We start from the raw sequence: 276,672 nt of genomic DNA, 5'->3' as shown, positions 1-276,672 counted from the left end.
CTTGGTGGAGCAGGACAGAAGACACGACTCACAGAGATCCTCCAACTCTCTCTGCAGCTCCGTCACCAAAAATCGACAAGCTCCAATCATCATCTCACCTAAAGGTGTTTTCTGGAAGTCTTCTGCTGACTGGCTTCTGCTCCTCAGTCCCTCAAGGACCAATGAGTCAAAAATCTGACACTGTCTGCCGCTCTCTCCTTCATCTCCTTCCCTTGTTGATTCTCTGTCCTTGGTGAGACGACATCCATGTAGGTAATGCAGCACTGGTAGTAGCATGCCCGTGCTGACATCTTTGATGCAGATGGGTTCTCCTGCATTACCCTGAGCTTCTCCAAATCCGCCTCTCAACAGAGCCCTAAAGTACTCAGAGCCCACCCTTTCTGTCCCATCCACCCCAGCCACAGCCTCCCTATTGGCTGGGACCTGAGTCCCATCGTCCAGCAGCAAGAGCAGGTCAAAGTTTGAGAGACTGTAAGGACATTTGTCAGTTAGCCGAGGCTTTTTTGAGGGAGGTGGCAAAACTCTGCCAATTTTACTGACTGAGTGTGTTGCAGCTAGATTTAGATGTTTTTTGTCCGGTTCAGTTTTCATGTTACTTGTCAGTGCAGACAGGCATTCACTCAGGAGAGAAAAGTACAGTGAGTGAACCTGAGAGGTCTGACCTGCATGGGGTGAATTAAACAAGTCAGAAAGCAACCTTCCACATTCAGCCGGGTTGCCTTCATCCAAATCATCTTCATCATCACATCCAAGTGGCTGCAGAGCCAAGAGCAGCCCACCACTGTCCAAAAGAAGTTTCTTCAACAGGGACTTGTTGCTGTTGAAGAGAAAGACAGTCCATTAAGTTCAGATACAAACCTTTCTGTGGTTTTTCAGCTGTTTTCTACTGTTGGCAAGTGTCATCAAAGTAAAGCAGTCACTAGTTAATGCCTTTGCAAAGATAAAAGTTAATGCAACAATTTTTTCTTAATAACAGAAAAAGATTATGTGGGGAAAAAGGAAAGGTTTTATCAGGATGTGAACTTAATTTAAATTGTCAAATATAAAATAAGGACAAAAAAAGGAATGTTAATATTTCAGTTTTAAAAATCTCATGATTACAAAGCACTCATCCTCTACTCACCTGCTGATAAATGGCAGAGACAGTGCACAGTTCATCTTGTCCGAATCGGAGCCTGACATCATCACATGTGCAAGAACCCCAGAGCCAAAGCCAGACTCACACTGGACACGCAGATTGGTGAGAAGTGCAACACCTACACAGACATTTAGCAAACTGTTAGAAACTGCTCATGTATAAACTGAAAATGTCCAGCTGCTTGCTTACAAGCAACATAAACATCACTGTTAGCCTACAGTTAGCTGTGCGTCCAAATCGCACCTAAATCGACACTGCACTTCCTTGGGCCCTTAAAGATACAAATGCCAAGACAAAATTTGAATTTGGGATAAAAGAGAGCTCTCACTCAAGCACAGCAGGAACCCCGCGTTGTGATATTATGATTATCGCATTGGAGTCGGAACATTTTTGACTAGTGCATCCCAACTTTTAACTAATTTAATCATTTATAAAGTGTTGTTTATCAACTCAACCATTGTTAAGATATTCATCTTACCTAGTTGTTTAACTTTGGTTTTTACGCGGCTCGTCTGCCTCTCTTCCCTTTTGAACCCTCCCTCTCTCTGACAGAGATGGTGGTAAATCAATCCCACTGATCCCGTTCGGACCAACGCCTGCAGACAGTTCGGGTTGCAGCTCAGTCTGCAAAGCATACGGAAGCACCTGCTGCTGGGGTCCTGGTGCTGGGTGAGGTAGTAGAGCAAGCCAGACATGATGCCTGAGCTGACTAGAGCGACACTGGGATCCGTGGCGTGGGAGAAGCACGACAGCAGCAGCAGGATGGGCGACTCAGTGGTCCAGGGTTCAGGGTGGTAAGGGTGGTGGTAAGTCATGGGGCGGGGAGCAGAGGGAAGGGTGTCAGAAGTGACCTTAGTCGCAGAAGCTGACGATTGAGCCCGCTGCCTCCTTCTGTGAGGGGATGAGAACTTTGATGGGGCTGAGGTTTGAGGGGATGAAGATGGTGGGATCTGAAGATTGCCCCATTCCCCTTCAACACCAGAGGAATCCAACAGGTCACCCTCAGAGGAGATCAGTCCCTCAGACACCAACCAGGATCTGGGGAGAAAGCAACGGGGAGCACAATAAAGATGTGGATGAACAATGGAGAACGGTAAAAATAATACAATCATTCACAGGAAAAATACAAAAAGAAAGCAGCGTGTTTTGTTTCCATACCTGAGGCTTTGAAAGCTTGACGAACCAGCTTCCTCCTTCTTGCAGCTCTCAGGAGCAGGAAAGTCGAAAGAGTCAAAGCCTGCTGTGGGCAGGAGCTCAGTGGGAGACATGTTTGACGTCGTGCTCACATCCAACTTCTCAGCACATTGTTCCTCTCCTCTGGTGAGCTGTACTAGTCGTGCTATAAGCAGAGGGACCAGCCCTAACTCTTGCAACTGCTCCATGGCAGATTCATCGAAAACAAAGTCTACACAAGCCAGAATGATGAGCCAGGAAAGAGGATGATTCTGATGGGCGGACAAAAAGCTAGTCAACACCTCCAGTCCACCGTTCTCCTTAACCTTGGCCCGGTTGACCGCCTCCTTGCAGCACAAGCACAGTGCCTTGAGGAAGACTCCTGACTTCAGCGGGTCCTTTTTGACTTCTTCTGTGAACTTCTGAATGACGTCCAGTGACCCCACCAGAGGACGCAGGCAGCCTTGGGAGCACATGTTGGCCAAAGTTTTCAGTGCCAACTCCTCAAAAGGTTTTCCAGCCTCCCCTAATGCCATGACGCCAAGTTGAGCGATGACCCCAGAGCGGGACACCTCCCTGGCACATTCAATGCCACAGCCCCGGGTCAGCTCGTGTAGGGTCTTTAGTGCCACCCGCCTCAGCCCCTGGGGATATTCTGGAGCGATGAGAGGAGCGAGAGCAGATAAGGTCCCTTGGGTGAGCAAAGACAGGCGGTTCGAGGGAGAATCCGAGAGGTAGCCAAGGGCCCGAGCAGCCGACTGAGCACACTCCAGTTTAGGACAGGGTTCTTTTGGTAGAGCAGCAGTGGGAGAGGACGGGGCAGAGGAAAGAGACACACAGAGGAGGAGAAGAGGAACACCGCCTGTACGGAAAAAAGAATGTTTTATTATATGACTTTGGTCATTTCAATAAACATTTCCAATGTAAAAAACGGTGACCTCAGGGACTCCTGAGACTTAAATCTTATGACGAGATAACAACAAATTTGGATGAATTGTACATATGTTATTTCCATCCACTGAACATTTATGGTCAGTGCCTGTGGGAAATGGAGATGGACACGTTTCCAAATGTCTTGTCAACCAACAGCCCAAAAACGTTTAATCGATTATCAAAATGGTAATAGTCATTCTAATCAACTGGATTAACTAATCAATTTAGTGACTGATAATTTAAGCTGGATAGGTTACCTAATTCTTGAGTATGAGTCTCATCTGTTACTGTGACAAGAATAAAAAATGTGATTACCCAGTGTGAATATCTGTCTACTAACGATAAGCAGAATACCAAAATGTAGACACAATGTGTGACTGATATTGCAAACATCTTATTACTGTCATCAACCAATTAAATAATAATCAGTAATACAGTGTTATCTGTCCATATATACAGTATCTGTTAATGTTGAGAAAAATGTATTTAATGTATAATTTAACTTTTTGGTTTGCTCCATGTTACATCTGCTAACATGGAGGAGGTAGGGCTTATAACCTAGACTGCAACCAGCCACCAGGGGGCGATCAAGACACTTTGGCGTCACTTTTGAGGAGCTGTCATATCAGTCATCTCTATGTAGTCTATGGTCTATATTGAACACCAAATATTAGTCAACCTGTCCATTACTTCATACATGATTATTCTTTCACGCTAACAGGTATGTACAATAACAGTATTGTAGCACTGACTATTAATCTACTGCTACAGCAAAAACACAATTATCACTCAAGTAGCATTTAAAGTAACTGCATCGTTTAATAAATGCTCAACTGTCGGCTGAAACTGGTGCGAGGAGACACACTGACATGTTAACACTTACCAGATGAGTGGATGAGTGCACAGCTTTGTGGATCCATGGCCAAGTTCCCCAAAGATCGGGCTGCTCGGTTCTGGATGGTCTCCTGGGCCACATTTCTCTTCAGGATCCCCACTGACAGAATCAAGAAATATTTATTTAATTTTCAGAAAGATACCACGGCTTTAATGTCTGAAACACTAAAGCCCGACCAATTTATTGGTTGGCCGATATAAAAAGGGGGATGTGAGCCTTTCACAGACAGAGCACCACATCAGATATGAGAATGTTTATTTTACAGAATAAACATTAAAGAAAAGATGTGCATTTATGTTTACATTTTACCATAACAATGTTGCTCATTTCAAGTTCTGGATATTTGACTGTTTTTAGTTTTCTTTTTTTATATATAATATAGTTTACAGTTAAAATGTAAAATATTAAACCTCAATTACATTTCTTTGTCATAAAGGTTTGATAAATATATTTTAGGAATAGGACTCAAGAGACATGAGGATGTGTAAAAGCACTCACCAACGGTATTTATCCCATCAAGTTTACGCACCTAAAATAGAAGAGAAACATTTTAATATGATTTAATTTGAATTACTGCTTTGGTCAAAACAGGTTTGAAGAGTAATTATTTGTTAAGCTCCACCTCTATACGCGTCTTCAGATCGGTGCAGCAGTTTGCCAGGATGCTCAGGGCCAGGTCCAGTGTTTTCCTGGAGCAGTCCGGGTCTTTGAGTAGGTCCAACAGGGGAGGGAGACCCCCTTGAGTCCTGAATCTGGAGATGCCAGCGTCACCCTTGATGTGCTGCATGCGGATGGCGACCAGGGCTCTCCACTGAGACGTTCTGGACCTCTTGTCCGTCTCCCTGCCACCACCTGAGTCCGTCTTGCCACTGCCGGCATGGTCAGCCCCCGGTCGAGGTTTGAAGAGGTGAGCCAAGCACCAGGACAGGGAGGACTCTGGGGACGATGAGGATGATGCATGACCGTCTCTGGAGGCTGCTCGAGACTGTTTCCCTTCACCTTGCACCGATGCTGCAGCCATGGTCCCTCTGAAAGTCAGGAAACAGCTTCAATTAGTTTCTTCTAAGGTTTTAAACACTGTGAGGTGTCAGTGGAGGCCTCCAGTCAAACATTTACAGATAACATGTTTATAAAATAACGTTCAGAAATACGTAGCAAATTACCCAACGGGTGAAATATGTTCGTATTACTGCGAGTTCATTCTTATTTGTAAAAAAAAAAAAAGTTTAAGACAAAAACACAAACAGCTGTGGTCAGAAAACTACAGATACCAGCATGAAGAAGTGAAGTTGTACCACCTGACGCCGCGGACGCTGTCGGGAGATGGAGTTCCAGCCGCTTCGGTCCACTCCCTACAAAACAGGCCTACATGGTGAGGAGGCCGAACGAGCGTTATTCTGCGTGCTGGACGTGTATTTTCTCAATGTAGCACCATTTTGCACAACACCTGACGAACCAAAGCTCTACTGCGTCAATGTTTTGTCACCACGGGCCGAACAATCTTTGTGAAACAGAATGCAATCGCCTGCGTTAGCCGCTAACGCCATCTTTAGCCAAACAACTAAACAGGGGCGGTTGAGGGAGTGAGCAGGGAGCGAGGAGGTGGGGCGCAAAGCGAGGTCGTGGGACTTGTAGTTCGAAGCGTCGCTGCTCGCCAGGGACAGGCAACGCGTTTCCGCTCATAAGAAAACTACACTCCCAGTGGCAGCGAGCATTGGTGGCTTACGTTGAATAACTCGGAGCGTTTAGGGATTGTAGTTGAATTGGTCGACGCGGATACAGAGACGACTGCGCGTTTCAATAAAAACAGACTACACGTACCATGATGCAAAGCGACGTTGTTATACTCATCGTTTTACTCAATGCGAGGAATTGCAGCGGTGCTTCCGAGGGGTTGTTAAACTCCACGTTAGAAAAATAAACAACTTTAACTGTGATGGTTTTTGCTCCAACGACATGGAGGTGATCGAGACCATCGTGATACAGAGCGCTGGACAGGAGGAGAAGGAGGCGGTGGAGTCCAGCGTGGACGGAGATAAAACTAAAGCAGGTTCGTGTTCACAGCTTGAAGTTAAACAGTGATCGCGTGAAGCGAGGAGGGCCCGATGAGTGCGCTGTCTTTGCTCAGTGTGGAGTCATCAACCATGATTCACACCAAGCAAGTCACATGAATCAGAGTTAGAGATCCTCTGGTGACGTACAGCTTCAAAAAGATGCTCCATTCAGACAGTCAGAGAAATGATCGAACTTTAAAGAGACACCTACACGTGTGTTTAACTGTAAACTGAATTATAAACTGTTCTTTGAAAACACATAAATACTTGTTTTATCATCACATCACGACTTAGTGTTTCAAACTGTCTTGGACGCTGCAATGCTGACGTGAGGTAAACATTTGGGACGTCTACGTTCAGATATATTTTACACCACCAAAAGTGGATCAACGATGGCTCATGTGTGGGAATCTGGAAAGCTGCACTCATTTCCCAATCTATGATGAAACTAAACCCCTGAACCAACAGATTGTCTGTTTTCCAGAGATGTCCCCCATCCTCTCCTGTCCCTCCATGTCATCAGACATGGCTGCTTCAGTCTCACCCACACACACGCTGCTGAGACAGAAATGTTGTGTGGAGTAGAGGACTTCTCGCCTCCGGAGTTTCCTGGCAGCCAAGACCACCGATGCCTGTGCCTGTGTTTCGTATTGCTCGAGACCACAGTGCTTCTCAGACATGGTTATGGTTCAAATGGCTCAGGACAACTGTGGTCTTAGAAGACGTGAAGCCCTCTACTTCACACATTTCTGTTGCAAAAGTGTTGTCTGCCACTGGATTCGTCGCTTAAAGCTAGACAACCTAGATAACTTAGGAAAGCTAATTGGTATGTTGTATGTGTGTGTTTTTGATATTTGTATGGGAGAGAGAAATGGGGTGTAGACTTATCTTTGACTCGCCTCCAAACACTACTTTCTAAAGTCATGTTTTGAATTTCCTGGGAGAGACACTTCAGACAAAACGTACGAGTAAAGTTACACATAAAAAAGTGTGTAAATGTTTAGTACATGGTCATAATTATATACCTATCAATGACATTATTCACCTTTGTTTTCCTGTGCAGAATTTATTTGGACAATGCAGGCCACTTGGCACCTCATCAACACCCGACTGGAAATGGATCAGGATTTTGACCAGCCAGTGTGTAAGAAAAAGAAACTCTGGGAGATGGTGGCGGAAAAGGTAAATGCCAAACTGAGGGAGTCGGAGGTCACGGACGTCACTGTGAAGGCGTACGAGTGTGATCTCAAATGGAGAAACATGCTGGCCACCTACAGGAAGAACGCGGAACGAGCCAAGAGGCTCGGGGAGGCCAGGGTCCACTGGGAGTTCTTCAAGGCCATGCATGAGGTCCTGGGCAAGAGAAGGGAGGAGGTGGAAGCCCAGCGCAGAGCAAATCTCAGCGGGTCCAAAGTAGGAAGGGTCATAGCCAGCAAGAAGTTTATCCCTATCCTCCCCACACCTGCTGCAACTGCAACAGCAACAGCCACACCCTGCCCTGCCCGGCCTCCACAGGACGTCCTGCAGCTGTACATGGAGCTGCAGGAGAGGAAGATGAACATGTGGGCCCAGCAGAAAGCCTTGGAAGAGAGGAAGATAGAGGCCATCAACAACCTGGCCCAGGCCATCTCCAACCTGGCTCAGCAGAACAGCACACAGCTGTCGAAGGACGGACATTTGGCCTGAAGAAACGAGACGTGGATCCAAACTTCTTACCCAAAAACTTTTATCATATTGTTCAGAGAAAACTTTGTATTATACGTTTTTAGAAAATGAACATGTTTGCACATTTGTTCTGTTACAGTTTATACCGTTGTTTGGCGAGTGTGAATTTTGTAAAGCTGAACATGTTTCAAAGAAAACCGTTTGGGACGGGAGGTTGGCTTCAGAGGAGCAGATGTTACTGGAGGGAGTGTGGTGGTGAAGCGGGTGCAGCAGGAGGGGGCCTGGTTATAAAGAGATCTGTTAGTGAGGAGAAGAACTTTGAGTAGGATCCGCTGTGGGACTGGGAGCCTGTGAAATCTATGATGGACAGGGGGGATCTGGTCACAGGAGCAGGTGAGGAACTGAATATCAGAACAAAGGCCCATGTTCATTACAGAAGTTTTTATCAGTCCTAAACTCTGCTTTGACAGATCAGATTACATTTTTATTTTCTCTTTGTAAAATAAGGTGAAAATCCATCCCTCTGTACCACTTATCCTTTTAAGGGTTGCTGGTGGCTGGAGCTAATTCCAGCTGACATTGGACAAGAGGCAGGGTTCATCCTGGACAGGTCGCCAGCGTATCACAGGGCTAACAAACATACAAACAACCATTCATACTCACATTCACAGTTTACTAGTCTCCAACCAACCCTTAATCTGCATGTCTTTGGACCGTGAGGGGAAGCTAGACACGGGGAGAACATGCTCACACCACACAGAAAGACCATGGTCATGCCAAGATTCAAACCAAGAAGCCTCTTTTTCCTTGAAAACTGTATTTCTGTCTGTGTAGTCAGAACCAGACAAAGATTTTTGTTAAAATAAAACTTTATTTTACAGGAGAGTGAACACTTGTTTTCTTAAGCTGCTTTCAGACATGCACTGAAGAACTCCGCTGTTTCTTGAATTTCTCTGGATTTCTCTGTGTGAACTTAAATGTCCAACAAAAAAAATTATAAAAGTGTTAAAGCGGTGACATATATACGTAGAAGACGTATATTGTCATGATAAGAGCTGACGACGGTGTCGAGGTGCTGTAAACAAAATCACGTGATCTACACAGCAGAGTTAATGCGTCACTTCCTTCACCCGGCTGCTCCACCTCTCGCCTGAGTATTGTTGATGGTTTGTTGCTGTTGTGAACGCATCTGTGCAGAAAACCTCCCGCTGTGTTGAGCATGTGTGAAAGGCAAACTCTGGGTAAACTCTGTATCCATTTCTCCGGACTTTACCCGGAGGACATGTCTGAAAATGGCTTTACAGATGTCATCAAGACTCAAAGCTTTTCAACAACAAATCTGTAATGGCGTCACGTCTGCATACGCCCTCATCATCCACGTCCCCCTCCCCCTCTTGGGTTATGGTTTCCTCTCTCTCCACTTCTCCTTGAACCACCCATCCCATGTCCAAAAACGCATTGTGCAACACACAGGCGGTCAGCACAACAGCGCTGGCTCGATTGTAGCTCCCAATATCCAAATACCTTAGTCTCTGAAATCTGGCTCTCAGGTTTGCAACGGCCTGATCCAGAATGTGAAAGTGCTCCTCCAGCGTCTTGTTGTAGAGCTCCTCTCTCGGGCCTTGACTTGTGACATATGGAGTTAGTATGTGAGCGGTGAGTGGGTAGCCAGCTCTGGCTACAAGGCAGGAGCCCGGAGGCATCAGTTCAGGATGCTGTTTAAGTTTGTCTCTGAGAGCACTGCCTCTGTCAACGTCTGATCCTTTACTGATTCTGCAATGGAGGAACCGGCCTCTGCGGTCACATAAAAGCTCAAGGTTTAACCAGGAGTCTGGATGGGCCTCCTCCTTCATCCTCTTCACCTCAGGCACTGTGCTCTCCACGTCATGTTTCCCTATGGGCAGGCGGATAGGGATGCGAGTGTGTCCCAGCACTCCCAGCACCTGAGGAACACTTTGCTCTCCGTCTTCTTGCCCCTTCCCTTGACTGGAAATCGGGAAAAGGGCGTCCACCGCCTCTTCACCTGGAGAATAGAGAGAAGATACCACCACCATTATCATTTTCTGTTTCTGCAATCATGTACAACATTGTGCTGATCACCCCCCCCCCCCCTGCTGTCATCAACCCACCAACTGGCCATCTGATTTGCATCTCCTTCAGCGTGTTGACGCGCTCACAGAAAGAAAAGAAGATCTTGTGGATGTTTCCTTTCTCCACGAGGAAGCGGCGGGACACTGAGCCGTAGCTCACACGCTCGGAGAGCAGGGTGAGGGACAGCAGGATGGTGTGGGACAGAGAGACGCGAGCCCGACCCACCAAACGAGCCTGTGATTTGGATCTGTGGAGCAGGTCTGTGATGTACTAATGAAAAAGAAAAATATCCTGTTACAGTAGCCAACATCAGCAGATATACAGCCTATAATGTGCATTGTACACTGTTATAATCTTGAAATCCTTTTTGGGGGGGGGTGTTAGTGTATGTGCAAACAAGTGGAGCCAAGCTCTCTTTGACACATTGTTCTTTAAAGAGTCTCAGATATGATGGAGGACATCATGATCACCTTCACTGCTGCACTGTCCACAGACTCCAGTCGTTCCTGGGGCTCTGCGGGTGTCTCCTCCACCCGGGGCCCGCATGCTGTCGCCGCTGGGTGTAAGACCTGGGGCCCCACGTGTGGTTGAGTCTGCAGTAAGTGTACGTACACAGCCGGAGGAGGCTGGGCTCTGACCTCGGACAACAGCTCAGCCTCCAGGATCTCCTCCACCGCCAGGTCCAGCCGCTGCTCCAGCTCGCCCGCAGAGAGAGGCTGCCACTCCCGCCCCACCATGTCCAGCACGGCTCTCCCCGCCGATAAGACACACTCACTGGCGTCCATTAGTGACGGGTGATCCTTTAACCAACTTCCCCTGAGTCTGCGTAAGGCCACGGGGCATCGGCTTTGTCGTTTGTCGCACAAACACGACAGTTGTTGTTGTTGTTAGCACACCGCTAAGTTAGCTAACGCGCTAACGTATGCTGCGTTTGAGTGCCGTCTGAGTTCAAGGAAAGTTGATGCGCGGTGCGTTTAGGAACCGTGGGCATTTTTATTTCATAGTTTGTAAAACGGAATCGTCCAAAAACGTTGTGCTCTATACATTTAGTAACTTTATATATATTATACACACTTATATTTGTGTTTTTAACGGCAACATTTCATTTAATGATCAATAAGTCGACCAACAGAATATTGGTAATTTATCACACGTTTTGTATGATTTTAAATGTATGATCAGTTTGCTTTGGAGCAGTTTTTAGTTTGCCTTAGTCTTTTCTTTTAATCCTTTACAAAGTGTCTATACGTTCCTTGAAAAGCCCCATACAAATTTATTATTATTATTATTATTATTATTATTATTATTATTATAGGTAGACAAAAACATAAATTTTTTAACTGGGATATTGTACTAGGCTTTTGTTATTTTTTACCAAACTTAATTAAGAAACAACCAAATTAGTCATTTTCAGTGGCATCTTTGTGCATAGTTGTCTATTACTGGTTCCCCAAATGTAAATTGAAAAAAAAAAATTGGTAGAAATCTAAATGTTTGCACACTGCAAAGCATCCTATGACTGGCAATAGGTGTCTATTTATTTTAAACATATCAAACTAGCTTAAAAGGTGTGCACTACATGTATTGCATATAGCAGTAACTTTATTTCAGCAGTTACACACAACATATATTTACCATGGACTTCACAATCAAAAACACCACAGTGCACAATGGTGAAAAACAGTTGTTTTAATGTTAATCAGTTACAAGTGCAACTTTGATCATGTCCCACTGTTTAACAGCCTCAATTTGCAAATGCTTTTCTTTTTGATATTTCATTCAACATCCCAGAGTCAGTGTTTTTTTTAATTGTAGTTTTCTAGATGACTCATGACCATTTTCTATACACTTGAATTTGATTTTTTTTGTTGTGCATAATAAGTTCATTTCGTTTTCTCACTTACTGTTGTGTAGTTTGGGATTAATGGTGTATGACACAACACAAGTTGCAGCATGAACTAAAAATAAAAGGGCAGTGATTCTGGTGAAAACAGAGGGTGACGTGTACAGCCCACTACTTACAGACACAGTTCCATAACTCATCACACAACTTTCTGTTGGACTGAAAATAATTGATGTTTACTGTAATCAATTAGGCCCAATGATTGAAGTCAACAAAATCCAATCTCCTCGATTTCATGGGCTACAATCAACACTGGTGAGGAAAGTTGGTTAGATCCCACCTTTGTCAATTATGGAAATGAATCAATAATCAATATTTTTGCTGCTTTGTCTGTGGCACACTTCCTTTTAAACACCAGGTTCATACCAGCATTACATATGTCGTAGATACTAACGACTGAGCCCATTAAGTCTCTATGAGCAGTCGTAGGATGAAAACTACAACTACTGATAGATAAAGTACGAAGAAATCTTCACCTTAATGCCAGATCCCCTGCTGACAAGTGAATCCAGTTCATTTCCGATTCATATTGTTCAAAAGGTCTTGAAATACAGATAGTAACTTAGAAATTCACAAACCCTACCTATTGTCTCAACACATATCCAGGCCAAAGACCAAAAACATGTCAAATTCTAGTAATAGTTTAATAAATGAACACACAAACATAAAAGGCTAAAAATGTCACACCTTATCAACTCCCACGTTTAAGCCAGCAAATAAAAAACACAAGTAAGGCAGCATTAGCCTTACCCCAAATAAAGACTAGAATTCATTAAATACGAGGTACGATTCTTAATGTTCAGCCTTGACCAATTCTGTGGATGACTGACAGTGTCATGACAAGTCCATCAGGTATCTCTGAAGGGCCTTGTGTGAAAGTATCAATTTAGCATGCGCTCCGATTTCAGGAAACAAATGAACCACTTTGAAGCACCCACCCCCACATTTAAAACAAGGGGAATCAGTGTTTGTATTTGTTTGTGCCCAGCTCAAGACAGGTGAGGTCAAATTCACCCCGCTGAGGCATTGCTTCCCCAAAATTCAGCCCCTTACTCCCCCTGTGCGTCCTCCCTCAGACCCCCTGTGCGTCCCTCTGCTTTACCGCCCCTCCCTTCACTGTACAGCCTGCTCGTTGGCTGTGCTGCCAGAGTCCTGGGGCTTCATGACGTCAGGGAGCTCAGGGGGAGTGGAGAAGGACTCGATCCTCAGCTGCTCAAATGAATCATCTGGGAGAACGACAGAGAGGGGTGACGTGACAGCAGTGAAGAGGGAGAGAAAAGACACCAGGTGGAAACCAAATCAGATCGCAGCAGATAATTGGAGCTCGCAACTCCGTGGCATGAAATAAACAATGACTAATTGGTGCAATGGTTACAACACTGACTGAAAATGGTCTAACATCGGGGTTGGTTAAAGGGTGAACTACTTACCACCCAGACGGAAAGCTAACCCCACTGTGGCTGGGGCCTGAGGTCGGGCCGTTTGATTTGTGAACCCACAATTTCCAAGAGTTTGACCATCGTTAAGCAGCACGTCATCCTGGTGAAGAAAATAAACAAAGTAAAGTAGAGCCGGTTGTTCATTAACTACAGTTAACCTTCAGAAATTATGTTGGTGATTGCAACATCAAGATGTATATCAGGATATAATCTAATTCATTTTCTGTAAATACATAAGAAAAGTTTTTAGCAAGAAATTATTAAACAGGCATGTTGTCATGTATTTAATCTTGAGAACAGAAAAGGAATACACTAAATCACAATGATGAAAAATAGATATATTTTGATAATGACAACAGCATTGGAAAGGCCTCAGATACAGCCAAAAATGCTGAATCAGGCATTGGTGAGTATGTACATACTGACCTGATACCACGCCTTTTAAGTATATTAGTTTTATCCAGATAAAACTGCATTTTTCTTTTCCTGGAAATTACTTCTTCTGCGCCAATCCAAAACAGCAGTTGCTATGTACTGCCACTGACAAGTACCGTTTTTAGAGCAGCGTGTAGAAGGTGTGATTTTGGTTATTGTAGCTTAATCCAGAGCTAAAATGTCAACAATTTGATAATAATGGAACGTCCAACTAGTAAAACAGCAACTACAAGACTTCAGACTCGAGCTATTTAAAAGAAGTAATTGTTGTGTAGTCCTTAATTCACTTATTTGTTTTGCCGTTCAGTTATGTCTGTCAAACCAGGTAATAAAATCAGTTCTATGGCATCCCTTCTCTGTATGTATTTGCTTTTCAAAGGGTTTAGCCTGAGCCTGGTCATAAAACAATGATAGCAATCATAATGTCCATACAGGTTTAGCAGCATACAGCTGTTAAAATACATTATTCAAGTACTGGTATGGGATGGGATGGCCGAAACACAAAGTACAGGTTTTAGTATCGGTGTCAGGGAGGGAAAAATTATACCAGAAATTCTCTAATGAGCAACAGCAGGTTAAAATACAATGTTACCAAACAGCAGTCAAGCTCCTTGATTCGTAACACTGCACACATATGTCTGATATAACCAGAGGTAATACAGACAACTAAAAAAAGATGTAGAGTTCTGTAAACAACAGTCTTGAACCTTATAAAACCTTCAATCTCAAACCAAAAAGTATTCGTTTAACTGTCATATAAGATGAAAAAAAAGACCAAATCCTCACACTTAAAAGCTGAAAAAGAAGATATTTTTCATTATAGCTTGAAAAACAACTGAAACAATCAGTATCATTCACTGATAATGCTAAAAACTGCTAATTTCCCATTAAATCACTACAACAAATCAGATTAATTCTTGAAACCTCAAATGATATATTTTCATATTACACACCTCTACATTTTCCTTGAACTAATATTGCTCTAAACTTACATGAACATGTTAAACCAATGGAGGCGTATGAACCAAAATAAACAAAGTTGTATGCTATAAACATACTTTCATATAAATTTATGAATCACTGGAGATGTAATTTGTGTTGTTTGATAAACAACAATCCCTCACAACTGAAAAGATGTTTCAGGTACACTTATTTCACCTTATAAAGCCTCTGATCTTCAGGTGGCCTCTTTAAAATGCCTTCCACAATGCGCTTCAGTTCATAGACTGTGGTAGACTCTTTGGCATCTGTGAAGATGGTCGCCTTGTGACGTCGGATCATGAGAAACACATCCTGAGGTGAGATCAGGGGACAGATGAAAAGAGTGGAATTCAGAATCAGTATACACCCAAGCACATTCACATCAGAAAAACAAACTTTCTCAAATATGATGACGACTGTGGAATAACTTATTTATGACCCCGTTCAGACATGGTATTAACATCCGCCCTGAGTGATCTGATCACAATTGATCTACTACTCAGCTGACTTCCTCTGACCCGCAACCATTTCACAATGAATCAAAACTATTGTTACGCTTCCCTCTGCCCATACGTTGATAGCGCTATGTAATAATTTATACTTTTTTATGTTTAAAATCTTACACCTACACCCGCCCAGACCTGGTATTTATAGTCACTCTTAAGACCTGTGATCCAATCCTCAGGACATACATGTCACTGAGTTTATAAATCAGATTTTTCAGAGGCTAGGGAAGACAACCACTATCTATTCATCCCAGCACGACGTCTGCCTTCATCAGATATAAGGTTTATTAACAAATAATAGTGAAAAGCATGGGAGTGGTGTCAGACTTGATGTGTGGTGGTTCTGATCTCGATGAAAGCTGCTCAGTACACTCACCACTGAGCCAACAAACCAGAGAGGGATCCCAAGAACCCAGATCGTTGATACATTTAATGGGACTCAAGATAACGTTTGTAAACTAGTAAAAATAGATAGTTGATAACTTCGAGGTCCGTGTATCAGCCAGGTGACACAGGGTGACTATGTGTGGCAGCAGGTGGTGAATCTGACACTGACAGCAGCTTTAGTGAGTTGGTAAAGATACAGTACAGCTCTGCTCCATAACGTTACTACAATCTCTACACCCCTGGCGTTTAAAGACCCACGGTGCTGCTGCAGCTGCTAGCTAACGTCATGGCGAGGTAGCCTAGCTGCAGCGATTAGCCTGCTGCTAGCTTCTGTCGCTTCCTCAATAAACAGGACATGAGAACTTTAGGCCCCGCAAGCCACGGAGTGTTAAAACCCCGACAAACATTAAAACCACCACCTCTATCTCCAAACACTAACTAATATTCTAAAGTAACGTTTGTTTCGTAGATAATAACGCTGGCCGAGCTACAGCAGCTAATGACAACTTTAGCTAGCTCCTTAGCGGCTAGTTAGCCATTTTTAAAAAACCAAAGTTTGTTGCTTGAGCTGTCACGTCTTCAACATGACTTTATCTCGACCCTCTCCGCTAAACCGCCGAACGACCCGAGCATTGTCCTGTCACGTCCTGTGTGCGTGAACTGACGTGTTGACATTAGCCAGCGCAGGTCTGCTAGCCTCCGTTAGCAGAGGTTAGCTAAACAAAGGCAGCAGCTCTTGGACGGTGGCTTTTAGTGACAGGGATCGTTCGGCCACTGGCGGCACAGGTCTGAACCCACAGAGGAGGACATGATGGCGGATTAAAGTCGGCCAGACGAGTCAACAGGCCGCTACATTATGAGATGTTTCTGTTTTCCTCACTCACCATTTCTTGCGGTTGGCTGCACACAGGGGAAAAAACGCCTCCACTGCAGCGACTACAGCTCACAGCGGCATCGGGCTTCAGACTCAGACAGCTGCGGGTCCAGCACCAGCCAGCAGGGGGCGGGGGAGGGCTTTATCCAGGAGTCAATAATACATGAGGTTTAAAAAAAAAAAATACAATAACAGTTTTATTGTGTTTACTAGATCCACTTTTTAAAATGTCTCTCATGTGGTTGAAGCACAATGTATTCACCATATTAAGTTTCAGCTCAGTACACATTTATCCACAAACATTATTATTTATTTCAGAGGTTTCCGAACTTTTCAGCACCTGACCCCCTTTTGTTTCCCAAAGGATGTTTGTTTGAACTAGTTCACACAGTAGTTTGCACATGTTGCAATGTTTTCTGTGGTGTGGTTAAAAAAAACCTGTTGCAGGCTGCAACCGATGCTGTCGCTATTCTGTGGTAATCACCTCTGGAGTCACGAGGAGACAAAGAAAATCGTAAGGCTGATGATTATTCACATGGTTTTACTTTAAATTTAACTAGCATTTTTTATCTTTTGGAACAATTATGATTAAAATATCTTACAACAGTCTCCTTATGGAAATTGGGGTTACTGATTACCTTTCTAGATAATCAGATTTGATGACTAAAAAATTGAAGCATTTTTACTAAGGATGGCTTTAATAATTAAAAACCAAGGTACATATGAAACCTTCTCTGTATTGTAAGTACATCTAGTTGACTTTTATAAATTATAATGATGAGGTATTGACCCAGCACACAAAATAACTCCACATAATTCAAGAAAGAAAGTAATTGTTGAAGTGCTGTGGTTTCTCATGAGCTTGATTCGAAATACTTCCCCCTCCCTGGGGAAACAAACAAGTGTTTTTTTGTGAGAGGACTTCTCTTCTCCTCTCAGCCTGACAGCAGCTGTCACCACAGAGAGTGGGACAGCTGAGCCCACATCAGCACGACAGACACACGCACGTATCAGCCGAGGTGTCCCAGAACATTTGGGATCACAGTTTGATTTAATCTTGCGAGGTTTGGGATTTTTTGATTTGATCGGCTGGTCAGCAGCGGATACAAACAAAGCAGACATTTGTGACAGAAGTCATGACTAATAGTTGATTCAGTTTCAGGGTCCCGATTTTTTTCTTTTGCAGGCTCTTACGGAGACGCTTAAACTAAACAGAGCAGAGGGGTCATTAATAAATATCGTCAGTGACACGCGACATCAAAATGTCTGCTGTGAAATAGGCCTTTAAACACACAATTTCAAATAATTATTTTGTGAAAGAAATCGCATTATTAATGTTCTTAAATTAAAGTTGTCGATTTAGTGACGTCTAGAAAAAGAACACATGCTCTTAAGCTCTCGTTGAGATACCGTAGTTTTACTGCAGTACTTCAATCTCATGGACACCACATGCAGGTGCAGATCATACCAACGTATTCTGACTTTATTTAAAAGGCAAAGAAAAGTCACAGTTCTGACAGAAGAATTGATCTTGAATTCAAATTGATTACACATGAATTTTATTGTCTCACTCCTCTTTTTTTTTAGAAAGGAAAGTTGATTGATACGTTTTTCTATTTTATAGACAAAATCTCCTGCACAGCAGCTTGAAATTGGACATTTCAAATCTCTGGACTGACTCTGCCTTAGAAGAACCATTCATGAAAACAGGAGGCCAGCTCACAAGACACAATCAAATCCTAATGTAAAACAAAATGCTGTAACTATCAGCCTCAAATGGCTTAAGCTCAGACTTACTGTCCATCACTTTTATCCACTTTTGGTCATAATAGAAATCCATGGACTCTTTGTCACCTGCTGCTCTCATTCTACTAGATTTTGTACATTTACAGTTTATGGTCGTACAATATGATCCATCCATCCATCATATATACTGCTTATCCTTGGAGCGATCATGGGGGGAGCTGGAGCCAATCCCAGCTGACATTAGGCGAGAGCCGGGGTGCACCCTGGAAAGGTCACCAGCGAATCCCAGGGCCAACATACAGAGACAAACAACCATTCACTCTCACATTAACACCTACAGTCTCCAATCAACCTAACCCCAATCTGTATGTCTTTGGACTGTGGGAGGAAGCCAGAGGACCCAAAGACACAGAGAAAACATGGTAACTCTACAAAGAAAGGCCCTAGCCAAGCCCTGAACAAAAAAACCCCACATCTAAATCTGAAAAAGGCTTTCTTGTTCAGACTTAATGGACCAAAACAAAGGGAGTTTAAACCATTACATATTTTGGACTTAATAGGTTGAGAATATAGACATTTGCAGCTTCATATCCAGGATCTGTCCTTGTCAGCAATGTCCTTGTCCAGGTTAAAAAAAATTGGATTCCAGAGTTCTTAAATTGGAGCCATGAAGTGAAGTACAGTAACGCTTCAGCGCGAATATCCTTGACTAAGTCCGAATACTTCCATGACCCAAAAATATTCCTCCTCCATGTTTGTTATACGTCCAATTGGGTTTCCACTTTCATCGACCTGCAAAATAATAATAGTTTTTTGTAACAGTTTCAAGACCTGTTTTTCTCAAACTTCCCCAAATACACTCTTTCTGGAAAACACCTCTAAAAACTCATAAGACATTCCCCAACTTCCTCCACACAAGGGAAGTAAGTATTATATTTAAATATGGTTTGTTCTTGTCATCTATTCAACTCACCCGTCTATCTCACCACGAAAGCACTCTCTCGGATCTTGGAATAAGCAAACTGCGGAACAGCGAGGCAAGAAGACAAAATTCATTTAACAGTTTCTATAAGATGACGTCTCCTCAAAACTGAAAACATTAAAAACCTACACTTACATCCAGTCCTCTCGGGGATTGGACAGGCTCCAGTCCTCTACAGCAGAGCATGGAAAAGGGCCTCTGCTTGGTCAGTGGATGCTCTTTGAAACACAGACTGAAAACCTTGGCGGGCAGGTAGACGTCCCAGTCGGCTGCATGCTCTTCTACCAGATCACTGACCATCCTGTTGGGAGGCAGCGATAAGAAAAATGACAGCGTTGACTTGAAAACATAATGAGAGACACACTCACAGGAGATTTCTCAGAAACATCGAAAGCAATTGAAATAAAACTGAGCAGAATACAATTCACGGAGGAGCGACAGTATCAGTAATGTACTCTGTAACTCTGGGCCCATTTCTTGGTCCTTCTTTGCTTCCCCCCCCCCCCCCTTTTCCTGTGTCTAACTGAATATTTAGTCAATTTTAAGCTGGGAGATGCATCAATGCAAGATCAAGAGAAATATTGCCCTGAATTTTAACATTTGTAACTGTGACATGTAATTTCCTTAAACATACAATATGTAACTTTGGCCACTAGGGGTCTCTCAATGCAAACAATACTAAAATACATAGTTTAGTGATGTTCAAATCATTTTCGCTGTATTTGAGTTGTATTCACATTTTTACCGCAAACTGCAGTGAATAATCGTGTGATCAATACAAAGAGTGGAACAGCTGACTGGCTGATTGACGAGAACTGTGTTCTTCTTTCGTCGTCCCTCGTTTGCCCTGGATGTTTCAGCAGAGATGGGCAAAGCCACGGGTAAAGTTAAAAGGCAACAAAATGAAACATCCTGTTACCTAGAATAAAATTGGGGATTTCTCTGGGTTTGAACATCGTTGAGCATTGAACTCCCACTGTACATATTCTGTTTACACTGTATATACACTGTACGCTGTATATTAGGTCTATTCTATTTTCATGTTTATATTGCATATTAACTTATTTATTACTGATGTCTATTTTTTGAACGCCCTCTTTGATGATGCAACACAGCAAATTTCCAAGTTGTGGGAGTAATAAATGATTATTATATCTTATCTTGTTGGAATTAATGTAGTAGAGTAGTTAACAAAATATATAACATAGGTCTAGTTTTTTTTTGGCATTTTAATAAATAATTCCTATATATTACATCTTTAAGTTAAATGAGATAATAAAATAAATAATACAAATTGTACACTCACCAGTTATTATATAGTCTTGTTCATGCAATTTGTGCTCATTGAAAATCAAGTGCAGTCACTTTAGTTTCAGTGAGGTTGTTCTTATTTATATTTTCAATGGAGTCTATCTAACTTGTTTATTGATAAATGCCCTAAAGAAATAAAACACTTATTGTACGATGGAAGTTTCAAATGGTTATCAATTTTTATGATATTACGCGGGGGGTGTACTGAATTTTATAGTACATTATAAAAACAGACCTGTTAATCAGCTGCTGTGTGATCAAATCAGCGGTGCCCGTCTGCTGATGATAGACGACAAGAGCGACGCTGACGTTCAGCTGATCTTTCAGTTCTCTGTTGATCTGGCAGGAGGACACATTCACACACACATCTATGTCAGACACTGGCAGTTCAGGACACAATATTATCACAGGATTTTACTTAAGACCCCCCACCTCTCCTCTAGAGTTCATTTTCTTCAGTTATGATTGGTCAGTGAGGCCAGTTCAGGAACATGCACGCAGCACACTCTCATGCCAATGTCGAAAAGATAGGCACACAGATAGGGACGGTAAGGAGAATGACAGGGTCCATAAAGCGGCGGCACTCCAGAGGTTCATTTATTAGGTTCCTCATTTTGACAATTTCCAACGAAGTGACAACATTCAAAGTCGTTGGAAATCCCCTGAAGACACCTCAGACTAATTTGTCTGGTCTCCAAATATATGCTTCGTTTTCGTTTTAGTTTCATGGAAAAACAAGCAGAAACACCCCGGAGCCTACATGACTATTTGTCTTTTCAAATAGCTTATGGTCTTTATCTCATGTTTTCACTTAGCCAGATAACCGTTGGGTTTTTTTCCAGCAGAGAAATGGAACCCCCCCCCCCATCATTTATTTCAACCATGAAAAATTGAGGATGATTTTGTCAGCATTCAACAATGGTAGAGATGGGAAAGATTGTTGTTTTTACAACATCTGAGCGACAACTTGAGCCATATTGTGCGACAGCAGACTTGGTCTTGTGAGGATGATATACCACTAAAAGATGAAATTAGGATTCCAAAACCTTCAATGACAGACTCTGGCTGACATGAGGCATCTATGATTATTAGATTTTCAGGCACTTCAAGGATGAAAAATAGATTTATATATGTTTGGTAGTCTCAGGCAAGATTTTGATGTTGATGTGAAATACTTTTCTACTTCTTCTGATATGTGTGGTTCAGTCAGTCATACACTCACTTTGTGGACTATGTCATGAGGCAGCCTGGAGAGGATTCTGAGTGGGTATCCAAAGTGGTTGATGATGTCCACGATGTGCTTTGCGACATGCGGAGGGAGGCACGACTGCATTGGCACAGCTTCCACCCACTTGGAGTAGTAATCCGTCACAGTCACGATGTATTTGTGTCCGTTCAGTGTTTGGGGCAGGGGTCCTCTGACATCAAGACCAAGCCACTGCCACGGCTCCTTCACCTGGAATCAAACAACATGATGTCATACCATGTCAAGCCCTATGAGACAAATTAAGATTTGTGAATATGGGCTATAAAAACCACATTCTGTGATTGATTGATATCATCATACAACGAGATCCTCGGCTGATTATATTTAACAAAGCTGAGCTGGAACACTTTCATTCAGGCAATGGACATACAGTACCTCGATCACATTTTCAGGATCTTTACATTCTGCCTGGGAAAAAAAATACAGAAAATCATTTGATTATAATACATTGCATGAAGAAGTAATTTGAAAGTTTAAAGTCAACTACTTACACTGAAATTATCATCTGGAGCCCATTGAATATCCTGTTGGTGATGAATGGACAATATAGATACAAATATAATATTTGAACATTAATTGCAATAGTGCATCTGACAACAGAAAGTTAATTGATTTGTCCAAAGTCAATTAGCAAATAATACACATTTACACTAATCAGTTGAATCATACTAAATGTAATATCTGCACTCATAGCTCTTACCCGTGGGACGCAGTAATCTCCATGGAAGAAATGGGGAAATGACTCAATCTTCATCAGCCCTTCATCCACTATAATCCTCCATTTGTCAGATTTGATTGAGTCTTTGTCTCTAACCATAGAAACAGAAAAGTTCAACACATTAAAGAGGAAACAATTATTGCAGAACTGCCTGTAAAATTAATTAGTTATTTGATGATATCAAACGTGGCAAAACATCCCGATTGACAGCCGAGATTAATTTAATTAATCAATAATTAATTACACTTCATTTCTGGATAGTGAGAGGAAGTGGAGAGATGAGAGATTGGGTTCTGAGTAAACACATCATTTCATTTTATAAAGTGTAAGGCAGAAGATTCACTGGCTTTAATAATGGACTAAGTTATATGTTGGACCAAGAACTGGCACCTTCTTTTATTGTACTGTAGTTCCAGCTCTAGTATGTTTATTTTCCATGTTGTGTTTTTTTAGCCTCAGTACATTTACCTTCCAGAGTGTGTTTGCTTGTATCGTATCTGGCACCCTGAGGTCTCCAACTGCTATTGGCTCAAACAGGCCAAAACAAAAATGAGATTTTAAGCAATAAAAAGAAAAAAGAAATCGACTTACTAGCTGCAGCATTGCTGTCGCAGCAGCCAGTATTTCAATTTATCATGTTTCCTTGATTTCCGATGGTGTGTCATGGTCATATTATGATCATTCACAACAAATTGCCTAATAGAGAACCTTTAATTATTGCTTCCTCTAATCTGGTGTGTTATAAATATAAAATTTGACATAATGCACATAAAGAAAGTAAAACTAAAGCAAAGCGTCTCTGTTGATAAATAACATACCCCACAGGCTCTTCCTCTGTTTGTCTGCTCTCTTTGTTCTCGACATTTCTCTTTGCTGTGGCAGGGGTTGTTGCTTGAGACTGACCAGGATCCGTTTGTGAGGCATGTGTCTGGGTTCAGAAAACAAGGAAAACAACACACTGAATGTTCTGGAGTTGGTATTAATAAAGCTTAAAAACTATTAAACTGACTCTGTTGTGCTGAAGTGAAGAATGGCTCAAATAAAGACAGCACTTATCTTGCTGTCATTGAAACGAGATTTAAGTAAGATCCATTTGAGAAAAAGCTGTTTCATTTTGAGAAAAATGAACCAACATGTTTAAAAACAAAACAAAAAATCTCAAATCTCACCTTGTTTCTCTTACTTCTGGGTTTGATGGAAGCCTACACCAGGGAGAAAGTTGAATATTATTTTTACTTATTACAAACAGATGAAGATGTATTTGTGTTTAGAACTTTACAGTTAAAAAAGAGACGACCTCGGAGCAGTTTTGTCCTGAAACTATTTTTCCCACACGAAAGATCAGCTGATTTATATTTCTAACTGGTTCCACTGACGCTGAGTAAGTTAATACAAACCTTCCTTGTCTGTGTCTTGTCAGGGGATGAAAATATGGTGGGAACTGCATCTTCTTTGAGTTTCACACTTTTGCCTGTTCTGTCGATGTACTGCTCCTCAAAATGATTGATGCACAGCACAGAGAAGCGGGACGGAGTCCAGTCCTTCCACTTCATGTTTACGAGCCATTTCTTCAGTTTCCGGGGATTGTAAATAGGAAACCTGTTGAAACACACAACTCATTGAAACACAACCACAGCCATGTCCTGAACCCGATTACCTGATGTTTTCACCCCAGTCTGTTTCTTTGTTGGTTTGTTTCAAAGCAAGATTACACAAAAACAACTTAGCAGATTTCCATGAAACTTGGTGGAAGGATGTGTTCTGGGTCAGGGAAGAAGACTTTACATTTTGTTGCGGATCAGAGGTCAGATCCAGATATGTTTGTTTTCTTTTCACTTTCTTTGACATTGAAATAGTTTTTCAACATTTTCACGGTTTTCCCAAGGAACAATTCATGGATCTTAATAAAAAACCTGACATATTTAAGTCACTGATATCCAGGAGCGTGTGAAATGTGGTGCAGCTTGGTTGAACACATACAGTGAGGCCTGGGGTGTTGGATGTAGAACAAATAGCAGAGTCAATGTTAACAGCTGTTAAAACACAGTTTACAGTGTTGTTGATGTGTGGACCTGAGTGAGCTGTTCACTCTGGAATACAAAAACATCTTATGTTTGTAAAGTGACGAACGAGCTTTATTCAGCTTTGCATCTATCTTCTTTGTGTCTGAAAGTCCAGTTGAAATATTACACTTCTTTTCTCAGTGAATAGAGATTGTACATTTCCCTCCATATATTGCGATTTTTGAGGATCCAACCATGTTTGTTTTCTGATGTTGATCGAGTCTAATGAAAACAACAGAGTAAAGTAAAGTAAACACAACACAGCGCCTGCAGGTGTGCGGCTTGTCCTCCATTACCCAGAATGTACAAGTCAAGTCAACTACAGAGTACATCAGAACATTTGATAATACTTTCTAAAATTCGTAGTTACTGTAAATAAAACTTAAAGACGAGCTGAATCACACTTCCAACTAACGTTATTGCTGCTAGCTTAACATTCACCTCACTATGCTAACTTGCTACTTCCAGGTTTGTGGCTAAAAATGATCACTAAATTGAAAACTTACTTAAAAAACTTTACATCTGATTCACTGGAGCTTTCGCAGCTGTAGGCACATTTATATCTCCCCATTTTAAACCAGTTCTCCAGCGGACGGACTGATTTAGTTGCTGAGGTTTGAACGAGCGATGAAATTTACAAAAGGGTGTACACATCCGGCTAAAACTTTCAAAAATAAAAGCCTCACGACAAATATGAAATTTCGGTTTACGTTCGAAAACACGTATTGTATCTTTGTAGATAAATATATTTAGCAGTATGTATACTTATCTTTAAATTTTAGCATCAACCCTCCACATTCAACTTCACCCAACACCAAATATCTCGTACACTGTCTAAGCCAAACCTTTTTTCCGCTCTTAACCTTCAGAATGCTGCTAACTTTACAACCATTTTCTTTTGTTCTTCTTCGTGTTGTGTTGGTTGGTTAAAGAAGGCTCAATATCGCCCCCTTTCCCTGGCGGATGCAATGGTTTTTGTTTTGTTTTGTTTTTGTTTTGACTTTTCAATAAATCATTAAAATAATAACATTTGCTCTCTCATTCTACAATTTTGTGATTTTAATTCCATGTCCATGTACAAAATGTAGATTTTCATCTTAATGTATCATCCACACTGACAGATTGAAACAGATTGAATCAAACAGAATGCACTTAAAAATATAATCGTTTAATAAATGTGATATAAACAGTGAGAATCGGCTGCAGACGCCTCACAGCTCAGCTGCTCTTAGATTTCCACTCGACCCTCCACTCATCCCAGTCCAGCAGAGTTCGTTTCGTGTCCCATCCTGCAGCTTCTACACCTGGAAAATATTTGAGCAAAATCATGATTCATGATTCTTGATAAAAAAAGATAAAAATACTAGATCAAGCAGATGGTGGGTGGTTTAAAACTGTTTTGTGTAGACTCACCTTTGAGAAACGGATTAAAAATAGTGTCCATCAGCTTGTGACTCTCATGCACCATTTCCCAGTGACCTTTAAAAAAAAAAAATGAACACAATTTTGCAGTGTTTTAACATTTGTTACCTTGAAGCATCTCTGTATTGTAAATTAATTACAGAATTAGCCATAAAGACTCACTTTGCTGTTGTTGTGTAGCAGGTTCTTTGGAAGCTAGAGGGCTCAACTTGCTACTGATCCACACAGCCTGACACACGGCTCTGATTTCATCATGCACCGATGCTTCTGGTCCCAAACAAACACACACACACCCTGCGGAAAGATGACAGGCGACTTCAAAACATTGAAAGTATTTAACATGACTCTTGAACACACTATTTCTCTGTGAGGGAAGAAGTCATCTCAGGCTGACGTACCGTTTCTCACTCCTAAGAGGTAAGGCATGTTCTTTTGCGTCAAAACCATCTGAAGATCCTCTGGGCTAAAAATTAAGAAGATAAAATTAATCTGTACTCAACTTTTACTGTGTGTACTTTTTCGTCATATTAGAACTGGTAGATGAAATTACCTTTGCCCAATCTCCTGTAGCCTCACTCCAAGTCTAATTGGCACCGTTTTCCTAAAATCTGAGGGGAAAAAAAACACATTTTATAATTGTCAATGTGCATAATATACATATTACAACTACATTATGAAATGTGGGTTAATTTCTGTTACCAAAGAAAACTGGCTCTCTCTGATTGGCCTCTAGTGGACTCAGGACTCTTCTGTCTTTCAGGTACTGCTGCAACACGATTGAAAGCCGTGCCTCATTGAAGGTTTCCATGACAACCGAACGCACAGCCTTGTAATTGGCAAAAAGGTGGAGGATGGTGAAGAGGAAGAAGAGGCTGAGAGTCAGTCTGAGGGGGCAGATGGAGGGAATGAGAACGGAGGTAGACGACATAAAAGACGCCACAGACTCCAAATATAATTGAATTGTCTTTGTGATTTCAAGTTCAAATGAAGTCGCACATACATTGGATTATTAGTGACGAGGGGAATGAGCATCAAGCTGATCAGCAGTCCTGCCAAGTTCACCAACGTCTCCTGTGGAAAATAAAAAACATGTTCTGATGAGTTTGAATTATTTTCAGTAAAAAACAGCTGCACTTTTACATGAACACAAATCAATGAATGTTTGGTTTTCTGGTGCAGGGTTATCAAACAGAACAGAGCCATCGTAAATGTTATTCATAACACCAGTGTTTCTTCTTCTATGGCATGTCTGCTGTGATAGAGGCCTATTGTACTCCATTATGTGAAATATGAAATATGACATAGAACACACAGTATAAATGGTATCTGGTAATTTAGTGCTGTTTTTCCATGACAAGTAGACGTAGAGACAAAAACTTTTGAAAAAAAAGTACCTGACTACCATCTTTGGCAGAGATGTCGGCCATGTTGTCTCTGCGAGCCTGATGAACCGTCAGCGCAGCTCTGGTCGCTCCACCTGCAACTCCAACAATGGACTGGAGAAGACAAACACATATAAGCTCAGTTGTTGTTATTGCAAATTATTTAGGGGACTTAACATGTGAAATTATTAGATAATCTTAAGCAAAAACACATTAATTACATAAAAAAACACCACAAAAATGATCATAGTTTGTGTAGATGTCAAATTTAACTTGGGACCATTCGGATTTAAAGTTCATGTACTCAGTAACTTACAACTTCTTCAGTTTCAGAAATAGTAATTTTGAGTTTTTAATCACGGATGACCAAATTAATTTAATCTTACCTTGAATATCCCAGCGATGCACACGATCGAGGTGAAACAAACAGGAAAGTATGGAGCCAATATCTCCATGAACATGGCACTGTCGTTGAGCACATCGGCAAAAAGCCTGGAAAGACGATGACAGCAGAGGACTCGTGACATCAAGTGGGTTTTAGGATAATGTTTAGACTCAATAAGTCTTCAAGATAAAGTGTGTATGCACAGCCCATACAGTACCTCCACTTTTTGGCCTCAGAGTCCAGTTTACTCCTGTAACAGAAACAAAGATGTTCCACCAGGAAACGATGAGACACTTGTCAAGCTTTTACTTGAATAGAGCAAAAATATGATCGTACCCTTTCTGCCAGGCGAAGAGGATTCTTCCCAGCATGCCCGTCCCATCTGCAGGGGAGAACATAATTTCACAAGATGCACTGAAGATCCAAGAAGTCTGTCATTTTATTGGTTGATTACCTACAACCAAGAGGTTATGTTTTCACGTATGTCCGTTGGTTTTTTACGTTTGTCAGAAGGATTACAGATTCCCACCACATTTGGTGGAAGGAGGGAACACGAGTCAAGAAATAAAATTATGATTATATTTCTTGACTCGTTATAAAGGTTTTTTGCAATGTTCACTTCTTTCCCAGGAAATGATTTATGGATCTTAATTGATAAAATCCAACATATCTTGAGTACTGATATCTATGAGTTTGTGCAACTTGGTGTGGCTCCAAGTAAAAATCTGGATCTAGCAAATTTAAATGTGGTTCCATATGGGGGTCGGCTATTTTCTGTCACTGTACGGTAAAAAGTTTTAGCGCGGATATGGACATGGGGCAGATCCAGGATTATTTTTTTCATCACTTTCTTTAATGTTGCGAGACAGGGGCCCTCGTGGTGGCGTGCGTTCTGCTGAGTGCCATTCTAGTGGTTTTTTGTTGTTGTTTTTTAAAGGGATCACCTCTCAATAACCAGGTGACGGTGGCTGCAGCCACCGTGGCCTCATGGTTTCCAACACCGACCCCTCGGAGAGACGCCTGAGTGGCCAGGGTCCCAGACAGAGAGCTGGCGAAAGCCTGAGAGGGGAGAGGAGAGAGTGGGTGGAGAGTTTCAGTCTGGTGGGGGGGGGGGATGAAGATGATGAAGATGATGATCTCAGTGGTTCTTCGGAGTTACCTGCACTGTATCCCAGAACTGGTACTGCAGGTAGTCATCACTGACACTCTCTGGGTAGCCTTGAGGCAGAAACACACTCTGAAACCCAAGGATGTAAATGTGAGCGACGGGCTGAACAGTCAGTATTGCTACGTGGACATGCAGTGAATCTGTCTTACTTTAAACACTCCAACAATAGAGTTTCTTGTAGAAGCACCTTCACGTTCTTCTCTCCTCCTCTCTACCACTCCATCTTTCACTAAGTACCTCCAGGAGCCTGCGCTGCCATATCTCTCTGTGGCCAGAGGCAGCTCGTTGTCCTTCTCCATTCAGGCTGCGGGGAGCGGAGCAGACGGAATGTGAATAAACTGACAAACAACTCTGGCGTCTCACAAACACTGGGAAACGTTAAGCTATCGTTAATTTGACTGTGCACACGTTTTATCGCAGCCAGTCGACGTGTCGCGTTCCCTCTGAGCTGCTTCCGTGTTTTCTTCCGCCTTCACAGTTTGGGGATCGCCCATTGGTGGAGAGAGTTAGAGGCGGCGCTCCAACATCCACGTGACCTGAGAGTCGAACTTTACAAGCAACATTCAACACAGATTAATGATTAAATCCATTATTATTTCTAACAACGAAATGTGCAGCTGCATCTCCACTCAGGTCAAACAAAGATATAAAATAATAATAATAAAATCATAATCCAAATTTTACATAAAATGTCAAAACAGACAATAAAGATATGTGATGAAAAATTATCGAACTACACATAAAAGGAAGAGAGATGAAGAAACATGGGGTCATAACTATATTAATATGTATTATACATAATGTATAATATGTAATATTAAAAGATAAAATATAAGGAAAAAGGGAAAAAAATAAAAAATATCCTGGCACTCTTACAATTGTTAATTAAGTATTTACACTTAATTCAGTATTTATTTATGTTAATTTCTTCTGGTTCAATTATTATGAAAAACTATGAAGGCTGATGTTTCTGTTTCTATAGTTTTGAAGGAGTGTCAGCTCGTTAGTGACGTAAGACAAGGCCAAGGGGTGGCACGGTAGTACACCACCTCACAGCAAGAAGCTCCTATCCTGGTTTGTCCGGGGCCTTTCTGTGTGGGGTGCATGTTGTCCCCATGTTTGCAGAGGTTATCTCCAGGTACTCTGGAGTCCAAAGACATGCAAGAAGTGGATGTGTGCGTGAATGGTTTTGTCTCTAAATGCCGGCCCTGCGATATGCTGGTGACCCGTCCAGGGTGTGTCCTGCCTCTCGCCCAATGCCAGCTGGGATTGTGTCCAGCCCCCTCCTCAACCCTTTGAGAATAATCGGTATATAACGGAAATCAAGGCTAATTTGCTGTCACGAGACTCAAATATAATAAAATGTAGTTTAGCCAAAGTATTTACATGTAGCTGCAGGTATCAAAAACTATATTGACCAAACTGAAATGGTCTTTCTGGTTCCTGGGTGTCAATGGGAGCTGATGAAACACCACAGAAGACACCTCCCATGCTCTTGTTGTTCTCCATGAGGGAAGATCCAGCTGTGCATGAGGTGGTACAGGGAACACTGGGTGACGTCAGCCCTGAAAAAAATGCAGTCAGGTATTCATCATCACAGAGCCACGGTGTCAAGTTAACACTCTGTCTCTTATCTCTGGCTATCAAAACCAAAGGGAAGGCAGGTGACTATAAAAGCTTCAGCACAAGAAGAGGCCTCGTCCGACCCCTTGGATTAGATACAAGAGTTTGAAAGATGGAGGGATTCTTTCTGTTGTAATGAGCATAAAAAGAGAGTGAACAGTGTCTTGTTCACGACTCCAACATGGACTTAGCACAGTGGAGTCTGTGGCGGTTTCACCCCAAGGCAAGACAAGTGGAGACACGCCTTCCCCCGGGTCCTGAGGAATGTGGTAAGAAAAAAGACACAAGGTTACAAAGTTGTAACAGCGAACGAAAGAGAGAGAGAGGAAGTTCAAACTCAAGGAACAGAATATACTATATATGTGTGAACAATGGGTTGACTAATCTGCGTGGGAGGGTAAGATACGGAGAGAAAAAAAGAAAAAACAGAAGAGCCTTAACAGTAAAATAGGCGTGGAGGTTTCACACAGTTTCACGCCCCAGCTCTCAATCCTGTCATTCAACAACTTGTATGGTAGAGGGACAGGTCGGCTTTTCACTCCTACTACAGGGACAGGAGAATGTTTGGATGAGCACATGTGGGATTCTTAACTGAAACTTTTTAAAGAAGGAAAGAAAAGAAAACCCTCATGTGGCAGGTGTGACCTTAAACCAGGGACAAGAGGACGAGGCACCTGCCAACTATATTATTAAGGCTTAAACATCATCCTGAGTAAAACACTGGATAAACCAAGGATACGCTTGTGGACTGAGACTGAGGAGCGGGTTCAGAGCGGTGCCTTTTAAACTGGATCAGGTTTGTATTTAAATGTTTAAATGTGGGCTATGAATGATGTTTAATAGCGTTTAAACAACTGGTCAGGTTGTCTTTGTTAAATCATTTTTGTCTCAGAGAACCAGCTTTTGAGTGGTTGATGTGTGAAGCTTTTGAGTTGTGTACGTTTAAAGAACAGAAACTTCAGTTTTTCTGGTTTGTGAAGACACAAACCAGAAGTTTCTCAACACAGATGATTCACAGCTGTGTGTAACACGCTGTGGTTCACTCTGTGACAAACACTACAAGTATGCCAGTGTGGTCTGATCAAAACAGAGATAAGTTTAATTAGAATTTAATGTTTTAATTTCTCAATGACAGCTTTTCAATTAGACGGGAGGTTTCAGTACATTCAAAGTGCGAAGACACAAGGTTTTCAGGCTGTTTATTGTTGTTTTTTGTGGTTAACAGGGGACGCTTTAAACTCTGGATGTTCAGGGTACTTTCTGCTTCATGTCGGTAACACACACCCCTTCCACAGAAACTGTTATTCTGATTATTCCTAGAGGATGTGTTTAGACTTGTTTGAAACTGTTTCATTCGGTGAAGTGAAATCAAATGGAAGGTGAAACTCAAATCAAATGTCATAAGCTGAAAACAAAAGTAAAACATAGCACATGAGTTGTTTGGGAAAACTTTTTTCATCAGTCTGTTTTAAAAACAAAACCAAGCAGCAGCCAGAAAATGGTAATAAAAGTTTTCACAGGAGCAAGATAAGAGATCATTTTTAACCCCTTAAAAATTACCCATACTCCCTGTGTGCCTTGTTGGGGCTCAGATAGGTGATAACTCTGTGTGGGAGTTTTGTTACTTTATGTACAGTCAAAACTAAATTAAAGTTAAACCGGTGGTCACTAATTTCAGAATGTAAGCAGCAATATAAATAGATCAAACACGATCCATGAGGCCGGTGAGTCATAATACACGTGAGGTCATGTGCATTGTTCTGAAAATACGTGGAACGCTAGATACATTTTTACCTGTAATTAAATAAACACTTACCTAAGCCCGGCTTGTCCTCAGATAAATGGTGAAACTTATCTTAAGTTATTTGAGAAGTTAAAACATAGAGCAGCGATGCAGAAGAATCAAAACTGTTCTGTGCCTTTACAAACTCATACAAGGCGATTTTAGGAATTGTGGTATCACTCAGGTGAACCTTTATAAACATGCGGTTATGTTTTTCAGAGTTGAACAAATCACCTCAGACGTCTGTGAAAATGTCTGAGGACCCACTGAACACCACGCCAGGTTCGGCTGATGTTATGTTAGAGATGAGTAGCAGTGAAGGAGACGCCGCGTCCTGCCGGGAGGACAGGTACAACAGGAAACTGGCCATCTGCAGCATCATCTGTGGGATCTCCTGCATCGGGATCAAAGCTTTGATATATTCAGTCAAGGTGCTTTGTTGTCTCACTCTTCTTTCCCTCTCTCCCTCTGTCAGTCAAAGTGTCTAAAGTCTAAAGCTGCACATTCCTCCTGTTGTGAAAAGGACAGTTAGAAATGTAGTCAGTTAATGTCATGCGGCCAGGCTCGCTCTCACTACCTCTGCAGAAACAGCTCATGCACTCTCTGTTGGTGAATTCAATGTTCTCTGGATGTAGTTTACGTCTTTTATGCCCTCATGTGGACTCGAAGGGTTTTTACTTCCTCCTGCACACAGTGTCTGCAGAGGTCAAAGTCACTTCCTCCGTTCAGCTGAAAAAGGCTCCAGCATCCAGAGTTCGACGAGTTTAATGAAAAGCATCAGGGGGCGATGCAGACCCTGTGCATGCTGTACATGCCCCAATCAGACAATGCTAATTTATACTGTATATATTATACCAGGGGTCCTCAACCTCTTGTAACTTAAGGCCCACCTCTGATTGTTAGAAACATTCTGAGGACCACCTTTTCAAATAAGTTAAGATAAAGGAAATCTACCAGGTTGTAAACATTTGTTTTGCCAAAGTAAATACTTTGCTTATACTCTTAGTAAGACACTTCTGAGATATAAATTGATGAAGTTGTGGTGGGGGAGCGTCTGAGAGGCAGAGCAGCACTTAAAGTTTCCTTCTTGGCTAAATTAAAATAATTCAGACCATAGGACGTGAAATGATTGGTCGATATAAATAATCTGTAGGTCGTGTCTATAATGTTATCAATGTATTTCTACGCTATATGACATACTTTCCATATTTTATCATGGTGTTATATGATACATATTTCTATATATTTGAGGTCGATAGTATATTGTATGTCTAGTCTTATATAATGCAGAGATACCTTGAAAGTGCATCTTTGAACTACAGTGTGCATGACTTTATTTTACTTCTTGATGACATCACTTGTATGAGATCATGATAGGGAATCGTTGTCTGACCAATATCTGCTCTGTATTGATTTTTGACACATGAATATGGTTATGCATTTGTCCCTGCATATCCTTTACATATAAAACTGCTGGTGTCAAATAAGGAATTCATAATTCAATGTTTTTTTAGACTAAATTAAAGATGTAGGCCACATGTTTGTTAGAGGAACGATTTTCAGAGTTTTCCTTATGTTGGGTTGTCATGAGATCAGAAGCGAAAATAAATCATATTTAAAAAGGGGAACACATATTTTCAACATATACAGCAGTGGGGGTCTGTGCGAGTATAAGTAGAAACTAATGTCAACAGGACAGATCCAATTATGTTCACAAAACTACAGAACTTGATTTGGAATTTTTGTCTTTACTTCTACAGGCTGAGAAAACAGAGGATTCAGTGAGATCCGCGAAGTATTCACGACAGGCGAGAAAATACGGCATCATATCCATCGTAGTGTTGATTTGCTGTTTGGCCATAATCCCCATGCTGATGGCGCTGATCTCATATCTTTTCACTCTGAAAGACTGATCGACTTTGGATGGACGCCAAACGACGGCGTGGCTCTTTCTGACTATGGAGGATTACAGAGACAGTGGACTGTACAGAGGTGCTCATGCTATATTACAAGAAGACGTGAAGAAACTGGTATTTACATGTAACACAAAAATAACCACTGCTGTAGCTTTTCTTGTTGTTGTCCCAGTTTCCGTCTCACTGCTTCCTCTTAAACATCCTCATATTTTACACAAGGAAACCACACAAGAAAATAGTGTTAAAAACCGTCTTTTCTTACACGCTGTAATATTTATTTAATATATATGGACCACTCTAAATGACAATAGAAAATTCAACATTGCTGATAGTTTGAGACATGAAACAACTTGATACATACAGTATATCAAACATTACAATTCCTCACTAACGACCCAATCCTTAATATTTTTTGGGGTCTGTTCTAGAAGGCAGAGATCATGGCAGTGCTTCGTCAGAACATAAGAGGAGACCCTGCTCTTGTTGCACCAACCTAATCTTGGCATTATTGCATTGTAAGCGTATTAACTTTATTAATATTGAATGTATCAATATGCTGTACCATATACAAACATGTAACAGAGACAATTTTGTAATAAAAATGACAAACGTAAGTGCTCTTGATTTGCTTGAAACACCTTGACGTGCCCTCCGAAAAAACAGCCACATTTACAAGAACATATGCCTACAAAACATCTATTTAAACTTACAGTTAAGGCAACTTCATTTTAATTTGGCAGAAGAAAATTAAACATATAGGCAATTTGTCAAGAAGTTGCATTTGCAATACAAATATAGACACCAGAAAACAATCCAGAGAGAATCACAGGTAATAAAAAGACTATCAGCAGTGGAATCTGGACACTTCCACTCTCGACTATAAATCTTCTCTGGGGGCCTGATTTGTTTCCATGTTACATTTTATACAACAAAAATCTCTTCAGCCATAAATTTACAAACACAAATAATTGTATAATTAAACAGGGTCTGCCCTGAGCAGAATAAAACGATTTTATCAATTTGTATTCAGACTGTACAGAAACGTAGTTGTAAAATTGGTTAAAAACAAATCTCTTGCTGGCATGTTTCAAAGTTATATTCAGCATTTAATTAAAAAAAATAGCTGCCTTTATAAATAACTTACAACTATGCTGCAACACCACTTCTTTCACACACTGCTTCCTTTGAACCAGACAGCGTTACAGAAATGTGATGCGGGAGGGAGGTTGTGCAGATTTGCGAAGCTCTGGGAGAAAGTCTGAGAAAAAATGCTGTGATACCGTACAAGTGATTACATCGAGAATATCGCGGAGGTAAAGTGGCGGACTGGGAAAATGGACGGCAGGAGTTTGATTACTATTATGATGATAAAAGCGACTTATTGTAAAATGCTTTTAACCAGTATATTAATAACCTTTGGGATGAAATACATTTATGGTGCTATAACGGATTGTTCTTCAAATTGCAGGCTACATCCTAAAGAATGAAAAATGCCATTCTTCAGTAGTAACATGTAACCACAACATTTAAAACACTGATTGTGCTGAAAGACTCACATGGGAATCTCCATGTTGAAAATACATTAGAAAAAGTCTTGTGAACAGCACTGCTGTGACTTTTTAAAAGATGTATCGCCATTTAAAAAAGGTATTCAGTCAGCTGTCTCTCTCTCATCATCATGTATCAACCACAAATTCAGCTGATCCAGCTTGGCACAGAGTAGTGAGTCCACGTCCTGCACACTGAGGGAGGGTTCGTCTTTTGTGAAGCTCCCTCGTCTCGTCCTGGAAGATGAACTTGTGGCCTTTCCGACACCAACTAGCGGCCTCTTTGGTTTTCTGGCTTCGCCGACCTCCAGGAACTCTAAAAAGCGTTTGAAACGTCTCTGGCCAAACCAGGACTCGGAGCCATTCTGGCGATTGAGAGGTACCTCGAATATGGTCTCCAGCCGGCTGAAAGACGTGGGACATATTCCAGTCAGTGAGTCAGTCCACCGGGTTAAGGGACACAAATGACTAATAATGATGGATGAATGACATTTAGTCAGTCTGAGGACAGTGAAACTGTAGCTGTGTCCCAAATAATACTGCAGAGATTCCTTAATTCCTGTTAGTCTATCACAAAAAAGTATGTTGCCTTCTTACATACGATGCAACAACTGTGAACCTGGATAAAGATTAGAATAAACAGACCTGAACACGAGAGGTGCAGGGTTGTGACCCAAAAAATCTGGGTACTTGGGTACTTGCCCCTCCCTCGATACCATCACTGAGGTGCTGTTGTTTAGCACAGCTGCTCAGCAGGTCAGACTGGTTGTACACATAATGTCCCCCAGCTGTGAATGTGTGTAACTGCACAGACTTGCATTCTTCCCAGAATAAATCAATTTGAAATAACTGTATAGAATTAGACCATTTGTCTTTAATTCATCCATTCATTTTAATTTGGGGCTACTAGTATGGATAAAGGTCATTTATTGTTATTTTAAACTGGTATACAGTAAGGCTGCACCCAGACCCTTTGTGTACAATGTCATACATATGCATTTTGTTTAATTAAGTTTTAATTCAATCATTTAAACAGACTAAAGGTCTGACTCATTATTGTAAAGGCAAATAATGGTTGTGTCTTTTTAAGATTCAACTTTATGTGTAGAAAACACAGCATAGATAAAGTTTTACTGTCCAACATTTTAAAAGGGAAATGATGGAGAAGCTGCATTTCAACTGCATATATTTTGGTTAAAGACTTGACCTTTAAAAAAGCAGTATGTGTCATCTATGTGCATCATTCAACCTGCACTTGTCTAATGCTAAGCTTACCTTTCGGGGGGTTTGCTGAAATTCTTATTGGTGTAAATTTCTTCCAAGCTGAATTCTTTCTTTTTCAGCCTGTAGGAGAATGAACATGGAAATCTATCAGTCTATTGATCAGAAAGTATTCAATGGAAAACCGACATGTATTGACACTGACATTCACTTTAAAGGGTAGGTCAGAGAGCGACCCATTAGGATGTGCCCTACTTTCATGTGTTAATTTGCCAATATGAAGCAGAGGAGAGACTCCTGTGTGACCATCTCAGGCTAAATTCATACAAATAACAAATGTTAACAACATTTGACTGCATCTTTAAAAAACATATTAACCAGTGCACATTTTGAGTAGGACCTAGTGTTTGTTTATAAGTAAAACAGCTAGGTAAACATTGCCTAAGATTTCCTGTGAAGTTTATTACATGCGAGTTCTGATAATTTACCTTACTTCTCCAGAATTTGTCATGTTAGCTTGTTTACAGATTTATCTGTATCTGAACTTGCTCCTTGCACTTATGGGGCAGGGAGGTGTTAAACAGAAACTGACATCTACTTTATTTGTTGACTTGACAATGAGCATGTCGACCCTTTTGTAAGCAGTGGATTTAAGTGGCTCAATAAAGGAAACACAAACAGATTTAGAGCAACTGAAATGAGTATTAGCAGAGAGATCTTTACTGGAACAAATGAAAATATAAGTAGAGGAAAGGTGGGAATACACAGATTTAAAAAATGATGTAGGATGATGATGATGATGACTTACCGATGTTTCACTCAGAAAAAGTTTCTGAGTGGAACTTGTAATTTAGTTATTTCTTTGTCACACATTGTCCTACAGTTGAAGAATGAGGTTGGTGCACAAATATGGAGTACATACCTGATGGGTTTGGGTAGGCCCATGGGTGTCAGGTTGTTCTGAGGTTTGGGTAAAGTTTTCCGAATTCTGATGGATGAAACCTTCCCTCGTTCTTCGTGCTTTTGAACCACCTGTGATATACGATAAATGAACAGAGTTAAGAAGTATAGAATAAAATAAAAAATATCCTTGTTGACAGATTTACTGTGAAACAAGTTTGACATCTACAGTTAAACAGTGGAAAAAATAAAATGTACGATAGAAGCCTTCACAGAAGCCTCTTACTTACAAACTGTTGTTCACCAGCAACATAATATAATGTTTTCTCTTAATGAACCACTGTCGTAAATCTGGACTCAGACCTCAATATCCAATGACAATTCAATAATATTAAGCTGTGATTCATTTCTCTTATCTCCAATCAATAACTAATCAAGATTACTGATATTTCATCCAACCTCATCTTATATATATTTTTACAAAATGTTGTTTTGACTTAGTACAATTCAAGTTATACAATTTAGTTCATGATTTTACATTAATCTGGTTGGTTGATGTTAAAGAACAACCAGTGGGAAGAATATTTGTCTCAAACTACCAATCAACAAGTTCTTAAATCTGCAAACAAACGTGCAAGTTTACAGACCGATGAGTAAAGAAATCCACAGGGATTCAATACAAAATAACACACAGTTGTTGGCACACCAGTCGTGTGAGAATTCCATTCACTAATGTAAATAAGTACCTTGATCTCAGAATCAGACAAAGCCTTTTCCTCTCTTAACCCAACATCTTCATACTCGTGACTGGATGAACTTGTGTCTTCACCATCGTCCTCCTCCTCCTCACTCTGTTGTCTCCTCTCAGTCTCACACTCCAGAGGATTTCCACTACAAATAAAACCAAACAATTTGAGTGCACCTGAAAATAATTTGCAGGATCATAAAATATCTTGTTTTTAGAGATTTTAAAAAGTATGTTACCTGATACAAGAATCCAAGTTAGCAAGAGAGGAGTCGCTTCTTTGAAGGAATCCTGGAAGGTGCCTTGTGAAGGAGCTCACTGGGGACGTCAGCAAAGAGGAGATGGGAGAGGAAATGTGACAGGAAGTGCTGGGGCTGGCAGCAGCTCCTCTGCTGCAAACCTTCCTCGAAAGGAAAGCCAGTGGACTTGAGAGGAAACAAGACGCAAGAGCAGAGAGGGATGTGCTGGGAGAATGTGTGGCACTATGAAAGGGGTTGACGCCATCATACGGGGCAGACCTTCTGGATGGGTACACTTCCTTTCGAAGACACAAGGGAGCGATCTCCCTCTCCACCTCTATGCTGCAGACTGTGTGTCGGCGAGCTCGTCGAAGGAACTTGTTGGCGTGAGGGACGGGAGGGGTATGGGAAGAGTGGTGCTGATTGGACGAGCGAGTCCTGCTTTGATGTGGATAATGCACAGAAGTCGTCCAGGGCGTGTCAAAGGGGTGGAGGGAGAGGATCTCTGGGCACGAGTAGCTGCGCAACAGGCCCCTTGTGAAGTCGACTTCTGACGAGCGAGTACCCCCTGTGACCAGATCTGTATCCTCCATCGTGATCGAGTTAGTCATCTCTTCACCTTTATGTGTCCTACTTCGCAAAACTCTGCACCTTCTCCTCTGGTTATCTGCTCTCCTTGGCTGAATGTTAACTCTTCTTGTACTCGACCTTAATCTTGAGACATAGCAGTGATTACTGGCTTCGGTGTCAGAGAGCAAAACCTCATCAGCCACAGGAAAAGGACTCTTTGCACTGTTGTCTATTAAATGCTTAATTTCATTATTTAATTGTACAAAACAACCTAAATGAGACTGAGCTGGGGAGGAATCAGGTTCGTGATTACTTTCAAAAGGTGTCATTTCAAAATACACTGGGTCCATTGTGCTTTTACATCTGCCGTCTTTACACTGGCAGTCTTTGGTTATCAAATGAAGGTCATCGATACATTGCTTTGACTCCTGGGTCTCACTTGACTCAGAAGATTTAACAGCACCTCTAAAACCCTTTTTGGGTCTTTTACTCTGACGGTTCGGTCCTGTTTTCAAGTTCTCCTCCCTCTTAGTGGGCGGAGAGGTTTTAGAATCTGTGGGTGTGAGTTCAAAGGGCAACGCTGATTGTATTGACAAGTTAGAGACCAAAGTGCTGTCTGATTCTGTCGTTGAACTTGCCTGGATTGGCGATTTACGTTTTAGTGGTTTCTTGGTTGTGTTCCTGCACTTACTCATGCTTTGAAGCTGCTTTTTATCAGGATGGATGAAAACGTTGGAAAGTGGCTCCGGCTGCACTTGTCTGGTAGAGGTGATTGCCACGGTGGTTTCCAGATCCATACTGTCAATGTTCACGTCAGGTTTACCAAAACCTGACCTTGTTTTAAGTCTTTTGCATGAACTAGGCTTTGTCTTGCTGCTTCCACCTTTTTGGTGATTCTCTGACACACCACTGCTTTTATCCAGTGAGCAAACCAACATAGCATCAGGGGAATTTTCAGTCTGTGTGTTAGACATGGCTTCATTTATCGCAGGAAGCATTTCTTGTCCAACCTTTCCTTTCCTATTTGCTCTTGTTGATGCAGCCTGTCTTTTTCTAAGAGGCTTCAGTGTTTCTTCCCCGTCTACAGTGGTATTCATTAACACAACTTCCTTCCTTGGTGGTCTGAGCCCTCTTAATATTCCACTCTCTGCAGCCACCTTTAATGACTCTTGGCTTTTTATATCCTCTGAACATGTATAATCTCTCAGTTTTTTCCTCTTCACCGTTTCTTGAAAAAGTTTCAGTCCCCTCTTTGACCGCCTAACACCTGCAGCTGAATCAGTGTCAGGGTTTATCAGATTTTCCAGCTGCCGAGTTTCTAACGTGGATTTCAGTGTCCTTCCAGTAGCACTGTCATTTAAGTTATTCAAGAGGCTTTCTCTCTCCGAGCTGCAACTTTCAATGTTCATGATATTGTCATCAGGCTGAAGACCGTCCGTGTCAAGCTGACAGACGGAAGAAGATGACAACTGAGTAAAGTCGGCTTTGTTTGATTGGACCGAACTCCTTTGAGAAAAATGCTCATCACTGACATCTGGGTTCTGTTCTTTGTTGACTTCCCATATAAAAGGCTTGGAGATCACTTTCTTCGATTCAGATCTATTTCCTGTGCGTTTTGTGGGCAGTGGTTTTGGACGGACAGCCTGCTTCTCTTGCTCCTCCACTACGCCGGACGTCTTCAAACTGGATTCATGCGAGGCACTTAAAGTGAGGGAGGCCTGCGACAGTGTGGATGACCGGACGACTGACCCAACAGATTCTGAAACTTGTTTAGAGACGCTGCAGGGTCCGGGAATGTCTTTCAAAGGCACAGAATCAGGCAAGTTTTTTTCTGTAAGAGTTATTGCACATTCATCTGCCTCTTCAGAGTTGTTGATGTCAAAGGCTAGTTTTCTTGAATATTCAAGGGCGCTGGTTGTCGCATTTTGTGCACCTTCTTCCTCACTAAGCCGCTGTTGATAAACTTCAGCCTCCTGATTCCCAGTCTCACTTTGTCCTATTGGCTGAAACATGTTGCTCAGCTCAGCATCGGATGTTCCATCTGGTCCGTGGTCCATGGACAGTGGGGGACTATTAGCCCTGAAGAGTTTAACAGGACTCATGACGATCTCTGTGAAACTGGCCATCTTCGACTTGAGTGACTGAAACAACGGCCCGATGACCCATCCCTTTGGGGCAGAGGCATCTTCAACAGTGTGTTCAACAGCCAAGCCCCGGCATAAACCGATGTCAGATTTAGAGGCATCAAGATTCTGTGTGGTGTTGTCAGCCGCCTGCTCGACTACGTTTTCTGCAGCAGAGACTTTTGGTTCATTCGAGGAGCTTATCTGGTCCTTTTGTCTAGAATGAAAAAGGAGAAGGGGAAGAATATTGTCATTATATCAAATAGAAACAATTACAAATGTCACAGATCTGATACGCATATTAATATATGTGCCGTGACAGATAACTGATAATATACCAGTTTTAATTATTAAGGTGCATCTGACTGTTTGGAAAAGACTAGGAGCAAGCATGAAATACCTCCTTCCATATTGTTGAGATGAGATTTATTTTGTACAGTAACTTATTTGTTCTCCGGTTTATTGAGAGAATTGGTGTAATTAATTTAATGGAAAATAGAGTAGATACAATATGACCTGTAATGTACTCTGCTCCTTACATAAGATCCGGAACAATATTATATGGTTCACCTTGCATGTGATATTAAACATGATCAAGACGTTTGTGGTCAGTGTTCAGTTGTCCTACTATTAAAGTGGACACTGATGAAGACAAAGTAACACCCTATGTTTTTGTTTACCCACAATCTGAAAGTAGTTGAATTCAATAGAATTGAGTTTATAGTTAAGGTTAAGATTAGTGAAAGTTACACATGTTGCAGTGGGTTTGAATTCAATTTAATTCAAATCACTATATTTATCCGTTAGCAACTTCATTTGTGTTTATGCATCAGTGCATATTAAACACATATCTGAACAACATACAACACACAGCAAACCACATACAACATAAACAGTAGTGAGTGCAGCTTATAATCATAATATCACAACTGTTAAATAAATAAACAATAACTAGTGATGAAATTAATAGATAAACCATTGTTGAGTCTGATGAATGTTGGCACAAAACTAGTCTTACACTACGAGGAGTCGTCATCTGACATTTAATCTCCAAGTTTGAAGGACGACGTGAGTCAGTGACAGATCAGCACATTGAACATTTTCTTCTGCTCCCTGTGTCGATGTCTCAGATTGGAGTGCTGCTTGTGAACACTTCTGAGTGGAGGGCTATCAGTGCACGTATGAGGCATGACGTATTACGCACGCGCTGTAGATCTGAGTTGAATTGATCAGCCCCATTGTCAATGATGCCCAATCCAGCTATTTGAGTCAGTATCGGACCAATATCCAATAACAGTCTCAGATCAGTGCTTCCCTAATGAAAAGCATTGATGTACTGTGCAATACAAGAGTGGGAATCTGGCATCCTATTCACAAGTTCCCTGTTCATGAAAACCTTAAAAATATGAATACGTTTACTTTGTTTTGTCATGGAAGCCGTTCAACCATAGTTCCTCATTCACCATTATTACGAAATCAAACAAATACATATCTAGACCTTTTAAATAAACATAATAGTGAGCAGTTTCTCCACATAAGTAAAAGATTTGCCGTCACACACTTACGAGTTTTGGTGCTCTGCTGCAAGAGTAGAATCAAATCCATCCTGCAAAATAAACACAAACATTTCAGTTGTTGTTAAAGAAACTTCAGCTGTGTTTGGTAAAGACATCGTTACCATTTGAGCTGCTGATCCAACCTACAACAAAACACTAAAATGCAGTTGTCTATGAACAAGCATTATATACTCATTTTCCAAACCTTGTTCATAAAAATGTAAGAAAGCAGCACACATTCATGATTACTGTGAATTTGTTCAAAGGCCTCTGACTTTCCGTTTTTGCCTTCTAGCAAATTACACTTTTACTCCATCGATTTTTCGATATTTTCCAAGTTTTAGAGAAACCTCCGTTCAGATGAGTGGCACTCAGTTTCCTGCTCATTTCAGCCAATTTACTCATTTAGTCATTTGTGTAGGTTCTGGTACATAAAACTATTATAGCTATTGTTTTGTCCGACAAGGACCGAGGAGACAATGAAGATACTTTCTGTAAGATCTACAGTCTGTGCGTTAGTGGGTCACATTAAGATACTCGATTGCTTGTCTGTGTCAGATGCAGCAGACCGTGAAGGAGGATTAAAATCACTCAATTAACCCTCACACCCTGCTCACTGTACTGGTCTCCAGTGTTGCCATACACAGGCCTATGGTAAAGCTGCTGCACAAACAGATTAGACACTGTCAGCTTTATAACACCAGAAAAAACTCCATCAATTGTATGCTAATAGACAGTAAGCAGGAGATTGAGAAATACAGCAAGGGTCGAGTGAGAGCAGGGAATGATAAAACTGACCTTGTTTTCTGTGCTTTCCACTATCAGCTGCGTGGACTGGGACACTTGCACCTGCAAATCAGAGAGATGCACAGGCAAAGCATGAGCAGTGACTATTCATTACTCAAGAAAGTCTAAAAAAAATCTATTTGTTATAAGTTAAACCTTTACCATGCTTTCACTCTCTCTTTGTCTCTTGCTGGGGGACGGACTCTGTCTAGATGTTGGCGGAGTCGCTCCACCATCTGCTGTGCTCTGCTTTTTAGGTGTTTCAGCTCCAATCCCTTGAATATGACCACTCCTCCTGTGTCCAGATATTCCATCATTCGTGCAGCTGAAGGGATTTTTGAAAATGATTTAGCCAACATGGAGCATTTCTTGTTTCATATACAGTGAAGAGAAAAAAGGCAGTGCAGTAAGCGCACGATGCATCAGTAACAGAAAAAAAAACATTTTTCAATATCAAAGCTACAGACAAAATATACTGAGGCAATATATCTATCTTTTGCAATATAATCATCTCACATTCCAAGAACACAGTTTTGCTGACATCTAAATCTGCACCATGCATAGCAGCATACTAGAAAGGAAAACAGCAGACAAAAAACGCTTTTATGATGAAATATATTTTATAAAGCTACATCCAGACAACATTTTCGTTTGAAACCAGCATTTTCAAACTTAAACTGTATTTGTCTACACCAGTGTGTCATGTGATAGGAGCCTTATGATTCAGTAAAGGCTACATCTTGACCAAAAAGAACCAATCAGCAAGTGGTTGTAATTTCCTCCAGACTAAAATGCAGCCCCTGAGTTTTCAAACTAAAATGGGTCCAGCAGTATTTCCAAACTTCTCTGTTTTAGCGACTCTAAAGCTCTGTAGTAGTGTGGACACCCGGCGTATCTGTAGCAAAGATGATGCGTTATTTGAATGAAAACGTACGAGTGTGCGTGTCGCCAAATATTTGTACTGCAAACGTTCCATTATGTGTCCTACTCACAGGTGTTTTCAAGTCCTAACCACATGCGTCCATAAATTAAATAAGTGCCAAAAAGCAAGAAGGGGAAAAGAAATACACCGACAGCAAAAGAAAGCGGAAGGTGCCGGGACAACTATACCTGGGAGTGACGGAGGAAAGGGGGAGGAGAGGTGGTGGAGGTTCACTGTGGGGAGGTGCACTACAGAAAGGGTTTGGGGGAATGGCATCTTCATCCATTGGACAAACTATCTGAGGGAGCAAGTCAGAGGGATAAGTCAACATTCCCGTGCCCTCGCCCTCTCTCTTTCTCCAGTTTTCCCTGCGAATAACAACAATGGAAAAAAAACGTGCAGGGTATCATATCAATATAAACACACTTCAAAATAGGTCTTAAAAATTAGGCTTTACTTACTTTTATGGCCTTTGGGATGGATGTTTATTCTAAAATGAAGAATAAAACAGGATTTCTTTATGGTTTATTTTCAACATTCACATGTAAAATAACCAGGGCTACAACTCATGAATATTTTTCATTGATGTAAAAATCTTGATTCAAAATTGAGAGGCTGGAAATAAAAAACTAAACGCAGACATACCAGGTAATGTAAAGTTATGTGACAAGGTTGGGGACATATGTCCAAAAATGATATAAACAAATTCACAAATCAGTCAATATCGATCATTATCACAATAATGTGCCATTATTCCTTCAAATTTAAAGAGTGATTTTTGCTCCTGAGTGAAGGTCGTGGTTTTAAACTCTTCTTTCTGACAAACACTTGATAACAGCAAAACAATTTACAAATCTGAGGATTAGTAATGAGTTTACATCCTCACTGTGCTACACAATGCATAAGCAACATATCAGTATATATTAAATCTTTGTTATATTGATACTGATGAAAATCACATTGTGATAGTTAACAATATCATTTTCAACCCTACATGTTAGAGACGCTAACATAGAGAAGTAAGAATAAAATAAACATTTAGTGGACAACACAACTGATAAAGGCTATTTATGGGACCATTCTTGGGGAATTTAAATCAAATTGATTTAGACACATGCACATTTCATTTAATGAGGATGAATGTGATTCATAAAGTTAATAAAAGGTTGTTATATGTTATTATTATTTCTCAGTCATTTTCTGAATTGTTATGACACCGATTTAATAACATTTACGCGAATCAGAGATTATTTTCTAATCACAATCTACGGTTTAGACTGAAATATTTATAATCAATATCAGGACAACAATTAGCTCAGGAGGCAACAGCATGAGACGCATGTCTTGGATTTAAGCAACGACTCAGTCATTGTCTTCAGCCTCGGTTCACTTGAGAAAAGTTAGCTCCATCTATTAGCTTTGCTCGCTAAGCTGATGTGTTGTGTCACATTAGCCACACACATCTGCTTCAAGCTCATCCCAATCATGTCGGTGGCTGTTTTCAAAAGATGTGGCGGTTTGACCCATGCGGAGCGGGGTCTACTTGCTGGAATAGACACCGTTTCACATTCAAAGTTTTAGAAATGAGAGAGCACGTTAGCAATATGACATGTTACTGTTAGCTGCACAGAGGATTCAGTAAAAGAAATAGCATGAGCCTTTTATTTTGTTTAGCTAGCAGAGCTTCACTGTGACGCCCCGTCAACATCGCATGGTTTGGCTAACGTCGATATTCACCGTCCCTGTACGTACACTCTCAGAGCCAGGTAGTAGCCGTAGCCGGGAGCTGTCATTCCTCCCAGCGTTCAAACGCATTTCAGCAGAAAGCGAGTCTAATCACAGCCCGTGTCTAAATCACGCACGTCTTTTAAATGCGACTCATAGTGAACAACTCACCGGGGCCGCTGAGCTGGACCGCGGGGTCGATTCTCACCGTAAACAAGACATGTCGGTCGGCGCCCTGCAGCGACTCTGATGAATCCGTTTTGCGAATCCAAGGACCGCTCACATGCAGCAGCCAATCACAACGCGAGTCCGCTTTCCGCCGGCGGAAATGTGACCAATCAGAGAGGACATCGAGGCGTCGTAGGCGGAGGCCAGCCAATAGGAGCACGGAGACATAGAAGCTGGTAAGAAATGTCTTCTATTATGTCCCCGGCTGACCCATTCTTTTAAAAGACCTACATTTGATCAAGTGAGTGAAATGAACGAGTCAAGACTCCAGGCTGGACTCCTCAGGGGCCCCGGACCCCCAGGAGCCCCCCACACCCCAGGTTGATCATCAGACAGAGTTTAACATTTGTACAATAAAATATCAACTATGATCCTCCATCTGTTGCATCTTGCAATTTTTTTTATTACATAGCATAATTTTTGTATGTATGTATGTCAAGTAACCTACAGCGAGGTAGAATTATTCCATCAGTGCTGTGAGGCTGCAACCATCATATATAATCATTATCCATATGTCTGAGTATTCTTTTCTCTAGTAAAAAATATGTTCAGTCTATACAATTTCAGACAGGAGTGGGAGAATAATTACGTGATCAGTTTTGATGTCTGATTATCAGTCAAAAACTAAAAATGTTGAGCTTACTGTCACAGAAAGTCCAGAAGCCACTAAATATTTACATTTAAGATACGCATGTGAGATATTTTCTGGGAGGCATTTCTCTTAAAAATGACATAAGCAAATTACTCAATCATCATCAATTAATTTATTTTCAATCAACTAATCAATTGGTGATTTTCTTTAGATCTGACAGTTGTTTTACTCTGAACTGTACTGTCAGTATTCAGCATCTTACTGAAATACTGATGTATCAGTGTCTACAGGCAAAGAAGTTATAATCTAATAACTAAGTGGTATCTGAAGAGTTGAGAATTTTACTCTGCTGAAAACATTCATTCATTGAGGTATCACAAATAGAAAGTAGCTGAATTGGCAGGTTTGTATACAGTAGTAGCATATTTTCCTTATACCAGGGTAAGCACCCAATCATAAATGCAAAATAATTATAACAAAATCTTTCAAATATCACTGAGAATGTGACGTCTTGGTGGAATGGACGTATAAATTAAAGGAAAGAAACTGAATGGCAGATAGCAACACCACATACAGGAATCATTTATTTAAAAACGACATAAAGTGGCTCCAGTTAAAAGGACACATCTGACACCACAGCCCTGGATGAAAGATCAAAGAAGGAGAATTCGGCGAAACATGAACGCCGACTCAATGGTCACGGTTGTGCCCATTTGATGGTGAATCGTGAATCATGTATAGAGCTCAAAGTCCAGTCTCTTGGAGTTGTACCACTGAGATCCCTCCTGCTCGATCTTCCTACAGTAAACGCCGCTGCTGAAATAGCCTTCATCCACCCAACCCTACAAAACAGACAAGAAGAAGATTAAAACCCTCCTAGTCAGATTGAGGTTAAAGGTCGAGTGCAACCCAATAATCTAGTAATCTCACATAATGGGATTTACTCATATGTTTGAAGGTACATTAGTTTAAATACCTACGTAAATTGAAGCTCAAAAGGGTTTTGCATGTTCTTAAGTATACTTTACCACAGATCTATATCCCTTAATTAAATCAAATAATTAAGCTTTTTAAGATTTCACCTTTTTCCTGTTTTTTTGATCTGAACTCTTTACAGAATTACAATCCACTGTTTTCTAACCTCCCTTTCTTCCTTTGTAGTATATGTTTGATTGAGATAAAAGGCCAAGCCAAGTAGAATACTGCAAATGAATTCCAACAAACATATTTCGTTTTGAGGAAACAATGTGCTCAAGTTCAACAAGTGCCCCAATCAAGTATATGCAAACAATATAGGTGCACGTATTGAATTTGCATCTATTTTAACTGTGCTGTTGTTGAACAATATTGTCCCACAAGCAAATTCTTGGTTTGGTATTCATAACCATCAGGCTAAGATTCGGACCAAGTCAACTGGACTGAGACCAATACATTTGTACTTGATTAGTCCAATACCTTTGTCATCTTATTCCCTGGACAGCTACTAACAGCCATTTCCCTGACACTGATGGAAATCACTTTTAAGTTTGCTCCCATAAATTGTACCACTTGCTTAACCAACAATGGTCCAATGTGTTGTCTAAATATATACTAAAAGCATAATAAAAAAAATATATATATATATTAAAAGTGTTTTTATCCTTATGACTTTTGGCCCTTGACTTTGCTTTTTGATTGTGACAGTAAAATAATATAAATCACTTTTTTCACAAAGGAAAGATACACAAGAGTTTTTTCTTTCTTCGTATCCTCTACAAACTCAAGAAAACAATTGTAGTGTCAGTGTAAGAAAATACCTGCATCTGCTGACTGGTGAAGGGGCCATAGACTTCTGAATCATCCTTATTCTCCCATTTGTACTCCCACATCACTTCATCAGTCACTGAAGGAGGACAAAATGTAATTAAACAAAACAAGCGTATTCACAGCAGCGAAGATAATCCTACTCAATTAACACTGTGTTACCTGTTCTGTTTTCTTCCTCCTCTTTGTCCCCTGATTTGCTGTCAAGTGACTCGTCAAATTTATCTGCAAACATGTCAAGTTCGTCTTCTTCTTCACCATCGCCGCTGGATTTCTGCCCCACGGCTGGTTTCTTACCAACCATGCGTTTCATCAAATAGGCCAGTTTTTCATATGTTTGCTGATAGATTTCAAACATCCCAGATCCCACCAGTCTGTCGGCTAATGCTGTGAGCCTATCAAGCTTTTCTGCATCCCTTTTAGTGTCCTCTGTGGGTTCGCTCTCTTCTCTCAGCTTTCCCCTCTTCCGTCCTTTAAGGCCTCCTAACCGACGGAGCGCCGTGGCAACTGTCTCCCCGGGTTGCACCAGTTCGAGCACAGCTTCTGTGAGCTGCTGCTGAGTGTAGGATGCCAGGGGGTCCTCAGCTGGCTCCATCTCCTCCTCCTCATCATCTTCCTCATTTTTTTTGTCAGCTTGCTGCTCCTCTCTCTTTTTCTCTTCCTCTGCCTCATCCTCGTCACCAACTCTGCGTTTGCGTTTGGCTGCAAGACCTTTCTTCTTTTGCTTGAAAGGTTGTTCTTTTATTCTCACCTGGAGAAGGTAACAGATATTATTGCACATTGCTTGGAAAGTTTTCAAACATAATGATATCGTGCCCAAAAATGTCATTACCCAGTCAATGTTGTCAAGCCAGTTGTCTCTAATCTGTTCCTCCTTTTTGACGAAATAGTTTCCCTCTGAGTCAAAGTGTCCTTCCTGCATCTCCTCATCCAGGTTGAAAGGTGTGATAGAAACACCCTCGTCAAAGTCAATGGTTGCTCCCTCTTGCCCTGAAAACAAAGATAATTAAGGTGAATGACACCAACTCTCCATACGTCGCTTTATAGTTACAGCCGGGAATAATTAACAGGACATACCATCCACATCATCGCTGGCCAGAATGTCATATTTGCTGCTGTTTTTGACTTCGCCTTCATCCTCTTCATCGCTGTCAAGGGAATGTTTACCCTTGAATCTGGAGCCTGGTCCAGTGACGACCTCACAACTCTTTTTCAACAGGAAAAGAAAGAAAACAAATATTACATGTAACAATCTGACGATTTTTTAAATCTTGACTGATTTGAAGAGATCACGTGGATCAATGTGACAATCACAAACCAACAGAATGATAGCCTTCTAGATAGCTGTGCCATTAGGCCAGATAATATCACGTGTCTCTATCACAGGGTCTCTTTCATGCGTGACATATTTGAAAAACCCTTGTGGAGCAGATGTGGAGCTGGTATCGAGACAGGGGTGGACATCACTTGTGAGGCAGTGGTTTGGCTCTGCACACTCAGGAGGTTTCTCAAAGGAAAGTTATCTTTAAACTTAGTAAGGCACCAGTCAGCATTTCTGGAAGCAATAGAACAGTTCTATTGAAACCTTAAGGATATGGTGGGATTGATTTAGATTCTTTGGATTAAAAACAGTAAAATGAATATTATAGAATGTTGTGTTTTAAATTAGGTTAAACACATCAATACATTGGCTGGTTTAGTCTGGATACTCTCGACAGACCATTTCAAAAGGAATTAGTCAAAGTTAATGTCATGGATTGCGACGGTGTGGCAAAACCTTTGTGATTTCTACAAGGCATGCGAGTAGTGCACATTGTTAACAGTTAGATAATGGATATGATGTGATGCGTTTACCTAATGACCTAATCTTTCTTCAAATCATGATTTTACATACACTGTTGTGTAACCAATCTTCAGAAGTATATTCTTAGGTTCACAGAGGCAGTTCATTTAGGATTTCTCTTTGGATTAAGGTGCGTTCTGGACTTATAGCTGACAAAAGTATGGGGCTATACAATGTTTCTTGTGTGTGAACTTCCCTACAGCATTTAACAGTCATATTAAATTGTTAGTTAACTAATCAGATATAAAGATCAAACTCAATAACGTAGCTTAACTTTCCTATAGACTAACAGAATTAGGTGAAATAATTTGCAGGATATAAAGATGTTAGTTGATTCTGCTTGACATTTAAAACACATTAAAACACAACACCACCACAGTTGCGTCTCCTCTCTGATCAATAACCTGATCGGGAGGCAGTTACCTTTTTGTTTGGGAGATCTTCCTCCAGCTCCAACTCTCCGTCCCCGTCCTCAAACCGAACTTTCCTCTTCGGCATGATGCTACAGGAGACAGGACAACGACTTCTTTACTCTTATAGTGTACCGTAGCGTGAGCTGCAGCGTCAGTGCGCAGGTTTATCTGTAAAGTTTCCACACACGTTTCTTCTAACGTCGTGAATATGCGCGGTAAACAGTGACTTTGCTATGTTGCTAAAATGTTAGCATACAACAGCGCATGCAGAGCGATCGCAGCCTTTATCACGGTGTAACACGTTTAAACATTTCGTGTCAAACTCTGAGACGTAACAAGGGTAAATATGAAACAAACAACGTGAATGAAATGATATTAAGCAGGAAAATGTGCCAGAACCTGTTCAAAACAATTCAGGCCAGCCCTCGTTTCAGTTTCTTCTTCGCTTGTGTTGTTCTGCTTCTTCGCTTCTGGTAAACGCCAGTAATGGTTGACAAACAGCGGCATGGAGTTTTACTGCCACCATCTGGTGAGGAGTTAAATGGAGGTTCATACAGGCTTCTACTGAAATGCTAAAACTGAGAATATAAAAAGACTGTAACCGATATTTTTGTCAAATCGGTAAAATGCCAAGCATCTATTAACACTGATACTGATATCAATTTCATATGACTAATTATAATAATAATACATGCTTTATATATACATAAATAAGAAAAACGATCAGACAATGTTAATACAAGTACAAATAAAACATACATTTACAAAACTGAGATTAAAACATAACAGCAGAAAAGTGCAGAGGAAAAGTACACAATTAAAACTGTTTAAGAGAATGCAATTAAGGGTTTGCAACTATTCTTTGTTTTGATTGTAAAGTAATTATCTTGGTTAATCGGTAAAAACTTGTAAAACCACTGGACACTGTATATTTTTGTTCTACTTTTTTTTTCTTTTACCAAAAAATGTCATTATTAAGGAAAACATTCAGTTATAAAAGTACTTGTTGGATGCAGCTGTAATTAGAAACACCAATCTATCGGTTCTATGAATGTTTAATTGTAAGTCTCATTTGTGTGTGATGTGTCCTTGACTCTTTTTCTGTTTGGTTATAGTAAACTTGTTGTTTCATATCTTGAATTTGATACCTTAACAGATATTAAGGTGTCATATAAACAGATACGTCATGGACTTTGTAGTCCATGACGTATCTGTCGAATCGGTTTTTGTTTGTTTTGATAAACCTCATATACAGAGTGCAGGAATTCAAAACCTTCTCCTGCCTGAATACATTGGTTTGATTTTAGCATCTGATTCATACTGTGGGGATGTGCTGTATGAGAAGGGCCCCACAGTCATGTAAGGAAAGGCCTTATGAGTCTTAACACTTTGGACTCTTTTAGATTTCAAATTGCTTGAGGTCCACTAGGATGAAAAGGATAAAAAGCTGCAGAGAATAGACTCAACAAGTTAAGGCACATGTTAAACAGGCCATTTTCAAAATGTCTATTTGATTTTATTTATTATTGACACCAACATTGTTCTTGTTTAATTTTGATACCAAATATTCATCATATTTAATAAGCCTGATGAAGTTATGTACATTTCACCTCTGAGTTCAAACACCACTCTGAGTCACTGCGATCGTGGGTTGTATCAGGGACGTACAGGATTCTGGAGGAGGTCGTACCATCTACAGCTGAACACCTCCAACACCAAAGGAATGGATGCTTCCGGAGGACCAGGCCACATCTGCAGCCAGTTTCCATCGAGGGGGCTGATGTTGAATCGGTCAGGACCTACACATACCTCGGACTGCAGCTGGATTATTGACTGAACTGGTAAGCAAACACAAGACACCCTCCACAGAAAGGGGCAGAGCCAGCTCTATTTCCTGAGGAGGCTGGGGTCCTTTAACACCTGCAGGAAATTGCAGCTGATGTTTTGCAGTCAGTTGTTGCGAGGGCTCTTTTTTATGCTGCTGTGTGCTAGGGAGGCAGCATGAAGCAGAGAGATGCTACCAGGCTGGACAGACTGGTGAGGAGAGCTGGCTCTGTGGTGGGCTCGGAGCTGGAATCCCTCGTATCAGTGGCAGATATAAGGAGCCTAAACAAACTGCTGGACATTGTGGACAATACTCACCATCCCCTGCACAGCACTGACTAGGCAGAGGAGCACATTCAGTGGCAGTGGCTGGTTACGTTTGTTACCTTATTCTGTTTCTCTCACCTCCATTTTTCTATCATCTTATACTTAAAATATCTGTATTGTCAATATCTCCATTTGCACACACAGTATTTCTGGTGGCTAGACCTTCATCTCACTGCAGATTAAGTGTGCTCATTCTTGTACATTTTATTATTGTTATGCTCTTGTGTTTGGCTGTTTTGTGTGCTACTGGATGCTTTAATTTCCCTCGGGATCAATAAAGTATCTATGTATCGATCTGAAGAAGGGACTCATGCTCACACAATCCGAGATTAAATATAAAACAGATCTGAAATCGAGAAATGTAACACAAATGCAGAAGCGAAAGAGCTGAGTGTCGATGGATCCGACCTCAAACATGCAGCATCTCACTTCCAGGTTGCAGGTTGGGTTCAGCTGCGTGTGGCCCCTTCCGCTCAAGGTCGACTGCAGCACAGAGGAGAGAGCGTACAGTATAATGTGTCAGGATTTTGTTACCAGGAAGTGGGTCGAGTTATTTATATTTCAACAGTCGCCCTCTCGTACCCAAGGGAGAAGTGTTCGTAACCTGAGACTATATATTCAAGCATCGTCTGGATCAGGTCGTATCGAAGGGAGAGGAAACAATCAAGTCCACGTTTAGGAACGATGAGGACGAGAAGAGAAAATCTGCAAACGAAAGGAATGTAAAGAATGTGAGGAAGAATAACCATGTGAAGGATTCAACATACAAGAGGTAAGTCTACTATCTATCTATCTATCTATCTATCTATCTATCTATCTATCTATCTATCTATCTATCTCAGTGTCCTTCTATCTCTTATTGATAACCATGAAAAATATTATAAATTCAACAGAGAAATTCAATGTTATTGTTGTTACTATTTGAAATTAGACTGATGATCACTTTATTTTTTATAAATTATTGTGCAGTCATTCCCAACCTAAGGATTGGGCCACTCCAAAGGGTCACAAGATACATCTGAGGGGTTATTTTTCTCATTTTACCTCTGTAGAGCTCAAACAATATTGAGAAGTTGAAAAGGAGAAATGTGTCTTTCTCGGGCTCATCTGACATCTGAACCATTACAAGTCAAATATACAAATAGAACATGCTTGTTGCATCTTGTTTTATAACGGTCAGTATTTGTCATACATTGTGACAGTGTGATTACTTTTCAAAATACAGCTACAAAGTACTTTACATGGTCAAAAAAGGATTAAAACTACATGGGTAGGTAAAAAAAGATCCATAAGCTTATCTTGGGTGACTTGGTGACTTTACAAACACTGCAAACTCTTGTTCAATGTGGAAATGTCCAAAGCAAAACAATTAATCATAGAAAGTTGGTGAAAATAAGATGGTATTTAGTTATTTTCCGGCAAACTGTAAATATCCTGTAAATGTAAACCCAGTGTCTCATCTATAGGTGTTGAGATGAAGCTCCATGAGAAGATTTTGACCCATTATCTATCGTGCACGTCTCCAGTGGATAAAGAAGGATATCTCTACAAAAAGGTGTGAAAATAAAACACAGACCAATTGAAATGACTGATTCCCTCCACACGATAGAAAAAGTGTAATAATCCTATTTTACTTTGACACACGTCTTTATAGAAAGAGCGAAATGCCAGCTACCAGCGGCGGTGGTTCGTCCTGAAAGCAAACCTGCTCTTCTACCAGGAGCGTCCGGCTGACCGGCACCTGCTGGGGGTGGTCGTGCTGGAGGGGTGCGCGGTGAGACGCTCCGAGTGTGATGGACAGTTTGCCTTCTCCCTGGTGTTTGAAGGGCCCGGACTGAAAACGTACAGATTTGCAGCAGTGGATCGTCAGAGTCATGAGAGCTGGGTGAAAGCTCTGCTGTCGGCCAGTCACTGTTACCTGTCCCTGCTGGTGAGAGACCTGAGCAGACAGTATGAAGGTGAGATACAAGAGTTTGAGGCCTTTTCCGTTTACTGAGCCAAAGACCTATTTATACAGATGCAACGTTATGTCCATTCTCATGAACTTGTTTTCTCAATTACAGCTTGAGGGAATTTCTTGAAATTTGGTTTAAATGTTCGGTTAGATTCAAAGGTGAACGGATTAGAATTTCATGGTCAAATGTCAAGGTTGCTTTGACCTTATAAAACATGTTGTTGGTCTTGGGAACGCAAAAACACTTTGAAAAAAAAGCATTCATAGAGGAACTGATACGATTTCGTAGTCAAACGTGTCTGAGTACGATACCTGAAGAAAGACAATAGGGACTTTCACTACATCTGGCACAAACATTCACTTAGACTCAAGGATGACATGATTAGAGTTTGGAGGTCCAAGGTCAAGGTCACAATGGCCTCACATCTCAAGTCTGGCTTCAGGAAATGTCTTAGGATTGTGACCAGTTGTCTCATGGACTCAAAGATCAATTGTTTCGATTTCAGTGGTCCAAGGTCAACACGTCACAGTGACCTCAAATAGAAACAAATATGTCAACTGAAACTGCACTGGTTGGCAGAGGCATCATTGCTAATTCTAGTTTGTTCCTGATATCATCTCGTTGTCTGTAGTTGCTCATTCTGTCTTAAACTGCTTTCTAAAATGATTTAAAAACCTATTTATAATCACTCCCTGTTTTCTATCTGCAGAGGCTAAACAGCAGCAAAGCTCTGGAGAACCCCATCTCCGCTCCTCTGCCCTCAAACCGTCCACGACCAGCTTCCTCTTCCCTGTGCGGGGGCCGACAGCAGCAGTGAGAGAGGGCAGAAGCCTCAGTGCCAGCTGTGTTTTACAAACACCTTCAGTACCACACCCAAAAGTGGCAGCTAAAAAGTCCCCGAAACCTTGGTCCAGGAGAAATGCTTTCGTCACGCCGCTCAATGGGCCGGCGCCTTGCCATGGGGAATGGCCTTTGGTGGGTTTCGATCCACTTGAGGACTTCAGCAAACTTCACGACTATTACGGCCAAGAGGTGAGGAAAGCAAGAGAGGAATGGCTGAGGAGTCGACAGGCGGGAGAGGATGGAGATCTCATCGACCTGGAGTGAAAAAGTAAAAGTGACAGTGAAGAAACTCTGAGAGGAACTGAGATGTTTATCAAAGACGAACTGAAACCTCCAACTTCGAGTCGGAGTCTCCACAGAAACCTGCTCAGTATCACGTTTCCCTTCTATGTCAGATTCCTTTGACAGAAAACTAATGTTTCTGATTTGTCTGAGCAAAGCTGAAGGCTCAGTGTCCATGAGATTAACTAAGGAACAAACAGAAACATCTACAGTGTGAAGATAAGTTCTCCTCACAGCAGTTTGACTTATCACAGTTGGAAAAAGTTATTCAAAACATTATTATTATTATCTGTTCTCATCGTGTGTCAGCTTTTAACCACGACCAGGATCTGATAGTGAAACATTTACAACAACAGTTGAATACTCACAAGTGATGCACTTCATTTCATCCATGTTTTATGGGACCGTTTTAATAAAGTGTGTTGTATAATTTCATTGCATGAAACAATACAATTTTTATTTAAATGTCTCAACTAACTGATGTGAGATGCTGAAAATACAAACACAAACTGAATGTGGTCTGAGTGATCAGATCTGGAATGGGTCCTCAATGCATCTTGGGTGCGTTCACACCTGTAAATTAGAGAAACTGAGCCAGAGTCTGAACAGGGTCTGAGATACTGATACACAACTTGTATCTCTAACACAAAAAACGTATTTGTCTACTTCTGCTGTTTGAGTATTTATCTTGATTAAAGGCAGAATGAAGCCAAATACAAATACATAAATGTACTCTGGAATTTTTTTTTATCTCATATTTAAACAACTGAAAATACAGTAAAAGCTGGGATGTTACTTTGCTCCTCACTGAGCTTTGCTAGTGTGACATGATAGAGTCAGTGGAGGAAGGCGACCAGCAGAGGGCACTGCAGATACACTGTGCTGTCACTGTAGTGAGAGTTTAATCCCTTGTGATTAATTTAGAAATTATAGACATTCGTTTTTAGGTATTCGTTTATAGGTATTTATAGGCAGTAATATTCAAGAGACAGAAAGAGTTGTTTTGGAAAATTGCGTGCCTTTAATTAAGTTATCCACTAATTTCCTGGGCTCATTACAGCATGTGTCATTTCTCTTAAATCCACTGTGTTAATAGGACAAAGCAACATTCTTAGTAACATGTACATAGTAGGGTGTTGTTTTAATGCATAGTTGTTTTTCACTAAGCTGTTTATTCAGCTGCCGTTCCTCTTTCAAGTTCAATCCCACCACATTGAAAAAACTGTCAGAGCTGATAAGTGACTTGAAGATTTACTGTACGCCATTGTTGGGATACTTTCCTGGATGGACTCCAATCACAAAACATATAACGTTACAACAAGAACTCTGAGGTCCTCCGGCATAGATCAAGCTGAGAGCTTCTCCACATTCTCCACAATGATAGATGGCTGCAAAGGAGCATGGCAGGAGGTTTCACATTACAGCCAGGGCCCCTGCAATGTACACACATCTGTATGGGAACACTTCCCCTGCATAGCAGCCTGTTAAGACATCGTAAAGAGAGACCATTCTTATAAGTGTTTAACAAGATTGGTAGGTCTGGAATGTAGACAAGCTCTCAGCTTCACCTATGAGGACCTCATACTTGGGATGTGGGACGGCACTAAATTTTAAGTCCATTAGGAAACCTTGAAGTAAGAAGTGACTCCTGACTGTGTTAAGAAGAAGTAGGAGATTCATGTGAAACTGTCCCCCAAGTCGAACTGTTTCTTCTATTTTTCATACTTTCACATGTTCTCCTGTCTACCTCATTTTGATTATCTGCTTCTGTGACAAGTAAATTAAGTTTATCTTATCTTATCATCTTAATAAATGTAATATTAAGTAGTAATTATTTCTCTTGTTTATTTTTTAGTCAAGGCTGATTTCAAAAGCACGGTCATTAACATTCCTTTACAACAAGCATTTGATCTGTAATTAATCAATTAATAGGTCAAGTTTTGTTTGTATAGCTCATATTCACAATTGACAGGGTTTAACAATCTGTACAAGGCGGGACACTCTCAGACCTTAACCCTCGACCAGGGTAAGGATTAACGACAAAACAACTTTTGATTGGAGAAAAAAAAACGTACTTAAAAATATTAATTTAAAAGGGAAATTGCAGGAAAAATGAAGCTGTATGTGTAGAAAATATCATTGTGGACATTGTTTTATGCTTAAACTGTTCTCCCACAAAGAAAACAAAACAAAAAGTCATTATTATCAAGGTGTTGAAAATATAAAAAAGTGTAATGGCCTCTGATTGCCAAGGAATATGTCAAACCAGAAAAACAGCTGAATCTGTGTTTAAAACAGGCATTAAATATGATGTATATATGATTAATATTAATCTAAATCTTAATATACTAAATTAGTTAGGTGTTGAACTAATGTCAAACCCAGCACACACACATATGCCTTAACATTCTTTAGAATATCTTAAGTATTAAGGGATTGTCTATTTAAAAAAAGCTTAATATGGTTTGTTAAAAGTCACGTTCAGTTGTTTAAACTCCACAAATGCTTTCACACATTCCATCTGAATTATACTGCCATCTGAAAAGTTTTAAAGTGTGAAAGTGAGAGTGAAAATGACGTGTCAAACTTGTGCTGTGACACATGCCACTTCTTAAGGTGGTGAACCAGAGGTCAAAGGTCAACGGGGAACTCAAGGGCAGGACTGACAGCTCTCGTCCGACGCTGGATGTCCCGGACGAGAAAAACAAATGACCGTCTGATCGGAGAGACGTGACTCATCGCTGAGTGGAAACACAAACAGCCACGAGTAGAGAGCAAAAATAAATTCACCCAGCAGATGAGATTAACAAAGTTGTTAATGAAATGAACCCAGATTATCTCCGAGGTAAATTTGGACATAAAACCTGACAAAACAAATGAAGGGAAGCGCTTTGCTGTCGGGGCCTCGGCGCGTTGGCAGACTGTCAAGTTTATTTAGCTATTTTGGTCGCCCTCAGCTGTCCCTTTTATGTTCTCCGGGGAATGTCTGCTGCCATCACTCTGCTCAGTAATCCACATATATTCACGGGGGGGGGGAGACATGAGGGGCAGACGGTGCGAGAGGGGAGTCCAGGGCAAACAGGTGGGAAAGTGTTCACGACCGAGGGCCTATCAGCAGACACACACCTTTCTAGAGGTGAGAGAGCAGGAGTGAAGACAGAGGTTAACACTGCGCCCACTTGTCATGTCGTCGGCTGTTTAACGCTGACCACACACAACGCACACACCACAAAAAAACTGAAACAAGAAGTCAACATTTCTATAAAGCAACACCGTACTAAATAGCCCTGCACTGGTCGGTTCAGGTTGCTTTCTTGAATAAAATGCAGTTTTAAAGATTAAACCAAAACAAGCAGTTTCTGTTTGGATATTCTACGTGTAAAGTTTCAGATGTCTGATGAGTCGTCCACAGCTCCAACACACATACACACATTTCTCCTTTTAAACTTCTCACAAACTGTTTAGTTATTTAGAGTTAAAATCGAATATTTCATGAGAACACGGCCCCTCAGATTTATCCTGTGACCCTTTGGAGGGGGCCAATCCGTAGGTTGAGAACCAAAGCACCAAATGATTTACTGGTATATGAAAAATAAAATGATTTAAATCATCAGCCTGATTTTTAATAGAGAACAATAAGATTTAATTTCTCTATTGAAATCATAAAATTGATTGATTATCAATAAGAATAGGACATTGATATCAATAGATAGATAGATAGATAGATAGATAGATAGATAGATAGATAGATGTTGAACTTTGCTTTTTCCTTCTTTTTCCAACCCTGTCAATCATCTCAGGACCCCTCACATGTATTACTTAAGGGTCACAAGACCCCGACCCTGTGGTTGGGAAGCACTGGACTAAATGACTTAACTGTTCCACAGTTGAGTCAGGACCTGGGTTTCTTATGAGGTTTCTTTTGCTTCCCAGTTTAAAATAATGGCGAACAAAGTCGCAGACTGTGATGATGGCAAAACAAAACAAAACAAGGATGACGATGATAAAAGACGAGCAGAAGAAGTACTTTCTGTCTATTAACAGATGCAATACAGGACTGTGTCTGTGTGATCATAAAGATTATTATTGATGGTTTCTTGAGAGCTAACTTCACAACTTTTTAAATCAGTCACAACTACAATTTCTTTTTTATGATTAATTAATTTCACAAATGATGCCCATAATCTTTAATTCACCATGAGAGAGTAGGACAAGAAAAGGAAACATGTATAAATAAATATAACAGATATGTGTCCTTAATAGTCAACAGGAAAAACAGCATGTAATACAAACATGTGTGTATTTATACTGGCTTTATATGTGTATATTTATACACACACACTCATTAAAATAAAATCATTTGAGATCACTTTTTTTATTTTACCCAAGTGCATTTTACTTCGGTGTATTTTACCCTTGTTGGCTTTCAAAGACAAATAAACAAACAATAAAGAATATGTCTTCCTCCGTGTTGCTGGTTGTGTGAACAGATATTTTTAATTCACCTAATGAATGAACCAGACATTTAATGCTACTGCAGCGTACATATCTGTCCACACTGGGGACCTTCTCTCGTTCCAACTTCTGTGGGAAAATCCCAAATTTAACATTTGCATCGTTGCTTTGTCACCACTCTAAATAAGAAGGCTGAGCCGTGCACATACAGGGTAAAAGCTGCATCAGTTGCTGAGGATATAGAATGCCTGTATCTCAGTCTGTGATATCACATCGGGCATCACAAACCAAAAATAAAGCCGCTATAGATCTGCTCAGGCAGATGGAGGTGGATGGAAGGAGAGTGGAGAGACACTGTCTGGCGGTCCAACGAGCATCTATGTCCCGAATGTCCTTATTAGTCCACGTGGGACCGCGAAACCTACGGCATGGTCCCTCAGCTATCAGGTTTACTTAATTCCAAGACTCCTGGGTCTATTTCTGATCTCCTGTAAGGTGATACACCCTCCCGCCATTCTGTCTCCTCCACTTCTGCCCATCAGTTCATCCTTGACATCCTCCCACTCTCTCTCTTTCTCTCTCTCTCACCCACAGCCTCTCTCTCTTTTTTATCCCAATCCAAACTTGAGGCTGTGGCTAAAGTTAGATTGGCCTGCGCAGGGGTATATAAACCCCCGGGGATGTTTGTATGATGCGGCTTCACCCTGTCTTCTCTTTCTTGAACATCTAAACCTCCACTCAAACCGTCCAAAGATGGTGAGTAGCACGGTTACTTCATCTCTGCACGCTGCTGTTGGATATATCTACAGGGGAATCCCACCAGCCCTATGGATTAACTCTGCTTTCTGATGCAAAACTAAACGATAATCGTAACAAAAACTCGTGTCATCACTTCTAGCAGATCATGTGGTGTCTTTGGACATTTTTGTGGAGATTTTACATTTTTCATAACTGCGGTTTTTGGGTGATGCAGTTGGGTGCTACAATGTGCTGTTTTACATGATGCACTTCCAACTTGCATGTCAGACTCAAAAGTTTGCCAAATTAAGGAGAAGGATGCATACACCTCATAATCATGTGTGGTAGCGAGATCGTAAAGGTCTAAAATACATTCCCTACTAACGTGGGGAATGTATTTGGACTTGCGGTGGTTTTCAACCTGAGGGCCGGGAACTTTACTTGGGGTCCCAAAAGAAATGTTCTGTTCTAAAAAACATGCTCATTTAAACTCCAATGTTTCCTCTAATCTTTGTTTTTAGTTTGACCCTTCTAGACTTTTAACATATATTGCAATAAATACATGAAAATGACTATTTTCTGCTGGATATGTGCAAGTGGAAACTGCTTAGGTTGGGGACCACTGCACTGTGCAACACTAACATGCATGATTTTAGTGGAAGATTTCATTTCCCATGTGTTTCTCCCCCAGGCACCAAAGAAGGCCAAGAGGAGGCAGGCAGCAGGAGACAGTGGCTCCTCCAATGTGTTCTCCATGTTTGAGCAGAGCCAGATTCAGGAGTACAAGGAGGTGAGGTTTGACACTCCATCTCTAAAGGAAGCTCCTGTTTTCCTCCTGTGAGCATGAGTCATGGCAGCCTCAGCTGGGATCACGCATCTGTGTCACCTCTGCTTATCTGGTTAAAGATTCTCAGTTAAACTTGTTGCGATTTCAGTTTCATTTCTTTGAGAGTGCGGCCAAAATAAGAGTTTGGCTGAGCAGCTCTCAGATCCGTTTTCACAGCAGTTGGCGTTCTTTGCTCGTCCCCTCCCTCTTCTCCCTTCCCAATTTAATAAGGGCGAGAATGTCATTAGGGAGAGCTCTGAAGTTTCTGACGCCATCTGAAGCGCTCCACATTTTGTTCACCTCTGACATCCCTGCAGCCGCACAGCTGTCACTCAGACCTCTCCCTCAGTTTCCTGTTAAAGGCTGAGCGGCTTCGTACAGTAGAACAACTGGACCGTAGACATTTCATAATGCCAAAAAAAGGAGAGAGAAAGGATACCTATTCTTATTGCACATTTAATCTTTAAGCTTTTCTCAGACACCATTGAGTATCTCCCGTTTCAGAATCCCTGCAGAGCCAAATGCAGCAGGAGCAAGTGTAAAAATGAGGTGTTAAGGGCGTGTGCTGGAAATGAGTAAGGTCAGGAGGATGGGATTTAATAAGGACGTGTTGCTAAGAGATTGGATGATGATGGCGTCTGTGTTTTCAGCGCATTGCCAAGGGATATGTGCTACGACTGGAGGAAACATTCCTCCTGTGATAAGTGATACAGGCTTCCTGAGTGCCTCCAAGGGAATGTAAGACACGATGATTAGGGTGATCCTAGCACGATGCACGGATGGAAAAATAGTAGCTAGATTTTGGGGGGGGGGTGTATATCTGTCAAAGCAAAAGAAGCTTTTTTAAGAGAGAGAGGGAGAGAGAGAGAGAGAGAGAAAGAGAGAGTGAGTGTGTGTGTGTAAGAGGGGGAGAGAGAGAGGGTGGGGGGGTTACAAGAAAGGTCGGTTCAAGTCCAAGATCGAGTTATCTTAAGTTTCATAGACGCAAGTTGCAGAGCGTGAGCAGATCAGACAGCTGTTCCCTGATGATACTTTCCCAAATTAACATGTAAGAAAAGACTGAGGGAGTGGGGGTCACTTTTAGCACCCCCCTCCTGCCCCCCCGCTTAATGCCACCATAGTCAGGTCTGACTCTCTGGGTGCAGCCCGTTTCTCTCCACACTAAGTTTAGAGATAATCTCCAGCTGCCACTTTAATACACCAAGTGATAATGGAGGGGTCCCTGAGAGTGTGAAGAAGTCTCAGCCTGTCAGTTGCCCCCTCCTCATCTATATTATCTGCTTCCTTTGGGTTGTAAACACACTCTGCTTCTCTTTTTTCTTCTTTTCTCTCCAGGCCTTCACAATCATTGACCAGAACAGAGATGGCATCATCAGCAAAGACGACCTGAGGGACGTGCTGGCCTCAATGGGTGAGTTAATCTAATCTGCGCTGTAAAAAGCGTGTATGAAGAAAGTACGTGTGTTTTCACGTGCTCCCTTCCTAATATGATCCATTGTGTCCGTGGCTTGCAGGTCAGTTGAACGTGAAGAATGAGGAGCTGGAGGCCATGATCAAGGAGGCCAGCGGCCCAATCAACTTCACCGTCTTCCTCACCATGTTTGGAGAGAAGCTGAAGGGTGAGCGACACATATTTGAACAGTCACTTTCCTGTTCTTGTGCATTTCCATTTCTTCAGACCTCTGCTCCACTACCTTTCTGAAGGGAGTACTTATACGTCTTAACACACAAAACACATGTGGTCAGCTTATAACACATTATATGATGCATAGTTAGAGAGTAACTACTCAATACTATATGTAAAGTAGAGCCCCGCCTCTAACAAATACATGCTTTTGTTGTAACAATATATGAACCACAATTTACAATTCATTTAATAATACAGTAATCATAGGAAGAAATTCTTTATATTTAATACTTTGTTGTTCATACCTGTACTTTAATAAGTGAGATTTCAAATGCAAGACTTGTACTCATACTGGAGTATTTTTATGTGACATTAACTTCAGTCTTGAACGCTCCCTGCATCACTGTCAGTTGATTTAACCTTGTGTCCCCTTCAGGTGCTGACCCCGAGGATGTTATTCTTACCGCTTTCAAGGTCCTGGACCCCGAGGCTACTGGATCCATCAAGAAGGAATTGTGAGCATTATTTTCTTTAAAAATGTTTTAAAAATAATTTTACTATTCATGTTCCATTAGGACTTATTTGATTTTATGCCCTAAAATCTGCCTCTCTGTCGTCTCCAGCCTCGAGGAGCTCCTGACCACTCAGTGTGACAGGTTCACCAAGGATGAGGTAAAATCACCTGTCTCTTAGAGTTTAGAAAAGTGGCGCTTTTTTGTCCTTGTGTCATGCTGAATTTACAACCCTCATTTCCCCCCTCAGATTAAGAACATGTGGTCCGCCTTCCCCCCAGATGTTGCCGGCAACGTAGACTACAAGAACATCTGCTACGTCATCACACACGGAGAGGAGAAGGAGGAGTAAAGAGAAAGTTAGAAGACAAGAAAGAAAGCAATCCCTTTGCTATTCTGCCTTCCCTTCCCTTTCCTTTCTTCCTCCTCCCTGCTCACCCTCTGTGTTAACCCATGTGCTCAGCCACTCATGTTCAAACCAAGGACTTGTCATAAGGACACACGAGAGGGCCGATGCCCATGGGGTGTCTATGTGTGCTTATGGGGAATAGGGATGATTTTCAATAAAATTATCCTATAAAAACATTTCCATCCACAAGCCTCTCTTATACACCTTTCCTTTCCTTGCAAACAATCTTCGTTCATCTCTCCTCAACATCTTGGTCTGCCCCATCACTTCAGCCTCTGAGGTGTTAGTGTGAATGAAACGTGTCCCTCTGCCTCCCTCAGAATCTGAGAGGGGAACGGGTTTTATAGCTGAGAGGTGCTACACAAAGTACAAGGACTTCATTCCAAATTTTGAAGATGTCCTCCTGGGTAGAAGAGGTGGGAGGAGGGAGAGCATTGGCAGGTCAGAGAGGGAAAAAAGTTGCCTCCTTAAAGTGACGACAACTTTTCTTTTTCTTGTGAAAGTGTTTAAAAATGGCCGAGGGAGGGGAGAGAAAGGGACGAAAGAAAACATTCAAGTCTTCGATTTCTTTCTCCCCGCTCCTTCCTGCAACTATGAAATCACCTTCATTTTGCCATAAGCTGTCTCCACTTCAGTAACTGGAATCTTCCCCACCTTTCCTCTGTAACAAATAAAAGGGAAAAACTGTGAATAAAATCGCTTTCTTTTTGTACAATAGTGTCTCTGTTCAGTGGCTCTGTGGGACAAGGTTAGAGGGAGAAAAACTGAAGTGATAAATGACAAAATCCCTCAGAAACATACATCTTGTGACACAAGGAGCACCCATTGGTGACGAGGGGCCTTAACTGGGTAGGAAAAGCAGACGATTGCCAGGGGCCATGAGCTGAGAGGGGGCCCTTCCCGAGAGCAGCTGAGGATGGCGTCCGTCCACAGCAGCAACAATTCTTTGACCCAAGCCATAAATTAGCTACAGGAGACTGCAACGACTGTGACATAGTGACGTCTAGTGGAGATCCTTTATATTTGCAGGTGACAGGGTGTTGCAACAGGGTTGGCAAAGCATGTATTTACCAGGGGCCCTGAGTTGAGACAGGGCTCCTCCCGAGAGCAGCTGATGATGACGTTAGTCCGCAGTAACAACTTTGTGACAACCCCTACAGTTGGTAGCAGGAGACTGCAACGATAGTGACATCTAGTGGCGACCCCTTATATCTGCAGGAGCCGGTAAAGAGCACCCATAGGTGACGAGGGGCGTTGCAACAGTGTTGGCAAGGCCCCTCATTGCCAGGGGCCCCGGGCTGATAGAGAACTCCTGAAAACAGCTGATTATGTTTGTCCACACACCAACTATTCCGTGAAACCCCTCAAATTGGCTAGAGGAGAGTGCAAGGACAGAAACCCCCGTGCCACTAACTTTCTGCTTGGTTGAAGAGTAGAACATCTATATGTGTGTGTGTGTGTATGATGCATTAATGGTAAAGTCAAGACCAAAGCAGCTGTTACAGCAGTAGCAATTGTTGTTTTATCTGTGGCCCCAAATCCATAATGTTTCTGTAGACTATGACCAGCAGTCATATGATCAATAGTCACAGAGCTTGAGGCTGAAAATGTTCATCCTCCACAAGCACAGACAGAAACTCAATGATGATTTAATATATTATGGTTTATTACTCATCACAAATGTCATTATCATCATCAATTAAATACATCAGTTGTAGATCTGAAGGAATGAATTCAATTAGCTATGATTTTATTTCACTTTCGCCGGAGAGAGTGACATGTAAACTTAAAAACACAACAGACGCAACGACATGGGGAGAAAAACAAAACAGCTGAAATGCTTCTTTCAATATTTGCATCGGTAGGTTCATTCCTAATCAAATGTAATCAAGAATGACGATTTCAGGGTCAAGGAGACCTGATAGAAATGGATTTGATTGATTTGTCCTCGATAATGCAGAGCTAAGTGCTGATTCCACGAGAAGGAAATCACAAGATCGCGAGAGATTAATTTGATCAGTGCGACGCCTCGAGCCCTCTGAACACAGAGAAATTATGCTGTCGTTAAAAGACGAGCTGCGAGGATGTATTGCTCAAGAAACATTGAAGTCCACGGGCCTGAACGTGTGCTAATAAAAACACCTACTGAGGAACAAAATCCATTTTTCCATGGCGTCCATCTGATTATCTGAATCAGACGGGAAATCAGTGCTGCTGTCGCTACACGCTATCAACAGACATGATGGAGTAAGGTTTGCATAGATGTGTTCAGGTTATCCTCACTAACACTACGCTAATCTGTGCCTATAAATGCACTGGCGTCAAAAAAAGAAGAAAAAGAAAAGAGGAGGGTGTGTGTGGTATTTATATGTTCATATGAAAGCCGCGTGATGACCTGAAGTGAAAAACAGTGGAGGACATGTTGGCGACAAGTACACAAAAGTCCCTCTAATCCTTAACTACGAAAACAGCACAGTTAAAGAGCATCAATGTGGGTTTTTTTTTTTGCCATCAAATGGTTTTACAATAACTAGCTGGCACTGTTCTTCATATACCGATGGGGTTCAGTGCCGTTTCATGAATGCATAAATATGTTACAGTACAGGACACTGAGTGTAAATAGGTTAGGGATTTAGTCCATACGTCATTATGAATGTTACAACACAACGCGGTGAGACAGACATACTTAAGATCTCCAATTAAAGAACGATTCAAAGCTCAAAAATCACCTCGGAGTATATTTTACATTAAGACCTTCAACTCCCAAATGTTCTGTCTGTGTCACTCGTTTCATCATTTGTTCGACCGGAGGCCCCGTTTTTGGCCCCCCCCGTTTGTTTTAATACTGCACTTCAGTAAACCGGAGACTCGTGAAGCTAAGTTGACTGAACCAACAGTAAACAATAGCAAAAAGACATGCATCGAAAACGTTGTGTAGAAAGCAGAGGACTCAACGTGCAAATAAAGGAAAGGGGAGTTGAAAAACAAACACTTTAAAATGATCCTCCTGCAACTACACTGTGTAGTCCGCCATCGTTCCAGTCATCCAGGTGTCTCTTACACGCATAGAAAAATACTCAGATCCAAAATAATAATAATAATAATTCATAATATACTATATTTGATTAAATTAACCACTTTATACATAAATACATCAGAGCCCGAAGGTCAAAGGTCAGAGGTTAATGCTACATTGGCACACCTGGCAGTTCCAGTCAAGTGGCTTCCTATAGGTCCTCGAGGCACAGATTTCAAACTGCGAAACTGGCCCCTGGAGACTCTTCTACCTCACTACGGTAACGGAGTGGACAACTTAAGTGGTGCTTTGTGACAAGATCACAAGTGCAAAAATCATCCTTCATTCTCTTAAAACACTCAAAATCACATTCTAATGATGAGTTGATGAACTTGAGTTCTTATCCCCATTCTGAAATTTGGCTAAAATAAATGCATGTACGTTTGTTGAAAGCAAAATAATACAAATTTCAAAGACATGGCTGAGTGTTTTAAGTTTTTCCTGTTGATAGAGTTGAACCTGCTTTTTCGCTATGATTCAGAAACTCAGACAGGAGAAATGTTAAACGGGGGCTTGGAATAAAAACAATGAATCTCCCTGTGTGTTTTGTCAGAGACAAAAGCAAACTAAAAATTAAATATAAAAAATGGCCACCACTACCTGGTGTCTGGTTGTACTTTGAAACTTTCTCCCTCTTTTTCTCTCTGTCAGATTGAATCCAGACGGGAGGGAAGAACCACACAGAGGATTCAATGATGACAAAAAAAAAGCAGGCGGAGGGAGACTGAAAAAAGGGAGGCCACACATAGAACAGTAACACTTTTCACTATACTACTAAGGCACACACTCACTCACAACATTTAACATGACAATAAATACATCCTCAACAACATAACTAGCATTTCTGTTTTCAGTGCCTGCATTTGAGACGACTTCCAAGGGGTTTTCTTCTTCTTCTTTTTCCCAGTCAGCAGATAACCTGTCCACAGATGAGATCAGACGGGTGTACGGCGTGCTAACAACATCCTATGTACTGTAGGTAGACTTGTTATTTACATACTCTATGGCACCATTAACTATTTCTGCAAACATTAAACAAACCCTCGAGTCGATGTTTCTCAAACCACTGCCATCAATCGGATTAAAAGAAAAAATGAAATGAAAATAATTTTAAAAAAACCAAGAGAGAAAATGACGGATCCTTTGAACAATGATTCAGACTCACAGCCCGTGCTCCAGTTGAAAAAGGAAAGTTGTCCCATCTTCATAAAAATCAATGAAAAAGAAAGCATTGAGTGAGGGGGCAAAAGCTCCCCGAGGTGCTATTAAAACCATGATCCAGTTTTCTCCACCATAGTCCTGCGACTACATTAAGTCTGAAATGATGCATTGTACAGGAAGCCATCCCATTTTTGTTAATCTATCACTCTTTCTGTTTCTGGGGGGTCTTTGTTACCCTGACCTCTCTTTTTGTTCAGTGTCCCTTTTCATAATCCTGGAATGACGGGGTGGGAAACTAGGCCGAATCTTTCGCTGCTGCGGCTCCATTTTTGTCTTCAGCCTCTCCTCCCCCTTTGTCCTTTTTCTTTCCTTTCTTCTTCTCTTTTTCTAGCCTCTCCTTCTCCCTCCTGAGCCTCTCTTTTTCAGCCTTATCCTTTTCCTTCTTTTCCTTCATTTTTTTCTTCTCATCTTCCTTTTCCTTTTTCTTGGTGTTTTCTTTGCTTTTCTTCTTCTTCTTTCCCTCTTCCTCTCCGGTTGTGGCGTCAGCCACTGCCACCGCTTCTTTTTTTGACTCTGGATATAGGGGCAGAGGGGAGTTGTTTGCAGTAGGTGAAGGGATAGTGGGAGTAATTTGCTCTGAGACGATCTTCGGGGAGGGGGATAGCGTGGTGGGTGGAGGTGGTGGTGTGCTCTGTACTGAAGCTGCAGGTTGGCCTTGTGCTAAGGAGCCTTCTGAAGGCTGAGCAGGCTCACGTGATGGGCCAGCCACACTCCCGACCAAGGGGCTCTGAATGTGGGCTGGGGTTGCCCTCTGACCTGCCCCTGGGGGAATGGGGGGTTTGTGGTTGGGGCCTCGAACCGGGCTTGATGTTACTACAGGTGGCGACTGAGGCGGCAGGCCGTCCATTCCTGAGGGCCCTGAGAAGGAGCCCTTCTTGCTTTGGGATAGGAAAGGAGCCCTAGACCTGCGGAAGCCCGGCAGTGAGAGGAGGCTGGATGAGGCCCTGAGTGGTCCTGGTGGAGGGATCGGGCTTCCAAGGAAAGAGAAGCTGCCACCGGAGCTGATGGAGGCAGCACGTCGTTTGAACTCATAGATGGCTCTCGTACCATGGAGCCGGCGGCCCGGCTGGTGTGTCAGCTCCCCCCTGGACTCCCTCCACTTCCTCACCTGGATGCTGCACTCCCTCTCGATGAGCGCCTCCGTCACTGGGAGTATAACAATCTGGACACATCAGACAAGGATGAGACAGACAGAGGAACTGAAGATTACTATACCGGGCACTACGGGGCAAAGTGACTCATAACTCATGAGTCTGAGTAAAAACAGAAGCAGATTTTACTCGTATATGTGTCTGAGGAGGAAAACTCACCTCCTGTACTATTATTTCCTCTCTGACACTTTCGGGAGAAATGTTTCTCAGGCGCTCCATTGTTTCATACATGCCCTGCAGTTCTCGAAGTTTATCCACTGAGCCAAGCATTTGTTTCAGTAGCACCAGGCCCACCCGAAACACTATTTTCACTCCTGCAACAAGAGACCTCAGTTAATTACCCTTTCTGACAAACTAGAGCAAAAATAAAATCTCAATACTTAACTACTATACTAAATTTGACTCAATATATATACTGAAGCTTATATGAACATTTTATGAACCACATAATTATGAAAGATACCTTCACAGAAGAACATGTCCCATACACGCAGTACACAGGCCCATGGTAAAGTGCGTGAGAAGATGCACATGAACCACTCAGTCATGTAGAGGATTGGGTCGATCTTGAACTTCTTGAGGTGACGGTACGCCATCGGACATGTGCGTCGTAGCAGAGAGAAGAAGATCTCGCCATCCAGCTGGATCGCTTCCTAAAAGGAATTTAAAAAAAGACAGATCAATAAAGCGAAAATAACTGACATGAAGGTCTGAGTAAAAAAAACAATTTGTTCATTCACTCACCAGCCCCGCGCTGTAGTAGCCAGGGAGATATTTCTCACATATCTGTACGAGGCACCAAAACGCTTGCTGAGAAACAAGTGAAAGTGAAGAGTTTACGTTTGCAAACAAAAGTACATGAGGATTCAATGTTTAAATGAACACAGAGGGTAGAAGCACAACTGCAATATCAATTCCTGCTTCTACTTCCTGCTTCTTTTAAAAAAAGAACAATACGCACACTAGTCATTAACTAAATATTCTCTCCTTCTTCCCATGTTTGTTGTGAGGACGGAAACAAATATATGAAAACTAAATATGTACACAGCTCTTTTTCTCGCATTTACGGTAGTCTTATTTTAACCTGCTCAGCTTTTTCTGTATTTACGGTAGTGAATCCTGGCAGCACACGGAAGAGTTCACTTCACTAAACAAGAGAAAGTGGGAACAAAGCGTTAAAGCTGTTTAGTTGTTAAGGTTTGTTTAGAATGTTTATTTGTGAAATGTAGTTATATATTAAGAAAAAAAGAAATAGAGTAAACTCAAACTACATCTTTTTATTATTTTTTTCAAAAATAAAGCAATATAATTTAAGATGACTTTTTCAAAAGCTCTTTATTTTGTATTCAAACCTTATTTTACTTAAAACGAGAAAATAATATTTATTTTATTATAAGAGTACATTTCAGTGTGAAAGTTTACAATAAACATTGTTGAAATGCTATTGAATTATACTTATTTTATTTGTTAGTTTGTGTATTCATTTCAATCTTTTTTAGTGCTTTATTATTTCATCTTTATCATCCTTCTTTGTTCAACTACATTTGGCGTTTCCTCATTTGTTCTTCACTTCCTGTTCTCATTGTTCTGCTCTGTGCTAGAATAGGAGTGGGTGGAGGAGTGGGTGGTGATTGTTTTTAAACTGTAATGCAGTTCTTGTTACATTGTTTGCATGAAAAGGGCCAAACAAATAAAGTCTGACTCATTCAAATTCACACACTGCTACTTGAGGATCACGTTAGTCAGCAGTATCACCAGACCAGTGTCTGTTATCTGCTACCATTTCTAATTTAGTAGGTAACCTCAATGGAATAATTACAAAATTAAGTCTCAGTTTTTTTGCTCACTCACTAATGTGTCGGGTGAGGAGAGATAAACAAAAAAAAAAAACATGGTTTCGCAACAAATGTGTTCGTATAATCGAAGTGCAGCTTGCAATGTCTCAGAGGTATTAACTCATCTTCCTCTGTACCACTTGATCTGGTATTAAGCTGGAAAATCTTCTGCCTCATTCAAAATCATACTTGGGTATACTACATATTTTACAGTCTTGTGTGATGCATGCTCATGTTTGAAGTCCTTCTGTGGTGGAGTAACATGTCAATGACGGTATTAAATTGTTTCTCTTCCCAGATTCTAGTCCAATTGTGGTAATAGAATAATAACACAACAAGTATTTCTGATGCTTTGTCAGTCTGTTCATTACATTAGTAATTAGCATTACATTAATGCTGATAAAACCCTTTTTGTGTCCCATAGACTTAGTGAGAATGTGTCCCCCACCGGCTTAGCTCCCCTTACCTCAGCAGGCATGTGCATGAGCAGCACTGCGGCGACGGGCGCCTGGGCCTGGCAGTATCCCTCATCAGGCCGATAGATGGTGTAGGCTTTCAGGATGCGGTACAGGTCCTGTTGGCTGCATGAACAAACACTTTATTATCCAGTGGTTAAAACAAAAAATACCCCAAAAAATGATAGGACATTTCAATCACTTCCTAAAGAAAATAACACTGTTGGTTTACAAATAATTGCTGGTGCTGCTATTTTCACCCAATAAAAATTTACACCATAGTTGTACAGTTCAATCTGTTACTCGAAAAACCCAATTTCCAATGGGAATCATGTATTCTTACTGACAGATATGTCCTAGATACAGTTCTCAGGCCATTATAGATCACTTTGTGACGTTGACCTGATATAGATCCACCCACCACAAGCAGATAAGCCAAGCTAGTCTACACAAATATTAGTGGCTTATATACAGTGTGCAGGAGTAAAAAAGACTAAAAGGTTTTTTGTTTTTTTACCCATGGCCCCCCCGAGCAGCAAACATCTCATGGAAGGGGAACTGTCTGTGGAGATCCTTCTCTATAATGTCCAACCATTTAGCCTCACCCGGCTCTCTCTCCAGCTCCTGCAGTGACAAAAAAAGAATACACACGTTTTAGATAAATTCTCAGTATCTTTTGGAATACTTAAATAGATGAATTAGCCATTGAAGTGGATCAGATTGTAAAGTCCTGTATATGACCACAGTTGAGAGACAATGAAGTAAAAACAAAAAAAGATAGGCGCAAAATTCTTCCTCAAACAACATAAACAATACTAATCTGACGGCTTGGACTCAGACCCAACTAAGGCCAGACCCCGCTCCACTGTGGACATGGGGGCAGAGCTCTGACAGGCAGGATTACCGGTCATGATAAGAGGCTTACAGCTCACTAGGTGCGCGCCTGCGCCCCTTTAGCACCCCAGGAGCTGAAATTGGCAGACTCAGCCACATGTCCCCTCACAGTGATCGCCACTTTGAGCAAGTTCCTCAGTCCAACTAGCAGCTTGGTCACAGCTCTTAAATGTTCTCAAACTACAGCTTTCTAAGGAGCGAGCGAGAGAAGTGCAAGAATTAAGGGAGCAGATTTGAAGAATAAAAACAATTTAGGTGTCAGGTGACTGGGAATAAAAGTATTTTCCAAGTATTGTTCAGAAAATGTCTTTGCTGTTTTAGTATTGGTGACATAAGTGTTGTTGTGTAAATGACCTACCCTCCTTATAAAAGTGACTTGTTCATCTACTGAAAGACAGGTGAAAAATATTGCGAGAAATAAGACCGTTCAGAAAAATGATTGGGTATTGGTGCCTGTTTTGTTTGTATCTTTCTTCCTTCCTTGTTTCTCCTTTTCTCCTTGAATATGAAGGAGGACACTCTGCCCGAACCCACATGTAATGAACTGTACACATGTCTCTGAATTTATGTCTTCTGTTTTACCCTCTCCATTTAATCTATAAATTATCATTACAAAAATAATTATGAAGACAGTGATACCTCAAATTTCCCTATGTTGGCGTCTAAGAGCTCCTGGCTATTAGACAGCAGCTGCCAAGCTTTGGATCTGAGAGAGGATGGAATGCCCTTCCTGCAGCGCAACTTCACCTATAACACGCAAACAGATAAACAGGGTATTAGCTTTGACATAATGTAAAGTATAAAAGTAAACAAGTACAAAATCAAGTACATTTTAAACACACTGAAACACTACCAATGGTTTGTGATTCAAATTTCTAATTTTAGATAAATCCCACGACACAAAGATCTGACAGGCTGCCATGCGTACCTTCTGGAAGCGATGTTTGATCCACTTATCCCAGTTGTTGAACATATCAATCCATTTCATCTCCCTCTGTCTGGCAACTTCGACTCGGAGTTCCATTTCACTGTAATAGTGAGTAATATAAAATGACACCATCGTTGACAGAACTGGGCTGTGGACTTTTTCTTTTTAATATTCCTAAATATAGCAAGGCTGTGTTCAAGGACCATCAACAATCTCATGTCACAAATGGATTACCTCACTTTCTGTCTAACATTCATTTGCACAACCTGAGCTAAACCGCGCAGACACAAGACATCCTTAACATTGGCCAGAATGCACTGCCACTACTGATGGTAGATCAATAGACTTTTAATTATTTAACAGTGGGAGAGCAATTAGCTTGTCAGAAGAGTAGAAGCACATCTGATTTATTTATTTTTAAAGAGAGGAAGACAGCAGATGGGTGTGAGGGGTGATAGCACCGAGTCACACAGTCAGTACATATTGAGTCACACAAAAAAAACGCTCTCAGCATTATCTGAGTCAGACCAAGGGGAAATAAAAGACAGTCAGATACGTTTAGAGCCGCAGACGGGAGAGGAAGACAGGAAAGCGAGGGCGAGACCAAAAGGAGATGATGTCTTTGGGGTGGATTGATGACAGTGTGACTAAGATTTTAGGACAAGGCAAAGTGGCCAATTAAAAGAAGATAATTCAGGCAGGCTTTACATTAATCTGTGTAAACTAATTCTCAGGTCATAAGTGCATGTTTTGTAATATTGTAAACAGTAAAATATGTTTCTCATTATCTCCTTCATAAAACCATACTGAATATGCATCTCAAATTTTATAATATCTTAAGATCTTGTCATTAAATATAATCAAACAGAAGTTAAAGAAGATATGATCAATATTCTGCACATTAGCCAGGAGTGAGCGTGATGTGTGAAGTTAATGTCCTAATACATACCTGCAGTCACTGTACTGATTACCACCCAGGAAGCCATATTTATCAGTGCGCTTGACCGTCAGGCCGTTGATCTCCGAGTCTGAGCCCACAGAGCTCCCATCCTCTCCCAGCCCAGACAGGGACTCCAACGTCCCTGACATAAGGCTAGCTGACTCCAGGTAGCTGAGGGTATCAGGGGCTGGGCGGGGCTTGGGGTTGTACATTGGGAGGGCACAGGCTGGCTCATGGATCAATGGGACAGTGGGGCTGGGGTGTTCGCCTCCGGCTGGGGTGCTAGGCTGCTCTGCTTTCTCTGCTTCCTTGGGGGCATCGGGCTTTGTGGACAGAGGAAGGGGAGGTTCACTTTGGGGGTTTTGTGTTTGTTGAAGTGGCTGAGGATTCTCCTCTTCGGCTGTTGCTGTCACTGTTGGTGATGCTGTACCGGTGGATGCTGGAGGAGCAGGTGTGGGATTGGAATCTGCAGTGGTTTGGGGTCGGTCAGCTGTAAAGTGACCACCATCCAAGACGGGATTTGGGGCATGGGTGACACGCACATTTGGATAAAGGTTAGGAGCGGGATTAAGATCAGGAGAGGGGGATGCCTGTTGTTCTTCACTCTGAGCTGATGGCTGACCCGATAGTGCTGGTGTCTCTGTTGCAGTATTCACGATCTCTGCAGCAACTTGGTCACTGGACAGAGACTCCCGCTTATTGTTTGGAACTCCAGTTTCTACATCTCTCCCTGTCGATTCCTCTCTCTGAAGAACCTCAGGTACCAATGATGGGAGGGGGGTCTCGTCAGTGGTTTTGAGATGACTCGAGGGTGGGTGGGGACTCGAGGGTGAACTCCCCGACAGTGCTGTAGAAGTGTTTCCAGTCAGAGCGTTGTCATTGTAGAGGGCAGACTTTGGTTTAGACTCCAGAGCAGAGTTGTTGGGAACAGGGAGAGAGGATGCAGAAGATGGAGGGATGGAGGGAGCTGCATGCGGATCGCCCAGCGCAGATGGGGTTGGGGATAAGGTGGAGAGTTCAGCCATGGTTCCACCCTGATCTCTTCTTTACAAATAGAGAGAAAATGATGGAGGACAGTTATTCATTTGCCAAAGGGAAAGTATCCATTATGTAATAACTTCAGCAATAAACAATATCTCCAACAAATACAGAGATGATAGACGTACACAACATGATGCTGAAAACTGCACAGGTCAACATTTGACATAAAGTGAGTGAAAAGCCAATTTATAACTGTTTAAATTGAATTGAAAAGACAAGATGGAGAAGCAGTTAGAGAAGGGAACTATTTAAAAATCATAGAAATATGATTCATACCATTCATGTGAAATAATGTGCAGATATATACATTCTGATATGCAAATATATATCTACAAATATATTATTGCAAATAACAATAAAACGACAAAAACATTTAATGTGTCAAGCAACCTGTCCTATTCACCCACGTATACATACGCTAATTCCACATGGTTAATCTATTTTTGCAAGAGTAAATGTTATTTATTATTATTATTATTATTATTATTAAAGAAAAGCACGTGAAAGCACTCCGTCAGCCGACTTCACATTAAAAAAGGAAAAAACACAATAATATTCCGCTTTATCACAATAATTATTTACTGTGGGCAAAGCTGCATAAAATATCATTTGAGCTTATCAACAAAGCGCCATGGAGAACCATGCTGGTGCTGTGTTTTGCTGATGTAGCAGGGCACCGTCTGCAGCGGTGCTCTCAGACACGCGAGCGATGATCACAGCGGCCACTTTATTCTCACAGCCTCTGGAGGCCTCGCTTGGAGCAACTTCCCTCTTCAGCACACACGAGAGACGGTTTACTAACAGCTAATAGTCACCACCCTCCCTCCCTCCCTCCCTGTCTGTCTGTCTGTCTGTCTGCCTGCCAGGCCCAGGCCGAGCAGCTTCCACGGCCTGGTCCTCCCCGCTGCACCCGTCAACTGCAACTTCCAACTCCTCTGGCTCAACTCACCGGCGTGTCACTGCGATCCGTCCGCCTGGACAGCCAGGGGGTTCCTCTCCGCACGCCCCCCCGCCACAGCTCCGGCTCCGCAACTTCCTCCGTGAAACGAAAACACGAATGACCGGGACAGGAACCGCTGGACGGGCGTGAGGACCAGGGAGAGCAGAAGTCCGGTAATAGGCGAGCTAGCTAGCTAGCTGGCTAAGTAACCACCTAGCCAGGTTAGCTTATTTTAGCCTGCTATAACTGCTAGCATTAGCTCTGGTAGTGTTCTGTTTGTTAGCCTAGCTAGCCACGCTCACTGTGCCCGTTACTTCAGTCAGACGTGTAGACTCACAGAAACCTCCAGATTCAAACAAGCCTCTAAAGTCACAGTTTTCATCCTGTGGCGAAAAGGCGTCTTTCTGATGGATAGATCAAAGCACAGCGACAAGCGAACACCCAGCACCAGCCGCCTGCATTTCCTACTGACAGCTACGTGCGTGCTCTCGCCAGTGTGGTCGGGGACGCGCACGCATCCGCACAGGAGCCTCCCTTCCACAGCAGGACAATACGGAGGACTCTCATGTAATTGTAAAAAATTACAATTACAATCATTTACTACATTTCTGTAGTCATTACATTATTAACCTTTAAATTATTGTAAACGTAAATCTTTAACAGAGAAATTACAAAATCTTAACTTACTTAAAATTAAAAAGACTGGGGGTAAATCGATACATATACTTACATATGATAGAAAACAGATTTTTAATGTTACAATGGTATTTCGCCTTGATGTTTTTTAGTTGCACCAGTAGATGACGCAATTCCCTTTCATAACATGCTTCTCATAGCCCGTTCATGATTTAGCCATGTGGTGATTCACCATAACACAGCTGACACACACACGTTTGTACTTCTATCTCAGTGGGGACTCTCATTGGCATAATGCATTCCGTAGCCCCTTACCCTAACCATCCAAACCAAATGCCTAACCCTAATTCTAACCCTAAAGCCTTAACACTCAAATAGCCCTTTCAATAAGCGAGGACCGGCCAAAATGTCCTCGCTTTGTAGGGTCTATGCTTAAAATGGTTCTCTCTAAGATGCAAGTACAGGAATACACACGCAAGCACCCACGCACGCACGCACACAGGTTTGCACAACTATTTATGCTGGAAAAGGTCCTAGAGAGGTAATGAAAGAAATGAGTATGCACATACACACACACACACACAAGCACACACATTTGTACTTCTATCTTAGTGAGGACACTTATTGGTATAATGCATTCCCTAGCCCCTTACCCTAACCAGCCAAACTAAATGCCTAACCCTAAAACCAAGTTTTAAGCCTCAAATAGCCCATTGAAGAAGTAAGGAGTGACCAAAATGTCCTCACTTTCCAAAAATGTCTTCACTCTGTAGGGTCTGCTTAAAATGGTTCTCACTAAGATATAAGCACAGGAACACACACAGGTTTGCACAACTATTTATGCTGGAAAAGGTCCTAGAGAGGTTATGAAAGAAATGAGTATGGACATAAGCACACGCACACACATTTGTACTAATATCACTATAGGGACACTCACAGATGAATGAATAAATAACCAAACCCAACTCCTTTATCCCTAAACCCAAGTGTCAACTCCAATAGCTCAAGGGGCGAAGATGAGCCCAAAAAGTGAGACCTCATGCTAAATTTGGTCTGAACAAAGAGGTAAAGATTACTACACAAACACACTTTTCATTGGGTACACACTGAGAAGTGCATACAAAGGGCAGCTGTGCCTCAGGAGGAAGGGAGGGTCTGCATTCCAAAGTGTCCTTTGGCAAGATAGTGAACCCCAGGTTGCCCCAGACAGCTGTGCTCACAGTGTGTTAGAAAGAAAAAGTGCTGCATGTAGAAGCGCTGTATGAATGTGTGTGTGAATGGGTGAACGTGGCTTGTCCTGTAAAAAGCTTAGCGTGGTTGAGCCTGTAAAAGTGCTATATAAATATAGTTGGTTTACCACTCTTGCAGGCCTGTGTTTGAATAATCCACAATGATTTCTACACTTCCAAAGACCCACACTTTCAGATTGTTTTGTTTAGTTCAGGGAGGCAATCAGAGGTTCAGTTGGGGATTGTGAGTCAGTTTTCTGGTTTCCCCTTTCATTCCAGCAGGCGTGGAACTGTCATGAGGATTGCCATGGAAAAACCACAGAAATGGGGGACACCCCTTGCATGCTGGAACACGTCAAGTTATCCTGCAAAGGCAACTCCCATATACACATAAAAAACAATACATGTTGTCTAGCTGGTTGTTACGGAGTATGAGGATATGTTCCACAGAGCACAGAGGGAGGCATGCCTGCATATAAACAAAGATCTTCATATCCATGGAAACCTAGACGTAGTGAACTCACCACAGTGTAGAAATAGTGAGGGCATTTGACATAAAGAGTAATGTCTGCAGAGGGACAAACTTTCACAATGGCACATCAAAATAAAAACATGTGAATGAAATCACGTATGGGGAGGAATAACAGGGACATGCAGTGTCTTCCTGTAAAGTGAATCAAATACAAAATCTTTCAAAACAATAATCTTTATTTAAAATTCCCAAAACCTTATATTAAACAGGATCTTTTTCTGTCATTTAAACGGTAAATGTTCTTTAAAGTATGCAGCGTACAACATTTATATCAATAAAATATATTACCATATACATGTAATTTATTGCTTTTAAATATGACATAGTTACAATGCTGATGTAAAACATCAGCAACATAAATGTTAATAAATGAACAAATAATTAAACTATTTTCTGTATAGCTAAGCTATAAATGCTGGACATACATGAATGCAGTAATAAAGGTTTTGCACCAATCTGACTATTGCCTTTACAGACAAAATCAGTGTCATATTTGAAATTAAGACTTGTTAAAACCCATTTATAAAAAGGCACCTTTTTTCATAGCTACAATTTCATGTGCAACATTGGCTTTTTCCTTGACAACACCCTTTAAAGTTTCCTTTTATGTCTGTTCTGAAAAGTTCTAAAACTATGTGCACATTTCAGGAAGATTGGAAGCCGAATTAGTTAGTGGTACACAATGCCCTTTTTGGGAGTTTGCAGACCAAGATAGCTGTAGTGACACTCACTAACATATCATTAAAGATCTTTTCGATCTGAAATTTAATAATTAATAGTATATTAAGTCCCTTTTGTATGGTCATCAATAGCAGGGTGCTCCTTTTTTATGCGGCATATATCTGATGTCTTGTGAGTCTACATAGCAGCTTCTGATGCATGTTGCATTAGTCACATAATGATTTTTTGAGGTGATCCAGAGGGAATGTATCAACCCACTTCTGTGTGCGGGCTTGACACTGATCCCAGTCGTACAGGGGGCGATACTGGAAGTAACGTAGGGCTTTGTCTGTGAGCACAGTGAAGGAGGTAGAAGCTATGGAGCACGTGTAACGGTTCAGCAGCGGTGTGAAGTTATAAACGGGGCTCAGTATCCAACGGAGCAAGTCGTTCATCAGGGCCATGAACCAGACCACCAGAAACGGAATGCGGACTTTTTGGAAGTTAAACGTGGAGAAGAAGAGCATGTTGAAGTTCTCGTAGCTCTTGTAGGGTGAGTCATCGTAGCAGAAGAAAGCCTCACCTCCGACCGTCTGCGGGCACTCCCTCAGGGCTCGGGCTGCAAGTACATGCATCCAGGCCACGTTGCCTAGCAACATATACAAATGGATGAATACCAGATTGAATCATCAAAGAAGTACACTTTTAACTTGAGAGAAATAACAAAACAGATTAGAGTAGGACCCTAGTAGCTTCATATCTATGACCACATTACACTGATATATTCCTATCTGTGCATCGATCTATCTATTTTTGGGGTCTTATCTTGTTTATTGTTGTATTTGAGCAGATGCTACAACTCCTAACAGAGATCTACAGAGTGTAATGTACTAACAGTTAACCAGTGTTCTAGATTATTTTTATAATACATGTAGGGGCCAAACTATAGAATTGAATGTATACTACATGTACAACTACAGGTTGGCCCTTACATCTGTATGTTTGAGGCTGCTTAAAATATCAGCCACTGATACATGTTGGCTGATACTCAGGGTCAAATGCAACAATGGGGATGATGATATTCAGTCATGATACCATGACAGAACTCTGAGAGCTCACACCTCTGTCCGACTCATCAACACTGAAACAAGCATGTTGAGGCTGAACCAAAATGTCATCATCTCCTCTGCCAGTATTCAGTGTGTTCATTTTGCTTCACACCCAGATGACTGGATGATACTGTTCACGTAGACTTGTTATCACAACAAGAAATCTGGATCGGACTCCTCCAACTGTGCATTCCATTTCATGTTGTACCATCTTTCTTTATTTTGATGTCATCATACCTTTACCTCACTGACTGGTTGTTGTTGATGCCTCAACTTGAGAGACCATCAGGTTTCTTATGTTTAATGTCATCTGAACTGCTCGTAAAAAGACTTCCTGTGACTTGCAGAGGAAGTGGCTGCATGATGTTCTACTTCTGCTTTTAGTCCTTGTCCTGAACATAAGTCGTGTGAGGCATGCATCAGTTTCTCCTCTGCTGAGTGGTGTTACGGGCTTTCAGAACTATCAATAGATCACAAGTTGGTTTGACTTGTAAAGCCACATTCAACCGTTTCTCAGACACGTCTCTAAAGTTGGGGTTATATATCAGTAAGTTTAGACTCACCTGCATAGACTCGCCCATGTTCAGCGCTGTCTGGGATGCCCCCGACAATGAAGCCACCCCTTTTAAGTCCCTGTTTGTAGAAGTCCTTTATCAGCTCGTGCCCTTCACCATAGATCCCCGTCGGCCTAAGGGAGCACGTGTGTAAACACTTTCCACCTTTCAGCTGGAAAGAAAGCAAAACTAGAAGTCAGTGTTAGGAATCAGACGGGGAGGTAAACAGAACATGTACAAAAACATGTACGCAATGTTTTTTTCAGGCTGTAATAAATTACCTCTGTGCCATTAGCTTCCAGCACAATTTTGTCAGCCTTTGACTTGGTCTTGGGGTAGGCCATAGTGTGGCTCACATTGTAAGGTGTATCTTCATTGCCCCTGAGAAAAGAAAAAGATCAAACAGTCAAAGGAAGTATTCAGGTGTTTATTTGAATTGTCATCTATGAGAGAGAAATGTGAGCATGAAAGATCAAGGGTGAGGAAGGAAAAAGATAGACTGAATCTTGTCTGTGCCACGTCTCCTCTTGCAGCTTTCCACTCAGTCTTTCCAGCAAGAGCAGACAAAGGTTAGTTCTTTTCCTCTGACACAGCCTCGTGACGTAATCAGAGAAGGAATGTGAAATATTCGTCTGAGGTAAAGCTGCAGCTCTGCACGTACAAACACACACACACACACACTCACAAACACACAAACCCTCACATTTTCACACACCATCAGAAACAATGCCATGATCCCTGCACATGACAGGTGGACGTTTTTCAGTCTCCTACTTTAAGCATTAATAAAACCACTTCCCACCTTTCTAAAGGATATGACAGTTTTCACAGAATGTAATGACTACTAATCATTTTAGTCAAACATGTTGGAGTTCAATATCTTTCCACACAGCCATTAACCAGTGGATACTGTGTGTTTTCATCTCTGTTTTGACCATATCAAATCTTATCTCTACTGGCTTCATATTTTCCATGATGGTGCGTTCCGGCCAGGACAAAGAGAGGATTCAAGAAGGTGAACGCAGAAGCACATGACAAAGAGCCAAAGCATAACCGAAGAGAAAAAACGAAAATGATGATATTTCTTTAGGGCTACCTGATAAAGTGGTCTCCATTGACGTTGGGACCAATAACTTCCATGCTGCTGGTGTAGACCAGACACTGAATGTCACACTCCACACAGGCATTGATGACATTCTCCGTTCCTGAGAAGAGAGATGGAGGATATTCAAATTGGAAAAACAAGACTTGAATATCATTGGGTAACATAAGCAAAGTCAATAACTGTCTAATCTTCCAAATCCATGGGACTGACCTTGGCACAGTCCGATATCTTACATCTTATCTTTCCAGTTAGCTGCGTGCTAACATCTTGACAATGGCAATGCTAACATTTCGATTAAAGCAAGAATAATGTCCAGCATGTTTGACAAGATCAGATAGTAACCTCCACCAAGGAGGTTATGTCTTCACCACTTTCCATTTGATTGTTGGTTGGTTTGTTTGTTTGTAAGCAAGATTACACAAAAACAACTGGACGGACAACTATGAAACTTGGAAGGATGCAGTATGTTTCTGGAGAGAACCAGTTTTTTTTTTCTTCCATTTTCTTTAAGAGGAATGAGATGGACTGTTGGGGGCATAAAACCCAGACATATGCCCTGAATCAGAACACTATTTTAATACCATAATCTGTTAATATAAGCAATGTCCTCAGTTTGGATCTTGCATGAGATTCACATCAATAAAAAACACATTTTTTGTTTTAATAAAAGCATCTGACAGCCTGCTGAAACTGAGTTTCATTATGTATTTCCGTAGAAACACAGGTCACAGCCAGGGAATTCCAACAAATAAACAAAAGAATTTCCTGAAAGGATAACGCTGGAAATATTTTCGGTTTTTGTCATTTTTAAGTTCCATTTTACTTCCAAACCCCAACAATGAAGCAATTCAACTATTGAGTGTTGTCTGAGCATCCAAAGCCTGGAACATCTTATTCCTTTCATTGTTTAAAAAAACCCACACCAATGAAACACCGTATTATACTGGACAACAAGTTTCATTCACATGAAAACAACCAAGATAATTTATTAGGACTCATACACCACCCTGCTTCCCGAAAGACTCCCGAGAGCCACACCCAGCTGTTTAAGGAAATAACAACTTATATTATGTGGGTAATGTGTGTGATATGCCACTGACCCTGTATGGAAGTGATCATTGCTGTCATTGTTGTTAGGCATATAACTAGTGTTTTAATTGGCAACACTAGTGGCTGCAAAAATAAAAATCCAAGTTCAAGTTTATACCAAATGTGAAAGAATCCCTTCACGGCATTCCAGAGACACATCACTTTCAAAAGAGTGTTGTTGTTATGGTGGATTGAACTATGTTGTTTTGTTGGAGTCCGATGTGATATTTTGGGCAAATGATTCACAGCCTCATTAAATCACATCAGGTTTTGTTTGTTTTGTCTGGCAGCTAGACGTCAAAACCAAAACACCAGGTCAGGTCATCACTCACACACACACACACACACACACACACACACACACACACACACACACACACACACACACACACACACACACACACACACACACACACACACACACACACACACACACACACACACACACACACACACACACACACACACACACACACACTTTCAGTAAAAGGTTATGACGCTTTTTTTTTTTTTTTTTTCCCCCCACAAGTCCTTGAAAAAACATCAAGGGTGTGGATTTCCTCGGAATTTATGGCTTTCCACAGAAACAAAAAAAACACACCCAGCCTCCCTTTCATCATCTTGTCTCACCTGTGACATTGACAGCATACATTAAGGTCTCTGGGACTCTGTGCCAGACATCCACTAAACTGGCCATGTGGATGACGACATCCACTCCCCGCGAGGCCTCCAACACGTTGCTGTAGTCTGTGATATCCCCCTGGATGACCACCACCTTTGTCCGCTCTGAGGGAAAAACAGGAAGACACAACTTCAAAATGTGGTACTGTATGTGACCCAGCATCATGACTGTTTCCCTAATAGCTCTACAAAGCATTTCAATACAAATGCCCCTCAGTAGAGCGCAGTGTTCCACCCAGGCCCAACAGTCCCCTTAAACTCAATAAACTCTTGATACCCTACAGAATCCTCTGATGGTTTTTAGCTCCATTTGTCATACAGCAGCTGAAAAAACATTACTACTCCTCATAAAATATTTTTAAATCTGTAAAATCAATGTTTTTATTTATAAGGATTTTCTACGCACTCATCGATATTAATCCCCTAAATATGTCTGGTTTTATTCTTCAAGATCCATTAATTATTGACTAACAAATTTGTAGAAATGTCAAATACAACATGCCCTTGACCTGCCCTTTTTGGATCTGCATCAAATCTGTCAAGGTCCTTTGGACAAATGTTTAAAACTATTGATGATACATATTAACTAATGATTCCCAACCAAGTCCATAGTATTATGAAACTTACAAACCTCTATTGTGGACACAGTTGTCAGAACACACCCTTGTTTCAACAGCGATACTATTTCAAGTATCTGTGTAAAACTTGAATATTACTACTACTACATAATACAAATCATATAACTACCATAACATGTGATGCTTTTTCTGGACATTGTATTGGGAAACCATTCCTGAGAAACCTAATTAATCTTGTGCATACAACATAAATGATCTTCTTACATGAATCACATATTAACTTGTGTGCACAAGATAATAACTTATGTGTATAAAAACCTTGTGGCAATTTAGGAGCCTCGTACACCTTCTAAAAGCAAATAGCCAAGAAGTCAGTGAATTTCAGAATCCCCCACAGTGTCAAAGAGAGATACGCTCCCTCCCTGGTAGACACAATATTGGAAAATCACACCCTGCCGTCCTTCACATCACTTAAACTCATGAGATTTCATGGTGTCTTGTTATCGCATATGGAGGTCATGGACCTGAGGTTTATCTGAGCTCTCATTCACTGTCCTTGAAATGCTGAAAGATAACAAATAGTTCTGTCATGTAAAGCGACTTTTCAGAGTCAGAAGTCTCCTGAAGTTTGCAATTCCATTTGAAACCTTTACTAAGTATAGAACGGAAGATGTTTTCCTCCAGATGGAAACATAAACCATTTAAAACCACACATTCAGTCTTGTCACTTTCCTGTGGGACGCCTTTAATGGGTGTTACTGAGAGTGAACTTTAGCTGATCTGTCACTGGATCAAAGTGCACTGCATCTACAACATGGCTATAGCCCTGCACTCTGACAATAAATATTAGAAGCTGAACAAAGAATTTTCCACTGAGGGATGAGGCGTCCCTTGTTTTGAGACGCAGACTTCACACGGACGCCGTTGTTGAATGTAATTTACTGTATTTATGTAACTTAATACACACTTTCTCACCAGGAGAAACACATTCCTTAGCTTTTATTAAATTTAATGACTTTTCTCAGCAAAGAAAGAAAGAACAGACACAAATGGAAGTTCAACCACATCAAGTCACAACTCTGGTTCCAGCACACGCCTATATCATCATAAAATATATGCCCTTTCACAAAATGCTCCCGGGGGTGACAACATTGGCAAAGTAAAGAATGAAAGGACAGCTGCCTCAGGAAGTGCCTCAGGAAACGTATGGCAGTTGACAATCCAGGATACACAGAGTGCAGCTGTTATCTATGCAGAGTAATTCTGTGATTACACAGCATGTGAGGGAAATGAATATCATGCCCTGTTGGGATTTTTACTAAACCACCCATCAATGTTTCTCACACTAATATTAAACCTGATGAATAAAACATGCTGTATAACCCAAATGATCTGCACCCGTGGTGTTTCATTGAGATTGTCACTTTCTGGCAAAGAGTCGCTCATTAGAGGCTCTTGAGTAAAGACTGAGGACATGGGTAGGAATAAGAAACTAAGCAACTAAATGCCCATGTAACTCATTCATACAGTTACATAATACAAAATAGGGCTATTAATTAAAACAGGAGTTAAGTTTTTCTGTGATTAAAATCATATCTGGGCTAATTTGTGGAGAGGCGTCTATAGCGATGGAGGAAGATCTTCCTAAATATTATATTGTTACATCATCACTACCATCTGACATCAGGCACCTGACCAAAGAGAAGCAATGCCAGCAACAGCATTATAGGTTAGTGTAATAAGTGCAATTTAATAGGGCCCAGCAAGTTTGTTATAAAAACTGACCCATGATAGCGAAAAGTGCCCCACCCCTAAGTTGAGAAGAGGGTCATCAGTCTCTCTCTCTCTTTTCTAAGTGCCTTGAGATAATGTATGTTGTATTGTAGAATAAATGTTGTGCTTTGACTATGATAAAATTGAACTAAATTGAACAGAGACACTAAGTTTCCCTCAGAGAATTAAATGCAATGGGACACTCAAGAAAACACTAGTGTCAAGTTTCTCACCGCCTATTGAAGATCAGACATTAAATTCCTCATGTTCAAGCTGATGGTAAGAAACTAAACTAAACTAAAACTAAGATAAGAGCTCTACAACCATGGCTCGTATAAATAAATAAGTCAAAAATAAAAAAGTATTTTGAAATGAGTCTTATCTTCAAGTCTATCTGTGTTTAAACTTTTAAATTCACACTTTTATTTTTTAACGCCGTTTCGTTTTTTCAAACAGGAACACAAGAAACCCGACTTCGTCTTTACCTGAGCTCAGTCCGTTTAAACTGGGATCCACGTGTTTGTCAAACAGCCGCACCTCCTCCAGTTTGTCCTCCTTCTCCAGCAAAATCCTCAGCAGGTGCCGGCCGAGGAACCCGCATCCTCCGGTGACGAGGTAGACGAGAGGCCGCTGAGTGTCGGACATTCTGCCGCTGAGCTGTGGTGTGGTGCAGAGTCGGTGTCTGGTGCTGCTTCTCTGGGGCTCTGCAGTCGGTGAGCTGAGTTCCGCTCTGCAGCCTATGGTAGAACAGGAGGAGGGTTTTAAACAAACCTTTATTTGTAGCCTGCGTCATGAACAGGGCTGTTACTGGGCGTAAGAGAAAACAAATGCTTCCCTTACGACCATTACTTTTCCTGCCAGAATAAAGTCGAACCGTCTAAAGAATGATGTTGACATCAAAGTCAAACTGAAACGGAGACATTTTCTTAATTTAACATTTTGAGATTAATGTCGAAATAAAATATATCAAAGGAGAATTTTTCATATAAAGCCTTTTTTTTTTTAAATTGCTTTGATATTAATTCTAAAAAATGTCTGAGAATGAAGACGATCTCTTTCCCAACCTGGCAACCCAACATTCTTCATATTAATGGATTTTAGCTGATCTACAAACTTAGTGATTCATTATTCAGTGAGCCCCTGTGTTTTTTGTTGTATGAATAATACAACATAAAATGGCAATAATAATGATACTGTACATGTCATTTATTGTCCACTGATTTTCACTATGAACATCCAATATACCTTCTTCATTTCACTGGCTTTATGTTACTTGTGTTGTGGGATTTTGAATGTAGGCCAAATGTTGACTGAACTAACAAACCTACAGTTCAAAGGTTAATTCAAGCCTGTTGGACACTGTCTTTCGGAGGAAAACTGTTCAAAGTCCCATCCCTGCGCACATTAGGAGCGTTCTCACACATTCTGTACTTGCTTTACAGGTTTAAACAACGTTAACCACCCCCAGACATGCTACAGCCGCACATGAAAATTTGTATTTAACGGATTTGCCTCTGAGGCACGCGTGTTAGAGCAGTTTAGGTAAATGGCAGAACCACTTAAATTAGACATCACCGAAATCCTGCTACTCAGACAAAACTTTGTAATTTTAGAGGTTTGGTTGAAGAATAGAACAACTGAATGTGTGTGATGTGTCTGAGACGATGGTGGAGGTCTGCACTTAAACTTTACTCCTTTTCTATTATTTATATGGATGCAGACATACTTAGCTATACTTAATAGTTTGACATGTTATGTGGCCAATAGGCTGCTTGCCTGAACAACAGATAAGTTGGGGGCTACAGAATTTCTAAACTTGTAGTCCCAACTGACGCTGATTTAGGTGGCATCATGGGAACAATATCAACGACACCTCTAACAAGGAAACTGTGGTGTGAGTTACAGAATGCTGGTTTGTACCGTCACCATACGCCGACAGGCAATATCCTTCCAGTATAAGCCGGCCTTCCTCCTACCCACAGGAAGATGGTGAACATTTCCTGCGGATAAGTAAAGGGTTTTTTCCAGTTTAAATTCTGATAAGGATTGAATTTGATTTAGAATAACAGAGCAATGGCTTGGCAGAGACTTGAGATTTTGTAACTCGGGCCACTATCAGCCCTGAGCTTCCCTTGTCGTCATCATCTGAGGAAATCCAAGTTTTGTAATGCTTCCTCTGACGCTCTTAAAAAGTTGCAGGTGCAGAGATCTCCACAACTTCCTGTTGACTCTACCAGCTAGGTAACTGTACACTATGTAGCTGGTATCGAGCATGTAATCCACCACTTGGCAGTCAGCATCCTATAGACAAACACTAATCATTGTCGACATAACCTTAAACCTCTACTTCTAACAGCAGGACACTGAAAATCATTTTAGAAAAAAAAGCAGTTTTCATTTATTTAAAAAATATTTTAATGCACCATTAATAAAGGGTCCAACGCATTAATACAAGAGAAATATTGCAAATAATATTAAAATAATCATCAAATTAAAAGGAAAAACAATAAAAAATAAATGAATGGAAGGTATGAACATATTTCCTCCTCATGGAGAGAGGAAAAGGAACAACATATTTACAGCTTGGAATCAGTGTGTTTCTACGAGAAACAAACACCTCTACAATATTTACAAGATCTTATTTGATTTTTTTTCCTCTCGTCTTTTCATCCTGTAGTAAAGAGGGTTGGTTTGTACTGAAAGGCTTCCTTAACAACAAGAAATATCTTACACATTTTCCTGTTTGGGCGGGAACAAAACAAAGAGTTTTCTGCTAGTTAAGAGTTAAACTTTGGACGGCCATATCCATTTGAAAAACAAGAGACACAACAAGGGGGCCATAGACGTCACTGGGCCTGCAGCATATCACAAACCTGCTGAGGCTCAGTCTTCCTATAGGCACAGTTTGCAGCTACCACCCGTCTACACTGCAAACAGATTGTAAGCGGGACATTTGTTTGCCTTAAGCTGATAAGGCTTATCAGTTGGATGTTTTTTCTATTACACTCAAATAAAATAGTTACTAATGAATTCTGGAAAGGGGGGAAAAAAAGAAACTAAACCTTTAAAGTGACCTGACCTAAAATGTGCCTTTTAAAAACATCTGTCGCACACACAGTGACTCAAGTCAAACAGCAGAAAATGTTTATACCCTCTTGAAATAAAAACAGCTGCTGGTTAAAAGAGAACATAAGGATGCAATGGAACAAACAAGTCAAGACAGACAGACAGACAGACAGACAGACAGACAGACAGCCAGACAGACAGACAGAGATCCTACAAAACAAATACTTGACTCCTTACAAGACCTTGTAGTTGATGGAGCACAAACTCGGGGAAGAACCAGAAAACAAACAAAAAAAAAGACAGGCCAATTTTGGTTGTGCTGATCCTGCAGACGAAATTCAGCAGCGGTGTAAAAATAACACACTTTGAGCTTGAACTTAACTCACATATGTTCACGTCGGGTTAAAAACAGTAGTTGAAGGGACTTTACTCTCCAGACAGGAGGTTGTGGCAAACCAGGAGAGTAACGCACAGTGAAGAAGGGAAGCAAGAGTTTTATAGGGCTGGTGAATCCCAAGCCACTGAGGACAGTGGTTGGGAACACTGAAGCTTATTTCACTGTAAGATACTTACAGCCAATGCAACTAAATAACAAGACCATTAATAACAATGATAATATTATCATGATATTGTGAAATAAAACAAGAAAAAAGATTCGAAACAAATCTTCACACTTGGAAATCTTGCATAACTGAAGACCAAATTGATTGAAGTTTGTCGTCTGAAAAACCCTGAATTTGTTGGATATTCCTGTGCGTCTGTATGCGGATCTGTGGGGGTGGTGGGTCAGTGGGTGCAGGGAGGGATTTGACACTGGAAGCGTGATCCCAGGCTGTAGAATACGTGAGCTGACATAGTCATAAAATACTGGTATTTTTTTCTTTTTTCAGTTTTCATTGTCTTCCTGCAATCCTGCTTCCTGGACATTGGCATGGAAATAAAAAGGCCCTTCGTGCCTGGCTGCGTGGAACATATTACCCAATCAAATCAAACAATACTGCCACAGAAGAACTCATGCTGAAGCAGAGGCCCTCTAGAAGTATTCACATGCCAGGTTACACAACCCTGCCACACACTGGTTTGTGAAACTGCCAAGTGAATTTAAAATATACGTGAAAAGTGCAAGTGTGTGCGTCTCTGTTTCCTGGGTATTGTGAGGGCTGCTGCAAGGCCATCTGGAGGAGCGGCTGGGGGACATCCGAGGGTGGCTTTTTTTTCTATGCACAGTCTGAGGAGGGCAAACCATGGGGAGGGTGGGTGTCCATGTTTGGCTGGCCATTGGCGAGTGAGGGAGAGAAATGCGTCCACTAGTTGAGTGTCCCACGGCAGTTCTCTGTTCCACACAGGCAAGGGATCTTGTTGTCCTCCAGGGGGAATTTATAGTCGTAGGTGATTTCTTCGTTGACGGCGATGGCCTGCTTCGAGTAGATCACAATCTTTTTCTGAGACTCTATGGTGATGACCTTGGCGTAGCAGCTTGGCTAGAAGAACAAGGGGACGAGATACTGATCAGCCACAGCTCTACAAATATAACACAATAAATCTAAAACATGAGTGAGGACGTTCAGACTCACAGTGCAGCAGTGGTTGATGAATCGTGCCAGGTTGCCACACTTGGTGGCGTCTATAATTGTGTCGTGGTCCACTCTGAACAAGTAGCTGCTCCCGATGCCCTGCTGTGCGTACCGCTTCTCTCTATTGTCAGCAACCATCTGGACACACAAGAATTTGCTCACTGATCCTATTTCAACTCCGAGTAACATTGCATTAACAAAGCTTTACACTATAATGCATTAATAATAATTGGGTATTATTAAATGTTGTCGCTGGAAATAAAACATTTTGGGAGGTTGTACCTGTCGGATGTTCTGACCCACATACTCGATGACCATCTCATCAGCAGCAATGGGCTCCATGGCGAACAGGCCCCACTCATGGATCCTGCTGCGTCCAAAACGAAGCTTCTTTTTGCGGAACTGCATGAGAGGAAGAACAGAGCCACTGTAACAATAATCTTGGCAGATTTATAAGATTCATAAAGGAAGAGCTTTCAGATAATCAGATAAATTCTAAGGTCCAGACAGACATATGAGAATCTTCACTGAGCATGAATGTAGCATCTCTATCAGAGATAATAAACGAGTACAGGAAGAGAGACCATTTTTTTGACTCAAATTAGAAGGTTGGTTCCTCTAAAGAATAAAAAAAACTATTTGGTTTTCAATTTAAGCAAACTTTAAGTCCTTCTGAATAATAAAAATCAGTGTAAACATATATTTTACAGTACAAGTAAGCAGAAAAGGCTACTTTGAGTATACAGGCTTTGGTAAGCCACAGTTTGCAAGTATGTTCTAGTTCAGTATTTATCACAGTTCCAGTGCCAAACAGCCAACACCCAAAGATCAATCTTTTGGGTGTTATTTTTTAGGAGTTTGATTACGATTACTTCAGTTTTTGGAGTGCACGGTTGCCAAAGCCAGAAGTTTTACACCTGCTCTCAGTATTTATGTTTGTCGGTGTCTTGTCTGAACCCTACATTTCAGCTCCTTAAAGCAACAAGTGCTTTAGGATGTAATTACACTCCAGGAGTTTGCTTTGCTCTGTGTAAACACTAGTTATATCATCACAGGTAGTGCAGATAATAATGTTGGAACAGTTTGAAAGTTGAGAGAAAAATTTTAAGTGGCAGCCAAATGCAGGGACATGAACATTATTTCTCTGAGGCACTGATGTTTTTTAGTGACTTAAGTTTATGCCAAAGCTTTGGGAAGATGTTATCTTTCTCAAAGGGTTTATTAGGAAAATATTGAATATCAAGATAATTATTGTATACAATTAAAAGGGTTATGTGTAAAGAATAATGGCACACTATAATGCACAATAGTTTCAAACACTGTATGACGTGCATGTGACGGAGTTCATGAGGAAACGCAGCTGTACCTTGAGCTGGTTGAGCTTCAGCAGGTCAGAGTCCATGACAGCTGTGGTGCCGATGACTGTGAGGAGGCGTCGTTGCTCTGAGCGTCTCTCTGACAGTACCCGGTTAACACCCTGAAGGGAAACAAGACCAGGAAGAGACTTACAAATGAGCCTATGACCCATTATCATGTTATCAACTGGCCTTGAACTGGAGGAGAACGAACCCACATAGCACTGAACAGCAACTCTGTGTGGGTGAGGGTTATTTTGAAACCAGTGACAGACAATGTGGACACGACTGAGGAGAAAGAGGAAGAATAGAGGAAAGTTTCTCTTCTGTTTCTACTTTTATGATCAACGATAAACTTTTATGATAAATACGAACACTGATTTCTTTGTCTTTCTATATGATATCAGCAAGTATCACAAGTTTTTTACATATCAAACCTATCAAAAAAAAAGAGTCTACAAACATCTCGAAATCAACATTCAATAGACAAAAAGGAAGATATGTTAAAGCTAACACAGTACAAGCAATTCACACCAAATATATGAGGTAAAGTTTCTTATTCATATCACAATTTCAAAGTAACACAAGCTCCTATTGATATTTTACTCTTTAAAAAATTTGTTTTAATTCATTTTACTCCTATTTCCTGAAGAGATCAAAAACAGTTATAAATGTATCTTTCTAACAACTATTATCTGTGTAGATGTCGAGCTGATGGCAGTTACAGCCCATGACTCATTCCTTGTAGTTAATAATAAAAACGTATGTAATACAACTTAATGCTACTGTCACTAGTAATAGTTAGGGACCTTGTTGCAGCCTTATCAGTGTTTCTTTTAATAACAAAAAGCATATGGATTGAATTACACAAGAACAGTGTCTGTATGTGTTCTGTATTTTCATAGTCAGACCAAAATTTGCTTAAAACATTTAGGTTCCGTGCACTGGGGTAGGAAATGTGTGCACGGTTGTAGCTCGCAAAGAGAACAGAGTCACAGAAGGAATGTCATGTACTTACATATTTGAGCAGCAAACAAAACAGTAAACCACAGTCAACAACAGTGTATTACATCTTTTCTTTTAAAGTCGAGATAGCTTTATGTGAGCTGAGTGCTGAGACAATGACCTGTAAGCAGAATGCAACGATTAAAGTTGGCAATGGTCAACCTGAAAAGCTGTATAATTAAAAGAGACTTATTAGCAACAGACCACCTGAATCAACCTGGTTATGATGTCTGTTCTTTTGTTCAAGCAGAAATTGTATTTGTTACTTGAATTTTCCTTTTACACAACAAGCCTGCAAATCTGTATGCGAGACCACAAATGTCTGAATCAGTCGACTGGTCATTCAACAGATGTTACCCTGCAAGCCCCCTGGTGCAAAGTCTGAGTGATTCCCTATTGAGCTGATGTGTAAAAAGAGCAGCTCACTGTCAGAATTCACAGAGAGCAAGTTTGTCGATGACAATTCTTTTCCGCCCCCTGCACGCTCGACTCAGGCACTACTGTCCAAGTAACACTGTACCTCTAAAATAACATCAAAACAATAAGTCACCAGTAATAAAAAAATCTTGTGTGTTTGCCTTGACTATGGACACACATGCTTTTTTTCCATGACAACAGTGAGACACAGCACAAAGCCAGCATGGAAAGCACAGAAGGGTCAGTCATGCATAGCAACCAAACACATTTCACCCAAATATCAGTTCCTAGTTTTCCTATCAACACATCTGGCAGTGTGTGAAACAAACTTAAGTCGTATGTAAACAACTTAAGTTTGTAAGGGTTATAGTTTGTAATGTTTTTTTTGAGAAACAAAGAACTAAATGCCCAACTGAATGAACCTTGGCCTGATTGCCTACACTACTGACCTTTGGTTTAGAAACCCTAACCCTCAACCAGAGGGGGAGGAAGGAGCCAAATGTATAAAGAGAAAGAACAGCTTCCCATCAGTGGGCATATTACAAACCAACCTTTGTCTTGTGCACCATGCACTGAGCATTAAAGTGTGACAATACTGTACGAGATTTGTGTCTCGTTCCTAGGTGTCAGAGTGGGGCTTTCCAGGATGTCTGGGTCAGAATTATTTCCTTTGTTTATCATTGAAATGCAGTAGCAGGAAGGAACAGCGTCAAGGCTCAGACCTCACTAAACTGTTTACAGATAAATTCAAGGCTACAGGTTTGGTTTTACCAATGGTTTGGACATGAAAGATACAAAATATGTTGATGTGCACTAGCTCTCATGCAAGTAAAACCAACAAGGTTTGAAAAATTGTTTCTCGACTACTTAACATCTGTCCGACATATGTCTGGAAAAAACAGTTCGATAAGTCCGTTCAGGTCAACTTCAATACACAAGTAACTGCACATCAACTGATTTCAGTTTTTCTCGTTAAATTTAGCCAAACAGGGTTTTAGCTTTTGGTTTTCAATGATATGTGACATTTTGTTTTCTTTCACCATTTTTTGCAGAGATGCTTCACAAAAACAGGATCTGAGCTATCATTTCCTTCCCAAATTAAGGTAATGCATAAACTATGGATTTATTTCCTATCTTTATTCAAAAGCGTGTTTTTTCAGTTTGAGAGCAGGGCTTATTGATTTCACGTTCAGATTTTGGAATTCTCTTACTCCCCTGCGACCCTGCGCTTGCACTAAAAATATCCCCGGCTTCTACTTAGATTTGCTCTGCTTGTCCTCAAACTTTGCACTTCCATTGCTTTGACATATTTCCTGTGCTCCAGCTCCAGCTCTTCTCCTCGCACTCACACTGCTTCTGCGGGCGATACGGCCGCTCTTGGATTTCTTTGCACAACAAGTCAAAAGTCCCCCACCAATAGAATGCCAGGTGCAGTGTTGACAGATGAAATTATACTGCCCTTGTTGTGGGTGCATTAGCTTTGTTGTCCGACTTAGAAGCTGTGATAATAAAGCTGTGGAGGGCAGGAGTGCATGCACCTGGTTAAAGCAACCCCTCGTATGAGACTCAAAGAAACCGCAATACATCAAACCTATCTTAATTTATGGATCTTTAAGCTGCTGCATCTTTAAACCATTTCAAAAATGTAAATAGTGAGTCGAAACCAGATCTGAATGGGGGCTACAAAAAGTAGAATACTAGCAAGTTGCAGGAAATATGGTCATTACTCCAGGTCCTTTCCTGAGTTATAGCATTGATTAATGGCATAAAAGGTGTTTGAACACTATTTCAATTTTTTTTGTTTTTCGCTATGATAAAATGTCCCCATTATATCCTATTGGACATTTGTGTGAAATTCTATCATAATTACTGTAAATTCTAAGAGACCTTTGACTCCCCCAAAACTAATTGGTTCAGCGTTATATTCATCTGTGGCAAATATGAAACATTAACTGGATGTGTTTCTGAGATATTGTCTTCAAAACTTGGAGAGCCAAACCGGAAAACATCATTCCTCCAACCACAGCTGTCGCCAGTGTGGCGGCATTATGAGCTTCAACCAATACTTACTGTTTCATATCAATTGTGAAAATCCTTTGGACTCGTCAAGACTATTAGCAAAGATATAAATCTTTTTAATCACTGTTCCACACATCCAACAACTTCCATTTGGAAATCCTCATTTACCACCCTGAATCCCAAATTACAAGTTATCTGAGCCAGATGACTGAGGACCAACCCTGGAATTCCAAAGGGCTTTTATCAAGCGTTTTGTTCCCCATCTGTAATCATCATACTCCACAACCACCGGATCTCCTAAAACTGGTTTACAGAGCCAGCTTGGGACTGAAGAGTAGAATTCTTCCCACTGCGTGATCTGGAATCCCGTTTGGAATTTCTTAAGAGTTCTGACTCATTTCCACAGAATTTCACTGGAAAATATCAAATCTTCCTACAAAACTGGTTCAGTAAGGATAACTTATTAAACATATGCTTGACTCAGACTATACAATTACAGGTTAACCTTGAGGCTGTATTTTATCGAACCCTCTTCAAAGTCAATGTACCGACTGAGCCAGCGCTTCCAGTGTTATCAAGATTAATGCTCAACATTATCTCAAGAGCTGAGTCCAAAGCTCAGTCTGATGCTCGATGAAAAATCCCTGGTATGAGACAGACTGCCCAAACTCACAAAAAGAGTCTGTATTTATTTCCACATGGAAAGTCTGGCAGAATTTTGGGATTATTTAACTATTAAAGGGGACATATCACAAAGTATGTTAGAGACATTTCATTAAGACCCCAAGGAACCATATCAACTTGTGGTAAAATGGGCATACAATGTCCCCTTTAAGATTTTTTTTACTTAGTTTCTCAAATTACAAATTTCTAAAATGAATTTGTTAAAATCTTCGGAAAACCACAGACTTGTTTGTTGCTATACATTTCAATTGAACAGAAACATAGTGCGGATAAAGAAAAACGTTTGTTAAATACTGTAGAGAGAAAGAGAATGAAATTGGGCAGAGGCCTACCATGCTGTCAACGTTCTCCACTTCCCGTATGACCTGCTCAGGCAGATCCAGGTCCAGATACACGTCCTTCTCCTTGCGGCTGATGGCGTAGTAGCCCTCGCTCCTGGCACAACCAGTAACATGCTCACGAAGCTGCCCATCGGTGGTCTTCTTCTTACGCCGAGGGTTCGGCAAATTGGTTAGTGCAGCTCAAGGTCAAGGGCAATAAAAGGTTACCACCCAATGAAAATGTAGACTTTACAAACTTTCTCAATTTAAAAACCCAAAGGTGTATTTTAATGCAGAAGGTAGTCATTGAAAAGGATATTCGTGTGGCTGACCCAGTGAGTATCATTGAGCCAGTCAGAGCTGTGGTCGTCCTGGAGCAGCTTCTCATAAGTCTTCTTGAGCAACATCAGGTCTTCACCATCCAGCCCAGAGTTCCAGATGTCATACAGGATGGTCATCTGCTCAAACTCACTGCGGTTGTCAAACTTCGTGGCTAGGGACTCAGGGGCTGGAACAGGTTTCTGCCAACGCTGGGACGTCGTTATGCCTGCCTCCTGCAGAAAGAGGCGTTCGCTCTTCCTCACCTCTTCAACCACATCGTCCTCCGTGTCTGTGCTGGACAGCTCCCCGGACTCGAGCTCCTCCACGTCCACATCTTCCTCAAATTCTGAGTCCTGAGCAGAGGAAGAGGAATATTAATGACAGTGAGGGAACACAACTATCATCCAGTACATATCCGTGTTCGCATATAACCCCTTTTCCACCAGGTCCACACTAAAGCAACAAAACAACTCTCAATGGTGGCCTTGCAGTTACCGCTCAGTTGAAGATGTCACATGACAGATAACATCTACTGGACAGTTTCAGTCCCTAAAAATAGTAGAGACAATGGCTTAATATTGTAAAGTAGGTTCATTTCATTTTGACAGACTTGCCTACATGTATGTGTATATGATGGATTATTACACACGTAGAAAGTTTCATGAGAAACAAGCACAGGTGCCGTTCTGCACAGCAAAACATTTAGTGGGGTGCACTCTAGTTCTGACAACAATCTGCTATCTCAATTGATGCCTAAGGATCGATAGAAAGTAATCCATCAAAAAACATAGACATAAAAAGAGAACCTGACAGACATTCATCATTGATTCAATCTTTATCCTTATCTTGTCCTCTAGAGGGTTGAGGGTATGTGAGGGTTGTTGTACACCCGCCTTGGACAGACCATCACATGGCCAGCATACATAGACAACCAACCATTTGTACTCACATTCACATCGACAGTCAATTTAGACGTTAGAGTCTCCAATCAACTTAACTCAATATGCAGGACTTGTGGGAGGAAGTCTGAGTATGCAGAGAAAACCAATGCCAACCGGGGGAGGACACGCAAACTCTACAGAAAAAGACCTTAGCTGAGCCGGGAGGGGCAACATTGCTAAACGGCAGTCCACCGTGCTAGCTGGCAGACAGCTATAAGTTTTAGAAACTAAATATCCCTGGTCATGACCTTTTAAACTTTAAAAATCAAATCTATATATATATTATAGTTATGCAGCATGTTTGTATTTCCACTGATTAAGCCAAATGATTTATTTGAAGATATTAGAGCCTTGGGATGGACATCATTAAGAGTTTAATAGTACTGTTACTGCTCTTACTGTTATCTCTCATCGATCAGGTACTTTCACAAAACAAATGTTGAATAAATTAATTTCAGTACTTATCTCTGCATGGACATATAAGACAAATCTAGAGAATAAATAATTTCCTTACCTGAGGATTAACCCTCAAAAAAACTTTTAAAACTTTCTAAAATCTGAAACGTCAGACACTATTGTAACATTTTGTTGGACACACATGATTAAAACATGCAGAAACATGCAGAAACATTTATAGGAATGAACCAGAATAAACCAAACTCCCACACACCTCTAGCTTCCGCTTCTTCAGTTTCTTGCCCGGGTGCTCCTGTTTTTTTGTATGATGAACATCAAGGTTTTCTTTGTCTTTTCTTCTTCTCTTTTTGCTCTCCTCCTTTTCATGTTCTAAACCCTTACCGATCATGCTCTTCTTCTTTGATGATGGAGGTACAGCTGCAGCCTGGCCAACATCCTCAGAATCAAAAGGCACTCCCATTGCAGACAAGTATTCTCCTGTATCTCCCCTGGATGGTAGCGCCTCTCCAATGACCTCCTCAGGGGCCTCAAGCACCCCAGAAATAGTGTTGAGGTCTGCTGGGAGCAAGACAGAAGAGTCTTGTCTGGTGGAAGTCCTTTTGGTGCTGGGTGGTGCTGTGAGAACAGGGGGTTTGCAGTAGTTGTGCTCCGTGAGGACAATTACACCCTCTGGGTTCATAACCAGTGCCAGTGACTCTGGGGAGAAGAGATCCTCTTCCATCTTCTGCTCCTCTGCCTCGTCAGACGTCTCTGTCTCCTCTGAGTCCCCAGCATCAGGGTCCATTTTCAAGGCTACATCAGCCAACACAGACAGATCAGTGGCTGAGGCTGAAGCCAGCTGCAGGAGGCTTGACACCCCAAGTTGCTCTCTGAGTCTTAACTTCTGCTCACTTTCTTCCTCATCCTCATCTTCCTCTCTGAGGGAGTGACAGGATGAAGCAGACCCGCTGGTTGTCCGAGGTCTGCCTCTGGACCGTTTATTAACAGTAGGCAGTGGAGGAGCCTCCTCAAAGGCCATCCTGCACATAGACGCGTGATCCAGTGGCAGGTTCTGCACAGTGCGGCACACCATAACAGGAGGTGCGGGAGATTTGGGGGAGTCTTTGCCTGCACCCCGTTTGCCAGGGGATTTGACAGGGGTGGTCTGGGGAGAAACAGGGGGTCCCTTTTTGGATTCATCAGAGTCTTGAGTTCGTCCAGGTGGGGGCACAATGAGGGCGTTGCCTTCACCTGGTTTTGAGGCAAAGGGGAGAAGCTGGATGCCTTGGGAGGGACGAGTGGAGGTGGTTGCAGCAGCAGATACGTGTAAGTCTGGGGGTCTCCCAGGAGAAAGGAGGGGAGACTCACCGGCCATTTGTGAGGGAGATGGAGATAATGTTGCAGTTGGCAGCTGAATTTTGCTGTCGTTCTCGTCTGTGGAGAACGAGACTGTTTTCCTGCGTTTCTTGAGAGGGGGCACAAGAACAACAGGGGACGAAGGACGCGGGTATGGTGGTGATGGAGGCCGTTTTGAAGGTGCTGTTGTTGTATCTGTCTTGCTGTTCTTGGCTTCACCTGAGAGAAATATTTAAAGACAAGAGAAATATTAAAAAGAAAACACTGTTAGTCCGTGCTATGTTTTTGCTTCCAAGAAGCAGCCAATTTTGTCTGCTTGTAAACAAAAACAATTGAGGCAAACTATTCCTTTATTACCTCCACTAAGGAGGTTATGTTTTCGCATGTGTTTGTTCGCTTGTTTTTGTGTCTGTTATTTACCAGGATTATACAAAAACTGTATGTATAAAACAGTATGGGGCAGTGAAGAACTCATTAAATTGTGCAGATCCAGGAATTTGTTTCAGTTACTTTAAAATTGTGCGCTCTTTGACATTTCCACCCATTTCTCAGAGTATAATTAATGGACCTTGTTTTAGAAAAAAAAAACTGGCATATTAGGGGCCTGATATTGAAGAGTTTGTGCAATTGGGTGCAGATCCAAACATAAATCTGGATCTAGTGAATTTAAGTGTGGTTTCATAAGGGGACTGTTGAGCATTGAGGGAGGTATGCACACTACTGAGAGCCATTCTAGTTCCATTTGTGTATGTTGATGAGCAGTTCTGACAAACCTGTTTTTACTTCTGCCTTTGAAACTGCAGCTGCGTTATTTTGCCTGAGGAAAAATTAAAAAAATTAATTGGATACAGCAATAACAAAATTATGAAAAGTACAACTTTTAAATATGTAATACTGGCAAATAAAAGATTTCTTAGGCTGCTTTATACCTGTAATCCTCTTTCTCGGTTGTGCTGTCTATGGTCGACTCATCCATGGTGTCTGGTCCTTCACTATCAGGCCGCTCTCCTTCCTCATCCTCAGAAGAAGATGAGGATGCAGAAGAGGAAGAGCCATCGGAGGACGAGGAGAGGCTCTCATCATCACTGTCAGCGCTAAGGGCATCATCTAAAAATAAATAAATAAGAAATTTGGTTTGAGATAAACAATACAGCTGATGAAAACATAATGATGAGATTACTGGTAGTGATTTACCATCAGACTCCTTTTCACTTCCCTCTTCTTCCTCATCCTCCTGCACATAGAAGAAAAGTTGTAGTTACAACATTAAAATAATACAGTGAAATGCTGCCATCTAGCGAACAGAGAGAGTAAGAACAACATGATTCAAATCAAACATGTTAAAAGCAAAGTGAATAAAAATAAATAAAATGTATTTACTTTTGTGCCAGTTGGATCAACCAGAGATATTAATGTAAATATTGGTCAGTCGTAGAATGAGATTAATACATTTGAAAGATGCACTTGCGCTGGAAGGCACCATTGACTGGGAACACACTAACCCTGTATATGTTATTTTTCTAGACTATATTTTGTTGCTGTTTGCTTTAAAAACAAAAACAGACTGAATAACCCCCCCCCCCCCCCACCTTTTCCGTTGAGGAGCCATCCGACGTCTCCTCTCCCTCGCTGTCAAGCTCCCATGGTTTACGATTCCTTGGCTTCGTTTTCCTCCTCTTGTTGTCCCTTTCAGCTGCATGCCTGTCTGCCTCTGGCATTCTCCCATCAGCAGCTGGAAACAACAATGTCAGAGTTATATGCAGCAGACTTATTAGTCTTAACGTTCTTTTAAAAACTTTCAATGTTAGCTCAGCAAACCTTCGTCATCCTCGTCTGGTGGGGTCGAAGGTCGTGGCCTTTTCATGTCTCCCTCTTCAAGCTCCTGAGGTTCTTTCCTTTTCACCTGCACATTTGGACACAAACAATATTCATAAAATCAATGTTTCCCTAGAATAACTTAGACTGTTGCCCATTACAGATAAGACTTTAATGGGCCACCAGAGCAGTTTCATAATAAACAAAACAGTTTTTTACACTTCTCATAACATTTAAAAACCCTCTATTTTGTGCCATTACTTCATTGTAGAGCTATGTTCTTTGCCTCGCCCCCTGTTTCTTACTATCTACCCGTCTGTCATAGTTGCACTGGCTCTTGGGACCACAAAGAGAAATCAGGAGCCTGCTGGACCATCAAAACAGCTATAAAGTTTTTACCATCCTCAAAAAGCAGGCACATATAAGCACAACACCTGTAGGTTCCACTTCAGCTGTGGGCATTCCGACGATGGGCATTCAATTCTCAGAGGGAAAGACAAAACTGTGCATGACACGGGTCGTCTCTCTATCATTCAGGATGTGTTTGAGGGCTAGGCTAAGGCTCACTGGCCACTCATAATAATAAGCCCTTGTAGACCCAACAAGTCCAGAGTCGCCCCTGCAGCTAAAATTACAGATAAAAGTGGTTTAGAAGCTGCAATTCTTATTTGACCACTACAATACAGACCTCTGTTGACACTGCTTAAACTGACAGGAGTCTTGTGTTTTTTATTGAACAAATATGTATCTACAGAAGTTGCTTCCTCTACTCAGGGAACTTAGCTTCTGTGTGGTGATCCAATTTCTGCAAGGCATTTTAGTTCTCTTACATCTTAATTATTATCGATAATAATATCATCTATTACTCTATAACCCTTCATGAGTCGAGCCTCAAGAAATACCCTGTTGGCTTCGAGTAACAATTGAATTTGTGACAGTTTCACTTACCTCTGATGCTATTCTTACCCATAGCACAATGCTGCAGACCAATGATCTGCTTAAAACGTGAGTCATGGCCTTATTTATGACAGGTGAATACTATCTGTCAGGCGAGTGACTTAAATAAGCGAGGGATCAGTCGAGGAAATCCACCTCAGTGTCGATAGCATTCTTCAATGAGAGAGATACAACTCGGAGGTACAAAGATGTCATCTTCGTAGAAATAGTGCCAAAACTTAAATTTGTTATTTCTTTATTTTATATGACATCCCTTCTTATGTTTTTAAATGTTTCTGATTAATTCAACTTTCGGGTTATTTCCAGAATTACATGAAAACTTTAGAGATTTTCAATGTGCTTTTAGACTTTTGGACATCTCTGGAGATGCATTCATTTATCAACTCAATGTGTGCGCTGTCAAACATGCAGATACAGTCCTTGTGTTTTTGTTTTTTGCTTTTACCTTGAAGGAAGGCAGTCGTAGTGCTCCTCGGAGAGAAAAGCCCTCCACGCCACCACTCTTTGCCCAATCCACAAGAGACGTGAGAGGCTCCCGTGGACGGTTGACCTTTTCCTCTTTTTTCTCATCATCCCGTAAGGCAGACACCCCCCTGACCATCGTCTGGAAAGGCTGGAGAGGGAAAACATTTACAATTCAAACTCATTTATAAGAGACATTTGAGCTTTGTTTTTCATTTCAAAGTAATAACGGTAACTACAGATGACAGCAGCATGAGTGCTTACTACTGAGAAAGATAAAAGCAATTTTAAAGGGTTAGGGTAATCCTCCTTACCTTAGCCTTGGTCTCTTTCCTCTCCCACCACTCATCAAAGGTGGCAAAGGCAACATTCTCCACCATCTTGCGGTTCAGGTCTCTCTGCATGATGTTTTTCATTTCCTGGATCAGAGTGGCCAGGACCATCTGCACCGTGGCCTCATGTGGATTCTCAGCCAGCATGGGCATCTCCTCCCCTGGAGCCCTGTACTCGTCTCCATCCCCGGGCAGCATGGTGCCATATTCAGGTGGGGGCATGTAAGATGGGTAGTGTGTTGGCAAGACATGTGGCGGCCAGCCTGTATGGGGAGGTTGGATGCCATGGTGTGGATGAGGTGGTATCTGAGTGCTGTGAGGGTCAGGGTAGGGGTAGGGCATATGAGGGGGCATGTAGCGGTGGTCCTGGTCGTAAAGAGCACCCGCCCCGCTACCCTCTTGGTCCATGTAAGGGTGGTGTGAGTGTGGTGGGGGCATAGCGTGGAGGTGGTAGGAAGTGTAGTCAGCAGTGGCTGCCTCACCAGGGCCCGGAGTGCCGTTGGATGACGACATGCGTAGCTGGTGTAGGCGACTTAACATGTGGGTCTGCATTTGGAAAGACATAGGAGCTCCACCGCTGTACTGATTCATCAGCTCCATGGAGGTGGCATAGTCATACATGTGATGGGGCATGGGAGGGGGATACTCAGGGTGCAGCTCCATGTGGGGAAGGGGAGGGATCCCTGGGGGAGGCGGGGGCTGGAGGGAATAACCAGGAGGTGGAGGAGGCAAATGAGGATGGTAGGAGGGTATGGGTGGGTGCATGGAGGTACCAAAGTGCTGTGCAGAGTCAGAGATGGATGGGGATGAAGATGAGGGGTCAGCTGTTTGTGAAGGCATGGCAGCCTGGGACGAAGAGGGTGAGGAACCTGAGGTGACTGTGGGCTGGTGGGTGGTCACCGTTGTTATGGTTGACTCCTCCTCCTCCTCATCTGATATCTCCATGTCTTCCCCTGAGGAGTGAGGGGAGGACTGAAAGAAAACAGAGTGTCCTGTTTTAAGTTGGGAAATCGCCCATGTTTTTATGTACCACGATGAGGACTTTTAAATATATCTCAATGCCACAAAAATAGAGGTGCATTGTGCAAAGATTAAGTATAAATGCCTTGGACCAACAATCCAAAACACAACATGCACATTGTTTTTGTATCATGCCGTTCTTAACAATCTTTCGAACAGTTTGTTTATAGTTATTTTCATTTACAAAAATGCTTTTCATTCTTATCATGCATCGAACAAGGTTGAGTTTAGTTAACAAAACGATGAGCTTCCCTCGAATGTTATAGCCCCACAGCAAAACAAATAATCAGCAACCAACAAGTACCTATATATATATATATATATATATATATATGACAAGAATTGTGGTTGGTATTATCAGTTATAACAATGGTTAACACAAGTGCTGAAGAAGGCTGAAACATGTGTATCTTTGAGTGTTTCAAAATTAAAATGTAAGTAGAGTTGTGAGTGCTTGATATGTTAATTTTGTGGACTTGCGCCACTGGCTTGTAGCACCCTCTAGAGTAGTGCAATTCTTTACTTTGCTCTATGCAGGACTTGTATATGTCTACACACAATTCCAGCACTACTTTGTGATTTCACAACCATATACGAACCAAATACATTTTATTTGTCAGCACAAAAAAGGCAGTCCCAATGCTTTTGAACTCTGAGGTTTCATTATGTGCTGCTGATCTTACCTGACTCTGTCCGTTAAAAGGTGGTGTGTGTGCTCCTGTTGTGCTCTGTTTATCAGCAAATCCAGCCAGTGAAGACTCCACCTGCAAAGCTCCAGGCCCAGCGAGGCCAACCTGGGTCTGGGGCTCCTCTGGTGGCGGGATGTGCGGAGAATAGGTGGAAGAGGATGGTGTGTTTGCATTAAGTACAGTGGGACTTTTTCGACCCTCTCCTCCCTTTCCCCGTTTCCTCCCTCTGTGGCCATCTCTGTCTCTTTCCCCTCTCCTCCTTTGGTCCTTCTCTCCATTGTCTCCCACCTGATTACCACCTGTGTGCTCCCCTGTTAAATCACCTGACCCACCTCTTCGCTCTCCTCGGTCCCCACGTGAGCCCCTCTGCTTGTCCTCTTTCCTATCATCTTCATCTTCCTCATCAGAGGCAAGGAAGGAAAATTTAGCCTTCTGTTCCTTTAGGAGCATCTCAATACGAGAGTCAAGGCTGCTGCTATGGTAAGCGAAGGGTAAACTCTCATTGGTGGAATCTGGTTCTGGCGAAGAGGAGTCACGTTGGGGAGGTTGTGGGGAGCTGGAGGAAGAGGGTAGGCGATGAGGGAGTGAGGTGGAGGAAGGAGAGGCAGAGGAGGAAGTAATGGAGGGGTGAGGCGGTGAGGAAGGTGGTGGTGTCTTCGGCGGTGCTGGTGGGGTGCTGGGACGGCGTTTTGGCTTTGTCCACTGATCTTCGCGGGCTGGACTATCCTGGCTGAAGTCCATTGTTCCAAGTGTCTCAGCTACAGCCGCTGCAATAACAGAAGCTGGTGGGAGGGGCGGTGGGGGCGGTGGGGGTGGAGGCAGAGCACTGTGGTGACCAGCATGATAGTCTTTGTCAGCACCTACGGAAGGCAGCGCACCCCTCTCTGCGAGGCTTGGGCACCCTTGAAGGGTGGAAACGTCCAATCCCTGAGGAGTGGCTGGGGCAGGCTCTTTGGAGGAGTATGCAGAGTAAGATGAGGGTGGGGGAGACATACTGTTAGAGGAAGAGCGGTAGGAGTTGGAGTTGTATCTGGGGTCAGAGCTGTTGGAGAAGTCACCGTCTCTATCTCTGTCCCGTTCGTGGCTGCTCCTTCGGCGGCTGCTGCTACCATGGTGGTTGTGAGAATGGTGATGATTGCGGTGTCTCTGGTGGCTATGGTCACCTGACCGGGAGCCCAGGCTGTCTCGCCGGTACCCCCTTTCATCCCTGCGTTCTGAGTGGTGATGGGAGTGATGTGTATGGTACTTTGAGGAAGAGTTTGTGTCCTGCGGGTGGCTGTAAGATGACCTTCTGGAACCAATACCCCCTGCACCGTAGCGCCCACCTGAGTCTCTTTCTCTGTCCCTGTCTGTCATTGCGGGCTGATCATATTGGGTGGCAAGGGGTGGTGGAGGCATTGAGGTGTGGTGTGCCATGTTTTGCCCAGGCCCTCCAACATTTGGGTATGGGGGAAAGCCCGGTGGCTCATTGGGACGGTAAGATGTGGCTGGGGGGTACATAGGGCGACCTCGATGATACACTGAAGGCTCCTGTGCGTCCTCAGAATAGCGGGACACTTTGTATCCTCCGACAGTAGATGAGACTGCAGAAGACGAGGAGGAGGAAGGTAACATGTCCTGGGGAGGGTAGCCACTGCCCAAAGTGCCAGTATTGAAGCCAGTATGCCTGCAAGAGAAAAACATGGGAGATAATTTAAATTACAATTTTGTGGATCTAAAATGGATGTTAAAAATGATTAATATCGACAAATAGGCTACTACAGACTCATACTACTAATCTTAACCAAGCTACCAAGGCCACCACTACCAGTTGAGCTGACTGATCAATGGAACAAACCCCTGTTTTACTTTTTCGTGCTATTAATAAAATTATGTTCTTCAAACAGCGATATTCTAGGTTGCATCCACGTAACATTAATTTCTGGACATAGTAGAGTGCAAAATACTGTAATATAATGGTGACAAACATTCCAAACATACTGATGATGCAACAGCTCTCTTTACATGAACTTTATTTTATTTGAATACAAGAAAAAGATTTGCCAGTTGTATGTAAATTAGCAGATAAGATTTGAAAAGTTGCACCAACATTTTTAAAGTGATATAATCTTTATAGGCAGTTATTAATACAACACTGATAGATAAATAACACATGATTTGAAAAAGAATGCCTTGAGGCCTCATAATGTATAGATGATGCTGAGTGCCTCAGCTTTGACTGAGGGATCTGAATTCACCTCATGATATCAACACCACTGACACAGCGGTAAAATTTTGACATGCAACTCTTTATCTGCTACAAATCGACAACTAACCTGGCACCGGCGTAACCAGAGTCTTGTGAGAAAGGAGTCCCAGATCTGGAGCTGTAAGGTGTTCCTCCACCACTCTGAGTCGAAGCAGAGGAGCCTGGGGTGAAGGTGCCTGCCATGGTGGAGGGGGGCGTGTCCAGGCGCTGATCACTGAAGCCAGTTTCCGCAGAGCAAGGGGTAACACTTCCTGATGTGAGAGCCTGGACCCCTGCTGCCAAAACAGCCAGGTCACTAGAGAGCCTCCTCCTGGTTTCCGATGACTGTGCACAGAAAGAATAAAATATATTAGTATCCATTCACATATTAGCTATAGATGATTGTTAAATAACTGAGATGACAATTTTAAAGTACCGTGTCAGGCTGTGACTGAGGCTGTGGCTGTGTTGGGGCCGGAGGCTGGAGCCTTTCTGTCAAAGCCTTGCCTCCCAGGGGCACTGTCTGAGGTGTGTAGGACCCATTTACCATCAGGTCATAGTACTTTTGCCTTTGCTGTCCTGGATAAGACACAAGATTCAGAGAAAGATAAATACAAACTTAGAAAGGAGCTCATCACCCATATAAACTGCATCTACCTATAATTTCAAGCCAAATACCATTAGGTTTAACTACCACCAAGAGACAGCATATATGTTTTAGGTTGTTGGTTTCTAGTAGTAGTAGTAGTAGTAGTAGTAGTAGTCTGCAGTACATTTCAGAAAACTGTTAACACATTTCAATTTAAGTTTATGGGTAGTGGATATTTTAATATAATTTAAAATAATGTTTTAAGTATTTTCTCATGAACCATAGCTCTTTCTTGCATGAAATAAAAAAGCTGGCACACATATACTCTTATGAGGTATTTAACTTTTGTATTATGTGCAGATAAAGACCAAGACAATTAATTCATATCTACAAATGTATGCATGTATGTATGTATGTATGTATGTGGTTGGGCAGCCTTGGAGGGTAAACAGGGTGCATTGTAATTCACTGTGCAGTTAACAAGTTTGTATAAAACAGGCTTATGTTATATTACAATTTGTGCTATAGGGTCAGAGTGTTTTGATGTGTTTTGACAGTTTTAAGCAGAAGAATCACTGTTTAACTTGTTACTCATAATCCACTCATACAAAAGATGCCTCAAATGAGGTGTATTAACTCACCCTTTATATCCAGTTGCGCATGAATGATGTTACCCATTACAGAGGTGTTGTGAAGTTGCTTGACGGTGTCCTTGGCCCCTCTCGTGCTGGTGAACAACACTCTGGCCAGGCCCAAGTGCTTCCTGGTCTTGGGGTGAAACAGGATCTCCATCTCCTCCACTTCACCAAACTTTGCACACATGTCAGCCAAGAAGGGCTCCTTGATGTTGTCATTGAGTCTAGCAAAGGTCACCTCCTTGAGGGGTATGGGACCCACATAGAACTCATCAAGCTGTGAGTAAAAACAAGACAGGATCGGGGTAAAGATTGTGAATCAAGTCAAGAAATGAAGAAACTGGGATGAGTGAACTGAATGTTGACTTGCTATTCTCACCTTAAACTTGGGCACTGGCAGGGACATTTCTGTATATCTGGACCATAACCTCCGGGGGCGAGGGTCACGCAATTCACCCACAGGAGGAAATCCAGAGTCCTGGGAATGATGTGCAGATTACAGTATGACGATGCAGGCACAGCATGGATATTATAGAGGATATACAACTGGAAATCAACTCACCGGCACACTGAAATGCACTCCATCATATCTGTAGATTTTCTGGGTGACACGCCTGATTGCGGGGTCCTGGACGAGTTTGTAGCTCTTCCACTGCAAACTGACAGCTTTTTGTGTTTCAGCCCCACTGTCTGGATCCATCCTACAACTGAGAGCCAAAGGGAAACCATGACATTACACAGTGCTGCAGCCACAGTCTGGGAACAATAACCACAGCAGAACCACCACCAAGGGGAGTGAAGCGTTCACATAGAATATGCTTAATGATGATGCACTGAGCTGAAATGCTGCGGTAATTATAGAGAAAGTATATTTGGCCACTGGCAGTAGGCACTTAGTAAAGTAACACAACAATGAGCTGCGTCACATTAACTTAGCCAAATATCACCTGCTACGACAAGTATCTCTTGATAAAAATATTCTACGCAGAATAACATTTCAATTTAACAGAATAACAATCCATGGCCATGATGCCGCGCGCTGTCAAAACAATGACCAGCGTTACGTCACTGGGCAGTTAGTTCAGCTAGCAACCTGCTGTTAGCACATGCTAACATGCACCAACAAAATGCAAAGAAGCCGTTCGCCCACGTCTGCAAACATTTCACGTAAAATGCACGTTACCCCCGGTTCCGAGTTACTCCGCAAGAGTAGCAGGATCGATAGCCACTGCGTTAGACGCCGTTAAAAGCTGTTAAATTACTTATACCACATCTCGCGCTAGCCCGAGCAAGTTAACCCTTCCGAATGCTAATGCTAACTAGCACGAGCGTCCAGAGTCAAAACTGTGGTCTTGCTGACCCCCCCGTCCACATCGGCAGCATTGAATAAGCAGCATTAATGTAACGCATCTCTCTACGCGGCTCTGGGGACTTGCTTTGGCCCCTTTCCGCCTGAATTCAGACCCCACATACTGCCCGCTCATCCGAAAGTGGCAACCCGCCGCTACAGTGTAGGCAGCCGCGGCCAGGCCCGGGAGACGAACAAGAAAAACACTGAGACCCTAACAGAAAGGGGACATCTCCGGTCCCGCGTTAAAACAAAACCAACCAGCTTAAACGATGCCGCTAACATTCCGGTAGTTAGAGAAGACAGCAGCGCGCCTCTCCGAGCCTCGAAGCCATTGTTTTCGCGTTAAAACCCAAATACTGATGAGAGAGCGGCCATCGCGTAACCAACCTGAAAGCCTCGCCTGTTCTCCATCAGTGTACGTGAATGCAACCTTGGATTTCTCCCCGGCACTTTCTTCAAATCCTGTAACTGGGTGGAGAAATTACATGCAGCAACACAAAACGCGGAGGAAATTATTTTAAAAATATAAATATGTTAAATATGGGGAAAAAATGCTATTTAATTTTTATGGCGGGATTTTTATACTTGAAAAGAATATGATCGAATCTGCTTATATGAACTCAAGCCAAGGGAAATAACTACACCGCCCCCTAAAGGCTGAGTCGTGCCAGGTCGGCTAACTCAAAATAATGTTTATCCGATTATTAACCCAATAGTTGTTACATTTTGTATTGTTATTAATATTTAATATACAACGCAGACAACAATCAATACAGTTATTGATTATATAGATTAACATTTTCTCTATAACCTATGATAATAAAACCGACTGCACATGGTTATTACAATAGTGGAAGAAGTATTGAGAATCTTTAGGTAAAAATACTCCATTACAAGTAGATCACCGCATTCACAATTTTATTTAAGTAAAAAGTATTATCTACAAAATGTACTTAAAGTATCAAAACTAAAAGTGGTGATTACAAAAATGGTGCTGGTCAGTATTGTTATTATTGTTGTATTAATATTACTGAAGCATAACATGTAAAGATTATTTTATTTATTTTTTACCCTTCTTACCCTTTTTTTTTTAACACCCTATCTCGTAATGTTTAACAAAGTAATAAAAATCTGGATCAACACCAAGATTTAATGGATTCTTCCTTGGGTCACACCCCACACCTCCGCAAAGGTTTTAGTTTTTACATGATCCTGCTAACCAACAAACAAAAAAACAAACAAACAAACGGAGATGAAAATATAATCACCTTAGCAGAGGTTATAAAGGCAGGGCAGCAAATTGTACAAAATCTGTTTCTAAATATGGTGGAATAAAAATATTTAGTGATACAGAATAGAAAATTCAGAAATTGCATCAATAAGAAGCAAATGTCTAAATTGTGCGAATTTAAACACTACAGTTTACTACTACTTAACAATTTAAATTATGTTATTTTTTTTACCGGAAACTGTTATATTATTTAGTCAAATTATGGACAGGTAAGCCAGAATTGCAGGTGAAATAAAAACCTGAGCAAGAAGGCAGAAAGAAATTAAGTACTATGCATTTTAATTATTATTAGGATAATTCTGAAGATGTGGTTTGTCGTGCTGCAGTTGGTGCTGGGCCCTGTTGCACCTCGTGGATCTGAACCTGTGTCCTGAAGGTAATATTGAGAAGTGGCAGTTGAGTGAATGAGCGATGTCCTGTGCTACTGAGGTTATGATGCAAATAATGACGTTACATTTGAGCTCAGAGGGGTTGGGCATGGGAGGACCTGTTGTTTTGGCAGCAGTATGGGTTATGTATGTTGGTTACACTGAGACGTTTGACTGTTTTAGTAGTTTTAGTTAACCCAGTTTATATAAGTGTGGTTAGACCAGAAAGAACCACCAGTCTGTTGTTGAAGTCTTCTGTTTTCACTCAATGTCCTCATTAGGGCTCACTCTCACTAGTGTTTGTCTTTACTACATAGCTTCATCATCCACAATGTCCATACAAAAGAACCAACCCCCTTAAAAAACAAAAACTGGACATTGGGAGTATTGGATAGCATTAGTTTTAGATATCTTTCCAGAACCGGCACCTGAGTGTATGTCTGCAATATCAAGATTTATGAAAGTTCATTCTTATCATCTGCACCATTACCGATGGACACTACTACACTGGGCAGTTTAAACATTATTCACTTCAGTAACACCTGTATTATGTACTGTTATTAACTTAGGAGTTAGGTTTTTGGGTGAGTTCAATGTATTCCATGGCAACTTCTGAGACAGTACGATTTAGTGTATCAGATTTACATTATAAAAAGCTTCTGACTAGACAGGGCTATCATTACCTCTTTCAGCTTGTAAAGAGACGACCACACTGATGTAACCAAATCTAGTTCAGACTCTGCTGACAAAACTATAAGTTAAATTAAGCATCGAGTCTCTGGTGCCTGTTTTAGACCCTCACTCTTAACTGCTGGTACCAAGAGTTCTGTGTATCAGTTACTAGATTGCACATTACTATTACTACACCACTATTCAATGACCCACAGGCCATATTTAATTCACTAATCATCAGTAATCAGATATTTCAATTAAAAAAAACAAACAAGACAGTATTCCAACAGACTCCAGTGCACTTTATTATGTTTGCTCAGATATTCAATATAAACAGCCTGCAAGAAACAAACTTTAATAAAAAAATTATTTTAAAAACCTCATCGAGCTACACAGCTTTCAAACAGAGCTTTGATTAGTTTTGAGAAGATAGTTTTAGAGAAAAAAGGAAAAAAAGGAAATATCCTGGCATGATTTGTGGCGACAGATTTGATGGTGAAAAAAAGTCCCTCTCAGTCATTAAGCTTTAGCCACACCAAATGGAGCAGGTGGTGGCACAAGCAGCAAAGCTTGACACACCCAGAGGCACAGGATTTCTGTTTGGAGCCGGAGCGACCGTGAGCCAGAGCTGTGGTGAGAGAAGCTGGAGAAAACTGAGCACTACTTCCGTGTGTGCTTGTATCTCAAACCCTGTGGTGGCATTTCACATGGCTTTTACTTTGATCTGCTTCATCTTCATCTGCTTCTTCTCAATCTTCTTCTGGTCACGTCGCTGGGCTGCTTCCTAAAAGACAAAATTTAATATTCAACTCACATGTTTGTACAGTAAATAGCCAGTTAGCACCGCTCAATAGGTCAAAAAATACAAAATCTAAAACCAACGAAATATAACAGAAATGTAGATTTGGAGGCAGGCAGATTCGTATCTTTTGACAGTGCTACACCTACGATGCTTTCAGACGTGCACTGAACTCTGGACATTATCCAGAGGGGCTGTATGCGACAATGCAAATATCTGAGTCAGTTACTCTGGACAGTTTTTCACATACACCTCCTAGTAAAATGTCATGAGAATTTCTGAGTGAGCCCATGTGAAAATACAGCCTGATAAAAGTCCAGAGAATTCACCACCGGCGAGTGGGCACTTGGATGACGTTTCTAACACGCAATGGAGGCAAAACTGGAATTCACAAAAAGAATACAAATATCTACAAGTCTTACACATATAAGACACCAACAAAGATGTCACCTTAGACAGAAAAGATTTGAGAGCTTTTGTTGATAAGGGACAACACTGGTGTCGATGTGCTGTATACAAAAATATAGGATTTCTGCAGAAAAATGTATACGTTATGTTCTGCTTCCAAGAGTGGTATCAATCTTCTCATCTATCGATGAGCAGGAAAGAGAATAATCATAAATCCCACAATGTTGAATGATCCCTTATAATTTCCCATTTCAGACCTCCAGACGACGTTGTCTCTCAGGGTCCTCCTCATTCATGATTCTCTCCTTCTCAGCTCTCTTCTTCTCCTCCCGGCGGGTCTGAGCTGCCTCTTGGCGCTGAGCGTGAGTCTGCTTCAGGAAGTTCTCCTCCACCCGGGCCCGGTTCCTGTCAGCTTTCTGTTTGCCCTAAATATACAGAGGAGGATAAATTGAGTAATAGCTGCACTTAAACCTTCAACTTAAAATGTGGGTGCACCGTGTGCCACCAGAGCACTTGAATCCTGCTCACCTCCCTGTTGAGTCTGAGTTTCTTGACTTTATCAATGCTGTAGATCACCATGTTCATGAGAGGAAGCAGAGAGTCCATGTCTTTGGGAGAGGTGTTGCCCATACCAGGCACTACAAACAAACACAAACACAAAACACATTAAGTATAGATATAACCCACAAGTAAAATCAAATCATGGGGTGAAGGAGAGACAGAAGGCTCACCATTAAATGTAAACAACAGCGTCTTCTTGGTCTCAGGCAGCTTCAATGGCTGACCCTCCCTGAAAGACAAAACAGTAACCATTAGCCCCACATTATAACTTGCAGTTGAAAGATCAAAAAGGTGGCGTGAATAATACTCACTCTTGCATAACTTTTGGACCAGAAAATTGGTCCGAGAAATGGATGGACTCGATCTTGTCGGCATTGTTGGTGATGTAATGCACCATCTAAAAATAAACAAATGGATCCAAAGGCAAAGTTGTCATGGGAGAGTTGGATTTAAGTATAGGAAGCTGTTACAGGCCAAAATCAAGAAACTCTTCTCAAATATTCAGACCCTTTGTAGATCATTTTATAATAATAATAATAATAATAATAATAATGAATGTGAGACTAGGGTAAAAATAAAAAAATAAATAGACTTCACCTTGTTGTCCATCACTCCATCTGTGACCTCACCCATCTCACTAAGAATAGTGAGGGAGTCAGGGAGCCCATACTTGGCCCCAGACTTGGGCTTGTCACCGCAGAACTCACTCTGAGAATAAAATGAAGGGGAGACGTCAAAATTATACACAGATTATCCTGTAACAGGTGGAACAGAAATGAATATATCAAACGTGGCTTCAAAATGCAGCGATTTGTTGACCAAACGTTATAAAAGGATATTTACCAAGTCCTGCATCTCCTTCTGATGTTTTGCCATTGCCTTCTTAGTGCCCACAGCAAACACAAAAGTGTCCATGTCCTCATCATTAAGAGTCACTTTGATTTGCTACAAACCAGCAGACAGATGTTATGGATTAGAAAAAGAGGAACTGTGATAATACTCATATATTCCAGAAAGTCTGTACTTTGAACTGCACTTAAAATATTCCAAACAATCAATGTTTGACAGGCACGTACTACTTGGTCACCGGCAGGCCTCATCATCCTGGCCAGAACATTGAGCAGGTCCTGCCTCTTAAGAAACTGAGGGAAGAAAATAAATATATTACATGACGCTATATTTAACACAATGCACTAAAAACAGAACACAAACATAGCGTAACACAAATCCCATACCTTGAGTTGGATCAGCATGCCTTCACAGCAAACACGTCCAGAGCACCACAGGTTGTAGATGTGTTCGTTTTCCTGATTCAGCTTCCCGGTGCTCACTGCCTCTTTACTGGTGCCATCATCACCTGTACAAACAAATTACTGACAATTAACTGACCGCCCCCGTTTGAACCATTTGGCTGTGACCACAGACACAGTGGATATACACAACAGGGAACAAAGACGTGGAAGAACTCACCCACTAGTGCAAAGTTGCTCTCTAGAAGTTCTCTGTGTGAGTTGAACCAGGCCTGCGCGAGGCGGCTGTTTTTATTCTTGCCGATGATATAGTTCATGATGTAGGCCAGCAGGCCAGTAACCATCAGGATCTCCATGTAATAACTCTCCCAGCTGTTCTGCAGATGTGCAGGAACCTACAGAGAAACAGCAGGTGGTGCGTCAATATCAGTGTGAATAAGGTGATGTTCGATGTTGACAGTTGAAATAAATTACACAAATCCTATTCAACAGCAGTTACAAACAGTGCGGTGACCTGCATTTTGTCTGCTTTAAATGTATTACAATGGCCTCCTGCAGCTGCTTCCTAGAATTTTCATTACAGCACACCCATTACATTGAAAGAGCATTACAGTGCAGCATGCTCTAAAATACATTAGGAATTTTTTTTTTTTTTACAGGCAACCTAAACTCTTTGCACATGTAGAGCGTAAGCAGATCACAATCAGCAAGGATCTGTATTCTGAGACGATTTTAACAATAAGACCAGCTTACTGTGTGGATTATAAGAGGGTCCTTCATGGAGTGGCCAGTCTTCTCCATGGGTCCAATCCCCTCAAACTCTTCGTGGTCAAACTTGCTGTCTTCATCCTGTGGAAACACGTAATTAGTTTTGCTCTAGATTCTGTATAAATTTATATAACACCATAAATATTGAATAACAATTGATTAATGAGCTCTGTCCCCCCAAAAAAGACAATATACCTGTGTCTCAGAGTCCTCAAAGCCATCCTGGCCATCCTCGAGTTCCACGGTGGCTTCATCTTCATCCTCATCCTCATCAGGCTGTGAGGACTGTGAGACTCGAGGTGGAGGGTCAGTTTCGGCCTCAGCTGCCTGATCCTCATTCATGTCCTCAAACTCAGCAAAGTCATTGTCATCGAAGTCCACTATGTCCTCGCCATCGTCAAAGTCATCATTGTAACGCCCTCTTGTGACAGGAAAGACCAGAAGGAGGAGCAGCGCGGGTATCAGGAGGAGATATGCACTTCGCATTGTCGGACCTGCATGAAGGAGGAATAGCAGGGTGTAAAAGAAAACACAAAAATAAGGGTGTTTAAAGGCTTATAGGGGAAGGTCAAATAGACATTTTACATGTAGAATACAAAAAGAAAAGAAGTGTTTGAAAAGAAGGATGTCAAATTTCAAGCGATCATAGCACTACATGTTGCAACTTCCAAGGATTACGTTCATATTCCAGGCACATATTCCATCAGGACCAAAACCTCACGCCACAAGACCAGCTTCTTCCCGGCTGCAGTTGGCCTTATCAACAAGGCCCGGGACCCCCACCTGACTTGGACTCTTATCCCGCCCCAAGTCTGTGTTACATTAACACACATTACATTACATTGCACATTGCATATTGCACTCCTGTTTTGCATTTTGCATTTTACTTTACATATCTTTTATATATTGTTTTTTTCTTATGTGTAGTACTTAGTGTTTTTATGTTCATTGTATGCACCTATATACCAAGGCAAATTCCAGGTAGGTGTAAACCTACTTGGCAATAAATACATTCTGATTCTGATGTTGCAACTTCAAAAGGACTACGTTCATATTCTAGGATTATATGACACAGGTCTAATAAGTGTGGTGATCATTTCAACCTGTTATCACTTCAAGACAACTTGTGTAATATTTAACAATGGTCCAAACTGGGCACCTGGCACTGGCGGTTAAGCTGTGACAGAGTGCAAGTTAAACAGGTCATAACACAGCAACAGACCAGTCCCTGCTCACACGGTGGGTGTTCACGTGATGACCCCATAGACTGCATATGACCCCCAAAGACCAGATGATCCCTACGGATAGAGACTAACTAGCAGGAACACATGAGCGTTAGTGCACCTCCACTGGGAAACATTGAGAACTCGTTTCCAGTGTAGCACTTTGGTGGTGTGAATACAAATATTAAGACATATCAATAAATCCACATAAGATATTGTGATGACCTAATGTGACGATGCTGGGGCAACATACAGGCTTAGCTCAGTAGCCCTACCGTGTGTGGCTAGATCCGGTAAAGATTCAACCAGATAGCCGCACCAACTAACTTTAGCTAACACTGGCGACATACTTGCTAACAGGCTAAATTAGCGGATTATGTTTGACTTTGCTCGCTTCTGTAGTGGCACTTGAGTCAAAGCTAACGGATATATAATGTAGGATTAAACCACAAGCTGTATATCACAGTGTCGGACCCATCCCCCAGCACTCTCTCACTTTATTATTAGCTGCTAGCAAATCTTGCATTAGCATGCTAGCGGTGGCTAAGTAGCATGGGACCATGTTGCGAGCAAACAGCCTCTGATCCTGAGCGGAAAACAGCCGTTTGTCTCATTGACACAACTCAGAGAGTGAAGCGCATAAAAAACTACATGACAAAATGTCTACATCACCTTACCTCGAGAATCTCTGTCAGTAAACGTGACGCTGGCTGAGCTTCACCTGAACTGTCCTTGTAGTGACGTCCAGGAGGCACGGGGATGTTCTTTCAAATTAAAAGCATGGTATCGGCTGGTGTCTCGCACCGGATATCACGTGACCACGGTCTCTGCTGCGTAATTATCAAGTTTTATTTTGCAGGTTTCTACCGGAAGTGTTGTACGCTGCCCTGTCTGATTATGATGCCGTAGTGCCGCCGGTGGTCGTAGCGCGTAACTACAGCTACGACGATTACAGAATAGCGTTATATATAATTCATGATAATAAATATAGCGTAGACATTTAAAACCCAGTTGTGACCAATGTAAATTATTATAAATTATACTGTACATATTATAATGAACGTAATATAATAGTCCCGTTCAAACAGACATCTAGGACACGTGACACTACTTACTGACAATATAACAAAGAATAGGACCGTAACAAATTAAGGAACTTGTATAGGTTTCAAATCAAATTGAGATGGCAAACAATCTAATAATAAATGATTATATAAATAAGTACATAAATAAACAAATACATAAATGAATAAAAGTATTTAAAGTATAGTATAATATGATTCGAATATTATTCTTACAAATGTCATATAATAACACATATAATAACACATTCATTATCTGTTTATTTATATAATCAGATTTTTTTAGACTACATTGTAAAAGAAAGACCTAAGTTTTGGGGGAAATTTGGCGATTTTATAAAAAGAAAAAAAAAAAGAAAGAAACCCCGAAACCGGAAGTCTCTTGTGTTTGGTTCAACTTGACAGTTATTGAGAGCACAACGAAGCAATGCAACTCTTTGTTGGGTGAAGTGGTGAGAAATCTTCCTCCGGAACAACATTCGCTTGATTAAATGCTCCTCTTCACCCCGCAGGCTGGAATCTGTTCGTGTCAGTTGCAGTAGAGGCTCATAGTCTGCGCAGAAGAGCACTTATTTCATAGTTAGCTAACGCTAGCGTGCTAGCTGCAGTTCGGGGGGATGTCGCTCCACGGTAAAAGAAAAGAAATCTACAAATACGAGGCGCCATGGACGGTGTATGCGATGAACTGGAGCGTCCGGCCCGACAAACGCTTTCGACTGGCACTCGGGAGCTTTGTGGAGGAATACAACAACAAGGTGCGTAGTGTGGTGTGGATGTGGCCATTTATTAGCCGAGGCTAACGATGGAAGCGTTGGCGAGCTAATGCTAATGCTAGCCATCCTGCGCAGCACTTACGCGTAAAATCCCAGTTTTGTTCTCACTCCACGCTAACACATAAGTACCCATGTGTAAATATGCATCGGGCCTAGTTTGTGTCTTTAGTTGCACTGACCCGTAACAACGTAATTCACAGGAATTTTCATTTCCAGTCCTCGTAGCTTAGTGAAAATTCATTGGACTCGTGTTGAAACTGGTGGTTGTGTGTTTGCTCCTGCACAGGTTCAGCTGGTGGGTCTGGAGGAGGAGAGCTCAGAGTTTGTCTGCAGGAACACCTTTGACCACCCGTACCCCACCACCAAGATCATGTGGATACCCGACACCAAGGGGGTTTACCCGGACCTGTTGGCCACCAGTGGAGACTACCTGCGCATCTGGAGGGTATGTGGATCATTTCTCTCGTGTTCATCAAATCCCACAGAAAGATCAAACCAAACACGTGGCAGACAACCCCAACAAGCATTGTCTGTTTTGTTGAAGTCATTCAAAGCTGTGCAGTCCACAGCAACTGTTTGACAAAAGCTATTTTAAGCACACTGCCTCACACGTTCTTTTATAACCATTTGGCTGCTGGAAATACTCATATGAGAAATATCTGCTGCTAGAAATAATCTCCAACAAATGTGTTGTATAGACTTGTTTTTGATCAAATTTGGAATATTCTTAGGCTTATTCTAAAGCGTCTTGTGTGTCCCTGTGGACAACAGTTTCAAGAGACATAGAATGGGAGGAGAGATTTTTAAAGCCCCTTTTTCAAGACATATCTGTCAGTTATCAATCATATCCAGAAGTAACCATGTTGTTGTTAGTTTGTGTACTGTGTCAGCTTGGCCAGATAGTTGTTGTGAAATGGTCATATTGACTTGACATTGGTCCAAGATAAATTCCTTTGCATCCGTCTTTCAGGTCAGCGACACAGAAACGCGTCTTGAATGTTTGCTGAACAACAACAAGAACTCAGACTTCTGTGCGCCCCTCACCTCTTTCGACTGGAATGAAGTTGATCCCAATCTGCTGGGTAAGAAATCCTCTGTAGTGATTTATAGTTGGAAAGCTAGAGCTTAATCCTTCACGGATGAAGTTTGAGTTTCTAAGGTGTTGGTTCAACCTGCAGGCACTTCCAGCATTGACACCACCTGCACCATCTGGGGGCTGGAGACCGGTCAGGTGCTCGGGCGAGTTAACCTGGTTTCTGGACATGTGAAGACTCAGCTGATCGCTCATGACAAAGAGGTGTGTTTGTGTCTGCACTGCAAAATGAAGTGGGGTTGTGCTCACAGCCCGAAAGAACATTTACTTTAATGTGTTTCTGTGTGTTTTCAGGTGTATGACATTGCGTTCAGCCGTGCAGGAGGCGGCAGAGACATGTTTGCCTCTGTGGGAGCTGACGGGTCCGTCCGCATGTTTGACCTCCGACACCTGGAACACAGCACCATCATCTATGAAGACCCCCAGCACCACCCGCTTCTCCGCCTGTGCTGGAACAAGCAGGACCCCAACTACCTGGCCACGATGGCCATGGACGGCATGGAGGTCAGTTTTCTGTAACGATTGAAAAACAGCTTTATTTATCAATGAGATAATGTGTTGACATTCATACAGAAATATATGCAATTACTTATTGCATAGAAAATAATGTTGGAATAGAGTGTTACTTCTGTTTTTGATAGGTTTCCCAATTGTCGAGGAATTGTTGATGCTCAGATTTTCCTTTTTCTGCGCACTGCAAGGAGTTGTTGTTGATGTTGGCTTTGAAGTTGGTATTAGAAGTTACTGTAATTCTTGACCCTGATACGGCAAATGAAAAATAATCCCAGTGGTATTAATCTTTAAGATCCACTAAGTCAGTCTTAATAGATGAATATGTACATGGTGCTAAGAGAAATTCCATGCAAACATTTAAAAATGTATAGATCAATCAAACAACCACATTTTATTTGTATAACCCATATCCTCTGAACTGAGCCCTCAACTAAAGTGAGGAAACGCTCACAAAAAACATTTTACAGGGGAAAAAATGCAGAAACCTCAGAGAGAGTTGCAAGTGATGGATCCCCCTTCCAGAATGGACAGACGTACAATAGATGTCTCTTGTAATAGAGCACATCAACAAAAGAACAATATTTGCAACATTTATCAGAGGGATGGAAGGAAGATCATGTGGTTCAATCAAAAGCTCCAAGCCACAGCTCTATATCTAATCTATCATTAATATTTGTGTGTCATAGGTGGTCATCCTGGACGTACGTGTGCCTTGCACACCAGTGGCTCGGCTGAACAACCATCGGGCCTGTGTTAACGGCATCGCCTGGGCCCCCCACTCCTCGTGTCACATCTGCACTGCAGGTAAGCAGACACTTAGGCCTAAAGTGGCACTTTGATTAAACACCACATGAGGCTGCGTTGGTGGAGGGTGTGTCTCTTCAGATACTGGACCAGAGAGACATAAAATACCATCCAGGAGATCCAATTGGAGCAAAGAGTTTAAAGTGTATTTAGATGCCTGAACATTTGTCCACAGACGAGCCTCTTTGAAAAGAACGAGGGAGCCGTGTTGTTTCTTATATTTTTCTTCTAATGCTCTTCTTCCCTCAGCTGATGACCACCAGGCCCTGATCTGGGACATCCAGCAGATGCCGCGGGCCATTGAGGATCCCATCCTGGCCTACACTGCTGAAGGGGAGATCAACAACGTGCAGTGGGCCTCCACACAGCCGGACTGGATCGCCATCTGCTACAACAACTGCCTGGAGATCCTGCGTGTCTAAAGCTACGGACACTTAGATGAAGAAAAGAAGGAGCGTTTTGTTTCAGATTTGGACTTGTTCCCCCCCCCCCCCCTCCCCTTATCCCACTTCTTTCAAGATGAGGATGAGGTCATGAGTGAACTGTCTGAAGGTGTTCGGAGTGTCACACACCAACTCCACAATAACCTGTTTTACATTTTCTTCCATGTCTTTACTCCATTCTTCTATTAAATGTGTTTATGCTCTTATTTATTTTGCTCACAAGGTAGTGTTCAACATCAGCACAGCAGCTAAGACGATTGAACTCTGAGCTGTTGTCTTTGAAAATCCAATCTTTTTATACTTCTTGGTGTGATTTCAGCCAGATGTGAGATTATCATAAAGGATTTAGATGTTGTGTGTTTCATCTGTTTGATTTGTAAAGGTTGATTTAAAAACTACTGTAGATGGCAGATGTCCTCTCGAATACGAAGGAATATGTTGTAGTTTTATTGTGGACTCATACCATATTATTGTTCATTCAAAGAACAGTATATTTTTGTCTTGTTAACCTCTGTGGCAATTAAAATTTTCCGGTATCCCTTCTCCACAATTGTATTCAGGCTCCGACTTGTGACCTGTGCAACTTTTAAAAATTGTAAAAATGACCAGAGGGGGCTTCATATCGTCACTGTGGTGGTGTCTGTCATCATATGGTGTGTTTAAGTTGGGCTGTTGATACTGTGAGTCAGCCGTGTACAGCAACACTGAGAACCTACCAGAGCAATGTTGTTCAGTCTCCCACCTCCCTAATTATCCTCCTCCTCTTCTTCTTCATTTTATTTGTAGAAGATTGTGCTTGGAAAGCTGCATTTTCTTTGTGTTAGAGTGCTTTGTGAAACGAGAGGAGAGCGAAAAACAACTTTCTGACTACGTCTGCCTCTCTATTCTTTTGTTGTTTTCAATAATTAAAGGTTCATGTCCTTGTAGCATGCCATTACAAGGCAAAATGTACATACATATAAATATATCAACTTGAGATGTTGGTAAGCCAAGTGTTCATGTTGTAGCTTTTTTCATAAAGTTTATTATTGAATTTGCTCTAATAAATTGTATTCCTCCATGTCTTAGGAACAAACCTGTTGATGTTTGGCTTCATTTTGTTAAGTTGGAAGTGGTTAAAAGGTCACATCGATCTTCCTCTTCATTTGGTAGTTAAGTGATGTCACCATGACACTGCCAAATAATACATTTAAGGAGAACACAAAGGAATAGCTGGATTTAAAATACATTTTAATATCTGCACATACTGCCAAACACTGATACTGATGTGTCTGTGAAAGGCTCCTATCTGCCAGTTTTTATCAGCCAATGCATAAACTGGTGTATTATTGTGTTGAGTAAATACTTTCACTCAGGTCAACATTCGGAAAATAAAAGCAATGTGGACTCGTGTTGTAAATCTGCAGTGTCTTTAATCTAAAAAAAAAAAAAAAAAAAAGAAGATAAATAACAGAAATTGTGCTTCCAGAAACAACATACAGAATTATAAATGCTTAAAAAGGCATTACATTCACCTCATGGTTGGAACTGTGACTTCATCTCTACAAAGGACGCCCTTGATTGACATTTACCATTCACAGAACCCTCAGCAGTGTTAAATATCACGGTCCAGTACAGTAGCTGGTCCTTTGTGAAACCATGTGACCGCACCATGAAGACATCGGACACATTTGAGCTGAACGGTGCAGAAACAGAAAAAAGAAACCGGGGGGAAACCGAGCAAAGCAGCCGTGATCGACCAGCTGAGTGAGAGTGTTTCTCTGCTTGACTGTGTGTTGTAGAAACCCTCTCGAGTACAAATGTCACACTCAACAAGAACTGCTGAGTCAAAATGTCAGAACATGAAACATGAGATGAAGTTTGTTATTCTTTCTAATACAGCCGTGAGCCACCATCGTTCACAGTGAGACAGACAGTTGTGGTTATGCCTTTTGATATTTTTTCAACACATTAAAAACAACAGGGAGTTTTTTACACTCATAGTTACGTATGGCTCTTAATGTTACTAACACATCTCTAATATTATGAAAATAATTTCAGTACAAGATAAATGATTTTTTCTATAATCTAATTGTGCAACTCTTTAACAAAGTGAAAGCCGATAACTCTTCACACGTGAAACACATGAGTCCTTGTCATTTCACCTCTCCTCAAGGAAACCTCGGCCTAGGATGCAGTTGATTGCCTGATTTTTGTGTATGATCCTGCGCTTACTCTCAACCCATGTTTCATAAAATTCCCGGCCCAGCTGGGCAGGAATAATCTCTTCATTCACGAGTGAAGGGATGCTGGAGCACAAAACCACAGCAGCCTGTGAGGGCAGCGTTGAGTCCCTAAGAAACAGGAGGCACTCCGAAACCTCATTGAAGGGGGGAGGCGAAGTTTCCCATGCTATTCAGCAGCATCTGAAGAGGACAGAGAAGATTTTAAGGAAGGTAGAAGGAAGTAACCATCTGGGGATCATGTGGCCATCCAGTCCAAAGGACCAGGCTTTTTTGCTGGTGGTGATGGTGGAGTTCTAGCTGCCTGGCAAGACAGGGTCAGAGACGTGCCTCTGGATCTCCTGCATCTCGGTGGAGGTCTCCAGGTGCTCAGGGAGGGAGGGGAAGCGCTGGCTGCCACATAACAGTCCAGGAGGCTTGTCGATCCCTGACAGTTGAGGAGTGGCCAGGTCCATGCTGGGCAGGTGTGGTGGGTCCGCCTCCGGTGACATTGACATGGTGTCATCAGAGGCCACAGTGAGATGGATCCCACTCGACAGGGAGTCCTTGGATTTGTGCTCAAAGTCAGAGTCTGGACTCTGGAAAGACAAAAATGGACAAATTCAGACAGGACTAGGTGCAGCACAATAACCTGATGAATCCCCCCTCCAGCCTTTGTGTTTCATAAATAAACTGGATGAGAAAATTGCAGCTATTACGGCCTGGTTGTCATAAAGGTTTAATCATCAAACTTTCCAAAGCGGTGATTACTGCCAACTCAATCAAACATCAAATCAGAAAAGAATGGTTCTTTCTACAAAATACAAAATTGGCAAGTAAAATTGATCATTCTCTATATATAGTTTTTTATTTATAAGGATTGCAGTAATGATTCTTTATGAAATTTGAACAACAAAAAAAACCATATCTGTCTTAGATACAAATGAAGCATCTTTTGAGACCTATTCATGCTTACACTAAATCATTGTTAAATGATGCGGATAACAATGGTGCATGTCTGTATTTGTAAAAAACAGAAAAGTTCAGATACTAATTGAAAAAAAATGTAGAAGGAAAATGCTCCTCTGACATTGAAGTTATTCCTTGATCTATAAATGTCAGAGAAAATTAACCATAGACAGTCAGAATTATTGTTATTATAATTGTTTGGATTGGACTGAACTTTCTGACATGTGTTCAGATTTCTGTTTGATCTACACAATTAATACAATTTTGATTTACATCATTTTGATTTTCAAAATGATGTAAATCACACATTTTATAAAAGTTAAAATCGGCATTACAACCAACTTGTGGTAACGACATGCGTGTAAACTCAGCACCTGCAGCAGTGAGGCAGTGCTGTCGATCTGTACCGGCTGGACTGGGGGGACAGTGTGAACTGTGGGTGGCCCTGCGCTGTACAGGGTGGTGGGGTGAGTTGGGTGAGGGCTGGGGGACACGGCGCTGTAGGCTGGAGGCACCGGGGCCATCTGTCGCTGGAGGAGCTGCAGGATCACGTTGATATCTGCCGTCATACGCGTCTCCAGCCTGGCAGAGATGAAGGGAGATGTGAAATGTGACCCAAGGAAAGGGTTTATCTTCACGATGAGAAAACACACTGTTTAAATTGTATTTCTGATTTCATGCAGGATGGAGGGCGACATTACATTTTTACAGTGAGTAATCTGCTCTTTCAAAAATGTCCACTAGGCTTCTCTGTTGCTCTCTCCACAGTGTCCCTCCCTCCCTGTCGCACATGTAAAAGCAAACAGGCGGTTTACAGGATGTGCATTTAAACATCTTTGAAGATATTTTTTCGACATTTTTCAGCGTCACCTTTGACCTCTCTTATATTGTAGCTCTCCTTTCTCCTCTTGTTTCCTCCATTTCTCTCATACACATGCATGTCAGACAATTCACACCACGTAAGCAACCAGCTGGGAAATGATACAGACACACAGCAGGGGAGGGACTAACAGCCAGAAACAAACACACCTAGAAGATAAACACACTCCATTGATAGAAGGGAATAGCTCAACAGTGGCCAGTGAATACCATCAAAGGGGGTATAGCTCAGTGGTAGAGCATTTGACTGCAGATCAAGAGGTCCCTGGTTCAAATCCGGGTGCCCCCTCAAACCTTTTGACTTCCACCCAAAATATTGACTGACCGATTTAATTGTGATTGCAGCAGCTCCAGTCTGGATTCCAGCTCACTGGGCCGTTCTTCAGCGCACGGCGGTGGGTGGAAGCTGGCCCTGACTGCTGACGTCTGTCTCTGTCCTTCAGAGGGTCTGCTGCCCGGCCAGTAGCCATATAACCCTGACATGCTAATTGGTGCTGCTGCTTCTGCTGCTGCTGCTGTACAGAAAGGGCAACCTGTCAGTCAAAATCCTTTTTATACTTCATTATTTCTAGTAAACTTAGTTGTGTTTTGGACCAAATGGTTTACTGGATTTGATAGTCTGGACATTTTCCAACGTAACAAGACTGTTTATGTTTGTCTGCATTATTGCCTGCCTTTATGTCTGTAAGAAGTGGTTGGTGTCATTTTATTCCTGAGAATTTCAGCTTTCCAGTGATGTATGACATTAACATAAACTCAAACACAGTGTTTCAATGAATGGATGTGGAGTTGACATGTAAAATGCACTAATATACTCTCTTTACAAAACAATTGTAATTCGAATGAATGAATGAATGAATGATTCAAAGAGATAAAGGAAAGAAATTAAATTTTAATCATTTAAATGGAATTTACATGTCATCCCTGTATGATTTTTAATTAAAAAAATATTTTTTTAGTTTCTCTCATTTCATAAAACACACGAGGTCCCTAAAATATCTGGAGAAGGATGGAGCCATCTGATGTTGCTATAGTGGAGAAAGACACAGTGATAGTGTGTTGGTAAAACCACGGCCTGCGGTGAGAATGTCAAGTGCTGAGATTGAACTGCGATTTGAAAATGAATTTTGTGCCCATCTGCAATTATTTAAAGCTCCTTTGAGCCTCCTGCAGTCTTTCCACACATGACTGTTCAAGGGATCGTATGTAGGTTGATTCTCTACCTGAGAACGGTGGTCCTCCGCGGTCTACGGGCGGTCCCACCTCAGCAGAGGGTCCACTGTGAGGCAGGATGTTGACCACTGCTGGGGGGTAGTCTCTGGTGTCACCTCCGGGGGGGTACAGCTCCCCTTTGCTGTGTCCCATGGGCTTCATCTCCTCATCACTAGACTGTGAACAGATACTGGTGCTGCTGCAGAGGTCATCCCAGTGGGCTCCTGCCATCGTGCTCTGGTGGTGGTTTGCCATTGTACAGGACTGATCGGGGTAAGAGTCTTCACGGTCCATCCCGTCTGTACAGACAGAGTCACGGGACAGCCGCAGAAATAAAATACAGAGATCAGACATCCAACAGATGTGTTAACTTTCTTAAACTCTGCCCCTCACTCACCTGGACGGTTTCGGCGCCGCAAGGAGCTTCTCCGATGCCTTGTCCGGCGGTAGCCACATTCAGAGTCCCTGCTCGGGGTTGGCTGGTTTATTCTGTCTGCCTGAGACATATCAGCTTCAGTAATTCAAAAACACACAACACATCTCATCTCACAACATTTTAAAGAAGGCCTTACAGAGACTTCAGCGAAATATGTTTAATGTGAACAAATTATTTGCACCATTTAAAACTTTCTGTCATACACTTAGTCAGATAACTGGTTATAACCTTTTCCCGAAAGCTTAAAACACAAATAATACGAATGTAATTGCTTTTATAATGTTTATTCCAATATAGCGTTTAACACTGCCCTCTAGTGGAACTCACATCTCTCAGGTTGAAGGTGATCTCCAAGTTGTTCCAGAACATGTCAGCAAAGTCGGGATACATGTCCAGCACTTCCAGCAGGTCATCTCTCAGGATCCTGTGCAGGTCGCAGTAAGTCAGAGCTCTGACGTCAGCGCTGGACTTCCCTGGTCTGCCATAGAGACTGATGGGTTCACCAAAGATGTCGTTCTTTCCTGGACAAACCACAGAAGAAAAAGAGAGGAACATTATGGGAAAGGGTGAACATTTGTAATTGACACAGTCAGTCAGACACCGCTAAATTATTTTACTAACAAAAGAAAACACAGACCCTCAACAGCACCACAGCTCAGCGTGCATTAATAGTGCCCTCAAACACAGCTGAAATAAAAATGACCTATGCAGCTTGGATGTGAGTGAACTATTGATGATCAATGCCACTGTGAAATGGAAGTGGAGCTGTGCCCAAACACCTCTGGCAACACAACAACCACAGAATTGTTGTGCAGTGTAAAAGGGCAGAGGGAGATTGTTGGAAAGAGATGAGGATGACGTCATTTTAGTTTGAGTTGTTTAGCAAAAACACGGCAGATTTGAGTGGTTTCAGATTCACAGATTAAAAAATGTACACCCTTTTCTGCTTTTCATATTTTTTATGTACACTAGTTATTTTTACAGATTTAATTTTCTAAATATTACAAGCTGATTTTAACTGTAATTACTAATGACTATGAATATCACAGATTTGCAAACACATTGGAACAAAAGACAAAGTAAGCATGGCCTCCTTCATGCCTTGTAGCTCACCCAGTATTGCCACCACCACGTCGTCCCTGAGGATCTCGATGGACCCTCTGGAAATGAAGTAGACGGCGGTGAGAATGTCCCCACTGTGGACCAGAGTGTCCCCCGGGGGAGCGTGGGTGGTCTTGAATCGCATGGCCAAAGCGCGCAGGCAGCCCTTGTTGGCGCCGCGAAAGGCTTTGCAGTTCTGAAGCAAGCTGCGGTTCAGATGGAGGCAGATGTCAGCCTGCAGACACTCAGGGAAACCCTTTAGAACCTGCAAGGCCACAAAGGGCATCAGGTCAAATCAGTTTCCATGATAATTTTTTCTTTATTATGCACTTTCCTTTAGTGATCGAAAGATGAAGAATAAAACTGAAAAAGAAGGCGAGGGGTAACAGAAGGAGAGCAATCAGTCAGTTTGAATCAGGTGGGGCACAAAGGGCAGCTGCTCCAACTGATTATCTATTCTCACATTGAATTGACAGGCGCTAATGTTGATCTCTCGCTGTGTCATGCTCCAGTGCTGTTAGGAGCCCGAGCAGCCATATGACGCACTACATAAAAACTGGGTCTCCAAATGAAGCAACCTCAGTGGAAACACTCATTTCAATATTTAAATGAAAGGAGGGTTACTTTGTCCAAAAGGACGTCTTGATCAGATAAAGACCAAAGCTATCCCCTTAACTGAGAGGAAGTCTGATAGTGTATTTTATTTTCAGAGTAGTATAATATGGAGAAGGGGGCACCCAGAATTGAACTGGGGACCTCTTGATCTGCAGTCAAATGCTCTACCACTGAGCTACACCCCCTTATATTGAGAAAAGCTATGTATACAGATGAAAATGAATATTTTTGATAGTCTTAACTTCTATGGTCCAACATATACTGTTTCCAGCCATTATCCACAACCACAAATAGAGATCTTTCCTGCTGAATGTGTATGATTTTCGTCATGACTTACAGCATTCATGTCGATGCCGTTGGTGTAGGACCAGGCGTGTTGGAAGTACTCCTCCAGCCTCTGTTTCAGGCCTCCTGGGATCTGATGGAAACGTATGAACTCTTTGACCCGCAGCATCTGGGTGTGGTAGCGGGCCGTGCCCGAGTACAACCTCTGGATAATGGCTGACACGTTACCGAAGATACTGGCGTACATCAGAGCTGCACAGGACAGAGGACAAAAGGCTGCATGTTATCCTGGTGCAAATGATTTGTACAATGTGATCCTAATGTCCCTGGTTTGATTCAAGTCGGTGAAATTTGTTACTCGTAACATCCGCTGTCTTTTTACCCATGTGTCTTGTCTATCACTCTACAAAATAATAAATATACGTATATGTATAAAATTAGAATTTTTTTTTAAATTGAAGAATGCGACAGGTAAAATTATTAAAAATAGCAGAATCTGTTATACTTTAGAATGATGAGTCAATTTGTCAACTTGTAAGAACAAATTGATGCTTATGTTAATGTCATCATCACTGAACAATGCTGCATAAAATTCTCTTAAATGTACCATATTATTTTGAATTACTTTTAATTCATCAATCATTTAAAAATATATTTATAAACTGATTTAAATCCCTAATTTTAAAATTACACCTGTAAATAGTGATCAATCGATCATATATATACACGTATTTTTTAGTGTCACATGTTAATCATGGTTCACACACTTTTCAACCATAGAAAAATATAATTCCAAGAAAAACATGGGACATCAAAAATGTGAGAGATTGAATATAGCCATTAAATAATGGTCACTATTTGTTCTGTCTTGATCAGGATTAAAAAAAAATTTAGCTATCAAAGTCTCTCACTCTGATTTTGTCCCTTTTACAGGAAAACATTCAAATTAAAATTCCCCTGCTTTAAAACTGAAGGTATTTTATTTGTTCTAAAACATTTCACATTTCAGGTTTCCTCCCACTCTACTCACAGCCAATGAGCATGACACAGATGGAGAAGATCTTCTCCGGGTTGGTGTTTGGCGAGACGTTCCCAAAGCCCACGCTGGTCAAGCTGCTGAAGGTGAAGTACAGAGCGGTGACATACTTGTCCTTGATGGAGGGGCCTGAGGTCGCGTCACTGTCGTTGTAGTGTTTGCCGATCTGGTCAGCCAGGTTGTCCAGCCAGCCGATCTTCATGCCGCCGATGTGCAGAGAGCCGGTGCGCTCCACGTTGCCGATGGCGTACCAGATGCAGGCCAGCCAATGAGCGATGAGGGCAAAGGTGCACATGAGAAGGAACAGGACGGCGGCTCCATATTCAGAGTAACGGTCCAGCTTCCTGGCCACTCGCACCAACCTCAGCAGCCTGGCTGTCTTCAGTAAACCAATCAGAGTGGTTGTCTGGGGCTGGTGGAGAGAGTGTAGGCTTCATGTTAGCAACAGCCAGTTAGCTTTCATACCACTGTTTACAATTCTCAAACCTGTGACAGTAATATTTTGCTGCAGATGTGAATATATGGTTCTTGGATACAGAAATCAAACAAGAATGGCACTCAGTAGAGCACATTCATCTGCCAAGGCCCAACAGCCCTAAATTCAACCAAGCTGCACAAATTGCACACACTTAAAGACAAAAGTCCTCGAAAATGTCAACCTTGTTTTTTCAAGTTAAAACCATGATAGTTTTGTTATGATTCACTAAAACAATATCCCATTAGTCTAAACGTGGAGATAACGCTGTTCCTACAGTACACTCACGAGCATGTTTGACTAGGATACGTAGATAGAGGTCACTGTGACCTTGACCTTTGACCTCCAATCACCAAAATCGAATCGGTTCATCTTTGAGTCTAAGTGAATGTTTCTACCAAATTTGAAGACATTCCCTTAAGTTGATCTTAAGATATCACGTTCAAGAATAACATCGACATACTTTGCGAGGCCACCGTGATCTTGACCTGTGACCTCTGGCATATTTAGGGAACTGAGATCTATGAGTGTGTGAAAGCTGGTCCCCTTGTCTTTTTTACTTCATCAGACATCACTGGATGAAGCAAAGTTACTTTAACAGTATTGTGCAGATGCTGAAATACACTCTCCTCGTCTTCCTCACCTCCTCTGATCCAGAGCGGAATATGAGCAGATCGAAGGGAATGGCAGCCACGATGTCGATGAGGAACCAGCCCTTGAAGTAGTGCTGTGCAATGTGTCCCGGGTGGCTGACCACCTCGTCGTTGTGGTTGACGTAGGTGGTCCTGAAGTTGATGAGAATGTCCACGATGAACATGACGTCCACCACCAGGTCCACCACGTTGAGCGGGTTGCAGGTGTAGCCGCAGGTCCTCCTCCGCTGTTCCTCCACCTCGTTGAGGAGGAAAGCAGCCGAGTATGGTGTGAAGATTGCAGTGTAGATGACCAGCAGCAGGATGACCCAGTCCCATACCGCTTTGAATGGGCTGTAGTGCAGGATGGTCCATTTGTGGATGCGTGGGGCCTGGAGCTTGTACTCTGGCAGCACGTCAGCACCGAGGGACAACACCTGAGGACACAGGGAAGGGATGGAGAAGATGTTAGAAAGGCGTTCAGGGGAGGTTTACGCAACCATTAAATTATCTGTTCAGAGATGAGGGTGTACTTCACAACCAGTGACAGCTGGGATTGGCTCCAACCCTCCTGGAAAAAATTTAAAAGCTGTTAAAGTGATAATTGACCTTACAATTATCACTATAATTTCAATACTATTAACTAAATATAGCTTTCATGGACAGGTTTAGCTCAGCTTTTTAGAGTAGATATAGGTTCCTAATTTCTCATTTCTGAGATAATGGTAGTGGCCTACTTTAACTTTGTATTCATATATTTGTATATTAAAACAGACCACATGAGGGTTTATGTTGACCAACCCTGCTTAAGTTAGGGGGAAGCAAACAGAGTTTTATAGGGAAATTGTTGTGTATATGTTTAAATTTAAAATGTCCTGAGCTGCAGAAAGTAGGAAATGTTCAGGTCTAGTCAGCAGCAGTCGCTTGTCTTACGTTGGTTTGGAAACTGGTTTAGATCAGTGCAGTGCAATTTTTAAAGAAATATATGAACTCTTCCCATTTCATGAGAAGATTAAGCAAAGACCTGGGCAAAAACAAAACCAGGCAATAAAATGTAAGATGTCGTTCTCAGCAACACACTTTAGTTGAAGTGAGGAAACTGAAATAAAACTCAAGAATAATTAACAGATTTTAAAAAAGCTCAGGGAAAATGTGTATGAATAAATTAGTCGCTGCTGCACACACTATGTTATCACTGCTTGCGCCTTCACACTGAGCTCTGTATGTCACAGCCAGTCAGACTGTAATTTGCAGCATTCTGCACCTTAAGGTAAGTAACCAACCTCCTGTCACCATGACTCACCAAGTTGGCAGGAGAAAATGTCACAGCCTTTACCGACAACACGTCCACACTCAGGCAGTTGCTCAATATGCTAAATTGTTGGTGCAGAAAAAGCTACAGCAACAGTTCCTGTCTTTAATGAAGCAAAAAAAACACCAGTATGAAAATCCATCCAGTGTTGCTAAAATCAGACAGACCAAAACAAAACAGATATGAGTAACAAAAGCATCAAGGCCCAACTGACCGGTACGGCGGTGATAGCCTCTGTGTCCAGGTTCTCATCCTGGTGTGGACCACAGCAGCAGAGGTGGAGGCTCCTCCAAACCCTGTGCAGCCCAAACTGTCTGCTGTGCAGCCACCACCTCCTCCCCTGCATCCCTCACTCCAAACTCTACACACAGAATATATACCCCGTGCAGCTCTGTCCTCTCTACACAGTCACTCCACTGGGTCAAAGCTGCAGCCTCACCTGCCTCTGCCTTACCATGTGATCCCTGTTTTATCTATAGACCACATGACCCCTCCTGCCAGTGCCCTGGTTAATTGTGGACCACAACAAGAGCAGTCATTGATTGCGCTCCATGCAGAGCACCGGTTTTAGCTCATTCTTGTTAACTACAAGGTCATGTGGGGTTGTTTTAAATAGTCATTCCTGGTGTGAAAAAGAATGTGTTTTTCTGATGTCTCACTGTTTGCAGTTGTCATCATGGTCAGAGTCAGTGCAGTGTTGTACAAGCAAAAACTCACGCAGGAATCATTAGGCTGAAATATATTCAGTTTCTTTTCACTTTCCCAGCTAGTATGAAAACAGTGCCCAGAAATAGTCAGAGTAAATTGCTTCTTCAGGACAAATTACACCATTAGAAAAGCTACTGAATGTGCACTTGGCCTTATTTGGATAGAAGGGACAAGAAGCTAGATCTTCACAAGGAATTACCCAGGCGGGTATAGTTTTCCATTATGACATGAAATGCCCTTTACTGGCTTTTTTTTATGGCCAGTATTTGAAAATGAGGTTAAGTCAAATATTCATTGAAAGACAAAAAGCTGTGACTCTCTTTTTGTCTATCAGTAACTGACCGCGGCAGCTGAACAGATGCGAAGAGACAACACAGTAAAGAGAATGTAAACACACAAACAGGCAAAGGGTCACTCATCCAAGAAATTCTGAGGTATTGATGTTTGTCCACAGCTCTGTTTCATAATGATGACCAGGGTCACCACTCGTTGGCACGCAACGGCTCCGTGCTGCTGCTCTGACTCCATAATTATGAAAGGGAAAGTTCACCCTGCATTTTCAGACTAATTAGATACGACAACAGAGATGTGAATTAAAGATGCATAGAAACTATGAAAGTCAGTGTGAAATAGAAAACAAACATGATGCTTCTGGGTATTAGAGGTAGAAGGTATTAAAAATCCTGAAAACACAAAAAATATTTATGTTTAAGTCAGTGAATCTTTCACGTTTTTCTCCCTCCACTCACACAGGACCTCACTTTAGTGAACATGGAATAAAACTTTTAAGTCAGTGCATCCTCATCCTTCATCTTATTCCTCTCCAAACACACACACACACACATCACCTATTTCTGGACCAAAACACCGTAAGTAAAAATAAAAAAGGAGCGACTCTGGGGGCAAGGGCCCATTAACATGACGGTGACATGGATAAGGCTGACGTTGCTCACCTGTGGAGCTACAGATATGTCTAAGCAGGGAGGGTGAGGGGGATGATGAAGACAGGGAGGGTAAATATGAAGAGGAAAGGGGGACAACAAAGAGGGAGAGAGTGTGAGAGAGAAGACAGAACGGCTGAAAAACTCACAGGCTGAAGTTTCTGCTTGAAGCTCATGCTGAGGCGCACTGCAGGGTAAACAAAGGGAGAAGACTACAAGACTATGAGAGACGGAGGAGTAAACCTCTGTCCATCCGTCTGTATCTCCCTCCCTCCCTCCCTCCCTCCCTCTTGCTCCCTCACTCATCCTCCCTGCCTGTAGCCCAGCCCTCTCTGCGGGACGCTGTTTCAAAAAATGACCCGGTGGTTGTATGAATGACGGCATCCTACAGATGAAGTCGCGCTCAATGAGGAATAAGCGCTGAAAGTAAAGTATGTGTTTATACTGCAACCAAGTCTATATATTTTGCCACTTTTAAGTCATTAAATATATCACATTAAATACATTAGTCAGACAACTTATTTTTGTAGATTTGTCTCAAACACGGATGTGGATTTTTGTAACAATTGCACGTTTTGTGAGAAACAGCTGCTCTTGAATAAGAACTTGTAGAGTATACTAAAACACATACACAATGCTGAAAATCACAGATCTGACTTGTTCAAGCAAAGTCATCTCAGTCAATTCAAACTAATATCCAGATTCTCTTCACGCTCCTGTTATGAGCTAATTCAAAGCCAGGGGGCACCACATAAACACACTTCTGCTTTCCCAAAAACACAAGCACACACACACAGGTTTGCCCAGCTATCCTTATTAGGACTTTGTATTGACATTCATTGTAGAAAGCCTAACCAAACCTTATCCCTAACCTTAACCATGACCAATTCATGCCTAACCCTAACCCAACCACAATCCATATCTTAACCAGGAACTCAGAAATGATGTCTCATTAAGTCTAGGCTTTGGTCTCCGTGAGGTCTACTGGTCCTGAGAAGGTCAGTGTTTATTGCTGGAAAACAAATACACACACACGTGCTCACACACACGCGCTCACACACACACACACACACACGCGCTCTCACACACACGCACACGCACGCACACGCACGCACACACACAGCGTGCTTTTCTACAATTATCTGTCTTTTACAAGCTACAGTCTGGTCAATCACATTGTGTGCTTCATGTTACGCAGACAAATCAATATTCCCAAAGATCAATGACAACCTTCATTTCCCTTTTTGTAAGGTGCCAATCGAAATCCAATTATAAAGAAGGGATTACAAAAATTATTGTATAACTGAACAATACAAAAAAAACAAAGGTAACATATGTTTAAAGATGTAAATAAAATGTTACATTGTTAGATATCTGATAATTGATCTCCTTCTCCCACATGGCAGCAGCAATGATTACCCTGACCTGCGGGTCAGGGACAGACATTTATCTGTGACCCCACCACCATGATACCACTGTGATACGGTAAAAAGGCGGCAGGGTGGTGGTGGTACGAGGCCGACTGTGGCTTTGAGAGTTGGAGGGTTGACAGATGCACACCGAGCATGCCCGCTGCCCTCCACTTCCATTAGCTCCAGAGGCCAAGGTCACAGGCAGCGTCAAGCCAATGAGTGCCGCTCAATAGCCTCACGGCTGCCGCCCTTATTCACTCCCTTTCATAACTTCATCTCACCAGACAGCTTCAGCGACAGTCTGTGATCCCCAAACACCAACGCAGTCTCCATATGCATCCTCACACATTCAGCAGAGCCTCCGCCTTCACTGTTCTGCCTAGTTACCACTTATACTGACATTACATACATCAGATACAAGTATTTTCAACACAGATTTCTCCTTCGATACTTTTTTAATAAGTTGAGTTAATTGTTTGAGAAAAGGTGATTTTATTCCTGGTTTGTTTGAAAGTTAAAAGAAGAAGATCTGTGTACTATACATGGACAAGAAAATACAATCAGCACAATAAAAACGTAGGCCCATTTCCAGTCTCTGTTACTCCACTTGTATATTTAAGTGTCACTGTGGGGAGTATTTGCACAGTTTGACCCTGAAAGGTGTAAATCTGAGTTTAAGACAAGCACCCGCAGGATATCAAAATAGTCTTTCAGCTAATCGAGGTCCAATATGTAACTTACACATGTGTGACGTGGAAACTTGAATCTTTTGGTGGTGGAAGTAGGAGATATCTTGGGTGCAGTAGTTAGTTTGGAAATGAAGAGTAAGAAGGCGTAGAAATATTTTATAGAATCTTTAACGAGGTGTTTGAACGTTTTCTGTAGATAAAACGATATCAGAAAGAAAAAAAAACTTATTCAAAGCAGAGTATTTTTTACTACTGAGTAGTGTCTTGGTGCAAAACTAAATTTATTCTCACTTACGCATGTATCCATAAACCATCACAATAAATTGAAATAAAGTATTCTATCTAGCTTTGTGCTGTTCATCAAACTACACATTACAAATTCTAGACTAATATGAGAATAATGGCACTCAGTATCGCGGCAGTAAATGCCCGCCAAGGCCCAACAGTCCCCTTACATTCATCTGTCTCGCAATGTTCAGAAACTGATAAAAAGTTCCTGGGTTCATGCCACATCCTATCATCAAGGTTCCTGGTAATCCGTCAAGTAGATTTTGCGTAATCTTGCTCACTGTGATAACTCCACTGTACCTTCCAGCAGAAACAAACACTCACTTCTCATCCGATTCCTTACACAAAGTCACAAGTTTCAAGACAACGAGTTAAGGGAAGTGTTCTGCCAGGCCTTTTCAGGGGGCCTTCTGTTAGCCGTGTCACTTTCTCCAAGGCAACAGAAGCCATGTTGCCTCCACATTGTATGCTGAGTCACAGCCGCCTGTCGATACCGTTCTCCCTGCTGGTGTGAAGAAGTGAGATCTCACCACCAACACCAACACCATCGCAGCGGCCACATAAGGTATCAGTGCTGTGTTAATAACAGGAAAATATAGGAGCCTAAGACTAATATTTGAAACTATAAATGATTCAGAGAACTCAAGTCTCCCAAAAATGTAATATATCCATTGATGAATTGAATTATAAAAACATTTTTAATGGATTTGGGTCCAGAACTGAATCAAATAAAACATTTGTAAAATATTTCTATAGCACTTTTCCAGTCTTAGCGACCACTCAAATTACTTTACAGAACAAGTCACATACACACGCACAATCATACAGCGCTTTTTCTATCATACCCTGTTTATACACTGTCAGCACAGCCATCAGGGGTCATATGTTGTTAGCTTGACCAAGGACACTTTGGAATGCAGGCTGGAGGAGCTGAGACACTCTTCCTCCTGAGCCACAGCTGCTTTCAAGAGATGATTTGTTGACAATATCCACTATACTGTCTAGACATATTAGGGGTTTGTATGATGATGCACTGGTCTTTGTGTTCTGTCTATTTAAATAAACCTGCAGCCAGACCTGATAGGGACGACGTGATAATAATATTCACAGGGCTACAATTACTGTGTACCTCACACAGACAAAAATCGGAAAATATCCCAGGATAACATGTATTAAATATAACAAATTTGGGGAGAATTTAATGACCTATATTTGTTGATTTTTCTTGAAGGTTCTGCATCACAGCATTCAGACAATCTTTATCTCAACCTTTTTCTTATAAAATGCTCTGTGAGTTCTTTGAGATATCCTGCGAAATAACAAACCAACAACCACAATAACATATTTAATTCGAGCAGAACCACCACCTCTTAGTCCAAGGTTGGTTGGAAAGGGAGTCAACTGATATGAGTGGAAGTACTGCAGATATAAATGTTTAATGTTATGCACTAAAGAAGCCCCGGACAGTGATTCACTACCATCTCTATCATGAAACAAACAACAGGCCATTGCATGACATGTATGTTTGTATAGCTGTATTAAGTAAATCCATTTACTCAGTCTATAAGTTGTACATAATTACTGTATGTTTAATGCTGTTGAAATGATGTTTCCCACTTTTACTCCTCAATTTCAGATGCTAACATTGTGGTTAGTATTCCACTGCATTTACCAAACACCTCCAGATAAAAGTTGCATATTTCGACTTCACATCACATTTTTACATTTCATGGAAGGTATATTGTAAAATCTCCGAAATGTCAACTTTCTAGGAACTCAGAAAATGTACTGACATTTCACAGCATCAAAAGTCTTTTTAGAGAATTTTCTCATCATGCAGACAAGCATGTCATTCTTCAACTGAAAAATGTATGACTTCTATTTATCATTTCATTATCTCCAATGTTCTAAGTCTGGAACTTTGTCACTTTTAATTTTAATATCCGAGTAGATTTTACTATTGATGCTCATAAGCGTATTCTCCAGTCAGGTTAATAAAACAGTGTGTTCTTCTTCCACTGTTATGTGCGAGATGACGGTGAGCCAAACCGTGGTGTGATGACAGGTGGCTGATGAGCATGTTCTGCTCTGGCTGCCATGGATGTCGCACCTCAGGTGAGAGCGTTCGTTTACACTCTCACCTTGTGATTGCAAGTGTCTCTGAGCAGCTTCACTGAGATACACGCAAATACCATTTATAGACGTCTTTGTCTGAACTCTGTGTGTGTGTGTGTGTGTGTGTGTGTGTGTGTGTGTGTGTGTGTGTGTGTGTGTGTGTGTGTGTGTGTGTGTGTGTGTGTGTGTGTGTGTGTGTGTGTGTGTGTGTGTGTGTGTGTGTGTGTGTGTGTGTGTGTGTGTGTGTGTGTGTGTGTGTGTGTGTGTGTGTGTGTAGGGACAATAACTGGATGTGACAAGCTCAATAATAGCGAAGACCCTGAACGTATCAGACCGGATGACAGCAGTGGGAACATTGTATGACAGCAAGCAGACACCAAGCTGAAAGTTTGACACCGTGACTTGACACGAAAGCAACCTTTTAGAAAGCCTATAAACTGTCTTATCTTGAATGAGGCAAAATATGAACATAAAGGTGGTTTAGAAAGTTTTATCTGCCAATTGCCCAGAACAATTATCTGACATCCGAACAATGATGGTTATCAATATTATTTCTCGGAATGAGGGAAACCTTTCTGGTCAATTTTCTATTAAATATCGAGGAGTGATCTTGTGGAATGAATTTATTGGATTCCTCTGTGACATAGTGTTCTGCTGTTTAACGCTCTTTTAGATTCTTTCATTCATCTGTAGTTATAGCATATATTCTTCCCTGTCTGTATTTTTTCTGTCATACTAATATATGTCAAATTTTCTCTTACTTATAACCAGTATTGAAGAGTTTGTATGTTTTGCATTTTATTTTCATGGATATGGTTTTCATGTAAGCCACAACTGGTTTCTACCACATGCCAACAATTCCTTTATCTATTTATTTTGTGTGAACTAAATTAAAGCTAAACTAAAAATCTAAACCGAAGTGAGAACAAGTGACATTATCTCATCTAATGGGCAAAAAGTCTTGTAAAAATTTAATCTGGCATCAATTTCCTTTTTTCAACGTGCACTCTATCCTTGACGGTCATTCCGGAGCAGGAACATCCATTTTTAACATTTAATCAAGCAAAGGAAAAAACTGAATATCAGTCCTTTTTCATTACCTGCATCCAGTCGGTTGGCAAAGCTCTCGGGAAAGTGTTAATTTAGTTTTCAAAGATATGATGTCAGGTATACTTGCATTTTTAAATATAAAAGGTGATAAGAAGTCAAGACTTACAGCCTGATGTGATAAAGGACTCGTCTTACCTGTGTGACGTGAGTGACCTTCTCGGTGACATTCTGGGTGCGGTCTTTTATCTTGCTAGGCGCGATGATTTCGATCTCCGTGGGCGAAGCAGCTCTATTCCGATCTGAGCCGAAGGTGAGGGTAACCTGAGGGATGCGGCCGATGGTCCGGTGTCTTATCAAATCCGAGTCTGACGTGGAGTTCAGAGTGCTGGGCTTCAGATCTGCAGCAAAAAACAGCAGCGTCAGCGACTAGAACATGGTCGTGTGGTGGGTTAGGGTTAGGCTATTTTTAATGTTTTACATACTTAGTAGGGGTATAGACAGACTGTGCCTCACAGAGACAGATGGACATGATGTACAGTACAAATATGGTGAAAACGTGTCAGACAGGGTGAGCGTGTAGAGCGTGATTGGATTTCTGTATCCTGCATTAAAAATATCGTTTCTCACAAAATATTTCCCCTGAGAGAAGTGCACAGATGTGCAATGATGTACAATTTGAACACAAATGGAATAATAATGAAAACCACACACACACACACACACACACACACACACACACACACACACACACACACACACACACACACACACACACACACACACACACACACACACACACACACACACACACACACACACACACACACACACACGTCCCTGCTGGAACAACCATCACATAATTGCACAGATTGATGCTCTCTGTGTTATGAATGAAAAGTAAGGATCTGAGATGTATGATCAACAGTTAAAACAGTTAAGATTCTTTCTGGGAATCATGATGGAAAATCTGGCATTTGCTGCTTTAAATGTTCTTTGCTTGTAGATAATTTACTTTACATCAGATTTTTAACCAGTTCCTGTGTTTAGCCATGAGAAACACCTCTTTTTTGACTGACATTAAATTAAAATAAAACCTTACCTTAACTACTGGAGCTTCAGTTTCTGTAACACTAACTCACTTTGAAACAGACCTGGCATAAGTTAATTGACTCATTAACCACAGACAACCTGTAACAATTACAATAGACCATATTTTTAACCCTTGTTAAGAACATATATCATTGTACTAATGATAATGATGAATGTTCTCTGAGGTGTCATCCTAATACAGAAAAACACAAAAATGAAGATCATCATTGTATGTTGACACTTGTATATTTTGAAAAGCAAACAAACATTCAGTCTAAATAAAGCGAACTATGTTCCCTAATAGGCCAATATGCAAGATTACATGATTTATAGAATTTCATTTTAGTCATAAATTTATTATAGAGAGGCAATAACACCTACATTTGATCAATTGTTGTTAAAATTCACAATATAGCGAGAATACCTCATACGGAGATCAAGGATCCCAGCCCTCATGTTATATCACAGCTTGCTACCAAGGTAACAGAATCATGAAATTCGTTATTCTATATCACTTAACAAGATTTGTTTATTTTATTAATTACAATTCTATTTTTAAGAAATATAGATGCAGATGAAAAATGATGGAACCAAACCATCTAAAACATGAGGATGATGTCATGCTTGGTGTCACCTGATTTAGAATTGTCGTGTTCTATTCCAGTCAGCTTAGTGAAATAATCATATTTCACTAATATAAATGAAAAGGTGCATTGTAAATATATTTTAGCTTCTTGGAGAAACAAATGCATAAATAATATGTTAATACCACAACAAAAATTCCCACTGAGACACTCGCAATGTCCCACTCAGATACTCACTGCTGGTAGTTTGAGGGTCTCCGGGTCGACTGCTCCACTCTGCCCTCATCCCTTCGATGTCGTCCAGTGATGAGGCGCGTCGGAGGCTGCGGACACTTTCCTTGGAGCAGCTCCGAGGTCCAGTCCCCCGGGGGAAGGCGATGCCGGGGTCCAGGCGGTCCGTCATTAGGGCGCAGTGCTTGGTGGAGGACTGGGCTTCAGGAGACGGAGGATCCAGGTCCTGTTCTATCAGAGCTTCTGTCTCAGACTGCATGCAGCTCTCCTTGGATGGGATACGAAACTCTTTCAAAGGAAACTCTTCGCTGTCCGGCTGTCAAGCAGAGGAGCAAAAGTACAAAAAACGTGCAATAACATTTTTTTTGTAATTTATTCATTTTAAACAGATGTATATACGGTGGCCTTTAGATGCAAAACACATTTCCGAAAATAAATCCACAAAACGTACCCAGAATGCAAAATTAGCATTTAAAGCAACAGGGACTTTTTTAAATGTCACTGAATTTCCTTTGTTGTTGATTTATACTTACATACTTATCTACATGAAATACAATGTTGGCCTGCACCAGGATGGAACATCTTATCCCTGCCACAGAATTTCAATATGTAAATATGCCCAATACAGTTCTGGTGTCAGGTTTGAAAACTTAGGATTGAATTAAAAAAAACTTCACCACAGAGTTTTTTGTCAATAAATAATTTAAATGCAGAATGTTATATGTAGTTCAGTTTTTTTGTACAGACGTCAGCAAAGTTTGAGGCATACATACAAACTAGAATACTTAAGATCATCGTGTGTGTTTCTAGATGTATGTTTGTTTGTGTATTGCGTACACCACCTCACCTGCAGGTAGTCCACTACGACCCCTTCAAACTGATCTTTGGAAAGTGATGCCTGTCGCATGGAACGCAGCACTGGCAGCCTCATCTTCAGCCGGCGATTCTGACCTGAGGGGGAAACTCTGTGTTTTATTATGGTGATTATTATTATTTTGTTCTATTTGTCCATGTATCTGTAAAATGTTAACTTAACATTTGTCAGTAAATGTTATTGTCCATGACCGGAAACTAGAACCATGGTTGAGTTAATAACTAGAAAGATCAGCACACATCACTATGACGACATGTGACACAGATCGATTAATGTAAATCACTGAGGCATAATAAAGGAAGTGTTAATGTTTACAGTAAATCCATCCTTGGGTTACTCTCTGCCTGAGGCCAGATTTTTTGAGTGTGGGATCAATCAGCTCCTGGAAGTCGAGGATGAACATGATGACAAGGCCTTCCTCATTTTTCACAGGGACAATGTCCACCCGACAGGGTCTGCGGGTCCCTATGAGGGCAGAAAGAGATGCATTAGTAAGTCAGCAGGGGGGACCCAGAGTTGAACCAGGAACTGCTTGATCTGCAGTCAAATGCTGCACTGCTGAGCTACACCCCCAAAGCCTGAGCACCATCATATTCTTTTTTAGGTCATGATTGCAGGATAACACTACAGGAGGGAGAGTGAGATAGTGACAGAGAGAATCAAAGAGTACAAAGGCGGGACACTGACAGCTGAAACAGGCTAAATGAGTGACACTTCCGTCTGGTCTAACTTCAGGCTGTAATCAGTGGGATCTAAAAATAGAAGGGTGGATAGGGCAAGCACACACATGAGAACATACATCGACACATACTGCGTTCAGTGCTGTTCACATGTCCACCTTACATATAAAAATCAGCCAGTGAGAGACTCGTTCTTGAATCGTTGTTTCAACTTGTTCACAAATGCTTCAGATCCGAGCGCAGTAGGAAGCAGGAGCCAAAACAAATAGATTTTTGATGGATTTGAGACGGCATGCTGATCGCATTTCCATGACAACGGCTCTCCACAATGCACTCCTCATGCCCAAGTGGCCAAAGTGACGAAAGATATGTGTGTGTGTGTGTGTGTGTGTGTGTGTGTGTGTGTGTGTGTGTGTGTGTGTGTGTGTGTGTGTATGTGTGTATGTGCACATTAAAAGTGTTTGCATGACTGTGATTGTCCCGAGCTCGGTGAGTTTGCGTCCCTCCATCAATGTGGGATTAACAGGTGAAACACAGACCTCCACATAAATAAAACTGCAACTGGTGGCAGCATGAAAGACGAAGTCAGAGGGCAAAAAGAAAATGAGGCTTTGAGAGGAGACAACGCTCAGTTGAATGCCACAATGTCTGTCTTGCTGAGTAATTCCTCTGTGTTTTCTCACTCACTTCTCTAATCACAGTTTTAATATCGTCAACTTTAAGTCGCTTTTTATTCCTTCTTTCTTTCACATCTGTGATTCATACGCTTTGGTTTCATGTTACGTTTTCAAAACCAAAGTTGTCCACATAAGATATACACAGGTTGAGGATTCGGAAGGAAGAAAGTAGGGGAGAAACTGATGAGGAGGGAGGGAAGAAGGGATTAATGTCGCACCAAAAAAGCAATATGACAGAAGAGGAACAGAAAAGCTATTAAGCATCATTAGGAACAGGTTTTAAGAACAAGTTAATAATATGATGCTGAGTGTGTGTGTCACTGTGGAGGTGAGTCAGAGTCCACAAAACTCCAAGTTTATATCCAATTTCTAGATCCTGGAGAGATTTTCACATTTATAAGAAAGAGATAAAAACTGACCTTTGTCTTATTAGCTGGATTAATCATATTAAAGACACTTTACACTCCGTTGAATGATTGTTATCTGAATAAAGCTGCTGAGCTAGTTTTAATTATGAGTAACTTGTTTTGATCATATGATGGACTTTTGGAAACCAAAATCATCTAAATTAAGACATTGTCAGAAGTTGAAATAAAAAAATGAAATAAAAACTGAGCTGAGATCGTAAACCCCACCCTTATCTCAACGTGCATTGAATTGGTGACTATAATTCCATTGCTCGTTATAAATAAATTACTTAAAACTAGGTAGAAACAGTGTATGTCAGACTCAGATTGGATATATTAAAAGGGAACTTTGCAGATTTTCAACTGGCTGTGCATTGTTGCAATACTGATAGTATCCAAATTAAATGATGTTCAATTTCCGACCGTGTTGCCTGGACCGACATATACGCCATCTTTGTTTTCCTTAAGTCCGCCAGATGACGATTTTTACGTCACTGGCGGCCTTTTGCCAGCTCCCAGGATGTGGGCTAGAACTACTACAACATGCACTTCCTTTTTTTTCTGTGGTCAGATCTTGGGCCTTCAACATTAATCCTACAGACATGGGAAAGTGTATAAAATGAGCAAGAATTGTAACGTTACGTTTATATATTCCTGTTGAAGAGCTAGCTTAGCACACTGTGGTGTTTACTCTGCTGTGCTCTTTGGTTTAGTAGCAGAGGTGAATGTACTGTCTGCTACTCCGTACCAGTAAATGCTTTGGTGCCAGTATGTGCTAAAAGCTAGCTGCTAAAATACCACAACATTACAACACAACGGTTAGCTTCTAATAGATAGCTTGTAACTAGCTCCAGTGTGTTTTATGCATACCTGTGCTGTTGGTTTTTAATCCGTGCTAAGTGAGCTCCGCTGCCTGTTCTGTTCATAGTCCTCCGGTTTGAAATAGAGACGACAAACTCGTACTTTTAAAGACTTCTCATCGCAGTGTTCTCTCCGTATGTGGAGTTATTAGCTGCCATTAGCCGCTGCCTATCCGCACAGAACCATTGTGACCAAACACAAGCAGATGTGCCACAATGATTTGTACACCTGTGGCTCAGGTCAGGCGTCCAATAGGAGAAAGGCCTAGGGGCCCGCTGCATTCTGGGTGTTGAAGTATTTGTATCTTTTGGGAGGGAAGGGAATTTTCTCTGTTTTCCCAGTCATGTTGCACCAATTTAGATTCCTGTCCAATAATGACTTTGTGATGGTCGGAACATTTCTACCCAGAGATCAGATTTGGACTTCTTTACCAGCCTCCTCCTCATGTTTCACCTTTGCTCTCCTTACCTTCCTTGGCGTAGTACAGGATCTCCACCTTTAGCTCCTCAGAGCCGAGCAGGGCCTCTGCCAGCTGGGCCAGGGCGCTCTTCATGGTGCCGGGCCCCACCAGGAACTGGCAGGTGCAGGGCTGCTGCATGATCTCCGCCCTGGTGAAGCCAAACATCTGGCAGAAGCCTTCATTGCAGTAGATGATGCCACAGTTCTTCATCTGAGCATTGGCGATCAGAAACTTGCGATCTGAAGAGCGACACAAGCTCAGTGTCATAAATCTTAAATCATAAATTTAAAAAAAGTGAGAAAATGTTGAAATATGTAAAAATGTATTTGTTAAAACTGGTTTCTTATTTCAATATTTAAAAAAAGAACAAATATTAAAGTTAAACATTTTTTTAATTTAAAGCTTGAGGAAAAAAATTGACAAGATATTGATGACCAATATTAATTTTTGTGACATAGACACATGACACAAACATTAGACATGTGTTTAGGACAGGACAGTTTTAATTTCAGTATTTCAGTGGAACTGTATGTTATTGGCTTATGCACAGACATCAGTATCAGCAATAGTGGTCAAGTAAATAATATATAACTGCAAAAAAATATATTTTGTATATATCAGTAAATTGGAGGATGATTGTGCTTGAAACAAATATTCAAAATGGTACAAATTGTGATCAAATGTGGCAGAAAACATTTTTTATAACATATTGATACTCATATTAATGATAAAGACAGATCCCCTCACGGCAGGCATGAGGTTGATGTGAGGAATAAAAGACTAATCTTACAGGACAACTCAAATGGGCTTCATTAAAAGGTGTTTACCAAGGAAAATATATAACTATATAAAAGTAGGAAAAGGAGGATTAAAGTTTGCGACTGCTTTGCCAAACCATGCAACATAAATAGATGCATTACAAATTGTATGGCTTCATGAAATTCCTTTGCCATTTTATACAAAGTCTTAAGGATACAGGGGTTCATTGTAGTAAGATTTCTAATAGTTGATTTCAGAACCAAAATAGTGATAGAAAGGGTAAACACATTTAGCTTAACGAGACTTCCTGTGGCTCTCAAATCAGCTTAGCTTTTTATATTTATTTTTGATTTCTTTTTTTAAATTCCTTTTTTTTAATACATTTTTGTTCTTTTTTGAACAGTTGTTTTTATCTCTGTTTTGTAGTTCTACAAACTTTACAAGCTATTCTGTTCTGGCACAATAATATTTTACATCGCAAAACCACAACAACAAATTGGGTTTACGGGGTCACACAGGTTCCTGATCAAAGTGATCACATTAACAACACAACCATCCTCACACTGTTCACCACTGAATCAAGGAAATACACAGCGTGTTTGAAATGGTGTGCAGGGCTCAGTTTCTGATGAGCTCCAACGTTATAATGAACAACTCTTCCTGCTCTGCTCTGACAATCAGCTAAAGTGGAACTAATGAAGTCCACCTTTCCGTGTTGCTAATGCTATTAGCGTCACAATTTTCTCCCAGTGGACAGTGGAGGAGCAGGTGGGCATTTTAATAAAAGAGCCTGTTTCGGATCACACCTGTTCTCACATAGCTTATTGTAATTTACAGCCTGGAATATTTTAGCTGACAATTTTTAATTAAACTGGAATTTGCCACATGTTTGTTCCAGGGTTTAATTATTTGTCCCTATTTTACTCCGCTCTACTGATAATGTTATTATCTATTATTTATTCTGACATGATGTTTCTGTTTTTCTGCATATTTATACTTCATATGTGTGTATATACTTTTTTGTTAATGTGTTTTTTATACGTTTAATATTTAATGTTTGATAGCCATTGTGTTTGGCTTTTAAGCACATAATAATAAATAATCTTTGAATGTTAACTGATGTACAGTTTGTTTGGGCAGCCTATCCATATTTGCCCGTATCCAAAGTTAAAAGGAAATTGTTGTAACTCACTTACATCTGCCCCAAGTTTTACATAAGAGTTTTGGCCTGAAGGCATCTACTTGTCAATATTCATTTATAGTCATAGCGCTACCTACTGACAACAATTTTTTTCACATGTTCATATTAATTGTTTTATTTACTACTCTTAGTCTGTTGATCAAATGTGTTTCAATATCTTGATGATGCTTTATTGTGAAATACCAAAGTTAGTGTCATATTCATAGCAAAAGGAAATACACCCACCCATTAACTTGTGGATCAGGCAACAGATCCAGGATATTATCTCAATTTATTTAAGATTGTGAAATAGGATATTTTGATATTTTCATTGATTTCTCAGAGAATAATTAATGGATCTTGATTAAGGAAATCAGACATGTTTATGGGACTGACATTTATGAGTGTGTGCAATTTGGTGCAGATCCAAATAAAAATGTAAAAGTGGTTCATGAGGGGACAAACTGAATGCCAGTTTGTTTGTCGTGATTACTTTTCCCTTTTGTAATAACAAACTGTGTTGTGATATAAATTGGTTTGGAATGGGAGCTCCTGACTACAATGGACGCTGATATGTCACCAACACATGACCTTGCCTTGTGGGTCAACCACCACTAATAATCATTTGTCCTGTGGGCTGAGTTCAGCAGTGGTGTTTTTCCCGGGCTGTCAAACCTTTGATGCTGAGTATCTCAGAGTTACTTTGCACTAACAACAGAAATTCAAAGCTCATATAGCATCTAGTTCCTGTTATTGATGATTGTAATGTACGTGACACTGGCAACAGCCACTCGGCCAAAAACACCACTGTCCACCATGAGAGCGAATTAGGACAGTTTTGTTCGAAGGCCACTAATGGAGGAGTTCAATGAACTAAATGAAAAGTACGTAAATAACCTCTGTGGCCTCTGACTGGCACTTTTATTAACCTGTTGTGGAAGTGGTTCAAACAGCTCTCACGCGCACAGACGAGAGGAGGGGACTCTTCTCTCTGTCCCTCGCTTGAAACTAAATGGGTGAGTTTCTCTGGTGGAAAGCACATCCTGTCCAAAGTCATTATCTGGGGCTCACAGCAGAAACCCTGATCGTCACACTGTTGCTAAGCAGCACCACTGTGGCACATGCACTCACCTTGCCGTGCACGTGGCCACGCGTGCACTCTCACACATTTAGGGACATACAGTAAAGGCATTACATCATGGATGTTTCACAAAGCGTCACAGATCTAATCAGTCTGATTCAGATTGAGAGTTGTCATCCATCAACTATTTTTCCATGTTTGGTCAGAGCTACTCTGTGAGTGGTCCACAGTGAGATAAGTGAGCTTCAAGGGGGGAAATGTGCCTTAAAAGACAGACTGAAAAACAGACGCTGCACTGATTACACTCCGGCAGTATAAAGAGTATGGTGTTGTAGCTTTACGCTGCAAAAACAGAGACGTAACTGACAGATGAATTGTACAAAATCTGATATCTAGTGCCTCAGAGGTTGCAGAAGAAAGAGTCATTTTCCTTCCTAAGTGAGTCTGTCCCTCTTTGCAGCCTGTGGAACATGTGAGCTAGTGGGAAATAATGTCAGGCATCAGGTGAGCGCTCACAATCACACAGGCAGGTGTAATAACGCTCAAACATGAAAAGAGCAGTGGGGGTCGATCAGCACCACTGATACAAATGAGATAATCCACCTCAGAGTAACACGCAGAGCCACCTGCAGCCTTAAAAGAGACAATAAAACTAGACAAACATGCACCAAATAAGAACACATGCACAAATAAAATTACACTTTACCCATTCGTATTCATGCAAAAATACATCTAAGGCTGTATTATATAGGGAACAATGCTCATAGAATTAATTTGTATCAGTCAGCAGCCCTTTATTCCCCCTGATGACAACTATGAGCCATGAGAAACCCTGACAACATTCATTATTTATTTACTATTATGATTACTCCTCTTTGATACATGAGGAACACGAGGCTTACACATTGATCAGATGAATTCAAATAATTTAATATAATTCCATATTCAACATCATCAAAAAGATCTAAATCTGGATACATAGGACGTTTAAAAGTGAAAAATATGCACGTTGTTTATGGTTAACCGTTATCTTAGTTGTTGATGTTAATGGGATCTGTGGGTGCGCTGTGTTCATCATGTCAACAACACATGGTCATAACTTCACTGGGTCTCATTTGCACTTACTTTGCTCGTCGAATTTCCTGATGATGGTGTCCAGGTAGGTGTTCTGGAGCGCAACATGACCGCGTCTCACAGGCATCGTGGTGCTGAGAGAAAAGACTTCTCCGACACATGAACCTCACCATTTAAAAAAACATAGTTCAAATATAGAAAAGAGATTTCAGGAGGGAAAGAAAAACCTGTCTGTGTCCATCAGGAGGACGAGAGTAAAAAGCGCTTTGTTTTTTCTGCTTCTCTCGGAGGCTGAGGGGGGGGGAGGATGGAGAGGAGGTCTGGTTGCCAGGGTGATGGCAGATGCAGGATGTAGCGCGGTAATAACGTGAAGAAAAGTAGACTAGGAGGCAAAGAAAGCGACATGTAGCATCATTTCACCTTTAACAAGAGAAAAACAAAGTGGTTCCCGCGGTGTGAGGTCCTCAGAAACCTGCTTTGGTTAAACGAAGTTGTGAAAAATAATCTTGAGAGCGCAGCATCTCCGGGTTTGTTTTACAAAGGTCCGTCAAGTTTGGACAATGAGGATGAAGACCGCGGAGGAAAACGCTCCTGTCAGCCCGAGTCCCTGGATCCACTCGCCTCTCACCGCCCCCCGGCTCCACCAGAGCGGCTGTGCAGCCACGGCAAGTCAGCCAGAGTAAGGAAGCAGAATCATGGAAGTGAGGTTTAATTAGTCCTTCAAAATAAAAGGATTTTTCTTTCCATAACACCCCCCCCCAAAAATACAATCATGTAACAGATGGGTTCTAGATCTCTTCAAGGTGGCTGGAGGAAAATTCACCACCTTTATTCTTCCCCAATTGCAAATACTTATTTGATCAAATATAATAATTCAAATCCCAAATTTCAAAACTCAGTACAGCACATCCATTTGCAAAACACAATCTAAGTTGTAAGCCTACATCAGGGCAAACAATTATTTAAATCAAGCCATTCATCTGCTTATTATGTTTCCATTTGATAAATTGTCAAGCTCTCCTGTAAAGATCGATGACATGACATTTCCCGAAAGTGAAGCTAAAGAGTCGTGATTGCCACCTGGTGGCTGTCAGCAGACACCACCTAATTATTTATAAATTGTAGTCACTAGAAATGTCTCAGATGACCCAAAATCTAAATTGTCCCTCACCATCAAGATATTTATGGATTATAAATTGGTTTAAAAATGCATTTGCAGATTATACAAAGAAACCTTATAGCATGATAATCGGACATATGTTAGGATTTGGAGATTCTGCTAAAAATGTGTTTAAAAAGAGTGTTTTATTTTGAAATTTCTCTCCTGCAGGTATATTAGTTGTATGGTGGATGACTTAACAGTGGTCTGACACTGACACAGTGCAGACCCTCACCATTCTATTCTGCTGCTATCCACATCACAAGTCTCTGTGCTTAAAAATAGCTGCATCCTCTTTCTCTCTAACTGTCATCACACGTCTGCAGAATCATCTATATTCGCGATAAGCTTTGAAAGTGTGCGTGTGTCAAAAGGACACATCCGGATATTCAGTTTTTATCCATGATGTTGACGCTCCAATATTATAAATCACGAGCCATCGATGAGCTGGATAAGTCCGGTGCCGCTAAAGAAGAAACAAATCTTTACAACACGGTTGTAAAGATTTCTGAGTAGATGAGGTGCTCTGGTTTTTTACAGTCGTGAGACTGTGACTGGAAATTTACAGTCATTACAGTGGACCTGAGTAACCTGGCGTGATTTGAATAAAAAATGTGACAAATCCAGACTTGATTAAATAAATAAAGACTTTGATGAATTGTGTTTTCACCTGGATCCTGATCTTTGCCCTAAGAGGTCCCAGCGGCTGCATTCAGACACAGAGCAGACGTTGGGGCCAGATTTGTTTGTATACCTACTTAAAGGTCACCAGGAGAGTTTCGAGTGGCCTCTTGACATACACTACACATTGTTAGTTTTGTTTGGGAGCAGCTGCCATAAAAGAGTTTCATTGACCAACTGAGGCTTTTCTGTTAAGTGGTATTTACAGACTTCAGCCAAATGTTTTGACCCCTGTCCGATTCTGTGTTGGTTCGTTTTTTCAGTAGGATGGATTTTAGTGAATCTTAGTGGAAGGATGGGACATAGGCCAAGAAGGAACCCACCACATTTTGATGCGCATCTGTGAAACCTTTCCCTTTCTTTAACATTGTGTGATCGTTTGTTTGTTTGTTTGTTTGTTTGTTTGTTTGTTTGTTTGTTTGTTTTTTACATTTTCACCAATTTCCCTGGGAATCACTCTTGGATATTGATGAAAAAAAAAATCATGTTCAGGGGATTGATATCTATGTGTGAAATTTGGTGCTGATCAACATAAACACTTTGAAAGTGGATTCAAATGTGCAACATCTAACTTGATCAAATGGAAAATAAAAACAATAACATAAGACTTAGTTTGATGACATCATGGGATCATGGGAGTTGGGGTCTTCACCACCATTGCTGATCTACCTGACGCTACTCAGGCACAAATCATGTTCACGGATGAGGTAATGGATCAAAGTTTTATTCACGTTATGCAGCTAACAGCAATTAATAATCGTGCACTGTGTTCATCACATAAATTGGAAGTTATAACAGAGAATCAAAGCCCCAGAGAAAGCAGATATGAAACAGTTAAAAGGCAACCAAAATAAAATGTCCTGTTACTTTGAATAAAATTGGGGATTAGTCTGGGTTGGAAACATTTTGTATGATTTAAGTACACAAGTCAACAAGGTATTTCATATACAGTATGTCTCGTTGTTTTCAGATGTTTTCATGAAGAACTGTTACATATTTCTTTAAATGTGGTCTCATAAGGGGACTGTTGGGCCTGGGTGCTATTCAGGTTTTCTTTTCTTTTTCGTATGTCATAATCTGAAAAGCTTACTTACCGTCCAGATGTGACCTATGGTTATTTAATAGAGACCATTAGGAGAACATAGATTAGCTGTCAGGTTGGTAACCTACACACCCAAAAAGTCATCGCTCCACTTTGTCCAAAGAAAAGCAGCTGCAATGAGCACATGTTCTCAGATCCAGCGGTTCAGTCGGTGCAGGGTGTCCAGACACCAGAGCGAGCGTGGCTTCACACTCCGGCAGACGGGCTGAGGTGGTTGCTCTGTGTTTCCTCTCAATGGCCCCGATGAAACAAGGGCTAAAATTAACCAAGGTGCGCACATGCCTTCCCATGACCCTTCGGTGTGAGAGCCAAGTGAGACAGGAATGTGCATGAAGGAAGGCGGCGCACGCATGATGGGAGTTTGTTTTGTTGGACCTGCTGCAGCATCTCACTGATTCTGTCCACGTATGAGAGCTTTTATGACTTTGTCTGTTAATAGTGTTATTATTAGTCACCTGGAAGCTTTAAAAAAACTTAAGGAATAAATGTACATCAATTTCAATGGATTCTGGTGAAAAGTTTCTGATGGGTATATTGAAAAAATATATTATTGGTTTGTCTCCTTTTATTATTTTCTTAGTTTATCCTAAACCCCAATTTATAACAATAACAATAATAATAATTATACAAATTACATATAATTAATTTTGATTATTTTACTGTCAGTTTATTGACTTAAAAATCCAAATTTAACTAAAACTAAACAACTAAAATTATTACAAGCTGTGCAGCTTTGGTGGCAACATGAGATGTCTACAATGTTGAAATATTTTGCTGCACCAATTAGACACAACGCTCAGTCTGGAAGGAAGGAATGTCTTGGTGAAAAGAAAATGATATTGATAACATGATTATCATATTAAAATCATGTGCACACCTCCTCGGTGTCCACGCATGTGCTGACATTGTGTTTATTCATGTTTTCTCGAGCTGATATGACAGCTGTTGTCACTGCACCGCCTGAGGAAACATAGTTAATTTTAAAATTCCCACCTCAGTCACCCCTTCCCGGTCTGTGGAAAAAGGACTGGACGGGAAAGTGTTTCTGAGTCAGCAAAGAAAGTCCCGCAGAACGCCTGGGAGTTTTATTTGCCTGGAATTCCTTCAGCTCAGGGTCACCTTCAGTGCAGACCTGAGACCTTCCATTCCTCTGATAAGAGCTGGACAGAGGAGATACATACTGTACTTTACACACACTTCAAAACACACACACATCATTCCAAAGGAAAACAAGAGCAGGAGGAATAGTTTTATCTACAGAGACGTGGATATCTTATGTGAAACTGTCATGATTTTCTTCACAAATAAACTTGGAAGGAAAATGACGTCCTTCGTGATTATCTGAATCCGGACTATCACAATATTCAGAGACTACGTGTTCTGGTGGAAAGATGGATTTTATTTTGTCATTTACTTCCATTAAATGTTTATTTTAGCAAACTTCAAACATTTGTTTGAGTGTTTTTTGCCCATGCTGACCTCACATTTTTGTATTACTGTCTTAAATCCCCAAGTAGCAGATAAACACCAGGAGAGGAATAAGAGTGAGGACATGATCTTACTCTTCACTCTAATCTATCTTGAGCTTTCCCAACTGGGAGATTTTTTTTTTGGTAAGATATTATTGTAAGTGTGCGGCACAGTGGTCTAGTGGTACAGTCCAACACCACCCTCAAGGGTTAAGTGGTAATTTATGGATGGATTTTGAAATGCAGTAGCAGGAAGGGTTTGCATTATTTTAACTCAACTGTCTAAACTACACACACACACACACACACACACACACACACACACACACACACACACACACACACACACACACACACACACACGGAAAGGATCTGTTTGTGTTGCTGTTGCCCTTTTCAACAACCACAGTCCTCATTCCAAACAAATAAAACAAATATCCCAGAGTTCATTTGAGGTTATTATGAGGCTCTAGCTGTCAGAGCCAATTAAATCAAATGGGTATCTTCCAGTTCTTTAAATAAGGACTTCCAGCAGTGGAGTTATAACTCAGAGTCTTGTCCCCATCAGGAAGAGATCTTTTAACAGACAAGATGAACAACATGGTTTGTTTTTATTGTGCGTATGGGTACCTGATTGTTGTTTTAGACACATTTCTTCTTTCACCACTCAAACAAACCACACTGACATTTAACTCCCTCGGATCCATAGCTTTTCAGCAGACTCAATACAGTGACATTTTAGATAATACTTTTTTTATGAATTGAATGGTCAAGTGCATCTGAGGTAACACTTGTCTCTCTGCCTGGATACAGTAACTCATAGTGAGCTGATATTACAGGAAGTGAACCTATTAGCTCCGCAGCACAACCAGTCTGATTGAGCCTGTTTGCTGCTGTCAACCTCTACTGCTCATTTCAGTGAGATGAAATCTGACATATGTGTATGTGCGTCAGAGGAAAACCACAAGAGGCATGAACTCTAACAAACACAATCTTTTATTGTTGTTAAGCTAACATGGTTCCACAGCTTGTAGCACTGGTCACAACTAATGTTATATTCACATATGCAGCGGTTTCAGCAGCTGTGTCTTTGCTACGAGACTCCGAATTTCGAATAAACACAAAACAAAGTGAGTACAAGAGAGGGCTGGATGTTAATGGGAGAAAGAGAAGAAAGGGTCGTGTGATCGGGGTGGAAGTTGCGGAGGGGAGAAGAAGGTGGGAGGCACATGGGAACACGAATCACAGTGTGTCCTTGGCGATGAGCAGAGACAGCCAGCTACGGCGTAGAGTACCATTCTCATTAGTGCCAGGGCCTGTCAGCACGGCTACAGTCAGCAGGGGCTTCCAGAGAATCACAAGGATTACAGTGTCTGAGCTGTGACGTCCATCCATCCATCCATCCTTACAGCAGCTTTCTACTCCAACATCCTCCTTTTCAAAGTGAAAATAAAAACAAGGGTTCCAGCTGCACCGCTGGGTTGTGGGATTTGTTGGAGGTTATCTCCACAGCGCCCTCCTCCACCTCTGCGTCTCGCTCTGCTATCAGTCAAACACTAGAGAAACTGGCTGGTGAATTCGGAGGATTAACTGGAAGCTGTGGGAGCAAAGGTCGAGTCAGTTTTCCGAACACCCTCCTCCACACCTCCAGCCCGGACCTGTCCCTATCACCACTCGTGCTGGATAAGTGGGCAGACCCTGACACGTCCCGGTGTCAAAAAATGATCGTGTATTATCAGGTTGTGTTGGAGAAACACCACCAGATGAGTGTGTGGTGGAAAAAATAGGTGCAGACGAGAGGAGGTAATTTCATGTAGGGATGACATTGGGTTGTTTTCACTTATTTGTGCTAATTCGATTTTTTCAATTACAGACAATTGCACGTGGTTGTAAAAGGTCACCAGGGTACAAGAAAAAATCTAAACCAATGTACTCAATACGTGTCATTGGCGCAGTCGCAGCGGAAAAGAATCGGAAACAAAACTGTAACGACTAGAAATTGTTATTGTTTATTTATTCAGGTAAAACTTTTCTCACAGATGACTGCCGCAAAGCTGACGAGAAATAAACCACTTCATTTGCAGTTGAGATGCTAAAACACGCATGAGTAGATGCATCTCTGTGTTAAAATACAGTATAGTTCAGTTACATTTAAGACTCTGCAGTGATTTCTTGTCCTGCTCTCGTGTGCTTTGTGCAGTGTACTTCCTCTGTGTCAGAATAAGGTTAAATACAGTGAGTGTACATATCTGTAAGTTTAATGCCTGGACACAGTGTCTACAGACCAGAACAGACAGATCCTGTCTTTGTTTTCCTCTCGGTTAGATAAAGTTCTACACATTCACAGCAGCAGCAGAAGATCATGGAAACAAACCAGCGCAGCTCGGCCATATTCAAACCCTAGAGCAGGTTTAGTCAGAAGCATGTAAGACTTGTTCATGTGTGCAGGACCTTAAAGCAACGTGTGGCTGCTGCAGCAAACAAATGAGACATAAAATAGCACCAAGTCAAAAGTAAAAAAAAAAAAATCTGTTTAAGATTCACTTTCTGCCAAACGTTGCTCTAACATACACAAATCTCTCATTCCCTGCCCGAATCCCACTCTGACATCTGCGAAAAGCCCAAACTCCCTCTTGCATCTTCCTCACCATAATTCACATACACAATAACCACATGTCGACCTCCACCACGCTACGTATTAGCTGACCGCTACATTTCGAGGCCTCCTCTACACCAGCTAATCAGAAACAATGCTATAAATTAGGTCTGTCAGTCCAAGTTAAAATTAAACACATTACCAGTAAATTCCAGTCCTTTTTCTTCACTGGAACAAGCTACAGACCATTTAGGATTAACTCAAGCTAACAAGTGGAGCTGTACGAAAAGCTAAACATGGATCTTTCAGGGCAGAAATTAGTGATGACGTTTCGTCGTATTTCGTGGTTACAACATGAGTGTAAGGCAGTAAATAGTTTAGTCTAAGGATGACGATAAAGGAGAGACATATAAAATGATGTGATGACTCTGACAGGTCAGCTTTGGGGTTTGGAAACAACAACAAAAAGTGATAATACGAATTGAAAATCCTCATATTGTTACGGAGGATGAGATGGGAGAGCTGGTTTAAGGAAGATCTTTGTGTTCAGTGGTCGAATCCTTAATGATCTGAAAAGAAAGAAGAGAGGGAAAAAAAGAGGTTTATAAATAAATGTCTCGGGTGAGTTTTGGGATTAGTTGTTGCACCAGGCATCAGGTGTGGTGAGCCACAGTGAATAATTGTGAGAACCTGCGGAAGGGTTCAACATTGCCCTCCAGAGGGACTGGGTAAGAGGTGCAATGTGCAGCTGTAAATGAGAGCGTGAGTGTGGCTCTGTGGGAGCACGTACCTCCCCGTCTCTGGTCTCCACAGTTCGAACCAGGATGCTCCTCTTCACATGGGCCTCTGGGGGTTTGGTGTCCAGATTAGTTTCTAAAATGTGAGCGGGCGGAGAGAGGGGCAATATTTAGACCAGAGCAGTCACCTACATAGCAGCAGGAGTGTTTCCAGGAGGGCCTTACAGCTCTTTCCCCAAGAAACACATCAACCACACCACATTATTCCAATCTTCACGCTCAAATGGCAATCAGAGAGCGCAAACCTCTGCCAAGGCCCAAACAGTCTTCTCATGAAACCACAGTTAAATTCACCAAATCCGGATTTGTATTTGGATCTGGATGCACACTGCTTTTGGAAAACCTGAAGCATTTTTGTAGTCATCACCACAAGATTTTCAATGTTTCTACAAACAAAGATTATCCAGACAGAATCAAAATGCATGTATGCAAATACCCAAAGGCAGTGGTTCTCAAATGAGGGTACGTGAAGGCACTCCAGGGGGTACGTGAGATTTAAAAATATATATTTAAAATTAGCATCCATTCAAAAATCCTTTAAAAATAGTTATTTAATAAATATTCAATAAAATATAAGTGTAAGTTCATAAACTGAATTTTATATTCAATAGGCTATTCAATTTCATTATCCTAAAAACCCAGAGTCTCCCCCATACCAGGATGGTTTGACCCAGCCTGGCACACGCCACCTGTCAGGTCTTTATTATGATCCCAAAAGAGGGCACTTTAAGTTGATAATAATTTTTATGTGCACAAATCTTTATTTATAATTGAGATAATTATTTCTTTTTTAATAAGTCTTTTTATTTCCAAATAGTTCAAGAGAGACCACTACAAATGAGCAATGTTATGCACTTGATGGAGTTTTAAATGTTTTGTTGACGTTTTTTCAAATGTTTCAAATTTGAAAGTGTTTAGTTACAAAGTTTAATAAATCAGACACTGATGGCACAGCGCTGTGTATTACATCTTTTTTTCAACCAAAAATGCTTTGCGCTGGTTAGGGGGTACTTGGCTGAAAAAATATTTCACAGGGGGTACATCAGTGAAAAAAGGTTGAGAACCACTGCCCAAAGGGACAAAAAAGAAATGTGTGGGTCTCGTTTGATACTGACCTCTAAACTGCAGGTTGGAAAAGCTCTGAACTGGAATAGTGATCCTGGAGCAGCAGAGGAGAAACAACATCATCACATACACCTGTCCACTGTACACCAGTACACTCCAGTCCACAGGGCTGTTGCTCACCTGCTCTCCTCTCCCTCCAGCAGCTTCCTGTAGGTGGCGATCTCGATGTCCAGGGCCAGCTTGACGTTGAGGAGGTCCTGGTACTCCTGCAGGTGCCTCGCCATCTCATCCTTCAGGGCATGGATCTCCTCCTCCATACGGTTCACTGTATCCTGATAACCGGCGGTCTCCATGGCGAAGCGGTCCTCCATCTCCCGGAGCTGGCGCTCCAGAGACTCGTTCTGACGGAGGAGAGACAAGAGTGGGTGATGAACTCTGCAGCCAAAACACCAGTCCCACCAGTCCCACCATTCCCACTCTTCCCACCAGTCCCACCAGTCCCAGCAGTCCCACCAGCATCTGATGAAGTTAACTGAGGTGTCATTTAATGTTCTGGTCAGATTAACTGTAAAAGCAAATTCACTAACAGTGTTTTAATACTTTCATTACTGCTGTAAATCCACCACTAACTCCCACGATACAAGTACTTCTCCTTCTACTTGATAATATGAGTGCTGTGTCTACTATGTTTTCGCTGCAGATTTAAAATGAAACAATGACTGATGATGTCAAAGGCAGCTTTTAGGGTGTCTGAAGATGTTCACACCCATTTCATTTTCTTTTTCGCACAACTGGAGCTCCAGCGTCTACAGTCACCCCCAAATAATGTGTGCTGTGGTATGACCATTACATTTATTTGTTTATCCTTTATTTAACTTATGCCAAATGAAAATGATACAGTGCATGGGAATTTGTATACATTTATTCTTGTATGCAAGATACGAGATGTAAACAAGAATGAAGCTCAGTAGAGCACATACCTCCACTAAGGCCCAACAGTCTCCTCATGAAACCACATTTAAATTCACAATAGATCCCGATTTTTATTTGGATCTGCACCGAATTTCACACGCTCATAAATATCAGTTCCCAAAACAAGTCAGTTTTTTTGTCATCAAGAACCATGAATTATTCTCTATCCTGAGACGTAGACCTTAAAAGACCTGCAGAAGAAAGCCAAGTCTGCTGAAATCATCCAGAAAGGTTTGGAGCCTGAGTTCACAGAGCTGAGGAAGATACTGAAAGTGAAGGAGAGAGAAATCCTCTCCTTGAAGGACAGTCTCCAAATTCAGCAGGACGAAACTGAGACCATAAGAGTTGGACACCATGAACAAAGAGCTGCAGATGCAGGAGGACATAAAGCTCCTCATCCTGAAAAACACTGAGCTCCAAGTAGGTTTCATCAGTTAACTTTGATTTGAATAATAACTTTTAGTGACACGTGGGTCTTTTCAGGAACTCGCCTCAAGGTCTGACAAAGACAAAGCGAAGCTGAAGGAGCAAAAGATCGCAGAGAAGGAGGAAGGAGCGAAGAAGGAGCTGAAAGAGAAGAATGTGCAGGAGAAGAGTGCGAGGAAAGAGTTGGAGAAGTGAGAGAAGGATGAAAAGATGGAGAGAGAAAGGCAGGAGAAGAGAAAAGGGAATGCTTTTATTTTCCCTTAAGTCCCCAAACCTGACTCATACAGTATGAAGTGTTTCCACAGAGTGAACTGCAGCTGAAACCTTTCCTACATCTGAGAAACAGCACCTTCCAGTGTTTAAAGATCAATACTACATCAAATTTACACACTGGAAAACTATCATTGTGTGACACACATTGACTGTGACTGCACTAATGAAACATTTAATTAGATTCACTGCAGTAAAATACACACAGTAATACACAGTTATGGGAATTACATTATAATTGCTTCATATGGAAATAGTGTCTGTTGATGCTGATGGTAAAAGCACAAAACTAGATTGGTACTCGAGCACATTCGAGGGTCCAACAGTCCAGGGAGAACCCAGAGAAAACCCCCACACACAGGAGGAGAACATACTCCACAAAGAAGGGCCTCTGGCTGAACCAAGGTTCGAACCAAGAAGAGCAGTAAAGTTGTGAGAGTGAACCACTGCTGCACCGTACAGACTCATCGGACATTAGTTGTTAGGTAACATAGTGGCAGTGTCTCCCAGTCTTTTCCGTGGTTTAGTGGACTTACTGCTCCACGGAGAGCCTCCATGTCACAGGTCACCACTTGGACCTGGCGCCGGTATTCGTTGGCCTCTTGCTTGGCTTGGCGCAGGGCTTCTGTGTTTCTATTGGCAGCGTCTGTCATGTCAGCAAACTGCATGGGAAGACAAACAGTCAATTGGCCTGTTTTCTGTTCCATCTATTCGACTTTGTATGGCTCTGTGCTACATATCAGAGTGTCCTGACCTTGGATCGGTACCACTCCTCCGTCTCCTGCATGTTTGAGGAGGCCATGGTTTCATACTGGACCCTGATGTCTCTCAGGGCAGCAGTCAGGTCGGGTTTGGACACATCCAGGTCAACGTGCACCTGCTGGGACATGATCTGCTCCTGTATGTCACGAATCTCCTGACGAGGGAAAAGGATATTGGGAAAAAAATGTTGAGACCAAAATAAGAATCAATGTGAGCTCCAGAGAGGTGTAATAATTGGAAATAAGTCAACTGGTGGTAAAGTTGCCTCACAATTTGTTATCTGTCACCTTGTTCTTTTAAATTCCTCCTTACCTCCTCATGGATCTTCTTCAGGAAGTTGATCTCGTCCTGCAGGGCATCGATCTTCCTCTCTAACTGGACACGATTTAAAGAAGCCTCGTCCACATCCTTTAAGCAAACAATGAGAAACATGGAGGAATGAGTGTGGACAGAGGACAGACATGCTGAATATCTAAACTGTTTAGAAGACGACTCCGGGGAAAAATAATTACCAGTCTGAAGGCGTTCAAGTTGTTCTCTGCATCCTGTCGGAGGCCCATCTCGTCCTGCAGCCTAAGGAACAGGAAAAGTTGGAATCAGCAAGAAGCTATTGAATCAAATTTCTATTATTGGATTTACATCCTGATAACTTCCAGACACATTTTAATTCAAGGGGTAAAATTTATTAATTCATATATATAGGTTTTACAGAAAGATATGTAAACCTCAAAGATTTTATTCTCTCAAGTGGAACAGCAACTTAGTTTTGGTTTAAAATTGGACAAACGTACAGTTTTGTAATTTGAATGGGACTCAGTAAAATAACGAGTCACACTGTGAGGACTGAAAACATATTTCAAGCGTTTTGATCAGTGCTGCTCTCTCCGTGCCGCAGGAGACGACGGGGGCTCAGCTGAAAGGACGGCTCACGCATCATTAGACATTCACTCCGGTCTCACAGCCAGAGGCCTTTCCCACGGGATGGCGTTCACACACGCACACACACACACACACACACACACACACACACACACACACACACACACACACACACACACACACACACACACACACACACACACACACACACACACACACACACACACACAGGATGCAAACACACCACCCTGCGATCCATCTGAGACATGGGAACATAAACGCTCAGACTCGGGGTAACATCTGTACGGCTTCACGCAGAGTCTGCTGAATGGAGTGGCTGGAGGAGAGAGGTGGTGACCTTTGACCCTCTCAGCCACGACCATCCCTACACACTCGAGTGGACCAGCCAGCTGTGTGGTAATCAGAGGGCGGAGAGGAGTCGGAAGTCAATTTTCTACCCGGACTCAATGAAATTATACATTCGTGCCACGTGTGCACCTTCAGTAAAAACGGTTCTGGATGTGCAACTGCAAGAAACACAGGGGACAAGAGAACATCTGCCCGGCCGCGGGCTCCCTTTGTGTACGGCCACCATTGTGTTTGCCTCATTCCTCCACACTCGTTCAATAACGAGGGGTTCAGCCAGGATCAAGTTTGTAAAAAGAGGGATCCAGGAGGAAAGCCCGGGCAGAGCACAGTGGTCTACATTCCAACGCGTCAGAGTCCAATCAAATCTGCATATAAATAGATTTGCTTTTTTTTTTTTAAGACAAAACTCGCAGCTATGCGACAAACTGGTGTTATTTGGTTCCAAGAGAATGCAAAAAGCGTCCTTCTTTTTATCCTCAATCCATTTACATTCTAGAGATTTCTACCTGGTGGTACTCTGCTATGAACCAGCAACATGTAGAAAAGTCATTGAACAATATCAGAAAATCATTGCATACTACAGTGGAAGATTTTAGAGAAACTCAATGGATAAAACACAAGTATTAAAATCTTTTGATTGATTCATTTAAACTCTGTCGTTAAGTTAATAGGCTTTTCGGTCATTGTTTGTTGCCTTAACGAAGACCTTGTTCATAAAATGTCTATTCTAACATAAAAAAATTGATTGTCAACTGTATCATTAACTAAACGGAAAGTAGAAGAAAGCAAAATAAGGATGTAAAGATCATTTGTTGCACTATTCCTCTGATCACTGAACAGTAACAGGGTTGATTTTTCTTCTCTGTTCATCACATCAACATCCTCCTCCGCCCACTGGAGCCCCACCCTGTTTCCTCCTACCTCTGCTTCAGTGTTCCCACATCTGCGGCCAGGTTGTCCCTCTCTATCTCCAGCCGAGCTTTGCCGTTAGTGAGACCGTCCACCTGCCGCCGCAGCTCTCTCAGCTCCTCCTGGTAGATGTCTCCCAGGTGGCTGGGCTCCTTCCCCTTCACCTGGTTCAGCTCCACCACCAGAACCTTGTTCTGCTGCTCCAGCATGCGCACCTTCTCGAGGAAGCTGGCAAACCGGTCGTTCAGGCCCATCATCTCCAACTTCTCGTTGGTGCGAGTCTCCTTGAATTGGGCCTTCATCAGGGACTCAGCGGAGAAGTCCAGCCGGTCGGCGGGGCTCCCCGGGAAAAAGCCCGTGTTGGTGGAGCCCAGGGAGATCCTGGATATGGGGCTGGAGTGGGTGACGTTTCGAGGGGAGCCGTGCCATGAGAAGCGGTTGGAGGGAAGGCTCCCGATTCTGGCGGCTGTGGAGCTCAAGCCCTGAGGCCCATAACGCTTCCTGTACGAGGACTGGATTCTCTGACTCTCCATGATGGGGAATGAAGCTCGCCTGGGGCACAGACGGAGCTTTTATAGAGGCGGGTGAACCCCCCCAAGTCCAGAGCAGAGAGGCCACAGGGTGGGGCAGAGAGAAGGGAGGGTGGCAGGCACTGAATGGGACAAAAAGGGAGAGTGAAGGGGTGGTTTACATGAAAGCTGTGTGCCAGGGATTGTCTGTGCTCGTCCATTCAAATAAAAACTTCTCTTGGCTTTCTCCCTCTCTCCCCCTCTGCTCGCTTCTCCCCGGGCCACTGACTCACTCTCCCTGTCTATCTCTCTCACTCTTACTTTCACCCCCTTTTTGTCTTTCTCTTTTTCTTTCTGTTCCAACTGAATGAAAAGGAATTTGTGAGACGGGGTCTGGCACACCAATTCAACCTGACCACACATGCACCCTGACAAAAACAGAAACAGAGAGAGAGTTTGATCGGACAAAGGGACAGAGTTGTTGGGAAGAGTTCTCCACTTTCTAACAAGAGAAAGTATCAGCAGATTGATGGAGACGCATAAATAACACCAAATATTACATATGTTTCTATGTGGCACGTTCAAAACATAAAACCTGCAGGGTTTTATGTTTTAAACAGTGTTGGGAGACAAACTGAAAAACGCTTTTGTCTCTCCTCTCTGTTTATAGTACAGTTACATAACAAGGACACCACTTAAAATAAGTCACTAAAGACCTATGAACTGTAATGGGAATAATTTATCAGAAAATCCAGGTAATTATTAGATCAAATCTAAAGTTTCAGTTTCACTGTTTTGATCAAATAAACATATGATTGATGTAACACAAAGGAATTATTATTATTATGTTATAATAGATTATTACTGATATAATTATTATTTAGTATTTTAGGGGGTTATTTTATAGCCTTCAATGGACAGAGTAACGAGATGACAGGAGACGAGAGAGAGACAGAGAGAGATGTCAAAATGTTCCTCAGATAATATCAGATACATTCGGTTCATGTTTTGCTCAGTTAGTGACCATAGGTTGTACTCTACTTTTCACAATGCATTGTGGGAAACAAGAGGTCCACTGTATAGGGTATAACAAATTTCACTAAACATTCGGACACCACTGCAAAATGGCAAACTCACGAGATAGTGGACTATGTAGTGGTTAGTGAGCGATTTGGGACACGTGGCTCAGCAGAGCATCTCCAGCTGAGTTGGCTCTAATCACTCCCCCTGGTTATAGGTGGCAGAGGAGACAAAGAGAGTCGCCATGGACAGAGAGCTCCTGTGTTCCTGTGCAAGCCGGGCTGATTTATGATTGATTTATGTTGGAGGTACTGAGGTTTGTTTTGGGTTGAATAAAAACGTTTACTGGTGAGTCACTGTCGTCAGGCTGGTGTTGGGGGACCGACGGTGGCAGGTGACTAGACCACAGATCCATCAAGAGAATAAGTAGTTTAAAGGAATGGAACTGTACATAATCTTATCTGCAATCTGTAAATACAACAGTCTCCACTGATTTAAGCAATTAATAAACCATTTAATCTGAATCCTAAACAAGGCTTTATAACCAGGAAGTCAGCTGTATTTCATGGACAAGACATGGACTTTATGTGCTTTTAAAAAAGAATAATTAGCAAGATAATTTGCGTTCATTTTGTGGATGGATGGAAACAAATAGAAGTGTAGGAGAAATGAGTATATATCATTAGATAACATTACTATAATGATAAATTATGAAGGACAGAAAATGTATTTCTACATTTATTTATCTATTTTTCTTTCATTTTTTTATTTATTCATACCAATGTCATGATGAATGGGGGTGATGAAAATATATGAAGTAATTAATAAATTCATAAAAATGATTTTATTCTAATAATTACTTTTGCTTTCTCCAAGTGTGACACGGAAAAGAAAATATGTCACAAAGATACATGTCCAAGCATTGGGTTTGTGCTCAAAATTAAGAACAGACCTGTTGTCTTGGCAACATGACAGAATATTATTACGCACTAAACAACAACTTCTCCATTGGTTTGAGCATCATGCTGCACACTTGCATTATACAGTAGCTGGGGTAGAAAGCAGCCACGGCTCCAGAGAGACTGCAGGACTCCGGGCTGTTCACTGTGTGCAGGTTATTAGACTCTGACAGATAGATGGTGGAGACGGGGGAGGGGTGGGCTGTGAGGAGGGAGGAAGGGGAGTTCAGACTTAATCTGAACTCCAGGAGGACTGAGAGTCCCGACTGCGTTACAAAACATTTTTCATCCATTTCCTTGACAACGGCAGCGCCACATATACGTCAGAGCACTTCAGCTGATCGCTTTCCGCCTCTGAAGAGGAGCTGATTAATGGAGATGATGAGACTGTGACTGTCTGCGAGCGAACATCCCAGAAGACGAAGAAGAATTGAATTAAAGACAGTGAAGTCCTGTGACACAACCACTGTCACGACAATTGCATTGTGAAAAACAATGTTTTATCACCTTTACAAGCTTGTTTACTGCAAATACTAACAAATTTGAAAAAGATTACATAAATTTCAATGAAATTAAGTAAAAATTATACACCATCTGATAATGGGATTAAAAAGAAATTAGTTCTTTTTTTCTCATTAATCAGTTGATTAATCACTTTTTCTGTCACTTTTCATGTTTTCAAGTCAGTTTTACTATTTATCTGTCACTTTACCATTTAATAAACCCTGCTTTTGTGTTCTGAGATGGTCCCCTTATAAAACCCCTTTTACATTCAATAGATCAAGACTTTTATTTGGATCTGCACCAAATAACATTATCAGTCCCTTAAACAAGCAGATTTTTTTCATCAGGACCCATGAATAATTCTCTGAGAAGTCAATGAAAATGTTGAAAAACATGATAAAAGAATTCAATGGGCTCTCCCCTGACCCATGCCACATTTTTCCACCAAGTTTTGTGGTGATCCATTCTGTAGACTTTGAGTAATCCTGCTGACTAGCGAACAAACGGACAAGGGTGAAAACACAACCTCCTCGGCAAAAACAAGTTAAGCAGCTGTAATAGTCAGTGATGTGGATTATTTAACCTTTGTTTGTCCGAATGGACACCACTGGATGTAGGAAACAGCGAGGAAAAAAGGCAAACTGTAAAACATGCATTTAAACAGTTTAAAGCCAAAAAATTAAACGTTATTTTCCTACATCATTAAGAATCAACAGGATAAACGCTGCAGAAACACTGGCACAGTCGTAAAACAACAACAGCAGAGGGATATAAAGCTGCTCTTTGTTGGTGGGTCATCAAATCACAGCGAGTGGAAACCAGTGGCACTAGGAGACAGTGAATAAAGCCGCTACTACTCTACTATCTGGCCTCATGAGTGTATTTTTGTTTAAAAGCAGAAAAACAACAACACGGTGTCTTGAATTCCAAGTGGACTCTGTTAATAGAGGTTAAACGACTCTAAGTCTGGCAGAGGTTTGTTGATTTAAAAGGCTCCACGTCGACGGATTGATGGCACGGTTGCATCTTTATGGTGACGCTAATTGTTTGGGCCATCTGGATTTTTCAGACAATCACGGCCGTTGCCTCAGATCTGGTCACTGAGGGAATATGTCTGGAAGATTAAACATTCACACACTGAGAGGAGGAGGAAGGCGGGTGCAGGCCTCCTCCTCCTCCTCCTCCCTCCCTGCTGCTGGAGCCAGAGGTTCGGCCAAGTCAAACAGCTGATTCATGTGTCCGACATGAGGAGAGCATCTCATTTGAGGGACTTACAAGGGAAAGGAGTTGTCGAGCAGAATCTTAACGCCGCTGCTGTTGCTGCACCCAAACTGAACTTAGGCCAAAACAACATGGCTGCCAGCTAAGATTGACCGAGCGCCACTCAACGCTCGCTTTGTGCTCTGGCATTTTACACCCAGAATCCCGCAGTGTGAACTTCACCACCTATCATCCCTCAGCCCCGCTGAAGGCTGAATGTACATGGCCACATACCAAATTGAATCCCGACCAACGAGCTGGAAATACGGCTTCGGCTCCGTCACGACATCAAGGGCGGGTTTTCCTGGACAGGGTGAAAAAGAAATGTGGGGCAGGCTTTAAACTGGAATAGTGGCACTTGTTTTGAACACTGGCTCGCTGAAACACACTCTGAAACAAACGTTAGTCACTTATTGGCCTGTGCTGTTCAGATCTGCCCCTGTTTAAGACTTTGTGGACTTTTTTATTTGAACTTAAACTTAGATTTCTTTGGATTTCATTGGGATTTGGGAAGTTTTGGTTCGGACTTTGTACTTATTACTTCCTGTTTTAGTTCTTTCCTCATGTGTGTTTTGCTTTTTACTTCCTGTCTTTTTGTTCCGTTTGACGCTTCTATAGCTTCGTCTCAATTCAGGGGCTGCATCCTTCAGAGGACGTGTTCTACCCGGTCGTCAAAGACCGCTCCTTTGTGGCCAAATTGAGATGATCCGGTCTACGGAGAATTTCCCTGATCAGTGTCACCATCCCATCACACCATTATTGCTGTAGCTTAGCACCAGAGCTGAACATGGACACGGCGAGACAGTTTTAATGAACCTCAGCGTAAGTTCAGTCAGGAAGACTTAACCTGCTTATTGATCAGCCGATTGTGGGCGTTCCTAAATGGCCAATCAGATCTGCCACGATCTCTTCCAGTCGAATCATTGAGCTGAATGTCAAACTTGAAATCCCCTCTCCCCTCTTCCGCAGTCAGCCGTCATTCAGTGACGCACATAACCCTCCTCCACCCCAATCTCCTCCAGTCTTCAGCAGAATCATCATCACCTCATCCGGATCCCCGACCTCAACTGATCGTGATCGTATTTATGATCCTGTATTGTGTTGGCAGCCGATCGTGGATCACGATGATGGAACCCGATAGTGTTAATAATGACAATGGATTGTGGATTATGGCAGCAGCTGATCGCGGACTAATTTCAACCAAACTGCCTGATGCAATATACCTATTACAAGCGGCATCTATTGCACTTCTGTCCGTCCTGGGAGAGGGATCCCTCACATGTGGCTCTTCCTGAGGTTTCTACGTTTTGACCCTGCTAATAGTTTTTTTTTGGTAGTTTATCCTTACTCTTGTTGAGGGTTAAGGGCAGAGGATGTTGCACCTTGTTAAGCCCTATGGGGCAATGTTTGTGAATATGGGCCATCCAAACAAATTTGATTGACTGATTGAACCTAGACCCCGGGGGGAATTCCTGTTCCACGCTCTGCTTCACCCCCTTCTAATCCTGATGATGTCCCTCGGGGGTCTAAAATGCCAAAGACTACAACATTCACATCACTTCTGTGCACTTGTCAAATAAACATTGTGAAATCGTGAATCAAGTCTCTCCTGATTGAACGGCCCGTTGTGAACCGTTGAGCTGATCGGTTGAGTTGAAGCGTGACACCAAAGCATTGGATGTCTCATCGCATGCCGGCTTCATTACCTCTTTGGAAAACTGTTCATCACTGAAGCGCAAGGAATCGTGGGATAGGCTGGGCAGGGAAGGATCCACCTGTTGGAGCAAGTGGGACAACTCAGTCACACCTCTGTGACACAATCGGTCTTCGAATGCAGCCTGCGAAGGATGCAGCCCCTGAATTGAGACACAGCCTGTGATTGCCTGCTGTGACCTTATGTGTTTCACCTGTGCCTAATTCTCCCTACTTCCCTAATTTAGTTTCTTTGCTCCCCAGTCTTCCTTGTCAGTCCGTCTGTTTAGTGTTCAATTCCCTGTTGGTTCATGTCCATGTTCCTGAGTTCCACCTGCGTTTTCCTGCACTGACTTTATAGTTTTGGATTCTTGAGTTTCCTCATGTCTGCCACACTGCAATCGGGGCCTGTATGCTCTGTTCAAACACTTGTGTCTGCTTTGTCTAGTGCCTGTAAATTGGCTGCAGTGACTCCTCAACCTAACATATACCAGACTGAACAAGAAGCACCTGTGTTAGTCATTAGAGAGAGAATCTATTTATATTGCAGTGGAGGAGTAAAACCACTGGAGGCAGAACAAAAGAACACTTTCCCAAAATATGCAATGCCGAAAACCTTTTAAGTAATCAACGTCTAGGGAGAAAGTGTTGCAGGTCTTCTTCGCTGAGACACAGTCTGGGATCTATCCATTTAAATGGTGCCCACATTTTTGTTTGTGTGTGTGTGTGTGTGTTTGTAAGATTTTGAAAGAAAAAGTGGAATTTGGTTTCTTGGTGGTGGTGCTCTGTAATCATCACCGAAATTATCCATGTGCGTCATTACAAAACTGTTGTGAAAAAAGTCATATAAAGGCTCCATATAATCTTGGTCCACCCAAACTTGTCCGTTGGGGCTGGACACGTAACAGTTTAATCACTTTTATTATGGTGATGTCTTGTTATTTTCAGCATAGTTGAACCTGAGCACAGGTCTAATGAACCAGAATAAGTAAAATCACTGTTGCCTTGCTCCAGGGCACGATATCAGTTGAATTAATTTATAATTCAACTGATTAATCCTTCCAGTTTACAGTTATCATTTTCTTGGCAGTCAAGAAAAGTCTCCGTGATATGTACCTGTGATTGATGTTACACTGGTCTTTGGCGCCCAACAACAGTGGATCTAAAGGAACAACAACTTTCAATTTCTTCTTTAACACCTCTCCAAAATTCTTGGATTTCTGAGCAATCCCAGAAAATATGAGTGTGGTCCCCTATCTTTCCATGAAAAAGGTATATTATTATAAATTACTAATTATGGATAATATGCTTTTACTTTTGTCTACAGCTGAGCTTGTTCCCTGTTTGGGAAACTGAACTTGAATTACATATATAGATATTATATTGTACAACAGAGCTTGTACCATGTTTCCAATCACATTTCACACAATAAAACTTACTGCCTTCAACTTCAGGAAGGGGGCACCCAGATTTGAACTAGGGACCTCTTGATCTGCAGTCAAATGCTCTACCACTGAGCTATACCCCCTCATGGGACTGGACTGACCCTAGACGCTATCTGACGAACGCATGAATGTGTACAAACTTTGCTTGATGAATATCTGTCTCGCCCTCTAGAGAGAGGAGAACTTAGGTCACAATCACTCTCCCGCCTCCAACTAGTTCAGAACGCAGCAGCTAGGCTTCTGAACCTGATCCTGGCCTCTCTCCGTTGGCTCCCTGTCAGTTTTAAAATTGATTTTAAGGTTTTACTGATCACTTTTAAAGCACGCCGTGGTCTGGCTCCAAGCTACATCACAAAAAACACTTCCTTGTTTCCGACCACCTACACGTGGTGGTCTGGCCTCCTCGTCACATTTCATCCTGCTGATTGTTATTTCTCTTATATTTACTTGTCTTGCTTTGCTCCTCCGTCACAGCCTCTCAGGTGAGAGTGATCACAACAAGGACACAAACAACCCGGCTGAATGTTCGGGTGGTACTGAAGCAGCAAGGCCTCATGGGAATGAGCAGTGTGGAAAATCAGGGGGGCTTAACTGGGACAGACAGGCCGGCTAAATGACTCAGCACCACCAGGTCCAAACAGAGCGCTGCCACAAAGAGGGCCGGTGGAGAGCCGGTTCAGGCCCAAAGCTCCAGTCTGCCTGTCAGCAGGAATCCTGGGGCCCTGAATACACCACACACACATTGATGTGCATACCACACAAACACATCACCTCAGAGGCACAGCACTCAGACACAAACACGTTTAATAATGATGCCACACTAATTACCAATAAATCTTTTAATAGGATCATATGCCGGGAATTAGACGGCGTCGACAGTCATGTCAGCAGCTCTGAGGTCAGTGCTGTCATCACCCTGTTGTTATCAGGGATATTTTCTATCTTTAACATGCTGATGTGCTTACATTTGTTATTTAAGATGAAATATAAAGATCACCTGAGGCTGGAAATGCCATTAGATGTAATTAGTTAATTCATGGAGGTAATAAAAAAAAAAAAAATCAACCAATCTCTGTGTCGCACCATTTTTTCAAGAAAAAGGCCCTTTGTTTCACACAATGTTTTCTCATCTCGCAGCCCGACACGGTCGCAGAGCAGAAACTTCTCAGCCTCCTGTTTTTCATCACGAGTCGAGCAAAAGAGCAGAACGAGAGGAAGAAAGAAAATGAGGGAGAAAGAGGAAAGAGGAGAAATGAGTGCATCAATCAAGTGGCTTCCTGCTGCCAACAATGAGCTCAGTCTCCTGCGTGCTTTCATTTACTGGACTCACTGAGTCTGGACAAGGCACAACTGTCCTCCGATGCATGTAGACAAACCAACGGACGAGAGTTACCGGTTGTACGCCTCCACCAATCACAGCATTAGCAGTCTACATACATTTCTTTATCCAGACTCATGAAACCACTGTGACCTTGTGAGTTTCCAGACATGCACTGGACTCCACAAGTGCACATTAGTGCCAAAATTAAAAGCATTCTCTTGAGGCGTTCCTCTGAACTTTGACTACCAAACTTATATCACTTCTTCTTTGAGTCCAATTGAACGTTCCCACTAACTTTGAAAGGATTCCCTCAGAGAGTTCTCGAGACATTGCGTTCACAAGGAAGAAAAATTGTTTTATGTTTCAAAATCTAATCAGTTCACCCTTGAGTTCAACTGAACCCAATTTGGATAAATTGAGATATCGTGTTCACAAGAATGGGACAGACGTACAAAAACATAAAGCCTCCGATCGCTGGCTGTCGTCAGCACGGACGCATAAAAACAACAAACAGGATATTAAAAAAAATCTTTATTTGTTTTGTAGAGAGGCCATGACAAATACATATACATATGTATATTTATACATATATGTCATTAGAGATACTATTCTTTTCTTGCTGTAAAATAAATTTGATACATTAGACTTTGCACTGCAAGTCCTGTCATGATACATAATCATACATTTACATATATAGATATATAGAGAACTAGTTTGTATTCTTTCGATTATCCCAGGGTCCTTTGTCTTCTTCAACACTGTACTTACTCAAGCTGCCTTTATCCTGTAGCAGCCCCGTAGAAGCATCTTCATGTTAGCGTTAAGACAGCAGCCCCCGAAAACCATTTAATACTTGTTGTCTGAACCCTGGGATAAACAAAGTCGTCTTCTGGTTTGAACAGCGAACTCTGACATCCAGCACTGGCTCTGATCCTGCTCGTCTTTGTCTCTCACACACCCCTCAATTTCATTTTAATAACCCAGATCCGATGAAAACATTTCCCTGGAGCTTCTTTTGTAAATGAAGCCTTTTTAAAAGGTTGTATTCATGAGACCTTGTAGATGTTAGAAGGTACAACAGCTAAATGATGCAAAGTTTCCATAACCTGTCAGATAATCATCATTTTAATGAATATCTTTGGATGTGTGGAAAGTATTTTGTTTGGAGCTGGAACAAGAAGCGTGCAGCCAGAGTTCGTTTTCCACCCATTTTTCATTTATAAACCCCATTTCTGTAATGTCTGCAAAACCAGCTGCTTCCTACAATTGAACGAAACTATGTCTTGAAAGTATCATTAACTTTGACACAGTCTAATTATAAAAAATATATTTATACATATATATTTGCTTATAAAATCTAATTGGAATGGACGTGGGGATATAAATAAAAGTGAAACAATTTTCACATTTTAAGTAAAATTTGGTAACGAGAACAAAAAAAAACAAAAAAAACATTCATTTGACAAAAAAGTGCATCTGATTGAAAATTGATCATTAAGCTAAGGGTTCTCTGTCAAGGATGTTTGGGCCTGACACACATGGACAGTATGATCCTCAGCAAAGGAAGTCCCACATTAAGGCCTTTACCGTCTGCTGACTGATACCAAGCTCAGACCATGACCCTGCTCCGTCCCTTTTTGGCACATTGTAGGCTCAGAACAACTGTGATACTGAAGAGCTGCGAGAGGAAGAAGGCAGCTGGAAGGAGAAGTCACACTGAGGCAAGAGGTAGAACCACAGAAGAGTCACTTTAAGAAGAAAAATCCACACCCAGCTCCTCTTTCACTGTTACATGTCGTCCTCATGCTTTATATGATGATTGCATCCAAATTCTGTTGGTTCCCGAAGTGCACTGATTCTCTTAATTACCTCCACCATGCAGCTTATGTTTCCCAGGATTACACAAAAACTACTGAAGATATTTCCATTACATTTTTTGGAGGGATGGGGAATGACCCAAGGAAGAACACATTCAATTTTGGAGCGGATTCAGATTTTTAAAGGCTCCTTTTAGATATAGACTACAATAATGACAGTGACTAAAAAAATATTTTTTCCGTGCAGACAGATTCAGAGTCAAATCTCTTTCCTCTCTCTCTCCTTTTTACAAAACATAACATCAGGAGTGCAGCTACCTCACCAGGCGCCCAATGTAAAGTCCTCAAGTCCTCCTGCAGCACCCACAGGTTCGGTTCTAACCCGGCCCTTTGCTGGGTGTCTTCCCCACTCTCTCTCCCAATTTCACATCCAAATTCTGTGGCATCAATAAAGGCCACAGTGCTCTCGAAGGTCCACTGCTCTGCAAATATTCTCACAACCGTCAAGCATTCTTCTACATATATGGATAGAATATTTTGTGCACAATTTTCAAGATTTTTTAACCTGTTGCAATTCCTGATCTAATGACGGATGTGTTTGCCGAAGCTAAGTTATATGAGATTGCTTAATATCATTTTATATTTTCATAGAAAAGAATATGTTGACATTTTGTTGTGTTGTGCAAAGAAAACATGTCATTTTTGGCAAGGTGGGAAAGGTCATCGTGTGTTACAAGTCTTTTTAGACAGATTTATTTTCGTCCAGATTGTTAAAATAATGTTGAAATACCTTCAGAGCTTTATTAAAGTGTTGTTAATCAACCTGAGTTTTCCAAAGAGGACTGCATGATTACTTTGAGAGAAACAAATAGTCACAGATATCACAATTTGTGATTCGAATGATTATAGTTTAGATGAGAGGCAGATTGGAGCGAGGAGGTGCAGTGCATCATGGTCTTTGGAGGTTTAAGACAGTGGACGTAATTGTGTATTTATCTCTTGTCATGAATTTGTGATTGCTAAGACACATCCTCTGTCTCCTGAGGGGCTCAAACCAAAACATGACATAGCTTATTTACTTCAGAGGTTTTCAACAGCTGAACAATATTTTGCCATTAAACTCCAGTTAAAGACAAAACTCCATGTGATATCACTTCTTCTGTTGTTGTTTTTGTTTTTACCAACAATTCGTAGCCAGAAATAGAAAAGGAGTTCTAACTCTGAGGGTGGAGTTTTCTTTGTTCCAGAGCAGGAACAGAAACAGGAAGTAGCTGCAATTTGCCAAAGTTGGAAAAACCTGTCCAATTAACACTGTAGTGCACTGGGGGGGGGCGATCAACATCCACTGGGGACACTTGAGCTCTAGGCCTGCTGTAGCTTTAAAAGTCAAACACCTGAGACTTCCTGGTCTCAGGTGCCCAACAAGCGAAGGTAAACACAGGGAGGATACTTTATCATGTGCTGAGACTCAGTGATGCTGCATTTGGAGTGTGTGTATCCGAGTGATACTTCATCTGTGTTTTGTTTCCCCCTGGTGGTGACTTTTGTACTTACATTGGTTTTAAAGGCACCAATGTTTGACAGTTTGGATCTCTTTGTCTCTACTTTGGATCTGTGTGAGCGAACACTGATTCGTCTTTGAAGCCCCTGCATTGTGGCAGAGGCTCAGTGGGTTTCACACTGTTCCAGGTCTGGACTCCTGTCATGGTTTGATTTCGAGGAAGCTGCAGATTCTGCCGAGGCTGCTGTGCCACTTCATGGTAAGAAAGTTCAGAAACCAGGCGGGTTTCAGCACAGAATCTGAGAGAACGGATGTCTGAGCAGCTCCTCAGCGCTCGGCCTGTGTTTGGCCTCCACGAAGATGCAGCGGATAAAGTCCCGTGACTGGTCGGAGGTGTTTGAGGGTAGCAGTGGGTTGGTGGGCTGGGTCGCGATCTTGAATATGGCTGCCATGGCCTCATATTCAGCCCACGGAGGCTTTTCTGTCAGCATCTCCACCACAGTACAACCAAGGCTCCTGTAGAAGATGTGCATGATTAGTAATTCATAACAAGCTGAAACAAACACCACACATTTTGTCCCAGCTGCTTTGAAGGAATGTTTGGAGTGGAAACTTTCACACTTGCTGTCTGCAGAGGGCCTCCTCCACCTGTTGGGGAGGTGCACGCCCTCCAGGGAGCATCACTCCCCCTCCAAGCCTCGGCTCAGAACATGGAACATACCATCCTCTGTTATGACCTGTCTGACTGGCTGTCAGCCAGTCACATTACTCGCCTTATTGGGTCACCACCCAATCACATTCATAAGGGAATGTTCTCTGCTCTGTGTGTGGGAGCGTGGTAAGAACCGGGATACATACACCAGACGCCACACTTTATTAAAAAAGTGTTTTACAAGCATCAAGCTTCTGTCATTCAAAGAGTAATAAGTATATACTTTTCATTCTATCAAGTTCCCACATATCCCATCAGCCCCTGGTGGGTTCAGATCAGTCAGTACATGTACATCGCCCCTGTCCCCATTTTAAACTGAACCAGTTTTACTGAGAGATGCAAAGCAGTTGTTAAAAAAACACTTGTATGCAGGTGTTTGACATTCCCACTAAATTGTTGCCTGCACGTAAAGTGTAAAAAGCCACAACGTCTGTGTTTGCACATGTGCACGTTTGTTTCACTTCAGCAGCATTAACAGATATTATTCCCTTACAGGACCAAGTGCTCCAATGTGTGTGACACTAGATTATCAGAGTAACTACAATAGTTAACTTGTAAATCCGTTAAAAATCCCAAATTAAAAGTGCACAGGGATTCATTTATTATGTGTTTGCCAAAAAAACTATTTCATTATTTGTATCTGTCACTTTTTCACTGATTGCAATAAAGATTTGTTAACAATTAATCCATTTATATTAGAGCCCGACCGATGAGCTTATAACAATATTAGGGAAAGCATTTCCAATACAGATATAATAATAATATTTATAAATATAAAAAATTGGCAATATCAAACCCTTATGACAAAGATATATGAAACTCAAACGAAAAAATAAATCTTTTACATGAAATGCAAAACTTTTCTGCATTGTTTTTTCTGTAAAATGAAAGTTTTCATATCGGCAAACATAAATGCTGATATTGATATATCTGTGAAAGACTCATGTCAGCAGAATTTTATCGGCCAACTAATCAGTGTTTTTTTAAAAGCAACGTAAATGATAAAAGTAAGAAAAAGTTTAGATTAATCAAAAGTAAGACCATAAAAAAACATTAGGAGTGTCTCATTATCTTAGGCAAAACACACTTTATACAAAAATGATGCTTTAAAACATTAATTTAAAATCTTTCTAATAGTCATGAGGGTCAAACATGACATTTATCAAGTTGTGTGATGAACTGGGATCAAGCTTTGAATGACACTGCTGTGTATTTCCTGGGCCTTACCAGACGTCAGCCTTCCTGCCGTAGCCTTCTCCACTGATCACCTCCGGACTCATCCAGTAGGGGGTGCCGGTCACTGAGCGGATGCCGGTGCCAGAGATGCAGATGGTCTGAAGCCTCTTGCTGGCGCCAAAGTCTCCAAGCTTCACATTGCCCACTGAATCCCGCAGGATGTTGGCACCTGAGAGCCACAGTTGACATGGAACACATCAAATATTTGAACTCATCTTCAATCATCTTCCGCACGTGGTAAAACCCAAACATCTCTGTCTATTCATGCATCTCCTGCATAAACAGGCTTGTGCATTTAAACAGCACTACCTTTAATGTCCCTGTGTACGATCATGTTGCTGTGCAGATAGGACATCCCCTCCAGGATCTGTCTCGTGTACTTCCGGGTCACATTTTCCGTCAGGGCCCCGTATGCCTTCAGCTGGTCTTTGACTGAACCCTAATAATGAGAAAACGAATCCTTCAAATTCAACTGCTTTCAGATGTCAGTGCAACAACTAACAGACTGTGAATACGCACAGCTGTTACGACCACCAACAAGCTCCATCACTTGAGATTTGAACAAAGGATGCATGGAGTGAAAGAGCCTGAATTAACTGTTCACTAAATGTCTCTTAACATATCTACCCCTGCCAAATAACTTTTTTCACAAAACTTGGTGGAAGGATGTGGTTTGGGTCAGAATCCATTACATTTTGGTCTGGATCCGGAGTTTGTTGGCACTTTTTTTTTAACATTGTGAGTGAGGGTGTTTTTCAACATTTTCCTTGACTTCTCAGAGAATAATACATGGATCTTGATGAAAAAAACGGTAAAAGGGCTGATATTTAGAATTTGGTGCAGATTCATATAAAAATTCTGAACTCGCGAATTTCAATGTGGTTTCATAAGGAGACTGTTGGGCCTTAGGGGTAGTACTCTAGTACTTCTTGTTTGTTTGTTTGTTTGGAAGCAGGATTATGCAAAAACTACAGAACTGATTTCCATGAACACTAGCAGACTACTGGAAGACTGCACAACAAAATGCTAAATCTTTTTTTGCTATCCTTTTTTGGACAAGTAATATGGCTACACACTGGTGGCAGGGTTTTATTTGGCATTCATTATTAATTTTCAGGAGGTTCTGTTTTTATTTTCTCCTCCAGGGGGATTTCTCACCTGAACTCACCCATGAACCACCCAACCTATTGTAATTTTTGTTTTACTAAACAATCAACGACTTTTTCGTCTTTTACATCATTGGTATGTGTCGCTTCTCAATTTAAAATGCCTGAAACACTGGGCCAGGCTACTCCAAAAATTGTTAATCGAAAAGTGTTGTTGTTGAAAAGCCACTTAAGTACTTATTTTTTTAAATATTGGAATCATTTCAAGGGGAACAATCACTTTTCTAAATGCCTACTTTTCTTAATATCACCAAATTAATTCTTTATATTAAGCTGGTTGAGTTACCTGAGTTTAAATTATAATTGTTTTGTTATATTATAATCTTATTGATGCGATTGTTCCACCATATGCAAATGTTGTGGAGCGCAAAGACTCAAAGATTTGATTTCTAGTTTTCAACTTGAGAAAACACACATAGCTCTGACCGCTGGTTGAACCTGTGACGTTGCTTGGACTCACCCCCGGCATGTACTCCATGAAAATAGTGAGGGTCTTCTCATTGAGATCCCTCAGACAGCCGTAGTACTGAACAATGCGCTCGTGATGCAGGTTTTTCAGCAGCTGGATTTCACACTCCAGAGCACTAACCTCCTGCAGAGAGACATTGAGATGTAGAGAGATATCACGGCTCAGATCTCAGAGATTAAACATGAAGGCTGTCATGTCTGAACAGAGCAGCTTTATTCATTTCCTGTTTTTGTTTGCATTTTTCAGACATGACAAATCCCTGTCGTCTCTCTCAAACCGATGACAAGCAAATAACCTTAAGCACTGGGATGAAAAAGAGTCATTTATGGCTGCATGTGGACTCTGCGAAAAAGTGACACCGACAGCAGAGAGTAAATAAAAGTCAACAGCACAGTTCTCCAAAACAAGTGTGTGTTTACTTCAGGGAAAGAGGCCACAACAGAGAGAGAGAGAGAGAGAGAGAGAGAGAGAGAGACACACACACACATACACATACACATACACACATACACAGTCATCTCCAAGTCCCAAAACAGAAGCTGCTTTAACAGAAACAACAACTAATTCACATCTGCTACAAACTGGGGGAGCGAGGGAGGGTGAGTGTGTGTGTAAGTGAGTGGCAGGGTGATGGAAGGCCAAGGGGACGCTGACCTGTCGAGCTCCTCCGCAACCACCACCACAACACACATATACAGGAAGTGACAGTGCATGTTTTCTCTGTGGCAGACAGGAAGAGACATTAAAATGGAGGCCGAGGGAGGAAAGATAACCTCTTCAATACATTCCTCTTCATGGGTTATTGACATTTTTTTTCCCTGTGCTTTGATTATCACCTCCTCCAAGGAGGTCTGTGTGTGTTTCAGCAGGATTGCACAAGAACTACTGAACACAAAAACTTGGTTGAAGGATGGGACATGGGCCAACAGAGAATGGCACGGATCCAGACAAGAAGACGAAACCAGGAGTTGTTCTTCATTAACATTTTACACCTTTTTCCCAGAGAATAAGTCATGGATCTTGATGTGAAAAATCAGGCATACATAGGGGACTGATTTATGAGTGTGTGCAATTTGCGAATTAAATGTTGTTTCATAATAGGGGTAGGTGTTTTTCAGCTGCTGTTCAGTACCCAACAGAGCTACAGACACGTTATAATGTGGATTCAGGAGGGAATCGACAGTTTATATGCATCTTTAAAAGACAGATTTGGTGCAGAATTTAAGTGGAGTGTTGGACCTTGGCGTAAGTTAGCGGTCTACTGATTGTCATTCTAGTTTGTTTTCTGAGGAAAATGAAGGTAAACTCATTAATCCCTGGCTCAGTCATTTATGCTAACTACCTACATTCCAGCACATTAACATTCACAACACATGAGGTAATTCTTATTGTGCCAATGTGTGATTTGATTAATAACCAACCTAAGGTTTAATATTTTACTCTAATGGTTAGAGAGATGAGTTACTGTAAACTGTGAGAATAGTGAGCATAATGATGTAATGCCATTTCCTGACATAAGAGATGAACTTTGTCAAAGTGGTGGTAGCAAAAATGTCTACATGCAATGTCCGCAAAACAAACAATAGTTTTTGTAAGAGGTAATGTCCAAAGCAAAAGTAGAATTGGGGGAATCAAAAAGAGACACTGCACATGTTGTTTCTGTGAAAACAAGCATCATTTTGCGGTGTCCATTATCTTTTGAACACATATTTCGAGAGCTGTTCATCTTATCAGCTTCACACTTGACATGTGAATTGTTCAGGGCCAAAGGAAGTGCAGTGTACAATTTGTTGTGATTTGATACGTTCAAGATTATAAACTTTGAATAAACAGACAACCAGCGCTCTGTAGCAGCGGTGGTGGCTGGGACGTTGGTATTCACAACAACAACAACTGATTCTCCAGGCTGTGGTTCTGCCTACTGATATGAACTTCACCAAACTTTGAAGAAGCAGCTTCAGGTACTGAGGACTGAAGCCAGTTTCTGCGGCTCAATTTTACAGTTTCAGGATGAAAACTGCTACCAGCATCACCACAGGCCAAACAAACAGTCAGATTTAGATACTCCATGTTAAGCTTACTAGCAAGCATCTCACCTTGCTTGTCTCAGGGCTGTCAGGATCAAACTGGACCTGCTTGGCAGCCAGCTCTCTCCCAGTATCCACATCGTAACACAGGTAAACCCGTCCAAATGCCCCCTGGCCCAGGAGCTTCCCCCGCCGCCATGTTACTGGAGCGCTGGGTGCTGCGAAAAAACAACAACACACCTGTTAACCTATGTTTTACATATGAAAAGAGAAGTAACATGAAAACGTCTAATGGCTTGACAGAACTACAAAAGCATTGTTTTCACTTTTACCCTTTAACACACTTTCCTTACAAGCTTCTCCCAGACTTTGCGGTTAGGCTTAAAATATCCCAGATTTTTCTCTCTATGGGATGTAAGAAGTTCACCTTATTCTTATCTGGTTATGATAAGAGAGCAAACAAAGGTATTTTCTAAAGTGTTCCTTAAACCTCATGTGCTTTTTAAATTACGCACAGTAACTCATATGGTACAGCTAGAGGAAACATGTTAAATTCCTCTTTTCCTGCATCTTTCAGGTTTAACTATTTTACTTCACTGGAATCAGTAGCACCATTTTCATTGACCTACCATTTAAACAATTTTTCATCCTGCTAAAAGTTAAATTGGTTGTAACTGACCATAAGATTATCAGGAGCTTTGATTTGAAAATATCAGCATTGTTATTTACCCTTGAACCTTCATCTATTCGTTTCTCAAGAATTCATGTCATCCTAAAAAGTAAAGTGTATTTTCTAAGAAACAGCTACTGCAGATCAACGCTCACACTTATGGGCAACAGAACGATCCTGGGGACGGAGTCTGCCCTGGGCATCGACGAGCTGCCAGCTGCCAAGACTCTCCTCGCTGCCGTTGAGTGACCGACGTGAAGGCACAAGGGTGAACAGGTTCCCCTGGGGTCGGCGAATCCGCGGAAACGTCCGACGACCTGCAGGAGAGCGAGACAGAGGCTCAGGTGAATGTCCCATGATGACCGGGATGGAGGAAATACCACAGAGGGAACACATGAGACCAGGTACATGGTGGATAAATGGAGACATCTTACCTTCGCTGTGGTCCTTGTGATGCAGGGAGACGTGGTACCTACGAGGATAGGTGCCACCCTTTCCAGCTACCCTGTCATACACATGATTCTCCCTGTCTGAAAGCAAATATCAACAAGTCAAAGGTCAGCAGGATTACTCTGTATTTCAACCACAGTTTAGCTCAGTTGCACAGTGAGTCACATAGTGTTCATGTGAGCTACTTTCCCTTACTCTCTGACTCTCCCTTACAGCTTATACCTAAAATGAAAATACTGTTCAGATTAGCTGCTTAAACACTGCTTGTGTAAATTAATGAGGTCACTACAGGCAAACACTGAATCATGAGCTGGATTCTTTATCAAATCAGTTATGGTTGTATTCTCAGATGTTTCAAAGCATAGGCTGGACTATTAATAATGCTTGTGATTGGCATTACAGTGCTTGTTTCACTGTGAACATGAACTTTAGGACACGCGTCTCTCTTGTAGAGACACAGAGTCTCGCCTAATTTGTCTGTGTACCCATGCGGTTCACAGCAAAACAGTTTCAATGTCTATATCAGTCGCGTATGTCCTAAATATTTGCAACACTTCCTGTTTCAGGCTTTAGTATTTTAACATGGTTTTTAAAGTGAAATATTTGCAGGACTAGATCATGCACAACTTCATAACGTAGAGTCCTGGCATTTCGTCGAGTACATAGGCTACTTTAGTCGAGGTAATTCAGTAGTCATACCAAAAACCTCCCGTAGCAGCACTGCAGCAGACACAGAGCGGACACGCAGCAGACCCAAGTGAAAACATGCCTTCCTGGAATCAGTTAATCTCTTATGAATGTGCCCTTGATTTTAACGTGAGCGACAATATCACTTTCCTTGTTGAGTCCCAACCAGCGCTGCTGCAGCACGCTGGTCGTCTGTTTATTCAAATTGTATGAGTAAAACATGAACGATTCTCAAGATACGTCTTCTGCATACAGACAGACTTAGATTCCTGGAATTATCAGATAGATAAACCTGCTACATTACTGGGTTTAAGTTAAAGGATGGTGCTGTTGGAAGAATCTTTGACTGTAGCTGTTCTCACCTGAGCACTCCTGACGGTTATCAGGGTAACTTTTAGCTCTGTGCATGCGAGACTTCCTCAATGATGGGCTGTGAGAGAAAAAAGAGTGTGAAAGAAGTATGAAAATGTTGAGAGGTTTTCCAAAGTAAAGTAGCCATTTCCACAGATCGTATTTGGGTATTGACATAGAGAAGGTTACAGTTATTCCAAAAATAAAACATGAAATGGGCAGTGAGTTCCTGTGCAAGTATTAATGTTGGCGGGCAGCGTTTGATCCTCACCTGTCTGAGTTGCTGTCCAGAGACTGACAGCTTCCAGAGACAGAGTTTTCTGCACTGCTCCAGGGATCCAGCACCTGCACAGGGCACAATGGAAAATGAGAGCTGTGTTTGTGGTTGTGTGTGTGTCTGTGTGTGTGTGTACATGTTTCGGGAAGAAGAGTCTGTCCTAAAATGTATATTTGGAAACTTCGGGAGCATGAACCCAATATTTCCTGAATTATAAAATAGCTTTGCTGGCAGCGAAGGTACAAATGAATAAGTCTGGAGACTCAATGAATGCCTAGCTTGACCTTCTACTCACAAATAATTTAGCTTCTTTACAACTCTTATCATTCCTGCATGAAAATTTAACTACAATCAGCCAAACAACTTTCAGTGCCTGTAAAAGGTCCTGATTCAAGCTGTTGAGGCCGAGTTGTTTATGTGAACCAATTTTAATAGTCTCGAGATCATAAACACATCACATGAATTCTTTTTTTAAGGCGGATTTTCCCCTTTTATTGTGAAGCTATGACTCACACACTGATCGCTGGTCTCTGGGATGAACTCCCCCTCACTGTTTATGCTGGTGTATGAACCTTGGCGGGCGATCCTCTGCTGGCGCTCGGGCACATAGCCAGGAGGCGGCGAGCTACGCCCCGTGTTCTGAGAACCTGGGATTAGACAGCAGTTATGAGAATAAAAAGAAATTAGATGTAGGAAAAATAAGATTCAAGACAATATTTGTATTTTAAAAATTGCAGCAACAATGTGCTTTTTGTATCATTTTTTAAACTAATGGGCCCATGTTGAGATTTATATATATGAAGAACAAGCAGCACAAAGCAACCACGCAGATACTCAACTCCTACACATATCCATAAATAATTGTGAAAAAAGTGTGTCAAAGAAGAAACAAACACTCCTGACTGGAGTAACGGCTGCAATTTTTATAGTTTTTATATTTATGGCCTGCTGCTGTCATGAAGTTCAGAACCCCCCCCCCCCCCAGTGCTCTAGGGGAAAAAAAATAAAGATCCTAAACCAGGCCACTGGTCCACCACACTAATAGAGCTCCGTAATCTGATTGGCTGCCGTCCAGCAGGCATCGTCTAGTGATGGTGAACAGGAAAAGGAAGAGGACCCATTGCTAGAAGGGGAAGCCAAAGAAAGAACAGCCAGAGCCAGAGCCAGAGAGAGAGAGAGAGAGAGAGAGAGAGAGAGAGAGAGAGAGAGAGAGTGGAGGCAACAGAGAAAAGGAAACTGAGGTAGTAAAAAAGAACCGGCAAAGGCCCGCTGACATGAGACCTGCCTATAAATTAATATTTACTATATTTATGTCGAGGCTTCTTAGGTGATCATTTTTACGTACAAACCTGGAAAATAAATGGATGCAGTGGAATAGGGAGAAATTTGAAACTAAAAATGTATTCAGTTTTGAATATTTTTTTGAGTGCGGACATTTAATGACAGTTAAAGATATGTACCGGTTGATAGGTGGCGCCCTCTGGGCTCGGCAGATTGGTACACCCCGCTAACGTCTCCAGTGGATTGAGATGACTTGATCCTCACCTGTTTACATGGCACATGGTGAGAGGGGGAGGAGACCTAGAGTCAAGAGACGGATGGACCGGACGGGGGGGGGAGACAAAAAGTTTAAACATGAACACACACATATTGAAACTATGGGTTCATGTCAGCGAGTGCAACATCGATGAAAGAGGAACCTGGATTTGTCACAACAGGGCTGTGCAATGAAGAAATGGCAGTGGTGCAACTGTACACTTTTAACGCACACCCAGTTTATGGGTGTGTGAGTGCGCGTGTGTGTGTTTTTTGTGTCTCACGTTGCTGTGCTCCTGAGTGAGCAGCAGGATCTTGATGCTCTTCATGTTGGAGCTTCGGTCCAGCAGATCGATTGCCTTGTCCAGGTCGTCCTGGCCTCGCAGAGGGATGGACAACTGCCGCGATACAAGTCCAACACATCAACACTCGCACAAACCAGTGGTCCAACACATACAAATGCAAACATATGAAGGCTGCACAAATGTTTGATCAATAAAATGAATATGAAAAAACACAGTATATATTCAGACATTACAACAAAACAAAAAACTTAGAAGCTAATTCTTTGTCCTGGCTTTTGATTAAATGTGTTTTATAGATATTATTGTATTGCATTTATCTAAGTTACATTTTATAAAAAATTTCTGTATAAAAATGTTCTTTTATCCCATTTTAGTGAAGTTTATTTCTTGTACTTCTTTATTGTTATTATTGTAGTAATATGTTTAAAATCTATTTTGATTGAAAAAATACCAAATCATTCCCTGATTCCAGCTTCGCAAATTAGGATTTCTAACTTTTCTTTGTCTTATGTGACAGTAAAAATCTAAAAATTTAGGATTAAGATGTTACTTTTGGCCTAAGGAAACTGTAATGGAAAATCTACATATCACTAGATTTTATTAGACATCTAATAGGATAAAATATTAATTCAGAAAATAATGTCAAAACATAGGAAAATGATAGTCTATATCAGATTTCTTTGCACACATACACAATAAACAATCAAGCTGAATCAATGGTAAACCAGCAGCTGAGTCTCCACTTTACCTCATTGTTCATGTAATGCAGGTCTAACTGCTGCCCAAACACGGTCTTAACTTTCTGCTGGATTTCTTCGAACTGCACAGGCCGTCCAAACATCAAGATCCTACGCGTAAAAAGAAATGAAGAAATCAAACAGACAGGCAGATTATGAGAGCTTTGCAGCGGCTGCTCAGGAAACTGCTTTTGAGTTACATGCACACATGCAAGCAGAGTACACACGAGCTGCTGTTTTTCAGAGAGAGCAGATTCCTCTCAGTACACCTTGCATATTTGTAGTTTGTACTGGCAGCCGCAGAGTAACCACAGTCCTTTCCTCTGTGTTCTCCAGCTCACATACCAGTCTGAATTAAAAGCTGGAGCCTGTGTTTGACTCTGAGATGTGCTCGTTTCTCATGAACTGAAACGTGACAGGAACAGCTCGTGCGTGAGTATGTTTATGTCTGTCTCTGCTCTCTCTCACTCACTTATGGATGTACCGTATACATGCATGTGTGTAGAATACCTCCACAGACTGCATGTAAACAAAGCCTGAGACAAACTCACCGTCTCTCCCCTGAGAACTCAAACTTTATCCTGACATCGTCCTGGGGGAACACAGAAACAGAAAGGTCAAGATGTGGTCATCAGAAGTAATCACATAAGATAGACTGTGCTGATATTTTAACTCCAGTTAATTCACCACAAACCCATTCATTATCTTCACCGCTTATCCTTACGCCTGGAGCTGGAGCCAATCCCAGCTGATATTAAGAGTGAGGCGGAGTAAAGCCTGTACATCGCAGAGCCAACATACAGAGACAAGCGTCCAACAGTTTCACACTTAGGGCCCGGTCACACATACTCAAATGTATCAGTGGCAAACCTTGGCCTCCCGGTTCATTTAAGGCGGCGAAGAAAACACTCACTTCCTGTGGTGAGCCAAATCTTAGTGAGGCTTTGCGTGGAGTTCAACCTTGGTGGACTTTGACCCACAATATTCTCTACATATCTGCGTATGTGCGAGCAGGCCCGTGTCTTTGGACTGCGGAGGAGGCTGCAGTACCCGGGGAGAAAATGCAAATTCCACACAAAAAGACCAAGCTGGGATTCGAACAAACCTTCTCAAGTGATTCTTCCAAAAGAATACATCTCAATTAGTTTGACTTTTGGGAGCTGAATTACTTTGAGAATGACTTCCACATGTCATGTCTTCTTCTGTTGGTCTTACTCAATAATTGCCTGCTGGGAACCCATGTCCCTTTATGCTTCTTTCGTTGCTTCATCATTAGCGAACACCCACTTCCACTCATAACAAGCACAAACAAAGTTATAAAGAAAATGGCGGAGAATGTTATCCTTGGGGGACAATCTCTGGTTTTAAGAAAATACTACCAAGCACATGAGTTTCTGTAATGGTTATTTTCTGTGGCCGCGACTCAATGATACTGGTAAAATGCGAGGGTGGGTGGGCTACTGGCCACTTTCCATACAAGCAAAAGATATATTTTTAGAGAGAGTAGATGAAAATAACTGGATTTAATCTGTTTCAGATGAAGGGGTCCCAGAGTTGTGGGTGGCTACTTCGGAAACTCATCTGTCATTACGCTAAATTTGCGAACTGTGTGGGCCAGAGGAAATTCTATAAGCAATGAGAATATTCCTGAACTGGTGATACAAAATTACACTTTTTTTCAAGTACAGTTGTCCATCGTAAAAATGCATTACTCGACACACCAATAGTCATAAGGATACAAAAATACTTTGGCAGCTTTTCAGACCCCGGAAATTCACCATCACTCATATTAGACACAACCTAAAATCTGCAAATCTCACCCAGTTTGTTGAGTTTTCACACATAATGGACACCTGAAGATTTAAAGTGTGGACAGAAGACTTTCCTCTTTATCACCCTTCCTCTTCCTCTTCAAGGAGCCATAATCCTTTTTCAGTTTTCCTTTCTTCTACTAGGTAAATAGTTTTTTTGTGGATGTAAAAGTTCGGCTAAGTTAAAAAGCCTTAAGTCTGTGGTTAAGAGAGTTTCTCTCTCGACATTCGTCTGGCCGATACTTCCTTCATTATGCAAACATCGAGCATTATGATGTCACAGGTAAAGTAAGAGCAGAGGCTGACCTTTTCTACACGCATGAGAAACAGTTGACCAATCAAACAGAGTGGGCAAGCTGCCCAATCAGAGCAGCCCAGGCTTTATCAGGGAAAGGGGGGAAACCTCTATCTGAAACCAAGTGTTTCAGATAGAGGCTGAAAAGAGGAGCTGCAGCAACGCTCAGTGACAGACATTACAGCGAGTAAACCTTTTCAAGTAATAACACAAATTAACATCCACCTGAATATGATTTTGGACTTGGAGAGTGTGATCTTATTCAGGCTTTTATTCTGACAGTGCGCAGGCACACTGTGTTGCTGAGGGACAGTACAAACAACAACAACACACAGCTGTTCATGGAGAAACGTCTGTTGGGATTCATTTAATTGTTAAAGTTTAGGACCAAGATGTTTAGAGTCTTGATTGTAACTGAGTTTTATGACGTTGGTGAAACTTTTGTCCATGGTTCCCAAGTTCATATCATGATTTATAAACACAACTTTACATTGATGCACTGGGATGGACTGTTACAGTACCTGTCTGTTGGTCTGAGCCGGCAACTTGGGTTTGCTGTTGTCGTACGACACCACTGGCTGGCGCCTCGTCATCTGGAGGGCAACCAGGTCCTTCATTATAGAGTGGAGGGCCTGCCTCTCATCTGGAGAGGATAATACGTTGGGAAAAAACAAACAATTAGAGTGCAGATTGGAAAAAGGATGATCTGAGTGTGTAATAATGACAGAAAGTGAGAGAGAGAAAGAGAGGGGTAGGAGCCCGTAGCTGTGCACGGAAAGGTGAGGGGAGACAATTAGTCAGTTATCTTTAACTAAAGCCATATTGAGACTATCCCATGACATGGTATTAGAGCCAGGGAAGGATTGCAGTGTTTTTGATGTGCCTTTTCCCACGTTTGATTTCAGGGCAACCTCTGCCTTGGCTGGACAAACTCACGGAGAGAAAAATAATCTCCTTGTGTAGCTTGGACAGACTTCATACAACCACAGAGCAGTGGAGAGAACCAGACCCCATCTATACAACACTGAAAACCAATCCTGTGTCTGCAACAGCAGCAGCAGCTCGCACAGGCTTTGGCCTCTGGGATTGTGTTTGGTGTGATTGCGTGTGTCTGTTTTTATCTCACACTGTGAGGAAACCATGCAGCAAATGTCTGCCTCACAGCAGAATTCAGAAGACTTACTCATTGTGGCAAAGTTTGTGTACGATGGTGCCCCAACAGGCCCTCAGAAACTTGTCTCTGCTGTCCCACAGCCTGGAGTAATGAAAAAACAGAAAGTGGTTATTGATAAGCTCATAAGAACTGAGGCTGTGATTGTTTTTGTTAAGATTTTATTGCTTAGAGACAAGAGTGTGAGTATTGAGAGTCTCTGAGTCACATGGGAGATGACTTATGACCAAGGTTGTAAAGTACCAATAAAACGTCAACTAAGTGGTAAACATCAATAAAATAGGGTGTTTGGAAAAATATGAAAAATGAATTCATAGTATCCAGTAGAGACCAATAATCGGACAATATGATCGTTTCACAAACACATTGTATCTGCGTTTATGAAAACTTGTATTTCACAGCATAAATAAGCAGATAAGATGTGCATTATGTTAACATTTATTTTTCTTAATTCAAGTTATATATATATATATATGTATCAAGCCATTTCTTTGTCTTAAGGGTTTGATAACAAGATCTTAGAAATGATTGCCTGAAGGCCGGCCTGATAAAGTGGCTGTCCCGCGCCCTTACTATAAAAAGGTATTTCTGTAATTCATTTACACCTTAGAATGTTTTAATGTGATGCAAGTTAGAGAGCCTAATTTCCATTTACAGCACAGGCCCTTTTCACGTTTGATCCCTTACAGGCATTTAAAAAATGTAACCTAAGCTCTCAGAACACAGACCAGAAGGTCTCTCTGACTGAGGGCCCGAGTGAATGAGAGTGTGTGCAGCACATGAGAGAATGTGCGCTGTGTTTTTTGCCCATGAGAAAGAATGACAATTGGAAACGGCTGAAACTCAAACTACACTGGCAGACAGCGCTCTGGCACAGATCACATGGGAAGAATGAATTCTAACGCGGACTTTTCGGCTTTTTAAAATATCTACCAGCTCTAAACTACTTGATTGCACGAGCTGCAGAAACCAGATTCAGCTGTTATAACTCCATTGCTGAGCAGGGCCACATCTTCTGCTCTGTTCAAGTGTCAACAGCGTTATAAACTGAGGCATTTCCTTCAATGGACAGGGTTTCCCCTAAATTTGGACCAATACATCAAGGGGATTTAAACTAATTCAACAAAAGATGAAAACCACCGGACTTGTCTTCTTGTGACTTTGATGTCCTTAAACATGAACTCAGTTTTACGCCAGATGATGAGGACATTTGACTGACTTTACTTAAGGCTTAAAACAGTCCAATGCCTTCTCTACCAGAGATGCACTGATGCTTTTTCTTCCCTTCTCCAGTACCTCAACTATGGCAGATTGTTGTGCCTAAATGAATGCAACTGATGACTATAAAGAAACTGCATGCCATGATCTGACGCATGTGGCCGACACTTGATCTGCTTAGTAAGATCAGTATCGGGACAGATATTATTGCGGTTCTTTATATACTCATGGATGGTGGCTCAGGAAGTAGACAGAAGATCAGTGGTTTGATCCCCGGCCCCTCCAGTCTGCATTCTGAAGGGTCCTAGGGGAAGATACTGAACCCCAAATCCCCCCTGACAGCTGTGCTGACAGTGTGTGAATGGTGCGTGATAGAAAAAGCGCTGAGTATAAAAGCGCTGTATAATTATGTGTGAATGTGACTTGTACTGTAAAGAGCTTTGAGTGCTCAATAACACTGGAGAAGCTCTGTATAAATACAGTCCATTTAGCATTCAATTTACCATGGTTGATCCTGTAGCAAAACAAATCACTGTTGGGGCAAAGCATGTGCTTTAATCATGCTGTTTTTATATTGCAAACAAGATTCATCTCGAGCAGAACTTGCCGGTCAATAGTTTCCTAAAGGTCCACAAGAAAAAGAGGAAAACACACATGCAGCAGGTCTGTCTACAGTAGCTCTGTGGTGATGTGCTTGGTGAACCTAGAGAACCAGTGACAAGTGACTGTCGCTGTCTGAGGATGGAGGCTGCAGAAGCCTGAGATCTGAGGATCGGTGAGTCGATCGGAGAAGAGAGCAGCTAGGTGAGTGGGAAACGACTTCTGTGCATGGAACGGGCAGCATCAGCACCTGAGGCAACACACTGACTCTTTGGATTTCATGGTAATAATCACCCACAGGAATGTTGGGCACGTCCGACTGTGGTCAGGAGACCGTTGCCACGTTGCTTTCAAGCTTCCGCCACTCTCATGTTCCCCTGCCAACGGAGTGGGTGCCAAACACTTTTGTCCTTCAACCCCCGAGGACTTCACGCTTATGGCATTTTCATCCCATGCTAAATAGCGTGGAGTTTATGAGGTGTGCAGTTCCCCCACTAGTTGCATGGATGTGGGCCCCTCAGGTAACATAGAAACAGAATCTCTTCTCAACCAAACAAAATGTTCTCCAGTAGCCTGAGTGCTGGATCCGCTATCAGATTTGAGAAACCTCACTCGCTCAAAACATGCACCTCAAGGGGTCGTTGTAATCAAAAAAACAACAATTAACCTCTCTGTCCAATCCCCCACAGACCCTCTCATCTCTCCTGATTTTAATTACCTCCCAGGCGGAATGTGGGGAATTTAAAGGAGAAGCCGGCTGCACTGTACCAGTCCAGTCAGCTGTGCCCACTTTATTTTCCTTGTATCATATTTCCAGGACTTGCAGGATTTACATGGATTTTCCTCCCCCCTCTCCTCTCTGTCTGCTTTGAGAGGTGTTTAGTCTGAGGCTGTTTTTCCCAGCCACAGTTCTCGCTCTGTCTCTGGCCAGTGATGCATCTGAACTCAGAGCTTCCCGCCACCCCCACCACCCTGATGTCTCTCCTGTTTCAGGTGCTCATGTGCTTTGGATTCAGGGAAACCCACCATGTTTGAATATTTTTGCAATCTGAATAAGCTGCTCGTTCTTGGCTTGGGTAAAGTTTCAAATGTGCTTGGCGGGGTTTAAACACAGACGGACACACTGGAATATACATTTCAAAAGATAAGGTTATGTAGAACCTCAGTGTGAGTTTTGGAAATGCTGGTTATTCTGCAGGTTCGGATAACAATATTTAAAGGTCAGAAGAGGTCAGATTTATGAAGGAGAATGATGATGTTCTGTGGCCTGTACCTCGATCTATTCAATAAGATTCTGATCATATCAATGAAAAACATAAATCCATAATCCAATATTTCTTCATCCGAGTTATACACTCAGCTTGTTAGGTAAACCAAGATAAAATCAATGCAGTGACCTGCACTAAACCTCCATGGTGATTTGAATGTTTCAGAGAGATGCTGCTTCATGGTCATTTGGTTTTTCTATCATCCTATACATCTCTGTATAATCCAATACAGTACATCAACACCACAGACTAACCACATTGTTACTGTTTCCACTAGTAACATGAAATGCAACATTGAAAGCATAGTCAAGAAAGTGTACTTGACGTATTAAATGTATTTTGGATTCATCTGCTGACGAGACAGTGACACCATCATGATGCTTGTTTTGTCATTTTTCACAAATGAAGTAACAACAGAGACAAACATTATACCAACTGCAGTAATGACTAAAAGAATGGGAAGAGTATTAATAATGTTGGAATGTGTTCAGATAGTTTTTTGTACCAGTACTGTGTGTTATGCTGGTTATTAATACAAAATAATAATTTGGGTGCCGATAGGAACTTTTTTTTATTTTTATTGTGGTATCAAGTATCATTTTTTTATCCTAGTATCGTATCAAAATCTAAAATTGTGGCCCTACAGACTACATCCCCCATAATGATCACACAATGGAATAAACACCTCCTTTAAACAATTGATGCAGGTGTGAGGATGAGACCAGGTGTTCCTATTCAACTGCTTTTGCACACTTTGCTTTGGGTCCCTGTGTTTGCATTTTTAGATTTGGACCCTAGTAGTTCATTAAAACAATTCTTGGTTCCCATTGTTTTCCCCATTTGTCCTGACTGCTGCATGACTCCCTCATCGTAAACCCGTCAGCCCTGTCACGTGCTGACAGTCAGCTGACAGTCCTCACCTGTTGCCCTGGCGACCCGGGTCAGGGCGAGACGGGACTTGTCCCGAGTGGAGCGGAGCCGCAGTGGGTGCACAGGTAGTTCATTCGGTGTCCTCGGGTTCCTCTCACACCGGTGCGCGTGCGTGTGAGGGCGCCATGGCAGGGGCTGACCCCCCCCTCCCCTCCCCTCCCTGCAGGTAACAGGGGGGCTCGTCCTCCTCTTTCAAGTTGGAGCAGGAAAAAAAAAAAAACACGCTTCCCCGGGTTGTAAACACAAACTTGAGTCACATGAGAGGTTTCACAGGGGGGAAAGAAAAGCCTACATCAGAGTGATCCAGCTGCTGAGGTCCACACCTCCGCTCCTCTGCAGCCGCTCCAACACATGTCCAGGCTTCATTCACACAGAACTGTGTCCCCCAAATGTGAAAGCAACAAAAAAAACTACCAAAAAAGGTGCAACAACAACCGTGTGGCCTGTATGAAATCCATCTGCGAGGGAAAAGATAGCACACTTTCCGTGATTTTGATTTAATGGCCTCTCTTCCTGATCACTTTGAAGCTTTTTCCTCTCTGGGTTGCCAGGTTTGAATCCAAAATAGCACGAACACCAACACTATCTGATGTGTGATAATATTATATCCTGCGAATATCTGAACTTTTAGGATTAAACAGGATATAACAGCCTAAATAAGAAAAAAAACACAGGCCTGTGTCTGACAGTAATAAATCTGACTCCCATGGAGACACAACGGAGCCAGAACGGACTAAAACAACAGTAAAGATGAATAATTGAGGCCTTTCAGTGTTTCTGGTCCAAATACCAGGGATGTTTTCAGTCAAGTTGGACAAACTCCAGCGATGTTCGGTGCAAATCTGTCTTGAAACACTGTCTCTGGAGTGTGGACAGACTTTTTCCCTGCTTCAGCGACACCGTCACAGAGTCCCGGTGGTGTCCCGGTGGTCCCCCGCTGGTGTCCCGGTGGTCTAGCGGTAATGTAACGGGGGTCTCCCAGCGCTCTCACAACTTTCACCGACCAAAACAAAGCGGAGGAACGCTCCTGAGCTGCGCGCGTCAAACTTCCTGACAGACGAACACTGTCACCGGAACCCGCTTCTTACGTCCCCAGCGCGTCGTGAAAACCTCGCTCTCAGGTCGAGTCCATGTTCTCCAGGTGTTAGACTGCTCCCTGCTCCCGTGCGCGCGGTTTATTAATTCTCGCTTTTGCTAAAAAACTATCCACATTAGCGCCGTGCAGCCGCGGGGACGCGCTGTTACTCGGTCGAAGTCTTTTCCACGGGAGCGCGCTGCATATCATTAGAGGGGCGGAGCAGCTGTGACGCGGGTCAGTCACGATGCCTTCAGGAACCGTCGGTAAATCACACGTTCAGTGAACCGCTGGGTCCGTATTAAACGCTGCTTTGTGACTGGTTGTCGGTCACTAAGTGGAGGAAATCCAGCCATTTACTCACAGGATTTAAATCTGCAGCTCTCATCTCTATGTGCATTTCAATGTAGTTGTACTTCTTTTTATAGACGTCGTTTTGTGAATCATGTAACATTGTTTAGAAAAAAATTCTATAAAAATTAAGTTATTATTCATATCTTTATCATTATTATAATTGCAATTCTTGATTATTGTATAAGAGGATTTACATTTTCTTCTTAACTTCACTATATCAGGGGTCTTCAACGTTTTTCAGGCCAAGGACCCCCAAACTGATGGAGAGATGGAGCAGGGACCCCCCCTACTATATATATTGTATACAATTGTGTTTTATATTAAACTGGGCCTAGTGCCATGTATAAACATAGCTACCCTGTTATTGTGCATTCAATACTAAGCTATTCAAATAATACACAGGTTCATATATTCATGTTTTTATTATTGTGTGTCGCTGAATGTGTGCATTGCTGACTGAAAGATAACGTCTTCTGCCTCCATTTATCTGTTCGCTACAATATGTTGGATTCATGTTAATGTGTATTTAAAGACATTTAAATTTGTGGGAAAAAAATTGGTTGAAAAAAAAAATTTCAAATTTCAAAAATATAAAAAATTGTCAAATCAACCAAAAATGTTGCAGGAGGTACTGCAGGCGGGGGAGGGGGGGTCGCAACATTTTTGGTTGATTTGACAATTTTTTATATCAGCTGACTGTCAGCACTGTTGAAGACCTCTGCACTATATTATATATTTAAATCCTGTATTGAAAATGTTAAAGGTCCTCAAATATTGTTGGCACGGTGTATTTTTAAGTTTTACATTTTTGTATTCTTGAGTGAAGTTTCTCAGGACATTAACTACCTGGGGATTAAAGGATCTCTACATAAAGAAACACACTAAAGTCAGCGAATTAAATCAACACCAGCATTTTATTTTTCTCCAAAAGCATGTAAAAAGAAAAAAAGAAAGAAAAAGAAAGAAAATGCACAAAATGATTGTGTATATAGGCGCAGAAAGGAGGCGCTTACATTTGAAAATGTTCCATTACACAAATAAGCAATAGAGAGAGAGAGAGAGAAGGGAGAAGAGGAGAATAGACAGCAAACACAGTCCGAGTGTCCTTTTGCTGTAAGGCCACCTCAATCCACAGGTCAAGTCAGTAATACAGAATACATTTCCAAAGATGCATACATTTAAAATGTCTCGATGACAACAGCATTGAAAAGTAAGTCCACATCAAGTTTAGCACAAAAATGAAATGATTCACAGATCTAACATTGAAAACGTTACACTGCAATCATTCACCTGAGCCTCTTGGCACCAGTGTAAAGTGTACCTTGTCTGCTCTGTTACACGTAGACGTTGCAATTCACAGATTTTGCAGCTGTACCTTGGCGAACTGCTAACGGAGAATGACAAAGACAGCATTTCTAGATACAATACTCTTGATTTTAAAGCATTCTCAGGGATCCAGAGGACCGGTTTAAAATAAAATAAAAAGGAGGAAAATATAAGGTTTACATTGTCACACAGAAGGGTTTTAATTGTTGTACATTATATGTGGATAAAAAGTGGTTTGATTGGGAAAATGGATGCTGGTAAGGTGAAGTAAATATATGTTAAAGAGTGGGACTCAAGAGTAACCAGGTCTGCTTCTGAAAAGGCATGATCAGGAGATTTCTTTGTAAAGATCTGTGCACTCAAAAAGTCTCAATTGAAAAAAAAAAAAAAAAAAAAAAAAAAAAAAAAAAAAAAAAAAAAAAAGCAGTAAGATCAGCTATTTGTTTCTAAGGCTTCTCTTAAAAAAGTAGCAAATATCCATCTGTTAAGTTTAGCTTTGTATCCTGCACAGCATGCTTAAATTCACAGTAACCCTTCAGTCACAAAAAGTACTTTGTGTCATTCAAGTGTCAGTCAAGTCTCAGTGATATTCAGACATTTTGTAAAATGAGATATTTGAATGGCTTTATACTCATTCTTCGCACAGAATGAAAGAAGAGTTGTGGAAATCGTGTCTAACTGGAATTAATTTCTCTTAGGTGTTGCGATTAAATACGATCAAAAGTGGCTGGAGTGCAGCAGCTGCACTGCGAGCTGAGGCAACGTATTCAAAAACATCAAATAAAGGCTCTGTGGAGAACTTCTTGGGCAAAGTTATTTTTCTTATTCTTACACTAGACACTACTGTCGCACTGTCCCCAGCAGGGGGTGCTCTGCACTGGGTTTTGCAAGAAGCACATCCGGGGACCAACAACCTACTGTGATGAACCCTCCATCAGCCACCTACTGTAAATTCAATATTAAGAAATAGGTCCAGGTGCTAAGATGTATTTAGCTAATAAGACATGAGTTGAGAGCAGGAAGGCATTTATTTAAAAAGGACACCTGCTCACGCTTAAGGGGATGACTGGGGGGGAACAAATAACAATGGATGTTCAAGTGGGCGTGTCTATGTCCCCCTTAAAAACTGGCACATTATAGGAACACACTCAAATACAGCAAGAGGGGAACTCATCAGAAGATGCCAAGAACTGAGTGTGAAGTAATAAAAGGAACAAATCTGTGTGGTTTCTTGCAAAGATTAAGCTCCGTCCATCAACATCCACATTTGTAGCACAGAACTGTAATGGAAGTTGAATTTAACTGCGTTTACAGCTCCTGTTAAAATGTTTCATACGATGAAGTGAAGCGTGTTTTACGGACGCCGGCTCCCTGCGATTATCAGAATCTTGTCTGGTGATCACACGTGGTCGTATGTGCAAGACTAGAGTACGGCATGACGGGGAATGTTCACTAATCACGAACTACAGCTCTATGTACAGATAGTATACAAAACACAATTAGAGAGTTCCAGAAGAATCTCGAGGGTAAAAGCTCAGAGAGGATCAACTTATGCCATGACATCAGAATCCAAACTCAAGTGCTTTCTAAAAAACGTTAAAAAGTGGTCTGCTATGCATCAATGAGACAAAATCATTCACAACACAGAAGATTGATACAGTCATAAGATAAGGCTATTAAGACTCAGTCATACCAACATGCAACGATAAGACTCAAACCGGTCATTGAGATAAGAACAAACGATGGGATGATGCGAACAATAAGTGAAATAAAAAATAAAAACGAGAGGTGAGCTGTTGCTGATGTGTGCGGTTATGTTACAGTACTCTGTACCCTGTTTGTTCCTCAAATATATGAAACCTGACAAACTGACAAAACTGTCACAGCAAAGTCACAATACCGAGGACTATTATTTTGATTTGTGTTTTGCTAACATGAGGAAATGTTTACTATTTGTTTTAAATCCGTGGGTGAAAATTGACCTGAGTGTATGCTCGACTGCAAAACATGGATGCTCCGTAACCCCTCTGATATGTTTGCCTGAGCATACAATTCATATAGTTAAGAATTAATGGGTGCAAATCATTAAAAATAAAAAATATTATTATTATCGTAATACTCCCCATACCAGAGAATGTTTTTGGTCACAATCAACAACCAATTCCATAGAGGAAATTGGAAAATAAAATTAGGAAAATACAAATATCAATAATAGCAAACCCAAAATATATACCTAAAGTAAATTTTTAAGCGGTATGGATTAAGACTGGCCAGTCTTTTCATAGCTGTTTGTGCATGTATCTGTTCTGATGGAATTTAAAAAGCGAGTGAGAGTGTGGGTGATTTAACAGAGCCCCAGCATACGAGGCATGTGTTCATTGTGATGTACTGGAGGTGTTAGTTACGAGGAGGCAAAGGAAGAGGCAGAGGGGGGGGGACACAGGGAGACATGATTATGCCGTCTTTGTCATATTTTCTTGGTCCTTGGCGGACCAGAGCTCTTTATGCTGTTTGCGTCCAAAGCCCTCGTCATAGTTGCCTTTGCTTTTGAACAGCTGTTGGAAGTGGGGTTTGCAGTAGAATTCGCCTTGAAGAGCTGCAAAGGAGCCAAGGCTGCGAGGAAGTGAGACGTTTAACAGTTAATACACAAACCAAAGTGAAGTAAACACAGGGATAGTAATATAATAGAATATAATCACCTGAGTTTGGCATTGCAGTGCTTGCAGCAGAAGCATGTTGTATGGAAGACCAGGTTGTTGGCAACTAATCTCTCCATTGGGTAGACAGTCTTCTCACATGATGTACAGACTTCCTTTTGAGTCTTAAAGCTGAAAGACTGAGCGACATAAATACACAATTTACTACCAGATGCACCAACAGGAGGCGATGTACACCTTGATCTTCAGTGAGATGAAAGCTACGCTTTTACAAAGACACAAAATGAAGGAAGGACTTCCTCTGCTTTTCTCCGAGATCAAAAGCTGATGAAAGTGAAGTGGGGGCAACAGTAATAACAGACAGATGACGAGAGGACAGTGAATGAGGGATGAGAAAGAAGACAGGCAGTGTATATTTTACCTTTGATCGCTGGACAGGTTTTTCTTCAGTGGGGCCTCTGGTGTCCTGGAAAAGCAAAGAAAAAACAAAGTGTAAGATATATGTATGTAAGACGTATTTTAAATGTTCTTGTGCAGTGCCAGTTCAAAGCCCGCCTGTTTGGGATGGGCTGTTTGCTTGTCCTGTAGTAATGCTGGTTTCAACTTTCTTTCTGAAACTGTTAAAGTGGCCTGCAGTAGAGAGCCGCTGCAAAATAAAGACCTGCTGCTGAGCTCCGTCCACAGAACCCTGAAGCTGCACCACGGCTGCTGCACAAAGAGCTGTTCACCTGTTTGTTCAAAGTACGCAGAACCTCGAACTGGAGAATCTGTTACGGTTACTTTTGTCTTGAAAGCACTGTTGTTGTGATCGACAAGGTCATTTACACTGATTAGTCCAAGCCACCGTTGCCATTGAAGCAGAAGGCGGATCCAGGATTTTTTTTTTTTTAACTTTAACATTTCAAGATGAAGTGTTTTAAAACATTTCCACTGTTTTCCCAGGGAATTACTCATGGATCTTGATGAAGAAAAAAAAAAACAGACTAGAGGGGACTAGAGGTATGTACTCTTCTGAGTGACATTCAAGTTTAAAATGTGTTAATATTAAAAGTATCACGTGTCCAAATCACACCAAATTCTTCCTTGGGCTCTTAACAATACACTTCCTGAATGTGAAGCTTATAAGATGGCTCTCAAGATAAGGGTTTCACATACAGACAGACAGATTTTAATTAGTAGACAGACGTACAGACTTTGGTTATGTTCTTACACGGAACAACAATTATTAGGTGAAATCCGCTCCACATGTCTAATCCATGCAGATGACAAGCAGCAGAAGAACTTCACAAGGATGGATGTTTTCTACTGTCCTCTTGTTACCTTGACCAGTCTGTTAGTATTGTCAATCTGATCTCTCCACCTCTCCTTCCACTTCTATTCGCTCCATCTGTCTCTTAGCACCCCGGGGAAAGGATCAGGTGCCTTCTGTCTGGTCATGTGAGCCGCGCTGTGGGACGCTCAGCATGACACTGCTCTCAACATAACATAGCAGAGCAGCAAAGAACCTGCCTTCTAATTCAGAAACTCCACAAGGCAAAATAACTTGAAATCTAATAAAATGGTGGGAGATTTCTTAGTGAAATAACATGAATGACACGTATTCTGCCAGTCTTTATCTGTGAAAATACTTCACGTTCCTTCCATGCGTGTAATAAAGAGTTTCTGTCACCCAGCTCCCATTGGTAGGTTTTATACTTTGATGTTTCTGGCTGCCATTTTTAACGCAGGTCCCCACATTTCTGTGCACACTGTAGGTGTCGTCGTTTTAGTCATCTAATTGCAGTTTGGCTGGCGATGACAGCAGGAATTAAAGTACTTCCCCCAAGGCGCTGAGAGGGTTCAGAGGAGAGAGAAAAGCTTCAATGATCTCTGAAGCAGGACAAAGTTACAGAGTAGTAGTAAGTGTATGTCCCTGGCAGCAACAAGCACGGCCTCGTCTTTAAGCAGGACTAACAGGTAGTTCAAGCGGATAATAAACAGACAGAGAGACATTCAGACGCTCGCACAGTAACTGCCATGGAAAAGCCAGTGTGCAGGGAAGAAGGGCAGCCTCTGTTCAGGCAGGGGGAAAAGTCCACTGCAGACTCTGCTAAAACCCTGTTATGTAAGGCCGCTTGGCTGGAGCTGGAGGAAGGGGTGGATGAAGGGGCATTGTGGGACAGCGACCAGACTTGCAAAGATGGCGAGAGCTTCGACAGATAACTGCTGCTTGCTCTCACTCTTTTTAGGAAAAAATAAAGAATCAAGCAGATGCATAGCAGGAAGTATGTGCATCCACCTTCTTCACAAAATGTTGACGTGCTGATGTGAGTTGAGCTCAAAAGCTGATTAACTGACTAATGAAAAGCACGTAAAAACTTTTCCTTTTAAAAGTGAAGTAAAGTTGCTGGGAAAAAAAGTAAAGTGGCTGAAAAACTATAAGGGTCAGACAAATGGGATTCAGCTTTCTATCACATTATTAAACTAGAACTCAGTGTGTCTCCTTAAATTAAAACGAGCTACATCGTGAATTTCTCCCTGGGAAATCAGTGAAAATGTCTGAAAAGACTCAGATCTTTCCTAACCGATACAATATCCTTACAGTAAGTCCAGAAGTTGCTTCAAAACCAATGGACAGGGGTTAAAAAAACATAACCTCATTGGCGGAGGACCAAATGTCTCTAGGAGATAAGTAATGAAGCCGAGTATATTAACAGTTTCTCTTCAGAAGACGTCAGCACAAAATTGTCGCTGTACATTAACCACGGACAGCTGCGAACAAAGATGTCGGAATCACTGATGTGCAACATATCTCCCAACCCAATACAACCCGAGGTATGCAAGTCATTGCTACCACACTGTAAAGAGTCTAGTAATATCTCTGATGGCTCCTCTTCACATTGTCTCATGTTGTACAGTTTATAGTCATTTCCTTCTTTGGTAAGCAACCACTTAGTATTTTTGACCTTGTTGAGTGGTGCATTAAAGCAACAGCAGAGGGTTGTCTGCACTTATGAGAACCGACGACATGCTTTAGAAATAAACGTCTCATTAACAGTGAGGCCATGCAGCTTCCTGTAGATGCAATCATGTCTGTCTCCTCTGTATCCCTGGATCCTCCTGAGTTGAGTTAATGTTGCTGTTAGCAGCTCAAACTTTGCTGGTTATCTAGCAGGCTGCTCGCTCAACCGACCTACCACATCCTGCTGCCGCAGGACAACTGCTGAGCCGACACGATGCTGATCTTCTCCAAATTATTTAACACGGTGGAAAACTGAAGTTTGACTGAGAGAAATTGCCACGGTGTATTTGTAGAGAAGGTTTACTTCAGTGCGAGGCTGCAGGAGCACTTAAAAGAAGTCAACAGCAGGCTATTTGTACATATGAAATCATGAAATCAAATTGGCTAAAAAAGGAAAACTGATCTGAGAGAAAGAGAAGATATGCCAATGTTTTTTTGGTAGTCAAAAAAAAAACGAAGATTAGTTACCATGTTAGGGAGTAGGCACGCATTCCACGCACACTGGCAGGCTTTAGATAAGCTTGTGTCATCTAGTCTTCTTTGGCCTTATATGTACATGAGTCTCAGTTGTCACCGAACTGCACAAACGTAGCAGGAAGTCATTATGACACATCTGACTTCCTCTGTCATGCAGGGTCCCGACGGGAACGTCAGTTTTGTTAGCAGCTAAATTCCATCTCAATTAACGACTACTTGCTCTGTACGAACGCCTCATCATGCAGAGTGAATTAACCGATCAGAAATATACATCTCACACAGCACCACAACAGAGATAAGACGTTGCATGGTGTCGGTGAATGAAACGCCTTCATGAGCACAGAACATGGTGTTCAATGTTAACATTTGTTGTGTAAGTAATTAGCTCTGAAACGCCCGGCACTGCTTTAACTGTGAAGCAATTGGACATAGCAGAGTGTGAAAAGCTGGAGCCTGCTAGAAAGTTGTATCTTACCAAACAAAGAACACTTTCACATAAGTGGGGAAATCTTGTTGCAATAGAGCTTCGGCTCTTACCTCACAGCATCAATCCCTCACACATCGAGTGCTCGCTTTAATTTTCATCACACCTGATCAGGCCAGCCCGGGCGTGTACCGTGTTCTGTATTCATGTTGCAAATGTTCCATGAGCCTCCAGTCTAATTGAGTGCCCTTTTCTCTTAATATTTGTTTAAAGACTTAGTCTAGGGAAATTCACTCAGTTTTCATCTGCATATTCAGTATGAAGCTACAGCCAGCAGCCGCTTAGCTTAGTGTGGAAAAACAGGCACATAACTGCCCAGTAAAAATATATCTTTTTTTTTTTACTTTGTGCAGATCAAACAAGATCTAAAAAGTTGTTTATAAATGTGTTATGAATTGATATTTACCCTGACTAATCTGATTCTGCATCATGTGAAGCTGCAGAATCTCTTGGCAAGGGAAAAGGTCAGAAGCTTTCTGGTTTCCAGTTCTGGTTTGACCAATCATTTTTGAGCAAGGTTCAGTTGCCTGCAGGTGACTGAAATGCATCAGCTATCAGCTTTTTTAAATTTATCTGCATTCAAAGGCAGGTAGCTGTTGATAGAGATTAGCCAAAATGTCATCTGGACTTAAGACACCAATAAAAAGTATCCCCGTTTGTTTGGTGTGTTTGATATAATAAACTAGACAAACTCTTAACAGTGAATGACAAACAGAAGATGGAGTCTTGGCCCAGGTCTTTACTGTCTACACCGGAAGCCTCAAAATATTGACTTGCTTTAACTGCACACTGAAGATCTTGAGTATCCCCTGAAATCCTTCTAACCAATATCTATATTAAGGGTAACAGGAGACAAATTTGAAGATATATGCAACACGCATGCACCTCAAAATAATGTCTGTACATGCTTTTTGAAAGGAACCAAAACTACAGCCAGACCAAACTCTTGTCTAAATTACAGCGTTTAAAAACGTCTGCCAATGTAAACTACAGCCATTTAAACCAGCTACAGCAACTGTAAAGACGATTAGGAGGGTTAAAGAGTCTCCTCTTCGTCTTGTTGTATTCTGCCCATCAGCCCTATAAAGAGAGCCCCTCCCTCTCCCTTGCACTTGCTCATCACTGAATACACACCATGGTACGCGATTCACTGCAACAGGCCCCTAGAAGGGAAGGCAGGCGCTATGTTAACAAACGTCTTATGTCATTAATCCAAAACAAGGCTCCCACTCTTTCTCGTACCTTAAACTCAGAAGCATGATCATTATTTAATGTTTTGGGAAAGGGTGGTGCAAAAAATACAATTGTTAATAAGCCCATCTATCAGTTGTTAAGCCAATTGTAACAAACTACATTTTTCCAGGCAAGTTCTAGCAAATAAACCAGTTTTAAGGAATTCTTTTTTCAGCCTGCATTATAATTTTTGGACCCAGAAGCCATGGCACTGTTTCAACAACTAAAACTGCTGCTGCAGGGAAGATATGCAGCCGTGACTTGGCAGCAGTCTTCCATCAGCAACTCTGAACATGAAGAGACTGAGCAAGATATGTGGAAGAGATGAGTGAGAAGAAGAAGAAAAAAAAACAAAACATGCAGCCCTAAAGGAAAACTACTTCCCTGTGAGGCAAATCATTCATATTTGCACAACATGAGACTGACTGGGGAACTGGGTAGTGGTAGGATGAAACTGTCTGCTCCTTCAGTGCAGATTCAGTTCACCAGTCTGCAGAGTAATCACATCTGGGAGCGTGTCAGGTCTTTTGGTCAGACACTGCTTCTCTACCCTTTATCCAACTTCCTGTTGGAAGCGAGACAATGACGGGGCATTTTGTTGTGTTTTAAGACAAAGGGTATTGACCGTCAGCGTGTCTCATTACTAAAACTGAAACTTGTTTTTTGTCTCGTCTGCAGAGGCTGTTCAGGTCCAGCTAAAAAAAAAAATGCAGCTAGATACCAGATAACAGGAACGTCAAGATTGTCATAAAAGAGGTGAAGAAATTAGTGCTGCATCTAATCATTATTTCTGAGACTCATCAGTCTACAGATCATTTTCTCAATTAATTGAGAAATAAAATGAGAAAAAAGGCCAAATGTGAAAAAAATGCCAAGTATATTATATTAAGTATATTACCTTTTTGTTTCACCTTTAGATACTGTATTTATGAAGGTTTCTAATTCTGTGTGATTCTGTTCAAAGACGAACTGAAAGTTATTAGTTGTGGAAAAACCAAAACACACATTCACAAATAGTATTTCTGAGATTTTTTACTTGTAATGAGTAGTCAGCAACTTTTGCTCCCATGACTTAAGTTTTGACCTGTGTGACTTTCTTTGCCAGAAACCCCTCAAGTGTTTCCTTGTACCTCAGGGCACAAATTGTGTAAGATCTGTTCAATACCAGACTGAAAACTGGTTCTGGACTATTTCTAGTTAATAAAATCAGATACTAATGATTGAATCATGAATAAAAAAAAGCCAACATCAAGGTCCAGTTACTGATCTGTGAACCTGAACTAATAAACCAGTGGTTAATGATGGTTTGCTGTAGCACCTGGTCTGTATGTAATTTTACTTCTTAAAAATAGCAAACAACAAAACAAGTGAAGGCCTGTGAAAGAATGTGTTGGGTAGCTGGAGCCTGTGTTGACTGGCTCGCTGTCATCTGCAACCTCTTTGAAGGGGTTGTGAAGAAAACTGCCTCAAGTGCTGCAAGTGATCAGATGTTATCACTGAGCAGAGAAGAGGGAACACCTCATAAACCAAATTCTGCTTCAGGGCTGGAATTTAACATGACAAGCCCTGTCCTGCAAGTACTGCCATCACAGAAAATTTCCATCACACGCTGAAACTGAAGGGTCCTTAAACTGTGGATGGAGATTTTGAAGCCTGGGACAATGAAGGACTAATGTTTCTAACCCGTTTTCCACATAAGGCTTATTTCCAAAAAAATTATAAGGGGCTAAACACACAAATTTCCTTTAGAGCTCAACGGACTTGAAACGTGACATGTGAGCAGTCTTTTGTTCATAAATGTCACTAGACACCACAAATATTCCAATATTAAGAAGATTGGCAGCTATTTCTGATTACCTGAACCCAAATAAGGTCATACTCAGAATAAGCTACAATCTAATTAGATATGTGGACTCTTTGGACCTTGTGTCTTAATCTCATTCTAACGTCTGGTTGAAGTTTTCAGTTTCCAACTGCTTGGCGACACGTGTCCTGGTGTCAACAAATTGGGGAAAAAAAACAAGGAGTATAAGCTTTTGCAAAATTAGAAAGAAAACACTCAAAAGAGGCAACGTTAGCATCGTGCATTTAACTATTTCACCTTTGGGTTTTAAATATATATCGCAGGATCGTGGGCCGTATGACGTGGTGGAAGTAATGTTGACATGAGCTTTGTAACGGTAATATTATGCAACGGGAATATGACTGAAGTATTCTATCAAAAACTTGTGCAAACATCATAATCTGACTAATGTCTGACTCAGTACAAGGTCAATAGCAGCCTTGTAAACATAGTAGTCACTGAAATAAACGAAACACTACATGTAAACCAGATTTCCAACAATAGATTAGTGCTGAAAGCCACAGAGGCAGAAAGCAATGCGAGTTAAAAAAAAAAGATATGATCACAATGCAGCATTTAGCTTTTGTCATCTTATTGAAACTGATTTAAAGTTGTACAGGTTTAAGAGCTACACCTTTACAACAAACTGAGATCTGATTTCCAGAAGACCAAAGTGAACCATGTTAAGACATCGAAAATAAATAAATCGAATCAAGGCGACAGCACATTAGGTGTCTCGCCTTCAGTGTCTGAGCTCAATATAGACTTAAGTTTGGCTTAAGTGTTATTTATATTCTCCAGAGGACAAGACAAACAGATAATTGTGCCTTTTTAAAAAAAAATTGAACAGAGGAATAGTTTATTGGATGTATGTATATGACGCACTGGGGAACAGACACAAAATGTACACAAAACAATATTAAGCAATCAATCCGAAAAACAATCAATCAATCAATTACTTATAGCCACCTATACTTGTAACACAATAAATGAATGGGAGAGAATTGGATAAGAATGCTTCCAATACAAACTATTTATCTGACCACTTTTCCCTGCAGCTCATTGGCTCGGGACCTGCTGGCGACCCATTTAAAACTGTTCTTCACATCTGACAGCAGGCGAACACCCCCTCTTCCCAACATATGGTGCCTCTAACGTGCCCAGCAAATCAGGTTTTTGTGCCGTTAATGGCCATTGTTTGACAGATGAGCACATGGTCAAACAAAACTAACGTTATCACACCTAATTGTGCAGCTTTGTTTAATATGCTTTTTTCCCCTCAATCTGCATTATTAAATTTTTGTTTTTTAAGATACAAAGTCAGTCAAATTACAACGACAGCCTCTCAAATCCCCCAGATCACTGACGTAAATCAGCCAGCAGAGCAGGGTGTCAATCTGTGCCGTCAACTCTTACTGAAAATACAGTCCACTGACAGTGGCAGGAAATGAAAATCACCATATACAGTGTTTACTTAAGCCTCGTCACCATATGCCAGGGTTATAATGACAGACTGCTGTTGATGTGGTGGCCCGGACGGATAAAAAGTGGTTTTAACCGACCACAGGGCAGCTTTTAAACTATGTGACAAAACAAACACAGACAAAGACATTTGTATACAGACAGAGTGGAACACATGTCTTCTCCCACCCAGTGTAGAGTTTGGGATCTAATGTTGATAATCCTGTTGCTCAGCCAATTCAGGAATTACTCACAGCAGCTGTTAGCGAGATCATAGGATGCTGTGGATATTTAACGAATCCTTTAACCTTAAGTTTTAATGGAGCGTGGTTGCATGTACACCAAGTATCCTATAGTTTCCACCTGGATACTGTGGCATGTGAACACTATCTGTTGGTTGAGAGGTTGAGGAATCAAGACACTATGGACTGACCTTATATGATCATGTATACAAGGATATGAATAACCAGGTCCTTCATGCCCCATGTAGATAAGATATGTTGAATTGGGCTGAGTTGATATTATATCACTATCAAAAAATAATTCACATCAGTCCATCAGATAATGACAAACATTTATAAAAAGACAAAACATTTTACAAATCTTAGGTAGACAAAGTGTGTGTTATACCTCCTCACAATTTATAAGCATTACATCAATATATTGGACTCTGGTTATATCGCTACTGATAAAAATGATGTTGCGATAACTGTTGATGTTGTTCTACGATGACTGTGTGGCTGAGACGCACATGATCGTCCTGGATCGTTGTGTGATCATGTACACGAGGATATGGATAACCAGGCTTCTCATGCCTCCTGTAAATATGATATCCTGAATTACATCAGCACCAGGGGTAAAACCTCGAAAGTGGGATGGTGAGCTCGATGTGTGGATACGTTTCGATCAAAGGGTTCGGTAAACACAGCCGCCATTAAAACAGTGGCATCGGATGAATATTCGGCTTTTGTTCGTGTGCTTATTCGTTTAATTGCGTTTGCTCTTTGTCTCTGGGGTTGGATCGTTTGCAAACCCCTCGCACAGACCACTCGGTTGTGTTGCACTTGGTTTGCCACACGCACCACTCAGCAGCTATTGCTCAAATCGGCAAATACACACGTTTATCCGCTATTGTTCTAACCAATACAGAACAATTAAACCACATGTCAATTAACACAAGGGCTAATTTGGAGGAGAACGGTTCAATGGATGGCCAGGTTGTAATAGAGCTTGTTGGAAAAAGCAGGGGTAATGCGAGTTGCATGTATTATTCAGTATGTTTCAATCACACTGTGGGGTTAATATTAATTAGCCACCAAGCTAGCTGCCTAACAGGCGTTTTAACGTGCGGCACGTTGCTAGCATTAAGATCAGCACAGCGGCGGGCGTTCCGATGTCCCTTAAATAAATCAAATCTCCTCCCGTGCCCTGAGCACCGTGTTTAAATGAAAGATTAACACCGTGGCTTACACAACACGGCGGCTGCTGCCGCTTTGCTAAAGCCTCACATCATCACCTCACCTCCGCTCAGAGAGAAAAGAGGAGCCGGGAGGAGAGCGGGGCTGCGGAGGGAGGGAGGGAGGGAGAGAGAGAGGGAGAGAGCGAGGGGAGGGGAGGCTGCGGACACACAACAGCCGAGCAGGGGCACTCACCATCTGCGCTGCTCGTCTGCGACACACCGGCTGGGAAACACGTTCGCTCGGGGGCTGGAGGTGGATGCGGGCTCTCTCATTCACCGCGGCTGGGAGGCTGGGAGGCTGGGAGGCGGACGCTGCTGCTGCGGTGCCGGTGAGTCTGTGCTCCGCTGCTCGGCTTCTTCAACCCTCTGCTTCGCTCGTCTCTCTCCGGCAGGATGTCGAACCCGATTGGCTCTCATCTGCTCGCGGGGCGTTCACGGCCTGCCGGACAAACCAGCGCTGCGTCTGGAGCGAGGACGTCACGCTCTGTCTTTTATTACAGTTCCCTTCACTGCGGGGGGTCGGTCTGTTGTTTATCTCGCTTCTGTTCGTCGTTTCCTTGATGTGCTCTCGTCTTGTTTGTGTGTGTGTGTGTTTTTCTTTTGTCTCTTTTATTCCGTCTCAGCCTGAGACAGAATTATTGATGAACAAAACAGAAATGTACCACGTTTGTATTTGTAATATAGTTTAATGAAGTATAATTTGAAAAAATAAAACACACATTTCGTTCATTACTGTTATTGTCGTTAATTCATTTAACATGTTTATGTTACCTTTTACTACTGTTGTTGTTGTTGTTCAGACTGTGGGTGTGGTGGGGTGGAAGGGTGTGTGGGGATACACGATTGTTGTAAAGCTAATTTAATGGTTTTATGTTTTGATGTCTTTATATTTTTATGTTTTTATGTCTTATGTGTTTTACCCCTTGCTGTAAACACAAATTGCCCACTGAGGACAAATAAAGTTCAAGGTTGAAAGTTGAAGTTGAAGTGAATTTAAACGGGGATTAGGAGACAAAACAAACACAAAATCTCTTAGAATCTTTCCAATAATGGTCAGAAATCTTTCTAATAATAACATGTAAATTGCATCATATGTTGATGTTAACGTCTCCCTCCCCTACGATCTGTATGTATACTTATTCATTATTTGTTTGAGTTTTTCATCATGACAAAATGTCATTAATATATTTTCATTATGACATGAAATGCGATGAGAACGATCTTTGTGTTTTTCTTGGTAATATGTGTTAACTTCAATAAAAGTATGAAAAAACTTTTTATTACATCTCTTTGTTAAATGATAGGTTCATGCTCTTAAATAATGAAAATGTCTGGTCTCCTGAAATCATTCCTCCCAACTATATTGGTCTCAAAATGTCCAAACCACTTAAATCAGGTGGATTTTTTTCTTATTGAAGTTTTTTAGTATAAAAATGACCTCTTTGTTCCTTTTGCAGTAATGTTTAACTTATTTTGTTGTTTGTTTTTGCGAAGATTACTATTGGCCTGATGTCACTGATCTATCCTTCCTAAATCAGTTGAATGTCGGCTGTTTTTCCATGTCAGTGTCAAAAACAAACCTATAAACTACTTATCAACTCAAATACTATTTTGCTTGCATTTTCTGATGATTTAATTTATATTCTACCCTCCCATGCCACAGGGCATCTTCACTGTTTGTCACTAAATATAGGCGTGAGCAATTGAAATGAAAAAACATCCCCTGAAGCAAAAAGACATTAACAATACAACCTGCACCCTACGAGGTAACCGCCCTTTGGCAGGTATCACAGCTTGAAAATGCTATTTGTAGCCAGCTAAGAGACTTTCCATTCTTTTTTACGCATTTTTTACGCATTTATCTGGCAGATCACTTCAAGCTCTGAGAGAGGTCAAGTGTCAGCTGCAGTGCAAAGACACCATGTTTAGGATCTACCCACAGATGTTCAGGTCAGGGATCTGTGAGGACGATTTCAAAAGCTTCCCGTTTCTTAACATTCTATTTTTTTTGTTCATAGCCCATTATTACTTTATCTGTTCACAACAGATAGAACTATTGGTGGTGAATTTATAGCATTTTTCATACATGTAATTATTTGTTCCCTAGGTGTTAGGTCCCTGTCATTTTAAAGCAGTCATCACGACTGTTGCGCTGCCTCATGAATTCCAATAAAACCACATCAGCCATAAAAAACAGCTGAGTGTAGAATAGAATGTAAAAAAGGAAATACAGATGGTGGGTCTTGTGATCAGAACAAAAATCTCTGAGCCACTCATGTACAGTTGTTTTCTATGATTGAACAGAAAGGCTGACAGATTGTTCGCGACAGAAAACAGACACAAACATAAAGAGAAGTGTTTTTAATTAAAACTTCCCATTTGAACACTTGTAATCCCTCTCATACAAACAAACGTTCCTGAAAACACATTTCAAAAGCAGACGGACTAAATGCCAGGGAAAGGCACTTCACTAAAACTTGAATACAAGACACAAAAAGAGCTACTGATAGTTTTTTTTTAATGTACTTGTAATCACAGAGCGCCTTAGAAAAAAATTAAACGGTTCTAACAGTTAGCTTTGTAGAAAAGAAAATGCAAACACACAAACACACTTGGCAAAGATTCATTAAAAGGAAAAGAAAATTTGTCAGGTTTGCAAGCACAGAAGCATATTAGGGGCTCAGTGAGTAGAAACAAGACAACAACCAACACGCCCTAATTTGGAATTGTTCACTGACAGGATTCGTTACAGCTCTATTGCTTGATCCTATTGACTTATAATAACAACAGTCTTGATGGTGTATGTACAGTGGCTGTCTCGGAGCTGCTTGTGTTGATCTGTCTGACACACTGTTGAGGCCAAATTGACACTGGCGTCAGTAAACGTACCCCTCGAGCCTTGTGCCTGCACCAGCCTCTGATATGCTCTGCTCTCTGCCTACACAGACAAGCTTGTCGTGGAGCAGTTGTTGCATGAATTATTCTACTGATGTGTTGATTTTTTCCCCCGTTAGTTGTCCCACCTGCTCTTTCTACGTTTTGGTGGATCAGGAACGGCAAAGCTATCATCTTCCCTGTCCCTCCCCTCCCCACTCCCCCTGTCTCCCCCTTCTCTGTCCCTCCCCTCCCCACTCCCCCTGTCTCCCCCTTCCCGGTCCCTCCCCTCCCCACTCCCCCTGTCTCCCCCTTCCCTGTCCCTCCCCTCCCCACTCCCCCTGTCTCCCCCTTCCCTGTCCCTCCCCTCCCCACTCCCCCTGTCTCCCACGTCTCGGTCGCTCCTCCGATCATCTCTTTCCCTCCTGCTCCCATCTCCGTTACGACTGTCGCTGTGGCGGCTGCTGCTGTGGCGCTCCCGCTCCCCGTAGCGGTCACGATCTCTGTCTCCGTGCCGATCTCGGTCGCTGTGGCGATCTTCACTGCTGTGTCGGTCGCTCCTGTCACTGTGGCGGTGGTGACTGTCCCCATGGCGCCCACGGTCTTCAACGTGTCTGTCCCGTGAGCTGTCTCTCTGTGAGGGAGGTGAAGGCGGGGGAGGAGGAGGAGGCGGAGGCTGAGGCTGAGGGAAGCTGTGCTGTGAACTGGTTAGACTGGGGGGCACTGAGCTCAGGGTGCCTGCACTGGTGAAGCCTGACATTGACAAGGTGGCACAGTGGGACCTCTCTGAGCCATTAGCAGACTCTGTCGGCACAGAGCTCAGACTGCCAGCACTGGTCCAGCATGACGAGCTGTTAGACTTGGTGCTGAGCTTAGGAGGGCCGCTGGACGCTGCCACAAAGTGGCTTTTATACTGAGCCTAGAGGAGGAGGAAGCATCGAGAAGGAGATATTAACCGCCTGGAGGAAAAACAAGGTGTGATGAAAGTTCAAAGTAAAGATTTTACTGCCTCGTAAGATAAAACAATCAAAATATATCTTCAGGTTGGTGACAGGACTGATAATCGTCTCACACAGGTTTTGAAATGTCAGTCTTTTCTAAAGCAATTCATTTTTATTTTTCTATAAACAGCTGTGAGTGCAAATTTGCAACTGCCTAAAAGAAAACAGAATGCAACAAAGACAGTTTAACATGATGCGGGTGACGAATATGGAAATAATAAGCCTGTGCTTAACTACAAGCACAAACTAAAAGCTTCTTTTAAAATAATAACAGCACATGTGCAAAGTCTAATGATGGAAACATCTGATCATATTAAAACAGCCAGTATTTTTTATCAAAAAAACATGAACCTATATTTAGTGGAAAAGACAGAATTGTACCTGGAAGGCTTGTTTCATTGCAGACATGCGGTCCCCCATCGCCCCAGTAGCTGGTTTGCTGTAGCCCTCAAAGCTGCTAGTGGAAGACAACAAGCTGCTGCTGCCACGCTCCTGCAAACACAACAGAGCATTACTCGTCCCTTAGAGTCTTCTCAATCTATAGGAAATATCTTAGCCATCATAGAGGTTTTTGATATGGTCAGATGGTCAGAGATCAGATGTTCAGTCAGAAATAATCGTTTGTTTATTATTTTATAGCATAGAATAATGATTGTGACAATGACAAGCAGATTTCCAGTCCAGTAATCAATAACTTACAGAACTTTCAGCCCCCAAGCCTGGTCTCTCTCTGTAACCAAGACCACCTCCTCCAATGTTCGGCCTCTTCCCTTTACCCCCCTTGAATCTGGATTTCCTAAACCATGGATTCTGAGAAACAACAGAGAGAAAAATTATTCCAGCGCAAAACACAAGAGGTTTAGGCTAATTAATGTAAAACTTTGCTTATTCCTCTGCTTATTTATCTCACCTGCATGGCTAAATCCATCAGTTCTTTAGTAACGGATTGATTCGCTCCCTCGAGATTTCGCACAAGGTCTCCAGCGAATGTAGTGTCTTTGTTGGTAAGGAGAGTGTAAGCTACACCCTTCTCTCCAGCACGACCTGTTCGACCGATCCTGTGCGTGTGTGTGTCGATGTCTCGTGCCACATCGTAGTTCACCACTGTGCGAATGGAAGGAATGTCCAGACCACGAGCTGAGGAGGAATAACAACAGTTGTAATGATCGCCTGCCTTCTCTAAGGTACAGCAAATGTTGCAATGGTCATGTTGTCCGTTTTATTGTTTTCACATTTGGAAAATGTACAAAAAGGGAATTATCAGAGAATTGATGATATATGCACAAGGTAAAATATAGACTATGGTTTTAAATTTTATTCTACGGCACAAAAAGTTATAAACGGGTGCGCTCAGACAGGGGGAAGAGGCCAGTCTTTGTTCAGGGGATACCGCAGGTTTTATGTGTGAAACGCCAAGCAGGGAATCCTGCTTCTCTTATGGATCATACCACATGTTGGAGTATTTCACTGGATGACCAAGTCGGGGATCCCATATTCTGACCGGACTGTGATGAGGCGGTGCGGTTTCCATTGTGTGCGAATCGCTGCGTCTCGCAACGCCTCCACTTGTGATATTATTTTTGCCTTAGTTGGAACAATCTTTCAACCGACTAATTTGAAAATATTATTCTTGGCCTTTATGTTAACCCTGGGACTATTGTGTGATTTTTGTGACCTGTTTATTTGTGTTGTATTGAATATATTGCCGCCCGTCTTTTGTGTTAAAAGTAACGACCGGGCCGGATGTGATTTAATAAGTTTGAGCCTTAATATACGTTGTTTACACATAAAACTGTGTTTTTTGGTTAGTTAATAACTTTCTTTGAATTACTGTGAGGCAAAAGCTGATATTTTCTTTATACTTGGTGATTTTTCAAACCATTCTGTGTTTTCAGTGAACAGATATTGATGCAACAGGTGTCAGATCTGCCCGTGACCTTAAAAGTACGTGTATGTACTTTACCTTAGGGTATTTTAAATAAGGTTATACAGTTAACCTCAGATGACAGAAATGCTTGACATGAATAGGTTCATGTGGATGTTCAAACAAAGGGGGAAGGAAATGGCTACTCACCAGCCACATCAGTGGCCACCAGAACGGGCAGGTTCTTCTTCTTGAAGTCACTGATGACCTTGTTCCTCTCACTCTGGTCCATATCTCCATGCAGGAGGCCAATGCTGTAGCCCTCCTGCGTCAGGTTAGTGGCCAGTTCTTCACAGTTTGCCTTCTTGGTAACGAAGATAAGGACAGAGCCAGAGGAGGTAAACTCTACGAGCCGCCGGATCAGCCAGGCCCATTTTTCTGTCCCACTGTGCAGCATCTCCACGACCTGGGTCACATCCTCATTGGCCTGGTTAGAAAGGGAACACAATATTCATGTTTCAATGACAGGCATAAGTGCTTAAAAGAAACTTGAATAAATATTGTAGTATTATGCAATGGAATATAATAGGGAAAATTGTTGTTCTTGAATTTGTAAATTACATATATTAGTAATTTTATAAATTTATGAACGCAAACATTCTGAAAAACTGGCATTTGCCTCGTTAGCCGTTTTCAGACATGACCTGCGGGTAAAGTCCGCAGAATTGGATCTAGAGTTAACCCAGAGTTTGTCTTTCACACATGCACAACGCAGCAGGAGGTTCTCTGCACAGACGAGTTTACAACAGCAACAAATCCTCGGCATTGTTCAGGCGAAAGGTGGAGCAGCTGGATGCAGCAGAGGCAGAAAGTAGCATATTAACTCTGCTGCGGAAATCATGTGATCATGCTTACAGCACCCCCGACACCATCATCAGCTCTTATAGCCACAAACTATCTTGACATCTTTGTCGTGTTTCCTAACGTGCGTGTCACCGCTTTTACACCCGGGAATATTTGTCTTTTTGTTTTCTCACATCGAATTCTCCTGGAGTTGTATGGATGTTATACAAGGAGGCCAGGCAAAGAAAGTCCGCAGAAACCGCAGAGCCTCACTCAGACATTTGCGTTCACACGTGCACCTCCTCCGGGAGAATATTCGGAGGAACTGTGAAGTTCAGTGCTCGTCTGGGAGCAGCTTATGTGTAGCTTTTTTTGGGGCAGATGTTTGATGCCACGTACCTCTCCGATGTCTCCCTGCACCACACGGATAGGATCTGTCAAGATGTCTCTGGCCAGCCTTTCGATCTTCTTTCGAAAAGTAGCACTGAACAAAAGAGCTGTGGAGGAAATCATATCCAAAGTAATTAAAGATGCTTTGAAGCCTGACAACTTATGACAATGAAACAGTCCAATTACATAAAGCACTTACTCTGTCTGTCAGGGCGGACATGGCTAGCGATAGACCTAACCTGATATTCTGAAGGGGAAAGAAGGAATTAGCTGCAGTGCATAAAACAGGCCGACAGCATCTTTGTTACAGAACAGATCATTTCAACCCACCAAAGCCCATATCAAACATGCGATCAGCCTCGTCAAACACCAGGTAGGTCACTCTCTGCAGGGACGTGGCCTTCTTTTTTACGTGGTCAATCAGACGACCCTGTGCAAACACAGATTAGCATTAAACCTCCTGTTTGGTGCAGCAGTGGAGTGCAAGTTTTCTTTACAATAGCCAGGTTGGTAGGCTGTTCCCTTACCGGAGTGCACACCACGATCTCTGCCCCCTCCTGCAGAGCCTTGGCTTGCTCCCACATGCTTCCTCCTCCATAGACTGCCACAGAACGCAATGAGTAGGCTTTCCCAAAGCGTTTACATTCTGCGTGGATCTGGTGAACATTTAAAGTCACACACATTAGTGTACAATCTAGAGCAATAAAACTATTAATTAACCTTTCAAAATCTCAATCCAAGATCTCTTCCCTTTGCTTACCTGCTGACAAAGTTCTCTGGTGGGACACACGATAACTGCGATGGGCCCTTCTCCTGCTTCCAACTCCTTCTGGTCCATGATATGAACCAGCATTGGCCAAATAAAAGCTGCAGTTTTACCACTGCCAGTTTTTGCAATACCAATCATGTCACGTCCAGACACAGCTATAGGCACACCCTAAAACAAAACCAATAGAATGTCTTCATCATTATTTAAAAAAAATAAAATTTATATCCAAATATATTGCAACCTTAAAATAAACTTGCACTATACCTGGCACTGAATTGGTGTGGGCTGAGTGAACTCAGACTTGCGGATTTGGTGCATTAGCTGCTCATCAAAGGTGAAGTGGGCAAAGCTGGTCGAGGGTTTTGGAGGGGCAGCACCAGATACCTGAGAATGACAAAGAAAGGGAGCAGGAAAAATATTTAAGTGCCCAGACTATACTTTTTCTTTCCTATTAGCATGTGGTATATATATTTTTTTGCATGTAAAAGGTCTGCTAAGTTACAATGGCCACAGTGTGTATATACAAGTTATACAGTCAAATTTGCAATAAGTGAATTGTGGACTTACTCGCAAGTTTAGTTTCTGCCTTAGTTCCACCACTTGAATTCCAGTCAGGTTGATTAGCTCCTCGTGCTCAATGTAGAAGTTTTTCTCAAATGGTGGATAATCAATCTATGAAAAACAGGCCACATAAATCACAACAAAATACTTTAACACAACATTAAAACACAAAATGGTGATTCATAGTTGAGACACAATTCTTAAAACCAACCGTACCTCAGTGTGGTCAATAGGAGGAAGGGGCAAGATGATTTTCTTGGTGGTGGGGGCAATTGGGTTCCCGTCACTGTCATAATCAATGTTTTCATCCTCTTCCTCCAGGGTCAGGCCGGCTGTGGGATTCTCTGCCATGTAGCGGAAGTAGGCTTCCTGCAGAGAGCAGAGCACCTCATGTAAAAAAACTGAGCCAGATTGCTGCATACCACAGCATCCGGACAACACAAAGAGATGCACAATATACCTGGAGAGATGTTCAGCTTTGCAACAAGATGACAAAATTCTGCTTACAATTCTGTGTATAGCTGACATAAATAAAAATATAAAAAATTCAAACATGCTTTCTCTAAGATGACAAGAATACTCTACACAAGAAAAACATCTGCATCATAATGATACTAAATATGCAACCTGCATGGTCGGCTAGAAGGAAAGGCATGGAGTGTTACAAGAACAGAGATCAGAGGGGGAATATTCGGTCCGGAGACCTCTCTGATCAGCGATGTAGTGGATTAAAAACTTTGGAGGGCTCACTCACTTGTTCATCTTCTTCTTCAATGTCATCGCGAATACCCCTGAAATGAGAAGCGGAGAAAAAAAACTTCCCTGCGGCTCGTTCATACACCCAAGACAGCCCACATCCCACTATGACTAAGAACACTTTACTTACCTGATAATATCTATTAAACCATCAAAAACACTGTTGTGTGTTCCATTATTTGTGCCCCTCATGAGATAAACTTACATTTTTTATTTAGTTTTAATTAAGCAATATTTTTTTCCTCTGGTCAAATTTCAAATTAAACACCTACATAAAGACCTTAGAGGCGACTAAAAAAGTCAAATGAATGAATAAATCTGAGTAAAATGAAGTCTTACTTGGCTGACTTTTTCTCTTTTTCCTTTTCCTCTAGTTTCCTCATGTCTTTCGCTGCTTGATTCTGAAGGAGAAAAAAACAAAACAAGAGAACAGCAAATTAAGCAGTTGAAATTATAAACTAGTTTCTATCTGTTTAAGTGAAATTATCTGCTCACCTCAACCTCTGCCATGAAGGCATCCAGTGGGTCATCCTCACTGTCTGAGCCGCCGCCACCACCAGACTGCATTTGCTGCCGTGTGGGCGAATTCTCTGCAGGTATATATGGTAGATCAACATTGCTGCTGGAATCCTCTTCATCATCTTCAAAATACCTTGTTGAAAATGAGAAAGATGCAGTTTTAAATTCATTCAATAGTCTGAGTTACATTACACACTGACCGTTCTCTCTGTGGAGGAATGTAAAGGGAGGAATGTAATACTCACGCATTTTCCTCATCAAAATTCGCTCTTTTGGTCCCTATTTTATAGAATGACGGGAGCTGCTGGTTCTTCCCATATCCCCCACTTGATCCTGGGGGGCCAAACGATGTTTGAGATTTGTCAGGGACGGCGGGGGCTTCTTCTTTTTTCCCTGCAAGAGAAAATCCTCCAAACCCAAACCCTCGCTTGATACCCGGACCACCTTTGTTCCAGTTCATGACTGTGCTGTGAAAACGAGAGAGAAAAGAAGCCTTTAAAGTTAAAATGTGTGTTATTACCTAATTTCAATGTGTGATATTCATCTGTCGGCCTTGTTCTTTTAATTAAGGCGCTGCAAACTAAAGGTTTCTCAGCAAGTGTTTCATGGAAATCACTCAGAAGCCTGTCAGTCATCAAGGATCTCTTTCTGGTGTATTTAGCTCCTCAGTAACGGTTCCATGAGAAATACAACTGTGTCATAATAACAAGTCGTAACTGAGCCACCCTGATGATCATCAACTTCAAATCCACAGATTCATCTTTTAGATACTTTCACTTTAATTGACAGGGATTTCCTCCACCCCAATAATACACATAAATAACGAAAACATAAAGCTAAAAAAAAAGCATTAACTGTGCAGTAATGTAGACGAATGCTGCAATACTTATAGTAATATATCCCTTTAGCAGCGGTGAGCCACGATGTGGGAAGAGGCACCAGCAAACATGCGTTACAAACACAGGATCGGTCTATCTGCTGGCGCCAAAGCTTACATGAGCAAAATGACATTTGAATTGATGTCCACTGCGACACGCATGTCTGCTACAAAGCACCAGAACCATTATTGGGCATATTTCAAACTGCGGTTCGTCTTATCGGGCTGCGAAAACCGAACGTTACAGCGTTAGCATGAAGCTAGTTAGCAGTTTAACAGATGTGACGACACACATTGATGCAGAATCAGGACCAAGCTGCCGGCTCCGGTATATCCCTTCGCATTACAACATTACAACACCTCAACCCTGGCCACGGTTTGTGTAAACATAGCGCTAGCTTTAGCTCAAGGCCGCAAATTGGGGCCGAGGTGGGAGTGTGAGAGGCTCGGTCGTCAATGTGGCTCAACTAGAGGGTATTTTCTCAAATCCCCGTGAAGCAAACCGCAACTTTTCCTTTGATTGCATGTGTCTGTGCGAAGGCAGCGCGGGCCAACCGCCGTGATTTACCTGTTTCAGGCGCCTGTAGATGCTCCAGCCTGCAGCGCCTGTGTTGTCATGAGAAGAAGTGCCCTTTACGTCATCGGTGCGCGCCGAGTCTCTCCGTGGGCGTGTCGTCGTAAATACGCGACGCCGTAGTCAGCCAAGAGAGCGGAGTGGAGAGCTGTCAGGAAAACCCCGCAGGAGAAGATGGGCAGCTAAACAAGTTCTCCTGAATTATTACACTCCTCCAGCCAGGCGTTGCTCTTCCCGAACATCACACTGGTAAGTCACTATGACATCGGAAGCACGCAGTTTGTTGTTGGTATAAATCTAGGTGGCTGCTTTAGCTAACGGTCATTTACTAATGCTAACCTGCGCGCTCCATCACCGCAACATTAGCAAGAACTGAGCTCAAGAGCTGTTTCTATTTACTTCAGTACATTTTTTTGACTTTGTGGCTTTTGTGATACATGTTTTTCACGGACTCTTCGAACTACTTCGACTCCGGTCACTGGAAGTCAGTATATGTGTTTGTATAATGACAGCACCATTGAAGCACGAGTGTTCATGGTTTGAACCTAAACAATCATTATCAATCAAACTTACAATAACAACTGACAGGGATCATCTGCCAGTTAATGTTTAATATCACGATGAAGAGTTACAACGTATATGCAAAACATCCATGTCAACACAATTCCTCATTTCACACGATATCACTGAAACGCTCACATATTATTACGGTTCAACAGATGTGTGCAATCCTTACGGATATTGTAAGTATTCTGTTTTAGAAATATGAATCATTGTTTTGATAACGAGTATTGTAGATTTATTGGTTTATTTAACAGTGATAATACATATTAATAAGCTTTACCACAAACATTAGACATTATTTCATCTGTATTCCCTGGACAGAGGTTTCAAAGTCTCCTGAAAAATAGAAAATGAAATTGTTTATGATCATGCAGCGTAATATTAGATTGAAAAAACATGTATAAAACAGAAGAAGATATCAGGACACTTATTATTGCAGTTTCATGTACTGTTTAAGATATTCAACACAGAAGCACAAAATACAAGACACAAAGCAACAAAATGGTCAATTTTAGCGTTGAAATAGCAGCAAATCATTAGTATAGACATGAAAACAGAGACATCTTCTTAACAGTTGTTTCTTTTTTCTTCACAGATATCCCCTTGGCGTGTTTTCAGCATCGTATGTAACACCCTCAAGAGGATCCATGTCTTTTCTTGTAAGTTGTTTATCATGTACAGCCTATTTTAGACCCACGCTTACAGGGCATGTTTCCCAGTTCAGGATTAAATCTAATTCTCTTCTTTGATCGATATTTGTATTAAAGATTGTGTCTGGTCTTAGAGAAGGCTATAATAACATTTATGATAGCTTTCATTTCAAGCAGCCAGACACTGCTGTCATCATAATAAGTTAATTATGTATAGTTATTAGTTACATTGTAAAGTTCTTACAAAGACAAGCTTTCTTATTAACCATGAACTTTCGAAAATGCCGCCTTTTCAATTCTACACACGTTCTACACAAGAAATCCTTAAGAGTGGCAAATTAGGCCATCAGCATGAAACATCTTCATCAGCTTCTTCAGCTTTAAATATGTCATGTTTCTGTATAACCTCTCTCCTTACTCTTGCTTTCATTTCCTCTCTTTTTTTCCCATGTCTGTTATTGTTAACCTCTGTTTCTGTCAGCGTTGGGTATCTGAGAAATTGAGTGTGGAGAGCCTGCGGGATTTGGAGTTATTTGGAGGTGAGGTTCGAGGCAAATACCAACTCACAGCAAAAGGGTTCAGCTTTCCCAAACCACTGCTTACACACTTGTCCCTTTTATGAGCACAAACAGAAAATTCCTCTGCCTCCCCGTCATCTGTTTTCCCTCTGGACTGCTTTTGCATCATTGCTCTTTGCTATAGTAACTTATCAGCAGAGGCATTTGCTAAATAACTTTTTAATTCCTGCCCAATTTGGGCTTGTCACATATAAAGACGTTTGTGCCATTTTATTTAATGCTTCCTGTCACTTGTGTAAGTTTGGTGTGTTTATCCTGCGTTTAAAGAAATGTAAATTTGTTTTTTGGCTGTTGAATCTTTTTATTTGCCATTATAGCTAAATTTGGCTTTTTCTTCTTGTGGTGACTGTTGTTTTGTTAAACACATTTGCTTGAATCTAACTTTTAGCATGTTAGATGTAGGTACAACTATGTTTTGAGTAGTTTGGTTTTGGCTAGTATGTGCTGATATGGGCCTCATTGTTGCATTCATGCGTAATGAACTTACTATAAATATTAGGGCACTATTAGCTTATTAGCTGAGTGGAAAAAGCTTTTTTTTTCCTTTTCTTTATGGTGTATGTCTTGCTATTGGGTCTAGAGCCTGTAATAAAGTTTATCTTTTACGTTATTGTTAATTACAAATAACATGTGTTTGTGTGGGCTGGTGTAGCTCATGGTGTCAGGGTTTCATCTGAGAAAACTACACACAGTCACAATAATTACAGCCCATTTTACAGATACACAGATAATATAGAGTTAGAACTATGGCATAAGGTTTGTTAAATGCAAGGAGACCTCATGCATGCACTTTCACTTTCTATGGTGAAACAGGGGCTTTGCCATGGGTGTCTTAATGATTTGATATCAGCTTGATCCTGTTTTCTCACAGTTAACAACTCCTGAAAAACAAAAATTCTGAGATCCCTCTCATTAAAAACGATTCAAGGCCTGGAAGATTTTGTTCTTTTACTCCCATGTTATTGAAATAAACTGGAACATTTAAATTGGCTAAACATGCTTTCAATCAGAAGCTTTCATTATCAGCCCTGAATGCTGGTAATTCCCCACATGACGAATGGAAAGGGTTTTTATTTTCTCTGTGATATTTCTAGCAGTCACTTAAAGATTGCAGAGGTTTTGATAATAAGTACAGTAAGTGAAAAGAGAGAGAGAGAGAGGGTCATTTTCAAGTGTGTGTGCAAGTTGCAGATGACACTTCACCTTTGAAGGTTTACTAAAGCTACAAAAGACTGTGTTCTGGCTGTGTAGCAGTACTTTGTTAAACTTTTTTTAAATGCCATATTTCTCTGGTTTTGGGATTCTGTGGGAAAAGCTTTCTTTCTTTGCAAGCTTTGCCACATTTTCATTTCCTCACTGGCCAATCATTGCTCAATGTTGCATGTTTGTTCCAGTGTATAATTTAATATATTTGCTGTCCCATGATTCCATTGCCTTTCATACTATTTGGACAGAACCTGCTGGGTTTATCTGGATTATTTTTTAATCTAATTCATTTGCGATAAAAATATTTGTAGAAAAATATTTAAGCCAGATTGTTATTCAGAAATTAGCACTTTGCTGCGGCTACAGTTCATTTTTGCTGTTGCAGTTTCAGTTTAATCATGTTCCCGGAGCTTATCATGAAAACTGGCTGCATTGATAATAGTGTGTCATTTAGTCGCTTTAAGCTACTTTTTTCAGATGAATCCTGCTCGTGATAGGAGAACCAGCAAAGATCATCAATGAAACTCTGCAGCATGCAGCAAACTCCCTCTACTAGAGGCTGTGTCCTGGTTCAAGAGCAGCTTTAGAAGCAGATCCTCTTTTTGTTTTGTGTGTGTTCATGTCATTGATGTGGTTTTTCTACCCCAGAGCAAGCTCAGGGACTCTCTCACAGGAAAGTAAGTGTGGTACTCCTGTCCCTGCATCGTCATCACCCGTTTGCCCTTTGTGTATGTGCTGGCATGTGTACGTGCGCATACAGAGCTCAATGTAGAGGAATCCACAAACCCCTGGGGCTTTGCACATTTTATGTATGCATGAGTGTTCCGCTCATAACACGCACTGTCCATGCTCGTAGCTCAGAAGGTCATCTCACTCCACTCACGCAGGCTTGTGTTGGACAGTACAGGGAAGTGGTCGAGTGTACTGTGAAGCTTAAAGAGGTCAAATTATCCTCTCATTCAGCCATAACACTTCTGTCTAAGTGTTTAGTTTGCAGTTGACGTGATGTGCTCAAGGCAACTGTTCTGTTTAGATTTTGGTGTGTTTTAGTTGCCTCACTAAAAAGTCTGTTAGGTCTCCAAGAATATTTTGTGTTGTGAGTGCTCAATGTTTGACACTGCCTGTCTGTGCTGGCGACTTGTTGGTTTGATGGTGAACTGGTGTACTGTCACACTTCACTGTGATGCCCTGCAGGCTGTAGATGGAAGGAGTTCCATGTGTTCGGCTTTAGGAACGCATGGTAACTCCTTCAGAATCGGATCACATTGGCAGTCTCCAATGTACCCCATGTGATCGGATCAGCATTTACAGATGTTCACTAAACCGATGGCTGCCATAGCATGATTGACTTTGCTGTCAAGCCAGAGAAATGTCTCAGGTTTACATATGACAGAAGTCACGATTTGGAACGGTCCACTGATCTTGATCTTGGAAATCGTCATCTCTGGCTCGTACGACAGTTTCCCTTAAAGAAATCCATCATTCTAATTTTGACTGTGTGTCTTCAGTGTGGTCACCATAGAAACACTCCAGATATTCATACAACTCACCTCCATTTGCTGCCACAGCTTGCTTCTGAAATCTGTCCATTTCCATCATATGAATGTCGAGAAATTGATGGAATTCAGGAGTTCTCACTGCCAAGAATAACCTAAGCTTACCTGTGATGCACATGTCGAAAAGACTTTTTAACTAAAGACATGATGACATATGCAATGTTTAGACCATACTTTGTGTGTACACCATTTTATATTAATTTGTGCTATTGTATTGGAATATTTTTTAATTACTGTACCTACAGTAGTGTATTCTTAAATTTTTTTTGCTGGTGGTGGTTTGAGTACCAGTCCTGTTTTTGTTTTTTTTGTCTTTGGCGCGTGCCACGGGTCACACTAACACCTCGCTAACACTTTGGTGATGTTTTGCTTTCTTAGTCACTTATCAAGCCTACACCTTAACTTGTGGAGTCAGTGTCACAGCCCATCTTCATTTGCTCTGTTTCTTCTCCCCTTACCTTCAGGCCCATGAGGACAGTCAGGAGAGTCTGAGCTCCCTCCCTCGTCGGGACACCATGGGCAGCTTCCTCCCTGACAGCGGCTCATATGAGGTCCTCACCGTTATTGGTAAGTGAAGACAAATACACACCTGGACATGGCTGCTTGTATTTACTTAAAGATATATAGGAAAAGCCTGCAGGACACTTGTTTAACACCGACATGAATATTTTTTTACACCAAGTTGATTCACGCCCTGGTAAATTCTGTACTGATCACTGTATCGCCATTCTTACTGGTTTACCCAATAAACTCCAGCAACGACTCCAAATCATTAAAAACTTAGCTACGATGATCATCAGCTGCACCACCACCACTGACCACATCACATCGCTCCTCATCCAGCTTCACTGGCTTCCAGTTCGACAAAGGATACATTAAAAAAATCCTTCTGCTCACACCTAAACCCCTTCATATCCTGGCCCCCCCCAAACCTGTCTGACATTCTCTGTCCCCACACCCCGTCCCGAGCCCTATGCTCTTCCTCAGCGGCTCCTCACTCTGTCCTCACTTTCAAACTCAGCACTGTAGGTGTCGAAGCCTTCAGCTTCTCTGCACCAAGACACTGGAACTCTCTGACACCTCACACCCCTCAGCTGGACTCTATTGGACATTTCAAATCTACAATTAAAACACATCTGTTTAGATGAGTTTACCCAACATAACTCCACGTTATCTTGTCTGTGCCTCTCTAATCTGATTTTAGCCTTTGGTTTTACTCTAATTATTCACATGTTTATACCTAATGTATTGTTAAGTTGTGTGGTGTATTGACGAGGCAGACGCAGGGTTGGCATTCATTGACCTTACTGCCATCTTACTTGATACAGGTCAAAGCGTTACAGGTCAAAAACCTTTTACCTCTGAACCCGACCCTGTAAACAGAGGTCCACAAAGCATAAGTAAACATATAATTACCATCAAACACATATGTGGTCAAAAAACCACAAGTTTCATTCAGTGTTCTGAAAAGCACCATGAAATAAAAATAAAAACAGTTATGATTATCATTGAGTCTTTGTTGTCTGTGTTTTAGGCCGGGGCTTGGAGGAATTGATGACCGTGAACCTGGCTCGATACAGACCCACGGGGGAGCACGTAGCCATCCGACGGATTGACTTGGAGCCGTGCACTAATGACATGGTTATCTACCTGCAGGTCTGCATCAGTCTGCCGTCTTCCTTCACTCCCATCAGTCTACATTATTCATATTCCCTTTAGTTTTTTCCTTCCCGTGTATGAACCGTAATTTCTTTAATTTCACTGCCTCCATGTGAATACTTACGTAACCCTTGTGTAACCGTTGTGCATGTCCTAATTAACCATCCTGTCTTTACTGCTCAGCCCTCAGAACCAAATTAGAGTCAGAATCATCTTCTCTTCCTGTCGTCCTGACATAATACGATGTCAAAAATGTCAGATGTCATCATTTTCTTTCCCTCTGCCTCTTAGAGCGAACTTCATGTGTCAAAGTTGTTCCACCACCCGAGTATTCTTCCCTACAAGAGTGTCTTTATAGCTGAAAATGAACTGTGGGTCATCACCCCCTTCATGGCTTATGGTAAGAAATGGACTTAAACCCTTAATACACGATACAAGTTGGTCAGCAATATTTTATAGCAGGGTGTAATGGAGGACAGCTTTCCCTCTGTTCGTGCTTATCTGTGTTTGATTTATTTTTCAGGTTCAGCCAGAGATCTGATCTGCTCACATTTCACTGATGGAATGACTGAGCTGACCATCTCATACATTTTGCTGGGCATGCTGAAAGCTCTCGAGTACATCCACCACATGGGATATGTACACCGGTAAGGCACTGACAAGTTTCTAAGACAAATGTGTCGAAATTTGAAGAGAAATTTGATGTCGTCTAATACCCAGGAAATTTTTGCCTCTGTGCTCAACCACAATGGATTTGAAAAAAGGCAAAAAAATAACCCATTGTTTATTTAGTAATTGCAGCTATTTGTATACCCACCATGTTCAGATGGACAGTATGTTTATACATCTGCGTTGGGGAAAAAAATGGATGGACCAATATGTAAATCAGTGTATTTGTAAATTACTTTTCTATTCTTATCAACCACTAAAAGCATTTTTACACTACAAGTGACATTCAACAAATCACACACACATATTCATACAGCACTTCTATATGCATTACCTTTGTTATCACACACTATTCACACACTGCCGGTTGTTCATTAGGATTTATTAGATTGACAATTTTGATGAATCAAATTCCAGTCTCACCTCATTCATAAATACAGGCCAGTTAGATTTCCACTGTACTGACTGTGTGTGGTTGTGTGCAGGAGTGTGAAGGCCAGCCACGTGTTGATCTCAGCGGACGGACAGGTTTGCATGTCGGGTCTGCGGAGTATCTTCAGTCTGATCCGTCATGGTCAGAGAGCCCGAGTTGTTCACGATTTTCCTCAGTACAGCAACAAGGTGCTGCCCTGGCTCAGCCCTGAAGTACTCCAACAGGTACTGATTTCCTCAACACAGACAGTAGCATTGTATGATATTGTGATAATACTGTCTCTCACTATGGTCTACCTGTTGTGGAAATGTTATTCTGTAACAAAGGTCTATGGATTATATTTTTAAGCCTGAAAGAAATGGAAAGTAGTGGATAATTTTGTATATTTTTTTCTTCCCACAGAACCTGGAAGGCTATGACTCTCGGTCAGACATCTACAGCCTCGGCATCACAGCCTGTGAACTGGCAAATGGACATGTTCCCTTTAAAGACATGCCAGCTACACAGGTGATTGATTGTCAAAATAATACCTGATCAGTTATTTGTACTAAAGACAATAGGGGCAAACCTCAGCTAGAATTTTTTCTACCAATATCGAAAAGAACAGATATTTTACAACTCCTCTCTTCACATTCACAGATGCTGCTGGAGAAGCTCAATGGGACAGTGCCATGTTTGCTGGACACCACCACTATTCCACCAGAGGAGCTGTCCATGAAACCGTCCCGCTCTGGGGCCGACTCTGGGATCTGCGAGTGCCCTGGAGCCGGAGGGGTCAGAAGCTCCAATGGAGACCCTTCCTCCTCGTCAGCCGGGCACCCATACAACAGAACATTCTCCACAAACTTCCACGCCTTTGTTGAGCTGTGTCTACAGCGAGACTCAGAAAGGAGGTCTGCGTTTGTCTTCCTACACACTTCAATAGTTAATAAGATGTTTTCAAATGTTTTGAGGTGCAACAAACTGATTTTTTGTTCTTGTTGTTTTCTGTCAGGCCGTCTGCCGCAACTCTCATAGGTCACCCCTTCTTCAAACAGGTGTGTAAAACATCCCAATTATCTCTTACTGAATTTATCTTAAGGTTAGGGTTGGTAAGTTGTTTCTGAAACACCTTTTCAAACACTATTTGTTGAAATCCTCTTCATGTCTCGATAGCCATCAATAAATAGTTCTATGAAAAGCAGATGTCTGTGGCACTCGCAGGAATGTAATAAACATTCATTCGGACAGAATGAAATGATTGGCTGGCGTACCTGTCTCTCACTAACTGACCTGCCTGCTTGTGCGCATCCTGCCTCTGCTCTCACGGTGCATGACCGGAGTCTCCAGTCGGAGACATAGACCTCTGAAGCAGAGATGACAGTCAGAAGTTAGCGAGCAAGTCACGTTATAGTCGACTTCTAGCAGTGACTTTGTCAGTGCACTTGCTTGTTTTTTCAGGTGTGTAGCTTTGACGAGAGGGACGATTGGAGGGGGTGAGATGTATCGGTTTGCATTTCTTTTGTGCCTGCTCTACTTTTTCTGTTATCCAGGATTACCAACCCTAACTTAAATTTTTTATTAACTTAGTCATTCTTGCCTCTGGGACAAAAAAAATCATTGCCTTCGTTGCTATTGCCTGAGCGGACATTACATTACATTTCATTAAGCTGACGCTTTTATCCAAAGCGACTTACAATAAGTGCATTCAACCATGAGGGTACAAACCCAGAACAACAAGAATCAAGAAGGTACAATTTTCTTCAAGAAAGCCAGACTTTTTTTTATTCAAGGTATAGTCGGAAGAGATGTGTTTTTAGTTTGCGGCGGAAGATGTGTAGACTTTCTGCTGTCCTGATGTCATTGGGGAGCTCGTTCCACCGTTTAGGAGCCAGGACAGCAAAAGATGCGTGTGATGCGTTTTGTACATCATACATGATCTTAAGTCCAGTCTGCATTAAAACCAACATGTTTTTTTTTTCTCTCTCACTCAGATCAAACGCCGGCCCTCAGAGGCGCTGCCCGAGCTGCTGCGGCCTGTGACGCCCATCACCAGCTTTGGGAACGTCCAGCCACAGGACACTACCTCTGGACTGGCCAGTCTGGAGTCGGGTCTCAGCCACCTGGAGGTTGACGACTGGGACTTCTGACGGTGGAGGACTCTGTGGGGAGACACTTGTAGGATTGTGATGGGAAACACTCGCACACAGGACGAGAATAGTTTTTGTTATGATCCCCTTGTAAATAACACAGATCTCAAACTGAAAGGAGTTGCTGTTCTCAGAGGTTAATAGCCAGCAGCCATCTTGCCTCTTTTTGGAGTTTCTTGCACGCTTTTGTTCTCTAGATATGCACAGACTCTTGCACTGCACTGATGGCCTCTCTCTCTCTGTCTTTCCACCCACACAACTGTTTACAGATTGTACTCTCTCATAACAAGGCTCCCCCGGAGTACAGGACTCCTCATGCTGTTGCTGATATGTCAATGAAGGGTTTATGGATGTAGATGTGACCTAAACCCAAAGAATCTCATAAAATGTACCAGTGAAGGGAAGCTGCTACTAAATATTCAGAGGGGACTCTCTACCTCTTGTTGGAACATGGCCGCTGTATGTGGCCCATCTGCTCAGTGAGACCAACATAAGAACACACCAGTCGTCACAGCTGACTCAGTTAGCACTCTACACCAGATGGAAAGCTTCAACCGTGTCCCGAGGGTCCGCATGTATATGCATTTCTGCATTTCTTCGCTCTTTGCCTGTGTTACAGTGTAAACCACATCTCATGCTTTACGCATCACTTTGCTGCACAAAGGTCAAAGTATAACACCGGTTCAGTTCAACTGTCAGAGCACAGACGTATGTATTTCCTCAAACTTACTCTGGGCGTGATGTTACTTATGTCAAAATATGAATGTTACATTGGTGCTTGTTTTGTCTGCATGTGTTTGACATTGAGGACAAAGCAACATGTTGAAAATGTTAAACTTCAACAATAAACATTGTTCACTTTAAAGATTTAACCTGACGTTATTACACCGTGAGTCAGGAAGCTGTCTACAAAAGTAACTTTATTCATTATTTACACAGACAAACACATAAGGGGAATGTTGAAATGGTTGAGATGCTTCTAATCATCTTCATCTGATGGTGGCTGGTCTGTTGCAGCCTGATGTTTCTCCATCTTGGCCATTAACTCTGGAATAAAGGGAAATAATAGAAAACATGACCGGAGGGAATCAACTTGCAACCATCGCACAAATCCCTTAAGCCGAGTTCCCACTAAACGACTTTCATAGTTGCAGTTTACTGTGTTGCAGTCGTTTTGAGTTCACACAACATGACTGACTTGCAACGGGGCATCACAGACTACACATCTTCACCCCATTTAGTGCTGGAAGTTGTCTGTGACGCATCGGCAAGCCTCATCGCGTCTTTGACAAGTTCACACAGCGCTTGGTGACTGCAGATCGAGCACCAATCTGGGCTTTTGTCTGCGATTTGCTGAACTTGTCTTCGACTGGCAAATTGTGCTGAAAATCGTGTAATGTGAACTCGGCTTTAAAAGTAGTTAATTGTCTCTTCTCAGAAGTCTTTTGTCAGACTCTTCTTACCTTTAGCCGGGTTGAAGACACCATTGGTTTGAGTGTTGCACACGTAGCAGCGCTTTGACTTGCGGTAATGCTGAAGAGCACATGTCTCACAGAAGTAGTGTCTGCACCTGGGAGACATGTGACTGGTTAACACACTGCACCAGATAATAAACCAAGCTCTGTGTGGTGTAGAAGTAGAGAAAAACAAACAATAGGAGGAGACTTACTTCGTGATGATGGGATTCTTAAAGGATTCCCTGCAGATGAAACACCTAAAGGGCATATCCTCATCGTCGCTGCTCACCTCGTAGTTCTCCTCATCTAGATTTTAAGCACAGGGATGTTCAATAAATGCTACTGCAGGCACAGAAAAACTTGCATGAAATCCCCCTCCTGAACTCACTATTGGCTCCGTATCGGCCTTCTTCCAGCTCCCTCTCGATCTGCCAGCCATGTTTGTAGTCTGATCTGTCGTGAAGGAACTTGCAGCTGTCTGAAAGCAGGACAGGAGAACATGATTGTTGAAAAAAAGTTTGCATTCACAGCATCTATTCAACAGATGACTTTCATATTTTAATGGACTTAATCTACGACTCACCTCCAAAACCACAGAAACCAGTCTCCTTATAGTCTTTGCAGATATCTGGCTGGTAGTCCCACCTGACTGTAGCTCTCAAGTGTTCAGGGGCTCGGATTGGTCCTTGTCTGTGAAGATAGAAGAAAATTACATGAATCAACGACTGATGACATTAGCAGTCATCGTTCATCAAATATGTTTCACTCTAGTACTCACCTGACCATGCCAGAGGAGGCGTTGCCCATGGTGGTATCTTTGGGCTTGATTATTTTTTTGTAATTGTTGATGCCACGGTAGATTTTATCATCCTCTTTGCCGGTCAGCTCCTGTTAAAAAGGAGGAAAAAGGGTTAAACCAGTGAAGAGGAAACTATAAATTAACTTTGAAGCAGATGATAGATTTCACTTCTGTGCAAAGGTTGTTTAGAAAAATCAAAACACAATTTAATGTTTCAGGTATGATGCGGTGCATTTTATCGCAAAAGTCAAAGAAAAATACATCTACTAGGTGGACTAAGGAACACAATTATGAGTTCTGTAACATTAAGAATAAAAACATCTCATCTCTTACATCTTGGATTTTCTGACTCCGCTCAAATATAGCCTGAGCATCCTTGTCCCTCTCCGTGTCCAGCTCATATGTAGCGGTTGCACCCATGTCGTCGGGCCCCTCTGCTTTCTGTTATGAAGATCAAGAAACAGTGAGAAAGATTTATTCACATCTGCTTTTGTTACGTTGTGGCTTCTCAACAAGGTGACATGTTTCTTAAAAATGTGATATTAAAATAATAACAAAAGGCTCAACTCACGGCTGATCGTGTAGACTTGTAGGCAACAGTGACCTTGTCTTCTTTACCTTCTTCACCTTCACTGGACGATACAGCCTCTCGCTCTACTTTCTTAGACTGGAAAGGGACGACACATTAGTCAGTCTCACCGCACTATAACTAGCATATTACCATTTGAAGTATTATTGTACCATCTGAATCATGGGGTTGACTCGGGTGCCTTTCTTGTCCTTTCTGACCACAGAGCTCTGGTCCTCATCACTGCTGCCATCTGGAAAAAAACAAAACAAGTTTGACTTAAGGATAAGCTCCAGTTAATGTTGACACCAAGAACAACTTGATCTCAGTGACTGGTTGAAGCTGACAGAAGGCTCAAACTAACTCAGAACGGACAACATGGTGAATCTGACGGTCGACATCAGATTCCACTCCTTTCAGCCAAGAGCAGAAATCCGAGGCTGCAGTGAACACAGGCTTGATGAATCTGGACAGTTGAAGACTGTATCCTGGTCTGAGGAACCTGGATTTCTGCTGAGGCTGCGGATGTTATGAATTCATGAACCCAATATGCTTTGTGCCATAAATCCAGACTGCTGCTGGTGTGAGGTAGTCACATGTTTTCTTGACACCGTTTGAGTACCACAGAGTATTGTTGCTGACCATGTGCATCCATTTGGCCACAATAAACCACCTTCTAATGGCTACTTATTTTCCACCCTGTCACACGGTGTAGCTGGCAGCAAAACAAAACAAAGAGAAAACGCTATTTACCAAAACACGTCAAACCCCTCCAAATTCAAAGGAAACTAACAGAGTTAGTCTCACTATTCTAACGTTAGCAACAAGCTGGGCTCTTTGCCAGGTAACTACCGCCGTCATTATTAAAACAAATGTGAGGAAAACAAGAACCCGCATCAAGCCTCGCTGTTCACAAAGCTACGTCGTTTCCGCCGTTAGATGATCTCATTAAAACATCACAATAATTTGTTAAAGGATTCATTTTCACCTTTATCGCTGTCGCTGGCTTTTCTCTTTCGTCCCGAGAATTTTTTCTTGGATTTCTTGAACAAAAAAGTACAAGTAGCCGCTTTCGGTTCCTCTGAGTCCGCCATCTTGCCACCAGTATAAAAACCATCACCGCCGCAGCGACTGTGCCCCCTAGTGTTCTGGAGTCGTCATTGTCCCAGAGAAATTCTAATCCAGAATTTGATATTATATTATATTATATTATATTACTAAGCTGTTTTGTATTAAAATCATTAACTTGATTTCACAAATGAATGAAATAGATTTTCTAAATTTAGGCTATGTCTTTGATTAATTCATTTTTTCTTAATCTTGATTTTATATTTTCACGTTTCTGACCAATCTGCATTCAGTCTCCCTCTGTGATAATATATATATATATTTGTTGAAACCATGTAAATGTAAAAGTGGCATATTTTATTTGTGTTCCGATAAATCACGTTTTTATTATCACCCTGGTTAGTTTGGAGTTATCACACATGAATAACAAATGTGACTTTCTATCTTTCTGTCATTCGTTCTTTACTTTTTTAAATAAATTCATCAATTTAAAAACCTGTATTTCCAGATTTGTTTTTTCTCCCAAAATACAATTCTTCCCTGACAGACCAATATATATCATACATTCATATTTATTTTGTGGGTATAAGCAATGCAAAATACACGTATTACTAAAAAGTAGTTTGCTAAAGACCCTTTATGCTGTTTTTAATTACACCTTTAAAGCAATTTACGTTGAACTCTCATCGGTACCAAGGGCATGACGTACGCTGACTAAAACCGGAAATGATTGTGGAAATAAAAGCGCCCTTATTAAACAGTCAGCACAATCAAAGCCAAACAAAAAAAAGGTGGTGTTATTTTGAAAGGTCCACCCGGAAGTGTAACATTGAACCGTGCGTAACTTGCCGCTGGTCTCTGTCCCGTCCTCCTCCAGCAGCAGCAGCGACCTCCCCGGATCCCCCCGCAGAGGACAGCGGGTGTTTGTAGGACACTGGGCCCGCGGAGGGAGGGGTCCTGGCCTGGGCACGGATCCCGAAGAGGCCCCGGGGCCGCCGCTGGATGGAGTCGGGCTGCATGCAGACCGCAATGGCTATGGGTCTGACATCGAAAAAGGCGTCTGCCCGGAGCGTCGGCGTGGAGCGAAAAAACCTCATCACGGTCTGCAGGTACACACATCACGACACCGAGCTGTGTTCATCCGCGGATGCTCCAGCCCAACGCAGAGGGATCAGCTCTCACGTATGATGATAAAATGTAAAATACTGGACATGTGATGAGGGAATAGATGGATGCAGAATAATGGACACTAGGAAGGATGGAGAGGAGGCAGGTGTGTTCACATACCGCTGCCTCTATAGATGAGAACACAGATACATTCGTTTTATATATTCTTTTTATGTCAGCACTTATATTTCCTGGATGCACGTTGTTGTAAAATTAATTCACGATCACATATTTGTTGTGACATTTATTCCTTATCCCTCTGAAATCCCTTATAGGAGAGTCTTTTATTTTGAACAGGTTCAGACACCTGCACGATTCCCGTTCATTCTGATAAATGCACTTTCAAATGATGAAGCAAGCACCAGATTAGTGGAATAATATTGAAACGGCTTCTGCCAGCTTCGGTTTCTCTTCTCCATCACAGTCAGGTTGAGTGTCAGTGTGGGACAAGGGCACTGGGAGCAGTGCAAGGACTCCTCCTCTTCCTCCTTCTCCTCCTCCTCCTCCTCCTCTTCCTCCTCCTCCTCCTCCTCCTATCTGTGGTCCTGGGCCCACATAGAACGCTGAGTGCTGATGGTGAGGCTGTGATGAGCAGAACATGGCTCCCATAAATCACTGTCTCGTTGGAGCGGAGAGTTCCTGTTCACCATCCATCAGTTTAACTGTGAGCGGAGACGATTATTAACTCACCTGAGGAGAGATCCTCAGCTGCACAACTTATTTGTAAAAATCTTCTTTCCAGGCGTCGAGCCCCTCTGGGATGTATTTTTACTGATTTCCCAGAGAATATTTAATAGATGTTGATAAAAAGAACCAGGCTTATGTAAGGGACTGATTTCTATGAGTGTGTGCAATTAAGCTTAATTGAATTCAAGGGCACTGTTGGGCCTTGGTGGAGGTATGTGCTGCAGTTTCCAACTTTTAGGGCTTATGAGCTCTTAAAATGTTTGTGAGCCTGGAGCACAGGATAAACCCTCTGTGTGAACAATGAGTTGTTAAACCAAAGAGTGAGTTTTATTGTGTTTATTTGAATGATTTTTGCCTGGAAGATTCATTTTTATTTCAACCAACCAATCATTTCATCTCTATGATAAATCAAATTATAGTGACTTTATCCTGCTGTGCAGTATTTGCAGTATTTATATTCAGCAACAGAGACTTGTAGGAGGATTGCAGCTATTACTTTGATAGTTCTGGTTTGTTTTATAGTTCCTCCATAAAATATATTACAGTACTGCTATGGTTCTCTAATTACAAATTGACTGTGGTCATAAATAAACAGGGACAGGTATTTATGTCGAGTTTGCAGGCGCTCTAAGGAAGTGACATCATGCACGGCCACCCCTTTCAAAGTACACAAATACAAAAACACAATAACTCTGACACACAATCAAGCATTTTTATTCCAGGACTCTTTCTGTCCAACTGTATTTTAGTGACACGTGCAGTGAAGCAAAAACACACAACAACACCACCACACAGAGTGTATACTTGCAACAGAAGAGAAGTTCTCACAGTGGACTCACAACACAGAGAAATTAGTGTTGTTTTCAGTCAGACCTGAATGTGCTAAGACAGATTTAATCATTTTAAGCATTTTAAGGACAAACATCGGACAAGACAGAAATAAATCTCAAACAGCTTTCCGTCAGTAACACTTACTACACAGTTTCTTTCATTTCACATGATATTGATTAGCTTCACATCGCGGGTAATATTCTTCCAGGCGTGTCAGTGTCGCTGCCTGTCTCATCCTTCATGACGTTTCTGACCTATTTTTTTTTTCTTTTAATGTTCTTCTTCTTGATGCCGTTCTGGTCAGAGTTCATTCAAGTAGTCATAGGTTTGTTGTGAACGTGCAGTGAAATAGGAGAGAGACTCTGAATCAGCAGTGACCCTCTGGCTGGGGCAGGATGCAGGACACAGGATCCAGGCGCTGCCGTGCCGACTGACACGTCAGCTGCTGCCACAGCTGCATTGGCTGCCTGGCGACAGTAGCTAAGCTGACGTTAGTGCTTCATTAGTACACCAAGTACGCCAAGCTTTTATTTCCCCTTATACATCTGTGTATATATAAAATCGGAACTTCCCCCCCCTCATACATGTTTAACATACAATCAGAACACACAGATTAACATTTTCAATTCCCAACAGTTCATTTGAGGAAGTTATGACATTTTGAGGGACGTCTTTGTCTGTTAATTTGTCACATGCTGTTGTCTCATGTTCCTCAACACTGTCCGTCACTCGTGATCACATAACAGACAGACAAGTGAATTTTACTCGATCTTGTGCAGAAAGTCTGCTTTATATCTACTCTGGGTTTCATTACCTTGTTTACAGTGTTTTTTACGACTCATTTGAAATAGAGACACATATGTACAGCAATAGACGAGTGAGTATAACAAAGGAAAACCTGATCAAATGTTGGCACCACCACAGGGAACAGTTTCTGGATGAGGCCTGAGTCAGGGGCTCGGAGGCGTTACAACAGGTCGTCTGTAAATAGACTGAAACCAGGACTCATCATTCAAATAATAATGGCAGAAAAAAAGAAAATCTTACAACTTGAGTTCATCCAAATGATTTTAAATCCTACGTGCATATCCTATGTATCATCCTGCAGAGGCTGGGGTCAGGCTTCACGATGAAGATGACACACGAATATCGGACAACACCCAAAAATTCAAAAGGAATATATTTTGAATGGCTTTTTAGAGTAAAGAGACTTGGAGATATTTATTAAACCACAGTGACAGCTGTGTCGACTGTGCTGTTGCCACTAGCAACAGGTTCCATCTTAACATGGCAACAGGGTTGAGCCTTTCTGTAGCCGGTGGGAATTTTTCATGCAGCTAAAGCTGAACTTTGTTTATATCTGAGCTGAATGGAACATGGCGGAGTCGACAGGCGGTCACAGGACGGTTTGTGTTACAGGCCTCATGCTGCACTCTGATGTTTGAAATGCACTGGTTTTGTTGCTTCAGTCTGGCTAAGAGCTGCCGCGCTGTCATCCTTGTTGACGTGAACCTAAGAAAACATAGATAAAGATGAGTGAGACTGGACAGATCTGACGTGAGGTGTCTGTCCTCGAGCTGCTTCCTGTAAACAAAAGCAACAAGGGAGGGAGAGGAGGTTCGATGAGCTACGTCCTGAGCTCTAGTGGCGGGTGGGGGAGTTGCTCGAGAGGAGAGAATAAAACGTTCTGTTCTCTAGTAAACACTTATACATATTCACATCAGCTGGACATGCTTCTGCAAGTGGGTAGCTCTTTGTTTTTTAATCCGAGGAGTAGTAACGTGTGGCGGTAGCATCATTACGTGACACTCTCCACCTCTTAATTTTGAAGAAATAATACAAATCTTTATGTCTTGGAATAATTGTGATTTCTAGTTCAATTTCTGTAACGTTTCTTTGCCTTGTCCCTGATTTATGACACTGTCAAGTGTGTGAAATTACAGCAGAGATTTCTCTAGATTTGACTTAAGGTCTCTCATCAGGAGATCAGCCTGCCCTCTCACCATCAGTAGCACCCTGGTATTCCTCACTTTACCCCCCCGTCATGCTCAAACCATCTGATTTACACTCTTCTCCGACCGACGCCCTCACTGTCCAACGTTCACCCTGATCCCTCTGCACCTCCTCTGACCACAAAACACTTTTCCTTGACACTTGTTCACAGAGGGGATGGGTGAGAGAGTGATAGGGACACACCCTGCTGTAGTTTTCAAATGTTTACATCTTTTACTCTATTTGGATTTGGCCCAGATTATTATTCTTATCTTAATGTCCATCAGAGAACAAAGCTTTCTTTCTCTCTCATGGGTGTTTTGGGACGAATCCAGGACACAGAACTTCTCCCCGCAACCGTCCAGGACGATCAACACAGCACCGGCCGGTGTTACACAATGCTGCAGCCAGTGAGGAGTCTGCCTGTGTCATCTGATCCTGCTGATTATGCCAAGACTAAAGAGAGAGACAGAAATAAGAAGAGAAAGAGAAAGCAGTCACAGGGATGTTTACGGGGGGGAAGTGAGAAAATAAAGGAAAAAAGCCAAAGTTCAGAGAGTTAATGTGAAGCTGTGTGTGTTTTAGGTTAAGCCGATAAATGCAGTTTTGGTGGTGTGCAGATCAAACACTCTTGTGTAAGTACAGTAGAGGGGTGAAAAGGGAGAACAAGGGGGCATTGACAGAGAGCTGAGAGTGGGCCTGGCAGAGATCCAGGCGGAGTGAGCGGGGGCACAAAAGAAGCTTGTCAGGGGCCCGGCAGTTGTTTTTCAGTGTCAAATCGTACCAAGAGCATGTTGCTACTCCACTCCAACCAATTACATTTAAGCCACGCCAGCGATTTCCCCCCTTCACATCAAGAGAATTTACAAGCGTCGGCCGTAATGTTCTTTTGGAGATAATGCTGTCTCTTTATCAGGTCAGAGAGGCCTTTTGCTACAGTTGACTTCCCTCTGTTATGATTTTAAATGCTCGGGCCATTAATCATGGAGCCCACACTCCCTGGGAACCACTGGGGGCACTTGAAGGTTTCTCCATAATGAGGAGTTACTTGATGCACAAACAGGGAATTTATGAACAGTTACCCTTGTGCACCGTGACTTTTTTGACAGAATTGTACCTTTCTCTACAAGCAAAACTTATTTTCTGAGCAGATTCCTGAAAGCAAGTCACGTCAAAGTAGCATCCGCTCTAAAACACAATATTCTTGCTTGCTATTAAACTGGCATCACCAGCCAAGTGGATTTTTCTGGGTAATGATGGAGTAGAGCACATACTTGCAGGAGCCCTACCTAACCTAACTCTCATGAGCTCTACTCTACATTTAAACCCTGACTTAGCAGAAAACATTATCAGACAGCCACTGACCTGTGTTCTTGATAAATCCGGCATGATCGCAACAAGTCAAAGGCTCCAAAAGTAAATTTAATCCAGTTTTGGCTCTCAGTTGGAATAGACCCTGCTCGGCTGCTGTGGTGGTGTCTGTATGTTCTCTGTGATGGTGCCGTTTTCTCGTGACAGGTTCTGCCAGTCCCCCCACCCCGCAGTGCGCTCCCCTCTCATCTAGAGCGTCTTGCGCTTGGGGAAGAAGGCTTTCCGAAACGAGGTGGTGGTGGTGCCTCTGCTGAAGGAGGCACTGCCCAGGGCGATCTTGGTCTTCCCACTGGTGATGGTGGAGGAGCCCAGGGATGTCGTTTTCCTGCCTCTGGTGATGGAGGAGTTCCCCATGGCGAGCTTGCTCTTCCCCCTCTTTATGGTGGTGTTGCCCAGGGAAAGGGCCGTCTTCCCCTCGGTGAAGCTGGTGTTGCCCATTGAGGAGAAGCTTGTCTTCCTGACCCAGATTCGACGGCGGGGTTCGGGGCTCACTCGAAGCGAAGCATCACACACTCATGCAGCACGCCCTGCTCTGCGAAACCTCACGGGTAATAGTAACATCAGCTACAATCCAGAGAGGACCAGAATGCTAAGCGTGGATAGCACGACCCCCGTGTCGCATAATGCCCTCGTTGAGCTGGTCGACGTGGGCTCTGGAAGGCCACATACCACCCATGTGTCCCTGTGAATGGACAGAGGCAGCCGTAGGTGGCCACAGCCTATCTGGGGAGTCCGGGACAGTGGTGCGATTGTCCCATCACCACGACGACACCGGACAGTTGAAGGACACATTGTTGCAAAGGGGACAATCTGCGGTGACATCACTTTCTTCTGAGCCATTGTTCCCTATAGCCTCTGATTGTAAGATATTCCCTCTGTGTACGACTGTATGCACCATATGTGAAACGAGTCGCATCGATTCGGATTTGATAAAAGAAAGGATGCATGTCTTCCATCTTCTCCACATTTATTTTAGGCTGTGATTGCACCCGCCTTGTATTTGGGTTGTCCCTCCATTTGATATATAGGTGTGGTCCCTCTGTTTCTGTCCTCGTTGACCTGTTCACAACCCATTCCAGCAATTCCCTCTTTATTTCCCTCCGTTTTATTTAGATGATTGAAAATCCCAATAAAAAGTCAGCTCTACATACAAAACAACCAAGCCAAGCAGGGTTTAGACATGTTAACCTTTATAAGCACTGTTACATCAGTCAGCTTCTATGTAACATAGGGCAGAATAGTTATGGTAATGCAGACAGACTTCAGAATATCAAGCAATCTCATCAGCTTGCACAAGTATACCACATTTATACCAATGTTGATGACTTTACATGCACAAAAAAACAGGAGCACCGTGCTGATGAAAAGCATTCACACACTCTCTTTTGTGTCTCCACATACATCACACACAGCTGTTTCACATTTCCCCTCCCTGCCAAGTTGACACACCATAAGCCGTCGTCTCATCGCCGTCACATTTGCATAACACGCTCGGCACGGCTCTTGATTGCAAACCCATTAGACTCGCGACTCCCTTAGCGTGTTCGCACCTGAGAATCGCCTGTTGTACTCTGCGCAGGCGGGTCCTGTTCTTATTGATCTGTAACTCTTTGACACACACTGATCACAAACATAGCAGCTCTTTATTCTACTAACCTGCTAAAACTGACCAGACAGACATATCCTTGGCTTTTTAAGTGTGTGCAGGATTCATGTGTGAAAATTCCAGTAGACGTTGCTGTGCGTTTCTTTGCCCCTGATGAGGGTGGTTTTGACCACAGACACAGACTTGGTCCCATGAGTGAGTGTCAGAGTGGTGAGTGAGCTCGTGGTCTCCCCTCGTGTGACAGATGTTTTGCCCACTGCTATGCCGGCGTTGCCCAAAATTACTGTGGTTCTGCTCCAGGAGATCGAGGATTTGCCCCAGGAGATGGCGTACTTATTCCTCAGGATCGAAACCCTGCCTTTGGTGAAGGAGGTCTTGCTTGATGAGAATGTGGATTTCCACTCATTGTTAAAGCCTTGTTTGGACTGTTTGGATGCTTTGGGTGCCTTAGCCCTGGCTTCAGGGGTCCTGTCCATCTAGGTGGTCCTGCGCTTGGACATCAAGGCTTTGCGGAAGGAGGTGGTCGTGGTTCCCCGGGAGAAGCTGGCCCCTCCGAGAGCCACGGTCGTCTTTTGCCTTTGAATGGTAGAGTCTCCCATGGAGGTGGTGGTCACTCCCCTGAAGATGGAGGAGTTTCCCAAGGCGACTGTAGTTTTCCCCCTGGCTATGGAGGTCTTTCCCACTGCCAGGGCAGTCTTGCCCTCTGTGATGCTAGTGTTGCCCATCGAAGCTGAGGCAGTCAGCCCGAGCCCGTGCCTGATCACCGGCTCCTAACATGCACGCTGACTCGCTTCTCTCTCGTGGTGCAGCAGGGTGAGCTTGTGAGGTCAAAAGCCAAAGCTGCACTACCAGCCCTAAATAGATCAGGCCACCATGTATAGATGAGGGGGAGGGAATTATTTGATCATTCTTCGATGCTGGCCAGTGCTCAAAAGGACACGACCCAAAGGGACCTGGAAGAACAGCGTGCACAAAGGCTGAGAAGACAGGGGATTAATTGTATCGTTTTCATAACACTGCCAAAGCACTGAAGGGGTACATTGTACATTGTACACAAAACAATTGGGGTGACCTCAGTATGATAAGATGGCATGGTTCCCAAAAGAAGAAAAGAACCCTCCCTGCTCTTGTGGCAGGGTTCAAATACAGTCGTACATTTGTCAGCTTGGATACAGTACACGGCTGCATTTCAGAGGCTCGTGCAGCAGGCAACTGGCTCAAAGTTCAAATTCCTTTCGTATGTGAAGTGACCTTTATTTCCTATTGTACTTTTCTGTCCTTTTCTAATTCAAATGTCTGTGTGTGTGCTTCTATTTCAGATTCTCTGTAAAGACTCTCCTAGAAAAGTACACAGCAGAGCCCATAGATGACTCATCTGAGGAGTTTATTAACTTTGCCGCCATTTTAGAGCACATCCTCAGCCACCGCTTCAAAGGTAACACTGCAGGTAACATATAGCAAAGGAAAGAGATGCACACATCAGTTCATATGACTCAGGAAGTGTGACTGCAAGAAGTTATTTAACCTAAAACTAGAATATAAATCTCCTTCCTATATATTAACCACACAAACAAAGTGATATTGTGATCAAAAGGCCAAAGACAATACATGGTTATTCAGTTGGCTGTACTGTTGCCGTGGCTGCATGTTTATAGTGTGAAATAATCCACGGCTGTGTTTAAATCTTGACTCAGGTTCTGGAAGCTGGTTCAGCTCAGATGGACAACGCAGTTTCTGGGAGTATCTCCGAGTGGCCTGCAGCAAAGTGCAGAACAACTGCATTGCCAGCATCGAAAACATAGAGAACATCAGCACATCACGAGCCAAGGCAAGAATGTCTTGATGCACAAATGGGTGTATGAAAAAAAAGCATGAAAAAAAAGCCCTCTGTTCATACTCCCTCCTCACGTTGTCCCACAGGGCCGGGCATGGATTCGAGTGGCGCTGATGGAGAAACGTCTCTCTGAATATGTGTCCACCGCTCTGAGAGACACAAGAACCACCAGGTCAGAGTAATGATTTAATGACTGTATGGACGATGCGTCTCCACTTCCTCCCACTGTCTAGAAATAAAGCGGAAATATCCCGAAAATGACATCTTGTGCTGATTAAGTAATTCAGAGCCTGCGTTCAGAGGATAGAGCCGTGGTATTAAAAGGTCCCGCCGATACGTGCGCTCAACCAATCACGAGTTTTCTCATCAGAAAAATGAATACATTAACACACATCAGTGTGATTAAAAAATGACAGAAACCATCTTTGAAAAAAAGTATTCTGATGTGTACTTGGACTTTTTAGTTTGGCTCTACTAACATGGCTGGGGCAGGGTTTATGAACTACATTGCAGACAGCCACCAGGGGGCAGTCGAGACACTTTGGCTTCACTTTTGGGGAGCTGTCATGTCGTCCATCTTTATATACAGTCTGTGTTGATAACCCCAATGAATATATTTTTTTTTTTTTTACTCAAACTGCAACAATGTACTTCACCTCCATGCTGGCTTTGTGTGCTCATCCTAACAACTTAGTTTGTCTTGTGTATAAGTAGAAGAGTTGAACTTTCTGTCCACCAGGGGGAAATACATGCCTGCTCCAGAAGTTTAGAACCTTAGCTGTACTATAAAGTCGGTCATCATTGGTTTATGTGAGAGTTAAGGTTTGATAACCACCTCTTCACTTGACAGGAGGTTCTATGACGATGGGGCCATCATGCTGAGAGAGGAGGCCACAGTTCTGACCGGGATGCTGATTGGACTGAGTGCCATTGACTTCAGGTGAGGACACACCCTGCAGACTCTGATATAAAGTGTTTCAATAAGTACATACACATGCATACATTAGTGTACTCAAGGCTTTTCAAATCAACACACTTATGTGGAATCTACTTTATGGTCTGTTACATGAATTATTACTACTATGATTTTGAATTTGGCTTAAACTTTGTTCGTAGTACAGATGGATCTTCAGTCGAATTAAACTGAAATAATAATAAAATACATAAAATATCTATGAATAATCTGTCACAGAAATCTTTTGCAATCTCATGGTGGAATATAAACTCTTCTAGTTAATAAACCTCTTAAGATATTAATGGATGTATTTGTGTATCCATTAATAACTAGAGTGGCACTCAGAAGCACAGTAGCAAATTCTCCGCCTAATAGTCTCCTTAAATTCAATCAAGCTCACCAAGTTGCACCCACGTATAGAAATCAGTCTCCTAAACATGCCTGAACCGTATCCACGCCACAATTGGAGAGGTAATAAATTGTGTGAAGATGTGTATGCACCTTCTTACTTTTAATGTATTTCAATATCAGTTATGAAAGTGACATTATTTCTGAAACATATGCAGAGACATAGTGGCCATTTTTCTATAAATGTTTTTATATTTAAATTTGTACTCGATATACAGCAGAACAAACACTTTGGGATTTTTCTTTCGTCCTGCATTTGAGTGCATAGATATTTACCTATGGATTAGTATATGTTTACCCATCAGGTTTGGGGTAAAAGGTTAAGCAAGGCCGTTTTATTCATAAAGCACATTTCATACACAGAGATAGATTCAAGGTGCTGCACAGGGACATTATAAACAAAAAAGAGACCAAATCAAGATATCACTTTTTTCTCTTTGTTTTTAACAATTGTCAAGCAAATATGAGATTAAAAAGAGTTGAATAAAAGAGGTAAAGAGAATAAAAGAGGTGAAATAAATATAAAGGATGAATATGTTTAAAACCTTAAAAATAAGTTGAAAGAGAAAAAAATACAAAATAGAATAGACAGAACTGTTTAAAATATTAAAATTATAATAATAGGTAATGATGATATGACCTTTAAAATTGTTTAGTTAAAGGTTCAGCATGTAGAATTTAGTGACATCTAGTGGTGAAGTTGCATGTTGCAGCTGAACACCCCTCACCTCACCCTCCCCTTCTAAACATGAGAGAGAACCTGTGGAAGCCTTCAGTTGTCATAAAAACTCAAAAGGTGTTTAGTTTGTCCATTCTGGGCTACTGTAAAAAAAACATGGCATCCTCCGTAGAGAGAACCCGCTCCCGATGTGTATATATAAAGTATTTAAATATAAAAGGGCCCATTTTTGTTAAATAAAACAACAATTCGTATAATTTAGATGAAACACACCAGTGAAAACATCACTAGGATTATTTGATATTCAATTTCTGCCAATAGATCCCTTTCCCTTTCAATCTTACACACTGGACCTTTAAAGACTCTTGTGAATAAAACAGTTTTCAATCTGGTTTTAAAAACTGCAATGGATGCAGCATTTCTAAGACCAAAAAAGTCCTTCAGTCATTAATGCAGTTTTGAGAACCAGTCTGTCTTCTTGTCTCTTTCTCTGCAGTTTTTGCTTGAAGGGTGAGACTCTGGACGGGAAATCTCCAGCTATGGTTGATTACACCCCCTACCTGAAGTTCACCCAGAGGTGACCCCCACCCAGTCCATCTTGTCACTTCACCTTTAGCAGTTCACGTGTGTGCAAGTGCAACCTTTTAACCCTCATGCCCCCTCTCGCTCTCGTGCAGTTACGACTACCTGAGCGACGAGGACGACCGCCGCAGCGTGGACAGCAGCAACAGCGAGGAGAGCGTCCCCGAGCATCCCTACATCCCTCTGGTGACTGACGAGGAGAGCTGGAGCAACAAGTGCCGCAAGATGGAGCAGAGGTTTAAGATCGTCTACGCCCAGAAGGTGAATCCACAACAAGATCCATTTCTGAAACAAAATGAATGACGTCTAAATACTAACCTTGTTTCTTGGTGTGCAGGGTTACCTGGAGGAGCTGGTGCGTTTGCGGGAGTCCCAGCTGAAGAACGTGGAGACGGAGAACAAGTGTCTGAGATCCAAGGTGGAGGAGCTGATGGTCCAGAGCCAACAGGAGAAGAAGGAGCTGGAGGACATTGTGCTGGAGCTACAGGCACAACTGTAAGAAAACATGTTGAGCTAATAAAAATCTCCAACTATAACCACATGCTATAGTCACAGCAGATCCTGTTTGGATGAAATTCACCTATGGGTTCCTCCTCTCAAACATGTGTTTGCTTTTCACACGTGCACGTTTAGTAGCAGGAGTTTAACGAGGAAGTAAAATGGGCATTTTGAAATAACCTTATAATTAGGAACAGTTGTTATTTTCACGTTATTGGTCTATAAATATATTTAATGTTTCTCTATAGAAGAATAAACAAGACTTAAAATTTGATGCAGATGCCATTTTTGATTATACTGGTTTATGATGCAATGCAGAGTAAGAGGCTGCACGTTTAATACTCCAACACATCTGATTTCAAGTGTATCACGATGCAGTGAAAACCAAATACCTGAAGGTGTGAAGCTTGGTGCTGTTACAGCACCCAGAATGCCCCCAAGTCCCCACTTTCCCCCATAGCTTATTTCTGCTGTGTGTCAGACTGTGTTTAAATTCATAACAAATATGCATTTTTCTAGATCAATCTTAAATAATTGGGTCCATATCATTTTGCTAAAATAAGGAGAAAATCCGACTTGGCTGAGGTGCTGCAGCTTAAAGACATTAAACTGGTACATGCATCTGAAACCTTAAAGAAGGACTCTGACAAAAAGCTTGTAAATAAAAAATATATATATTTGCACATATTTGAGTGTGCAGATGTTTTTTTCCACATGTTGCAAAGTGTTGAAACCTTGTTTTCTCTGTGATTCACCAGCTCGTCCCTCATGCCCTGCGATTCCTCCCATCTGGCCAAAAACCTCTCCATCCCGCTGGTCAACCAGTGGTCCACCATCCGAAACAACACAGGCAATGTCAAACTGTTCCGCAGGTGAACACGCGCGCACACATTCTGTCTGTTTTATATTTATGGATTTTTATGCCAATGGCTAGAGGTCGTATGTTTTCTAGTTGTCTGTCCTTCCCATTCTGAACATGACACCTCAACAATTCCTCGTAGGAATTTCTTAAAATTTTGATAAAAACATTCAGTTGCACTCAAGAATGTGCTGATAAGATTTTTTTGGTCAAAAGTCTAACGAATAAACACATTTTTCCTTGTGAATACAGCATTTCAGGTACACCAGCAGGGAATTCCTTCAAATTTGGTGCAAACGTTCACTTGGACTCAAAGTGATGAGATTTTAGTGGTCAAAGGTCACTGTGACCTCAAAGACTAAAGTTTTTGTTCATGAATGTGTTAATAACACCTTTAGAGAATCCTTTCAAATTTGGCCCAAATGTTCACTTAGATTCTCAAAGTAACTGATCAGACTTGGGTGGTCTCGGGTCAAAGGTCAGGATCAAGGCCACCTCAGAAAACATGTTTTTGGGGTCTAGAACATTATATCTCAAGTCTGCCTGAAGGGAATTTCTTCGAATTTTGACCAGTTGTTACTTGTACCTCCACAATTAGCAGGTATACAGATAAACCTGCTAAAAAAAGGAGATTGACTCATTTCCCGTTGCCACTAGAGGAGTTAACCTTTCTAATATTTTCCCCCCACTGTGTCACGAACACAACGAAAACTGAGGCGCTCTCACCTCACAGTTGTTCTCCCGGGTGTCACATTTCTGTCACTGTTTATTGTAACTGGAGCCGATTCGAGTCCTTTGACCCGGGAGTGAATGCCGATTAACTCCATTCCCATTGCAGACAAAAGCCAGATGTTAGTTAGTGTTACATAGATTTTTGACCAGTAGAAAAAGGACTCAAATATGAACTGATTAGATTTCAAAGTTCACGGTGAACTCTTATGAGTCTGGATAAAAATGGATGTAGACTGAAACTGCACTAGTTGGCAGAAGCGTCCAACTGCAGGGTGAATGAAGGAAGATAAAACCTCATCTAACTTTGATCCCTACTGGATATGAACTTTAAGAAGAAGAATACTTGCTATTAAAGTAAAGAGTCTTGTACTCAATTATTTTATTTGTGCCATCGTGTTATTTCTGTCCCTCCAGGAGGAGTTTCCACAGTTTGGAGCAACTTTCTGCTGATGTCAGCCTGAACTCTGACTCCCAGAGGACTGATGGGAGACAGAACGGAGATGCTGCCTGGACTTCTGCAGGTCAACTGACTTTTTAAGTGCTACCTGAACACACCATAACAACATATTCGTTACAGTTCATACAGTAACATGATATTGAGCTCACAGACGTTACGCCAGTATCACACTGTCATGAAGTCGAGATGGAAAGTCACAACTTGCATTGATTCATATTGGTTTAATTTAATTTTTTCTGCTAATGATAAAGTTACATGTCAGTTCAGCTATTTTATGCCGATATACCTAACAATGTCTAAAAGTGTGCTTAGCTCTACTTTCATAACTCTCTCATACAAAGCTGAGCACTAATGCCACAGTGCTTTTGCTCCAGTTGGAATATTTCTACTCTTCCCAGCTGTATAAAAGCCTCTCAGTGGCATCCACCCATGCACATGTGCATACTCATACAAAGGCAGGCTTGATGCCTGTTTATGGTCTTCAATGTGGGCAGCTTGAACTATGCATTTTCATCAGCTGATCTGTTTTGTCCCTGCAGGAAAAGACAACACTCCATCCATGCTGGGTCTGTGCGGCTCTCTGATGTCTTTACCGAGCTCCAAGTCTCTGGCGAGCCTCAAGTCCAGCGAGTGCTTGGTCAACATCAGCACTGACCCCAGCCCTGCGCTCTCGCCCAGCTAGGAGCTCCAAACCAACCGCGAGTGCGATTGAAACCCCCCCAGCCTGTCTGCCTGGTGATGCTGCGTTGACCAAGACCCTGCTCCCACCGTCCATCCAGCTCCATGAGAATACAACACAGGAAAAGTTGTGGCACCATCTCTGGATTTTTGTACAAGTCGTCATTAAGCAGAATGGATCCATCTTGGTTTTCCCTCATCCTCTCCCACCACAACTTTGCACTATCTGTGAATCTCTGCATCCAGCATCATACCATCCCTCTGCCATACCTTTTCCAAAGCTTCAGTTTATTTCCTAAAGAAGTATTCCTCCCATGGCATCATCTCAGTGTTTGTGCGCCTTTGGCCTGTTGTTTTTCTTTCCTCTTATTTTCTTGTCAAAATGTAACCAAAACAGTCCTGGCAACTCTATGGATGCAGCCACAAACAAATAGAGGCTTGATTAAGAGATAAAGATGATCAGTATGAAGTAGAGGACGGGTTTTTACACAGTGACATCGCTGTGCGTTTTGTGTGTTTGACTGAGAGTTTTCTGGGGTCTGCTGCCCCTGAAAGTGCATATCATTCCTGCTCGAGTAATCACACACCACAAACCATTATAGTACATCTATTTATTTTATTCTATCAAATTGCATTCATTTTATTTCACTTTAGCCAAAACAGCTGTCTGTTCTTTTTGCATATATTCAGTATGATTCATTAATTTATTTGTTTTTTCTGTTGCAATAAACTGCCTTTTTCCATTAATGACTGTCTCTTTGTGTTTATCAGTGGAAAAAGAAAAATGGAGGTCCATGTACTGCAACTGCCTTCAATGCAGTTTTAATGAGATATTTGTTATGAATAATGAATATTTCAAAAATGTTCAGCAGTTTACCTAGATGGAAAACTGACTAATATCTGAACAATGACCAGAACAAGCAAAAATGTAATTCAAAAGCAAGGATCACACCACAACAATATGAAATTTCAAGGCTATCATGGAAATTGATGAATTTGGATGTTGAGGGAAGGAGTTGTGCTCTGATCTGGTCTGAGAGGACGCACTGGAATCTTGGCAAAGAGGTTTTCACCAGCTGGGAGGGAGGGAAAGGAGGATGGGTTTGGGCCAGGGGTGAGGGGAAAATGGATGATGGGACGGGAAGGGAAAGGGTGGGTGGAGAAATGTGAAACAGAGTGTGATGGATTGAGATCACTGCACTAGGCTGAAAACTAGGGGGGGGCGTAATCCGGAGGAAATAAGACAGAGACGATTCTCTTTTAAGTCTTGGCTCAAACATACTTTTCTTGGAAGCATATTCCTGGATTTACATGGGGTGCCAGGTTATCATTGTTTATTTAAGTACTTCCTTGTATTCTAACCATTAATTTATCTGCTGTAACACTGTTATCGTTACTCCTCAGTTATAGGGAGTCAGAGCAACTACTCCTGTGTATTTCTATTATGCTTCTATTGTGTCGTCTACTACAATTTGCATGCTGTTTATGACAATGTTGCATGCATTGAGCATCTAGTTGTATGGGGCACATGTAGTCTGGCTCCATCTTGTGGTGTAACATTCTAAGATGTTACACCGTTAACACACGGCATACTGTCTAGATTCATACTGTTTCTTATTGGCTACATTAGCCCCTATGGACAATATGTTTGTTTTTGGTTTTAGATTATTCTTTTCACTTTAGTTTAGTATTTTTTTATATAGTAATTGAGCATTACCTAAGTAATCCTGAAGTCCTATATTTAATGTTTTAAACTCCTGGATGCCTATGGATCAATATCTCTATCTATCTATCTATCTATCTAATGGGAACTGACTTTGGCAGCTTTATTAATCGGCGGGGGGGGGGGGGGGGGGGGGGGGTCTTAATTGTGTTGATAATCAATAATAGGCTGTTAATATGCATGTTTCTCTCAGTGCCATCCATATATCACAATATATTAACAGATCATTTCTGTTCTAGACCCCCTAAGCTTCCTCTGTGACCTTATAAGTCCCTGAACCACACTTTGACGACCACACACACACACACACACACACACACACACACACACACCCACACACACACACACACACACACACACACACACACTGACTGAATAGACCAAGGAGTCGGGTCCGAGGGGGAGGAAGAGGAGGAGGGGATGAAAAAAAAAAGTTGTTTTATGAAGGGGGGGTCCCTTCAGCAGACAGATGGATGTGATGACCAATAGGTGCTCAGTAGTATTCTGTAGCAACCAATCACGTCGCCCTTGGAAATGAGCCCGCACGAGTGAGTTGCACAGGTTGAGCTGTTGTGTTGTCACTTTGCGCACAGTTCGGACACGAGCAGGAGCGTGTGTCTGTGTGTGTCTGTGTGTGTGTGTGTCCTCCTCACACCTCAACATGAAGGATCATTATGTGCAACTTGTTGTGGTTCACTGAAGAAGCAGACTCCCTCTGCTAATGCAACTTGAACACAAAGAATGAGGCAACATTTAAAAAACACCATGGTCTTCACCATCATCATCATCACCATCAGATCGAGCAGGGTGTCCGGCTGTGGGTCGTCCCCCAGGATGGAGTGAATGTGGCCGGGAGACGAGAGTCAGGAGCCGTGAGGAAGGACAGCGAAGGACTGAGAGGGAGAGAGAGAGAGAGAGAGAGAGAGAGAGAGAGAGAGAGAGAGAGAGAGAGAGAGAGAGGGTGTGTGTGTGTGTGTGTGTGTGTGTGTGTGTGTGAGAGAGAGAGAGAGAGAGAGAGAGAGAGAGAGAGAGAGAGAGAGAGAGAGAGAGAGTGTTTTCATAAGCGGAGCTCGGCCGTGGGAGCAGAGCAGAGCAGAGCAGAGCAGAGCAGAGCAGAGTGGGGGGATGTCGGGCAGAAGTGGAGGAGCGCCTCGGGGGTGCAGCAACCCCAGCCTGCAGCCCCTCAAAGCCACAGTCCCATACCAGCTCCAGAGGGGCTCCGCTCTCCTCTGCAGGGAGGTCAAGACGGGTAAATACACACTCACTGAGGGGGAGGAGGAGGAGGAGGAGGAGGAGGGTCACATCAGATCAGCATTCACTTCCATGTGCTCCAATGTAGGGATGTCGCGGTGTGGGAATAAAACACACTGGTGTCAACAGCAGTGTTTACTGAGTGACATTTGCTTCACATGTTGTGTGCAGTGTTAAAGTACATAGACTCTGACAGTGTCATAATAATTTTATAGATCTCAAAGAAGTTTTGTGCTGTTGTTTAATTTTAACATCTATCTATCTACCTACCTACCTACCTACCTACCTACCTATCTATCGATCGACCGACCTACCTATCTACCTACCTACCTACCTATCTATCTATCTATCTATCTATCTATCTATCTATCTATCTATCTATCTATCTATCTATCTATCTATCTAATTATTTAACACCAAATATGCTAGGATCGGGCTCTGTCCACTGGTAACACTAACCACCCTATACTCCAAAGTTGAAACCTTTGTTTGCTGTCACACATTTCATCAATATTACCAGCCGTACCGAAGTGTTACCCATGGTCAAAGGTATAACTTCTGCTGTTTGACATCTAAGTGTTGTGGTGTCTTTTGCAACAGCAAAACTGATCGATCTTTCCATAACGTTCTCTTTATTGCATCACAGAGAAACCCAATGATCAGTAATGAATCAGTTAATTTATACCATTTCTTTAAATCAACCCTCCAAACATGTTCTTCTTCTGCTTTTTCTCTGTGTTATATTCTTAGTTTTTAAGTTTCACACTTGGCTGGACAATTGGTTTGCTCTGGCAAACTGTGTTGGGCTCTTCTGTGGGGGTTATTTTATTGGCATAGCAACTCATTGGCTAATAACAGATTAATTATTGTTTTATATAATTGTTAGTTGGTTGGAGCTAAGGGGACCGTGTGGAATCAGAGCCTGGAGCTCCCAAAATATGAAGAATGGTGATGATTAAGCAATTTCTGAGTTGATAAGTTCTTAAATCTTAGCTTCCACTGATACTGACATTGATTATTTGCAGCAAACTTAATTCAGACTTGGTGGACAAGCTTCTCAGTATGTTTCAAGGCTGCTGACCGTGAAACATACCGCTCTTCTCATAATGTTATTTGGACACTCGGTCGCCCCTGTGCACTCTGACCTGTGGGATCTGTGCTGCATGCTTCACGCGAACACAGCAGCAGCTTTAAAGGCCTCTTTGTTTTACTGTGGGTGTGTTGTTCTTTCACCATGTCCCTGAGAGTCACATCTGCATGTAGTGGTGTTTATTTATACATCCTGTCTGCCCTGCAACCTGGTGGCTGTGTGTGTGTCTGTGTGTGTGTGTGTCAGATATACAAATAGCTTGTGGTGACTGTTGCCCATGTTGTGTAGTTGGATGGCTTTGGTCCAGGTCAAAGGCACGGTCCACACCTGCCAGAGATTACAATGAGCTGCCAACACACACACACACACACACACACACACACACACACACACACACACACACACACACACACACACACACACACACACACACACAGCACAAGGTTGGGGAGGAAGCCTGGGAGCAATTTTGTGAACGACCACCACTGGTTTTAACATGCTGTTTAGCCTCACACACACACACACACACACACACACACACACACACACACACACACACACACACACACACACACACACACACACACACACACACACACACACACACACACACGAGAAGTAATGTTACTACAGGCTGAATATGATCACACAGACAGAAATAGTTTTGAAATGTACTTAGCGAACACTTACACAACCCTGACATGCTAACCCACTTCATGTGTTTTTCTATCTGCTCCCAAAAAGCTGACAGGACGGCGGCTCGTCCTCCCAAACCCACCATCCGCAGAGCGCTTTCTTTAGACGCCATCGTTGGACCCTATCTGCAGGGACAGTGGCCCAAAGATGCGGAGAGCGCGGGCGTCACCTGCGTCAACGACAAAGCCACACAGGTGGATATCAGTATATTATGATGGTGCCAAATTACAAGTGGTGCTTTGGTGTAATTACTGTGTTCAAACAAGAGTCTGGATAAACGGCAGTGTGCTATACCAGTGCAACTGGTAGTGTAAGAACAAGTGGTATCTCCCAGACAACCTGTTGCTGCATGTTGCAGAAGAGAGCAGATTGCACTTCTCCTCTCTTGTAAGTCTAGTGTAAGTTTGCGGGCACTGCAGGTGTCTGCTGGTGGTTCCAGTTCCCCGCTGCACGTAGAACGCACCCAACTGGAAATAGTTGTTTTTGTTCTTCTTTTAAAGTATGCTGTTCTCCCCTCGCCACCCCCCACACCACACACCCCACCCAGCCACTGTATATGCCCCTTAACTAGTGCACAAAGACCCGGCCGACTTCACCAAGCTCCGTAGCCTCGTCTCTGCTACTGACACAGTTTACACCCAAACGAACCCCCTTCGCCTCCATTGTGAGGAGCAGACCCCGCCTGACCTCATTGTACAGACAACCCATCCCCCAGCCCTCTCCTCAACCACACACATGCACACCCACTACCACCACCACCACCACCCCACCCAGCAGCTCCTTCTGCCATGTTTCCTCCACATTACTTCAGATAATATAACTGACTGTTTGCCAATATTTGATTCCTTTGCTAATTTGCACAAAAGACGGATGGGAATCAGTTTTGTAGAAGTCGTTTTTAGGGAGACACAAATGTGTGTATGACATTTTATCCATCCGGCAATTAGAATGGCTCTCAGCAGAGCACCTACCTCCTCCAAGGCGCAACAGTCTCCTTATATGCAATCAAGCTGCACCAAATTGCACACAGTCATAGATATCAGTTCCCTTAATATGCCAGATTAAGTGAAAATGTAATAAAAACATTAAAAAAAAGGCCCTGTTCCACAATGGTAAAGAGAGCGATTAAATAAATTCCTGGATCCGCCCCTTTCCCAGGGACCCACGCCACAATGAGTTCTTTCTTGGCCCATTTCTCATGCTTCCACCAAGACTTGTGGAAATCCAGTCTGTAGATTTGGCATAAACAGATGAAAACACAACCTCCTTGGCAAAGTTAATTAACCAACATAAATGAGAATTGGTATCGGAGGAAAGTCAGAATTACCAAAATTTGTCGCATTTGTCCTGTCTGTACAAAATTGTATGACAATCCATCCAATATTAGTTAAGAAATAAAATATTGTCGCTTCCAGATCTTTAAAGATTTTTTCGTTTTATGAGTTTAAGTTGAACATCTTTGCATTGTCCACCACTCGTGGCACAAACCAAGCAGTTGGAAGATTTGACCTTGGCCTATTATAAAAACTCAAAATAGAACTATAGATTAATAGATAATAAAGATCATACTTATGTGCAGCTCTTATTATTGATGTTGTGTCCACATTGCAAGCAGGACGTTGTGAGTGTTAACGAATTGCCTAAGTTGGAAACATTAGCCATGCAGACCAAATGCTCGGCTACCTTTGAATCTTTTTATAGACTTGTGTCCCATGATACCCTGGTCATGTTTTGGGGAGGGTGGGGTTGTTGGTGCTGGATGATGGGGAGGTGGCAGCTGTAACACTACACCGACGTCACCGTGCGACTGACTCATGCTGCGTTCTGACTTATTTAGCCCGGCTGCGATGGACTGGGTACGAGTCGCCTGGACAGGGCAGAGGATGGGGTTGATGTTTCCGTGCGGGCAGCCACTGCACCAGAAAGATTTCTCTGAGTTGTGGGGGGCCGCGTAAAGGAACAGGTTGTGTTTCTGGGGACGTAGAGCTGTGACGTAGCCAGAGAGCTAAACGATTGTGCGTAATGTTAGCTGGCTGATGAATGTCATGGACACTGGTGAGTGGAGGCTCAGATTGTTTGCAGGCGTGTGAAGCAGTTGACCCTGAGGAGGCGGCGGAGGCACCAGAAACTGCTGAGTGCCTGCTCCCGTTGGTCAACTCATGATGAACTTCCAGCCGCCTGCACCCAACCAGCAACCTGCAGCGGTCAGCCAGACTCCCACTGGTAGAAGATCAAGAGTCAATGTGAAGAAATCGGTACAGACATATTAGTGACTGTAGGAAGTTGTAGATTAGTGACGTGCAAAATAAGTGCACAAAAAAGCTGTTGGGTGTTTGTGTTTTTTTTCCTCTACAGTATTTGAATACTGACATAACTGTATGTGTGGTAATGTGTTGAATGCTGATAGTTGCACTGTATTTATAGTCTGCGCAGTGATGCGGTTTGGATGTTTTCTCGTGTGTTTGTGGAAGTGGAGCTGTTTTCCAGCTCAGAGTGGTTTGCCTGTTGCTTTCCTCTGCACAGCTGTTGTGGGGCAGGTGTGCAACAACAGCTGCGGGGCTCCACTTCACTGCTCTAGTGTTGACTAGAGCTCAGTGAGTTGAACAGAAAATAAAAGAGGCCTTCCAACGGTCAACCCTGCTGAGTTCCTTCCATAAAATCATTGTTTCTGCCAGAGCCCTCGTAAGGTTTCGATTGGCAAAACTAACCGCATTCTTAATAATGTCTTTTTTTAAAGACTCCAAGTTCCTGGGCAGAGGAGAGCCAGGGAAGGAGAAGTGCTGGCGGACACAAGCGCTCGGCGTCGTGGGGAAGTGCAGAACACTTGAGGGAGGTGAGTGTTTCAGTCCATAATTGCAGCAGCTTTGTTTCTCACCCGCTCTCAGGCCTCTTTACTCTGCAGCCCTCCCACTAGCAGCATGAAACCCTAACGGCCCCAGAGGGGAAAAGGAGTAACCTCTCCCTTTTCTGAATGAATCGTCTAGTTTCGTTTCCCTCTCCACTCTGCCCTCAGGTGGCCAAGCTGAGGCACCAGTTGCAGAAGCGCTCTCGCCATGCCCCTCCCTCAGCGGCGGGGCACGGGCTCCCCCACCCCCCCGTGCCAGCAGGTCATGCGGCAGGCGTCGCCCAGGTAGCTGCTCTTTTTCCTTTTGAGGATGTGCGAGTTCAAGAAACACAGGACACACATTTTCCAGATTGCCACGGATGCCTAACTGGCTGTCACAGGCAGACCAGGCAGAGCCCCTTAGCAACAGGGATATAAAAAAACACTGGTGCTTTTCTTAGGATCGGCTGTCATCAAAGCTCCTGTGTTACAGCCATTAGGTCACACAGCGACTATTTAAGACCAGAATATCCTACCGTAACATTCCAACACTATAGACGTATGGAACTGACTCTTTTGGAGAAGACACATAAGACACACGTAAGTGCACAGTCACATCTAAATATCGTCTAAATTGTTGCTGTATTTTGTGTGTTCTTCAGGCAACGCCCCTGATGCCCCTGAACAGACTCGCCCCACGACTGAGATGCAGCGTCGAAGGTCTTAACCTGGAGCTGGAAGACGTGTTTGGGTCTGAGAAACCGGACGATCAACTTGAGGTTGGCTCACTGAAATATGCCTACAACACGTATTTTAAATACCTAATAATTATACGTCTCTGCTAAGGCCCAACAGCCCCCTGAAGTTCAATCCAGCTGCACCAAATGTCACACAATTGTATGACATCAGTCCCCTTTATGTGCCTGATTTCTTTCCATCAAGTTCCATGAATTATTTCCTTGGAAAATTTGTGAAAATGTTGAATTCCTGCAATGTTAAAGAAAGTGCATTAAAATTCGTGGGTCTTCTCCCTGATCCGGATTCGCACCAAAATGTAATGGATTCTTCTCTGACTCATACTGAATTTCTCACTTATCCAGCAGCTCCATTTCCTTCCCTCACTCTTTGATTTTGTTTCCCTTTTAAAAGGTTTTGGACATCCCAGACGGCCACAGGGCTCCTGTCCCTGCCCAGAGGTGCAGCAGTGGCTCTCAGAGCGAGCCCTCCCCCGGGCCCCTGGACCCTTCCCTCCTGTCTCCCTGTCAGTCCCCCTGTCCTCTCGATCCAGCTCTTCTCTCGCCTTCAAACTCCCCTCATACCTTGAACCTGTTGCTTTTGTCACCTTCACAGTCTCCCTGTCCCATCGGAGAGCCAGGTAAGACAACTCTGCGATTTTATATATATTTCGAGATTCTTTCAAATTCTGTTTTTTGTTTTAGGAGTTATTACTAAATGTATTTGGATATTTCTGACCCTACAGAGCCGGTGGACTGTGAGTCTCTGTGTCCCTCTCCATCTTCAATGCTTCCTACATTTGCACTGGATCCTCCTCAGCTGCAGCCCTGCTCCTCTTCTCCTCAGCCCAGTAAAACCTACTCCTTCCAGCGCGAGCCGCCTGAAGGCTGTGAGCGAGTTCGAGTGTGCGAGGAGGCCATGTAAGCACCATGTGTAGATCGTGTTAGCATAACTGGAAAGCTTTGCACTTGTATGTATGAACAAAGTACAACAAAGTAATTTGTGAAAACAATGGGGACAATTAAGAGAGAAGTACAAAGCCCTTGGCTGTGTAAAGTGGGTTTACTTCCTTGATTGTCTGTTTTAGATTGTTACTGAAGTTGTCAGCTGGAATCTGAAACAACAATCTGAAACATCTTGTCTGTCTCCTCACCTCCAGGTCTGCTTGTCTGGATGGGCCTCTCCTCCAGCGGTCCTGCCCCGACCCCAACAAAGTGAACTTTACTCCCCACGGAGGCTCTGCTTTCTGCCCCGTCAGTCTCCTGAAGCCCCTCCTGCCCTCCATGGACCTCCTCTTCCGGGGCTTGTCGGTGTCTCCTGTCACCGGCTGCCCGGGACAAGCGTCTCCCACCAGGCACCTCGGCATGCAGTAGGTGCACATCTGAGGAGATCATCTCAGGACTAAAGCACACTATTCAGCGGGGACCTGGAGGAACTGGATGTGTTTTACATGAAATCACTTGGCTCATCACTGGTGTTACGGGGCACGATCACTGTGATCGATAGAAGAGACTTTGAGACCGTTATCGTCAGACTTCAGACTAACTTTGGCCTGAAAGTCTGGCTGCTTTACTGATTATTTCCAACTGCAGGATGTTTGGATTCAGCTGATATTTACTTCATAGGCAGTTGATTTGTTTTGTAAAATAGTCTTCTCCTATGTGGGTTGAGGATTAGACTACAAGCCTTCAGCTCTGGAAATGTTGGCAAATGCTAGAACATTTTTTAGGAACACAGAGGCTTTTTCCTTTTTGATTTTTAGTTATTTGCAAACAGCTCAGAGAAAGACTGCAGTCTGCTGGGAGGATTTTTAGTATCAACATGAGTGAATTCAGAGAACCAAACACAGCTCACGTGTTGACTTGAGTATTACTTCCTTTACTGTCGCCTGACCCCTGTAAAGCGTGGTTAGGTTGAGGTGAAGTTTCAGCTTCATATTTAACAAAAACAAAATACTTGATTGGTTTACTCCTGGAGTTTTATATGTGTTTGGCCTATAGTTTACGGCGGCCTACTTTTCTACAAATGTATTTCTAGCAAGATTTATATTTTTGTATCTTTGTAATGAACTTATGTGGCTGGTGATGCTGTTTTTGTTCACTAAGGAAACTGACTTCTGTACGTTGGTGCTTTGTAAGCAGGGAAATGGTGTTTTACGAGCTTTACTCAGAGATGTTCTGAGACCATGTTTCCCTTCCTAATGCCGATTCTGATACCCGGACATTGCCTATCAGCCGATACAGAATACCAATCCGATACCAGTGCATTTAATAGAATAACAACTTACATAATGTACTTTAACAGTGCACTTGTGCCACTCCTTGAAACTGAAGTCTTGCATTTGTTGCATGTCGCCATTTTACTTGTGGGACTTTGCCGTGGGAAATATTGCCAAATTGTTGACGTTTCAGCTGGCTCTGACAAATGCTACGTTAAACAGAAAATTGCAGTTTAATCTGGGTGAAACTAATATACTTTTAACATGTGGTATCAGATCGGTACTTAGGTTTGCGTACTCGACGATACCCGACCTGGTATTTCCAGTAGTATCGGAGGCCTTTCTGATGCTGGAACATCTCTAGCTTTACTTGCCTATGTGGCCATTGTTCTAAACTGTTGCAACCTCTATAATATTTAGAATATCTCAGACTTGATTATTGCACCCATTTCTTTTTTGTTTTACCCTTTTCAGGGTGATACCAGTTCAGAATGTTTTGTGTGCTTTTGCTTTTGTTCAGAAAATAAAATATTTTTTTTTTGGACATTCAAATATTTTCTACAACACTGTAGTTATTGTTTCTTCGTCTTGTTGTCATTTTCGCCTTTGACACGTGGATTTGTGGTTTTTAAATCTAAGCACCGCCTTTCCCTTCTTCTTCACCCATACTCCGCTCTCTGATTGGCCGAGGGCGAATCTCCAGCGCCTACTATGGACCAATGCATTCAATCCACATCCTAGGACGACAAAAAGGAACGGGACATATTCAAGGAAGGCCCTCACATATTTCTATAGCATTCTTTAAAAATGCCATATCATAAAGCACGATTAAAGTCTCAAGTTTGACAAAAATAATGTGTACTTCTTGTCGTGTTTCTCACGCTGGCTTCACGAAGTCACAGTGAACACACAGTAATGCGTGTGAGTTCACGGTTTAATGATTGCTCAATGTAATGGGTCAGGCTTCACTGAGGACACCCTCGGGGTCTTTTCACAAAGCCTTTTACATTACGCGACTTCCTTTTTTTTTTTTTTTTTTATCTCTAAATATAAGTTTGATTCCTGAATGGAGACGCGGACTGACATCCTCTGACAGTCCGTGTGTAAGGAGGGAGTCACACGCTGTTGGTGTTACATGTGTCCCGGAGCAGATCGTCTGCTTCTCAGAGGCAGGACGAGTCCAAATAAACCATAATGACTTGATACCTCTAGAAATCCCACACAGGTCTAGACCGGTGAAGACGGTGTTAGAGCATCGGACAAAACACTCCACTGTGCACCAGAGAGCTTGGTGACATTCATCAGAAAACCACCCAGCTTCTAAAAAAACTATCACGGCTAATAGGGGGGAAAACACGAGCGCCATTTCCGGGTTCGTGACATCGGCTATAGTGGAGCGGGACGTCGGTGTGAGGGGCGGCGGAGGAGCAGCGGTGTCGGTTTCCATACCCGGGCTGGTGGAGGACAGCATGGCTGCGGGGAAGGGAGCAGGGAAGCCCGCCTCGCTGTGGGACAACATGCGGATACGCTTCATCGTCTGCTTCATCGGAGTGTTCGTGTGTTACTTTTATTACGGCATATTACAAGAGACCATGTAAGTAACAGTCCCACCTCGATGCAGCTGTTCTGTTCACTGCCGAACTCGATTTACAAACCTGCCAATTTAACGTTTTGAGATTGTAATACGAAAGTGTGCGACATTCTCTTAATTGATGCTTTTACATGTGATGTAGCTGCAGCATTTAAAAACGTGTAGGTCCTCTCTACATCAGGGAATATCTTTGTTACTGTATGAACAAAACAAGCTTTACCTTTCCTATCTTGATCAATACATCATATGCAATATCTATTTTACTGTAAGGACCAAACTATCTTTATCCTTCCTATCTTCATCAATACAACTTTAATAATCAGCAATCATATCTGTTGTGGTTCTCTGAACTGTGAGTGTGGCTTAAAACTTAACTGCATAACAACTACTGAGGGAAGACATGCATGGTATGTTTACCCCAAGTCACGAGAGGGGACAGGTCTGGTTTCAAACTGGTATGTGTGGGAGTAATCAGCCTTTTCACAACCGGAACAATTCACTCATGTTAACTATTTTAATCTAATTACACTGAGGCCAGAGTTGTCTTTTTTGCGAGTTCTAGACTACAACTGAAAACTGACACTAAGCTAGACACCACCCTGAGAAAATATCCCCACCACCCTGTCAGTTGTAATTCAATGCATCACAGCCTCTCCTTTACAGGGGGCCTTTTCACAGCTCGGAGTCTGAAGCTATCCTCTTCAACCCTCCCTCCTGTCAAGGGGGCAGTGAAGGGTTCAGTTTCAGAGTCGTTGTCTGAGAATTGTTAACCTCAACACAATGTTGTTTCTCTGACTTCTCCAGCACCCGAGGTGATTATGGCGAAGGAGAAAAGAAGGAGAAGTTCATATTCGCAAGGACATTGGTCTTCATCCAGTGCATCATCAATTCGCTGTTTGCTAAGATCTGTGAGTATGTACTGTACAAGGGAGACAAACACTCCTTAGAATGACTCTTACCCCCGTCAAGGCCCAACAGTCTCTTAAATTCAACCAAGGTGCATCCATATTGCACACACTCATCGATATTGGTCTCCTTTCCACCAAGATTCACCAAGTATTCCCTGGGTTATCCATGAAAATGTTGAAAAACACCATATCTCTAAATTTTGAAGAAAAAAGTTCCTGGATCTGTCTCCTGATCCAGATCTGCATGAAAGTTTTTTATGTTTTTTTTTACTGACCACATCCTTCCACCAAGCTTAGTCATTATCTGTTGTGTAGTTTTTGCGTAATCTTCCTCACAAACAAACAGACGGAGGCGAAGAGGTTTTTTGGTGTCTTTTATTTAACACGTTTCTCTTTTTCATTAGTGATCCAGTTTTTTGAGCCTTCAAAACAAGATCACACCAAGAACTGGCTCTATATACTGTGTTCCCTGTCTTATCTTGGAGCCATGGTGTCCAGTAACTCTGCCCTTCAGTATGTTAACTATCCCACACAGGTGAGTTGGCTTTTTGGGGGGAAAGTTCATTTAATTTTGGGGGATTTTGTATCGGTACTTCTTGGCACTCATCTTTTTCTTGTGATAGGTATTGGGAAAATCCTGCAAGCCCATACCAGGTAAATATGATAATATCACTTTGGGTTATATCTTGCATTCTAACTGTATAGCTGTACCAACATATCGCCTCCTGTCACCTAAACAATGTGCTATTAAATGAATGTCTAGGCTTATGTTTGTGTTTTGTAAAGGAAGAAAATAATTTGATTTCAGTAGAGCACATTTTTCACCAAGGCCCAACTGTCCCCTCATGGAAGCACATTTATATTCACTAGATCATTCATCCAGATCCATGGATTTTTCTATGAAATTAACAGACGCGCTTTCTAACAATGTTAAAGAAAGTGAGAAAAATGATTGGTTCTGCCCCCTGATCCGGATCCACATCAAAATGTCCTGCTGCCCTACAGACTAAAAAACAAACGCAAAGAAAAACATAACCTCCTTGGTGGAGGTAATAATAGTTATGGAGGTTTTCTGGAAGCTGGTGAAAGGAGAACTCCGGCAGCAGCTGATGTCTTATGCAGAAGATTTTAATGTAGACTTGATGCATCAAAGGGACCAGAAGGTGGAACAATATACAAACGCTAACAGAGTAACATGAGCAATTGTCACCCCCGAGTCTGAAGATGTCTCCCACAGCCTCCCAGTATATCTTCCTCTACTTGCGTCACCTATTCCAACAGCACATCCATGAATGGCTAGAATTGCTGTCACTCTCTATGTTACATGTAGGTGTTCGCATCCCTTTGGATAGTTAAGTCTAAATATCCATTCCTAAATCACATTGTGTCCTTACGTCTTGCCATTGGTGTAATACGCAAAAGGTTTAAAGGTGATGCCTCTCTGTCAGGAGCATCTGAGTTAGATATGAAAGTCCCTCGACGTAGATACTACAGTGAACTGTCGGTTGGTCCTTTATCTATAACCTGACCTTGGGTACTGATTAGAGAGAGAAGGGAGTATGTGTGGAACGAGGCAGGCCCCACTCTCCCAATGTTGTACAGATATAATGTGTAATACACATAATATATAGTGGCATATATAGTAATGTTTGAGGATGGTCAGAAATTCTTCAACAATAATGAAAATGCATTTCTTCTTGAGGCGTCTTCCTTTCCTCTGTCATAAATGTCGATCTAGAGATAAACCGTGTCATTCTGTACAAATTGTACTTTTGACAGTTGACATGCTTGTTTGTTCCTGCTAACTTAGCAAACTCTGCAAATTTCAGGCTTCTCCATTATGTTTCAATATTGACTTACATAATGTACAAAGTTAAGTTGCTGTGTGTCTATGGCACTTGACACACAATAAATGACCTGGGACACACAGAGCAAACAGATTATTTTCACAGCACACAGTTGTTGCAGGGCAGAGTATGTTCTGTTTGTACATGAAGGTTATCTCTTATTATACTCACACACGCCTTTTTTTTTTGCACTGTCCATATGTTCCACTCTCAGGCCTGACATTGTATCCAGGTTAAGATTAGCTCACACCACATGTATGTAACATTAGTATGCACAGCTTAAAGTGATCAGTCATGTTGGTGTTGTGTTGTTTCAGTGATGATCCTTGGAGTTACGATACTGAGGAAGAAGTACCCGCTGGCTAAGTACCTGTGTGTGCTGCTGATCGTGAGCGGCGTTGCTCTGTTCCTCTACAAACCCAACAAGAGCTCAGCTGTGGCAGATGACCACGCGTTTGGCTTTGGAGAGATTCTGCTGGTGAGACCACATGGCTTTATAGTGCACGCATTTCACTCGTATCACATTTACTGTCATGCGATTCAGATCTATCCCCGTCCCCTCACTGTATCCACGACCACTGTGACATTTCCATGACATTTGTCTCATGGCATGTTTTCGTGCGTCACAGCTGGTCTCATTGACATTGGACGGTTTGACTGGTGTGGCCCAGGACCACATGAGGGCTCGCTTCCAGGCGAGTGCCAACCACATGATGCTGAACATCAACATGTGGTCCACCCTGGTGCTGGGACTAGGTGAGTAAGCCGAAGTGTCTCTCCGTCAAACTCTAGTGTAACTGAATATGTGCGAGTTAGAATCAGGAGCATGTGTTTTTTTTATTCCAACCAAGCCAGGCTAATCTGACTGACTGGCACAGCCACAGCCAGACAGGAGAAAACTAATGAGCAAAGTCACCTTGGTGGGATTCAGTGCAGAATTAAACACAAACACTGGTGCAATAAACGTCCTGTTGCAGAGCTTCCCCTTTGGATAAAAGTTTGCATGTGTTGCTTTACCGATTCTGTATGAATGAACCTATAAAATGGTTCAAACTAAAAATCGTTTAAACCAATGCAGAGTGTATTCACATTTCACCGGTGTAGTTTAGGTATAATATTACATCATTCCGCCAAGTTTCGTGGTAATCCGTCCAGAGGGTTTTGTGTAATCGTGCTAACTAACAAACAAATAAACAAACGCAGATGAAAACATAACCTCCTTGGTTGATGTAAATATAGGTCAGTGTCTTATTTTATCACTATGCTGGGAAACTTTTCCACTCAGCAAACTACAACTGGTATTTCAGTATTAACAACAGAGTTATAACATGGCTGTCTGAGTGGTGTGGTTTATTTTCAAAAATATATGAAATTATTAGTTAGTGTGGATTTATAACATCACAATAAATCCTTACAAAAGATCCCAGGACCAATAAATGCTATGTAACTAATGACAATTCTAATAATAAGTAAAGGACCCAGACAAAAAGCAATCACCGCTGCGTTAGAGGCTCTTGAAGAAAAGGTGAACACGTCTCTCAGGAGGAAAAACTCAATTAATTCAGTCAAGGCAAAGTTTTTAGCATTATCTTTATAGATAAGGAATTCTGAACCTCAAAGACCTCGGGTCTATATGGAGGCTGCTATAATATGCCTGAGATTAAGGCACATAAAACAAATGTGATATAATGAGGGGCTGTCTGAGGTTAGGCACTAATGGGCTGTGTGATAAAGATCAGAAGGTCAAAGCCAATATGAAAACTGAGGGACTTCTATCATTTTTAAAACAAAATAATTGGCTGTTATCTGCCAGCGTGTTTCCATCCCGCCTGAAAGTCTGCTTTCCACTTTCATAAGTCGTATCACATTAAACAAAATACAGTTCTTGTTTTTCAGGACGTCTCAGATTCAGTTTGAGGTTGTATTAAAATACTTGCAAAAGGTCTTAAGTTTCACTCTGTGAAATCTGCCCATAGCCAGGTGCTCTCCTGCTGCCTTTATTATTATCTGCCCTCCACAGCTTTGAAGTGTATTTCCCAAGATATAAAGGTTCTTATTGCTACTCCCATGATTCCATGACACCCCCACACCGAAGCTTCACCTGACTGCTATTACTGTAGTAGGCCACATGGTGGTGCCATGTGGCCGCATTATAAATTATAAACACTGGTATGAATTTCTCAGCACATCAGTGTCAAGGACAGGGCGACCACGAAGCAACCACGACAGAGGAGACTGAGTTATGTTTTTAAAATGACATTAATTGTATTTTCTTTTCCTGCTCCCGCTGCTTTTTTCTTCCTCTCTGCTCTCAGCTGTGTTGTGGACCGGGGAGATCTGGGATTTCCTGAGTTTCACTGAACGTCACCCCAGCATCTTCTACAATATTCTCCTGTTTGGACTCACCAGTGCTTTAGGGCAGGTGGGTGGAAAAACTGAAGTTGTCAGATATTTTTTTTTATCTGTTTATTGGGTCGTTAGGTCTGAAAAGCTGTTTTCTCCGGAGTTCAGTGCATGTCTCAGAGCAGCTTATGGGGGTTTTCAGGAAAAATTCTCCATAAACAATTTTCTGGACATTTCCGGGTGTTTGCTGTTCCCATAAGACGAACACAGCAGGAGACTGTCGTGGTCAGACACGTTAACAACAACAGGAATATGTCCAGAATATTCAAGCGAGGGATGGCATGTGGGTGCAGTATGCTGGATGGAGGACATGGCGTATAAATTCTATGGAAAGCAGAGTGTTTTATATTTACAGAACATTGACACCGGCATCAGCCCTGATTACAAAAAGCTCATGTATCCAATCCTTCCAAGTTGACATCTTTGTTGGCGTCATCTAAATGTATGAATCCTCTTTCATCCTGAGATATCTGTATTTTCCTGCTGTATTCTCCCTTGGGCTCACTCTGACATTTTACAAGGTTACTAGAAGGAAAAGTTATGGAAAATGTCCAGAGCAACCGGCTTGAACATTTGAGTTCTCACCTACACCGCTCTCAGGACAATTCCTGGCATGTCTTCATTGCATGTCTGAAAGCAGCTTATATATTAATAAGCCAAGCTTTTGTACACAGGCCACACTCGTATCATTTAACATAAGCGATCTTTTAACATCTGTTTCTAGGATGGCTGTAATGACCTTTCTGATAAGGTAGACAGCCATAACAAACAACATCTGTGTCTCATGCTCAGTTAGTCTCTCTTAGTGATACATGTGTAATTGTGATCTATTGTCTGTGTCATGTGAGGACATCTGGGTTTCAATGCATCTGCAAGGAAAGCCTTCAGAGGTGGGTGGTATTACACGCTGTTAACTTGTATTACTCATCACTCTCCTCCCCAATTCACTGGCCATAAATAAACCGCTTCTGCATAAGACATCTGGGTCTCCCCAACCTATTTCCAGCAGCTCGCTAGATTTCTTTTTTCATTATAGATGTGGTCGGTGTAGTTGCAAGGGGAAATCCAGTAAGACTACCTTCTTCACATTGTGTATTCAAATTACAATCTTTTTAAAAATCCTTTTCCAGACCTTCATCTTTATGACGGTGGTGTACTTCGGGCCTCTGACCTGCTCCATCGTCACCACCACGAGGAAGTTCTTCACAATCCTTGGCTCCGTTCTTCTGTTTGGCAACGTCATGTCTACTATGCAGTGGGTCGGCACCATCCTAGTTTTCCTCGGTGAGAATAAACACCCGATTTCCTCTCGTCTTCACTCAAAAAAATCCCACGTTTTTCTCATTAATTCAGATATTATCGATATAAAAATGGTGGGAGATTATAATATCAATTACTAGCAGAAATGAGGCTGATTCCATCAAGAACTGTAGCAGGAGATAGTTACTGTATGTCTTTATTGTATGAAACTAATCGGTCCAGTTGGGGATTATTCAAGTGTTCCACGCAAACCATTGGGTTGACTGGTAAATTATGTACTGAGAATAGGGAAGCCAGTAAATGTGATGCCGACACAGAGAAGATGCCAGTGCTTGTATTTTTTATGTTTTTATTTCATTTTTTATTCTGTTGGTGTAAGGGGTGTTTAACTGCCAAGACTTTCCTTTGCTCCTGTATAACATTTTCCGTTGTCTCACCTTAGGTCTTGGATTTGATGCTAAATTTGGCAAGGGCCCAAAGAAGACGACGCACTAACACATCTGGAACGCAGAGAGAGACAGAAACATTGCAGAAGAAATGCAGACACTTTCGAGCCAGTATCTTTATTTTCTTAAGACATCCAGTATAGGCAAACTGTGCCTATGATATGTTCAAGTACCCTATACGTTTTTTTTACATTAACTGTATTTAAAAGTCGTCTTAGTTTTCACTCCCATATTTCTGTTGATTATACTGTAAAGAACGTTTAACTAGGGATCAAGTTCTGACTGAGCTGCCATGAGCACTTAACATTGTGTTTGCACCACAAGCTACGACAGTTTTGTGGAAGAATTTGGACTGGCTGACAGTTGCTCCATTGAGACAAATCTTTTAATGTTTCTGAAACCAGCTCGCCTCCCTCGAATGGAAGTTGAACCAAACAAAGCCTAAGAATTTCAGCATTTAACTTACCACCAAATATGGTTTGATTTACAAATTGTTGCTTGATTATCACATCCTGTTTATTTCTTGGCAAACAATTAGCCAAGTTTCCTGCCATTTATAAATAATGAACGATTGTATGTGGCCTGTTGTGTTATGTCCAATCTTACTATTGAATTGTTTTTACTTTTATTTTCTACAAGTCGAAAATCACTTGCCATAAAAGGGATATTGTGATATAATTTCATTGTCATTTTCTTTTTACTCCATTGGTTCACACCAGTGAGCATTTTTAGGATAAAATAAGGAACTAACATCCATCTTAATAGTATATCTTAAAGTCCCTTTTAAAAAATCATATCTGGGAAAAGCAACCATATACATTTACTTCAAGACTACTTAATTACAACTTTGAGTACAAGTATAACTTGTGTATTTCTATTTGGGTACTTAGATTGCAGCTCAGAGGGAAACTTTCTTTCCATTTTACTTATTTGACAACATGAGTTACTTTGCAGGTACAGATTCTTAAGATTTATAAAAGTGCAATATTGTCAAGTGAGCACCATAAAGTAGTTAAGACCTTTACCAGCTTCAGCGTCATTGATGCTCACACGTTAATGCATCAATAATTTTAATGTAATAATATATGTTCATCTGTAATGGGCCATTGTACATAGTTAATGTAGAAATCAGGAAGAGCTTTATTTTCATTATACTCTGGGACAATGAAATTGTAAGCTCTCTTGTGCAAAGATGCAAAATGCATTTTACTTTTGGCGCTTGAAGTATATCTTGATGCAAATACAACTAGTACTTTTGCTGAAGGAAAGTTGTCTGGAAGCAGGATCTTACTTGATTTATTGACTAATTGCGTTGAGGATTTTTGAATTTATTCCTCTACTGGTGTTGTTGGCTGATAAACGTATTTAAAATAAACACATTGAATTTATAAATGCTAATATTTTCCCACGTAGCTATATAACTTGTAAAACAGGTGGAGTAAAGATCAGCTCTTTTAGACGTGAGAATAAAAAATGATGAAGGACAACAGCGCCACCTGCTGCAACATTGAGACACACAGTTCAGCCTCTCACTGATCCAAGAGACAGGAGCAGTTAAGTTCATCTTATCTCCACAACATTTATTATGAAATCCAACACTTATATGTATTATTAAGTAAATTTATGTCACGTATACTACAGTAGTTAATACCTGATATAAATGTGGCAACAGTATATGAAACAGGATCGAATACACACAGTACATTCAATATTCTACACATTTATTAATGAGAACAATATAAAAAATGAGCAGTATTTGGATGGATTTTGTTTTGGGTTGAAAGCAGGTGAATAAATCGACATTAGAAAAACCAAACTATCTGCCAGTATACAATATTTTATGGAAATACAGGCAGAAAATAAAAAGAGCACATTTTGATGAAACCAGGTGAAATTACTCGGTTTTTATACATATAGGGAGTCAAATATACTTCATAAACACCGCATATGAATTAATAAGTGATGTGTTTTTTTGACACTCGCTCAGGCACTATTCGAAGCTTCCTACTTTCTTTCCTTGACCTCTCACATTAAATTACGCACCTTGTCGACGGGACTGGTGGTCTTCCGGTTACTTCTGTACGAACTCCGTTAAATCGGACTCCTCACGCGTTCAAAAATGATCGCCACTATCCGTAAACAGCTGAGCAGCCATCCAGCTGTGAGTAAACTCCACTTGTATTCCTTAAAGATTCGTGTTGGAGGCTTTGCTTCTTCAAGCATCTGTCAATTCTCCAGGCTAACCTAGCTTAGCCTGTTCAGCTAACTTAGCTTAGCTAGACTAGTTAGCGTCGGCTAGCTAGTGCTGCTCCGAGTTTGACCGCTCTGACTTTGACAAATCGTGTAAATCGTGTAGAGATGCTTCGTGTTTACTGCTGGTCTCTCACAGATGTGGATGAATAAACGTTTTCCAGACTTCACACGTGTGTTGACTTTGTGGCAGTTGATGCTTTGGAGTCAAATCAGGTCACGTTTTCGCGATTGAAGTTTAACCAGGGAAGCGCCGCTGTGCTGGAACTAGCAGCTACTAGCTTGACTGGGGGTCGTTAGCGAGCAGTTAGCCGTGCTAGCTGAAGTTCAGCCCGTCAAGAAGCGACGGGAGATACAGAAACAACCACGAGTTTTTAACTTATTTAAAGCCGACTGAGTAGAGTCTGTTTAATTTCCACCACCTTGTGTTCTGTGGGTGACGGTGTATGTGAAAGCAGCATCGCAGTGTTGTTGGTGTCCACAGCCTGTCAGCTGTCTCTCTCTGTGCTCACTCGTACAGAGCTGTGCTAATCTGTCCTGAAGTTTAAGAACATTTCTCACCAGCATGTCTGTCACTTCCAGCTCATCCCCCTCTTCATCTTCATCGGTGGAGGAGTCGTCATGTCCATGTCGTACCTGGCTCGTCTTGCTTTGAGAAACCCAGAAGTCAGGTAATGCCTCTCTAAACACATGATCTCGTATTTACCTACCTTCTTTATTTGAAGATGAGAAGTTGTGTAATATATGAAAATGTCACACTGTCTCTGCGGATTCTGTTTTTAATGTGTGCCTATCTTGTCCTCTGCAGCTGGGATCGCAACAACAACCCAGAGCCCTGGAACAAACTGGGCCCCACTTACCAGTACAAGGTGTGTTTCTCCTAAAGTCCTGTTCCTGCTGAGTGTTACTTTTCCGTGCTGAAGTGGTCACTGAAGGAGTAGTTACACACAGGCAGTTATCTTTAGGGATCGTAGTATGGATCTTTGCCAGACTTAATGCTGAGCTTTGGATCGTTCCTTCAGTTTGATTAATCAAATTACATAATCTGGTTATCTCTGCCTTGTGGTAATACATCTGGTGAAGTCATTAACTGGTCCCTCTTAAACAACAGTAATAGGAGTTTCTACAAGACACTTGAAATTGAATGATTCTGTAATATGTTGGGCGTCTTGCTGTGCCATGTCACCTCAACTTTATTCTTATGTGAAATATCTGGGTTTGGCCTCGAGCTAAAATTTGTTTGTGTTCTCAGTTTGCTGCAGTCGGAATGGACTACAGCAAGCTGAAGAAGGACCGTCCCGATTTCTAAAGGGTCACATCTGCTGGACACAAGGCACAAAGTTGGGATGATCCGCCGCACAGCCCCGTTTTGGACTTTCTCTGGAAACCTTTGGGGATGCAGAGGCTAAACCCGCACAATGATTCATATTTAACTTCTTCATTGCATCCCATTGGCTTTTTTTGAAATCTTTTCTCTTGTTTCTCATTGTCAGTCGCTCTCAATAAAGCGAATGAGTCTTTTCTCCTCCATACAGAGAAAAGCGCTTCATTTATTGTGGTTTTATTTGTCGGCACTTATGTTTTCAGTTGCCTTGATCCCGACTCATGTTTTTTTATTTGTAATGTCACAAGTGTGTATCGTGTATTTATTGGCATGGTCCCTCAGTTCACTCTCTGTTTACAGTCCTGCTCTGCTGTTGCTGTTTGGGTTTTGCTTTCACCTCATTTCACCTTCGTCCTGCCGTAACCCAACTGCTGGTGACTTGTGTGCCACACTATTCTTGGCTGCTGTCCAGAACCTTATCGGCATGGCAGGGGCAGACTTTACCCTGGTCACAAGTGAACAGAAAGCTCCCTCTGGTGGCAGCCTGGAAGCTGCAGAGCAGCGTTAATAGGCTTACTGGTCACCCTGTGCTGCTTCTGCATAGTTTTACAAGCGCACAGGAGACGCTGTAGTCGTATACTTTAAAAGGAAGACTGAGATAGAACACATCACTCCCTGCAAAGGTTGACTGCTGTTTGCTTTGAAGCAATAACATGTTCACGTGTAGCACAAGGCGGTGGAGCCAGGACTGTGAGGTGGGATATTTGGAGGTGTTTCCCTTTATAGAATGCCATCGCTCTCAGCCAGATGAGTTTGTAAATGTCAACAGGTCGTGCTTTTCCATCTGCAGTTTGGAGAAATGTGACAAGGATGAGCAGCCGACGCAGCGCAGGAAAATGTCAAGGAGACCTTCGTATTTGAATAGAAGCCCACGTCTAAATCTTCCCCCAGTCTCTCCACTGCTGGAACGTGCTGCACGTGTCTCTTTTTTTCTCCTTTTCAGCTGGGGAAATGAAAATTAACTTCTGGCACAGTGTGTGACACTGCTTCATTTTTGGAACATTACAATAATTTCAGCGTGTTCACTGAGCACTCAGCCCAGACCAAAATAACTACTGGTTCAAAAACATTTAAAAAAAGGAAGTAACACCACAAATGCCTTTTCTTTACATAAGCTCCTTGATTTTTGGATGTAACCTGTGATGTTACATCCTGAGGCAAAATTAAAGCAAGTGGCTGTACAGCAAACACTGGCAGCTGCATGGTTGGTGGGAAAAATGCAAAAAATACATTAATAAATATCAGGTTAAAAATACAATAAATACAACCTTAATGCTGCCACTGTTTGGTAAGGTTTTATTAGGCTGTCTTTGTATCAAATGTATTATTCTAAGAAGGCAAAACTGAGCTTAAAATATTTCAGGTTTTTGATAAAATATCAAGTTCATCAACTGAAATCACAAACCTGAGCGAACAGTTAAATTGCAAAATAAAACATCTGCTTTCGGAGCTGCAGACATTTACAGTTTTACAGTCGGTCTGAACAGTACATTAAGTGCAGAGTGCTGTGAAATTATTTTTACGATAACGTTTTTACATCAGTGACTATTTACATGGATGGCAATAATTCGACCTTATTCTGAATAAGACATCTTGATTATGATGTTTACATGCATCGCTAATAAAATACATATTCCTGTTTACAGAACGTAGTCTTGACTTCAAGCAGGTGGTAACTCCCGCACATCTCACAAACTGCTGTGAAATCCACATGTCTTGTGACCTTATCCGGGTTAAGGTTATCAGAATATGCTGTCTACATGGCAGTATCTTGTTCAGACTATTGTCTTAATCGGTTAATGTTGAAATATTGCTGTCCATTTGTACCAAAGTATTGCTACTGCTGAAGAATGAAAACCATTCGGTTTTTGTTGCTCTGACTGTTAAAAAAAACAACCTCTGGAAACCATGAATGTCTTAACATTATGTCATGACAAAATAATTGAGATGCTGGAAAAGGGGACGACAATGTTTGGCCAAAACATTTAGAATCCAAATATCAAGAATAGGCTGTAACTCAGAAGAGCACATACCTACGCCAACAGGCCCAACAGTTACTTTAAATTCAATCAACCTAAACCACTCATAAAACCAGTCCCCTAAATATGCCGAATTTTTAATAAAGATCTTGGCATTATTTCTTTAGAAGTTCACAAACTTGTTGAAAAATAAATGTACCCTTGGATCGGCCTCTTTGAATGTCCTCCAAAATGTATTGTACCCCACCCCTCCACCAAGTTTCAAGAAGATCGGCTCAGTAGTTTTTGTGTCATCCTGTTGACAGGCAGGCAAAAAGTGATGGAAACATTAGCTCTGTAGAGGAGGTAATGAAGTAGTCTCTTTTTGTCTATGGTCTAAGAGTCACGATGTCAATCAGCGTCTTCATTTGGTTGTAGAGATGCTGATAATTGTTGTGACGCTGCAGAGAATATTGATTGTCATCGTGCATGTATAATGTTTTGTTACTTGACATTAAAGCTGAGCAGTCGCTGTCTGCTCCATTATTACTGTGAGTGGATCTTTCCTCATCATTAAGGTAGATAAGCGTCAGCACCGAGGGTCAGCTTTTGACAGACAGCTGCAGGGGTCAGAGTTCAAATGGCTCTTGTGCAGGTGAATTCTCCGAGGACACGGGCCGAACACAACTGTAGAGCCAATCTGACCTGCATCTTTAGCCTCCTCCTCGCGACCCCTGACCCCCCTGCTGTTGAATCCACCTCTCTCCTGCCAACCTGCAAAGGTAACAGTGGGAGAAAAATAATGAGGGAAAATAATGTGGGCCGAGGCGCGAGGCGATCGCTCCCGCTTCAGATTTACTTTCGAAAGGTCAAGCCAAAGGTCCGGCAACCCAGGAGCCAGGTGTGTGTGTGTGTGTGCGTGTGTGTGTGTGTGTGTGTGTGCGTGTGCGTGTGTGTGTGCGTGCGTGTGCGTGTGCGCGTGTGTGCGCAGAGACTCCTGCTCCATTATTACTAACAGAGCATCTTCATTGTATACTTTATATATTATTACTATTATCTGCCATGAGAATTAAATGCAGATGACATCAATGTAGCTCACTGTGGTAACAGCATTTTATAATTACAGAAACCATCGCTGTTGAAGAAAATATCTCAATGTAAAAAACAAGAAATACATTTAATATTTTTAAAGGCATCAGTGTTAAATGATTCAAATAGTGATTATAAATATGAAATTGTTTAAATTTATATTTTCCTATCCTACCTATATATATTTTATGGATCTGATTCCAAAAATGTTACTGAAAGAGATGTTAATACCATAAATGGAGAAATGAAAGTCACATATTTAGAAAATTTGAGGTTGAACGTGTAAATAATAATAATAATAATAATAAACATTTATAATAATAAATTCTATATAGCACTTTTCAAACAAACTGGTTTACAAAGCACCTCACATATTTGAAAAAAATAGTGCAATTACAAATGTGAACAAGTCGATGCTGATAAACCAATAAAACATCTAATTGAAAGCCATTTAATAAAAGATGCCTTTATAAAAGGATTTTAAAAGAGGACACTGACGTGGCTGATCGACAAAGGAAGGTTATTCCACTTGTGAAATCACGTCTTGTCCTGGTTACTGAGAGCAACAGCTGGTTTGCACAAGGTTTCCCCAACTTCACTGACCCCCAAAGTAAAGATACAACAGACTTGGGACCCCCACTGTATGCTTGAAGCATATAAAAGATGTCGATTTGATCCAGTTGGTAAAAATAAAAAAATGTGCCCACGTTCCCACGTGCACATGTTGCAATGTTTCTTGTGGTGCTGTAAATTGACCTGCTGCAAAAGATTCTGTCAATCGTGTGTTATGTTCTGTCATGTGGGGATAAAATACAAGACAGTTGATTGGCTAAAAGATGCAACGTCAAATAGTCCCCCCCCCCCCTTTCCCCAATATTGTGAGATATAGACTTTTTCAATATTTCCCCCTACATTTCTCAGAGGATAATTCATGGATCTTGAAGAAAAAATCTGACATG

At 41.8% G+C, this 276,672-nt stretch overlaps 27 protein-coding genes, 2 long non-coding RNA genes and 3 other non-coding genes across 55 annotated transcripts in view; 10 read left to right on the top strand and 22 right to left on the bottom strand.

Annotated features, from left to right (window-relative positions):
* Window positions 1-5,724, bottom strand: part of armc5 (armadillo repeat containing 5) — a 6,841-nt gene extending 1,117 nt beyond the window's left edge. The window contains exons 1-8 of the mRNA XM_034594200.1: window positions 5,438-5,724; window positions 4,762-5,167; window positions 4,638-4,668; window positions 4,128-4,238; window positions 2,297-3,173; window positions 1,617-2,176; window positions 1,124-1,256; window positions 1-817 (exon numbers count right to left, since the gene is read on the bottom strand). The exon at window positions 1-817 is cut by the window's left edge and continues 1,117 nt beyond it. Of these exons, the coding sequence (XP_034450091.1) occupies window positions 1-817; window positions 1,124-1,256; window positions 1,617-2,176; window positions 2,297-3,173; window positions 4,128-4,238; window positions 4,638-4,668; window positions 4,762-5,160 (2,928 nt within the window). The 5' untranslated portion in view covers window positions 5,161-5,167; window positions 5,438-5,724. The remainder of the gene's footprint in view (window positions 818-1,123; window positions 1,257-1,616; window positions 2,177-2,296; window positions 3,174-4,127; window positions 4,239-4,637; window positions 4,669-4,761; window positions 5,168-5,437) is intronic.
* Window positions 5,444-8,704, top strand: si:dkey-66i24.7. 3 transcript variants are annotated; one of them, XM_034594228.1, is made up of 3 exons: window positions 5,444-5,511; window positions 7,257-8,092; window positions 8,154-8,704. In XM_034594228.1, exons 1-2 carry the CDS (start codon window positions 5,463-5,465, stop codon window positions 7,877-7,879), a joined length of 672 nt encoding a protein of 223 aa, XP_034450119.1. In that variant the 5' UTR covers window positions 5,444-5,462; the 3' UTR covers window positions 7,880-8,092; window positions 8,154-8,704. The 3 variants fall into 3 exon arrangements, with proteins under 3 accessions (XP_034450119.1, XP_034450118.1, XP_034450120.1); XM_034594227.1 differs by lacking the exon at window positions 5,444-5,511 and adding an exon at window positions 5,846-6,189; XM_034594229.1 differs by lacking the exon at window positions 5,444-5,511 and adding an exon at window positions 6,240-6,526.
* A 15-nt stretch (window positions 8,705-8,719) lies between these two features.
* Window positions 8,720-11,180, bottom strand: LOC117766840. The gene is made up of 3 exons (XM_034594214.1): window positions 10,420-11,180; window positions 9,988-10,219; window positions 8,720-9,881 (listed from the first exon to the last, which is right to left on the bottom strand). The coding sequence occupies exons 1-3, from the start codon at window positions 10,732-10,734 to the stop codon at window positions 9,169-9,171; spliced, it is 1,260 nt and encodes a 419-aa protein (XP_034450105.1). The 5' UTR covers window positions 10,735-11,180; the 3' UTR covers window positions 8,720-9,168.
* A 440-nt stretch (window positions 11,181-11,620) lies between these two features.
* elob (elongin B) lies at window positions 11,621-16,633 on the bottom strand. The gene is made up of 4 exons (XM_034594232.1): window positions 16,485-16,633; window positions 14,885-15,019; window positions 13,283-13,391; window positions 11,621-13,078 (listed from the first exon to the last, which is right to left on the bottom strand). Exons 1-4 carry the CDS (start codon window positions 16,485-16,487, stop codon window positions 12,966-12,968), a joined length of 360 nt encoding a protein of 119 aa, XP_034450123.1. The 5' UTR covers window positions 16,488-16,633; the 3' UTR covers window positions 11,621-12,965.
* A 1,707-nt stretch (window positions 16,634-18,340) lies between these two features.
* Window positions 18,341-25,415, bottom strand: zgc:153292 (uncharacterized protein LOC100003014 homolog). 2 transcript variants are annotated; one of them, XM_034594217.1, is made up of 12 exons: window positions 25,068-25,415; window positions 23,896-24,097; window positions 23,668-23,700; window positions 23,317-23,426; window positions 22,481-22,589; window positions 22,272-22,304; window positions 22,156-22,188; window positions 21,736-21,969; window positions 20,749-20,852; window positions 19,338-19,503; window positions 19,194-19,242; window positions 18,341-19,012 (listed from the first exon to the last, which is right to left on the bottom strand). In XM_034594217.1, exons 1-11 carry the CDS (start codon window positions 25,130-25,132, stop codon window positions 19,198-19,200), a joined length of 1,134 nt encoding a protein of 377 aa, XP_034450108.1. In that variant the 5' UTR covers window positions 25,133-25,415; the 3' UTR covers window positions 18,341-19,012; window positions 19,194-19,197. The 2 variants fall into 2 exon arrangements, with proteins under 2 accessions (XP_034450108.1, XP_034450109.1); XM_034594218.1 differs by having other exon boundaries at window positions 25,064-25,186.
* A 195-nt stretch (window positions 25,416-25,610) lies between these two features.
* Window positions 25,611-29,387, bottom strand: rusf1 (RUS family member 1). Its single transcript, XM_034594212.1, has 15 exons — window positions 29,283-29,387; window positions 29,068-29,239; window positions 28,910-28,987; window positions 28,695-28,809; window positions 28,087-28,132; window positions 27,968-28,000; window positions 27,752-27,857; window positions 27,378-27,479; window positions 26,984-27,054; window positions 26,683-26,867; window positions 26,534-26,591; window positions 26,382-26,446; window positions 26,146-26,277; window positions 25,975-26,040; window positions 25,611-25,865 (listed from the first exon to the last, which is right to left on the bottom strand). Exons 2-15 carry the CDS (start codon window positions 29,215-29,217, stop codon window positions 25,780-25,782), a joined length of 1,293 nt encoding a protein of 430 aa, XP_034450103.1. The 5' UTR covers window positions 29,218-29,239; window positions 29,283-29,387; the 3' UTR covers window positions 25,611-25,779.
* A 5,108-nt stretch (window positions 29,388-34,495) lies between these two features.
* Window positions 34,496-46,850, bottom strand: prr14 (proline rich 14). Its single transcript, XM_034594199.1, has 11 exons — window positions 46,746-46,850; window positions 45,312-45,339; window positions 45,038-45,147; window positions 44,090-44,252; window positions 43,940-43,990; window positions 43,151-43,191; window positions 38,893-41,802; window positions 38,655-38,799; window positions 37,931-38,040; window positions 37,063-37,131; window positions 34,496-36,192 (listed from the first exon to the last, which is right to left on the bottom strand). Exons 3-11 carry the CDS (start codon window positions 45,133-45,135, stop codon window positions 35,892-35,894), a joined length of 3,888 nt encoding a protein of 1,295 aa, XP_034450090.1. The 5' UTR covers window positions 45,136-45,147; window positions 45,312-45,339; window positions 46,746-46,850; the 3' UTR covers window positions 34,496-35,891.
* On the bottom strand, window positions 35,762-51,957 carry cd2bp2 (CD2 (cytoplasmic tail) binding protein 2). 2 transcript variants are annotated; one of them, XM_034594216.1, is made up of 9 exons: window positions 51,853-51,957; window positions 51,464-51,542; window positions 50,275-50,404; window positions 50,030-50,187; window positions 49,360-49,948; window positions 49,191-49,276; window positions 48,087-48,236; window positions 37,684-37,688; window positions 35,762-35,774 (listed from the first exon to the last, which is right to left on the bottom strand). In XM_034594216.1, the coding sequence occupies exons 2-7, from the start codon at window positions 51,536-51,538 to the stop codon at window positions 48,126-48,128; spliced, it is 1,149 nt and encodes a 382-aa protein (XP_034450107.1). In that variant the 5' UTR covers window positions 51,539-51,542; window positions 51,853-51,957; the 3' UTR covers window positions 35,762-35,774; window positions 37,684-37,688; window positions 48,087-48,125. The 2 variants fall into 2 exon arrangements, with proteins under 2 accessions (XP_034450107.1, XP_034450106.1); XM_034594215.1 differs by lacking the exons at window positions 35,762-35,774; window positions 37,684-37,688 and having other exon boundaries at window positions 47,948-48,236.
* Window positions 51,958-54,016: 2,059 nt separating this feature from the next.
* Window positions 54,017-57,228, top strand: zgc:153733 (uncharacterized protein LOC556313 homolog). 3 transcript variants are annotated; one of them, XM_034594226.1, is made up of 4 exons: window positions 54,017-54,376; window positions 55,057-55,159; window positions 55,259-55,562; window positions 56,269-57,228. In XM_034594226.1, the coding sequence occupies exons 2-4, from the start codon at window positions 55,079-55,081 to the stop codon at window positions 56,664-56,666; spliced, it is 783 nt and encodes a 260-aa protein (XP_034450117.1). In that variant the 5' UTR covers window positions 54,017-54,376; window positions 55,057-55,078; the 3' UTR covers window positions 56,667-57,228. The 3 variants fall into 3 exon arrangements, with proteins under 3 accessions (XP_034450117.1, XP_034450115.1, XP_034450116.1); XM_034594224.1 differs by having other exon boundaries at window positions 54,018-54,376; window positions 55,071-55,159; XM_034594225.1 differs by having other exon boundaries at window positions 54,018-54,380; window positions 55,071-55,159.
* Window positions 57,229-61,698: 4,470 nt separating this feature from the next.
* mylpfa (myosin light chain, phosphorylatable, fast skeletal muscle a) lies at window positions 61,699-65,963 on the top strand. Its single transcript, XM_034594233.1, has 7 exons — window positions 61,699-61,895; window positions 62,569-62,667; window positions 64,039-64,114; window positions 64,218-64,322; window positions 64,767-64,845; window positions 64,954-65,002; window positions 65,093-65,963. The coding sequence occupies exons 1-7, from the start codon at window positions 61,893-61,895 to the stop codon at window positions 65,192-65,194; spliced, it is 513 nt and encodes a 170-aa protein (XP_034450124.1). The 5' UTR covers window positions 61,699-61,892; the 3' UTR covers window positions 65,195-65,963.
* A 930-nt stretch (window positions 65,964-66,893) lies between these two features.
* On the bottom strand, window positions 66,894-78,268 carry LOC117766832 (TBC1 domain family member 10B-like). Of its 2 annotated transcripts, none has more exons than XM_034594201.1 (10): window positions 77,742-78,268; window positions 75,761-76,795; window positions 74,812-74,911; window positions 74,523-74,630; window positions 73,507-73,613; window positions 73,001-73,115; window positions 71,444-71,509; window positions 71,163-71,352; window positions 70,859-71,013; window positions 66,894-70,710 (listed from the first exon to the last, which is right to left on the bottom strand). In XM_034594201.1, exons 2-10 carry the CDS (start codon window positions 76,774-76,776, stop codon window positions 69,784-69,786), a joined length of 2,784 nt encoding a protein of 927 aa, XP_034450092.1. In that variant the 5' UTR covers window positions 76,777-76,795; window positions 77,742-78,268; the 3' UTR covers window positions 66,894-69,783. The 2 variants fall into 2 exon arrangements, with proteins under 2 accessions (XP_034450092.1, XP_034450093.1); XM_034594202.1 differs by having other exon boundaries at window positions 75,761-76,792; window positions 77,742-78,238.
* Window positions 78,269-80,290: 2,022 nt separating this feature from the next.
* Window positions 80,291-88,421, bottom strand: hsd3b7 (hydroxy-delta-5-steroid dehydrogenase, 3 beta- and steroid delta-isomerase). The gene is made up of 6 exons (XM_034594219.1): window positions 88,164-88,421; window positions 85,277-85,432; window positions 83,549-83,657; window positions 82,734-82,833; window positions 82,462-82,624; window positions 80,291-81,438 (listed from the first exon to the last, which is right to left on the bottom strand). Exons 1-6 carry the CDS (start codon window positions 88,321-88,323, stop codon window positions 81,017-81,019), a joined length of 1,110 nt encoding a protein of 369 aa, XP_034450110.1. The 5' UTR covers window positions 88,324-88,421; the 3' UTR covers window positions 80,291-81,016.
* Window positions 88,422-90,069: 1,648 nt separating this feature from the next.
* Window positions 90,070-111,635, bottom strand: setd1a (SET domain containing 1A, histone lysine methyltransferase). 2 transcript variants are annotated; one of them, XM_034594188.1, is made up of 21 exons: window positions 111,597-111,635; window positions 110,421-110,565; window positions 110,238-110,336; window positions 109,865-110,135; window positions 109,071-109,213; window positions 108,723-108,979; window positions 106,402-108,073; window positions 104,681-105,670; window positions 104,350-104,517; window positions 102,951-103,035; window positions 102,722-102,864; window positions 102,327-102,366; window positions 102,062-102,239; window positions 101,906-101,949; window positions 100,051-101,351; window positions 98,438-98,792; window positions 98,131-98,312; window positions 93,685-93,795; window positions 92,601-92,720; window positions 92,319-92,456; window positions 90,070-92,225 (listed from the first exon to the last, which is right to left on the bottom strand). In XM_034594188.1, exons 2-21 carry the CDS (start codon window positions 110,556-110,558, stop codon window positions 92,052-92,054), a joined length of 6,609 nt encoding a protein of 2,202 aa, XP_034450079.1. In that variant the 5' UTR covers window positions 110,559-110,565; window positions 111,597-111,635; the 3' UTR covers window positions 90,070-92,051. The 2 variants fall into 2 exon arrangements, with proteins under 2 accessions (XP_034450079.1, XP_034450080.1); XM_034594189.1 differs by lacking the exon at window positions 111,597-111,635 and adding an exon at window positions 111,468-111,586.
* Window positions 111,636-113,821: 2,186 nt separating this feature from the next.
* ccdc47 (coiled-coil domain containing 47) lies at window positions 113,822-119,373 on the bottom strand. Of its 2 annotated transcripts, none has more exons than XM_034594186.1 (13): window positions 119,222-119,373; window positions 117,522-117,820; window positions 117,312-117,407; window positions 116,779-116,953; window positions 116,544-116,665; window positions 116,385-116,450; window positions 116,152-116,253; window positions 115,906-116,016; window positions 115,620-115,705; window positions 115,479-115,537; window positions 115,276-115,385; window positions 115,005-115,172; window positions 113,822-114,324 (listed from the first exon to the last, which is right to left on the bottom strand). In XM_034594186.1, exons 2-13 carry the CDS (start codon window positions 117,810-117,812, stop codon window positions 114,244-114,246), a joined length of 1,467 nt encoding a protein of 488 aa, XP_034450077.1. In that variant the 5' UTR covers window positions 117,813-117,820; window positions 119,222-119,373; the 3' UTR covers window positions 113,822-114,243. The 2 variants fall into 2 exon arrangements, with proteins under 2 accessions (XP_034450077.1, XP_034450078.1); XM_034594187.1 differs by having other exon boundaries at window positions 119,227-119,356.
* Window positions 119,374-120,016: 643 nt separating this feature from the next.
* On the top strand, window positions 120,017-124,332 carry dcaf7 (ddb1 and cul4 associated factor 7). The gene is made up of 7 exons (XM_034594185.1): window positions 120,017-120,386; window positions 120,691-120,849; window positions 121,375-121,486; window positions 121,583-121,701; window positions 121,792-122,001; window positions 122,697-122,814; window positions 123,064-124,332. The coding sequence occupies exons 1-7, from the start codon at window positions 120,249-120,251 to the stop codon at window positions 123,234-123,236; spliced, it is 1,029 nt and encodes a 342-aa protein (XP_034450076.1). The 5' UTR covers window positions 120,017-120,248; the 3' UTR covers window positions 123,237-124,332.
* Window positions 124,333-124,611: 279 nt separating this feature from the next.
* Window positions 124,612-152,303, bottom strand: kcnh6a (potassium voltage-gated channel, subfamily H (eag-related), member 6a). Of its 3 annotated transcripts, none has more exons than XM_034594183.1 (16): window positions 151,622-152,303; window positions 147,485-147,715; window positions 144,707-144,856; window positions 144,365-144,468; window positions 143,524-143,833; window positions 141,809-142,011; window positions 133,110-133,535; window positions 131,986-132,403; window positions 131,008-131,207; window positions 130,068-130,320; window positions 129,282-129,475; window positions 128,916-129,015; window positions 128,530-128,817; window positions 127,632-127,821; window positions 126,802-127,009; window positions 124,612-126,057 (listed from the first exon to the last, which is right to left on the bottom strand). In XM_034594183.1, exons 1-16 carry the CDS (start codon window positions 151,695-151,697, stop codon window positions 125,776-125,778), a joined length of 3,633 nt encoding a protein of 1,210 aa, XP_034450074.1. In that variant the 5' UTR covers window positions 151,698-152,303; the 3' UTR covers window positions 124,612-125,775. The 3 variants fall into 3 exon arrangements, with proteins under 3 accessions (XP_034450074.1, XP_034450073.1, XP_034450075.1); XM_034594182.1 differs by having other exon boundaries at window positions 124,656-126,057; window positions 127,632-127,824; XM_034594184.1 differs by having other exon boundaries at window positions 124,656-126,057; window positions 127,632-127,818.
* Window positions 127,524-127,595, top strand: trnac-gca. The gene has a single exon. It is a non-coding gene; the product is annotated as a tRNA-Cys (tRNA).
* On the bottom strand, window positions 130,784-130,855 carry trnac-gca. The gene has a single exon. It is a non-coding gene; the product is annotated as a tRNA-Cys (tRNA).
* A 5,991-nt stretch (window positions 152,304-158,294) lies between the features above and the next one.
* gfap (glial fibrillary acidic protein) lies at window positions 158,295-165,579 on the bottom strand. 2 transcript variants are annotated; one of them, XM_034594180.1, is made up of 9 exons: window positions 165,039-165,577; window positions 163,382-163,442; window positions 163,182-163,277; window positions 162,862-163,023; window positions 162,644-162,769; window positions 160,620-160,840; window positions 160,490-160,533; window positions 159,368-159,450; window positions 158,295-159,146 (listed from the first exon to the last, which is right to left on the bottom strand). In XM_034594180.1, exons 1-9 carry the CDS (start codon window positions 165,557-165,559, stop codon window positions 159,105-159,107), a joined length of 1,356 nt encoding a protein of 451 aa, XP_034450071.1. In that variant the 5' UTR covers window positions 165,560-165,577; the 3' UTR covers window positions 158,295-159,104. The 2 variants fall into 2 exon arrangements, with proteins under 2 accessions (XP_034450071.1, XP_034450072.1); XM_034594181.1 differs by lacking the exons at window positions 158,295-159,146; window positions 159,368-159,450 and adding an exon at window positions 159,746-159,767 and having other exon boundaries at window positions 160,459-160,533; window positions 165,039-165,579.
* A 6,847-nt stretch (window positions 165,580-172,426) lies between these two features.
* Window positions 172,427-172,498, bottom strand: trnac-gca. The gene has a single exon. It is a non-coding gene; the product is annotated as a tRNA-Cys (tRNA).
* A 4,484-nt stretch (window positions 172,499-176,982) lies between these two features.
* map3k3 (mitogen-activated protein kinase kinase kinase 3) lies at window positions 176,983-196,324 on the bottom strand. The gene is made up of 17 exons (XM_034594179.1): window positions 194,961-196,324; window positions 190,967-191,038; window positions 190,305-190,426; window positions 188,229-188,269; window positions 187,689-187,788; window positions 186,920-187,033; window positions 186,560-186,680; window positions 185,613-185,746; window positions 185,094-185,167; window positions 184,834-184,901; window positions 183,769-183,864; window positions 183,490-183,651; window positions 182,734-182,882; window positions 180,629-180,760; window positions 179,312-179,441; window positions 178,994-179,171; window positions 176,983-177,570 (listed from the first exon to the last, which is right to left on the bottom strand). Exons 2-17 carry the CDS (start codon window positions 190,968-190,970, stop codon window positions 177,342-177,344), a joined length of 1,854 nt encoding a protein of 617 aa, XP_034450070.1. The 5' UTR covers window positions 190,971-191,038; window positions 194,961-196,324; the 3' UTR covers window positions 176,983-177,341.
* Window positions 196,325-198,546: 2,222 nt separating this feature from the next.
* limd2 (LIM domain containing 2) lies at window positions 198,547-210,821 on the bottom strand. Of its 2 annotated transcripts, none has more exons than XM_034594176.1 (4): window positions 210,534-210,821; window positions 200,804-200,848; window positions 200,425-200,561; window positions 198,547-200,338 (listed from the first exon to the last, which is right to left on the bottom strand). In XM_034594176.1, the coding sequence occupies exons 1-4, from the start codon at window positions 210,534-210,536 to the stop codon at window positions 200,179-200,181; spliced, it is 345 nt and encodes a 114-aa protein (XP_034450067.1). In that variant the 5' UTR covers window positions 210,537-210,821; the 3' UTR covers window positions 198,547-200,178. The 2 variants fall into 2 exon arrangements, with proteins under 2 accessions (XP_034450067.1, XP_034450068.1); XM_034594177.1 differs by lacking the exon at window positions 210,534-210,821 and adding an exon at window positions 203,852-204,052.
* Window positions 210,822-212,688: 1,867 nt separating this feature from the next.
* Window positions 212,689-221,450, bottom strand: ddx42 (DEAD (Asp-Glu-Ala-Asp) box helicase 42). 4 transcript variants are annotated; one of them, XM_034594167.1, is made up of 18 exons: window positions 221,363-221,450; window positions 220,163-220,384; window positions 219,894-220,050; window positions 219,738-219,799; window positions 219,397-219,433; window positions 218,859-219,011; window positions 218,649-218,753; window positions 218,346-218,465; window positions 218,073-218,249; window positions 217,840-217,968; window positions 217,643-217,742; window positions 217,512-217,559; window positions 217,322-217,419; window positions 216,290-216,566; window positions 215,126-215,352; window positions 214,915-215,025; window positions 214,597-214,707; window positions 213,351-214,133 (listed from the first exon to the last, which is right to left on the bottom strand). In XM_034594167.1, exons 2-18 carry the CDS (start codon window positions 220,375-220,377, stop codon window positions 213,351-213,353), a joined length of 2,910 nt encoding a protein of 969 aa, XP_034450058.1. In that variant the 5' UTR covers window positions 220,378-220,384; window positions 221,363-221,450. The 4 variants fall into 4 exon arrangements, with proteins under 4 accessions (XP_034450060.1, XP_034450061.1, XP_034450058.1 ...); XM_034594168.1 differs by having other exon boundaries at window positions 220,163-220,379; window positions 221,363-221,444; XM_034594169.1 differs by lacking the exon at window positions 221,363-221,450 and having other exon boundaries at window positions 212,689-214,133; window positions 220,163-220,377.
* A 6-nt stretch (window positions 221,451-221,456) lies between these two features.
* Window positions 221,457-231,677, top strand: strada (STE20 related adaptor alpha). 4 transcript variants are annotated; one of them, XM_034594171.1, is made up of 13 exons: window positions 221,457-221,617; window positions 222,528-222,591; window positions 223,064-223,121; window positions 225,015-225,043; window positions 226,387-226,489; window positions 227,457-227,578; window positions 227,873-227,981; window positions 228,105-228,228; window positions 228,736-228,907; window positions 229,086-229,190; window positions 229,323-229,576; window positions 229,678-229,720; window positions 230,657-231,677. In XM_034594171.1, the coding sequence occupies exons 2-13, from the start codon at window positions 222,580-222,582 to the stop codon at window positions 230,810-230,812; spliced, it is 1,287 nt and encodes a 428-aa protein (XP_034450062.1). In that variant the 5' UTR covers window positions 221,457-221,617; window positions 222,528-222,579; the 3' UTR covers window positions 230,813-231,677. The 4 variants fall into 4 exon arrangements, with proteins under 4 accessions (XP_034450062.1, XP_034450064.1, XP_034450063.1 ...); XM_034594173.1 differs by lacking the exon at window positions 225,015-225,043 and having other exon boundaries at window positions 221,460-221,617; XM_034594172.1 differs by lacking the exons at window positions 223,064-223,121; window positions 225,015-225,043 and having other exon boundaries at window positions 221,460-221,617.
* LOC117766819 lies at window positions 226,387-227,102 on the bottom strand. Its single transcript, XR_004614759.1, has 2 exons — window positions 226,940-227,102; window positions 226,387-226,511 (listed from the first exon to the last, which is right to left on the bottom strand). It is a non-coding gene; the product is annotated as an uncharacterized LOC117766819 (long non-coding RNA).
* A 35-nt stretch (window positions 231,678-231,712) lies between the features above and the next one.
* Window positions 231,713-234,764, bottom strand: rnf113a (ring finger protein 113A). Its single transcript, XM_034594175.1, has 10 exons — window positions 234,625-234,764; window positions 233,810-233,889; window positions 233,640-233,735; window positions 233,402-233,509; window positions 233,048-233,157; window positions 232,853-232,959; window positions 232,658-232,747; window positions 232,482-232,575; window positions 232,276-232,382; window positions 231,713-231,859 (listed from the first exon to the last, which is right to left on the bottom strand). The coding sequence occupies exons 1-10, from the start codon at window positions 234,728-234,730 to the stop codon at window positions 231,792-231,794; spliced, it is 966 nt and encodes a 321-aa protein (XP_034450066.1). The 5' UTR covers window positions 234,731-234,764; the 3' UTR covers window positions 231,713-231,791.
* A 765-nt stretch (window positions 234,765-235,529) lies between these two features.
* rundc3aa (RUN domain containing 3Aa) lies at window positions 235,530-250,307 on the top strand. 2 transcript variants are annotated; one of them, XM_034594164.1, is made up of 11 exons: window positions 235,530-235,813; window positions 243,678-243,793; window positions 244,053-244,186; window positions 244,279-244,364; window positions 245,043-245,132; window positions 246,731-246,811; window positions 246,912-247,077; window positions 247,154-247,311; window positions 248,073-248,186; window positions 249,320-249,426; window positions 249,902-250,307. In XM_034594164.1, the coding sequence occupies exons 1-11, from the start codon at window positions 235,707-235,709 to the stop codon at window positions 250,042-250,044; spliced, it is 1,302 nt and encodes a 433-aa protein (XP_034450055.1). In that variant the 5' UTR covers window positions 235,530-235,706; the 3' UTR covers window positions 250,045-250,307. The 2 variants fall into 2 exon arrangements, with proteins under 2 accessions (XP_034450055.1, XP_034450054.1); XM_034594163.1 differs by having other exon boundaries at window positions 235,538-235,813; window positions 243,678-243,805.
* Window positions 239,154-243,291, bottom strand: LOC117766814. The gene is made up of 2 exons (XR_004614758.1): window positions 242,409-243,291; window positions 239,154-239,837 (listed from the first exon to the last, which is right to left on the bottom strand). It is a non-coding gene; the product is annotated as an uncharacterized LOC117766814 (long non-coding RNA).
* zwi (zwilling) lies at window positions 240,759-242,395 on the bottom strand. Its single transcript, XM_034594165.1, has one exon. The coding sequence runs from the start codon at window positions 241,188-241,190 to the stop codon at window positions 240,942-240,944; it is 249 nt and encodes an 82-aa protein (XP_034450056.1). The 5' UTR covers window positions 241,191-242,395; the 3' UTR covers window positions 240,759-240,941.
* A 2,437-nt stretch (window positions 250,308-252,744) lies between the features above and the next one.
* Window positions 252,745-260,320, top strand: fam117aa (family with sequence similarity 117 member Aa). 4 transcript variants are annotated; one of them, XM_034593877.1, is made up of 8 exons: window positions 252,745-253,012; window positions 254,849-254,994; window positions 257,538-257,633; window positions 257,814-257,925; window positions 258,282-258,403; window positions 258,774-258,999; window positions 259,105-259,279; window positions 259,519-260,320. In XM_034593877.1, exons 1-8 carry the CDS (start codon window positions 252,889-252,891, stop codon window positions 259,730-259,732), a joined length of 1,215 nt encoding a protein of 404 aa, XP_034449768.1. In that variant the 5' UTR covers window positions 252,745-252,888; the 3' UTR covers window positions 259,733-260,320. The 4 variants fall into 4 exon arrangements, with proteins under 4 accessions (XP_034449768.1, XP_034449769.1, XP_034449767.1 ...); XM_034593876.1 differs by having other exon boundaries at window positions 252,746-253,012; window positions 257,814-257,930; window positions 258,287-258,403; XM_034593878.1 differs by lacking the exon at window positions 257,814-257,925 and having other exon boundaries at window positions 258,287-258,403.
* Window positions 260,321-261,553: 1,233 nt separating this feature from the next.
* Window positions 261,554-269,708, top strand: slc35b1 (solute carrier family 35 member B1). Its single transcript, XM_034593672.1, has 9 exons — window positions 261,554-262,171; window positions 262,973-263,076; window positions 263,481-263,611; window positions 263,700-263,730; window positions 265,241-265,401; window positions 265,553-265,679; window positions 267,239-267,345; window positions 268,457-268,610; window positions 269,029-269,708. The coding sequence occupies exons 1-9, from the start codon at window positions 262,047-262,049 to the stop codon at window positions 269,079-269,081; spliced, it is 993 nt and encodes a 330-aa protein (XP_034449563.1). The 5' UTR covers window positions 261,554-262,046; the 3' UTR covers window positions 269,082-269,708.
* A 1,335-nt stretch (window positions 269,709-271,043) lies between these two features.
* On the top strand, window positions 271,044-272,831 carry ndufa4l (NADH:ubiquinone oxidoreductase subunit A4, like). Its single transcript, XM_034593571.1, has 4 exons — window positions 271,044-271,193; window positions 271,865-271,953; window positions 272,091-272,151; window positions 272,535-272,831. The coding sequence occupies exons 1-4, from the start codon at window positions 271,152-271,154 to the stop codon at window positions 272,589-272,591; spliced, it is 249 nt and encodes an 82-aa protein (XP_034449462.1). The 5' UTR covers window positions 271,044-271,151; the 3' UTR covers window positions 272,592-272,831.
* The last annotated feature ends 3,841 nt before the right edge of the window (window positions 272,832-276,672 follow it).

Source organism: Hippoglossus hippoglossus, chromosome 8 (assembly GCF_009819705.1).
Source record: "Hippoglossus hippoglossus isolate fHipHip1 chromosome 8, fHipHip1.pri, whole genome shotgun sequence".
In the NCBI taxonomy this organism is placed as follows: Eukaryota; Metazoa; Chordata; class Actinopteri; order Pleuronectiformes; family Pleuronectidae; genus Hippoglossus; species Hippoglossus hippoglossus.
This window is presented reverse-complemented; position numbering and strand designations above follow the sequence as displayed.

Coding starts and splice junctions, on each gene's coding strand:
- si:dkey-66i24.7 (XM_034594227.1), top strand. CDS start 6,096: ATGGAGGTGATCGAGACCATCGTGATACAGAGCGCTGGACAGGAGGAG. Junction 6,190..7,256: donor CGGAGATAAAACTAAAGCAG/GTTCGTGTTCAC, acceptor TTTCCTGTGCAG/AATTTATTTGGACAATGCAG.
- LOC117766840 (XM_034594214.1), bottom strand. CDS start 10,734: ATGGACGCCAGTGAGTGTGTCTTATCGGCGGGGAGAGCCGTGCTGGAC. Junction 10,220..10,419: donor TGGACAGTGCAGCAGTGAAG/GTGATCATGATG, acceptor CTTTTTCATTAG/TACATCACAGACCTGCTCCA. Junction 9,882..9,987: donor GCAAATCAGATGGCCAGTTG/GTGGGTTGATGA, acceptor TCTATTCTCCAG/GTGAAGAGGCGGTGGACGCC.
- elob (XM_034594232.1), bottom strand. Junction 13,392..14,884: donor AAGATCAGAGGCTTTATAAG/GTGAAATAAGTG, acceptor TTTCTTCACCAG/GATGACGTGCTGCTTAACGA. Junction 13,079..13,282: donor GTTAGCTTTCCGTCTGGGTG/GTAAGTAGTTCA, acceptor TCGTTCTCCCAG/ATGATTCATTTGAGCAGCTG.
- zgc:153292 (XM_034594217.1), bottom strand. CDS start 25,132: ATGGGGAGATATAAATGTGCCTACAGCTGCGAAAGCTCCAGTGAATCA. Junction 22,189..22,271: donor CTCCAGATGATAATTTCAGT/GTAAGTAGTTGA, acceptor TTTTTTTCCCAG/GCAGAATGTAAAGATCCTGA. Junction 19,243..19,337: donor AATCCCCGAGAGGACTGGAT/GTAAGTGTAGGT, acceptor GCTGTTCCGCAG/TTTGCTTATTCCAAGATCCG.
- rusf1 (XM_034594212.1), bottom strand. CDS start 29,217: ATGGAGAAGGACAACGAGCTGCCTCTGGCCACAGAGAGATATGGCAGC. Junction 27,055..27,377: donor CTGCCAAAGATGGTAGTCAG/GTACTTTTTTTT, acceptor TATTTTCCACAG/GAGACGTTGGTGAACTTGGC. Junction 25,866..25,974: donor TTTTAATCCGTTTCTCAAAG/GTGAGTCTACAC, acceptor AATATTTTCCAG/GTGTAGAAGCTGCAGGATGG.
- prr14 (XM_034594199.1), bottom strand. CDS start 45,135: ATGGATGAAGATGCCATTCCCCCAAACCCTTTCTGTAGTGCACCTCCC. Junction 41,803..43,150: donor GCAGCAGAGCACCAAAACTC/GTAAGTGTGTGA, acceptor TTTTCATTCTAG/ACAAAAGGACCAGATAAGCT. Junction 36,193..37,062: donor TTCAGCAAACCCCCCGAAAG/GTAAGCTTAGCA, acceptor CACGTCTTTCAG/CCGGCTGGAGACCATATTCG.
- cd2bp2 (XM_034594216.1), bottom strand. CDS start 51,538: ATGCCGAAGAGGAAAGTTCGGTTTGAGGACGGGGACGGAGAGTTGGAG. Junction 49,949..50,029: donor GGCTTGACAACATTGACTGG/GTAATGACATTT, acceptor TACCTTCTCCAG/GTGAGAATAAAAGAACAACC. Junction 49,277..49,359: donor GGAGGAAGAAAACAGAACAG/GTAACACAGTGT, acceptor GTCCTCCTTCAG/TGACTGATGAAGTGATGTGG.
- zgc:153733 (XM_034594226.1), top strand. CDS start 55,079: ATGAAGCTCCATGAGAAGATTTTGACCCATTATCTATCGTGCACGTCT. Junction 55,160..55,258: donor AAGGATATCTCTACAAAAAG/GTGTGAAAATAA, acceptor ACGTCTTTATAG/AAAGAGCGAAATGCCAGCTA. Junction 55,563..56,268: donor CCTGAGCAGACAGTATGAAG/GTGAGATACAAG, acceptor TTCTATCTGCAG/AGGCTAAACAGCAGCAAAGC.
- mylpfa (XM_034594233.1), top strand. Junction 64,115..64,217: donor GGACGTGCTGGCCTCAATGG/GTGAGTTAATCT, acceptor CGTGGCTTGCAG/GTCAGTTGAACGTGAAGAAT. Junction 64,846..64,953: donor GGATCCATCAAGAAGGAATT/GTGAGCATTATT, acceptor TGTCGTCTCCAG/CCTCGAGGAGCTCCTGACCA.
- LOC117766832 (XM_034594201.1), bottom strand. CDS start 76,776: ATGGCTGAACTCTCCACCTTATCCCCAACCCCATCTGCGCTGGGCGAT. Junction 73,116..73,506: donor GCTGCTCGGGGGGGCCATGG/GTAAAAAAACAA, acceptor TTGTTCATGCAG/CCAACAGGACCTGTACCGCA. Junction 71,353..71,443: donor GCTACTACAGCGCGGGGCTG/GTGAGTGAATGA, acceptor AATTCCTTTTAG/GAAGCGATCCAGCTGGATGG.
- hsd3b7 (XM_034594219.1), bottom strand. CDS start 88,323: ATGTCCGACACTCAGCGGCCTCTCGTCTACCTCGTCACCGGAGGATGC. Junction 85,433..88,163: donor TTTAAACGGACTGAGCTCAG/GTAAAGACGAAG, acceptor TTTTTCCCTCAG/AGCGGACAAAGGTGGTGGTC. Junction 83,658..85,276: donor GTATGCTGTCAATGTCACAG/GTGAGACAAGAT, acceptor CTCTCTTCTCAG/GAACGGAGAATGTCATCAAT.
- setd1a (XM_034594188.1), bottom strand. CDS start 110,558: ATGGATCCAGACAGTGGGGCTGAAACACAAAAAGCTGTCAGTTTGCAG. Junction 101,950..102,061: donor ACCGAGAAAGAGGATTACAG/GTATAAAGCAGC, acceptor ATTTTTCCTCAG/GCAAAATAACGCAGCTGCAG. Junction 98,793..100,050: donor TGAAGAAGCGGAAGCTAGAG/GTGTGTGGGAGT, acceptor TCCTCTGCTCAG/GACTCAGAATTTGAGGAAGA.
- ccdc47 (XM_034594186.1), bottom strand. CDS start 117,812: ATGCGAAGTGCATATCTCCTCCTGATACCCGCGCTGCTCCTCCTTCTG. Junction 116,254..116,384: donor GGCCTGCCGGTGACCAAGTA/GTACGTGCCTGT, acceptor GCTGGTTTGTAG/CAAATCAAAGTGACTCTTAA. Junction 115,706..115,905: donor ATGGAGTGATGGACAACAAG/GTGAAGTCTATT, acceptor GTTTATTTTTAG/ATGGTGCATTACATCACCAA.
- dcaf7 (XM_034594185.1), top strand. CDS start 120,249: ATGTCGCTCCACGGTAAAAGAAAAGAAATCTACAAATACGAGGCGCCA. Junction 121,487..121,582: donor AGTTGATCCCAATCTGCTGG/GTAAGAAATCCT, acceptor TTCAACCTGCAG/GCACTTCCAGCATTGACACC. Junction 121,702..121,791: donor TGATCGCTCATGACAAAGAG/GTGTGTTTGTGT, acceptor GTGTGTTTTCAG/GTGTATGACATTGCGTTCAG.
- kcnh6a (XM_034594182.1), bottom strand. CDS start 151,697: ATGCCTGTGAGACGCGGTCATGTTGCGCTCCAGAACACCTACCTGGAC. Junction 128,818..128,915: donor GCGGCGCCGAAACCGTCCAG/GTGAGTGAGGGG, acceptor CTGTCTGTACAG/ACGGGATGGACCGTGAAGAC. Junction 127,010..127,631: donor CTGCAATCACAATTAAATCG/GTCAGTCAATAT, acceptor CATCTCTGCCAG/GCTGGAGACGCGTATGACGG.
- gfap (XM_034594180.1), bottom strand. CDS start 165,559: ATGGAGAGTCAGAGAATCCAGTCCTCGTACAGGAAGCGTTATGGGCCT. Junction 162,770..162,861: donor AGGAGTGGTACCGATCCAAG/GTCAGGACACTC, acceptor CTTCCCATGCAG/TTTGCTGACATGACAGACGC. Junction 159,147..159,367: donor TGGAGACCAGAGACGGGGAG/GTACGTGCTCCC, acceptor CTTTCTTTTCAG/ATCATTAAGGATTCGACCAC.
- map3k3 (XM_034594179.1), bottom strand. Junction 187,034..187,688: donor TGCATTACATGAACAATGAG/GTAAAGTGGAGA, acceptor GTATCGCGGCAG/TTGTCCATCCCTCTGCGAGG. Junction 185,168..185,612: donor CAGAGACCAGCGATCAGTGT/GTGAGTCATAGC, acceptor TGCCCTGTGCAG/GTGCTGGATCCCTGGAGCAG.
- limd2 (XM_034594176.1), bottom strand. Junction 200,562..200,803: donor AACCTGTCCAGCGATCAAAG/GTAAAATATACA, acceptor TATGTCGCTCAG/TCTTTCAGCTTTAAGACTCA. Junction 200,339..200,424: donor CACTGCAATGCCAAACTCAG/GTGATTATATTC, acceptor ACTTCCTCGCAG/CCTTGGCTCCTTTGCAGCTC.
- ddx42 (XM_034594167.1), bottom strand. CDS start 220,377: ATGAACTGGAACAAAGGTGGTCCGGGTATCAAGCGAGGGTTTGGGTTT. Junction 220,051..220,162: donor AATTTTGATGAGGAAAATGC/GTGAGTATTACA, acceptor ATTTTCAACAAG/GTATTTTGAAGATGATGAAG. Junction 218,250..218,345: donor CCACACCAATTCAGTGCCAG/GTATAGTGCAAG, acceptor GTTTTGTTTTAG/GGTGTGCCTATAGCTGTGTC.
- strada (XM_034594171.1), top strand. Junction 227,579..227,872: donor ACATGGTTATCTACCTGCAG/GTCTGCATCAGT, acceptor TCTGCCTCTTAG/AGCGAACTTCATGTGTCAAA. Junction 228,229..228,735: donor CACATGGGATATGTACACCG/GTAAGGCACTGA, acceptor GGTTGTGTGCAG/GAGTGTGAAGGCCAGCCACG.
- rnf113a (XM_034594175.1), bottom strand. CDS start 234,730: ATGGCGGACTCAGAGGAACCGAAAGCGGCTACTTGTACTTTTTTGTTC. Junction 233,736..233,809: donor TCAACCCCATGATTCAGATG/GTACAATAATAC, acceptor GTCCCTTTCCAG/TCTAAGAAAGTAGAGCGAGA. Junction 232,748..232,852: donor TGGTTTCTGTGGTTTTGGAG/GTGAGTCGTAGA, acceptor TCCTGCTTTCAG/ACAGCTGCAAGTTCCTTCAC.
- rundc3aa (XM_034594163.1), top strand. CDS start 235,707: ATGGAGTCGGGCTGCATGCAGACCGCAATGGCTATGGGTCTGACATCG. Junction 247,078..247,153: donor AGATCGTCTACGCCCAGAAG/GTGAATCCACAA, acceptor CTTGGTGTGCAG/GGTTACCTGGAGGAGCTGGT. Junction 249,427..249,901: donor TGCTGCCTGGACTTCTGCAG/GTCAACTGACTT, acceptor TTGTCCCTGCAG/GAAAAGACAACACTCCATCC.
- zwi (XM_034594165.1), bottom strand. CDS start 241,190: ATGGGCAACACCAGCTTCACCGAGGGGAAGACGGCCCTTTCCCTGGGC.
- fam117aa (XM_034593877.1), top strand. CDS start 252,889: ATGTCGGGCAGAAGTGGAGGAGCGCCTCGGGGGTGCAGCAACCCCAGC. Junction 257,634..257,813: donor GTGCAGAACACTTGAGGGAG/GTGAGTGTTTCA, acceptor CTCTGCCCTCAG/GTGGCCAAGCTGAGGCACCA. Junction 257,926..258,281: donor AGGTCATGCGGCAGGCGTCG/CCCAGGTAGCTG, acceptor TTTTGTGTGTTC/TTCAGGCAACGCCCCTGATG.
- slc35b1 (XM_034593672.1), top strand. CDS start 262,047: ATGGCTGCGGGGAAGGGAGCAGGGAAGCCCGCCTCGCTGTGGGACAAC. Junction 263,612..263,699: donor ATGTTAACTATCCCACACAG/GTGAGTTGGCTT, acceptor TTCTTGTGATAG/GTATTGGGAAAATCCTGCAA. Junction 263,731..265,240: donor ATCCTGCAAGCCCATACCAG/GTAAATATGATA, acceptor GTGTTGTTTCAG/TGATGATCCTTGGAGTTACG.
- ndufa4l (XM_034593571.1), top strand. CDS start 271,152: ATGATCGCCACTATCCGTAAACAGCTGAGCAGCCATCCAGCT. Junction 271,954..272,090: donor TTGAGAAACCCAGAAGTCAG/GTAATGCCTCTC, acceptor TGTCCTCTGCAG/CTGGGATCGCAACAACAACC. Junction 272,152..272,534: donor GCCCCACTTACCAGTACAAG/GTGTGTTTCTCC, acceptor TTGTGTTCTCAG/TTTGCTGCAGTCGGAATGGA.